Source organism: Electrophorus electricus, chromosome 10, assembly GCF_041902795.1.
Source record: "Electrophorus electricus isolate QZ-2024a chromosome 10, ASM4190279v1, whole genome shotgun sequence".
NCBI lineage: Eukaryota > Metazoa > Chordata > Actinopteri > Gymnotiformes > Gymnotidae > Electrophorus > Electrophorus electricus.
The window spans coordinates 30,926,099-31,205,506 of record NC_137506.1 but is presented as its reverse complement, the minus strand read 5'-3'; the positions used below and the strand labels follow the sequence as shown (position 1 = coordinate 31,205,506).

Genomic DNA, 279,408 nt, shown 5'->3' with positions numbered 1-279,408 from the left:
TCACTTCATGCTACTCTAGATGAATGTCTCACATGAATCAGCATTTTCATTTTGCTTCAGTAAAACACTGTTCTGTAGGCAGTTAAATTTGTGTTTTTACGGTGTGTCATTAGTGGACTTGTGGTATATCCTGATGGACCTCTGAACCTGGAAAACAAACCAGAGGACATGTCTGAACTCTTCCGGCCTTTTCGCACTTTACTGAAGAAAATAAGGTACTTCTGTGTTCGTAGTACTTCTTGATATCTAGTATGTCAGGTGTTTCATAGTGTTTCTTGACCTGTCTAATCTCTCTCACTACAGCTTGGAGACTCCGTAAGGAGGACAAAGTACTGTTTGTGTACTGGTTAAACCACTCGGGTCTGTCTTTTGGACTTTGCTCATTTCTTTGCCTGCATGGCCTCTACAATACCTTTGTGAGCTGCAGAATAAACACATGCCACCAGCGGATCCTTGTGGTCATCAGCTCGCTTTACTGTTCCCATGGCACTTATGACAGTGTGTGACTTCAGGAGCAGCCTGCCCGTGTTCGTCTGCCTGGCCTTTAGCACAGTTATACACGCTGTTTTTGTGTTCATGTTGCAGGGACCTGCTGCAGACCCTGACAGAGGAGGAGCTGACCACCCTGGAGCGCAGTCTGTGCATCTCCCAGGACGGAGAGTTTCCCAGAGGCCCCGACACCTCCTCCAGCCCAGAGCCGGCCAACCCCCCCTCCGTCGGCACCGAGAGCCAGGGGCAGGAGCCACAGAAAGAGCTGGACGGGGCAGCAGACCTCACTCCATGCAGCTCCCTGGTAGAGGAGGACGGAGAGTGGGGGGAGGATGAGGAAAAGGAGAAGGTTCTGAGTGAGGAAGTGGAGGGCACAGACGTGGACCTGGCCTGCTCCATGCAGTACGACGAGGAGGAGATCGAGCAGCTCAATATAATGGTGCACCGCGTAGGTGACCAGATGTCCACGTTGCTCTCCCCACCCAGCCAGAGGCCGTCTCCGTCTCACCAGCCGCAGACGCCCCAAGGGTCGGACCCGGGGGGGTCCGGCGCATCCTCCAGTACTGAGAGCTCCCCCCGCCACGTGCCTGGACCTTACCGGGGGGAAGATGAGCGTGTCTTCTTCATGGACGACCTGGAAGGGCTGGGGGGTGGGGGGTGTAGGGTGGCCAGCGCAGGGGATGGCCACGAAGGACAACGAGCCGTTCCCACCTCTCCTGCGCATACCAGCCCTGCTGCTTCAACCACCTGTAACGGTTGGATGACGGCCTGTCAGTCAAATGGGTCGATCGGTAAGAGCAGCCAGTGTGATGACCCCTGCTCTGAACTCGTGGTAACCTCGGACATGTTGCCACTAGTAAATAGCTGGGCAGGGTCACAGGAGGATGGGGGGGTGGAGACCGCCGAGGTCATTGCCCATCGGACAGGGGGAATGAAGCTGTCTGCCACAGTGATTTTCAATCCGCGCTCGCCCAGTCTGTCCGACCTAGCCGTGGTCCTGCCCAATCCACCAGACAGCCCCACCGCGCCGCAGGGCGCTGCTCTGGTGGCTACGCACTGCCTGCTCAACTCTTGCGTCTGCTGTGCCGCCGGCTGTGTCGATGGCCGCGACGACCCCGTCGCCACGGAGACCGGTGCCTCTGGAGGCAGCGAGCCCGTGAGCCTTGACAAATGTAAGCTCGCAGTCACCAGCTCTGTTATCCAGTCAGCGGTGGGGTCCTCAAGTGTGGTGAAAGGAGACGCATCGATGCCCCTGCACCATCCGCCTACCCTGCAAGCAGGGGAGGAGGAGGAGGAGGAGGAGGGAGAGAGCCTCTCCCAGTCCTCGTGCTGTGAGAAGTGCCTTGGCAGCAGTGCTAGCACCACGCCGTCCCAGGACGGAGACTCTGGGGAGAGGGGTACAGGGGATGGTTGCCCCAGTTGGGACAGAGCTTGCAAGGGGGTGACTGGCACTGGAGCAAATGAACGAGAGGACAAACGGTCCAAAGAGGAGGACAGAAAGAGCTCCAGGTGGGTGAGGGTGGGACTGTGGGTGTGTTTGAAGAATGAGTGAGATCAACGCATAGTTTCATTCTTTTAATTTTTATGTGCTTTTTCTAGTTAGATGCTGCTTCCTGTATTTCACAGAGGTTCAAGATTGAGCCCTTCTTAATTCTTTTTTTTTCTGTTCCTGTTTTTGTTGCCTTGTCTGGTGGGCTGCAGCTTACTGGAGTCCCCTCCCAGTTCAGGCACCAGTAGTGATTGTGAAAGTGTGTCCGTCACCACATGCAGTCTGTCCAGTGCATGCACACCCAGGTAAACAACTCTGTTTAACTATTTAGTTATTTTAACATTAAATTCTGACACACAAATAAATACACCAGCTGTTGTCCTTTGGTGACCTGTCTGTTCTGTCTCACTGTCTGCCATTCAGCTCTGGCAGTAGTCTGACCACCAGCACAGAGATGTTAGAGGATCTCGATCACCAGGAAGTTCAGATAGCCCTGCAGGCTGCCAGACTGGCTGCTCACAACAAAATACGTTCACGTTTCCATAGCAGCAGTGACCTCATCCATCGCCTGTTTGTCTGTATATCAGGTATGCGCTCACTCTGATCCTAATCGAATGCACAGTTGTTGCTGTAATGACGTCTTGGCTCTTTGTCTTCCCTTGACTGTACATCTACATATAGTATATTCCTACTGTGTGTGCCTGTAGTTTGCTGTCTGCTTTGGTGAGAATAGTCTTTTCAGTTAAACAGATAATTATCGTGGTCACTGTTAGATTTACACTATCCAGTTGAAAAAGAAAACCCTAAGGTTAAAATGTCTTGTAGCAGCACACTTTAGTTTGCCTATTTTGTTTTCTTGTTGCCCAAGTTTATATCTAAGGTTTAAAAAATATCTATATTCCGTCGTATTACACTTTCTGGAGAAAACCTGTACCATCTTAAAAACAAGTCAACCTAACTTTCACTACTTGGATTAGAGATATGGTTTCTTAAAAGCTTATCTCGTATATGACCTGTTGCCACGTTATGGCTGTATTTTCAGGTGGTTTGTTTTTTTTTGTCTTCAGGTGTGGCTGATCAGTTGCAAACGAACTATGCAAGTGACCTGCGGAGCATCCTGAAGACGCTGTTCGAGGTCATGGCAACGAAGTGTGAACAGGGGGACAGCGAGAAGCAGAAGAAAGGCCAGTAACTGAGAATGAAGGGCTTTGCCGACTCACGTGGGTTTGTGGGGCCCCACGGGCCTGCGCCAGAGTGCAGAGCGTTCCGCCTTGACTGTCTGTCTGATCTGTTGTTCTGCAGGGTCCCGAGTGGGAAGTGCCAGACTAGAAGATTGCGCCCTCTGCCAGGAGTCTATGTCTTCATCCGAGCTCGCAGCCAAAGCTCGCAACGGCCAGTTTGAAGGTGTTCCGTCATGTCTGAAGGACAAAGAGAATGTTGCTTTAATGCACTCTGTTTAAAGCAGCAGATCGTGACGCCAGAATAGCGCCCTCTAGCTGTAGATTTCCCCCCCATCACGTGGCCCTCCTCTCTCCCCACAGACCCTCCTGAGTGGGTTCCGGACGAGGCCTGCAGCTCCTGCGTCTCCTGCAAGGCTCCGTTCACCGTCATCCGGAGGAAACATCACTGTAGGAGCTGTGGGAAGGTACGGCCCGGCACGCCTGCTTCAGGCCTGACTGTGCTCCTGATTTTAAACGTGGCAGCACAGAGAAACGTGTTTCAAACTACCGTGTGTGTGTGTGTGTGTGTGTGTGTGTGTGTGTGTGTGTGTGTGTGTGTGTGTGTGTGTGTGTGTGTTTTTTGCAGATATTCTGCTCTCGCTGCTCTTCACACTCAGCCCCGCTGCCCCGCTACGGTCAGATGAAGCCCGTGAGGGTGTGCACTCACTGCTACATGTTTCACGTCACGCCTTTCTACAGTGACAGGGCCGGAGTCTGACAGTAACTGTCACCTTGCACCAACCCGCCAACACGAGCACTCTGCGTCCAGAGCCGCAGTTTTGTGTTTGTGCGCACACATGCACATTTATTTAACTTCAAAATGCGTACATTTAAACATGAGTACACTAAATCTTAAACACTACTTAATAATGCAGGCAGCCCCAAGAATAAATCAGCTTTCAAGGCACGATTGTAAAAAATGATGTAAAGATAATAAATGCATCTTAGCAAGCACAAACCCCTTCTGTCGCCCTGCAAAACGGAAGCCAAAGTATTTGTCATAGGGCTTCCCTTTTTAATCTGAACTCTTGTTTTGCTTTTAAAGAGCATGATTCCTCCCCCCGCCCCCCCCCCCGATGCATCCTGGTCCTGGTCTTGGTGAGTCTTGCTCACTGGCCTCAGAACAGGTGCCAAAATAATAATAATCAACTGCTTTCTGTCGGCTGTTAGCAGGGAAGGTTTTTTTGGTAATGGCAGCTTGACTAAGTAGTGCCAGACGTTCTATAGGGCTCAGATTTCCTTACTGAATGTAAACCATGACAAACATGAGCAACTGTGACGAGTATGAAGACAATAATATTAACACAATCCACACCATTGATTATGCCTGTGTGGTCATCATAGCACACTTTGTTTTTTTATTGTTATTGCTATTCTTATTCAAATATTTTTATTTATGAAATAATGCTGCTCTCTGTAATGTATAGGAGTGAGGCTTTGGGATATGTGGAATGGCCAAAAAAGAGTTACATGTATATATGCTGAACTTCATTAAGTGATTTTAAGTATATGATAAAAGAGCAAAATCCTTCTTGCTTTTACTGGCAATGAATGTGCATCACTGCAGACTTGGATGAGACACTGATACTGCACCTGCAACCCCTCACCAACACTGTTCTGAACTTCTGTACCAGTGTCTGAGCCTTCATCTGTTCATGACGAGCAGTGTAATTTGATTTTTCGTTCTCAAATCTTTTTTTTTTTTTTTTTTTTTTTTTTTTTTTTTTTTTCTTTTGGAGTGAGAAATGAGGAAATACATGAAATATGATCCTTATCCATTCTGATCTCTACCGCACTGGCATGGTTTTGTGGTCTAAAGATGCACCTGACCAGGTGTAAAGGACAGTGGATGAGGGGTAAACAAATAGGATTTGGGCTTTACACGGAGATGTCTATCGATATCCTTGATGTACCCCCTTCAGTACAGGCGGATACTAGCCGCCCCTTCACTGAGTTCCTCTAAATAATTTACCACAAATCAGTCATTAGTACCCCCAATATAAAAAAACAATAAATAAATACATACACCACCCAGTCTTCTCAGGCTATAGTGTTTATGCTGGTTCGTTTTGTGCAGTTGGGTGACACAATAGAATTTTCCTTTGCTTGCAGCTGCCATATGTAATCTAGTCATGATTATTGGCTCAAGTGGCCTGCAGTGTTGGTTTTTGTTGTCACCAGAAATTTATATGTATAAAAAAAATCAAACTTGGCAATTAACACACACTTAGGATTTATTTATTTGATTCCAATTTTGTAATTTTTAGATAGTTTATTTAAATTTGATTTGAAAAGTAATGTGTGAGAAATGTTTACGGTAATATTATTTAGCAGAAAATTGCTTGGGAAATTAATATCAAGACTTTTTTTTTTTTGGTTTGTTTTTGTATAAAGAAGGCAAATTGGCCCTTAATACATACTGTAGCTAACCCAAGGATTAAACAGATTTACAAACTACTGCTGCAAAATAGTGCTGCATTTAGAGTTGCTAAATCCCTGTAACGCCCATCCTTTCTGTATTTAATGTCCTTTTTGCCTACCTCTGCACCAATCCACTTTTTAGTTTTGTTATGCTTTTTAGTATGAGCTAACTAAGCATTTCTTGCTGTTTGTAAAATTTAGGAGTTACAGTACTTATGAAAGGAGGAAAAATATCAAGACTTTATTGATGTAATTTGTTTTATTTACATTGTTCATCCCAATCAGGTAAGGAGCAAAAGCCCTTATTTATAATGGGAGGCTGGCTGTCATTCTAGTTACGTGATGACAAACCTTTAGTCAGGTCGGTACCACATTGGATAAGACATACTTTACAGGCTTAACTGATCTACTGAAACACACTTTACTTACTTTATTACAGCCGATTAAGTGCGTTAACATCTGAGTTGTATGCATGCTTTCATATATATATATATATATATATATATATATATATATATATATATATATATTCAGTGTTTGCTCAAGCTTTTTAATGAAATTCACTACTTTAAATTTCAATTTTTGCTTTTTGTTCCATTAAGACTCACGCACAATGCTCAATAAGCCCCGCCCCCCCCCCTTTTGAGGGCACTCTGTCTGCATAGTCACTTTATTTCATTCTAAAACCACTTGCCTTCACGTCCTCACTCACGCGATCAGATCTTGCCTCATTGCACATACCTCTGCATTAAGAATGCTGCATTCACAGAATGCTCAGAGATTTGACAATGTAGGCTGATCGAGGTTTTTTTTATTAGTTATTATTTATTTATTTATTTCCTTCTTTCCTTTAGCTAGCAAGCCAGAGAGAAGTGTAAACATGCCTCAGGATATCTCATTTTTGCATCAGTATTTCCATCATTTAATAATTACATATAGCCCCCCAGATAATTGATTTTCCTAATTCTGCAGAGCTAATGTAATAATATGACAGTACAGTGTGCTTGCTATTAATACTAAATGCTGGCTCCTAAATCAGTCCTGCTTTGTCAAACCCATTGTCTGGTATCCTCAATGTTTGAGGCCCTCTTACAGCAGAACTCAATGTACGTAGTACATCAGTGGCTGCTACTGCTAAGCTTTAAAAAACAAAAAATAGTACCTCTTTATGGCTCAGTCTTTATCTTCGTATTAATCAGACAATTATTGTATTATCATCTGCAGCTGAATAACCAGCTGTCACACAGCTGGACAGCCAGTCATATCTGCTATTAGAGCTCATGGAGAACATCAAAGCCGCTCATTATTAGAATACAAAATATACATGTACACGTTCGTTGCAATTAGAATGTAGGAAGCCCATGTACGGTAAAATAGGATCAAATCTTGGCAGTTGTGTTTCTGATTAGGCAGTTTTCCTAATCAATCCCTTTTTTCTCCATCGCGTTGCTTCCATTTCTGATGTCACTGCTGTTTTCCGGGATCATGTTTATATGCCGACATGACGCTAAGTAAAGGTTGCTCCACACAGACGTCCGATTTTACAGGTTGGTTTAGGTTTTGGTATCAGCCAAAAGACATCTTCCCCTGGCTGTTTGCCAGCTTGGGGCTCGTAGGGTTCACAGTGGGACTTTTACTTGCTGCCAGTCCTCAGGCCTCTATAATCACTTGAGTTTCATTTTTCATTTTAAGTAAAAGAAGTCTGATCTAATGAGCTATACAAATATTTTATTTTACAAAGGGCAAGAATTATGAAAGTATATAAATGTACAAAATAACTTTTTCTGTATAAAGAAAATCAGTGACACAATTGTACACACTATTTATTCAAAGCTTGTTTTGATTTTATAATGGCTGTTTCAATCCAATAAGACATAAGTGAACTTTTCAAAGTCTGAAATAGAGTATTTATGTCATGCCATGGGAGTAATAAATGATGTTTTTCTTTCCAAAACAAAGCGCTCGTTCTCTTCCTCCCCCCCCCCACATTGGGGGAGGGAAAAAGTTTCTTGTTTTGTCGTCATGTCTACTGAAGCATCTGATGCACATTAGCTGATTGTCCTGAGCTAAAAGTCTTGCTTACCTCTTTTCCTTCCAGAAGCTCATGACTCATTAACCTCTTTTGCTCATTTACAGGTGTGAAATCAAGTAATATTAGTCTGAACTCCTCGGACACACCAGTCATAACAATTTATGTGCCAGTTTATTGCTCAAGCAAAGGTCACTGCTGCCATTTCTTCTGGATAAATGCAAGCATACAGTATACACATAAATGGCCTAATTTGCTGCTCTGGCTTCTTACCAAGATCATGTCTACCTGATTGAGACCAAGTATCAGCCTTTAAATCAGTATTTAAAAGAATATAACCAGTTGGGATCTGGAACTCAACTGTCCGCATAATGCAGCGTTACGGCAGCAGATGACATCACTGGTTGTCTTGGTAACATGGTACCAGCAGTTCATCTGGCTAGGGTCTTTTGAGGCTAAAGATTAGTGCCGTCTTCCTTCACAAGCACAGAAGCAGTTCAGAGTTGAACACTACAGAGAACCAATGACTGATTACTCACATGGGAGTCGAAGTAGACCTGGAGTCCCTCTACCCCAGTCTGAACTCTGCCTTACACCAAAAGATATCAAGTAGAAATATTGTCCATGCAATAAAATACCACAGTACTGGGCCTTGACTATGTGTAATTGGGTGCGTTATGAAAACTGATATAAAAGACATAACATTTTTACCTGTGCAGCAAGAAATAATATTTTAATGCCCTGGATAAGTGATGAGGCTCCCTCTGTTAAGAGTTGTAAGAGTGTGTGCCTGTGGCATTTGTTACATCTGCAGTACTCATTAACGGGCTAATTTCATAGAACATGGTCTTCAGTTGGTCAATAACTCAGTGTTTGCAGATTCGTTTACTGTGAGCTACATTTATGGAGGAGTATTTGTTCCTTTATTTATCTTTGTTTATTTAACAAATCGGTATCAAATGTATTAGAAACTATTAGAATTTTGCTGTTTGGAAAATGGCACTCTAGAGAAACAGGATGTTTGGGACAGAGGTCCTTCAGCTGTGCAAGCAAAGTGCTTCTGAATTAGTAGTAGAAAGCCAGTTTACGTGTGAAAGGGTGGATGTTTAAATATAACATTAATTCCATGGAGGTCTAGAGTTCCAAGAGTGTAGATCTGATCTTTTCCTTAGTGTTTCCTAATTTCACTGCTGAAAGAGCAACAGCTGGCAGTACAAACAGATGTGTCATTAATGCAGTGTCCTTTAGGATTAAAATGCCTTACAACTGGACACGACTTAATTCTGATGGTGGGGAGGCGTTTAACAAACCAGTCAGCAAGCCTTCTCTTGCGTTCTCCAGCAGAAAGCTGATTACATCTCTTACAAGTAATACAAGTAAAGCCCCCAGGGGGCTGTGGTTTCTGACTGGGAGTATGCGGTGCACAAATTGGCTGCCGCTTCTCATCAGGTGTGTGTGTGTGTGTTTTTGTTTTTTTTTTTTTTTTAAAGGTTATTTATAAAGTGTCCTTGAGTTTGAGAAAGGCGCTATATAAATGCAACTAATAATAATAATAATAATGCAGTAGACAAACTCCCACAGTGATGTATGAGGAAGAAGGGAGGACGACAACTGATCTTTTTGTGTCAGTTATTTTAGTGCCTGTGTTAATAAATGTACATGTAGAACATCTGGAGCAGTTGCAGGCTACAGTACCACAGCCCTTATACGAAGGGTCATTAATCTCACTCGACGAGCACGTCTTTGATGTTTTGGTCTGGTCTGTAGGAGATTAGTGGAGGATCCTTAAAAGGGTACGTGGTCTCTGCATCGTCCTGGAGGATTCTGAAGTGTTTATATAATCAGCCACAGTTTTATTTGTAGGTTGATAAGTCAGCACCAAGAGAACACTTGTAGTCTAAACAGCATCCTTTTGTAGGTCAGTGCGTCCACATGCTTTTCTGGTGGACGTATTCATTCTCACTGCAAATGCGTTTGAGTCCGAGTAAGGGATGGAGGTTTTACAGGCCTTGGGATGTTAAGAATTGTACTGCAATTGTACAAGTGTGTGTGTGACACACACACTCACACTTCTCATCTCATGCTGAGCTACATTTAACGCACTGTGAGGCCTACTGAAGGATATGCGATTGCCAGATCGCCTGTGTGCGCCTGACGATGCCCGCCACAGACACGCGCAGGCGCAGGTGTGTCGCGGGAGCTGCCAAGAAGGAGAAGCTAATGAATTAAAATGAGTTTCCCGCGGATTCCAACGCTTTACATTATGACGTATTTTTGTTGCTATTTTGTTACGCCAAATTCAAATCAAAACTGCATTCAGACATCGCGTGAGGGTAACGTCCAACGTCCGTTCACCGAAGAGGAAGGATCATGAGTCGAAACGACGACAGGCGGAGAGTTGAGGGAGTCGTTTTCTTTGTAAGTTCTTAAATAAAGGTATCTCCAGTGTAAATTCTAAACGAAAGCTTAACTAAGATGTGGGCTAGCCAAACTGTGTAGTTGTGTTAATTTTATTGCCTTTGGTTATTTTAAACGAGGTTAATTTTTATTTGCTACACAAATTACATATAGGTAAATTTCATAGCGATCTAAAATTAATTAATTCTGCAGTTATTTTTCATCATAATTTCGCATGTGTGCAGGAGGCTAACATGTTAATCCACCATAACAATGTTTACTTATACCTACTTTAAATGTACACTTACAGACTGCGCACTTTGTGGAACACAGGGCCACTGCAGACTCTGAATTTGGGTGGTAAAACCGTTTGTAGTATAATAAGATATTGGCATGGTGCATGGCACGGTGTTGTGCTGGTATATAAGTGTAGCAGAAATTCTTATACACGTCATTGTTATGTGTAAGGTTGCTGAGCTGAGAGTGGTCTGCCTTCCAGCCAGTACCGGTCTTGTGGTCAGGAGCACATGTGTCACTACTATTACTCCTCCAGGAACTTCACAACACTTTAATCACAGTAACCACCCCAGTAGTGTTTGGTGGAATATTGGAGTTCAGTTGAAGCCTTATTCCAAGCGTGTGTGGTGTATTGTTTGTGTTTTGCAGCCCAAGCCAGAAAATGCTATCACTGTTGCCGTGTCATCACGGGTCCTCTTCAACATGGACACTGAGCAGCAGATCTCCCAGCAGAAGGGAATGGAGGTGTACCTGAAGTACCAGATGGAGCACGAGGTGGAGCCATTTGTGCCAGGACCTGCGTTCCCCTTTGTTAAGGTCTGGCACAAACACATCCGCATGGGAATGATCTCTCAAGCCAGCATGCATTTTACAAAATGTCGTCCCACTGTTTTATGATGCAGTTGATGATATCGTACAATATCATGCGAGTGATATTGAATGATCATGTTAAACTGATCTTTTTTTCACATTTATGTGAGTGAGGGAGGGGGTCTGTTTGTGTGTCTCATCCAGGCTTTGGAAGCAGTAAATACACAGCTGAGGGTTCTCTATCCAGGGAGTGAAGAGCTTTTTGATGTGGTTCTGATGACCAACAATCACGCTCCTGTTGGAATCAGGCTCATCAACTCAATCAACCACCACAGTAAGTGTCTAAAATCCCGGTGATGTTTACCTTTAACTGGATCTGAGAGATTATCTCTAATCTTCATCTCTAATCTTTCAAATGATCAGAGGAGGTAAACAGTGTGGTCCATAATGTTAGAAATAAAATAGTAGGTCATATATTTGGCTGAGCATATGAATGTAATGTAAAGAAGGGAGTTTTTCTCATTTTTTCCAGTTTGTAATCAGGCTAGTTTTTAACAGTGATTAAGCAACAGGTGGGTGGAAGGTAGCCAACTCTCAGTGCTCAAATATATGTGTAGAGTAGACCTTCTTGTAAATGCAAGCGATTTCGGCCTTCCGCAGAGCTATCCGTTGAGCGCTTCTGTATGACCGGAGGTAACAGTCCAATCGGCTACCTGAAAGCCTACCATACCAACCTGTACCTGTCTGCAAACTCGACAAAAGTAATCGAGGCCTTAGAGGAAGGTGAGAATGAGCGAACCTGGAAACAAGCTTTGCCGAGGATGTGGTATGAGATTTACAGACATGCAGACACCACTGATTACTGACGGAGCGTCCCGCTCCTGTGGGTCCTGAAGGAATTGCCGCGGCCACCATATTCAGACCAGAGAAGGCAGTGGAGGTGTCGGAGACGCAGCTGCGAGTGGCCTTTGATGGAGATGCTGTGCTGTTCTCCGATGAGTCCGAGAGAATCTTTAAAACCCAGGGCCTGGACAAGTTCTTTGAGCATGAAAAGACCCACGAAAACAGGCCCCTCGATCATGTATGTCAGTGGTGAGATGCAGCGTTACAAGTGAAAAATGTTACACGTTGCGATGCAGTATGAGATGCAGTACTGCTTCAGAGTCTTGGTGGTTCATTGACAGAGAAGCTTTTTAATAACAAATTCAAAAATGAATCGTTTCTCCTTTCTTTCCTTAACAGTTGTCTTTTTTTTACACTGTAGGGGCCATTAAAAGGATTCTTGGAATCTCTGGGAAAACTGCAAAAGAAATTCTATGCCAAAGACCAGCGCATGGAATGCCCCATCCGCACCTATCTGGTGACGGCCCGTAGTGCAGCCAGTTCAGGCACGCGGGCCCTGAAAACGCTGCGATCCTGGGGCCTGGAGACCGATGAGGCCCTCTTCCTGGCTGGAGCCCCAAAGGGCCCCATGCTGGCGAAAATCAAGCCCCACATTTTTTTCGATGATCAGATGTTTCACATCGAGGGGGCAGCAGAGCTGGGCACGGTGGCAGCTCATGTTCCATATGGGATTGCCAAGACATTGTCCCCAAAGCAGGCAAAGGATACCAAACAGTCCACTTCCTTTACCAAGTGACCTGTCAAAAATAAAACATTCATCATTTGATTTTGTCATGGCATAGCAGCCTCATTATGCTATATACAGAAGTTGTAATGTTTAAAGTCCTGCCACAGTGTCCTCCAGTTTCACCTGCTTATGTGCTGATTAGCAAAGCCAAATGGTTGGAACAAAACCACTTTTACATGCTAAAGCCAAATTCACCATCTCTGGCTGAATCTCACGAGCAACATTATCCATTTAGCATTGATTGCTCAGTTATGCTTCCCATGAGTTAATGTGGATTTTATGTAGTTGTATACGTTTACTAATGGAGCAAAGTGGACTTCAGCAAATACTTGGTGTGTCACAGTGGTCAGATGATACACAGACAAACCTAGAAAACTCTTACCAAAAGGGGATATTGGCAAACAGATGCAAAACAGGGCCATACCGGCACTTGGCTTCTGACCAAACAAAACCAAAGCACTTAAAAGCCACATGGAAAACATCAAAGTTACTAATATCAAAAGTCAAGTTTTGCAACTGGCGATGACTTAAATATTATTACTTGGGATTTGTAAGAGCTCATTGTATATGAAAGAACTCACACTCAAAAGTTACCTTGAAATATATTATGGATTCTACTGTCATACATTTTAGACTGAGTTACTGTGTTTATTAGACATGGTCTGTCAAAGGTTAACATGATTTTTATAACAAAACATGAAGCAGTTATTTAGTCGTTTACATTTGTGTTATATATAACTCATATATATATATATATATATATATATACATACATACATACGTGTGTGTATAATATTTATTGATTATTGTATGTTATTTATATTATTACATATTATTTTATGTTATACTGTATACATTTGGAGAGATTGTATCCCTGCAAATGATTCATATAGGAAAGTTGTTTTTTAAAAACAAATAGTGCCATAAGCGTTCATAACAACTATTTATAATTGAGCTTGGCTGAGTTCGTCAGGTCTGGAGGAGAAGGAGACGAGTGTGGACAGTGGTCTGTCTCTATACAGGGAAGGGTGATTCGCCAACATCTGAGTGGAGAAGTTGCTCTATTTGGTTCATGTTTACATTTGTCAGCCCGGTGGCGTGAACGTGGCTCGCGGCTGTGGCCCACGTGTACCGTGCGCTATGGGCGGGTTCTGTCGATTTGGAAAGTGGTAAACTTTTTAGACTGGTACTGTGCAGATGCAAACCCGGTCCTCCGTTTTCGTCTTTACACACGCAACGTGTTTATACTATGAAGCAAGTTAACCATTAGTGGGAGTTACTTTTACTTCTCGTAGACGCCTTCTAAGATTAGTTTTTGCATTGTTCCTACTCACATGGTTAGTCACTTGTCATATGACTGATGAGACTGAAGGGAGTAAGTGGAGATTCGCGATCAGTTCTTAATTGTTTTGCCAAAATACAAGACATGGCCATGAACTTAATCCGATAAATAAAAAAGAAAACTGGTGAGACTCTACCGAATCCCTGGAACATGGGAAACCTGGACTTTTATGCCGTCGCTTGCTTGTTAGGTAAGTTAAATGCACTCTATGTAGCGAGATTTCCAAACCGTAGCACGTTGGGGGCTGGCTGTCCTCGGCATGGCCAATAAAATGAGAGCGTTTCCATTTCTTTACCTTTTGCGTTATTTCAGTAGTGCCGATTGTCTAAGTGATGGTATATTTGAAATGATGGCATGTGTCCCCCGCTGGTGGCAGGCCACATATGAGGAGAATGTTGCTCAGAGACTTGACAGCTCTAAAAAAACGGAGCGATTTAGTCATTAAATGGACCAGTTATAATTAACAATATTTATCAAAGGGAACGGGTCAGATGTGACGCAATTAAATATCTAAGTTTATATATTTAGTACTTTTGTTTATGTGTACGTTGTTAAACGTAAGGAAGAAATACTTCCTTAAATATAAGTAAATGTGTATTTCACAATTTCGAAGTTGCCTTCAAATTTTCCAGTGTATACAAGGGAACCATCCGAGATGGCAACCGCAACTTGTTGAAATCATATGACCAGTCTCTTAGAATAATTGCACGTCTGAATTAAAGGCAACATCCACTTCAGGAGAGCAGCCAAGCACATTCCACAAGTGATTACTCTTACAATACAGGCTCTGTTCGGTTGTGTGCTGACACACTGAACACCTCAAAAAAGTCGTTGTTCGGCCCTGTAAGGTCTCTGTTGGCTCAACCTACATTAAAAATATATTCAGTTCATTTCACTTTCGATTTTGTTGCCATGGTTATCGTGCAGGGTGTCGGCTCGTTGAGCGTCTTTGCACTGTCTGACTGATAATCTCGGCTTCTCGGTTGTTGCACTTGTAGATATGCAGTTTAGATTAGTTGTTTAGTTGGTAGAACAGTTAATTCCCAAATCTATACTGGTCTATGTAACCTTGTTGGGTTTGTAAAGAAATAAAACAAGCATTAATTTTACCACTGGATGAAACTGTCCACACTCGACTAGTAATCAGAAGGTTGCCAGTTCAGGTCCCACCACTGCCAAGTTGCCACTGTTGGGCGCCTGAGCAAGACCCTTAACCCTCAATTGCTCAAGGTGTATTCAGTCATAATTGTAAGTCACTTTGGATATAAGCATCAGCTAAATGCCATAAAATGCAGTGTGCAGTTATTGTTTACTGAATTGTTGTTTATTAGTCATGAAACACCATGTATATTTCTGTGTGTGTGTAGGACTAGTGAGGAGCCAAACGACTCTCACCCCTGCTCTGACAGCCACCACAGTCATTGAGAATGTCACCACCACCACCACCACTCCTAGCACCACCACTGCTCCTGACTGCTCCACCTTCAACACATCCACCTGTGCAGCTTGCGTTCCAGGCTCCTACTCCAACAACGGTGGGTAGTGTTGTCCCACGGTGGGAACGCCGAGCTACGGCAGTCGCTTGTCTTCAAAATGTTTGTATTTCGACTTCATTTACAGCGTTGGGCGGACACCCTCGTCCAAAGGGGATTACAGCAGTGCTTTAGTACAGTTCCTCATGTGAGCGTCAATGGGTCAGTGTCAAGAATACCCCAATTAGAATGGAAGAGAAGACAGTAAAAGATTTAAGGGAATATTTAAGTGCTTAGTGACTCAGTGAAGAGACAATTCTGCAGCCTAGGGACATTAACTCCACCCCCTGGGATTTCCAGGACAGAAGAGTCCTTATGCATGTCATCTTCTCTGGCTGTAGTAATCCTGAGCTGATCTTTATTTGCTTGTGTGGGGAAGCTTCAGATCAGTTTTTTCTTAGTCAGAAAAGGGTGCTAGTCTTATTACAGGCAGTCAATCTGACAACACAACAGTGAAATCGGAATTGAGAAAAAGGAAAGAGAAAAGAGGAGGAGGAGGAGAGAAGGGAGGGGTAGATTAAGCCTCAGAGGCCTCAGCTCAGAGCATATCACCTCCTGACCTTGGAGCCTCCTTCCACAGAGGCAGAGAGAGAGTCACACAGAGAGTCACGCTCAGAATAAACCCTGGGTATAAACCTGGAAGCCTACTGGGCATAGCTGTCATTTAGCGTATGTTAACTACTAAAGCTAGACAGTAATAAACGGTAATAAAACGTTATTAATATATTTGTTTCATTTGCAGTGTGCAAAACCGAGCGGTATTCTAAAAACACCAAGCTGTGCGTTTTAGTAAAAGCACAGACTACGTCACACTTTCTCTTTCTCCGTCAGGAACCTTGTTGTGCTCGTGCTGTCTGGAGGGAGGGATGTGTGTGTCTTCTGGGGCCTGTGTGCCTTGTTCTCTGGGCTTCCAACAGCCGCTGGCAGGCCAGCAGTCCTGCCGTCCCTGCTTGGCTGGCTTCTACAGCAGGTGAGTAACCACAGGCCATGCGTTTCAGCAGCAGGGCCGCCTGCAGGTTTAGTGCTATAAACCCGCTCAGCCGCATGGGAAGCCCTGCATGTCAGCTGTGTCCTCCCTCTACCTGTTGCTCCGCTCAGCCACGTGGGAAGCCCTGCATGTCAGCCGTGTCCTCCTGGGTCATACAGCAACCAAACCGGTTCTTCCTCCTGCCAGGCCTGTGCACCAGGTAGCTGCTGTGTTCTCTGCCAAACAATAAATATCTCTCTAATGGACTCATGAGATTTATAAGGTGATGACTAAAAGCTTGTGTTATTGTAGAATACTGCACATTTCTGATTGATGAAGAATGAAACTGTCAGACGGTCATGCGTGTTTTGTGGGGGGTTTTTTTGTAGGCTTTCATATGTCTGAGGAGAATGCCACCTTTTGTAATTCGTGTCCAGAAGGCACATACTGCAAGTAAGTTCTGACCTGAGCTGCGGTACTTTGCTGGACTTTTATAGATGCACGTCGAGACCTTCTGGGCTCCTTCACTTTTCATGACGGTAGGCGGCAATAGGTGACAGTGCTACAGCAGCATTGTTTATCCTGTTTCGCACTGTCACGTGCCCCTTACCCTGGGATCTATAAAACGCAAACCACCGTCAAGGTACTGCTTTTGATTCTTATTCATTTTCCTGTGTGCACCCAGATTTCCTCTTGTGGGATTAATAAAGTACAACTATCCGGCTGTATAACTATATTTGGCATTTTTTTAGTAGTCATTACGGTGATGCAGGACGTGTGTGTCATTACTGCATATCCAGCCACTGGTATTGAGTGTATTAAAGTGCCACGTGACATGATTTGTCTCTGCCTGTCCAACAGCTCCTCCAGGTGTGTTCACTGCCCACTCTGTCCTGCTGGATCAGAAGCACTGCAGGTCGGCACCACAGAGTGCTCCCCCTGTCGCCCAGGTAACCCGGAACTCCAGCCAATCGTATTCCATGTTACTAATGCGCTGTGGGGAATGTAGACACTCTCCAGACAAGTGTTATTAGAGAAGTGAGTCCTGCGGAAAGTGCATGTGGTTCAAGCACAGAATGCACTAGTGAAATTAATGAAGGGAACCAAATGTGAAAAGAGATGTTACATGGCTGTATCGAGGGCATCTTAAAAAGACCAGTTTTGGAGGTGGCGACTCCCAGAGGTGGCAGGGAACCTGGGAAGGAGCAACACTCAAAAAAGAGAAACATCTTTCTCTGGCCACACTGAATAGTGGATGTTAATATTAATATTGACATTTAGGCTCATTCGTGAATTGCAGCGTAATGCCATTTGGGCCACGGTCCCATGGAGGGTGTTGAACCTCTACGGGATGTTGGGTTTGAGAACGATTGAAATGAATAGTCTCAGTGTTGGTTCAAGACAGGATTAATGAACACGCAGCAATAAATCCCGAGAGGATTTCAAGGGGGAAGTGCATGCAGCTCTCTGGGGAGCCCACATAGTCCCAGCCACAGCGGAGGCTGTACCGCCAACACCGAAGGACTTGTGCGTTTCCACAGCAGAAAACGTGATCAGCGGTCACTAATCTGATATTTATAAGCAATGTGTGGAAAGTCTGGAAATCTATTTTGTGCTTTTAAATTTTCATTTGCCTATGTAGACACCATGATCTAAACCACTTAGAACTGTACCACTCGCTTTTATGTGGTGGTGCTTTCCTTTCTTGGTTTGCCTGTATGAATTGTTTTCTATCCTGAACATTTGTGTGTGTGTGTATGTGTGTGTGTGTGTGTGTGTGTGTGTGTGTGTGTCTGTTGGATAGGCATGCACAAGTCCTCCCTTCAGACAGTGTGTCAGATCTGCAGCAGCGGTTACTATCAGATTCACTGGGGCCAGGAGAACTGTGACCTTTGCCCTGAAAACCACTACTGCCCAGTACGTGATTAATACACACACACACACACACACACACACACATTGTTTCTTATATGTAGTCACAATGACCTGGCCCCTGACATCTAAAACAGGAATTCAGAGGTACTGCTGACATGCTAATGTAGTTAGACACAGGAGTGATGGTGGCATAGTTCATCTGGAAGTCTAACTGCATGTATGGCTGAGGCCAACCTTTTGTTCCTCTTCTGGTTCCAGAGTCCCAATGTGAGCCCCATCCAGTGCCCCAGTGATGCGTTCTGCCCAGAGGGCAGCACTGCGCCAGGGTACTGCATGGAGACCTTCTTCAAGAAGGTTGGGGACACGTGTAACTTTGCTCCTGTCACCATAGCTCTGCTGGTCATTGGAGGAGGGAGTACGAACTTTCTCATTAACGTCTTTCCCCAGAAAACTCCAGATTACAATAAAATAACTTTAATGACATACAACTGGATGCAACAGAATTAAGGTTTTATATGGTAGATTTTTTTTTTTTACACCTTGTATTGTTATGCCTTTGTGCTTCTCTTTCTCTGTGTCTGTCTGTCTGTGTGATTCATCTCGTCAGTAGTTCTCCTGATTGTCATCTTGCTGATTATGCGGAGGCGGAGGGATACGGATAACGAGCTGTTGGTCTCTCGCGCTCCTCTGCTGCGGAGGAATCAACCGGCTGGCCGTTTGTATGGCGTCCTGGGCAACGCAGAGCCTGTGTATGCAGGGTGGTGACGTGGCATGAGGTGACCCAACTCAAAACTCCACAAGGTCATGTGCTGAAAAGTTGGACTTCCTATGAAAGGGACAGGAAACACTTATTGGCTATTTGATATGTTCTTGGCTGCATTCTGTCTCTGAATGTGCACTCGGACAAGTCAGACTGTTGTATAATGCTGTTCTGTGTTTATGGTTCCAAAACTCTGATGGGAGTATTTCTTCTTTTTAACTAGTTCACTTTGGACTACAAATCTAATTGTTATTTTTGATCTGTTGACAGTAATCGTGAGTAAGGGGGGGGGGGGGAACTTTAGTGTTTTTCTTTAAGTATTGTTTTGTTTGAGTGTATTGTACAGGGAAATGGTACCAGTACTGGTCAAGATTGTTTATGCACTGACTCTGGCTGTCTTGTTTAGCTCATATTTATTCTCTGGTGCCACTCAGTTTTTATTACCTATGGTACTTACGGATCTGTGTGTTATGTGTAAGTGTTTATTCATAGAATTTTAAAAGTTTTTAAATGCACACTGGACAGTAGTTCTGGGCAGGGAATGGAAATGAATAAAATGCTTTGCACAACCTTCAACTGACTTCTTCTGAATTTGTATTGATTGTAAGTTATTTTGCTTAACAATGGCTCTATCCATGTTTTATCTATCATCCCACACGTAAGAGCAGCATGTTGTGTTTGCAATATTGGCCTCAATAGTGACACTACAGAAGGCTGAAGAATACAGTTGTGCACTTTTATCACAAATGATTTACTGAGAATTGAGAGCAATCTCAAATGTTCTGAGTGATTTTTCCTAAAAGTGTTGAATAAAGGAGCTGACATAAAAGCACGAAAGATACAGCACGTAACCTTTACTATTAGAAATCCGTTTTATTTTTATACAATTTAGGTCAGTGGCGAGTATATATATTATTTGGTTATTATGGTTTAATTTTCAGTTTAAACTAGACGTTTAAAGATTTCCCTTACTGCGACTTTCTTTGGTTTTGCTTTGCGTTGGGTTTGTACTCGCCGCGCGCCGTAGTGGAGTTCAAGGGTCGCCGTAACACTCCAAGATGGCGGCCACCTTGGCGAGCAGAGGGCTCTCAGGTAGCTGCTTTGACATTTGCGTTTAAAAAAAAATGTGCCACGTTATTTCTTAGTCATGTGCCCTTGTTGTCAGTGTGTTGTATTATCCAACTAGATTATCTAAGTTGTAAGTTGTAGTTTAGTAACGTTAGTTAGACAGCCCTGGCCACGCGTGTGTGTACTGCCACAGGTAAATACAGTTTACGCTGCTTCAGTTGTATATTCGTAAGGCACAATAATCATAAATGGGAACGAAATATCGCGACGCGCAGCGTTTTTAGGTGCGAGCCAGATCGCAAACAGTGTGTGTCTACGCGCACGGCCAGCTGCTAACAGCCTGCCGAACCTGCTCGTGTGTGCAGGCCTGCTGAGACCTCTGGCCGCGTGGGGACGGGACCGCTTCCTGCACGCGGCCAGAGTCGCGCCGCTGCCCGCGCGCTTCTCCACGCTTGTCCGCGGGCGGACGGACTTCAGCCCGCTCCCGCAGTTCCACGGGGCCGGGCAGCAGACGCTACTGCGCCGGTAACACACACACACACACACACACACACACAGAGCCATCAAAATCAGCGTGTGGTGCCGATAGACGCCTGTCATTATAGCCTAAGCTTAGTGTTTAGGTGCAAGACCCAACAGTAATCGCTTACATTAATCACAGAGTACGTGGCAACGCGTCCTGTAAGCACTACGCGGCTTATGATTCTCATAAAACTCCTGCCATTGGATGATGTTTCAGTAGTCGCTGGGATTAACACAGTTGGTTCTTGGTTCGTTCATTTGTCATCTCTCAACGCGCAGCGTCACTCCCCTCATACCATCAGTGAAGCTTGAGCCCACTAGAAACCTCACGTCCTGCAGTCTGAAGAAGGGCAAGAGGAAGACGTTGAGGTCTGTGGTGCAGCGGTTTCTCAGGCTGCACTGCGGCCTGTGGGTCAGGAGAAAGGTGAGGGGCGGCGCCTTCTTCACACTCGCTGCCTTTATTCAGCTGAATTCTTAACCACCGAAATACATTTGTACAGTATATCTTCTTCACTTTGTGAGGCACATTTCCTGTTTATTTTAAAATAAGGTTACATTTGACTGTTTTTTAATAGCAACTGTGTTCTTTGAACATATTTTAAACCAAATGTTTCTGCTTTTAGTTCAACCCAGACTTTTCACTGTCATTTTGCTTACACTGTCGAACATGAATTTGATATACTTACTACATGGTACATCCTGTGCAATTCAACTTGCTCTTCAGTGAACTTTTTCCCTGTCATATATATTTTTCAGGCAGGATACAAGAAGAAGCTTTGGAAGAAGTCAGCGGCCAGAAAAAAGCGCTTACGAGAGCACGTGTTCTGCAGTAAGACTCAATGCAAAAAACTAGACAAAATGACCACATCCTTTTGGAAAAGAAGAAACTGGTTTCTTAATGATCCTTACCAGAAGTACCATGATAGGGTTAACCTATAACCTGTAACCTATAACCTCTTAGCATATTACACCTGTACTGTTATATGAAGAAAATGCTTGTTCGTGACCTACTCTGTTGACAGTGACAACCTCCACGAACATTTGACCATTTCTGAATCTTGCTTTCTGCAACTGTAACTGGGGAAAAAAGAAAAAAAATTAAAACAAAGGCATGTGCATCCATCATGGACAGAGTCAATAAAATATATTAATAAAGTAAATTCATAAAATTCATAAAACATCTGTTTTCAGTTCTACCTAATACCTACTAAAATAGTAAATATAGTGTGACTGAAATGAAGTCAAAGGAGTCATGGATGGGTATTCTGTCTGCTTTTTAATAACTGAGGTAAACACACCATCAGATACATTTAAAAGGTTTCTGACAGATCAGTCCACTACTTTACAGCAGGTTCTTTTCCACATAAGGCTATTGTTTAAAAGCATGAGTATTACTCTGGCCTGCCAGATGTCAGCGCTACATTCTGAATTACACTTTTTTTTACAGGAGTGCTGTAAGCCATTCTGTTTGATCATGAAGAAAGCGAGGCTCTGTCACCCTTATAAAGTCCCAACCGCATTGGGCATGTCCACTCATTCTCTTATCCAATCACGTACAGGGAGCTTCAACGAACAGACTAATCAAAGTAAACAACACACTGATTAAAGTCAATAACAGGCATTAAAGGCACAGCCTCTGCTTTTAGCATTTACATTTGTGATAAAGTAGCACAGCTCTCGTGTTTCTAAGGCTATAGAACACACACTTATTCATAACAACCTGTTGCAGGCCTAACATTGAGACGAGTGTATGGAACAGATGCGTTTCTGCAGTTAGCCTGGTCTTTAGACTGGAAAGGTTGTGCCTTTAATAACTCGCTTACAAAAAACACATCACAGACAACATTTTTAAAGTGTAGCATCAGGTGAGACCAAATATGATTTCACACAATATGTAAACACATGTTCACATTTAGGAGAGTTGGGTGGAGTTTTTTGTGCATGGTTTGTATTTTTTCCATCTTTCCTTTTTTTTCTGTTGGTATATGAAGCCACAGCTGAGATGCAGACGCTGAGGTGCCTGTCTGGCCACGGCCACTGAAGCGGTCTGAAACACAAAGCCCTGAGCAGCCGTTGATGTTTGAATTCTCCCCTTTTCCACCTTGTTTTCATGGCATGTGTCTGGTCTTTCCCAATAATATTCACTGCCTTTAGTTCTGCCTTCCTTATTCTTCCAAAGTTAATAGTTTAAGTGTAAACACAGAGTAGCTGTGATAAGATCGAACTAACTGTCCCGGAAGACTGTTGTGTAGTTGGACCTAGCCATGCTGCTGAGAAAACATTCAGCTGTGTGCCTGCGATATGAAACGAACATTTGCTACCTGATATCTGAAAAACACATGAGGCTGAAATAAACCGTGTTGCCGTACACTCAACGGAACAGGTATGCCGTGACTCTTCTGAAGTCTTTAACGAGGAACAGCAGGGAACAGCCTTACCTTCAGAACACCTTAATCACTGTTGCTGTTTTCCGTATTAAGTACTAAGTAGTCATGGAGGATTGTACAGCTACACGTCTGGATGTAGACCTAACATGCTTTAATAAGGTACTGAGTTGTGATCAACTTGAGTTACTCTGTGAAGTACAGCAGCATGAGTGCACACGGTGATCTGACGGTTAAGGGACAAGTCTGTTCGGCTCCCACTTGCGGCTAAACCTGTCAGTGCTGCGGAAAGAAACTACGCTTAGTGAGTAACATACTAACACTGTTGCACTGTTTGCGAACCAACATGTATGTAACTACAACCACCACACAGCTCACGGCATGCCCAGTCAGGCTATAATATAGTACAGAAATGTTAATACGTGGTACCCCAGACACCAACAAGGAGGTGAAAAAGTAATCCGCTCATATCTCAAGTGAATTCATGCAATGGTCTAGAAAAGTGAACCGGGAATTCAAATACAAAGTGAAGAGTTAATCAGATTTAGTGTTTTTACTCTGTACACACACACCAATATATCAAAATATTTAAACAAGATCCTGAAAACAAGGTAATGTCATTTATTAAATGATATTACATAGGTCATCATTTCTAGTATGATTTGATCTTGTCTACAAACGAAAATTGACTAAAGAATGCTCTATAGAATATTAACGGGTTTCCCACTTTAAATTGATATTAAATTCTAGTGCATATGTGACACATCTTTTGTCTTTCTTTTGGGATGATCTTCAGTCATGTACCATCTCTGATTGGCATATTGTCTGAGAACAGCAGCTACGGGTGTTAGTAAGCTATATGTCTCTGTGGCGCAGTTGAAATGGGTTTTTTTTCTCCAGAGTCAGCTGAAAAGCAACAGCATTGCACATTGTCCTTTTTAAAATTGCATGAGAATATGCTTTATTATTATTATTATTATTATTGTTATTATTATTATCATCATCATCATCATCTTCACTATATAGTTTTTTGCTTCTTTATTTCTTTTGTTGTTGATTTAAAAGCCTGCACATAAAGATCACTCATCCTTTGCTATCAAACATTTGAATGTACTGATGCCCAACTCTGCGCGGAATCTTTGCTCTGAGGCCTTGCTACATCTCACCAGCCGCACCTCAAGTATCGGGTATTAGTGCACAAAAGTAAGCAATGAATTGTGGGCCGCCGCCCTGAGAGGAAGATGGCGGAGCCTCCGACTCTGCTCAGAGCAAGTGGGCCGAGATCCTCAGTGACCCTACCGGCTACGTCAGGATGCTGGAGTCGCATCCCAGACGACAACAACAGAGGAACATGCATGCTTCTCTCTCTGCTGCAGTGATCCGACTAAAATCATACACTCTCACGTTCCGTATATATGTACAACACACACAGACACACACAGACACACACAAGTTCAGTGTTGAAAAGAGTCTTCGAATGGTACTGCACACTCGCGTTACATCGGTAGACCCCCCCCCCCCTCCCCGCGAGTGTCAAAGGTCAGAAGCGAAAAGGTTTGCACATCGCTTTGGTTACCTCATTAGAGAACAAAGGCTGCGTTAAATATTTGATCTCTCGGCTGCGTCCCCTCTTGTCTTCCCCTCTCGGTCCCCTTCCTGTCCCTGTCCTCGTGTTGCAGCTAAGGCAGCTAAAGCAGTCTCGCAGCGTCCGCACAGTCACATGGCCTCGGGGTTCTGAGATAGGTGGTTCTTTGATCTGGATCTGGTGAGCGGCCTTAAGGCCCTATGAGGAGGCTGGGGGAGGGGTGAAGGGTCATGCAGGCAGATAAAGGACAAACGTAAGAAAAAAAAACAAACAAACACAAGATCAAGAACAATGACATTAGGACCACTGCAAAACCGAGAGGTTGTACACGCTGTACACGCGGTCACGCGTTTGCAAGCATTTCCACCCTCTGAGATCAGGCACCTGCAGGTCTGCGTCGGCTGAATCTACAGCAAGACAAAGACGTTAGATGAGCTGAGAGTTAGTGACGAACGTAGGACAAAACAAGAGCAAATGTTTAGGATCATGCTGGTTGCCGCTGGAGGCCCCATCACATACACGGAACACGTGTCATTGTGAAAGTCTGTTCTTAAAAGTTCGTAAAGCAATAGGAGATTAACATCTGTGACAAACAGCAGCTCCTGTAACAAAATACACAGTCCTGCATCCCTAGAAGCTGAGAGCTGAGTCTCTAAGCATGGAGTATAAATTTATAATAAGGCCCATTGCTCACTACCATTGTGGTGCGAGGAGTCTGAGTGCACTTTAGGGCACAATACACCAAATCCTTACTGGATAATGTCTGATAAAATGCCCAGATCATTCTGAATTCCCATGAGGGCAAAGACCAGGGATTTTACAAAACCACGTCTTTCAAAGGCTGAGCATTCTCAAGCAGCCCAGTCAAACCTCCACCACACAGCGCAGTCTCTGACCGGGCATCCCTGCTGGATTAGTGATTTAGTGTATTTGTCATAACAGGTCAATAGCAACCGACCACAGCCAGGTACATCATCAGCCAGTCATCTAAAAGAAGTGGCTACCTCCGGGGCACGCCTCTTAATCAGTCTCATCTGGGCTGTGTCGGCCGGGACGCCCACCTCCGTCCCACTGACCTCCGGCACCTCTGGGGCCAAAGGTGTAGGGCACGTGGGGTCAACCTGGAAGGACTCAGGGGTTGTGGGAGGCTGGCACTGGATGGTGAGGAGCGGCAGTGGGGTAGGAGCAGGTTTAGGAGCCAGTGAGGGTGGAGGCTCCGATCCCAACACTTCAAACTCAGTCACGTCAAACTGCTGGCCTGCACCATGACAAAAGGGGCATCAGAACATGACGTGTGCATCCTCTGCACATTTTCCGAGCTGATATGAAGTCTGCACAGCTTTCTTCTGCCTGATTCTCCCTTCATTGTTTGACAGTATAACCCACACATTTGAACTGAATGAGCACCACGTTAGAGCGATAGGAGAGAGAACTAACCCTACCTCCCACTCAGGGAGCAGGGCCAACGGAGCCATCTTCAGCTTCCAGACCCGGATGCCTTTGGCATCGGTAGGTTTCAAATTTGGTTCCGGCATGAAGATGAAACCCTCTCACCCTCTAGTATGACCCCTTTACACTGAAAACTAGAACAAACTAAAGAAATGCATCGATCGCCTCTTTAAAAATGCAGTTACATTTATTCATTTGGCAGGTGCTTTATCAGGACTTACAACTTACAAGTTAAGCAACTTACAACTGAGGCAGATGATTTTGATACAGGTGGCATCATAGCATGCCAGGTGTCCAGTAACTGATCACACACAAATTCAAGATGGTTACGAATACAAGTACAATTCAGGGGTCGGGCTTAAGAACAGGCAGTCAAAAAGATACGCAACTATTAAATCAAAATTCACAAAAGCAGGCTTGGTGTAAATAGTTCCAACTTGGAATAATGCAGATCAACTGTTTGGTATAAAAGGGATCTGACATGAATTGAAAAGGGTATTGTGGCCAGAGACGTCACCACACGTTCCTGTTGGAGAATTATGCAGTTTAATCAGTGATTTAGCAGGTCTCTGGTAAGGAAGACTATGACAGAGCTTTATAAGGTCTGCTTCTGGTGCCTCTTTAGCTAACATATACCGGGTAGAAGAGGGATTGAGTTTTTGGGCGGGAGATGTTTCATGAAAAGCACACTTCCACATTTAAACTTTAACACCCCAATGCACAAAAAAATATTCCCAGATGTACAACCAAAATGGCATTCATTAAAGTTTAAAATAAATATGAACGTTAAACACAAGTAAATACACGTCTGTATATTTGGAAATCAGTGAGATTTTCCGATGTCGAACCCTCGAAATTAAAATTTGTTCATTGAACTGACAAATGGTAGCAAAAGAGGACAGAGAGGTTCCTGACTCAGGGCGCAAAGTCCACATGATTTACAGATTAATGTTTTTCTGCTGTTCCCTCTGTAGGGTCATATAAGCTTGGAGAGGAACTACATTTAAAATGTATTTGAACCTCAGCTGTAGTACGTCCCATGTGATGAAAAAATATTCCAGTCATTAAAATGTAACATTACCTTCTAAAGTCTAAAAATGACAAATTTAATAAATACAGCATCAAAACACAGAAAAAAGGGAATCTCTCATCTCCTCCCTAAAATACCAGATGTCTGACAAACTGCATCTTTCAACCGTTTTGCACTGGGTATGAAATACAACTCTGCCCTTATATTGTTGACATATACATGACAAGTAAGTGTCAATAAATGGGAATATACAAAGTTTATATAAAGCACTCTCTGTGCTATGATTTATGCTGGTTTAGTGCTCCTAATTATTTCACTCCCTTTTAAAATATCAATTTCTAGCCAGTAGAGGAGAAGCAGCAAAGACCTGTCTGGTGCACTTACCCTTGCTGTAGCCTGTCTCTGATTTGTTGCGCATCACGGCCCGTGTTCTGTGCTGGCCGGACGCTGGCTGGGTGGTGATAGAAGAAGTGCTTTTTGGCTCATCTTCTGTCTGGAAGGAGGACAAGTCTTGCATGCTGAAACTCCGCAGGCGATCCGACAGCACACCCTGGCCCTGGGACATAGGGAATTCTGCTTTAAACCTGCTTTTGTTTGTTTGTTTTCTCAGAATTTAATTTTGGTTTAATCCCCCAGGGCGCTCTCTTCTATATCATATCATTCAAGTGATTTCTGTATGATTTAGCCACTGTAGCTAGAGGGAAATACCTGCTACATTTTGTAGTTTAACCTAACAGTCACTGTTTTTTTTTTGTTTGTTTTTTTATTTACAGTCAAAAACAACAATTGTCTCACAGTCTCACTTTCCGACTGCTGTGTATTTCATTGCACAAATGTCTGATTGGCTCTAACATTTCACTGCACAAACAGCAGTTTAGTTTGGAACCTGATCCCTAAGATGAGGGGTCCTCTTTACATCCCAGTACATTTTACAATGAATAGTTATTTATTAATGCAACCAGTAAATTAATAAACCATCGTAAACTGACTTGAGCATTTGATTTTGCAACCAAAAATTAAGTGGAGAAAGAACTTCACATCTGATTTTCTCTATGGGCATCTCACTGCAGTTCATCCACAGGAGTTGTCTGATTTAGCACAGGCACCTTGGCGGCCGCCATGACGGCAGCGGTAGCGGCCACGTTCAGGCCCTTCCTTCCAAAGTGCACCAGAGTGTCGTAACTTTTGTCCTTCGCTTGAGACAGGTACTCATCGATGTCCTGGAAACATCAAGCCAGAATCAAATCATTGATCTATCCAATCAATTAAGAGGTAGGCAGTTAAAAACCAGTACTTTAAATTCGAGATAAATGCAATTTGGCATTCACTGGTGCTTCCGCCAATAAAGACAATTTTCCCACCAAAAGAAATTTCCTCAAAATCATAACCAATGTTTTTTTTTTTCTTCAAATAATCTTTCAATTTCTGCCTATCGTATACCTGAAAAATATCCTGTCTCTTAAATAAGAAAGAGGAAGAGCCTGGAAAAACAACAGCATTCCGTCCTTTTGATGTATGTCAACCCGCAGAGCATCATGGATACACACTATAGGAAACAGGGTCAAAACAAACTTTCCACAGGATGCTGTGTGAAAGAACCCCTTTCTTCACTGCCCACAAAAACGTCGGTTTTATACAATACCTCAGTAGCAGTGCAGATGCAACGACTTCGAAAGGTTAACGTGTCTGAAAATCTCTGAGCACCTTCTGGCTTTGTGATGATGTGTTTTGTAGGGTTCGAAATGAAACACAGTAAGAGGAAAGACAATATGTTAAGAGTGAGCAGATAACAAAGAGTGTACCTTTTCTTTAGACGACAATGTGGGGTGGACAAATTTCCTATACAGTACGCTAGATCCCTTTGTGTAAGGCGAAAGCAGCCACACCACGAAGGCGATTTTGAGCTCGTAGTAGAATGGAAGCCTTCAAAACACACCAGAGGTGATTCAGTGCCTCAGGCACCGTGATGCTTGACCAACAGACCTGATTCATAACATGTGGTCACGGGGGAACCACCAATGGCCAAGGAGCAGACAAACGTTACACTTACCAGCACAGAAATATGTCTGTTATCACTTCGGCAGTAGTGAACAGTGCAAATATTATCCAATACATCATCCATTTTACCTGTTAAAAAAAAGGGACAATTCTGAAATATGTAATATGGAGGTGCTGACAAGATGGCGTGAACAAACCAGTGTTCTGGGTCTCAGTGTAGAAGGTACACTGGCTCCCATGGCAGAGAAAGCCAGAAACGTCACTTGTGTTCATACTTACATATTCTCTCACATCTTTTGATTTAACAGCTTTGTATGAGGAGTATGCAGGGTACAGGGTCCCAAATATGAGCCTGTTGAACACAGAGCAAAGTCGACAAGAGTCAGTTCCACCAAAAAAGATTAAAGGTCTTTGCAATATTGAATGATTATATAGTCTAATACTGAAGTTTGTGTTTAATGGGCTAGTTGTAATAATCCCCTTCATCGTTTGTCAGGTTCTGACCACAGGACCAGCGTTGGATGGATATAACTCCGACCCTAGCAGTATCAGTGACAGATGCACACACTGCAATGGCCGATAAGCGCAGAGCAGCTCCACACACCCGCGTACATGTCGCTACCATGGCATTGCTAGCGCTGTGTGGAGAACGGGCTGCCAAGCAAACACTATCCGGTCAGCAGCTGTCAGAAATGTGCGTGCTTGCAGACAGGCTACGCCTTATAATTTATAAAAAGCACATATAAAGCACGTGTATAAGGTGGCCAGCGAAAGTAGGTGTAATTTGTCCAAAGCTTGCACCGCACAAAACAGGCAGCCATGGAGCATCTAAGATGAGGGAATTAGTTGCTTTTGTAGCCTGGTCTCTGTTGTTCGAAACTTGTGCTTGTAGTCTGCAGGTCAAACAGGTGTGCGTGACCCTGATTATTGTCGAGGTTTAAATTCTAGCTACGTGCTTGACCAAAATAGCTCAAACAACTGAATGATCATAATTCGCGTCCGTGCTGCAAACAACCCAAGTAATATGAAACGGTCAGCTCGCGCCCTGAAACGAACAGATGGGGGAAACCCGAACGTGCCAGATCCCAGGACCTAACCCGCGCCCTCGCTCGCTCTCCTGACGGGCGAACTGCTCGGTAGCAGCCGCGCGTCTGACCTGCACACGCGGCGACACCGAAACGCAAAGCGCCCAAATGCACCCGCATGATCACTGGCATTCCGTCAACCTTCTCCGTTTTACTTCACGGCCATATGAGGCGGGCTAAACCGAATGCCACGGTATGTAACCTATAATTAGAACCCCAGAATCTCTTGTGTCCTGTAAAGTGTAGTTTATGCAAATTAATCGAATATTGTAATCTAAATTTAACTGAATCGTTATTTCGAGGTTTCAAATACACATTATGAGAGTGAATAAGTTTCAAGTCATTATTACTAGGCTAATGAAAATCATTGCCGCTTGTCTATGGGCTGTAAAGGAGAACCTGGAGTATAAGCATCGTATAAATAAATGTATAAAACTGTAAATGCATAAATAAATGCATTTATGAAGCAGTAGACAGCTTTTGTTTTCATCATGGCTATTGCAAGCCCCCAGAAACCCGTTCTTGAGTCGGCTGTTTTCTGCGTTAAGTCACCAGTGACAGGCCTGCTGTGGTCCACTATTTCGAGAGACACCAATTTTAGGAGGCGTCTTGCGAAACTGTTATTAACAGGTTTAAGACGTATATACCAGCGATGAACAAACCGCACAGTTTCTAAACTGAACACTCGAATCAAATCCAGTAATCCAGCACTACGGGCATAATCTGGCACATCGCGTCACTCGCCTTTGTCTGGCTCTTATTCCTAGCACTAGATTTCATAAAACACACAGTCCAAAACCGGTTACTAAGGGACTGGTGCATTTTGTGGCAATATTCATTATATAATACCTAGCCTGTATCAGAAGCTAATAAAAACCTTGATATAAGAATAAAATCCCGGTTGTCCTCTTTTTTTTTAAAATAAAAACGCCATGACTTGCAAATGATTCTGTTATGTATAGAACTAAAAGGTAAGCTAAATGCAACGTCCTAAAAAACCGGACACCTTGAGGTACAGAGGAAAAGGCAAATAGTAACATATCTACGGAAAGAATAAAAACCCAATCCATTGTAGCGGAAAAAACCCAATTAATTCCAAGACGATAACAAAAGACTTACACCACAAGCCTAGATATAATCCAGGATACCATTGCGCTATGAATCCAGGAGAGCTCGTTGTCAACAGGGAGGAGTTTCCTTCGCGATTGCTGGCAGCTCCCATTTGACAGGCGTCGAGGCGCAGGCGTCGAGGCGCAGGCGTCACACACATATGCTCTGATCCACAAAGTACAGTTTGGAGAAATGACAAAACGAACAACAAAAAAAGTGAACTGTTGCAGTTCTTGTTCATCGAAGGTTTGAGGTTTATGCGCCTTATTAAACCTAATAAAACAACACTCAAGCACATATTGGTCTAGCGTCCCCCACCCCACTGCACTGGCTGCAAGGGAGGTGTTTTTTTTGTTTTTTTATATCCCTTGTTACTGTTGAAACCAACACCCTCCTTTCAAAACACTACATACTACAGGAAATCGCAATACATTTTACAGCTAGAATGTATCAGTAAAGTATAACAGTTAGACTATGAATATGAAGGAGCAGTCTGAGCCGAATATTGCAGATATTAGATCTAAACATGTGCGTGTACAAATCCAAAAATGAAGCCATGCACCAATGAATAAACATTAAAAACAACCCCCAATGGATGTGACCAACCTAGATATCCACAGTGAACGGATAGCTCTGGTTACCACACAGATTACATGAGAGTGGTACAATAATCCTGTGACTCACATGAACATAATACTGAGAAAGTCCCCAGAGGCACAGATACGATACTAAAATCCCATAGTACCCAACTGTAAGAGCGAACCAACATGAACAGGAAAAAGGTTAAGAGCATGGACCTATATACATTTATTTCCACTCTAATTGATTTATTCAAGTCCCTAATGTGTTAGCAATAGAATACAATTTCTTTAGAAATATGACTCATATATTAAACTCCACCAATTTGTTCTTAGGTTTATTTATTAACCTTCCCCATGATGTACCCACATACTAAACTAATATATGCAAAGAGTACATTTTTCTTTAAAGGACTGAAATTATGCAAATCTCTGACCCCATTAAGGACTTTAAAAATAATTTCATTATGAACCTTAAGTAAAGATCAATGATACTATAGTTGCATAAAATTCATGCAGTTGGCAGAAACTCTACTGTCCACAGCAAGCTGTAAAATAAGACAACCCATCCTAATAAAAGAATGAACAAAAATCTTTCACCTTCATTTACGCTTGAAAGCCATCAAACTTGAAACTGAAATGAAGGGACTGACTCGTACCAATGAGCTAAAGTTTCACGTTATGTGTTTTATAAAGACCAATAAAAAGGTCCCAAATGCATTGTCGCACACTGTACAGTATGTGTTTAAACCAGTGTGCTTAGTTACAGATATGCAAAGAACAATTAGGAACCACTGCTATACAATCTCTCAAAACATTCACCACTAGTGTTTTACAAAGCAACCGTCTTGGAATTAAAAACAGAACAAAAGACAATAGTTTCAAGACCGGAAGCAGAAACAGGTATACACACAGGTTCCATTGTAATTATAAAACATGGAACTGTAGCTCAGGCTCCATATCCATTAAAATTTCATCTCTCATAGAATGAAGTTAGTCATTTGTTATACCAGGCACTAGGGGGCGTTTCACAACATTTCTTACAGTCCCTCTCCTAACAGCGATTCAGCCAAAATTTGAAAGTTACATGAATCACTGTAATGTCACCATTTAGAATGAAAGTCCAACTGTTTTGATGACACTGACAAATTAAAGGTTTGCAGAGAGTTAATCAGTTAATCAGCCAGTGTTGTAGATCATTACATTTCATACACTGTTAGATTCAGTAGTGTTTTTTCTGAACTTTTACTACATGCTACATTTTGGATGTGAATTCTTTATCCTTTTTATCCTAAACAGTTGCATCTTACCCTTTCTGGGAGTCTTAGTTTCACATTCTCATAAATTGTCACTTGTTGAATGGACATTGGTTTCTCTGGCACACCATACTGCAAACCCAATCTATATTAGGACATCTCACACTTTTGTTTGGCTTTTGGACAGTTCTTAAATGTAAGTAAATTTGAATAAGTACTTAATAAAATGCAATAACAGCTGCAAAAGTACAGATAAATTCAGATGGAGTTAGTAGCAGTCTCCCACACTCAAGTGCTTTATAAATCTCAGCTCTGGAGAAGCAGTCATGTGAAAGCTAAACAATTACCATGACACGAAAGCTTTCAATACCTTCAGCAATTCTGCGGCAGATCAGTGAACCAGTTACATACCAAGAGGTCTTTACTTATAAAATTCACTTAAGTACACTTACCCATATCCATATATTTACAAGATTTGCACATAGTAGGTGTCATGAATTTCTCCTGCTCAATAAAGCCAAAATTCAACTGGTAAAAGAGAAGCAGCAAATGCTTCCATAAATAAGGCTTGAGAAATCACAAGTACAGAAGGAAAAGGACCAGCAAGACCAGAAAGATGACTGTGCTGGAAAGCAGATTCCTGGTCTTGTCGCACAGCTACAGCCAGAGAATCAGCATCATCTATGCTACTGTTTAACGGAGAACTTGCCGACGTGTTGATTAAATACTTTCTGAAAACAAATAGACTGAAAACCATGCGCCTGTAAGTAAACACTTCAGAACATGTGACATTACTGTTCATTTGACCCCACAATGAGCCAAAGTGCTCCACTTCAAAGCTAAACACACTTTAAAAAAAAAACAGCTGTCAGTACATGAATCCAAAAGAAACTGTCTGATTATAGTCTTGCTCTTGTGGTCTTTTTTTTTTTGTGTGTGTGTAAAATTATGACGCCAATCCATACAGGAACATACAGAATAAACCAAAGCATAGAAGAATAACCTATTCAGTACAAATGAAATGAGGCTTTTGTCTTTAGGTAGCTGAGGTCCTTTAGCTCCTTAAGGCTGCTAGCCTGGACTGCATTTCCTCGATGTCTTCCTCCTCATCCTCGGAGGCGGCTGTAGCTCCTGCTGGCTCTGGCTCAGGAAGCGCATCTGTAACTTTGCTGGGAGCTTTGCCAAGGGCACCTAAAATTAACCAAAAAAAATCCCCCCAAAAACAAAAACAAATTCCCTTTGCATCATATTGATGGGCAAGCTGAGATGATATATTAAATGCAGGTATGAGTGGTTTAAATATCAGGTGTGTGAGAAGCACATTTGTTTTATGCAAGAAACAGCACCCATAAAAAGCCTGAACAACAACAACAAAAAAGTATGTGTTTTGACACATATAAGGAGAACTCTGCGCCCAGAAAGTCAGCTTCCTTACCAGCCGTGATCTCGAACAGAATCCTATCCACCTCGGCCTCTGCTGCTTCCTCCATCTCCTCGCCGTCTTCCGCGTTCTCAAACACGTCTTCCAGCATCTCTTCTATGATCCCAGCCTAGACAACAGCAAACACGGACTACGTCAGACATGATGAAATCTTGACAAGCCTTAAACTGATTTTCCTTCCACAGAGACTGAAGTATTAAGAGTGTGAGGTCTCTGTTAGGGTAGAGAAGTGTGTTATGAAGTCTTGGTCAGAGTTTCAGACCTTCATCATCTCCTTTGAAAGCTCCATCATTGTAGCCTGGATCTCTGGGACTTTAACCAAACTCTGCATGGCCTTCATGACCTCTGTGCTCTTCTGCAACGCTCCAGCTACCCTTAAAACAGCTACCAGGACAAAGAAAATCAAAACAAAGGGTCTGATCATTATAAGGGCTCAGCTTGCTATTCAAAGTCACATTTATAGCTGAAAATTTGAAATCTGAAAGATACAAATTGGTTGATGGATGGATGGATCTTTATTGATCCAGATACTTTACACTGCAGCTTATACTATTAACATCTATTATTACATGACAAAATCTAGAATCTTAGTGAAGTCAAGGATAAAACGTACAATGCCTCCATACTCACATAACTGATTCTTCATACTGAGAAGCACAGAGTTCATTTGGGCTTTGGAGGCATAAAGCTTACTGACAGCCTTCTTTGACTGAATCATCTCTTTGGCAAGAATGAGGCACACATCCTTTTGTCCCTTCTTCGCTGCATCCTTAATTGATCTCTTCACCTTCTCCTCCTCTCTCTGGATGTCTGCGAATTGTATGCATGTATAAATGTTAGGTATCTCAATTTTAGACAACTTCAGATTGTAGTTTCATTTTAGAATGCTGCCAAAAATTGTTCAGAATAGTTACTATAAACACGAAACGATTTGGCGTTTGGGTATGAATCAACAAACACTACCCATGTGAGGTGTTTATTTAAATACTCACCGCGGATTTGCCTGTCAATCACGCGCATTTCCTTACGTATTTTTATTGACCATTCGTTGATCTATAGACACAAATAACCAATCGATTGTTCTTAGCGCTACAGTCCTTTAACCTGACGGCCAAACGAGACCTTATAACACGTCAACCTATGAGCGTTACTGCATCGTGTCCATTAGCTAGACAGTTAGAGAGTTACAGAATCATATCTGAGGGTGTACGCCATGCCAAGCTACACAAAGTTAAAAAATGATAAAAGACTATTATTATAAAAAGCTGTGTAAAAAGGTAGGGAGTGTCACTTATCTAGCCAAGCTGTCTAAAGTTACCTATCCAGGTTAGCCAGCTAGCCTAGCAACGTTAGCAAAGACACTGGAGAAACAACATTGATCGGGCTTCGTATTGTAGACATCTGCATATACCGCACAGGCTCTATGTCAAAACACGGGTGACATGTCCACTCACCAGGTCTTTAGGTGGTTTTTCTTGTGTTTTTCCGAAAAGCCCCATTCTGACACCTTCGGTGTAGGCAGCTAGTTAAACGGCGAGCTAGCAAAACATTACGAGGCTATAGCCACTTCCGCATTTCAGAGCGCTTAGGCCACATTCGTGAAATCATTTACAGCTGGTTTGTACGAACTTCTTCATTTATTTGATGCTGTTCCAAAATAAAAGTCTTTTTATGGCGCAGTGTGAGTTAGCGCAAACTTCAACCTCATTGATTTTGAAAAGATGAAAAGATCTTTCAGATCGCTATTCATTGCGACCAATAACTTAACTGAATAATGCTGTCCAAGCACTACGAATAAAACACTATTTCATGGGTGAAATCGCTTTGGTCCTCCCCAGTAGCCTCAGTGAGGACAAATAACAAATATTCTTCATACTTCTCCTTTCACCACTGCATCCATCAGGGAGGCCCCTTGATCCCTCGTCTCTTCGTTATAAGAACTGCACTCAGACTTAATCCCCCCAACTGCTGGAATAATTACACATGGTGTAGAAAACAAATTATGCTTTTTTGCAGATGATCTGATACTCTATAGCTGTTTCCAATATTTAGGATTATGCTAATTCATCTTTTTCCCTATTTCACTCAAATCTTACTAAAAGCAAAATAGTTCCCTTAAATGCAGCAACTGACTATTCACTTAGTTAGCATGTCAAATGTCCTGGATAAATTCTTGTCTTCACCATATACCATGAAGGGTTTAATTTGTGGTAGCTCAGTGGTTAAGGTACTTGATTTGTATTTGGAAGGTTGCTGGTTCAAGTTGCCACTGTTGGGCCCCTGATCAATTACTCAATTTGTACTCAGTAATAATGGTATGTTGCTTTGGATAAAAGTGTCAGCTAAATGCTGTAAATGTAATTTCTATTCCTTACTTTTCCAAAAAGGACTTATTAAATTCTCCCTCCATGGACAGTCTTAAAAAGCTATGGAGAGAAGCACACTGGAGACAATCCCAGTTTAACTGTACGAAAAAACCTGAGTGTCAGTGCATTTTTCTTCTACTTGTGCTAGACATAGATTAATTCATTGTAGAATCTTGCATCATACACACATGACAAAGCTTAGACTTTCTAAAATATAAGAAGATATAGAACTGATCTGTGATCAGTGTCAAATGGCCTCAGCATCATTAATTCATAGGTTCTGGCAATGTCCTTTATTATGTAATTACTGGTTGGATATTTTTGGTACAACTTCAGATATAGTTCTGACACATATTAATCCAGCTCCAATTATTGTTGATTTTGGTATCCTACTTGAACACATTTTTTTCCCCCTAGATTTAAATGTATTGATTTTGTAACTCTTCTAGCTAGACAGCCAGTTCCTCCCAGACATAATGTTTTTATTAGAATCATATTTACACATAAATCTTGAAAAATCAGATAAACATTAAATGGTTCCACTAGTGCCTTTAATAAGACATGGGACCATTTTCCAACAATCCCAACATAATTCACACACTTATAGTATACCAATGCCATAGAAGGTACCAAATTTGTTGTATCATATTATTAGTACTTTTAGTTAGGGTTTATTTTGTTTTCCTCCATTTTCATTTAAGTATTAATTTATTGTATCTCTCTTTTTTTTGTGTTGTTTAAGCAGTATACGGTGTGTAGCATTGATGTCATGTGTTACACTGTGTGACATCTTAGAAGAGGCCAGACGCTTACGGATAGCTGAGTTTTATTTGTAGCGTAATAAGCAACAGTTGTAAAGCGAAACAGACGAGAATAATAGCCAGATACACACCCCAGGGAATTGCTCCGTACACGCGATAGAACAGCGATAATACTTCGCAGGGAATGAACGGAACCGGAGAGAATAAAAAGCGTAGCAAAGACGAGACACAAGTGACACTAGTAAACTGTTGATGAGGATCTGGTGAGGTGCTGGGGAAGACGGGAGTTGCAGTCACGGACTGAGGGCGGTTGCGGGACACACTGTTACTCTTCTGTTCTCTTTTAACATGTCACGCCTGTGTTGTTTTTGTTTACTCCTAACTGATACTGTGTACAGATCCTATCAGTATTTGAGCCTTTGCAAACAAAGAAACAAGAAACAGAGAACATAGTGTGAGTAACATACATCGCCATTATGGGATCCGTTAAGACCAGTCATTTTATATCTTTGGTTGTCTTATATAATCGGATAGTCAGTCCACTTTTTTGTAGCTCATCTCAGACCTCAATTACATACTAAGGTGAATTACCCGACCCGGATGCCTTTAAAATAGATTTTAAAATGTGCAGACTACTGACAGGGTGTTCCTAAAGGTTTTCTAAAAATGGATTTAAAACCAGAGTGGTGCAGCTCTCCACTAACTGGCAGCAAGACTGCACTTCACATTTCTGGAGTTTTTCCAGCAAATCCGAAAAGTATAATAATTAGATGATCATCTAATTGAGCTATGTTATTGCAGGGAAAATACTACAGTGTAGAAAAGGGTTACTCCATGACACATGCAATTTATTTTTAAAGTAAGATTATAACAAACTAATAACAATAACACTGAATTTTTCCAAATAACAAATTATCACGATGCACTCGACACGAGAAAATACTGCTGTACATAAAATTATAAGGGATCTAAGTAATGACTGGTTTTATTATGCTACAATACACTATGCTGCAGTATAGCAATAAATATAATTTAGGTACAGGTTGTATGCCATAGAGTTAGTAATATATGTGTACATTATTATTATTATTATTAGTAGTAGTAGTCGTAGTACTGCTTTTATATATATATATATATATATATATATATATATATATATATATATATATATATATATATATATATATATATATATAATTGGTTTATTGGTTGACCGAATGCCAGTTTATTTGCATCCCTCATTGGTCGCTCAGTTGCACGGTCATACCTAGTGACGTTTATTGCCAGCCTCTCTTGCGAGGTTCTAGATTTTTCGTCCTTATCTGGCCTGTTGCACCAATCGCGCGTGTTTTCTGAGCTCGGCAACCAATCAGAGCCTGCGGGAGGCGGGGTTTGGGGCTATTCCGCTCTCTTGACAATTGCGCAGGTTTGCCAATATCGCCGGTTGACATTATAAGTGCAGGCTGCGAGCATGCAGTAAAAAAAAAAAACCCGTCTTCTAGCAGGGTCGGAAAGAGTTGGCTTTTAATAGCTTGTCTTGCGTCACAGCGAGTAACACTTAGCTGGGTCGAGGTTTTGGATTAGGGGCGGTGGGTCATTATCATCCAGATATAATCTCCAGTGTCTAGCATGTCCGTGGTGGGCTTTGATGTGGGCTTTCAGAACTGTTACATCGCCGTTGCGCGGAGCGGCGGCATTGAAACCATTGCAAATGAATACAGTGACAGATGCACCCCGTAAGTATATCCGTGCCATCCCTGGAAAATGATGCTGGATTTTGCTACGCAGTGTGTGCAGTTCCCGAGGCTGGCGACGCTCCTTGTTTTATCTATATTTCATCCCCCAGTCTGCAAGAGCGTTTTGTTCTAGGGAGAGGGCATTGTGCTGTTGTTTTTGTTTTACGAGGTGAGCCAGCTATGTTTGAATTTTAAACAAGGGATGATGTTTTCCACGGTGTAGCCAAACATATGTCCAAAGACTGGGACATCGTGACGCGCTGCCCAGGGTTCAGCCCGTTACCCCGGTGATGCCTGTCTGTGTTGGGGATTAACGGGGGCTCTTTGGATTATCTTTTTTTTTTAATTGTAGGAACATAAGGTGCTGCTTGACAGTAAACAATTCAGGCGCCTTTCTTGTAATCAGTATAACTTTTCTGTAAAGTGGAAATATAAGCAGTCAAGTCGAACTAGGTGTCTTCAAGCCTTGAACGCCATGTACGACTGTCACATGGATTCCTCGTAACATTTTTTTGCTCGCATCGTCCGATTTCATGTTTCACGAAGAAAATGAAACACGTGCCATATCCATTACGTTGCGTGCGGATCCTGGTGCGCTATAACGCGCTAGTCCTTTGACATTGGACGCAGGACAGTGAGTCCTAGTGTGTCCAGTTTTCCTTGATATGGAAAAGCCCTAAACACGCGAACAGGAGCAGAGGCCCGGACACGGGAACATTTGTATCAATTCAGCAAAACGAAACGCAGTACATGTAGAAACTTGTGTATATATGTATACCTGTATTCTCCGCCAAGGTCCGAATGTGCGTAACCGCATCTCCACAAAGACGCGATTACAGCATAGCCACGTAGTTTCTCGGGTTAGTTACGAAGCTAAGCCCCTCGGCCCGTCCCCCGTGTTGGCTGCGCTGAAGCCTGAATCATGTCTCTTAATGGACTAATATTCTGCCATCTGTGGTACGGTTTCCCAATCATCTTAATTATTTATTTTTTTACGTTTGCCGATTCTTTTACCTTTAAAGGATGTTTACGATGTTCGGATGATGTATTTGTTACTGTCTCTACCTCAGAAAAATGTATTTTTTTTAAGGCATGCCTATATAGTCCTTTATATTACACAACACTGCTTTACTGCCAAAATTCACAGCATCCTAAACTTAATAACAATCTCCCAGTTTGTGTTTGTTTGTTTTTTGTTTTTGTTTTTGTTTGTTTTGTTTTTTTTGGGGGGGGTCCTGTCCTGTAGCCTTTGTGTGACTTTGTGGTGCTTGGGCAACACAGGAAGGACAACAGTCTCTTGCAGGCTCAACAGTAATGTAATGAATGGCTTGTTTCCCCCACAGAGCATGCATTTCTCTGGGCCCTAAAAACCGAACCATTGGAAATGCTGCTAAGAGTCAGGTACAGATGCAAAGTTTAACTGTTATTTCCAACATTTTGCTAGCACATGTATGTCCTAGACTGGTGTTTGTTTCTCATCCCAGTGGTCCTCAGGACCCACTGTACGGTACTTGTACTCAGGTCTTATTATTCCTGTAGAAACACTCAATACTTAGTGCTACTGTACTACAGGCATATTGGGAGCTGAGTTAGAGTGAAAACGTGTACTGGCTGGTGGATCCCTAGGACTGGGTTGAGAAACCCCGTTCTAGTGTATTTAAGCGATACGCCATCCCTGTGCTAAAGTGTAAGGGTCTGATTTTGCAAAATATTAAACAAAATAATTTCTTCCTACAGATCATAACAAACTTTAAAAACTCGCTTCATGGCTTTAAGATATTCCACGGGCGAGCGTTTGACGATCCTTTTATTCAGGGTGAGAAAGCCAAGTTGCCTTACAATCTTCACAAGTTCACCAATGGCAACACTGGAGTGAAGGTGAGGGGTCTTGTCTTCACATTCTTACATTACTGCTGTACTCCAAAATGTCACTTAAACAGCATAAAAACTCTAAACCCTAAATATAAACCCTTTTAAACATGACAAACTTTGAGTGGAAATGAGCTGACCTAGTTTGAACTGCGCAAAGGCAATGAAACACAAAGGTAACGAAGACCTTTTTGTTTACAGGTTCGTTACCTGGACGAGGACAAGGTGTTCACTATTGAGCAGGTAACTGCCATGCTGCTCACCAAGCTGAAAGAGACTTCAGAGAGCGCGTTAAAGAAGCCCGTGGTGGATTGTGTGATTTCTGTGAGTTGCCAAATAGTCAGTTTTTATTACTCTCAAGAGCATTTTGTATGGGTTTTTGCATTGGCCCTTATCTTTTTGTGAACATTTCTCTTTATTGTGTGTGTGTGTGTGTGTGTGTGTGTGTGTGTGTGTGTGTGTGTGTGTGTGTAGGTGCCCAGCTTCTTTACTGATGCACAGCGTAGATCTCTGATGGAGGCCTCTCAGATTGCCGGCCTGAATTGCTTGAAACTGATTAATGATACCACAGCAGGTCTGCAAGAAGAAGCATAAGACCTTTGAAATAATGCATTTTCTATAGATTCTTCTGTGTGCCAAACTCACAACTCATGGCACACTGTAGTCATCTTTGTTTAAATATAAAGAAAATGCATGACTTTTTGAATGCAAAACTACTCAATAGTTGAATGGCACCATGTGGCAACTTTAATGAATAAGAGCTGTCCAAGGTCCTGGCTTTCATCTTTTCAATAAGTCTTTTGTGACTGTGAGCCGTGCACATCCTTGACAGCTAGTGTGCCTAAAAGCAGTCATATCCCTAAGTCAGGTGTTGCATGTGATGATCTATCTGGTTAGGCACCTGTGGAAACCCCCCCCCCCCTCAAATTTCATTTTATTTTTTCTCTTTTTTGGTTTTTCCATTTGTATTAGCTGTTAGGTTTTAACAGCTTTTCCTTTAAGAAAAGCAAAGAGCGGGGCAGATGAGTTTAGCAAAGATTACTCTCGTTTTCTGGCAGCGCGGTTCGTTATCTACAGTGTTTAAGCACTACGGGACATCTCATGTTTTCAGGTGGTATGTCTGGCTCCCCACACTTCCAACCAAACTCTCCACAAACTAATTTGTCTTTCTGACAATTTTGTTGTTTCCTCTGTCACTTGGCAGAGCATACCAAGTGAGTTTGAGTTCGCCTTGTTCTTGAAGTGTGTCCAGATTTGACAAAGTTGTTGCAAGTGTCTTTTCATGTCCAGTATTTAGTATGTTGACAAAATTTGCAGAAAAGCTGTTGCCCTGATTCATAAGTCATTGCATATTGTTGTGCTCTGAATTTGTAGTTAGGGCTGTGCTCAGGGATTTTTAATGTTATTGGTGTACTTAAAGCTAATGTTTTCAGCATTATTCCTATGCAACTAGCTAACCCCCACACACTGTGATATATAGTCTTGTGTGTGCACAAAGACAAGCATGTCGGGATTTGTAGTCAGGAAATGTAGTTGTTACACTTGAACACTCAAAGTCTCTGGACAGTGCAAGGACATGTTTAAAAAAATAATTTCAGATTCTGGGCATTTCTGTCGTTATATCTGGAATGCGTTTTCATGCCTCAGTTCCGCAGTTCTGTCAGTGTTCTTTAGGAATTTGGCCACAGGGACATTCAGTATAATGTAATGCTCTCTAATACTGAGATCATGCTTTATCAGCAGTCATGTTTAGGACCACAGACAGCAACATCAGGGTTTACTCCATTTTTTTCTTGACATGGAAATGGATTAAATTCTGTCCTGTATGAAAATGGTTTGACTTGACGCCGACATCAGATTTTCCCTCAGAATGAATCAACATCCATAACAAGCTTGTCTGAAAAGTAGATTTTATCTTTTGTTAAGATTAATTTTTGTCAATGAAACAGTTGGATACAGAGAGGTTCCTTTTGTTTTCGTCTTCTTGTAGTGGCCTTGGCGTATGGCATCTATAAGCAGGATCTGCCAAACCCAGAAGAGAAGCCCCGTAATGTAGTGTTTGTGGACCTTGGTCACTCATCTTACCAAGTCTCAATAGTGTCCTTCAACAAGGGAAAACTGAAGGTTAGTTCCATATCTGGCCTCAAGAGCTCAGTGTGTTTGGACGTTTAAGTCGTAAACGTACATTATAGCACCTTTTTAAAATGTTTCATATCCACTTGAGCTTTTCTTTTGCACAGGTGCTCGCTACGTCCTTTGACCCGTATCTAGGTGGACGCAACTTTGACGAGGTGCTGGTGGAGCATTTCTGTGAGGAGTTTAAGAGCCGTTACAGGCTGAACGTGAAGGAGAACCCTCGTGCCCTGCTCCGGCTCTACCAAGAGTGTGAGAAGCTAAAGAAGCTGATGAGCGCCAACTCTTCGGAGCTGCCGCTCAACATCGAGTGCTTCATGAATGACATCGACGTCTCGGGGAAGATGAATAGGTAAGGAGTCACAGAGGAGCCACAACCCTGCAGGAAATTAGTGTTGCATAGTTTAAAAAAAAAGAAAAAGAAAAATATTAATGGATGTGTAAGAGATGGTATAGTTGACCTTCACACTATGGTTCATGTGACCACCACTGGACAATAGATGGTGGAAAAATGGCCATGATGGTGGTGGTGTTTTTTTTTTGTTTTTTTTTTTATTATTTGTAGATCATTTTAAGTGTTGCACAGTGTCCTGAAAATATGACTGTCAGTTCTCAGTGTGATTTATTTTGTGATACTTATGTCATTGTTATTTCCCAGGGGTCAGTTTGAAGAGATGTGCGCCCCCCTCCTCATGAGAGTGGAAGCACCACTGAAAGCCGTTATGGACCAGTCAAGTAAGAACACGCGCAGTTCTCAGTCCACACAGTAGATGTTTAACACCAGGGACTGATTTGCTTTCTGTGGCAGAGCTGAGCAGAGACGAGATCTGTGCTGTTGAAGTTGTGGGCGGAGCCACTAGAATTCCTACCATTAAGGAGAGAATCTCCCGGTTCTACGGTAAAGACATCAGCACCACCCTGAACGCGGACGAGGCTGTAGCTCGGGGGTGTGCTCTACAGGTACAGAGCAGCAGGACACAGCCACAGACACAATGGCCACGTGCTCTTCACTCTTTTGTCTGGTTACATCTGCATTTGGCTGTCTTAAGTTTAATTTTTTTTTACATTTACATTTTTTACATTTACACACACATACTGACCTTGGTTCACTATATATTTTTTTATATTTACATTTATGGCATTTAGCTGTTTATATGAACATTCTTAAAAATAACTATAAAAGCTTTTAAAAAAAATGTCTTTTTTGCCCGAATGTAGCATATGTGGGTGTGTATACATGTATGCGGGGGTGGGGTGTGGATGTGGGTGTGTATACATGTGTGGGGGTGGGTGTGTATACATGTGTGGGGGTGGGGTGTGTGGGGGTGGGGGTGGGTGTGTATACATGTGTGGGGGTGGGGGTGGGTGTGTATACATGTGTGGGGGTGGGGTGTGTGGGGTGGGGGTGGGTGTGTATACATGTGTGTGGGTGGGGGTGGGTGTGTATACATGTGTGGGGGTGGGGGTAGCTTTCACTACTTTTTGGAGATGTTTTCAAATAGCAGAACTATGGCAAAAAAAACATGAATTTAGTCTGAAAAATACACTGAGCAACATGAAAACTTCTTTAGGAATGTTTTGTTTACTAAATATTTGCTTGTTTGTATTGTATTCATTAGTGTGTGTGTGTGTGTGTGTGTCTCTAGTGTGCAATCTTGTCCCCAGCATTTAAGGTTCGTGAATTCTCCATCACAGATGTGGTCCCCTTTCCAATTACCCTTCGCTGGAGGTCTCCCACAGATGAGGGTGTTGGGTACGAGTCTTTTCAGACTGAATTGGCAAAAGTTACATTTCTTATCAAATGGTTTTTAAATCTTTGTTTTCATGGTATAATAATATTCATATTTACTTTATTTATTATGATCTTAACCTGTAGTGTGAGTGTATGGAACCTAATATCTTAACAGAATTAATAATTTTTTGCTACAGCCATTGACTCAAAAATCCTGTCCAACATATCAGTTAATACTGCTGACAGTTCCCTTAAAGATGTTATCAGGTTCTTCAGACCTTTTGCAAGGATTAAATAGAAAGTTAGATAACTCATCTTCTCAGCTGTGGCTTGTGTATGTCAGGTGACAGGAAGGAACAGTAATGCTAACAGTTCAAACCCATTGACCTTGAATGTGTTATTGTGATCATTTACACGACACATCTGTCTTCTAATCCCTTGTCCTTTTTTCATAGTGAATGTGAGGTGTACAATAAGAACCATGCAGCACCCTTCTCCAAAGTCATTACCTTCCACAAGAAAGAGCCATTTGACCTGGAAGCATTTTACAGCTCTCCACAGGATCTGCCATTCCCAGACACCAGAATAGGTGAGAAGTGCATATTACTATTGTCTGGTTCTCCTGCAGCGCATACAGTCTCTGTGAGCATTTGTTTCAAAGCTAAACTAAAGTGAGGAACCTGTTTGGTAAATTAGGACAGAGACTTTGAGTCCTATGAAACACTTACTCCTGCAAGAGTTATCACAAACCTCCGCCTTATTGTGTTTTTTTTACGTAAAAAAAAAAATTGACATATTTTTGTGTATATTTTATATTTTTTAATGTTTGTCTTATATTTGTGTGATTGCTGATGTCATTTGCCCTTATCCCTTTAGTAATGATCTGTATTAAAGAAATACTTGTCTTTCAACCTAATCTCCAGATATATCATCTGTAGCATGTGCTCAGTTGTCAACAATTTGAACAATTTTCTTTGTACTTAGAAAAGAACTGGAAAAAAACTTCTTGACTCAAAATGCATTTATAATGGGACTTGTAATGAGAAAATGGTCTTTAGGTTTCCACTGTAAGTCTGTTTGAGTCAGTGGGTTTATTCCTTTAGTGGAGTTTTTTCAGGAGTGTTCAGAAAATAACGCTCGTCAAACACCTGTAAAAACCAGAGCGCTTCTGCACTCATTGCAGTCCCTCCTCTGATCTCCCAGGGTGCTTCACCGTCCAAAATGTTGTGCCGCAGCCAGACGGGGACAGCTCGAAGGTCAAGGTGAAAGTGCGTGTGAATGTGCATGGCATCTTCAGTGTGTCGAGCGCCTGTATGATTGAAAAGCAGAAAGGAGAAGCGGAAGAGGTGCAGATGGAGACGGAGCCCACCATCCAGAATGAAGGCAGGCCAGAGGACCAGGTAGACACATGCTGCCTCTGCTTTCCTCTGTAGCCGAAGAAGCAGTACTTATCGGTATATGGAAACAGTGAATCTACACTGACTTTGAACATATGGCACGCAGAGGCACCAATAAACCGTACCATATGCAGTTCAGACACATTTATTTGTTATGTAAATATTAGTTCCAAAAATAGGAAAGTCGTCATGTTGAGAACCCTTTTTCATAAAGAAATTAATGTGTACAGGAAATGCATTTAGTGCACATAGCTGTTTACTTTTGAGTGCTTGATATGACCAGGCTGAGACGCCAGCATTGTGTTTTCTTTGCATTTCAGACTAAAATGCAGGTGGACCAGGAGGGCCAAGGTGAGCAACCCAACGAAGAGGGGAAAGCCCACAGTTCTAATAATAAGGTATTTACATATAACTGACACTTTTATACAAACCGACTTACAATTATGACTGAACACACCTAGTTGAGGGTTATGGGTCTTGCTCAGGGGCTGTTAAGTGGCAACTTGGTAGTGGTGGGACTGGAACCAGCAACCTTCTGATTACTAATCAGGTACCTAAACCACTGGGCTACCACTGCCTGACATACTTGAGTTCTGTTCCACTTGTCTACCAGACTGAGGTGTGTTGAGTGATGAAATAGAACAAAACACTTGCAGTGACTCTCTGTAACTGGAATGCTCTGTTTACTGATATCATAAGAGCAAGTCCTTTGTTATTGCTGTATATGCCTGCTGATGTCTTTAGTTACCCACTCTGTTTGATTTCTTAAAGGAGGGCGGTTGCTCTGAAAAGCAGGATCATGGAGTAGGAGGCAACAAACCCAAGTTGAAGGTGAAGAGCGTTGATCTGCCCATCTCGACCTGCACTTCCAGACAGATGGACAGAGAGATACTCAACAGCCTGGTGGAAGAGGAGGTGAGTTTGATTCATTTTTGCACAGTGTGATTTTGTAACAAAGGCTAAAGACAGCCACCCTGCTCAGGACTCAAACCCAGGTCTGACAGGAGGTAACTGCACCAATGAGCCAGCTCCCTGACATAGCAGCAAGAGCACCCATTTAACCTTCCTAAGTGGTAGTCTCCATCACACCCTCCTCTCTGCATGACACTGTCCACGGGTCCTTCTGTCAGGGCCACGCCCATGCCCCTTATCAGGGGTCCTCGCACTGGGTTCCACCATCCCCGCACAGCACGGGTGGGCTCATCAACCTGGGGCTCTCTCCCGATAGCCTGACTGCCATCTCACTTCTGTCGCCATGTGTAACAGAAGTGGAAGGCAGCCAGCCTACCTGGGACTCACACCCAGGCCTGACAGGAAGTAAACCTGAACGCTGACCACTGGACCAAAGAGCCGGAGCGCCCATTTAACCTTCCTAAGTGACGGTCTCCATCACAGTTTCAGACTAAAATGGACCATATGGTTAAGCCTCCCATGCTGTGAGTTAGTAAACTCTGGAGTAGACCTGTCAAGGCATCTCACTAACCAAACCAAATGAGGGATTTAGCGTTTGTTCTATATACCCATGGCTGAGCTTAGCTCAGACCTCAGGGACTGGATATTAGTAGATGTTGTCAGGAGGACGGCAGCCCACCTCTGGGATTGATCTTATGAGCGTCTTCTCTCTCGTATCTCTTTTTTTACTATGCTGAATCCCCTGTCTGTGAGTGTCAACCCCTGGATGGCACAGGCATTCAAAGAAAGGACTAACATTACTCAGACTAGAATAGTCAAACAAGTAAATGGTGCCAAAAACTAGTTGAATTGTTGCCGCTCAGCCAAGCCACTTGTACTGATCGTTGCTATTAACATTGTGGTTGTCTTTCAGTTATTCTATCTTTGTGACAACAATGAATATTTCCTCATTCAGAGGAAGATGATAATCCAGGACAAGCTGGAGAAGGAGAGGAACGATGCGAAGAATGCCGTGGAGGAGTATGTGTATGACCTGCGAGACAAGCTGTGTGGCGTCTACGAGAACTACATTACTGAGGATGTGAGGAGATCGCCTCTCCGACCAATCATCCAGAGTTCCTTTGTTACACTTGTTTATAGATAAAATATTTTATGTGCAATTTTTGTATATTTACATAATGCATGAATTTTTACAAATGTATGAAAGGTCGTGGCCAATTAAATCTGGTTTTCCTTCTCCCTCATTGGGTGTGGGTTTGGGTGTGGGTGTTGTCCTGTGCAGGACAGTAGCAGACTTACTCTAATGCTTGAGGACACAGAGAACTGGTTATATGAGGATGGTGAAGACCAAGAAAAACAAATCTATCTAGAGAAGCTGACTGAGCTCAAAGTAGGTATCCTTACGACACACAGTCCTGTGTTTAATACATGGATGGATTTGGCTTTTTTTATTCCTGAAGGCATTTGTTTTTGTTTAAAATAAAGTATTTGCATGACAACTTTGGATTCATTTTGTAAAGGGATCGTCTGTGTTGATGGACAGAATGAATATACATCTCGCTTATGAGATCCAAATGGATCTGAATGGAAATCTGATTCTATATCATGCACTGAGTCCTCACCTTCCTCCTCTTGCTTTTGCGTGCACGATGACATGACTTTGTTTCCTCTGGATCTCATAGAGGTTCGGTGACCCGATTGAGGAGAGGCACAGGGAGCAGGAGGAAAGGCCTCTAGCTTTTGATGAGCTGGGCAAAAAAATCCAGATCTTCCTGAAAGCTGTGGAGGCATACAAGCAGAAGGTAAACCGTCTCCACACGCACACTTCCTGGATCAGCCGCCCATCACTGTTACAGCTTCAACCCCAAAAAAGGCACATCTGGCAGCCTGAATAAATGCTTTAAACGTCATAATCTGTTACGCGGTAATCCGATTTAGAAAGTGAAGGCCATGGTGTACTGCCTTTTGCAAATGACTGTTATGGTACAGTTCCTTTGGGACCAGTTTACCACCCCCATTTACAGACTTTTCTTCAGAAGATCACTGCACTGCTGGGACTGGCCTAATTATTTTCACACTGTTAAGGATTTTCATCATCCAAGTCCTGCTCAGTGGGTCTTGTTTAGTTTCTTGTGTTCCCTAAAGCACCATGTCCACCTTTTATTGGGTCAGAGTCTTTTTACGGTATGAGAATATTTGAGCATTTTTAATTTATATTCCCATCTAATAAAAAGTAATTAGCTTATGTGATTTTGCTATGTAGTGAGATGTGATCTGGTTTTTAAAATTTATTTATTTGGTTAAATGCATTTATTTATTTATTTATTTATTGAAGCTACGACGTGCCATGTGCATCCATAGTGTAATTTCTTTATATTTATGACAATAGCATTAAGCACTTTAGCACTTTTTTGATTATGGTAATTTTAAGATTTAATTTTAAGATTAAAGATGTCAGAATTTCATGGCAGTTGCTCTGAGTTCAGACCTTGACTTAAAATTCTTATGTCATGCATGATGTTAGCCTGAACCAGGAATAGCAGGCTGAAATACTGAAATGAGTGTGAACTGGGTTTTATGGTCAGAGATAATGGTGGAATGCATTTTGACCACCAGGATGAGCGCTACCAGCACCTGAACACGGAGGAGATGAGCACCGTGGAGAAGAGTGTAAATGAAACCATGAACTGGATGAACACCAAGATGAATGCCCAGTGCAAACTCACCATCGCTCAGAATCCAGCTGTGAAGGTGGCAGAGATCCTTCAGAAAGTGCGAGTGAGTCGAACTGCCATTACAAACCGAGCAGGTTCATGCTTGGACAGGCCTGCGTCACAGTTGGGGGTGTCCGGCGTGCTGCTGACCTGAGTAAAATCTCTGTGTGCTTTACTTCATTTGTAGGAGCTAGAAGAAGTTTGCAGTCCTGTGGTGAACCGACCCAAACCCAAAGTTGAAGAGCCAGCGGACGACAGCGGGGCTCACAACGGCCCTGGAGCAGGACAAGGCACCGATGGCAAAGGCAGCCAGCAGACAAAGAACCCTGGACAGATGGAGGTGGACTGAACAGCTCCACATCCAGCCTTTGCTAGCCTCCCTCAAGCCACCATATGACCCTCATAACTGACTCTGAACCTGCAGTCGGTTCCATTCTCTCTGCGTGCACTACTGTATTTGCACATCTGTTTGTTTAAAGTTTCCCATTGGTCTTCTGTTGTACGTATGACAGTTCGGAGTCCACTATCCTTTGAATGTTACAGCTTTATGTGAAATTAGGTCCAGGGTTAGACACCCATGATAGTCATGTAAATTAGTTGTAGCCTAGCATTTGAAAAAAATGTTGCCACTCTCAACAACATATTGTATTCTTTAAGATGATGTGAAAATCACCGGAGCAGTCCAAAGCACTCGTTCTGTCATGGCGAATTGTAGCTTGTTTGGGGAACCTGAGTAATGGCTGAATAAACATGAGTGAATATGTATGCAATTATACATATAAATATATAAATATATAGAGTATATATTTGTATTAATACATGACTTTCAAAAGGATGTCTTGTCGAGGACCTGTAAATATTATTTTAGTAATTTGAATTTACCCGTAAGTAGATATGTATATACCGGTACACTCCCGGTGGTGAAGTGGCAATGCTTCCAGCTCCGAGTTGTCATTTACAAATACAATGTAATGAGCTATTTATTCCTTTATTCATACATTTCCCCCTGTCGGGTCATGAGATTTGACGATGGCATCTAATAAAAACATCTTTGACCAGTGTGTGACTAAGGCTTTTGTAGACCACCTAGTGATTGTTCTGCAAAGGGAAAATAATTAAAAAAATAAAACTTAAAAGATAATCTCCTCTCGAACGTTAAAATGTAGACGCGAGTGCTGTTTAATCCAGACATTTTAACGAGACGCTGGAAGCTTTTTTTTGTCCCTCAGTATGCGCGAGTGTTAGTCGCTAAGATGACGTCAGTGCACGTCATCGCGAATGTTAACGGGCGGACTTTTCAAAATGGAGGAAACGAAAATACCGTGGAGGGGAACAAAAGTACAACATTTAAACGTATTTTCAAGCATCGCAGTCGACGAAGTCATGAAATGAACGAGGACTTTACTGCGTTTATCGAGTCTCGGCTTGAAGAAGTTATGAAGCAAAGATGAGTGCGCCGATCGGTGATAAGATTGAGGTGAGTGAAGTTGCGCGGAAACTTGGCTAAGATAACGTAGCTAAGCTAGCTAGCGAGGCTAACTGAAGCTAAAGCAGCGGCTAATTATGTAAATGCGTTGTTTTATCATGCAGCTAAAGACGTCATTTGGTATTTGAAGTTGGGTAAATATTGTTTAGCCAGCAGTAGGGTGGTGTTAAGAAGTTAGCTAGCTAGCTATTTGGGTGCGTGTCCGGATTAAATCGCTGCCCGCGGAAAGCGAAAACCGCTCCCGTCGGATCCCGGGTCTGTCCCGGGAGGCCGTGGCGTGCCGATATGTGTTGTGGGAATTGGGACGTTCAACCCACCGTTGCCAGGAAACAGGTGGAGGTGTCCAATTCGTGTGAATTCGCGGGAGGAAAGCCGGGATAATAGTCCTTATGCCGTTTTGCCAAATGGCATTGTTGGGTGCAGGTAACCATGGACGCTATAAAGCAAGCCATACATAGACAAACACACACACATACGCTGTCCGAGCTGAACACCAGTCACATCATAAATCTGCTGCACAGTATAGTTCCTTATTGCACTACAGAAAATATGCTTGACGTTATTCAAGCCTTACTTCTACATTTAAACGACAACGGGAGGTATACAGAAGATGGTAAAATCCTGACAGTATCTGATAATCTTAATATTGAGGTAAGGGAAATAAAGTATAGGACATGGTATTGTTTGGTATTAAGGATGTTATTTAAAAGTTTGTGTAATGCATGTCATTGCTGGTGTCTCACTCTATCTCAATCTATGATTTGTTTTCAGGACTTCAAAGTTCTCAACTTGCTCGGTAAGGGATCCTTCGCGTGCGTTTACAGAGCAAAATCTGTAAATACAGGCTTGGAAGTGGCGATAAAAATGGTAAGACTGTACCCTTTGGTTTTTCGTTTCAGTTGATCGTGTTGGAACAGATGGGCATTCCGCCCTGATGCCAGGGCTGCGGTTTTATGCTTTCATCTGCTCTAATTATGAGTTTTGTCTGTGTGTTGCCCTGCAGATTGATAAAAAGGCCATGCACAAAGCTGGCATGGTTCAGCGTGTCATTAACGAGGTGGAGATCCAGTGTCGGTTAAAACACCCGTCCATACTGGAGGTGCGTTACAGTTCCCCTTAGGGAACTCCCCTTACCTGTGCTAATGTGGTTTTAGGAAACATGTGGGCTGTTAACCTGTTTAGTCTTCAGAACTTTCTGACAGGTTTGTTTTGAATTTTACTAAATAGCTGTTGATTTCTCACGCTTGTGTTTTTTTGGTTCTAGCTGTACAATTACTTTGAGGACAGTAATTATGTGTACCTGGTTCTTGAGATGTGCCATAATGGAGAAATGAGCCGTTTTCTGAAAGACAGGAAGAAACCTTTCATCGAAGAAGAAGGTAAATTTTTTATTACCCGTTCTAGGGTAAAATGATTTTAATTAGAAATTTGGCTTTAATAGTTTTAAAGTGATATTGAATATTACTCTAGTTTTCAAGACTGAAATAACCTTTCAATTAAAGTGTTTGATGTTTGAATTGATTGATTTGTCTATTGGGCTTCTCTTTCACCAGTGAGACACTTCATGCACCAAATTGTGAAGGGCATGTTGTATCTTCACACCCATGGCATTATGCACAGAGACCTGACCCTGTCCAACCTGCTGCTCACCAACAGTATGAACATTAAGATTGCAGACTTTGGCCTGGCCACGCAGCTCAGGCTGCCCAGTGAGAAGCACTTCACCATGTGCGGCACGCCCAACTACATCTCTCCTGAGGTGGCCACGCGTAGCGCCCATGGCCTGGAGTCTGATGTCTGGTCTCTGGGCTGCATGTTTTATGCCTTCCTGACAGGCAGGCCTCCCTTTGACACAGAGACGGTCAAGCACACCCTGAGCAAAGTGGTCATGGGAGAGTATCAGATGCCCGCTCACGTGTCGCCTGAGGCGCAGGACTTGATACGGCAGCTGTTGCAAAAGAACCCTGCCCTCAGGCCGAGCCTGTCTGCAGTGCTGGACCACCCCTTCATGACTCAAAATGGACCCACCATGAGCAAAGACTCTGGGCCTAGTGATGGGGGCTCCATAGATAGTGGAATAGCAACGATATCAACAGCATCTAACATCACCACCAATAGCAGCAGTACCCGGCTCCAGAGGAAAACCAGGCAGGTGATTGGCCAGGCCTTACCCAACCGCATGGTGCCACTGCCCAGCCAATCGCAGCACTCTGCCAGCTCTAGCTTTATGGCTGGAGAGCCGAATCCGCCACGCGTTGATGCCGACAGCGGAAGGCCACATTCCCGCTACCTGAGGCGGGCGCACTCTTCTGATCGGTCTGGTGCTAGATGGAGCCACACCAGACAGGAGCTGGAACTGGAGAGATGCCACTCGGAAGAGGTGCTTCCAGGATCTGGCCACATTTTCCCATCAGCTTCCGGTTACCAGGATGCTCCACGTGGTTCCACTGAGAATGGGAGACTACCCTCCCCTCCTGTCAAGCAGCCTGCAAAGTAGGAAAGTTTGCCATTAGTAAAGAACACGGAAGCATTTAGTGTCAGTGGCTTAAATGGAGAGATGCCTGCTTGAAAATAAATAAATAAAATAAAATAACAATCCTTAGGCCTATGTAGTTATTCTGATATGGAATGGAAGAAATGTATACAAATATTTTGTACACATTTATACCTGAACTAAAAAATATAAATAATTTGTATGTAGCCAGTGAATTTTATAGACAAATTTCCAACCAGCACACTGTAAAACAGATGGAAAGCTAGTTTGAGTTAAAAGAATAGTTAAACTAAAACTGAACTAAACACTAAAAATGCTAATAATCACTAAAGTTATTAGCATTTTATGTTAAGAAAATTCTTCAAAGATCAATTATAGCTCTCATTCATTGTTGCCTACATTACATGTTTTTATTCCTTGACACATTCCAATACAAAGTGTGATGGTGGTACAAAACACTTGTGCTATACTTTGTATCTTTGGACTGAATTTGTGTATTTCACTTCTAATGTTTGTAATTGGTTCTTTCATCCAAGCTATGACTCATCCTTCCCCACTCCTGTGTATCCTGTCAGATCACACATGGCAGAACCTGAAACAAAGCCGTGGTTCAGCACTGATGGTACTTCACTCTTTTTAGATGAAATATTTTGATTAAAACATAAAAACTAACTAAGAAGGAATTGTTTATATGAGCCTGAAAATGCAGTTTTTTATTCTGCTTAAAACATACAAATATGCCAAAAATAATGCTTCTACTTTTTTTTTAAATAAGATTTTCTTAGAAAGAAACATATAAAGGACTATATGTAGCACCTAACAGTACCAACCTTCGTTTTAATTTTAAGGGTCTTTCAAGAGGCCTGCAGATGTGAGCACCCACAGCAGTAGTGGGAGTTTCCATTCTGGGCATGAGGCGCTGGGGCCCCTGCCTTCCTGCAGTGACAGGCTGACGGTGAGGGGAACCAGTGGAGTCCCTGTCCATCCTTACCACCTCCAGAACAACCCAGGAGCCTGCGAGGACATGGGGCCCGGAGCAGGCCGCTTCCCTGTGGCTCGGGGACGCCTTGATGTGCAGCCCGCTCCTGCATCCAGGAGCAAAGCTTATGAGGGGAAGGAGAAGAATCCGTTTCCTCCTCTCTGCGCTGTGCGATTGAAGCCCATTAGGCAGAAGACCAAAAACGCAGTGGTGAGTGTGGATGCTTCAGGGTCTCTGCTCCTAATCCGCCTTCATACTGCAGTTCACGTATACCATTAAATGGTTCAACTCGAATCTTCTGTGGTTGTTTGAGTTTGGTTACAGGCTACCACAGACACCAAATGTGCTGTGACTTGCTTGAATGAATATTTTGTCAGCTGGATACATAATCTGATTTCTTTCCTCTTCAGGTTAGCATCCTGGACACAGGAGAAGTGTGTATGGAGCTTCTGAAGGGTCAGGGAGCTCAGGAGAAGGTCAGAGAAGTACTGCGGATATCATGTGATGGCTCAATGGTAAGAGAACCACTCTTCAACAACAACAACAACAACAACATAAGTCATATACAACTCACGATGTGAGTATTGTGTATGTATCTATTCAGGTGACCGTATACCAACCCAATGAGGGTAAAGGGTTTCCTCTGTTGGATCATCCACCCTCTCTGCCAGAAGACATTTTTATATGCGGTTATGAAGATTTGCCAGGTAACATTCCACGATTTGGTTGTGGTTGTATCAAGATTTAACGTTAAATGTTGGATGTCATAAATAAAATAATTTATGCAGTCATAATATTTTCCCCCTCAGAGAAATACTGGAAGAAGTATCAGTATGCCACCAAGTTTGTCCAGCTGGTGAAGTCCAAGACTCCCAAAGTAACCCTGTATACCAACTTTGCCAAGTGCATGCTGATGGAGAACTCTCCTGATGCAGACGTAGAAGTGTGTTTCTATGATGGTGGGTACTGTTTTAAAATCTCCTTTCACTCATAATCTTGGCAAACCAGCAGCTTCCTGCACATAGTTACATTTGAATTAATGTAGCTTCTAAGTAGTCCTTAATTAGCCCCCTAATCCATATATCCATACAGCTCTCTTCGACGGGGCTGTTAGTAAGTCTGTATTTGTAGTAAATTGTAGTTCATTTGCAGTAATTATAACCAGGAAAAGCACTGTAGTCAGAATAGCATCATCACATGGAAGGAACTGTTAGGAATTGATTTTATTGCCCTAATGTGAGAATTTAGAACCTAGGCAAGTTCCTCCATTCACTGCCAAGTAATAATTTGGCCTTCCTGTTTAGGTGCAAAAACCCACAAGTCGAGTGACCAGATGAGGATAGTGGAGAAGAGTGGCAAGTCGTACACGGTGAAGGGGGACGTCGGACTGGGCGGTCTGAGCCCCGAGTGCAGACTCTACATGCAGCTTTCTGATGAGGTACTGCCCTCCACACTGCCTACTCCAGTGGAGCTTTGTCCCCCCTTTCTGATGAAGCTCACACGCTTCCCTCCTGCTGGTTCTCTGCTGGCTTCAGTAGCAGTCAGGTGATGCTGCTAGTGAACTGATTGTTCACTAGATAGCTAGTAATGTTTAGTAATGGTTTGTTAATTACTAAACTGTTACTAATGGACAATAAGACTAATGTCCACGGTAACGATCTAGAGTAAGTCCATCGTGTGTGTGTGTGTGTGTGTGTGTGTGTGTTTCTGTCAGGGGCACAGGATGTGTGTGTCTTTGGAGGCTGTCGTCAGTGCTGAGGAGCAGCGCAGTGCTGGCCATACGCCGTTCTTTCCTATCACTGTTGGCAGGTAGTGTCTGGCCATTTTTACGATCAGTTCATTTCATTCAACTTCGTGCTTTAATGCGATTTTCAGAATGTGAGAATCAAGATTTTTTTAAAAAAAATCTGTAATGATGAAAACATGGATTTGAAAATTTAGATGTGCAATAAATTAATGTAAAGCATAAGGTATGTCAAAAGGCACTTGCAGCCAAAAGTAACAGCACATTAAGTTTGTTCCAGGACATAGGCCATAATACAAACAAAAACACAAGCTGCCTTCCAACACCTAAAACTTCCACTAAAAGAGCTTTTAGCTGCTTTATTTTCTAATGCTGTTCCATATGACATGAAGAACTCCCAACTGAAAGAAATGTCTGATGATGTGGCATTTAAGGACTAAAACAATTTATTGGAATGGAGGGTTTGAAAAGATCAAAATTAAATTTCTTTGTAGTATTTGTCCAGTCCTATTGGCAGGTCAGACTCGGGTTGTATTTACTGCGATTTTTCAACACTTTATTTTGCACCATCTCAAAAGAAAGACCAAAAAATGTTCAAGGTCTGATGTGTGAAAATATCTTGATCGCTGCATTGAGGCATTCTTGTCACTCCCTAATATTTGCTTCGTCAGTGTGTAGCAGGACCGCACGGTGTTCATACCAAAAAGCCCCTCCTGTTGTCTCACTTTTGCTGCCTATCTGTGTGTCAGGAGGCCAGCTAACCCCACCTCCCCGTTCCCTGTGGCCCAGCCTGCCTCTGTTCTGGCTCCTGTTGCCCCTGCTGAGGTAGCTCAGGTGTGCCTGAGTCCATCCCAGGCACCCCACATCACCCCATCTGTAAGCAACAAGCCTCCATCGTACCTCGTCATGCCCCAATACTGGAGTCTTACATCGCCACAACATGTATTTAATTTACGAGCATATGTCAGTAGTGCATAACCTAATGAGAGAATTTTTAAAAATTGTTCGTTTGTTCTTATTGTAGATGATTTCATACAGTGGGTCTGATTTTACCACGGCCAGTTTGGCCAAAGGCAGCTCTCCGCAATCAGCCAAAGAAGGATGCAGCCTCAGTGCAGGAAAAATCCTCAAGTCCATCTTTGTACCACACATTGGCTGGGCCTCTCAGGTAAAAGATTTGGATAAAAGGACGCACTTGCTTGGAAACACTTCTATTTTCTACCCAGTTTCCATCTACTGCATGTTGATGTGTTGGTCATTTTTCCTGTTAATATGCCATATGTACATTGCATTATCAGTGCTTTATTCGATCCTTTTCAACATTAGATACCATCATATTCATCTTGCATGTTTCTGCATTTTAGCTAACGAGCGGAGAAGTTTGGGTTCAGTTTAATGATGGGTCCCAGCTTATGGTCCAGGCAGGGGTCTCCTGCATCACGTTTACCTCGCCTGAAGGACACATCACCAGGTACAATGAAAGAATGCATGAAAGAATGCATGAATGAATGCATGCATGCCTATTCATGACTCTGCCTACTCTCCTTAGGTATAAGGAGAATGAGAAGTTGCCAGAGTTAGTCAAGCAGAAGCTGCATTGCCTCTCCTCCATCCTGAGCCTTTTGGCCAGCCCTGCTGCACGACGCTGAGCAACACACACAAGATGGGACATGCTGTGCTCACATGACACAGTCAAAAGCACTTTTTTAAAAAACAACAAAAAAACTTCAGTGGAATAGTTCTTCCTGAAAATGCATTATGTGTCTGTAAATACATTTTTAAACAGTTGTACAGATAGTTCCTGAGATAGTGGAAATTCTATATTTTTATGTTGTACAGTGTGTTTTCTGAATGTTTTCTTTTGTGTAAAAAAAGATTGTGTATTTTGTACTTTGTGAAAATGTATACCCTGTGCTTCAGTGAAATGTCAGATATAGAAAGATGTAAGCAATAAACATCTGTTTGCTGACTATTCCACTGAAAATGGCCTTTTTGTTTTTGCTCAAACTGGCAGGACTTGTAAACACTTTATTTTCACAGTACTTTAGTTGTAACTAGTAAAAATAGCTTCTAGATTTAGAAACTATTTGGATCATTGCCATTCTGTGTATTAAAAATGTATGTTTTCACATTTACTGATATGATTTTTAAAAAGTTGCAGAGTTTTTCAATAATTATTCAGTAGTCATAGTAATAAAGTCAGTGAAGAACTGCAATTAAATTGGCTCGCGATAAAAGAAGGTATTTCTATTGATTACAAAAGGTAATTGAGTAACTTAGTATTGGTTGTAAATTTTTTTTTAACTTTTTGGTAAAAAAAAAAAAAAAAGTTGCATAATTTGCCTCGATCTCTACACTGAGACAGTTACTGATGCACTGTGTGACCACATCTCATAAGCAAGCCAAGCAACAGGTTAGCAGCCTCAGGTGTGTGACAGGGATAGTCGGGCCGTCGTGTGCGTGTCCAGCGCTTACCTGCACAGGTCAGCGAAGGCCAGGAAATTGAGCTTCTTCATCTTCTTCTCGCTGAGCCAGTAGCCCACACGCCGGCCTTTCAGAAACGTCTGCATGGTGCCAACAGCTCGACTCGGCCGACCGACCGACCGGAGCTCTCCGGCAGCGACAGGAAACTTGCTGTTGTGCCGCAGAGCCCGGGGGAGCCAGCACAGGACCGGAAGTTGAAACAAAGTTGGCGTTTTATCCGAGTAGCTTAATCACACTTCAAGAGAGTAACGAGCGCCCTGGCTTGGTCAGCATAAAAAAAAGTTGCATAATTTGTCCTCAAATGAATATCTCCACATTTAACATACAGGATTAGATGTAAATTCGCAGATTACAAACATAACTGCATATTGTACAATAGTTATGATTTTTGTTATGATAGTTATTGATTACAAACATAACTACATATTCTCACACTAGCAATGGTTTTGGTTTGATCTTCACCTACAGTACAATGGCGCCGCCTAGAAACCAGGGCTATTCAAATACAAGCAAATCCCTACAGCCACCAGTAGGCGGCGGTGTTGCCGTGTGAACCACTCGAAGTCACGGTCGGAGAGAAAGCGTTTTGGCAGTCCGTCCTGAACGAGCGCAGCCGTCCGTCGGGAGGGTCTCGGTGTCTTTTTGTCCATCTCAGCCCGGCCGGACCGATCATATCTCCCGTCTGCTCCACCGTGCGCCCGTTTGCGACGTTTCCTCCCCCAGAGGAACATGGAGACTGGACAGCCCCCAAGCTAACCAGCTAACCTAGCTCACCCGCCAGCCAGCCGCTGAACGACGCCGGAGTGGGAGATGTGTTAGCTGGCTGGGTGGGTGGCCAACTCCAGCTAACTCCATTATTTGTTTTTGTAGATTTCCGACCGACTGCGATCTGTTAGTATCAAAAACAACATGCGCTGTACATCGGTGTTGTTGTGAGCGTATATACGCTGCCTAGCAGCGGGAACTACGCTGACCAAGCCAGGGCGCTCGTTACTCTCTTGAAGTGTGATTAAGCTACTCGGATAAAAACGCCAACTTTAGCGTTTTAAACTGTCGCTTGAGACGCTGGCCTAACCTGCCGAAAGCAGAGGTTAGTCTTTAGTCGGCCCCGTTGTCGTTTTTAAAGGCTGTGTTTGTGTCGTAGTTGATGCTAGCCGGGCTAACTGACTGAGCCGCTGCTCCTCGGCCCCTCGGACACTGGCGGCTTTTTCGTTTCCCCCCAGCAGGTTTGACGCGCCCCCGGTCCTGTGCTGGCTCCCCCGGGCTCTGCGGCACAACAGCAAGTTTCCTGTCGCTGCCGGAGAGCTCCGGTCGGTCGGTCGGCCGAGTCGAGCTGTTGGCACCATGCAGACGTTTCTGAAAGGCCGGCGTGTGGGCTACTGGCTCAGCGAGAAGAAGATGAAGAAGCTCAATTTCCTGGCCTTCGCTGACCTGTGCAGGTAAGCGCTGGACACGCACACGACGTCCCGACTATCCCTGTCACACACCTGAGGCTGCTAACCTGTTGCTTGGCTTGCTTATGAGATGTGGTCATACAGTGCATCAGTAACTGTCTCAGTGTAGAGATCGAGGCAGGTGACATGTTGCCAACCTTTTCATTAATGCACACAGCCCAGCAGTTCGTGGTCATATTCCAGCTTGTCCTAACCTAATGTCCACAGTCGGCTCTAATTTGGCAAAAATGCAGTTCATCTTCACAGGACAGTAATGCGCATGGGGGAACTGTTCTGAAAGAGAGCCTGGTTTGGGGTAAAGGGAAGAAAGCTAGAAGGGGTTACAGATCTAATACACAGTGTTGGTTTAGATGTATTGTGTTGTTAAATAGTATAATTTCCATTGTAAAGGTACTGTGTATGTGCTGTTAGCTTAGGAAGGTATTTTATTTACTTAGTGCAGCAGTAAAGATCAGGTCTTTTATGTATTGGTTGATTAATGTAATTATTGCTGGTGTTATCGTCTCTTAACTGAAACAACAATGTATTCTTCAAATACACCTTGCTTGAACTTGGTCACGTAAGTCATTCATGATTCTAGTTCCTAGATACTCTCTGTGGTTGGGCCATAAAATGTCATTGTAGCCAACAAGTGCACCTGTAACCGCTTCACTGTGTTTTGTCCCCAACAGAACGCCTTATTTCATATTGATCCATGTGCTGGGATCCTCGGTGCTGTGCTGTCACGTCTCGCTCTCGGTTCTCTGTGACTGCAGAATAAGACATTGGCTTATTCATCACAGAGGAACCCCGAGCCGTTAGTCAGCATTTGGACACGGAGAGGCTAGGGAACCAAGCATGGCGAAATATAAGTGAACTTAGCAAAGCATGGTGGAGAGAAGGTTTAAGGCAGAAGTGTTGTATTTCTGTGACCGGTGAAACCCAAACAGACACACACACACACACACAAAAAAAAACCCAACAGTCACTGGCATGACGAAAGAGCACGCAAACCCATAATAGCAGAAGGCGAGGTGAGGAAGGCCCCTGTAACTTGTGCCTGGAGGCAAGTTGGTGAGTTGCATCTTCTCTCATGTCGCTTGCCACGCTGTATCCGTCTCCAGCTGAACAGAGAGTTATGTAATTTGTAGAGGTGGCATTGCATCACGTTTCCTTAGTTGCCTCAGAAACAGAAGTGTGTGTGTGTGTGTGTGTGTGTGTGTGTGTGTGTGTGTGTGTGAGTGTGTGTGTGAGTGTTTGTGTGAGTGTGTGTGTGAGTGTGTGTGTGAGTGTGTGTGTGAGTGTGTGTGTGTGTGTGTGTGTGTGTGTGTGTGTGTGTGTGTGTGTGTGTGTGTAGAAGGAGGAAAAGGAAGGACAAGCATGTGATCGCTGGGTGCTGAGCGCATGTCCGTTGTTGGGGTCGGTGTGCGTGTCTATACTGTTAACCTGCTCTGATCAGAGCACCTTGGAAAATGGCAGAGTGCAGAATAGTGGGCTCTTGGTTAACCACATCTTTGCTGCTTCTGTCCTTGTAATCGTTTTGGGTTTATCCAAAGAATGAAGTGAAATGAGGTATATGAGTAGAGTGGAAAAAAGTAGTTCACAGCGGAACATGCATTTCCCCTTTTCTTTTAGCTATTTTTATGGCTTTTAGAGTCCATATTGAAATTTGAAAAAGTCAACCCAGTGCATTCTGTTAATCATTATTGGTTGTGCATCTTTCAGTAGCCAGACATGTCTCAAAACATTTCTTTTAACCATGGATCACTATTCCTTGTCCTAAAGACCTGCTGAAACCCCAGCAAGCGCTTAAAGAATAAACGGCTTATAAAGGACGGGCAGAGGCACGTCGCTCCCATCACACTTCCAGACGGAGCGGCGGAGATCAGAGCCGGTAGCCAGTAGTGGAACGACCTCTTGGTTTTAAACTGAGCGTTCCTGCCGTGGGTTTTCAGCGACTCAGGAGGCCAACGTCACCAGATGACCGCCAGCTTGTTTCCTTCATCAGCTCCTGTCTCCCATAGTTACAGCGTATTTATGGCTGAATCTCTAGAAAGACGTCGGCGTAAAGGCTCCTGTGCTTTAGGCGGCTTCACTCATAGCCCCTTTTCACAGAAGTAGCCGTCTTTTGAAATATTTCTGTCTGTTTTCTGTGCCATGATGTAGTTACCCATCAACATGACTAAGCAACAGTTGTTGTGGACCTATTAAAACCAGCTGTTAATGGTTAGAACGGCTTACCTCTGTAGTTCTTCTGTACTTTGTAGTTACGTTTGTCGTAAGCTGTTCATAACAGAACTGTTGGATTTGGTATTCAGAAGACCCTGTAGTCTGTGTGGATGTCTGTCTGATGCTGCCGGTTTCACTGTGTCTGTGGGTGGCTCACAAAGCTCTGCGATTTTTCCTAGCTCAGGTTAAAACTGTTTTGGGGGATAAAGCGACAATCTCCTCATAATGTCCCTGACCAAACCGCTTTAACGCTCTGCAGGCACGGTGAGTTAGGACACCCGTGTCTATGGGTGCCCAAGAAATTTACTTTCATCTCTATTTATAATAAGGCCTCAGATTTAGAATAGTATCACTGTAGTTATCATCATCCATCATCATCTTCATCTATGGTGGCCTTAGCAGTGCTTTACCCAGGAATATCACCCAGTGGGCCAGCAAAATTCTTATCTGCAATATTATTTGGCATTGCCTTCAAACTAAGGACAAAAACACCCCCAGATTTAGTCAGGGCTTTTAACCCAGTGGCCAGTCCTAACTGTTGAATCTTTCTTGTTGAGGTCACTTTAGTATTATCTACAAAGAACAGAGTTTGTTCCAAGCAAATGAAGCTGAAAAGGCTGAAAGCTGAAAGTATTCCTTCACTTCTTGTGTTTAAACTCCACTCTGTCCTGAGGCCTTCACGTGAAGACGCTTCTAATCTCTGCTGACACATTAGGTTGACGTTCAGGCTGTGGTGGACTGACCCTGAATGTTTCCTCTCTTCCTTTCTTCCTCGCTCTCTCCCTCTCTGTTGCTCTTTTTCTTTCTTACATTCTATCGTTCTATCGTTTTCTTCTTTCCTTTCTTCCTGTATGCTCTCACACCGCACATACTGAACTGTAAAACATAGCCCAGCCCAGTGACTGTTTTTGGCAGTTTGCTTGTAGCCAGGCAACCAGCAAAGCATGGTAACGAAACGACACAAGAGTCGTGCAATGTGTGTTTTGTGGTAACCGTGAATATGCGTGTGCGCACGTATGCTGCTGCTGTCCTACACAGCTGTTGCTCTGGTCGGGGTATGCCTGGAATCCCTGATGAAGCAAGACGTAAACTCCCAGCGAGTACGTGGGGTCTTGTGTTCAGTTGCTTGACTGTACGGTGGGCAAGTTGGGAAGTAACGTCACTGTCTGGACCCAGTGCATTTGTTTTATTCCCTTGGAATAAAATAAAAATGTTTTTCTCGCAATGCAGCGTCGAACCCTAATTATGAAAGACAGCTGTTTTAGTTGTATGGTAATCCAGTAATTTAAATATTTTTTGGTTTGAATTGATCTCTGAGAGTAGACCTCTGAATTGATCTCTGAGACTTGTTTTGTGAAAATGCTGTTTATTAATCTAGTCACTAATATCTGGCATATTGGCGGTGTGCCAGGCACCTCGCCCAAGGGACGCACCCACCATCACTCACACACACACTCTCTCTCTCTCTCACACACACTCTCTCTCACACACACACACACTCTCTCTTTCACACACACCTGCCCTGCTCCCAGTCATCTGCTGCACCAATGCTGTTATTGCCCTCTTCTTTCTTCCTCTATTTCAAGCCCACATGAACACTTGTCGAGTTGAACCGTTACCCCACCGCGTCTCCTGCCGTTGCTGCCGCCCTCCCTCCCTCCCTCTCTCTCCCTCCCTCCTTCTCTCTCTCTCTCTCTCCCTCTCTCTCTCTCTTTTTCCTTTTCTAATCAGCTCGCCCTTGCGCTCCTTTGTTTGTATTTACGACGCTACATTCTAGCACGCGCGTCTAGCTCCTCCCTGCCCGCGTCACGCGTACCAAACTGGTCCATGCTTATTGTGTTAGAATGGCAATCAGTAGTCATTCAGCAATTAACTAACCTGATTCGGCCGAGGATCAAATTTCGCTTGCAATATTGAGCTCGTGCTCACCCCCACCCCTATGCATAGGCAAACCAGTTGAAAGTCGGGGCGCATTTGCCATTGATTTCCTAATAGGTGTGCATGCTGTTTTCCACAGCTAAAAACAAAAATACAGGTATGCCTGTATGACATCCAGTTCGCACGCGTTAAAATCCAACAGCGACCACGTTGCTTTTCATCAATGGAACGCGTTTTTCGTACTGTTTTGCAGTGCAGTCCACACTTAAGAAGCTGACAGGTGTGAATGCAGCACGCATCCCTGTGACACGCTCTGTATCTGATAATAATCACAAATGACTCATTACTCTCCATTTCAGAGTGGAGTGGCAACACGTCAGCAGACAGCAGCGCGAGGGGCTTTCCAAAAATGCCGTGTGCGCTGGGAAAGGAGCAGGCTTGCATTAATCGTGACCATTAGACGTTAAACCGATGAGCTCGGCGGGGTGTAGATCAGTAGGCTACACTCCACAGCATGCCAGCCCGTTCCATCGCGAAAGGTGTGGCCTCGAGCCCAGAGGGAACTCCAGTGGTGTGCGCGTTATTCCTGCGTGACTGGGTGAAATGCAATACTTACTGGGATATCGGTCAGATGCCTGGATTGTGTTTCAAATTGGCAAGAGAAACTCGTTTCGTTTAGAAAAGCCATGTCACCACGATTGAGCTGAAGCAAAATGGGCTAGTAGGCCTGAATGTTTGTTTTGAACTAGTAAACATTCTTCTGGCTGTTGGGTAAACGTTTAGTTTTTGGTTTTTTAAGCAGGTGCGTTGGACCTGGATGTCGTAGTGAGGAAGTCTGGAGCTTTGTGTGCACGCTGGCCACATGACGCGCTCGTGCTGGCGCTGGCACTTTGTTAATGTGTCCTCGCTTGTATCGTAGACCAAACAAGAACATCCAGCTTTCAACAGCGCACACATTTCTCATGTTTACGTCTCTTTCCACATGCTGAAGGAAAATAACTGTATCTGAGCAGCGTCCTTCGTATCTCTCTGGCACGTCACCTTGGCCAGCAGTGGAGTGACATAGAGAGACAGTTGACTGGGCTGCACCTGAATGAGATCTCCAAGCATGTGAACCATGTCTCCTAATTTGAAAGTCGGACCTTTTGACCAAAGATCTCCTCTTGCCCAGACTTGGGTCAGCTGAATTTCGGCCACAACTTGGGAATAAGCATGTGTATTTAAAAAAAAAAAAAAGAATCATTTTTTTGTCGGTCCACATCTGATCTACAGCGGTGCCTTCAGTGCTGATCCGTATCGAAATACCCGTTCAGTCATTGAGTGAAATTGGTGCGGACCCGTGCAGTGTGAAGGCGCTGTTCTGCCATGGTCTTGTTTTTTTAGCCTAGGGTCTGTCTTTCTGCCCTGCCCCACCCTGCTCGGAGTGAGAAGAGCGCTAATGCTTGCAAGCTGATGTTGAGTTTTGGCATGTCACATTGTCCATACAGCCTCTGATTTCAGACACACCTGAAACCTTTTGAGACACATGGCCCCTAGTTGGGTTAAAATGTCTTAGGTGCGCACACAGACAGGAAATGTACCTTTTTGATGTCTTTCTTTTGGTCTGCTTTGTCAGTGGAGGATCCGGAAAACCACATACTTACTCTGAAGTTGTGGCCCAGGATCAGCTGCCTGGAGTCTGCCCAGGCGGAGATGTCTTGGCAGTGCTTTGGGCTGCATGGCACAGTGTCGCATGTGGCTGTCAGGAAGGGTGGTGGTGTTGGTGAAGCCGACCTCGGTTCGTCCTCTGCAGTAACGTTTGTAGAAGGGCCTGAATACGGTGGAGACAAGCAGGGTGCGCGCGTGTGTTTTTTGTTTTTGACCTTAATAGTGTCCTTAAATGTGCTGATAACATGTGCGTGCCTTGGGTTATCTCCTTTCCCATATCTAGTAAAGGTTCCTTTCCTTGCTGTTTTGTTGCTAGGCAACACATTCCTTCCTTATTTATAGTTTTTACATTGGAAAAATGATCAGTTAAAAATGTTTGAATGTAGACATTTGTGGTGCAGCAAAAATAAATAAAATAAAAAATCATGGCATGAGTAGTAGCTCATTTAAAAAATGTTGCCAGTGAAATTTATTTTGAGTCGATTTGTTAGGTTCCAGTGTAGCTACAGCACTTTTTCATCAGAGGGAAAATGTTAGAAAAATGGCTGAGGCTACACCGTACAAACAGTACCACATGGAGGAAGCCTTCTCAACTCTCCCGTTCATTCCTAGAGGCCTTAGCCTGCCGCTAGCAAGAAGCAATACTTGGACTTTATATCTGATGGAGAATGAATCTGAAGAGTTATCGTGAGAGCCAAGGGATTCGCTTTGGAATTCTTTGGTAGTGATATAATTTTTATTAAAAATCTTTTTTTTCCTTCTTCACTAAAGCAAGCCTTGAGTGAAAAATGACCCAGGAACATGTTTGGACAGGAATGCACTACCACACTCGCCAGAAATCAGATTTATAAATTCTGAACACTATTTAAAAAAAAAAAAAATGTGCGGGCACATTTTGTTATCTGATGGTTGCACACGGTCCTCAAAACGTTCCTCTCTTACATGCTCTATGAAATCTGCTGTCAGACACGCGAGACGTGTGCAGTTGGCGGCCGACGTTCGGTACCCTACTTTGTGTCTGCAGTGGTTCTGTCATGTCAGGTGGATGCCGGGTTTTGATGAATTGAGATCTGCATTCATGGTTAGACCTTTGTTTTCTGTGCTTAATGCCAGTAACAAAAAGATAACGTGTAAGCCAGATGAAACCACGGAGTGTCCAGCCGGTGTCCCCACTAGCTAACCCCTGTTGCCATTTGTGTTCAGGTCTGACCGATTAATAAAATTGTCACCCAACAGTTTGTGCTGTTAGTTTGCCACCCAGTGTTGACCAGCTTTTGAAGAGAACGAGATCGAGTCATGGTTCCTCTCAAGGGTTCTTCCTCTAGTGCATTGGTTTTTCCTTCGGTTTGGTCATACGAGGCTCAGCCTGGGTTCTTTGTAAAGCTCATTTCTCTAAAGCTGCTTGCTCACACCTTTTGTATAAAGCACAAGACAAATAAATCAGAATTTGAATTATGAGCTATAAATTTCCCTACCTGTTAATATTGGTTGTTGTTTTGTGTGGTCATAACGCAGGCGCGTAGGTTTATTTGTATCAGTTAACCTTATTCTGAGACAGATAAGCCAACTGCTTGATGGCTTCCATGTGCAGTGTTCTGGTCAGACAAGGCCCCGTATTCATGAAGCAAATTGTTAGCACCCGTTTGTGCCCAGCGGTACAAGACCATATCGCATTCCTGAATATGGTTTCTTATATAACAGTTAAAGTGACATTACTGGTGCTTTATTAGCAGGAATTCCTGTAAAGCTGGAGAATTCCAATAACGCTGGAATTCTAATGTTATTGGATTTTATAGATCACATGTATACCATATCCTATATAAACCATGTGCAAAGGTATGTGTACACCTGACCTTCACACCTGTATGAGCGTGCTGGACATCCCATTCCAAAATCCAAAGGCACTGGATTGGGTTTGCGGTCGGGGCTCTGTGTAGACTACCAGAGTTCCAAAAGGGAACCACAAACCCATTAAACCATGTCTTTATGGACCCTGCTTTGTGCACAGGGAAACAGACATGCTGGAACAGGAAAAGACCTTCCCAGACTGTTGCCGTAAAGCTGCAAGCATGTAGTTGCATGTGAAATGTCTTTGCATGCTGTAGCGTAGCGTTACTCTTCACAGGGACTGAGCGGAGTAGTCCGAACCCTTTATCCATGATCCATGATCCCCACCAAACATTACTGTTGGCACTACGTATTGAGTAGCATTCTCCTGGCATTCTCAAAACTCAGAGGTGTCAGTCAGACTTCCACATACTGAAGCGTGATTTATCAGTCCAGGGTCCAGTCCAGCTGATGTGTGGCATTACGCAGCGGTCTCGGGCTGACATGCAGCGTGCAGTTCTTGTGCTGATGTTGCTTCCTGAGGTAGTTTTTTAAACGTGCTTCAGCACTCACCAGCTCCACTCTACCAGTTTGCATTGTCTACTGCTTCGGGGTCGAGCTGTTTTTACTTCTAGACGCTTCCATTTTATATTAATAGCGCTTGCAGTTAACCAGGACAGATTTAGTGGGGCAGAAATGTCACCAACTGGCTTGTGCCAAAGGTGTTATGCTCTGACAGTGCCATAGTTTGTCATTTATATGTAGTGGGTTTCAAAGAAACTGGTGCCAAAATGTCCAGATACACGTTAAGCATAGCCTTGAGCTAAAAGATAGAGCCATCTCTTCATTTCTTATTGTGTACTCGTTGATTTGGTGACACGCCACTGAATGAGACTGTAGATTATCATTATGGTGAACTTGGTTAAGGTCTAAATTTGGATGGTGTACTAATAGTCACAATATTTCAAAATGGTAAAAACCTCTAGAATAAGTTGCAGCATATGAGGATAACAAGGCGTGCGTGTGTAGTAATGTTTATCTTTTCTCTTTTAGGAAAAGAGGGATCGACGTGGTTCAGGTAAGAATGCATTTACAAAGCATCTACATACTTTTCCAATAGCAAAGGGATGCGTTAAATGTGCACCCGGATCTGTGAAATAGTTTTTGCTCCTCTTTCCAACAGCACTCGTGGTATCCAGCTTTACTTTGCTGGAAGCCAAAATATTGTTCCGTGGATGAATATTGAAATGCCCTCAAAAAAAAAGGGTTAAATGCCAGACATTTCGCAGATCTAGATGTCATTGTGTAGGTTTGACCACAGCTGTCTCTGAGATGCTCCACAGACGCAGCTCTTCGCCAGCTGGGCTACAGTATAAGCGCCGTCAATCATCTGGCCTTGGACCCTTGGCCTAGACTGTGTGCTTGGAGCCATCTAATCTCAGCCATGGAAAACAGAGAAAGATCAGAGTCTTTAAATTTTGCACAGCATAACAAGGATTGCCCTATATAAGTCTTAATCACTGTCATTTCTGCTGTTGCTAAGTGTGTTTTTTGGACATTTACTCCCTTGGTAGAGGAAGGGGTGGCATATTTTTTTGGACATTTACTTACAACCCCTTCCCTCTACCAGGTGTGTGTGTTTTATATTGTCTCACCTGGGCGAGGAAGGGGTTAGTGTGTTTTTTATATTGTCTCACCTGGGCGAGGAAGGGGTTAGTGTGTTTTTTATATTGTCTCACCTGGGCGAGGAAGGGGTTAGTGTGTTTTTTATATTGTCTCACCTGGGCGAGGAAGGGGTTAGTGTGTTTTTTATATTGTCTCACCTGGGCGAGGAAGGGGTTAGTGTGTTTTTTATATTGTCTCACCTGGGCGAGGAAGGGGTTAGTGTGTTTTTTATATTGTCTCACCTGGGCGAGGAAGGGGTTAGTGTGTTTTTTATATTGTCTCACCTGGGCGAGGAAGGGGTTAGTGTGTGTTTTATATTGTCTCACCTGGGCGAGGAAGGGGTTAGTGTGTGTTTTATATTGTCTCACCTGGGCGAGGAAGGGGTTAGTGTGTTTTTTATATTGTCTCACCTGGGCGAGGAAGGGGTTAGTGTGTTTTTTATATTGTCTCACCTGGGCGAGGAAGGGGTTAGTGTGTGTTTTATATTGTCTCACCTGGGCGAGGAAGGGGTTAGTGTGTGTTTTATATTGTCTCACCTGGGCGAGGAAGGGGTTAGTGTGTTTTTTATATTGTCTCACCTGGGCGAGGAAGGGGTTAGTGTGTGTTTTATATTGTCTCAGCTGGGCGAGGAAGGGGTTAGTGTGTGTTTTATATTGTCTCACCTGGGCGAGGAAGGGGTTAGTGTGTGTTTTATATTGTCTCACCTGGGCGAGGAAGGGGTTAGTGTGTTTTTTATATTGTCTCACCTGGGCGAGGAAGGGGTTAGTGTGTTTTTTATATTGTCTCATCTGGGCGAGGAAGGGGTTAGTGTGTTTTTTTGGAAATTGACTCATCTTGGAGAGAAAGGGGTTAGTGTGTGTGTTGATATTTTGGGTGCACAGTGTGGATATCTTAAAAACTTACCCTCTCCAACTTGGGCAGACAAACTTCTATTTTTATGGGAGGAACACACTAAAAATACTGAACACACTAGCTATTACACTAGGCTCCATTTGCTATCATGATTGTCTCATCCTTGATATTTCTTTCCCCATATCACTTGATTTTCCACATGGCCTTGTGTGGTAGAACCCCACACGACCCACCTAGCACTTCGGTTCTGACTACAGATTCACTCAGCTGGACCCAACAGTCGGTGTGATCTTACCCCTGTTCGTTCTTCTTCTCTCCTTCTAGTTTTCTGACTCTTTTCTTCCTGATTGACTGACTCTTCTTTCCTACTTTGTGAGCTGCTGCTCACTACACTGTTGTAGAAAGATGAGCTCATCGTTTCATGGAAACCCACAGGAAGTCGGTGGCTCTTTGTTTAGGGTTTCTGTCGCTTGTGGTCGCGCTGACAGTTTTTTCATTACTCACTCTCAGTGGACACAAGTTATTCAGTTAGGGTTTCTCAAGCTCTCAGCTGAGATTCCAACAACTCGCACATCATCGTCCTGTTAAGCTGTGTCTGTAGATAGTCAAGCCCTCCGAACACTGAAGATTATTGTTATTCATAATATGGCCTCATAAAATATGAACACAGGCACAGAGTTTGTCAATATTTTATGAAGGAAAACATGAAAGTCCAGTGACATCATCACCGGAGGGGAGTTTTCGCCTCTCTCTCTCTCCCTCTCTGCCAGTGTTATTTTGGGTTTCAGCACCTACCACCTCTCGCTCCTGAGACTGTTGAACAGAACAGCCTGTGCAGTGAGAGGAAGCTTTGCTCTGTGGATTGCGCGGACGTGCTCCGAGGTTACCGTAGTGGTCATAGTTCTGGTATTAAGAAAAGCTTTGCTTGTTTTTATACGGCTGCTCGGCTCGATTTGCGTTTCGGGACATCAGGGTTTGAAACCCAATCATGTTGTCATCTCGATCCTCCTGTAGTGGAATGACTAATTTCTACCTGAATTCATTTCAGGGCTCTTTGCGGCCATTGCTTCGTCTTTGCCCCTTTTCCCTGAGAAGGATGGAATGACTCATCAAAGAGCACAGACTCGTTCACGCATGAGCGACACTGGCCTCTACTTGGGAGACTTGTTTAATGAGCAGTGCTTGACATTATGGGGGCTATCTGAACACTCCAGGAGAATGAGAGAGCACTAAAACAGTGCATATTGGTGCAGTTTTAGGGTCAATTATGTTCTGCTTGTTCTGGTTTAAAAATGAACACGGACGGACACTGCGGAGCTCTGCTCAGGTGTGGCCCAGCCACACGTGCCTCCCCTGAGAAGCAGACGGCCGCATGTTGGTGTTCTGTGTCTCCATGCTGGGTCAGGTTGCCCCAAGTATCGTGTACTTGATGAATAAAGCATCAGTGTGAGCTAGCAGGCCTGGCAGCAGCAGGAAGGTCCCCTACATGTGTAACGACCAGGCTATAGGCCATGTGACAAGACGTCGCAATTAAAACTCACGCGCACTTGAAACAGCCTTTGGCTGAGACGTGCTGAACAATATCCATATTCCCCAGGTACCACGCGGCCAAAAGAAGCCCTGTTTAGGTCCCGCGTTCTGCGCGAAGGTGTTGTGTACGATACCATCCTCCGATGGAAGCGATGGGGCTACAGCTCACCAGAGACCCAGTCACCTGGTTCTCATGTCAGCAAAGCTCCAGCAGTGCAGTGCAGGCTCTTTTGGAGGGACCGTTTCTGAACTGTAAATATTATTGCTGGATCACTGTTACCCTCTTCACAGAGCCCATGTGGATTCTTAGAGTGGTGTTTTATAAAAGGGGTCACAAAAATGACTGTACATGAGTGTTTTCAGTTGCCAGTTGGTATGTGTTGGTGTGCAGCCAAATAATAAGCATATAATCTGTCTTAGTTCTTAACAAGGAAGAAAGTTTAAACCTTAATGTCACCGAAACTCATCATAGTGATGCTTCCCATTTTAGCTTATCTTAAAATGTTGCTTTTTGATTAGAGGCATGTTTACATTTGACTAAGCAGTTGATTTAATAGCTTGGGAATTTTTTTGTATTTACATAGCATTACTGTTCAGACTGTGTCAAATCCATATGTCATTTTCCCTGAGCACCTCCTGGTCAATGAGTGACTAAACTCCACTATTGAAATCTCAGGGGAATGCAAGTGAAATTGCATCCCTTTTATGTGTGCAAGAGGGTGTGTGTGTGTGTGAGTCAGTGAGTGATTCATTCATTCATTCATTCATTCATTCATTTTCCTGAGCAACTCTGCATAATTGACCAGTGTGCACTTCGTCTGTCTATAGCCTCAACCATCTAATGTCCTGTGGCCTGTATTCATGTCATCTACACATACAGCACAGTCAGTATGCCAATGCTATCTGCTTCGCTAACATAGCAACAGATCTAAACACACTAATACAAACAGCATGGATTACTATAGAATGGGAAACATGCTTAACTATGCACTCCATTTGCAAATAGCCACATGTCACGGTATTAGCCTGTTAGCAGCCCGGCTACCACTGCTCACAACGTCTCCCTCTTCACCTCCAGCTGGACCTGAGCCAGGCCCTGGAGGAGCAGGGCCCACTGGACGTCATCATCCACAAACTGACGGACCTGATCCTGGAGGCGGACCAGAACGACAGCCAGGCCCAGCTGCTGGTGCAGGGCGTACAGGTGGGAGCCGGACGCCGTGGTGCTGCTCACAGCGGTAATGGTGGAAGTCTTTGGCTAGCAACGGGAAAAGGTGTTTGGGTTTACTCTGGGTCGTGTGGTGACTAACTCGTCCGCTCAGAACGGAGATCCGGAACATTCTTTGTCGTGTGCTGTGCATATCTGACATCTTTTAAAGAAGCGCAGGGTTCTTCTGTTTGGTGGAGACTTGTTCCAGAAGATGTGTCTCCAGACTTGAGGCAAGCGTAAAAAGAGGGGAAGAAACCGCGTGGCACTGGCCCCAACTACTAGTGCAGGAAGCCACAGTTTGGATTCGGAAAAGAAAATTTGGCTTAGATCAGAATTAAATGGAAAAAAATTTGGCTTGGAATTAAAGCCCAGCTCTTCTGTGGCCCTGCTGTCTCAGACGTCTTTTAAATTAAAGTCTTGGGCAATTCCTAAAATAAACAGGAAATATAAAACCACATATTGCTGTGTGAGGTGATGGTAGGACTCTTCTGCTGGACAAACGAGGTGTTGTCATTCAGAATCGCCACACTATGAATGTCTGGCTTTACCACACACCCCATCCAGAGGTGTCTGTAGCATCACACGTGTGCTTAAGGACAGTGTGTCTTATGAGACAGGTCGGTATCGATGTTATATTGACGTTTAACAGGAATATTCCTTGCTGTTTTTAAACCTCTTTCACATTGTCTACAGCGTCCCATCCCGACTACGGCATAGCATGCCGGGCCAGACACCGACCTCTGTCCTGAAAAACGGGTCAGTCTGACCCCACTGAGCGATTAGAACGCGGGTTTGTGGCTTTTTTTTTTTTTGGCAGCAGGAGGGATACCTTACATAAGACATTCCTGTGTTTGATCTGTGCTGGCAAAAACACATGTTCCTCCCTGGTCGGTGATGCCCTGCTGACACGGCAGACAGACGTGTGCACATGCAGTGGCTCTAGGGAGAACAGCAACAAGAAAAAAGTGTGCGCGCGCGCGAAAGGGCCTTTTGTACGGGTTGTGCTAAATTGTGCTCATGTGGACCGGTCTGATAGCGACGTGTGCTGAGGCGCGAGGAAGAGAGAATTAGACGAAGTGTGAAGACAGTTTGAACTGAGCAGTGCAGCCAAACCCCACTGGCAAGCCAGGAAAGGAAACCGAGGAGAAGAATGTGATGAGGAGGATGATAAAGACGACTCGAGTCAGATGTCTGAGAAGAAGAGTTTGTAGTGTATAAATTATCTGAGAGCATTATGTGAGCGAGAAAGTGAGGAAACTGGGAGTGTGTTATGTAAAAGGGAGAATGACACACACACACCTGACGCAGTGCAGTGCTGTCACGTGTGTGTGCACGTGTGCCTAGTCCAAACTGTGCTTGGGATGACCGTCTTGGACGTAGGAACGTATAACCCTCGCTCGTAGACAGTTCTGGAGGACTGTGCGTGACCTTTATTCTGCGTTTGCGCTGTTGTAGTTCCGTCGGCTCTGTAAGGGCCGAGCGGAGATCTGTGGCCCGCCAGCAGCCCCTAGTCCCTTCCTGTCAGAGCTGTGACCTTTTGCTGTGGACCTGCAGGACTACATAGATGCGCACCCGGAGACCATCGTGCTGGATCCTCTCCCAGCCATCAGAACTCTGCTGGACCGATGCAAGTCCTATCAGCTTGTCCACCGAATAGAGAGCTGCATGCAAGGTATGTGTGTGTGTGTGTGTCTGTCTGTGTTGTGTAATATAAATAATTTCATTGTATTATTATTCTATTTTTTAGAGATAAGACATGAAATCTGAATCTTTAGAAGTTTATTTGTTCTGGAAAGAGTTTTCAGAACTTTAATAATGAATGCAAGCTTCACTTGTGAGCCGTAAACAGAAGATGGGGAAACATTTAGAAAAGCTGAGGCAGATGTTAAATATGAGCGCTGTCACCATACCTATACTGGAGCATGACTCAAAGCCATGTACGCATGTGTCTGAGTCTCAAAGGCTTGCAACAAAAACATTTTACAGAATGAGGACACCCTGCTCTTACACAGACCGCTGCGCTGTGGGTGTGGGTGTGTGTGGGTGTTTGTGTCTATATTTGTCAGGGTGTGCTTTTTTTTGTGTGTGTTTTGGTTTTTTTTGGGGTGCACCCAGACATGACAGATGGTTATGTAACCAAATCATCTGTAAGCCCTTCAGTCTCTGCTCTCTTCCATTTATGCCTCCCCATAATTCATACATTATATAACGTAATTGGCTTCTGTGTGCCTTTACATAGCTGGGACAGACCCACGGTGTAAGATAACAATAGCCTGGAGGTTAATGGTCGAGGGAAATAAGTTGTAACTGTCTGATGGTACAAACCAGACAAGCTACAGACTGCAGTGTCTGCAGTGTTACTGTGGGGCCCCGCACAAGTAAGTGTTACAAAATACTTTTGTCATAAAAAAAGAAAAAGGCATTTATTTGCAAATAGTGGAATAAGGTTTTTAATGTGGCTCAGAGTAAAACAGCGTCTTCATATCTGCACCTGGAAATAAATGTCTTGTCATGGAACGAATATTGAAAACATTATTCATCAGTGATTTCAGACTGAGGGGCTGCTGGACTACAGAGAAATATAAAAGGTACATTAATAAGGAAGTTTGCTTTTAACAGTGATGGCTGTTTGTTTGAGAAACTAGTAGTACAGGACCCAGTCCACCAGTCCCTGTAAAGACCTAAAGACCACTTTGAGAGACAACCATACAGCTAAGGGCAGATTACAAGCATTTCAGAGTCAGGAGTCTTGCTCTTTAAAATCTAGTCAGTTTGGGCCTGTGCAAATGCGTGCATGCGTGACTGCACAGGCGGAGTGTTTAGTGGTGAAACATGGAAGCCCATTTGAGACTTGACCAGATACAAACACAATCCACCATTACCTCAGAATGGAGAATGCCTGTGCTTGTTGCCTTCGTACACACACACACACACACACACACACACACACACACACACACACACACACACGCTGGACTTGTCACGCCAGCTGTGTCACAATGAGAGGCTCTTTGCTGTGATTAGTGGCACTCCACAGAGAGAGGGGAAAAAGAGAGAGGGAGAAAGGGCGTGGGAGGAATGGAGAGAGGGAGAGAGAGAGAGGGAGAGAAGGAGAGAGGGATGGGGTGGGGGAGCTTAGTCCACCTCCACGTGACTCAATCTCACCTCTGTTCTCTCTGCCTAAACGTCGTCCATTCCTGCCCCCTGCCCGACCTCTGGAGCATCACTCAGCCTTCTGGAAGGCTTTCTCCTCTTGTGTTTGTCGTTCCCGTGCCGGGCTCCCGCGGCCTGTGCAGACGGCAGAGGGAGGGAAGCTTTAAAAGGCCAGGCCTCGTGCTCGGATGTTGTCAGCATCCAGATCCCTCGCTTCTGTTCAGCAGAGAACTATGCATGAACACATGAATTTATAGAGGTCACATTTCACAGAAAGAAAGTACTATTACTAATTATTATTATAAATGAATAAAGTGCAATTTAAAATTCATAAATCGGCCGTTTCTAAGCATGTAAACTAAAGCTAAGGGATGCTCTGTGTTCATGTGAGATCTCTGCCAGTAGTGGATGTGGTGGATGTGTCAGTGGAAGCAGCCAGTTCCATTGGCTAGTTCCCTTCATTCACATCTCAGGGGCTTAACCGTTCAAGCTTTGAACATGCGGGCTAGTTTACTTGCTTTGAATAATTAGGTTTCATTGTAATGCATGTGGAATGTAAGCTAAACTGAATTCTCCATCCGTTTATTTACAAGGTATTTTTGTTTATGGCATGAATAAATGATTTTGCATCTAGCGTTTACGATGTGTCATTTTCTGCATAAAATACTGTCCAGGATTTCTCTCTGTGGAGGGTCTGTTTATATGGTGCGTTCCTGTAACTTGCGCGTTTTGATAGCGTTGGTTTGGCACTTGCTTATACAGTGTTCTCGCTTAACTTTATCGCCCTGTAACTTGCTAAAAGATTTGCCTTTTTTTCATTTTTGCTTTGTTCATCCTCGTTGTGCAGCAAAATGTACCTCTGAGTAGACTAGGTGCATATTAGGCACTCAGCGCCTTAAAGGTCAGAGGTTGTATTAAGACGGCCATCCAAGCCTGGACTTTTGCAGGCTTGAGTAGACTCAGGGCTCCCCCCAGAGCGTCCGCCATCAACCAGCCTTCCCAAACATGCTGGAAACCTTCCACAAACGTCCCATAAACGTCTCCGCTGGCTCCTGCAGGTCTGCACAGCTCTGGAAGTGTTTAGACAGAGCCCAAGATTGATCCTGGACACTCACGGTTTGAGTCCCAAGCAGGAGGGCACGTTGACCTGCTCGCGGTGGCTTCCCTCATTCACTTTACTTTCATCCATGTATTTATAGCTTCAGTTTACCTCCAGTTGTACGATGGAATATCCATTTCCAGAGACTCCTCCTCTTAACAGTCATCAAATGTGCAAAATCTTGTAATAGAAGTTTTATCGTATTTAGGGTTGTTCGACACCCTTTAAATCGCTTTTATTGACTAACACATCAGGACTTTTATATATTTAGTGGTTTTGCTGTGCCGATGTTGGTAGAACGCTGGAATTTTAGACATTTTACCTTTTAAACAGCTGTTTTGAATTTCCTTTAAGAAGCAGGGTTCTGGGTCCTTAACGTAATACCGGGCTGTTGGGTAATGCCAGTAAATCTGTTATGTGTCTGAGTTACTTTACCAGAAGACACAACATTATTATAAGAAGCCCACACTAGACTATAAGAGCCAGTACCACCAGTACTTGCAAAACGTGTCCCTCTTTAAAAGAATAGTGTGTTATCGCTGCCCTTGGCTAGAATGAAAGGCTTTATGCAAGCTTCCTTTAACAGAGGCAGAGGATATATGTGTGAGCTCTGATAAGAACACTGCACTCCTTTCATGGTTTCAACACTACAGGATCTCTGGTGGGGTGGTGATACCATCACTTAGAAGTGTAGCAACCAGCTCAGCTGAACAGGAAGTGTGGGCTTGCCTTCTCTAGCCAGCTAACGTCAGGTTTAGTGCTGACCCCGACCCCTCCAATCTCCGCTGCCCGTCTTTCCACTCGGACCCTGTAATACGGATCCCTGTGCAAAGCGAGCTTCATGGAAGCGGTGCACAGCTGGTCCACCGCCGTCGGGACTCCGCGGAGAACAGCCATGCCGAGACCTCAGAGCTGTTGCATGCTCGGCTTACCAAACTCCAACAGGCTGGCAAGTCTCGACAAGCGGAGGTTGAAGGAATGCTTTGAGCAAAAGTCTCATTTGCATAGTTTTCCACTTACCCCAAATCCAGAGGATTAATTCAGGACGGCTTTATCGGTTTTCACTCTTGGTATTCTAGAGTTCTAGAGAATTCTAGAAGTATCGCGAGTTCACGGCCTGGGTAAAAACGGCGAGTAGTGAGACCAAGTGCTTCATTGTTAAACCAGATATCACATATTTTTGGCTTGTATTCTATGCACCTTTCCTTCTGTGTGACTCCTGGTGGTGATCTATTCTAAAGCTTTTTATATATTTAACAGGCCGTTTAGCCTGTGCAGCGCTTATATCGGTGTGATGAAACTGCTCCTTACCCAACACCTCTGCTGTGAGACTGCCAGCTCCCAAGACACTCAGCTTGTGTGTGTGAAGATATCCATGCCCTGTAACAAACACTGATAAACTTTCATGCTCTTTGGCACCGTAAGAGTGCTGTGTCGTCCTAGCGCTCCGATCGGACGTTTCGACGGCCCCAGGTCGTCAAAGGCAAGGCGGTTTTTCTCCTGGGACCGAACCCCTGGCTGCCGCTCATTCACAGATGTCCGCATTCCTGTTTTTCTGCCCGTGCTGGCCAGTGAGAGCGCGGCGTTGTCGGACAAAGCCTCGGACTGTTGGCTCGAGTTTCACCGGCGGCCAGCGGGCAGCTTGCACATAATGCAAGGGGCAGCCGCCTCCCCTGCCTGGCCCCTGTTTCTGTGGGGCCGGTGCAGATGGGGACCCGAACGAGACCAGCGAATGAGCAGCTTTTCAGAACAGGCTGCTGCTTGCTGGGTTATGGCGGGTGACAAGGGGCCACAGGTGTAACAGTACCACAGAATTAATGTGCTTCACACATCAGAAACTCACGATCAGTGTGATATCAGGACATTGAAGAGCTCGTCACTTAAGCTACATAATATTTAAGGTTCTCAACATCTGCTTCTTTCTCTGTTGCTTCATGTCTTCTTATCACCCCACTGTCTTTTTTCTCTCTCTCTCTCCCTCCCCCCCTTCTCTCCCCCCCCCCCCCCTCTCTCTCTCTCTCTAGATGAGAGGATCTGCTCTCCCCCATTCATGGTGCTGAACAGTGAGTGTGGGCCAGACACACTGGAACAGATCGCCCAGCATGGTCTTACATTCCCCTTCAGTAAGTCCCTCCTCTTCCTGTTGGGAAAAGCCAAAGGAAGTAAAACCCCATTATACCTTAATGCAGGCTTAGTCACCATTTTCCAAGTTGCATGTTGGTTATGGGGTTTCCTTCACTAGCAAAGGCTGAAAGAATGTGGCAGTGGGACGGATTCCCTGCGCTCCGGAGAACAGTTTAGCCTCAGGCTGCCTCACTAAGCTCCTTTTGGACGTTGCTGCAAGCAGCTGGAGAATATCTTGGTGTTTTTGGTAGTGAAGTCAGGCTCCTGGACTTTCTCCTGCCTCTTCTGTTATTGTTCGGAAGCTCACAGTGTCTTTCTTCGTCCCTCAGTTTGTAAAACGCGGGTGGCACACGGAACCAACTCCCATGAGGTACGACGGCATCACAGTTTACTCAGTATCTCTCTCATCTGTGTCCACTCACCACGGGTTGCCAAATATTTATGGTCTCACTCACCGACTCCTACCACGGGGGCCAAACGTAAACCTGACCGTGGCCGGTCGGCCTGTGCTGAGGGAGTTCACGTTCTGCTTGAATACTGAATATTCAGTAGCTTATGAATATTCTATTTTGTCTTAATGAATATTTTATTTTTGTTTGTCTGCTGCTTGTACTTTGCTGTATGGGCCCTCTGTTCTCGCTGTGCAGATGGCGATCATCTTTAGTGCCGAGGACCTGAAGGGCGTCAAGCCCCCGTGTGTGATCCAGAGCTTCATAAACCACAACGCTGTGCTCTACAAGGTGTTTGTGGTGGGCGAGTCCTACACCGTGGTGGAGAGACCGTCCCTCAAGAACTTCCCGTCAGGCCCAGCCGGTGAGTCCTCGGCGTTGCCCAGTGGTATGCGGTCTGCCGTTCTGCTCGTACACGGCACTTTGGAACCGCTGGTGCACAAGTGTGCAAAAGGGCCAGAAGTCTGGTTAGCTGCTGCTGGCATTCAGATGTGCCGTCTAGGTTTGCAAACCACAAAAATCACACTTCAGGCACAAATTTTGTACATTGTCCGCTGTCCGGAACTGTGTAGGGCGACAGGTTTTTGAAAGCTGATCTGGGAAATGTTTTAGTGAATGTGTTTTACCCTCAACTGAACAATCCAGCTTTCTGTAGCTTTTTGGGTTGTTTGTACTGTACACCAGCCATGGGATTGAGACAGGAGGCTGTGAAAATGGTATAATACAAAAAATCTATATTATTATTATTATTATTATCATCATCGTCGTCATCATTATCTCAATAGCAAGGCTATAGTTGTTAAGTTCAAAGAACTGCCCTGTACCGGCATTTTGGCAAGTACATTTCAAACATCACCATGAACTGGGGCTAGCAAGCCTGTTTTTACCATTTCCAGACGTTCTCCTGTTTGAGTCTCCCAGCAGTAATGGAAGTGTGGCTGGTGTTCTCTCGTTTCTACTCCGTCAACACGAGCCTTGCCTGAGTTCAGGAATCAGCCACCTGCCTTCTGCAGAGGACAGTCTATTTGCGTATGCTTTTGTACGCGCCATCATGCAAAGCAGCTGCAGACGAGTAGACGCGGTCGCTGTTGCGCAGACTTCTAGAGGTCAGCACGGTGCTAACTGTTCTGCGCCACGCTGTAGCTCAGGGACGAGGAAGAGAAAAACACCACTGAGCAGATAAATGAGTTGACTTTCTAAAGCGCCGTGCTTCTTTGGCATGCCAAGTATTGTACTCGGCTTTCCTGCTGTTCACAGGAGGTGTAAAGAATAAATTTGGTCAGTTAACAGTGGCTGGGAGTTTTGGCTTCAGTGATGCCTTCCTGTGATAAGAGATGCACACATGTGTTTGTAGAAAAAGTACGGCACTTTTGGATGTCGCTCTGGATAAGCGCGCCTGCCAAATGTTGTAAATGTATTAAAGCTAATAATTTGTTCTTTTTCTTGAGCAATGAAAGTGTTTTCAACATAAAAACTAAACATGAAAAGGTGTGTGTGTGTGTGTGTGTGTGTGTGTGTGTGTGTGTGTGTGTCTCTGCTTCATCACTGTGCCATAGAGTAGGCAGCAAAAGTTGAATTCAGATGGTTATGAGCAAGGACATGTCCATGTTTCCAGTCTTAATACAAAGCCTTTCTTAAATCTGTATGCATGTTGTTATACTTTCTAATCGACCTTCCATCGTTCTAGTGTCTGTATGCTTGCAAATACCAGCATCCTCTTGGCAAGGCCGCCTATCCTGTCTCTGTGTGTGCCCACCCACGCGATCCTGTCGCCCTCAGCTGTTAGCCTCTGCTGCCACCTTGTGGTCTTTCTGCAAACTTACACTCCCACTCACACCTGACATTCAGGGAAAGAGGCTTTCTTTGAGCATCCACTAATTCAGCCATGTCTGTCTTCTCTCAGAGAGAAAAGCTATTTTCTTCAACAGCCATAATGTGTCCAAGCCAGAATCATCGTCAGACCTTACCTCTGTAAGTCCCAGAGAAACTGCACTTAAAACAAGAAAGTAGAAAACAAATAAAGTAGATTGTGGTTATTTAGAGTTACTAAATTACTGAGGAAATAACACAATTTTTAAAGTGTAAGGTTTGTGTGTAGGCGATTCGAAATATCCCTTCCTGCTTCTGTTTTTACGTAGCGAGATAACGTAGAGGGCGTTTCCCAGCCACCTAGTGATGACGTCATCAGGAAGCTGTGTAGATCTCTGCGTCAGGCTTTGGGGGTTTCACTCTTCGGCATCGACATCATCATCAACAACCAGACGGGCCAACATGCGGTGATCGACATCAATGCATTCCCTGGTTTGTGCTTTTCACATTCACGTCGATTTTCAGGTGCAGGATTGGCGAGTAGTAGTGTATTTTAAACACTGCCTTGCTGTGTAGCATTTTTATTCGCAGGGATAATGCGAGCCTAACTCTGGCAGCGAATCTTAGGCACTCCTGGTGTTTAAGATAATTTGGAATGTTGGTGTTTTGTAATAGTTTTGGAATACTCCTGATGTGTTAAAGGTGTTTCCCAGTCACCCAGTGATGATGTCATCAGAGAACTGTCCATATCTCTGGGCCAGGATCTGAGCACGTCCTGTAATTTAGGCTGCGTCACAGCATTTAGCTTGAGCCCTGTCAGGTGTCCGTCCCAGCGCTGTACAGGGTGTGCCTGGACGCTAGCCCCAGTGTTCAGACATTCATACTGCCTGAACAAGCCGAGCCACTGCACTACAAATACACGCAACTCAGTCCATGGTGTTCATGAAGTGCGGATCTGACCACAGTGGCTGTTCTGAGTTCTTCGTGAACCATGTACTCCAAGTCCACATGTCACTGGGGAATCCATAATTAAAACCTGGCCTATTTTATCTGCACAATTGAAATGTCAAAATTGGCCAATTATTTATGTTTGTTTCATGTAGGTGTGTGCACTTCCACATGCACACGTCTTTTGAAGGCCCAAGTCACATTTTTCTTGATGGCTTTGTTTTTATCTGGTATTCCATCTTCAGCTGAATTGCTCTTTATATTCCGCACTCTCCAGACTTCTGAGTGACTGCCTCTTCTCCCCATCCGTCTCCAGGGTACGAGGGTGTTCCAGAGTTCTTCACTGACCTCCTCAACCACATCACCAGTGTCCTCCAAGGCCAGTCATCAACCGACTGCCCCGCCCTGCCGTCGGCTCCGCTCGCCTCCGGACAGCTAACGGCCCCGGGCTCGGGGGAGCGGAGCTGCACGCCTTCCCAGGAATGCTGCAGCGTGCGGGGGAAGGAGTGCGACAGTAGCAGCCCCTGGATCGTGGAGGGTGAGGGAGGTCTAAAGGGCCCGTGCCAGAGACTGGGGTGCAACCCAGCCATCTCCCCCAACTTCCAGCAGCACTGCGTGGCTTCCATAGCTACCAAGGCCTCCTCTCAGTGACGGGCCACACCTCAGCCACACCTTCTCCCAGCCTGCCCAAAAACAAATAGTGAGAAATAGTGAGAATGCCATGAATAATAATAATAATAATAATAATAATAACAAACAACAACAACAAATATTCATAATATGTCTGTAATCAGAAGTGAATCTTTTACAATATTTGTTATGATGGTGATGGATTCCTTATTCCTTTCCATATTTTTTTCTGTTTGTCTAATAACTCACAGTACTGTAATGTGGACTATTGAGAATTCAGCATTGATCAACTGATATGTGGTAATGTTTCATGCTCGTCTTCTTTCATTAGTGTTTTATTTTGAATCACTGTGGAGAACACGGTGATGAGTTAACACACTAGCCCTAACGGCGTTGCTGGCATTCGAGTGAAGGAAATGGCTTCCAAAGCTTTCCATGCATGTTGTGGGTTTTTTGTTGTTGTTTTGTTTGTTTGTTTGTTTTTTTTTGTGAGAAGGGACTTTATGCATTCACCTGCCAGTGGTCATATATACACACACATCCACCCTATATGTCATCCCTAGAACTGAAAAGATAATGGCTATTGCTCCAAGGTAAGTGTCAATTCTGCGTATGTGATGGTCTAAGAGATGTCACTGTGCAAGTCTGCCAGCTTGAAACTAAGAGCAAAACTTGATTCAGTTATTGTTGATAGTGTAATATTTATACTTTCATAAGACTTCAGTAAAACATTATGGCACTTGATGTTCTTTGCATGCATTTCCTTATTTTGTGTCGTGATGTGGTTGGTGAGGATGCAAAAGTAAATTCCAGGTAAATTTGCCATGTCAAGTGTCATTTAATGTTTTTGATGGTGTTATGAAAGGAGACAGATTTACAACAAAAGACAAAACAGCAATTTGTGCGCGCGCCTGCGTGTGTTTTCACTAGAAATTGTTGCATTCCTTGAATTAGTGTTTTAGGTATGATTTGATGAAATTGGAGAGTTTTGAATTGTAAATTTCTGTGAAACGGCATACTAATCGCACTCTTGATAATTAAGAAAGAATAATTGTTATATTATGACTATATATGGAGTCATTGTATTAGTTTTAAATTGCACAGGAAGAAGAAATTTTTTGAAAAATCTCACTTGAAGGCAGACGTTAAATGCCTGTAACTTAACCATTCCTGTTTTGGTTGGCGAGAATTAATTTTAATTTTATTCACATTTCTTACAATTCTGAAAAAGTTGGAAGTATCTCACTATAACTAAGAAAGCCGAATGATTTGAAGTGTCGTTTTTTGATTATTGGAAAGAGAGTTTGCATTCCAAAGGGCAACTCCTTTATCAGCACTAAATCAAGCATTTTTGATGAGCAGACACTATGTTGAAGTCTCAGGAGTGTGGGAGTACGTTTCTGAAACAATTCCTCACGTCTGTTGAAAATGTTTCTTTTCCTAGTTTACCTGAATCAAGGGCATTTCTTTTGTATTCATTGCAGTTTGAGAAATCACATGGATGTGCAGAATGTGCCATGTTTGGCTGAGATCTTTGTTTTGAACATTTAGATCATGTACTCATTTTTTGTTTATTTGGTTGATTCTTACATGTTTTTTAGTTACTATCTTAGTACATATTGCAATATTGGTGTTGTGTAGCCAAGATGAAATATGTCTAAAACCAGTTTAATTTCTCCATGTTTTTGGATTATAAAAATAACAAAATATAGTGAAATTCTAAATTTATTTTGAATTATGTTCACTTTAACAAAAGTAAGGTTCTCGGTTTAGTATGTAAACTCAGTGTGGACATTTAGGTATGTATCCATTGTTGTTCATGTTATTTTTATGATGCGCAGTTTGATCTGTGAAAGAGATTAAACTGGAGCAGGCAACAGTGTTTTTGTTAAATTAGACAGTTTCTACAGTAAAAGGTTTTTCTTGTCTGCAGATGCCGCTGAAACTAATGGCAATGTTGATTGTGCGCAGTTTTCACTCACTTCCCTTCTCACCTGCAGACCTTGTTTGGGCCGTAGAGACGTGGATGTAATGCTGTGGCTTCTGAGCTTTGTGTTTGAGAGGAACTGTGGTATTTCCACAGAGAGCAGTTTGGAAGGAATAAAGATTCCCTGTGTTCTTTTCTCCCTACCAGTAGGGGGTCCACTTTCAAAAGCAAAACATCTTTTCAATTCAGCAAGTGTATACCAAAAACGTACATGCACCTTTGCACAAAAACAATTTTAAAAAATCAGCCTCCATCGTTATTTACTGGATTATTTCCCCCTTCTGTTTTGGTGGAACACATCCAACTTTAATCAGTCTGCAAATCTAAAGAGAATTGAGCTTAAACCATTTGAGCGTGCATAGACACGTAATGAGTGCAGTTTCCCCTAAAAAAAAAAGTTTAAAACAATTAGAACAGGTCTTGCGTCACAGACACGTCTTGTCGCATGACCCGCACAACGCTTGTTTCTCAGCCGCGTGCGGTGGTGAGGGAATGCCAGCCTTGTACACGGCTGCTGTATCTATTGTGCTGTTGCCTATATTGTGCATTGAAATGGAAAAAAAAAATCCAACTCATTAATGTTCTCTTGACATCCACTTGAATGTGTACTTAGAAATGTTAACTATAAAGTAGACTTTGCCCAGCCATCGTGCACCTGCATATATTCATACCAAACACACAATATAACATGTTTTGTAAGTTGCAAATCAATCAGATCTACACTCTGTGATTTCTTTTAGATAAAACATTTTTCTTTACTTAAATGTTTATATTGTAGCATTTTGATGTGTGTGTGTGTGTGTGTGTGTGTGTGTGTGTGTGTGTGTGTGTGTGTGTGTGTGTGTGTGTGTGTGTGTGTGTGTGTGTGTGTGTTGGGGATCAACTAAACTTAAAACTAATTGGGCTTTTTCTAAGGCCAATATTGCATGAAAGTTCATGGTTTATTCTCACACTCATTATTGTAGATTGCACCTTTAAATGTCTCAGTTCCCAAATATGCAAACACACTTTAAGGTAAAACAACAGATTTTGGGTCAGTTGTTAACAAACAAGCCATTTAACCTTATTTGGCACCCTTGGCTCTTGGATTCAAAACCTGTTTGTCTAGCAAGACATCAGGCCTGCCTCATTCCTTGTAAAATGAAAAATAAAAAAAAAGTTAATGGGCCCATATTCTACATATTTTATATTTTTATATGATGCCCAATTAGAACATTTATTTGGCTTTTTGTTCCAAAAAAATATCAGAATTAATTTTTGCCTAACTATTTTCCAACCTCTCTCTATCCCTAAGAAGTATCAGGCTCTTTGTGGTACTGTGCCTTTAAGATGGAGGGAGGATAAGTTAGCCCTGTTCTGATTGGTTGTCTTGTATCGTGCCTCTCTCAGCCGAAACACCGGAGAACTGGCGTAAGTGGGCGGGGCTACAATGAGCAGGCAGAAATATGTAAATGAGCTCGAGCTCGTTCTCGTGACATCCGAGAAAGTGATTTCATGTTTTTGCCGCTTTCGTGACCACGTGGGAAATGGGGACGTTTCCGACTCCCAAATAGGAAAGATCCTGTTGAACGGCCAGACGTAGCGCAGTTCCTACCAAGAAAGTAGGAGTTTTCCGAGAACTCCCGACACCTCCGATTTGAGATTCTGTGACCTTATTTCTAAATGGCAGCGCTTATAGGGAAAAGTGAGAATATCTAAGAGCGTCGGTTTACTTTTAAGCACTCTTTCAAGTTTCACATGGTATAATACTGATTGATACTTTGATAACCGAAAGATGAATTAGTTTTCTGCAAGATGTTTTTGATCAAACTGATGTCAATATTCGGAGCTGTTACCGGTGTCTTGGGCTATTACATCCTCTTATAAATAAACCAGCCTAACAACTCTTTATTTCCTGTTTTTGTAGACACTACCGTGAGATTTTTTTAAATATACAACTGAATAAGATTTTCCGGTATCCAGATAAATAGACTAATGTTGATTAGCGGGGCAAAATGATCCTTCTGCACTGCTCATCTCACGTTGAGCGGGTAGCGCGTAAAGACTGTAGGCCTGTATTTCCCTTCATGCACGCTCAGCAGCAAAACACGCGCCGGTTGCCTGTGAGCGTGCGTGTTCATGACTTCAGACGCGTGAAGTCGCGTGCGTGCTTTAATGTGGGAAGCAGGTCCCGGTCGTCGGGAATGCAGCATTAGATTCCGCACGTGGGCTATATGGACTCGGTGAGTGAACGGTGTATTTTGAAACTTTAAAACAGTATTTACAGATGCCTTCAAAATTCTTTCTCTCAATTAATTGCCCGATAGGGACACTTTAAAGACACTTTTGGAAGGGTCTAGGTTGTTTATAAAATACCCTGTTACCCTGTTGTGCCTGCCATTTTGCTTTTTTTTTTACAATTTAAAGAAGAAGAAAATAAACATTGTTATCCCCAAGGAAAGGAAGCCTACCGGCCAATTAAAGTAATACAGCGGTAGGACCCTTAGACCTGTGGATAAACTCGCGTTCGTCCTGTGGCAACCCCTCTGACTGCCACCATTGGTCTGTAAAGCTGTCAGTCAAGAACACATAGTGGATGTCAAAGGGTCTGGTTGGCTAGACTGAATATCCATCACTGTTACTGCTTGTGATTGGGCGGTCCTAGTTCAACGGTACCGAAAGAAACAAAAAAAAAAAAACATTTCAGGATCTGACAAGACAGAAGAGCAAAAGCTCCCGTCAGGTTCAGGAGGTACGCAGGGAGACCTTGCTCTTGTGAAGGAAGGCACAAGGAAGACTTCTAAAACATTAATAGTTAAAAAAAAAAACACAAATACGAACGGGGACCGTAGCGGAATGCAAAGGAAACGAAGTTGAGCAGAGGACCTGGTGTGAAAATGTCCGAGCGCTTCTCCGTAGCCGGACCGGTGGCTCTGACGGCGGACTGAGCGGGTGGAAAGGCTGGATGTGGAGGGCTCATTGTATCCCCGTGAATGAAAAGACACCAGCAGTTCGCTCCCGAGGGGAAAAACGACAAGAACATGGCTGACAGAACCGCTCCGACCTGTCAGCTGCGGCTTGAATGGGTTTACGGCTATCGGGGACACCAGTGCCGCAACAACCTGTACTACACGGCGGCGGGTGAAATAGTGTATTTCGTAGCCGGTGTAGGAGTTGTGTACAATACACGGGAGCACAAGCAGAAATTCTACCTGGGCCATACCGACGACATAATCAGGTAGGCGAACCCGGCAGGTGAACGTTTAAGCATGTAGAAACTATAACGTTAGTCTAGAACCGCGTCCACCTAGTAAAGGAGTGCTTATATAAACAGGTCGCAGGTGCGACTCGGTCTGGACAGGTGAGGCGGGTTCCGGTAACCTTCAGGTGTTTCCTTTGCTGGACAGCGCCAGCGCGGCGCGAGCTGAGGAGCAGCAGCGGGTCCGACACGCGACTCCACGGCTTCATGAGTCTCGTGACGTTTGCACGTCGTCGGGAGCGTTTTAGCGCGTGTGTGTGTTTGTTTGTTTTGGACGTAATGAAATGGCGCAAACATCTGTAGCGTTATTTGTAGGCAAAGCGCAGCCCTGCGTACAGTTATAAAAGCGCGTCGGATTTTCGGATTTTTCGAGTCGTCCGCGCCCGCTCCTCCCTCTCTGCTCCGTCTTTGAAAATCCAGTGACTTCTTCCTCTGGCTATTGCACAAATAAACACTTTATACTTTTTACTTTGTGGCACCTCATAACAGAACGTCTTGTAAGTTGTTAATTAGATTTTGGTCATTTTAATAACCTGCAGGCCCGTTCAGTAAACATACTTTTTATACCCTTGTTGTTAGGTTTGATGGCAGATTAGTCTATCGTAAATTTGTCTGTCTATACACGGCTACATTTTGCAGTTATTAGAACCGCTCATAAAGTCTGCATCCGCGTTCATGATATTCTCCTCTCCAGACCACTTGCTCCAGTATAGCATATGCATACGTTGTCCTAATAATTGTGGTAAGGGGCAGCTTTATACTCTGGCACTAGTCAGCTGGCTCAATCCTCCATTATTCATTAGGTTAGAAAAAAAGACGTTGCAGTACCTTTCAGCTGTGTGGGCACAGGCCTATGTATGTATCTCTGTAGGCACTTGTGTGTAAACATGGGTAATATCTGCGTGTGTTTTAAATGTACTTTCTTAGATCAGTCAATATGGGTGAAATACTAGTGCTGAGGTATTGAATGCTTTGATTAGGGTTCAGTTAGTTTGCTCCTGTTAGGGTTTTGTTCCGTACAGCGCCACACTGTAGTCCAACTGCTAGGAAGAGACCAAGTCAGACAGTGTAGTTGGGTTCAGACCAGGAGCTGGTTTGCGAGGACGAAGTGACATTTGAGTCACATGGCACTGGGATCTATCACTGAATGAAACAGGTAAAGAACATTCCCAGACTAGGGCTAGACTGCATGGATGAAAACGGAGCATGGAAACGTCCTCGTATAGTGCGCAAGTTTGGAGATGTGCGCTGTCCGAGTGGAGACCAAGCAGTCACTGAAAGCAGATGTGCCTCGTGTTTCTGATATATGTGTGTGTGTGTGAGTGTGAGTGTGAGTGTGTGTGAGTGTGAGTGTGTGTGAGTGTGTGTGTGTGTGTGTTCATGTGTGCCAGTTCAGATGTCTCATGGGTGTTTGTCCTTCTCTGGTGACTTCTGTGTCATGAGCTTCTGTGACGATTGTCGTCCACTGTTCATGCGTATAAAATGGCTTCATACGGAGCCCTACCAACTATTGTATTTTGTCTTTTATTGAAAAAAATAATGCCTCTATGAATAGGGTTTATTTTATAATATAATACAAAAAATACTGTGTGTGTGTGTGTGTGTGTGTGTGTGTGTGTGTGTTTGTGTGCGTGCGTGTGCATGCATACGTGCACCAGTGAGGCTGGTTCTGTTTTCGTGTCAGTGTTTATTTATGCGTTAGTGGTGGTTGCCCTGGAGTAGGTCGCTTGGTGGAAGGTACACCCACTGCTCAGCTGAAGATATTGAACAGGTCTCCTTTTTCTGTAAATCACATGGAGCAGAGAGAGAAATATAAATGTGTCCTTCCTCAGACAACAGAGGTTTTGTTGATCTTCAAATGCCAATTAGCCTTACTGAGGACATGTTGATTTCACATGTTCATATACACAGAGGTCTGTGAAGCAGTTTGGTGTATGAAGCTTAACTTAACTTGAACTATGCAAAATGTAGGGTTACCTTGAATGTGGTCCTTATGTAAGTTACACATCTCTTATAAGGCTACACCCTGGAGCGTTTTTTTTTTCCATCCAGGGGTTAAAGTTAGAGATAAATAAAGTTATTACCAATCTTAAGTTAAGTTATTACCAATCTTAGAAGAGACGATTTAAAACTAAAGCATCTTATCCGCAGTGTAAGTCTGTGTTGGACTACAGAGCCGTACATAAAGATACTTACGGATGTGCAGTGCATTTGTGAAATGAGAGCCCGGGGCAAACTCGAGTCTGCAGGTATGATTTGTGTGTGTATGAGATAAATGTTGGGTTAATTGGTCCCTGCTGCATGCACTCCTGACGGTGACTTGCCCTCAGGATCAGGTGTCTGTCAGCTGAAGACGCTCCGCATATAGAGAAGAGTGAATGAAAGGAGATGTGGGAGCATGAATGAAAGAGGAGAGGAAAGGGCCAGGGGAGGGGCTGAATGAAACCAGCTGCTTCTGCAGATGCCCTCATGGGTGTAGACTGCATCACATAACGTTCCGACATGTTTCATCGGTGACGGAGGAATGAGACGTGCGTTATCCACAGTGCACCACGGGCGCTTTTCGAGTTGGCATGAAAATGCACGACTTCGAATGCTTATAATTCTTGAATAATAATTCCCCACCGTTGGGCGACTATGGAGATGACATCCCGTCAGGAAATGTTAGGAGCACCCTGATCCCTGCTAGAGATCAAATGATTTATTGATAAAGGGACAAAAGGCCTTTCAGCACAATGGCTTCATCCAAGCCACGGCTGGCAGGGCTTTGTTCAGCTGCGTTTATGGGATGTGGATCTACGTTCTGGTGTGTGTACGTGTGCGCGTGCATGCACTCAGGCCGGGTGGGGGGAGGTGGGTTGGAGGATGATCGTGTGTCATTACGTGATCATACGCTCAAGCTCTCTCTCACTCTCTCTAATTGTCTCTCTCTCTCTCTCTCTCTCTCTCCCTCACACTATCTCCCTGTCTCATGCTCACCTCCCCACCTCTCGCCATGATGTCTTATCACGTGGTGGTTGTGTCCTTGTCTAATACCCTTGTTTTTAGCTGTCGCCTGTTGCTCGTACCTTAATGGTATCGATGAGCGAGCGTGCAGACGTGCCTGCCAGCCTGTGTGTGTGTGTGTGAGGACATCCGATCAAAAAAAGAAAGCATTTCACTTTTAGCACTGGCGTGATGGTGTACTATCCAAGTGTGAAGCCATGTGGGTGTTAGAAATGAATGTTTGTGTGTGTGTGTGTGTGTGTGTGTGTGTGTGTGTGTGTGAGCGTATGTGCACATTAGTGAGCCTGTAGGGGACTCTGTGGCTGTGTTGGAGCTGTAGATTTCTCAGCCCACAGAGGAACACTTGGTTGGGGGGCAGAAGTGTGCTGGCATGGCTACAGAATACACACCTCAACCAAGTGCACAGCTGCTGCTGTTTACTTGTTTACTTTCACCTTTATGCTTTATACTTACATGAGCGCATGTGCAGAGATCGTGGGCTGTAACTGCTTGTATTGTAGACAGTGACATACTTATTGAATAGCTTCTGCACATAATTGTGTGAACATATAGTCATATAGCCTTTATCATGCGTACACTGTGGGTGTACTAATGGGTGGATGCACGTGTATGTGACGTTTGTGCATGGATCTGTGTGTATTTTGTGGACCCAGCGAGCGTAATTCAGTCGTGCACGCGTGAGCCCATTACTGTGATGTTAATGCGTGGTGACTGCTCACTCGTACCTACTGGTTCCACAGTGATTAGGCAGGCTTCCCCCATTACTGCCCTGGTCTAGCCCTGCGAGAAGGGAATCCTCTCTCTCTGTGTGTCTCTCTGACCTGCTCAACTGCTATAGCCTTTGGTGCAGCACACACTTTCCAGTCATTCATTCATGTATTCTCTCAAAGCTCCTTGTCTGATCTCTGCCTCACCCCCATTCCCATCTTCCCCTTGTGCTGTACTACACACACATTGTGACGGCAGCTCTGGGTAATGCACCCTTTAAGTGTGTAAGCGTACTCCCTGGCAGAGTGTGTGTCTGGCGTGTGAGAGCGGGGCGTGACAATGGATCGTGTCATTGCCAGGAGTGCCAGTCTTTGTTCAGGAAGGGGAACCTGGCTGCCAGCGGGAGAGAGCTCGATTACCTCTGTTACCTAACACACGCGGCCGAGATCTCCACTGCCCACCTTCTCCTCCCCATTACACACAGGTTTCACTCGCTTGCCTCTCACTTTCACAGACGATCGTCCTGCAGTTACTGCAGGTTGGCTGAGACTCGCCTGTACACGTTTATAACGCAGTCACAGCCGATCACACGGGCACCATCACACCCGTCGCTCACCCTGCCTCAAGCACAAGCACTCTCGCAGCCTGGCGTTTAGCGGACAGGTGCAGAACGCGGTGGCACGTTATTGGTTGTTGCGATTAACCGTGCTCTACAGGAGACATGGCAACCACTGCTGAATTCTTGAAATGTGATCATCCTCCTTTTCATCGTAATCCACAGCTAACAAGGTGACTGCTGCTTTAGCGTGTCTCTGATCTGTGTTGTCATTTTTGTGCATGAGTGTATCTGTACATAGCTGAGAATGAAGCATTCAAATACTGTAAAATGTATTTTTGCTGCATTTTAGCTGACACTTTTATCCAAAGCGGCTTTACAATTATGATTGAATACACCTTGAGAAATTAAATTAAGAGTTAATGGCCTTGATCAGGGGCCCAACAGTGGCAACTTGGCAGTGGCGGGGCTTGAACCAGCGACCTTCCCATTACAACTAAAGTACCTTAACCGCTGAGTCGGGCCGGGTCGGGTCATGTCTTACCTGCTCTGTTTGCCTTGGGTGGCTTCATCATCTAGTGACCTCTAATCTCTGTGAAACCATCCGTTTTCAGTTCCAGAATGAGCGTCAGTGTGAAGTTGGAGTGAGTCAGATGGATTATGTGTGCCACGCATGATGCCATAAATAGGGTATATCCCACCTCATCCATAACCTGTTGTTTCATTAACAAGAAGTAAATGACTGACTTGTATGTGAGACACACTCTTCCTTCACCATCAGATTCACTTGAAGTTTTGATGGGTAATCAAGTAACTGAAATTGAGGCTTAGTGATTATTGAACTTCACATCTATATAATTGTCTAGTTACTGTTCATGTTCAGTGTTAAGTTGATTCGTTCATCCAGGTAATGACATTTGGACCAGTATTCAGTAAATCAAACTTTCCAGTTACTTGCCTTGTCTATTACAGATTCTCTTCAGACGTTCTTGGTTTTCTTGCTGTCTGTCTGTGAGTTTCTTAACCTGGGAGCTGAAAATAACCTATATTACCTTCTAAGCTCATCCCAACTGGTGGGATATCAGTTTGACCATTCATTTGTGAGTCCAGGTGGATGTGTCCTGCAAACCAAGGTTAGGTCAGGCATGGCTTTAGGCTGTGTATGTCCAACTTGCGTTCCCAAACCCGACTCAATCTCCTGTTTCCAGGGCGACCCTCTCCAGATTCAGCTAGGGTTTTTTTGTTTTCCGTTCGCGGCCTCCCACCCTCATCCGATATATCCAAACACTTTCGCCCACCTTCCCATGCATTAATTTGTCCGCCTATCCAGGCAGCTAGACTCGGAGTGAAAAGCTACAGCACGGCTCTCTCACTGATTTTGGGCTTTTGTGCTGCCCGCTGTAGCCGACCACTGCAGGCACGTCCACCAACTAAAGTTCTGTCGATCCCATTAGCTAATAGAGCAGCAGTATTGCAGTAAACCATACATCACACAGGCTGAGGGCCTCCCCTTATTAGTGAATGAAATTAATCACTGTATACAGTCAGTGAGAAAGAGAACTGTGTGGAGGTGGCACATAGGAAAAGAGCTGAATCAGGCTTATGATACTGTTTCTCAGAGGTCACGCAAATTGTGGACGCTAGTTGTAATGTTGGCTACGGTTCTGACTCCGTTAGAAACTGACCGAATGCTGTGGGGAATGAGGCAGCTTCTCTTGGCCCACAGACTGCGCGAGGTTCAGATAACGCTACAGCACTACCAGATACACACACACACACACACACACACACACACACACACACACCGTGCATTGTGTTGGCTTTGAGAATTGTGTACTGCTATAGCTAATATGACTACACAATATTATCTGATTTGAAGCCTGAATGAAGTCATTTTTATGTGAAAAAGCACAATGTCAAGATTTTCGCATTTCACTGTCATTGTGAATGGGCACCGCAAAAATCCCTAAATACATGGCTACACACACACACACACACACACACACACACACACGGACATTCTCACTATATGCTATATGCGTCAGGGTCAGAAGAACGTCGTATAATGATTGTGTTTTGATCGCACATTTCTTTTACTCATGCAGGCTGCCAAGTGCCAAGTTCCCTTTTGATATTTAAAAGGCATACTTTTTTTAACTTAAGGCAAAGATTTTTAAAAATGATTATATGTAGGCTTAGTGTAAATGTGAGATGTGGTAGCTGAACCATGTCATTTTCCTTCATGATTGGCATGTTTTAGTTTTTAGAATTAGTTTTTAGTGAGTAGATGTAAGGGGAGTGTGTGTAAATGGGGATGGTCACTCTGATTGGCTCCCTCTGACCCTGTGCCTGGTCTGGGGGAGGGGCTTGGAGTTCATCCTCTGACTGTTCTTTCACACTGAGCACACTTGATCATCCCGATTGCTGGAATCTCCACATGCAGGTGGATGTTGAAGGTGAAGCACTCATACGCAAACTCGGGAGACCTGCCTCAAGGAGTAAATTATAGGTTTCATGTTGAAGCTCAAAGGAGTCATGCATTTGTTTTTGTTTTTTTTGTTTGCCAAGGTAGCTGGTGTTGTTTGGCACTGGATGAATACAGTTCAGGCTGCTGATCTAAATTCACCTTGCCTTAACTTATTCCTCTTAACCACAGCTAAACTCTAATTCTATGCATATTTGCAAGAACCGTCTCACCTTGTGTTCCGCGGCAATATCTTATTGTACATTAGACATGTAAAGGAGGGTGGAAAGTAGACAATGAGGAAGGACAAAGATGGATCCAGACGGCTTGAAATTGTGCCAGTGGCCCAGAATGCACAGTGCCTTTGTTCTATATTTAGGTTCAGATGTTTGAATTCTTTGAGGGCAGGATTGTGACTGGTGACAGCCTTCCAGGTGTTTTCCCTATAATGATATGCAGGACAGGTTGTTAGACACAAGCCCCTGCCTGCAGGCTCGGTTTCACCTGCTCACTCAAAATATTGTAAAATTTAATTTAAAAAAAAGAATAAAATTAATCAAACAAGAATAAAAAATACATTAAAGACTTCTCACAGGCAAGAGCTGTCCGAAAGTCACCATCAGGGATTTAGAAATAATGAGTGCAGTTGAAGTAGTCATTAAAAAAGGGGGAAAGTAATAAAAAGGTGAATTGTCACTGTGCATAAAGAAAAATACCAAAACAAGCAAGCAATGGCATAAAGAATGACATTTAAAAGCTTCCAATTTATTCACTTATTCCCTTGTTTTTATTCTTAGGTGGGAAACATAGTCAGATTTCTTAAACAAGGCATCTAAAAAACATAAGGAATGCGAACACTGTCGTTTGAACTACAGAGGGCTCCCAAAGCGCCGCCTGTGGCTTTAAAGCCGAGAGAGCTCAGACAGCAGCGCGGCGGTGCTCTGCGCCGGTCGGCTCTCCCGTCTGCAGGCAGCCCTCCTCTTCTCTGCTGCTGTTTTGAATTACCCTGGCAGGCTCAGAAACGTCTCAACCTGCAGCTTGGGCTGCAGGATCAGTGGGACAAACACGAGCTCACAAAGCATGAGATGGAGTGGAATAAAAGTAACAGGGACGTGCACTGAGAGCGCTCGAGGTTTCCTCTTTGAGAGTGGAAGAAAAGGGGCTTGCTTTGGCTCTAGATACTCAGAAACTCTCTCTCTGTTTTATGTCAGCACAGCGTAGTTTGTTTAGGACGCTTTTAGGTTTTTATGCTTAGTTGCTGTGTATTTTGATATGCTGGGGTTAAAGTGGGCCAAGCTCCATCAACTCACTTTCTGCCCATGATCGTTAGTCCTGTTTACTTTTCTTACTCTTGTAAAGTGTTCATATACAGTTTCAGAAGGGAAAAAAAAGAAAAGAACCAGTGCAGGCCTTCTTTGCACAATGGGCGTTTCAGCTCAGTGCTGATGTGATGTAGCTCTGACCCCATTTGCCACATGACCTTGTGGATAATGCCTGGTCTTCCTCTTGGTGAGAGATTTTCAGTGGTCCATGATCTCCAGGCTGCAGTACTGAACTCCTCACCTTTGTATCATAACACCTTTTACCTTTTTTAAGCTGATTTTTGTGCACTCATGCTTGCAACAGCACAAGGTTTGTCCATACCTTGTTTCCAGGTCCATACGTAATCACACGGCTCTCTGGAGTAGTGACTGTTTGTGCAATCAAACATGTTGACCGAAAGTCTGGGTGATTTTACTAAGAACATAAAAGGATTCTTGCCTAGTCACTTTGCTACGTGAGTTATTATAGGCATGTTTGTTCAAGTGTTAATTCCGGCTTGATTTCTGCAGCTGAGTAAGGGGCTTCAACATCTGTAACCATCCCCCATGGAATAATTCGGGGTGCTTCATGACCCAGCGACAGCACTGAGCTTGTTCTCCGGGGGGGAACAATCAGTATTCAGATTCTCCACCCTGGTCACTGTGAATTCGAGCTGGGAATAGTTTATTTCAAGGCATAATCGTTGAAGATAAGGTTTGCAGCTGCCCTACCCGACTAGGATGTTGTGGCGAAGTGATTTACAGTAACAAGTATACTGTATACTGATATCCACCCTCGCATCGATCCAGGTGAAGGAAATTGATGGAGACCATTTAGAAGGTTTGCGACGTCACTATTTTTGTGCTCTGCTGTTACCACAAGGCTTTTCTTTCAGGCAGACACGAGCTTTGTTGAGAAAATACGTGACATCAGATTGTAGTTAAGCCCGAAAGATGTGGTCACGTGCGTGCAGTGTTATGTGTTCAGCATTCTGGTGTCCCATGATGTTGTGCAGTTCATGCAGAACTTCTGTTCTACGCTCTCCAGACATCACTAACTGTCCCCGAGCCCTCAACCTGATGCAGAACTCCAGTAGCACCAGCTGTTAGCTCGTCCCATTCACTGAGATGGACCGTTTGTCTTTGAGCTGATGGCAACCTTGCAGCTTCCACTCAAACAAATGGTTTTATGGATCAGACTTGTGTACCTCTCTCAATGATTTTTTTTTTTTGCTACTGGGACAGTAGCCTCTGTTCTGATGCAGACTGGATTGCCTGTGAAACTGACAAACTTAGACTGACTTCCCTCTAAACGAGACAACCATAAAAAAATTCCCTGTAAATACTCCCTTAACTATGACGTAATCCTCATTTTTATACGTGTTTTTAAATTTCTTGAAAATGACTGTAATAAAACCGTTTTTAAAGCCTTTTCCCCCCCAAACATTTACAACAGTGCAACAAATGGCTGTTGCAGAAGCCCTCAAAAGTCAATCATACAATTCTGATTTCTCACACATCTCACACAAATATGCAACATGAGGTAAGCGAAACCTTTTAGTCTTGATGGGGGGGGGGGGGCGTGTGCTAATACTGTTCTGTGGGAAAGCCATGTTGTGCAGTCATGCTCTGATTCCCACGTTTAAACCCTCTAGTCCATCATAATTGAGAACTGAACCATTTCAGTCAAAAAGGCACGTCACTAAACAACACTTTGCCACAGTAATCACCCGATCATTCCTGGATGACGGGGTAGTTTTCAGGTCTTTTTTCCAATATTTTGTTTATGAATAGAGGCCAATGATGGAGGCATAATGAGCGTAAAAAAATCTCTGCCGACATAAGCAGGTATAACCCCTCTCTTCCTCCTTCTCACTAACCCACCCAGATAAATGACCCAAAGTAATGACCTTGAACAAAAATAATTACATTCCTTAAATAAATGAATTAAATAAAAATACAAATTTAAAAAAAGGTAGAAAATTAATAATTAAATGGAAATGAATTAAAACAAACTTCACACAAAACAAGAACTGGAGTGCTTAAGTCAGGGCACAACCATGACTGTATATCAAGGAGACAGAACGTGCAGGACCAGTGGGGTGATGTGACCCAATGTTTCCTGTCACATGACCATTTTACAGTCATGAGGCCTGGATCCACCATTTACCAAGACATGACTATGACTTCATCACAGCCCAGATACACACACACACACACACACACACATACATACATATTACACTGGCTATTTTATCTCAGCTGCAGTTTGCTTCCCTATGTGGATGAGTTAAATTGCAGATAGCATTTTGTCCTGATTATCTCTGTCTTCTGATAACTTGAAGCCTTCCCCTCACTTTCACATCGAATACTGCAATACCAGAAGCAGCTCGTACATCCTTATTTTGTACTGCTAGTAAAATCCAGTGCAGGTCGGTAAACAGTAGTTTATTCCATGCCTTATATGTACAGCTTGCTTAAAGAGAAAATGTAACCAGTGAAGGTATAAGAACAATGAATTATCACAGGGAGTAGCTACTTCAAATACTTCTAGGGTCTAAAGGGTGGACAATTATTCAATCTTGCCTCAATCTCTCCTGCTGTGTGTGTGTGTGTGTGTGTGTGTGTGTGTGTGTGTGTGTGTGTGTGTGTGTGTCTGCAGCTTGGCCCTGCACCCAGAACGAGTATTTGTAGCCACTGGACAGGTGGGGAAAGAACCATATATCTGTGTGTGGGACTCCTCAACCATCCAGACGGTGTCCATCCTGAAGGAGGTGCACACACACGGCATCGCCTGTCTCGCCTTTGACCTCGACGGACAAGTAAGTGCTGGACTCTCATCTGTGCCGCATCTGTGGAAGCGAAAGCCAGATGGATCTTGTGTTGGGGGGCAATATGTTAAAACTGCACCCTAAGTGTAACATATCCTGCATGCACACAATTAGATGTTTCGTGACATTCCTCTCAATAGATCTATACTCTCATCATGACTGAGAAACTGCTGTCAGGCAAATCACACAAGCCTCTCGAGTGTCACATCTGTGACCACTTTGCTGGGGAATCTCTAACAAGCTGATTGACAAGTAGTGTGCCAGTATGTGTGAGAGGAAGCGCTGGCTTTTGAGCTGTATGAGTCAGTCTGAACCTCCTCCATCCTGTGATGCTCCGAACCAGCTCTTTTGCTCACCCAGCATGCACTCCGAAGACCAGCACGGTCCCTTCAGGAGCTGCGCTTAAGGCAGGTAAACAGATAGCAGGAGGGAGAGTCTTGAAAGGTCGATAAGTGACCACACTTCCAGCCTTCACTGCACACTCAGGGGTGCAATAGCACTTCTGTAAGATTGCTTAAGAGCAGATGGCAATCTGGCTGTTAAATGTAGTTTGTCACTTGTGGACACAGCCATAATACTTTCTGAATAACTGTGTGTTTTCACTGTTCTCTGCTTGTTTGCTTTTATATCTTCCTGTCATTTTTTATTTATTTTTTTTAATAGCACTTCCTACTAAGCCACAGCCAACATGTATTATATTGCCAAGCCAATGTAAAGAGCAAGGTTCAGATCGCAGTTACTTTCCTTATCTGAAAAGCACAGTACTGGCTACCTCCCTGACCACAACCCACCCGTTTAATAGACACAAATCTGTTCCATCGCAATGCTAAATCTTGCACGTCTCACAACAAAAGTGGGTTATTCCTTCGAGCTGAAGCGTTCCACCTCACCACAAACAGGAGAGTTTGTGACGTTGCTGAGTTGCCCTCGGTTTTATATTCTAATATATAATAATTTAATCGGGACATTGGCAAGAGGCGAAGTGAAAAGTTGAGAGAATCTTCATTCTGCATAACAGCATGACTCGAGCGAACTCGAAAATAAAAAGCTGACAGCAATAGCAACTCGATGCAAAGAATAAACGCAGGAGTGAAGCAGCGCTTGAGAGCAGGTAGAGGCGACGGCTCCAGGCGCAGGACAACGGCAGGTACCTGCAGGCTTAAAGAGTGTGGAGGATAAAGTGGGCAAACGTGGAACAGGTGTGTGCAGTAACACATAAGTGGGTGATTGGGACCATGGCAGGTGTGTGTGTGTGTGTGTGTGTATGGGGGTGTCCCTCATGCAGCGTGCCCAGCGCAGCATGAAAATCATATCATATGATTCTATATTTCTATATATATATTTTTATGTTAGCAGTTGCCTCACTGCTCCCAGGAGAGACATCACATTCCTGAGATCAATATGTTATGGCTCCCTGAGGTTTTAAAGCATTCTCAGGAGACTGGTTGCCCTCAGCAGAGTGAAGTCAGCGCATGTGGGACCAGAGAAAAGGCACTGCCCTAAGGCTTTAGGCTTGTTTTTATGTGCTATAACTTAGATAAGTGGAAGAGGAGCGTGTGAGAGAGATGCTGTCTCTGACACCATAGACGCCTCTAGTCGGTCTCCAGTTCGTAAACATGTCAGAGGTGTAGCATGAGGTGTAATGTTTGCTGCAGGTTGCTTCCCTTCACACTGCACCAGAGAGGAGCCTCACCGTGGTGGGTTATAGAACGCAGGGCGCCGGCTGTGCGTGACAGCTCCAGATCGACATGGCAAGGTCTATGAAATCACCAAATGACCGTCAGGGGTGCAACATATCGACTCCAGAGGAACTGGTGTATGGTGTATGCCAAACAGGGAATGAAATCATGGCTGATACAGAAGAAAATAAACCAGACTTGTGTGGTTGAGTGAAATGATCGCATGTGGTGCTTAGGAGCCGCTTCTTTGTGGGCAGGTCGTGCTACACATGAGGCTGCATATAGAGAGACATGAAGTCTTGATGTGACAGATCTCTGGTTCCAAGAACTGTGGCCATTCATGCAATCTTTCTTTGCATGTCCAAACGAAGATATATACATGAAGTGGTCAGAAGGTTTTCAGGAAAGGATGTACAATACAGGATGGTAGTCTTTTCTTTTTACAAAAGGTTAATGACTGTAATTATGCAAAAAGGGATTTAGATCTTTCAATTTGTCCTGAGCATTAGAAGCTCTGCCAGACGTGTGGGTGTAGTGCAGGGACAGCTCCTGCTGCAGGAGAACGCATATTGATCTGTATTGATCTCTTATGTCTTTTGCAGTGTCTGGTGTCTGTGGGTCTTGACTCCAAGAACACAATTTGTGTGTGGGACTGGAAGAAAGGGGTCACATTAGCTACTGCCCCTGGTCACACAGACAGGGTGAGGACACGCACAGACGCACACGCACAGGCGTCACACGCACAGACACAGGTGCACAGGCGTCACACGCACACGCACAGGCGTCACACGCACAGACACAGGTGCACAGGCGTCACACGCACACGCACAGGCGTCACACGCACAGACGGCACACGCGCAGGCGTCACATGCGCACAGGCGTCACACGCACAGACACAGGTGCACAGGTGTCACACGCACACGCACAGGCGTCACACGCACAGACACAGGTGCACAGGCGTCACATGCACACGCACGCGCACAGGCGTCACACGCGCACAGGCGTCACACGCACGGGCGTCAGACGCACACACACACGTACAGACGTCACAGCCCCAGTACAGGCAGCCATAAACAAGTAGGAGATGACTGAGTGTTTGTGCATCGTCTGAGAATCCACTTGGGGAATGAATTTCTGATTAAATGCCGTTAAATTTTAAATACGTGAAATGCAGTAGATTAATAAAATTTACTAGTTCTTGACGAAATTTTATTCTTTCTGACCACACACACACACACACACACAAACGCACATAAATAACACAAATTTCAGGATTTTTTTTCTTTGTTCATATGAAGGTAGCCTGTAGAAGGTAGCCTGAATCAGAGACTCCTAAATAGTGTTTTGTGAGTAGTAATTGCATGTTTAATAATCAACTAACACTTTCTTTTTCAATTTTGTTTTTTACAAAAAGATATTTGACATATCCTGGGACCTGTTTCAGCAGAGCAAGCTTGTGAGCTGTGGAGTCAAACATATTAAGGTACTTTTTACTTTTTCTCATTTGCCAAGAGACATCATCTTGTGTTATAAAATGTCTGACTTTGTGTCATTTTGCGTTTATAAATTTCTGTTTTTGTTGTCTATGCTGGTTTAACATTAATAATCAAGTAAACAGAGATAGGGGTATCCTATGTGTAATATTAGAACATTTTGTATAAAAACAGCTTGGTATTATTCAAACCTTTTTTATATAAAATATTGATTAGTTTGCTCCAAAGCCCAGCTCTCCAGTGAATGTAGGACTTGATTAAAGCAGTGAAATGGCTGTATCTGATCATTCTTTTTACATAGTTTTTTTTCAATTGTTTACACTTCTGTATTTTCTAAGAACCTTTCACACACATCACACACCTGTCCAAAGCAAAGACTGTTTTCTAAGTGGCATAATCTCTTTTGAACATGAACCTTTTGGCCAAGTGAAACACACTATTTGAGACTGCAAGGATATCAAAAATATCATGGAATCATCAAAGATGCTTGTGTGGAAATTAAGAATATTGTGCTTTGAGGTGTTAAAACAGGGTGAGTTAGTGATATGCTGTTTGAGTGCAAAGCTGAAATAGTGCTTGTGGATTGCACGGACATGGTTAAAACACCAGATGTGGTTAAAACACCAGGCTTTTTTATGCCGTACTTCAGTTTTAGTATTCGAACATCTGGGAAAAATACATCCATGAGCCAGAAATAGGTCAGGGAAAGAATGATTAGGAGACACGTCTCATGTCTCTGCCTGTCCTGTTCATGATGGGAGCAAAAATCTCTTTCTTCCTCTATTCCTCTCTGGAGAGGTGAACGTCTATGATGGTACGCTTTGTTATGGGTCTGAAAAGTCTCTGCTGATTCAAGTCTCTACTGTTTGGCATATTGAAGGACATGAAGAGTGTGGTGTGGCTTTTCAGCGAGTTTAACACAGCCCACAGGCAAATGGCAACGGAGACGAGTGGATCCTGGACATGGAGGGTTTTGTTCGTGTGGGGTTCTTAACCAAGTTGTCCTCTCTGAGTGTCTCAGAGTACAGCATGAAGGCTCAGAGCAGTCACAAACAGGGATGTATTTCTGCTACAGTATTGTGGAAACTCTTTTGAGATATTATTGTGTTTGTGATCAGAGAGGAAAAGTTGTGTGTGCTGGTTTCTCAGGATTGTGTGCACCTGAGTAAGACTTTCTAAGACCTAAGTGTTGTTATTTTCTGTCCATTCATGTAGCAGGTGACTTCATATGTTGTTTGTTTGTTTGTTTGTTTTTCTGGTTTTGTGTTATGTCATCCAAGTAAATCACATGATGCATAATTCCTTTTTAAAGAATGGCGAACTGTTACCTTCCCACTATGTCCTTTACATCACTTCCACTAATCCACTTCCTATCCAGCTAATCATGTGTCTGTCTGTCTCTCTCTCTCTCTCTCTCTCTAGTCCACCTTGCCCATATTCCATAGTACAAGGATAGTGCAGCAGTTGTTCCTTTGATTCCCGAGTCCTGAGCCATGTCCAATTACCCCCCACTCCACCCCCAGAGCTTCCAGGGACAGTGCTCGGTCAGCAGTTATATCGCTCCATGCCTGGCGGAGATTTAGCCTGGAGTAGCCCCTCCCCCTTCCTCTATCACTTCCTCTTTGAGAGCCTGCCGTGGGGAAAGATGGAGGCTTTTGGAAACAGGCTTCTCTACCACGCTATAATTACTTCTGGAGTGACTGGGGACATTGGCTGCTGCCCAGTTTATTCATGTTAGAAGGTACACTTGGGTATCGTTGCATTTTTAGATGACCGTGTAATGGCGATGGTTAATTGTCATGTCCTTGATCCATCCTGAGAAGTTGCGTGCTGTGTACCTGTGTGCGTGTTTGTGTCTGTGTATGTGTGGGTTTGCTTCTGCAACCTCTGGAACCTTACCCTGGGATTTCTTTATATTGGTGCTTTAAACACACACACACACACACACACACTCTCTCTCTCTCTCTCTCGTCTCAGAGGAATTGGCTGTTAAGCTGCACTGAGCTGATGGAGGAGAGATTGTACTGGTAAACTGAAAGATACCCCTCTAGAACATTGTATCACATGCCTACTGCATTCTTAACCAGGGCAGGCCACCCCACCGCACGCTGTTCCTGGCCCCCCCAATTACAGAAAACTTACCTCATTTTTCAGTTCTTCCATGCAGTGTGGTATTCATAATTTGCAATATAGAATACTGCCACATGCAATAAAAGTCATGGGACATTATTTAGTTTAGTTTTCATGGACTAGACATAGGGTATATTGGATGTGTCAGAATGCGAGGCTAAACTAAATCAAAATGCACTACACGTTATATATGTGAGGAGAAGGATGTGCAGAATGGAACATGCAGAAGACAGGGCCTCTGTCTGTGCAGTGCAGAAATACAGCGAGGCCAGAATTGCATGCGTGCGTGCGTGCATGCGTGCGTGCGGAGAGGCTTGGTAGATAAATAGCAGTGACTCACTTTGATTATGTTAAAAGCTTTTCCAGAGAGAAGCCAAATCCTGTGAATCAGTGAGGCTCTCCGCCTGCGCTGACATGCTCGTTAGTGGGCCAGACTCTGGCTCTCCCTCTCCATGGGTTTCACATTTCTTTCCCCTTTTAAATCTTTTCAGAGTATTTTGTAAAGGCCTTACGTCCTGGAAGTCTTAAGGTTTATTCAACTGCCTACTATATTATAAACCATGCTGGACTGTCAGTAATTGGAGCAAAAAAACCATACCCCTTATTTATTTTTAATAAGATCTCTGTATGTATCTGCAGCTCCTGACTGTTGAGCACAATAGTACAGGATAATCCAGTCTGAGGAGAAGCTTCACAATGAAAACGACCTTGGGTATGTGAAAGGCTCTATAGTTGAACATTAGTCTAACAACTGGTATACCATAGCAACCAGTTAGAGACCCCCAGCATAGCAACCACACATCATCACCTGGGGTTTCATAGAAACCAGCTAGCAATAGTATAGTAGTCACCTGGAACACCATAGCAACCACAGAGCAAGACCATAGCAACCACCTTGGACACGATTGCAACCACATAGCAATGGTAAAGCAGTTACCTGGAACGCTATAGCAACCATCTAGCAAGACCATAGCAACCACCTTGAACTTCATAGCAACCACCAAGTAACTACCTAGGAATCGCTTAAGCTATGCAATCATTCTACATTTCCTTCAGGAATTGCGCACATGCAATGCGCAATCACTATGGTTATAATATTCCATATTATGGCATATTATTTTTTTTAAACATTTTTTCCTGCTGGATTTTTGTCCGCTAACAATTTTTGTCCGACAGTTTTCGAGATGTTGACATGGGACCAAGTCCGGAATGTTCTCTCTGATCAGGAAACATGTGCCTGTATAAAGCTTTTTGACTGGAAGTGTGGTTTGTGCATAACAACCTTTTTTTTTTTTTTCAGATTTTTTCCCAATAGGAAGTAAATGGTGGAAGGTTCAGAACATTCATAAACACTAAAAAACAGTACTAACTATGTATTGATACTGGTATCAATCAATGGCATTGCAACCGCTTAACCCCTAGCAAACACTTCAGGTACCATAGCAACCACATGGAACATCATAGCAACCAGTTAGCACCATCATATCAACTGATAAACAACCAGGTAGCAACCACCTGAGATTCCGTAGCAACCACCTAGCAACAGTACAGCAGTAACCTGGAAGGCCATAGCAACCACCTTGAACTCCATAGCAACCACCTGGAAATCATTTAAGATGTGGAATCTACATTTTCTACAGGAAATGCACGTTCCTAGTTATTATTATTATTATTATAATTATTATTATTATTATTATTATTATAGGACTAAATGCTCTTTTTCTTAAGGTTCTGCATGTTCATCACAGGTTCAAGACTGAAACACACACTAGTCAAAAGGGATGATTTTGTGTGTAGTGTTAAGACTCCTACTACTTTGATGTCTAGAGGCTTAAGCAACTCCGCGGCTGAAGGGCTAAATGGGGGTGTCGGTTTGCTGAATCCGAGGATGAATATGTTTCCTCACCTATAACTCAGCCCTGTCACTGACAGGGCACGCTAAGGGTACACACAAAGATGACCTTGTTGCTCTTATGCTACATGCTCAGGCAGATGAATGACCTTAAAAATGCACGCTCTCCCTCTCTCTCACACACGCACACACACATGCATCATGATGCTCTATCAGATAAGTGTGTGTGACCTAGAAAAATGGAAGTGTCTTACTCTTTTTCTCTCTTACACACACACACACACACACAGAAAAATCAGTCTTAAACCATGAGCTAATTGCTATGCTCCAAGTGTCTTCATGTGTTTTATAAGTTTTCTCTGAATTCAGATCATGCTTGTGCATCTCAAAGACCAGCTTTATTAATGGAACCACAGAATGTGTGTGTGTACATTTGTGTCCTATAGCAGAAATGTGTGTGTGTGTGTGTGTGTGTGTCTGTGTCCATCCACAACATCCCATCTGTTACATACAGATTCATATTCTTCATAAGCAGAACTGTTTACAATGATGCAATGTTGGGTGTTTTAAATATAAAAGTTGCAGAAATTCATATTCAAATTCAGATATTAAAGAGTTCTGAAGTTTGTGAAAACTTTCTCTGCCCTCTCTCTCTCTCTCTCTCTCTCCCCCCTCCGCTCAGTTCTGGAGTTTGTGTGGGAACTCTCTGACCCCCAAGCGCGGCATGTTTGGGCGGATGGGCGAGCTGCAGACCATTCTGTGTGTAGCCTGCGCCAGAGAAGAGGTCACCTACTCGGGGGCCTTGAACGGAGACATCTATGTCTGGAAGGGCATCAACCTGATGCGCACCATCCAGGGGGCACACTTGGTAAGCCACTGCAATGACCTGTCAAGGAGGGGACAGTAAAAAATAAATAAATAAATATATATATATATATATATATATATATATATAATTTTTTTTTTTTTAATGTAAATAAAAAAATGTATTTAAAAAGGACCTCCATCCTGTCTCTCGTGGTGTGGCCCCAGATTTTTGCACTACACCGCTGTTCACAGGCGAACCCAGACCTCTCGTTTTCATATTGCTTTGATTCTGACCTCTAAACGGACGTGACTGTGAGGTGCCAGCTGATATAATGAGCTTTTTTTTGTGTGTGTGGGCTGACAACTGTGAAGACGCTGTAAAGCAGGACCGGGGTCCGTTTGACCGGCAACGTCGTGTATGAGCTCTTTCATACCAGCTCCCTCAGGCTCGCTCCTACAACTCCCTCGTTAACTCCAGCGTGCGAGGAGGAGACGCGCCAGGGGGCGGACGTTATTTAGGCGGGCGGCCCCAGGGAAGCATGCGCGGGCCTGCTGCTCTCGTGCTGCTGTCATGCCGGTTCATGCTGCCGGCTTCCTGCCGATCAGGCAACAGCAAAACCTCTCTCTCGTCTGTGCATGAATTCCACATGGAGCACGCGCACCAGAGAACAAGCCCCCACGCGCACACACCTTTGCCGTCTTTCTCTTCGCACGGGTACTGTCTGCTGTGGAGGATACCAAACGCTTTAAAACACATTTTCCTCAGTCAGGTGCTAGTTATTGTGCCTGGCCTACACGGTGGTATCTGCCACCCCAGTTCAAGTCCAAAATTAAATAATATAAACTAATACACTGAACAATTACATTTGCTAGAATCTTTCGTTTAGATTGGATTGTTGTTTGTTCCTCTGATTGTCTCAGCATGAATTATGCCAGTATACCAGTATCTATACCAGTATTTAGTCTCGACTTTGTAACGGTACCTTCTGTGAAGACACTGATGGCATTTTTTTTTTTAAATCTTGTAGTCAAGTAACGCTACTCCACCCCTCCATCCAACCGTGTGAACATGCATGCTCTGTCATTCATCTTGCTGTTCTTCGTTTCCACGTAAAGAGAGTTGAGTGCGCTGCAACTGCAGATCGTAGACTGTGTACTCTTGACTGCTTCACATAGATTTGTGTTATCAGACAGAGCATCTTGACAATGTGATTAAAACCAAACGGGTTCCCATATCGTAAAGAAAAAGATGCAACGCAGCCAATGATTTTTTTACATACTGAAATGTAATTCATGTAGGGTGACATGAATCCATGGTTAAATAAAATTATGCATATTTGAGCCTTACATAGAAGCTAGCTAGCGATCGTACCCAGTGGCTAGCTATTTTTAGAAAACAGTTTTCCTAAATGTATTTTATTAAACTAACTTATAGTTAGTTTTTTTTTCTAGTTAATGTATTTTATTTCTATAGCAGGTAACTCTGCTTGTTTAAGCATCATTTCCCCCTGGCCAGCGCGGCCTCTGTCCTGTGTTGAGTCATTTTAGGTGTCGGTTAGACTTTAGCCTGACCTTCTTCCATTGAATATCTTCAACATAACAGTAATACGAAATATTATGGTGTAGTGTAGCAAAATCAATTTGGAGTAAAGTTCTTATCGCTCTTTTATGAAACTGGTGTATGTCTGGAATTAAATAAGACTGGGTAGTTTGGTAATTTAACATTTTTCTTCATTTGTAATTGCAACATTGATAAAATAAAATGTATTTCAGTGCCAGACCTTCCACTGTAAAATGCAGGAATCAGTTTGGTTTGAATTACAACGGCAAAGGTGCTAGCTGATGATGTCACAGACCAGTGATTGGATGAGAGTGGTCCAGGAAAAGAACCCAATTGGTTATCCTGAATGGGGTTTGCATTAAGGCGTTCATGAATATGGTTGAATATACATATCTCCTACAAAAGGTTCTGAAACACTTTGGCATTTCAGACAATGCTAATATTTCACCTTTTTAATGTCTTTGCTTTATAGGTGAAATTAATTGCTTGGTGTGGAAAAGAGTTAATGGCCGCGTTTTCTTATCAGTGTTAAGAGGTCTGTGTGTGTGTGTGTGTGTGTGTGTCTGTGTGTGTGTGTGTGTCTGTGTGTGTGTGTGTGTGTGTGCAGTCAGGGATATTCAGCATGAACGCGTGTGAAGAGGGCTTTGCCACGGGTGGCAGGGACGGCTGCGTGCGTCTGTGGGACCTGAACTTCAAACCCATCACTGTCATCGACCTCAGGGAAACAGACCAGGGCTATAAAGGTAACCCACGTTCCAGCAGCTCCTAACGTCTGCCTGCTGCGTGATCTAGCTTTGGCACCTTACCACATATAGCCTGGAACATTACAATTCACGTCTTTCCTGAATTCTTAGCCTCTCTTGGCTGAATAAGAACATAAACACGGTGCAGTGTCTGATCTTTTGCTCTGTTGCACACTGCTCTGTCTCATTAGTAGCCAGGTAAACCTGTGTTCCGTGTACAACATTCATAAACAAGCCCCCCCAAACCCTCCTTGTTTGCATTTCCAGTGTCTGTGTCAGTTTGACTTTTGTTAAGCTGGTGTACTAATGTATTCTTTGCCTTCCAACTTACCCTGATTCAATGCTTTTGTTTTTTTGTGGGGTTTGTTTTTTTGTGTGTGTGTGGGGGGGGGGGTGATTTTTAGGGTTATCGGTGCGCAGTGTGTGTTGGAGTGGCGATCATATCCTGGTGGGGACTCAGGACAGTGAGATCTTTGAGGTGGTGGTCCATGAGAGGAACAAGCCCTTCCTCATCATGCAGGGCCACTGTGAGGGCGAGCTGTGGGCCCTGGCCATCCACCCCACCAAGCCCCTCGCCATGACAGGCAGTGACGATCGCTCCGTCCGGTACCCCACCCCACACATCCACACCCTGCCACCGTGGACCGGTGCACTCGTTAACCCTGGTGCATCTGTTTGTCGTGTGTGTGTACGTGTGCTATCTCCTCATTCTCTCCTTGTGCACTGAGTAGAATTTGGAGCCTGGTGGACCATGCGATGATAGCACGTTGCAACATGGAGGAGCCTATCCGCTGCGCGGCAGTCAGCCATGATGGCCTCAACCTGGCGCTGGGCATGAAAGACGGCTCTTTCACTGTGTTGAGAGTCAGGTGGGTCGCATGCATGAGCCCGACCTCGAGAAAAGGCCCGCCTTGCCGAGGCAGCTGCTCTTCCTCGAGGACATGCTCGAGCCAGAACGCTCTGAGACAGACGACAGGAACGCGTGGAGCGCTAAGGCGGAGGGCCCTTTCTCCGCAGGGACCTGACGGAGGTGGTGCACATCAAAGACCGCAAGGAGGCCATCCACGAGCTGAAGTACTCCCCAGATGGCGCGCACCTGGCCGTGGGCTCCAACGACAGCACCGTGGACATCTACGGCGTGGTGCAGCGCTACAAGAAGGTGGGAGAGTGCGTGGCCTCCACCAGCTTCATCACGCATATGGACTGGTCCACTGACAGCAAGTTCCTGCAGACCAACGATGGCAATGGAATAAGGCTCTTCTACAGAATGCCCAGTAAGATAAACCAGTGCTCCATTACACGCTGTAGTGCATTTTAGCATGGAGTCTCCCCTGTTCTGTCTGGATTCGTTGACTTAGTTTATGAAGCAGGGTTCAGCAGATCTGTTTTTGCAACACTACACCAAAATTGTTTTTTGATGGCACGGGATTCCCTGGTGTTTGTGTGTTCTTTGTTCAGGTGGGAAGGAGGTGACTAACACGGAAGAGATAAAGAAAGTCCAGTGGGCCACCTGGACTTGTGTGCTCGGCCCAGAAGTGAATGGGATCTGGCCCAAATACTCCAACTTTAGCAACATTAATGCCGTAGATGCCAACTTCAACAATCAAGTTTTAGTAACAGCCGACGACTATGGATTAGTTAAATTAGTTCGATATCCCTGCATAAGAAAAGGTTGGTCACTTTTAAAGTTGGTTTGGCATGCATGGAACCTTGCCTTAGAGATGATATTCAGGCACAAGGAGACAAAACATATGTTGCTTGCTTTCTCTCTCATAGGTGCGAAGTTCAAAAAATACTTTGGGCACTCTGCACACATAACCAATGTTAGGTGGTCACATGATCACCAGTGGGTGGTAACTATTGGTGGAGCTGACCATTCTGTGTTCCAGTGGAAATTTATACCTGAAAAGAAGACAAAAGAAACCCTCGCCATTGCACCACAAGGTACAGTTTGACAAATTTTGCACTTAGAGATCAAGAACTGTAAAATGATTAAATGCTACAATCCATTATTAATGAAGGTATCTTTAGATTTAATATAGGGTTTTAATGTTTGAAACATTTAATGTGATCACTTTGCAAGGTTGCGTGTTTGTGCATTTTCCAGTGCTGTATAGTAGAGTAGGTAATTACCCTAATGGGTCTCCACACAACTCATTTTGGAAGTGCTGTTTCTCAGCCATCAGCATTTTTACAGCCAGGCTGACTGATGCAGCTTCTGAGAAGTCCGGTTTAGAAAGATGTACAGATTATTCCAAATGTCTTATAACAGGAAGATTAACAGTTTATGAATTTATGTAACTCAGATTTATAATTCCGAAGTACCCGACATTCATGGCGTTTCCCCCGGAACTCTGTCAAATTCACAGAGATGCTGGTAGACTCGAACAGCGAGGAGTCAGACTCTGACCAGTCTGACGTGCCTGAGATGGACTCTGAGATTGAGCAGGAAATGCAGCTTACATACCGGCGACAGGTCTGTGAAACCCTCAGACATTTCTGCACAGAGACGGAGCTGATCGCATCAGACCCGGTGACAGCGCCGTCGCTGTGCCCTTGTGTTACGCGCGCCTCCTCCTCCTCCTCCTCCTCCTCCTCCTCAACGCTGCCTTTTACTTACGGCTCTTAAGCCTGGCGTGCTTCTGTGCAGGTTTACAAAGAAGACCTACCTCATCTGAAAGAGCAGCGCAAGGAGAAGCACCGGGTGGCGGCCGACAAGAAGAGAGCGAAAGGTCCAGCCAGCAGAGTGAGGCTGCACTTCATCCATGGGTGAGCCCAGCACAGATCACCTCTGTTACTGGCCCGCCCACCCTGATTAAAGGAAGACCAGCGTCCTTAACCCTCTCTGGCCACCAGCTGCAGCCGCGGCTGGCCGAGGCTTCGTTTGACAGTGTGGTTCGCCTGGGTGCGTTTTCAGTTACCGTGGCCACGACTGCAGGAGCAACCTGTTCTACACGCAGACGGGGGAGATCGTGTACCACGTGGCTGCGGTGGGGGTGGTGTACAACAGGCAGCAGAACACGCAGCACTTCTACCTGGGCCACAACGACGACATCCTCTGCCTAGGCATCCACCCGCTGAAAGACTACGTCGCCACAGGCCAAGTATGCTCATGCACTGGCTGTATTCAAATACCTTCATTAATCCCAGGAATCACACAGCATGAAGCAATCTGGCCGCCGTTCTCTCGTGTCAGAGTTTATTATTCGCACTCCACCAGAGCCGTTTACACACACTTCAGCTGTCTAGTTGGCGAGTGGAGCCTTCCCGTTATTTCATGTCACGTGTTCTGTGTTTTACGGAACAGGTGGGTAGAGACTCCTCCATACACATCTGGGAAACGGAATTTCTGACGCCACTGTCGGTTCTTAAAGGATGCCACCAGCTGGGAGTATGTGCACTCGACTTCTCAGGTAACATGCCAACAAATAGTTTTAATAAGCAGCACATGCAGTAGTGATTCATAAGCACGCGTTGACCGTCATCACCATTGATGATGGTCAAATCTGACCAGTTATATATGAAACACCTTTAATTCTCTCTAAAGACTGTATGGCACATAAGGAATAAAAGATGTGTGTCAGCTGCTTTAGACGCTAATAAGGAGTTTTAAATGGCAGAGCCAGTTTAATATCAACACCCTCTGTGATCCTGTTAGAGTTCAAACTGTCTGTCTACTGCCTGTCTGACTTTGGGCTGGAAATAGCAGCAGTCTCACTCGTTGTATTTGCCCTAAACACCACCTGCAAGTGTTAAACTAAGCCTAGTGACCGCTTAAGACCAGGGGCGGTGTAGAATTAAGTGCCTCTCATTGGGAACATGCTTCAAACTATACATGCGTCACATGTTTAAAAATGATTTAGCTCATACGCATGACTGAATGCTGGCTGAAAAAAAAAAAAAAATCCCTGCACCTGTCGTAATGCATTCGTGGTGACACCTGGTTTTGTAGGTGCTGTAGTCACACCATAACAAAGCAGTGGTTGCATAATCACGTTACTGTGCCCTCGATTAATTGCTGACTCGTGTACGTCTCTTTGGCCAGCGGATGGAAAGCGTCTGGCCTCTGTGGGGCTCGACGACAATCACACCATCGTGCTCTGGGACTGGAGGAAGGGAGAGAAGCTGTCAGCCTTCCGGTTTGTTGTCTCGTTGTTTACCCTCTGGGTTCCACATTTATTCTTTTCTGCTGTAACTGATATGTGGGTAAATGATATATGTGATAAATTGATGTTGCATGCAATGTGAGCAGCTTTGGGGAAGTAAATCAAAGACAATGTGCTTGACTTGTGCTTATAGGGCCCCTGTTTTTTTTAATCATACATCACAACGATTATATAGAAAGAAAAATCAATCGTTGTGTGTGTTTGCTTTTTTAAACTCCCATCCCTTCCATTCATCTATGAATGCATTAAATTATTTGCCTACACATTCATGGTCGGGGCGGGTCCTCGGTGACCCAGTGTACTCTAGTGCTCTCTGGCATGGTCATTAAACACGGGAGGCTGCAGGTGGACGTAGTTCTCTCCGTCGCTCTCTGTCCTGCGTGACGGACGAGAAAAGCAGGGCTGTGATCTCACTGCTTATTCATGAGCCATTTTCTGGGTAAACAACCTTTTCATCCTGCTGTCATAATACACTCGACAGCCCATCTTTAATGCCGTAATTATAGGTTGGTCAAACGTATGCTTAGCCAACGATTGTCTGAGGCCCTTGAAAACAGAAGCAGAGGCAACTCCGCAATTAGTTAAGCACGGATACATGTTATCATGTTCCGTGTTTTACTTTCAGTAAAATCTTTTGTTTAGACAGGTTCCTTCTGTGGATGTGATGTATCAATGTTGTTGCATGTAAAGGACTCTAAACATAGGGTTTGTTCAGACATGCTGTGTACTCCCACACCCCAAGTCCTCGCTGCAGTGAAGCGTGGGGGACGCACCCCACAGGACAGACGGGCAGCTGCTGATGTACGTGATCTGACAGTACAGCCACAGCCCAGTGTCCTGGCCCGCTGCTACACGGGGGGCGGCTCCGCGGGGCGACCCGTCCCCCTTCTCCAGCACACGGCCCGGCCGACAGCCGGCGGGGCTCGCGTGATGACGGTCGGCGGGGGCTCGCGTGAGCTTCCTCATGGATACATGGCGGGCGCTGTTAGGATTTCTCTGCCAGTTCTTCATATTTTTCCTCCATTTGTTCTTACAGGGGGAGCAAAGACAGAGTATTTATAGTTAAAATCAATCCACACATGCCTGACAAGCTTATTACTGCTGGTGTGAAGCATATTAAGTTCTGGCAGAAAGCAGGTAAGGACATAAATGGATGGCGTCGCATTTGAAGGGATGCGTTGCTTAAATCGCTCATCGTGGAGTTCTGACCTGCTAACGGTGTCTCTTCTGTGCGTGCATAGGAGGAGGTCTGATAGGGAAGAAGGGAAGCATGGGGAAGACGGAGACCATGATGTGTGCGGTGTACGGATGGACAGAGGAGACCGTGTTCTCTGGAACGTCCAGCGGCGACATCTGCATCTGGAGGGACATGTTGATGGTGAAGAAGGTCAAAGCACACGATGGGCCAGTCTTCAGCATGTATGCCCTGGAGAAGGTGAGGGTGAAGGAACATGAAGAACCCCTGAAGTTTCATTGAAAACAATAAGCAGGTCTGATTGTGATTTGTTAGTGGTGTAAGGGAATAAAATGGAACATTTTTAAGGTGGTGTGTTTTTCTCTTTAAGAAGGAAAATGAGCCAATTGACTGCAGCCTTTGACTGCATGTTTATCGTGTACTTGATGAAGTCAAACCTTTTAAGAAGCCCAAGCGATTGTGAAGAAACCTGACTGGTCTAAATGAGAAACCAGTGACAGCTACTTACAAGCTGCCCGTCTCTTAACGAGCTATTGTGATTTTTAATTTTTTTGCCTATAGGGGTTTGTGACTGGTGGAAAGGACGGCCTAGTCGCATTGTGGGATGACGCTTTTGAGAGATGCCTGAAGACTTACGTGATCAAGAGAGCCGTCCTCGCCCCAGGATCCAAAGGTGAGCCAACCCCAACCCCCCAAATTCCCCACACTCCTCCATTCTGAGGTAATAAAATGATATTATTAAAGTAATAAATGATGGGATACAGCAGCAAGTGGGGATGACCAAATTATGTCTTTGTGACAAGTCTGGAACTGAGGTCAGGACATCACAGGACTTAGCGAAAGATAGTGTTATTGTGATGGGTACCAGGTGGGGTGAATGAGGCTGTTCTTTTCAAAAAATATTCCAGCCTGTGAGATAATGGTGAAGATAATGGAGATAATTGGAGATAATGGTGTCAAATTGGATAATTGCTTTGATGGAAACTTTGGAAAATACTGTGTAATAAAAAAAGGTTATGTAACTGTCCCTGAAGAAAGTGTTTAAAGATTGAATCCTGCTGAGACTGTCAGACATATTCCAGAAAATGCTTCGTCTGTCCGTCACATTGAGCTAAGAATAAACACGGGACCTGTTATTCCCTTCGATTAATTCTTTGGTCTGCATGATTGTTTTCTATTTGAGTGAACTTAATAAATTACTGGAATGTGGGAAAGATCTAGGAGCCACAGTTCCCCGTAACTTCCATACTCTATGCATAATGACCTAGCACGTCCCCAGCCCGAGAGCTCCAACCACATTACACAGTCTCACTGGAGCACCTCGTAACAGCTCCGTGTCTTCTGTAGAAAAAAAGCAACGCTAAGTTGTTTTTTCATGGACAAGGTCGTGAGAGCTGGACGTAGCTTGTGTCTCTCGTTCTGTAGGGTTATTACTGGAGGACAACCCTTCTATTCGTGCCATATCTCTGGGTCACGGTCACATGCTCGTAGGGACGAAGAATGGCGAGATCCTGGAGGTGGATAAGAGTGGGCCCATCACACTTCTAGTTCAGGTAAAGAATTCTGGCCTTGCTGTAAAATCCTGGAGCCAAAACATTTGATCATTTATTTAATCAGACCGTGCGGAGTGCTTCGGTAAAACTTTGGTTTAGCATTTCTCATGTTATCTCACATCATCAGTGTTTATTGATGATGCATCTTTGTATTTTATATGCTATCTGCAATAAATTAGTGTACAGTGAATGTGAAAATCAAAGCATTTCCAGAGGATATATTCGAATATAATAAATAAGAATACATTCTTTTTCGTGTAGGTGGGTTTTTTTTGTTAAAAATATATCAACAATACTGTATAAGACTTCAGCAAAAAGCTTCTTCTTTTTTTTTTTTTTTTTTTTTTTTTTTACTAATCTCTTTGTGCATAAATACAAGACAAATAGACTCTGTGTGGTGACAGTAGTGCAACAGTTCAAAGTAGTACGCATCAAAGAGTGGAATTGCACTGAATCAGAATTCATGAGGATAAACTGCATATGCTGTTGAGTTTTGAATCGCGGCGTGCAACAAACTTGCAGTGCAAAAAGCTATGCTGGTAGTTCAGCAGTACGTCGAGTAGAGTCTGAGCTACGATGTGTACATAAGAGGGCACGGGACCCAAATAAATGTAGCGGTGGTGTTGTTGCCGGGGTCTAAGTATGTTTGTTTGTTTTTATACCTATAAAGTGCATTTATGGAATATGCATTCATGCTTCAATGAAGACAGGCTTGAATAATATGAACAAATGTGACATTCTGCGGTGATTCACACTGCGTCATCTTATGACAGTTCAATAACAGTTATAAGCCTGACTGTTCAGCCCTCAAGCCAATTATAACATTGAGCTTTCACCCTGCAAACCGAGTCTCGGATGGAGACTGAAGCAGTGACCCTTTCACAAGGACAGTTCTGAAAGTGAAAAGAATAAAATACAGTGGCTTTCTTACTTTTCTTGAATTGTTCAGTCAGTGATGCTATATCACTTTGTGGGTGTTATTCTGAGTATGGCAGAGCAGTGGAATGGCCGCTGCTTGCTCAGAGGATTCTGTAATCACTCTGCCCCCACACGACCAGCTCCTGCTTGCCACTAACTGCCTGCTCACAAACGCAAATAACGCATTTCATTTCCGCTCCCGTACTCGGACAGAAGTTGAACAGAATCATTTACAGTAGCAAAGTGGCAGATACTTTTAAAAAGTCCTTTATCTTGTAAACAGAAAATGGCAGCGTTGACATTGCGGTGTGTTCTGTTTTCCGCTTGCCAGGGTCACATGGAGGGAGAGGTGTGGGGTCTGGCCACCCACCCTCACCTGCCTCTCTGTGCCACCGTGAGCAATGACAAGACCCTACGCATCTGGGACCTCTCACCCAGTCACTGCATGCTCGCCGTACGCAAGCTCAAGAAAGGTAGGCAGGGAGCTGCCTGTACTAGTCCTTTCTGATGGACAGCTAACAGTCAGCAGTGTTTAATGGGAAAATCCCCCAACCCACAAATCCTTATTGCAATATGTTATCAGGTGTTACATATAACAGTGTCCATTCCAAAGCCCTCCGCATTGCTAGGGATGGTTTTTAAGAGCTCGGTGGTTCAGTGTAGGAGTATATGTGTTTGTGAAAGTACAGACAGTTGAGATACTTCAGGATCGTGGTTTTTCTGTAACTTTCTGCTGAACTCTTGCTTGGGCTGTACTGTCCATGTAGTTTGCATTACTCAGTCAATTCTTGAACAGTCTTTTTTTAAAGAAATCCCATTCGGAATACAAATTTGTCCTAAGATCATATTGATTGCTGGTAGAGGCACTTAAGAAAATTGAATAATTAAAGAAAGTTCCTTAAAAAAAATCTCTGACTCATTTTTTTTCTTCCCCCCTAAAAATTCACATAATAAATCATTTTAAGTGAATTATTATAAGTAGATCACCTCTTTAGATCAAACTGAAAACTCTCAAATGAGATAGCCGAGATTAACTGAAATTTTGCCAGCAGCTAATCTAGTTCCTTTTTGTCTGTTATGTTAATTACCAACAGCTGGTTCCTCAAGCACAAGACTGTGAACGCTTGTACTCTGCAGCCTTGCCTTTTCCTTACTAGAACTTCGAAATCTAGAAACGATGCCTCGAAAAATCAGAGAATCCACGATTTCTGTTATTAGCCCTATAGCGGCGAGTCACGGTTGTCATGGTGACACGTCGCCGTGACGCTACGGCTCTGTGCCTGCAGGTGGTAGGAGCTGCTGTTTCTCTCCGGACGGCAAGGCGCTGGCGCTGGGCCTGCAGGATGGCAGCTTCCTCGTAGTTAACGCAGACACGCTGGAGGACCTGGTGTCGTTCCACCACCGCAAGGACGTCATCTCTGACATCCGCTTCTCCCCCGGTTAGGCGGCGCATCAGAGCCGGCGCAAGCGCACCCTGTCAGAGGAAGTGCTCCGTCTGTTCTGAGATGAGCCACAGATAGTGTTTGCCAGGGCTTTTGATGTGAATTTTGGGGCCCCTCCATGCAAGGCATGGAAGGGAGTCAAAAGAGAGAAAAAGGTTCAGTGTAAGACCAGCTCAAGACTGGGGAGCATCACGATCACTATTTCATAATATGAGCTGTTTTTTTTAAAAGACTCTACAGACTGTAACGCTGTAATGTGATTAGGATGATGTTGAGAATAAGCCGGAGGTGTGTTTGGGAGGTCTGGTAAATGGGTCCACTTGTTGCAGGTGCAGGGAAGTATTTGGCAGTAGCATCTGGTGACGGATTTGTGGACATATACAACATGATGAACAGCAAGAGGGTGGGTGTGTGCAAAGGGTCCATGAACTACATCACGCACCTGGACTGGGACACACGAGGTGAGAGAAAAACCTAGAACAACTTACAGAGTAAAACTTTAAACAACAACAAAAAAAATGAATCTCATAACTCAAATTTCATCAGGTCTCATAAGATCTAATCTTATTAATATTTCATTTCAATGAGTTCCTTAACATCATAAATAAAACAGGCTCTGGCTGGCCTGCGGTGTGGAACACAATTGCACCTTGTTTTTCTTCTTCTTTTTTTTGTTTCCCCCCTCAGATGATTTTCTGCACATTTATCCCCGTTTTTGACTTGTTGAGTTGTAAGCATTTGTTGTAGCTTCACCTTCTCTCCCCAGGGAAGCTTTTGCAGGTCAATACTGCGGGGAAAGAGCAGCTATTTTTCGAGGCCCCTCGTGGGAAGCAGCATACCATTCCCGCTACAGAGGTAACGCTGCTCGTGTTGTTTTTTAGCTACCATTGGCCCGACAGGAGGGAGAGCGTTCATAAGGGCAAGAACATGGCCCACTTTTCCTTCACGTGGGTCTAAATATGGAGGCGAGGAACTGGGCCGCACTTGCGTCCACCAGTACATCATTACTGTCTTTATTTTTGCACCTGTACTGGCTTTTTTGAGTGTGCCGGCGCCACAGTGAAGCCCTTGGAGTTCTTGAACTCTGTCTGTGTCCATGTCTAGGTGGAGAAGATAGAGTGGAGCACGTGGACGTGCGTGCTGGGGACCTCATGCGACGGCATCTGGCCGGTGGTCAGTGACATCACCGACGTAACGAGCGCGTGTCTCAGCAACGACAGGCAGATTCTAGCAACAGGTGATGACCTGGGCTACCTGAAGCTCTTCAACTATCCTGCCAAGGTAAGACTGAGGTTCGCTTAGTCAGTATATTCCACTACAGCTCTGTCTGTGCAGGGAGCAAATCGGATTTCAGTCCAGGGCCTCTTCATGCTTCTCTGCTCAAAATTCATGACCTCTTGAGATGATGGTGCGAGAAGCTGCCTTTCTAATATCTCCATCATGATTTTGCTTTTTGTTTCTGAGAATTGTTTCAGATGAAGTTACATGACTTCCTGGTCATACAATCGTATGGACTGCACCCTGTCGTTATCTTTCTTTGATCAGGGAACGTATGCCAAGTTCAAGCGCTATGTGGCCCACAGTACACATGTGACCAACGTACGCTGGTCGCACGACGACTCTCTGCTGGTGACTGTGGGAGGAGCCGACACCTCTCTGATGATCTGGAGCCATGAAGCCGATGGCCCTCGGGAGGGGTGGCCATATGACAGCGAGGAGTCTGATGTTGAGAGTGAGGACGATGGAGGTGAGATGAACACACCGGAAAACATTTTTTGCCTAGACATGATATTTGCTCTGTGGATAACGCTGTCGTTACGTCGTTTTTGGTTTGAACAATCATGAGAGTTGAAAAATGTTTTCCTTCCCAGAACACTCAAAAGAGCGATAGCCATTTTGCTGCCTGAGATTCCAAGTTTGCAAAGACTTTGTTGAAAGCAGCCATATGTCCTATTTTTAAATCTTTCATTTAAATCTTTCATTCTCCTCACAGGGTACGATAGTGATGTGACTCGTGAAAATGAGACCAGCCATGTCATCAAGACCTTGTCGAGCAACATGCGACCCATGACAGGGGTCAAGCCCCATCTACAGCAGAAGGAGCCAACAGTTGATGAAAGGTATGTTGAGTATAGTGTCTAATGCAAGTCTTTCTGACCATCTTCAGGGCTGTCTTCACACAATTTGATATTACACTGCAAATAAGGTCGAGGTTTATCTGCGTTTGGTGTGGCAAATGGGTTTCGCTCTTTCCTAACACCATTGTTATAGATGTTGTTTTGAAATGTACGAGGGCTGATGTATAAGAAAGCTGGAAAAGTGCAGAGGTTCACCAGTTTAAACAGCTATGGTCTTCTAGTCAACACCTAACACCAATGTATTTTGCTCAGACACTGTGTCTTCAATGTTCTATATTTTAAATGAACTGTTCAGTTGGACTCCTTTTTTTGGTGACACCTAACATTAAGGTGTACCCATTTATACTCAATGGATTACCAATTTATACCCTATGGATTAATAATATGTAAAGTGTACTACTGGTAATGTGAAGTGTTACCAGTACTGTTCTCATACCAGTAATGAGTGATGTTCTTTCTGTCACGAGCAAAGTCCATGCAAACAGGAAGTTAGTAAACCTGAGTCTCCAACTGAACAATTTAATCAGAACAAAACCAAACATAAGAGTGCACAAACCAGAACTAAAGCGAGCCAACAAAACATCAGGGACTGACAGTCATGTTAGCAGAACAAACATATAAAGAGGAAACACAACAGCATAACGCAGGTGGCACGGCAAATGAGACTCAACACGCGCCACCTGTGTGGGGCGTGGCACAAAATCCAAAACATACAGCACATGCAACAGAAGCAACAGAAAAGAACAACACACAGGTCGTCACGTGGACACTACCACGGCACCGCCACACTTAACGTCCCTTGAACTTTTATACGTTGTACTTTTAGCTCACTCTCCTATTCCACCACCGGTGTACATTTACACAAAGACCAGTACCATCCTACCAGTGTTGTTTTATTTAAAGCCAAACTCAGTGAGAGCACTACACACTCACCAGTCCTACGTAAAATCTTAGGGAGTTATGCCTTCCGTTTAACTTGTGGAAGCTCATTTATTGGAAGTGATTGTACTTCACAGCCTGACACATCACTGAAACCCCATAAGATGCAAGTTGCACCAAAAATCACTGGAAAAGCCTTAACTGGCAGGAGTAAGACTTGTCCTAGAACGTCTCAGTGGTTATGCAATTCCCTGTAACAAAACGGCTAACTTTCAACAGCCCTGCCCTTGACCTGACTTTTCCACAATGGGAAACCTGATTACTTTTCTTTCACGTGGAAATTTTCATTGGAGAATCACTTTAATGACTCAGAACGGTTGTGTCACTTTGGCTTTGAGTAACAAGGCACCCTGGTGTCTTCTCTCTTCCTCTCCCTCTGACTCGTGTGCGTCTGTCCTGCCCTCTGCTTGTCACCACGTGAAGGCAGGGTGTAGTCAGGTAAGAATTACCAAGTGCTGCTCACTGAAAAGGTGGGTGGGGGGTGGGGAAAAGCTTCTCACTCTCATCTCCCAACATCTCGCCACACTGCAGCCATCCTCGAGTCCGTTCTCTGCCCGTCTGTTCCGTTTCCTCCATCAAAACAGCAAGCGAAATGTAGCATCCAGCAAAACATCTAGCGTCCAGCATCCGGTTTTATTATATGGAGCACTTGCTGTAGGCGCGTTGGCAGCCGAGACTTTCATTCTTGAACAGGTGGCACTGCATTGCAGTAAGTGTGTGACTGGTTGCCCCCTCCTGGTTGCTTTCAAGTCATTCAGCTTCTGATTATGCCAGCAAGAATTTCCCGCTACTTCCCCCCCCCCCCCCCCCCACCGCTTTTCATGAAGTATAACTAAATCATGTCCTCTTTCGGAGTAAGTAGTTGCTCTTGCCTTACCAGCTGTGTACCGTTGAGAGTTGGTTCAGGCCAGCTTCTGTTGACTTTTACGTTATCCTGGTTATCGCTGAGAGAATGGCTTGGGTTGATAGCTGCTCCAGCTCCGTGTCGTGTATTTTCTGTTCTCAGTGTCTCTGTCTGCTGTACTTGGCTGCTTTCCAAATGAGAGATGCCGGTACTAATGTTGTCTCTTTATGTCAATGCTCCCATGCAGAGGTTCGAGGTAAGCCCAGCTCTTCTTCCCTCTCACCAACATTTATGGTCACTGGAAAGTCTTGATAATTAATACTAAATACCGTGCCATGATATTAGTAAAATATACAACACAATAAATGCAGTTATTGCCAGACATTAGTTACATTTTTTCCCTGAAGTTAATCATTTAGCTACTAGCCTTCTTTGTGCTAGTCTCCTGTTTAACTCATGTGCTTGGTCTGGGCTAGACCCTCAGTGAGCAGGGCCCTACCGTTGCCAGATAAACTGCAAACCAACAACGTGGGCAAGAAGAAGAGACCCATTGAGGTACGTGGCAAGCAAAGCAACGTGCCCAACATGTACATAAATGTACTCAGGCTGGTATTGAATCTTCTTCAGGTTGGCGAAGCAAAGTAGTGAACAGTCCAGTGTCGGATATAAAGTTGATCTCAGTGGCCTTGTGGTTTGGCTCTTTTCTGGTAAATTCTCAATTAGTGATATTCAAAACATATTGTAGGCTCGTTATGAAGTTCTTTATGATCATTCAGTGTGTGTTTCTTATCAAATCCCTGATGTGTCAGACAAGCAGGTGAAATGTGGAATCCAGAGACAGCCTCCCAGAGGGGGAGAAATGTTAGCTTCACTCATCTCCTTAACCTCAGTTAACTCAACCGCAGCACAACAAATAACTCTGCCTGTCCTTTCTCATCCTGAAACCGCTCTGCTGTTGCTGCAGCGACAACCTCTGCACCTAACCTCTCTTTAACTCCCTGCAGGAACTGGTGCTAGAGGTGGTGTTTGGTTACCGTAGCAAAGATTGCCGAAACAACTTGCATTACCTGAATGATGGGGCCGATATCATCTACCACGCGGCTTCGGTGGGGGTGGTGCATAACTTGACCACAGGTACAACTGGTCCATCCCTCAGAGGGACTCCCATACTGGCACAAGCCGAGTATACTTTGAAATGGTTCCACCTGGTACTTGTATGCGTGTCTGTTGAATGTGCTGTGCGTCTTTTCTTTTAGCATGCCAGAGTTTCTATGTAGAGCACAGTGATGACATTCTGTGCCTCACTGTTAATCAGCACCCCAAGTTCCCCAATGTGGTCGCATCTGGCCAAGTAGGTATGTCTGGGAGACGTGGGCTGCCCTGTGGTTCTTCTCCTCGGTTTCACCCTGAAAACTATGAATTAAAAAAACAGTTGTGAATTTGTGCTAAAATTATGAACTGTAAACTGATTAAGTTATTTGTTGTGTCACCTAAAATGTTTGTGAGTTCGAATGTCCTCAGCCCTTTTTGACGAACATAGAACGGGTTCTGTTCTAGTTCACGCAACCTAATTTTGAACAATTAGGCATATTTCCACCAAAAGTAAATCAATTCCCAAATCTGAAAAGTTCTTTCCCAGCTGGAACCAAAGAATACTAGATTTGTCAGAACGAACCATGATGGTAGGTTTACTGCATTATCATGCATACATTAATTATATTAACTGTTATATTAATTATATTAACATGGTCTGTTATTTGTAATTTATCATTTCATTAATATTTCATTAATTTCATTCAACGCTTCATTTGGAGACTCGTGTTTGCTTCATGTTTTTATCCTGCACGTTCTTCTCCAATTACTAGCATCATTTATTCTCATCTCCAATAGTTGATCCATGCTTGCTTTTTTTCGGGGGGGGGAGGGGAACATCTGTAACGTCAGCACAAATGCTCGCAGGTAATCTATGTGCTCTGTCGCCTTGTTACTACTGTTTCCCTCCGTTGTGCAACACCCTCCGTTGATGACTCATCCCTAATTCCAATAAAAACTGGTCCAAACGCGAGCTGCTTCCCTGAATAGCACCACGGTTCCAGGAAGCCCGAACGGAACCCGTTCAAGATCCAGGAGTTATTTTGGTCCAAAAGGGCTAAGTGATATCTCGCACTAGATGTTAGGCTGGTGAAAAACCTTTAAGATATCTGGCAGTAACTTTGATATTTTGCAGGCCTACATATCTTTTATGGTCTCTTTAATTTTGCACAGGTGATGCTGCTGATATGTCAGGTAAGACATCTTATCCTTAATCAATGCTGTGTCTGTTGGGTTCCAGTCAGAAGCGAATGAACCTTTTCTGGTAGCTGCCAGGAAAATAAAATGAGTGGCATTAAAATGCCTTTACCTGGACCCATCCCTAATGCCATGGGTGTGGATGGCAGGTGATTTTGGTCGTGGGGATCTGAGACAGAGCCTTTTTTTCTACCAGTTTAGACATGGAGTTAGGCTTGCTCTGGAGCACTGCTCCCTGGTGGCTATAAGGGCATCTGCAATTTTACACCCGACACATAAACTTGCTGGGGTTTTTTTGTCAGCCGTTACCCCCAACAAATAATAAAAAATTCTAAATGTTATTTCAGTTGTAAAAACTGAATGTGGAAAAAAGACATCAGTAGCCTGTTATAAAATATTAAGCAAGTCTTGATCCATTCGCTTCCCAAATTTGAATATAAACCCTAAAACAAGTGTTCTGCATCTGCTGATCAGCATCGTGCCCGTCCATCCACGTGTGGGATGCCATGTCGAAGCAGACGCTCTCTGTGCTGCGGTGCGCCCACTCGTGTGGCGTCTGCTCCGTCAGCTTCAGCGCCACGGGCAAGCTGCTCCTTTCCGTGGGCCTCGACGCCGAGCACACCATCACCATCTGGAAGTGGCAGGAAGGTACGGCACCTGCTGCTCACCTTAGCCCTGCCCCCTGGCCCGGCCCCCCTAGCTGGTCGCTCACGGCAACACCTGTCCTGTTGTCATCCTCGCAGGCATCAAGGTGGCCAGCTGCATGGGCCATGCCCGGCGCATCTTTGTGGCCGAGTTCCGGCCCGACTCGGACACGCAGTTCGTGTCGGTGGGAATTAAGCACGTGCGGTTCTGGATGCTGGCGGGTCAGGGGTTGCTCAGCAAGAAGGGCACGCTCAGCACCCTCGAGGACGCACGCATGCAGACCATGCTTTCCGTGGCATTTGGAGCTGTGAGTGTTTCTCTTCGTGCTTACACACTCTACATATGCACCTTCTAACAAAATTCCATGAACATCCTATAACCTTTAAACAGGACTGGCACTAGTGGAAAAAACATTTATGTGGGTGTGTCAAATGGGGGTGTGGGGGTCAATTTATCCACAAGTTTGCAGTAAATTGCATTTTATGCTGCAGAGCTACAAAAAAAAAAATTTGTCTATAACTTGGTTCAAATCATAATTGGTTATGACAATGTGTTAAAGGTTAAAGTGAGAACACAGTTATGTGCTACTATTGCTTTAAGCCATACGATGGATGCCTCAGCGTAGAACTGCAGTGATAAAAACAGTATATAAGATAACTGTTCTTTGCTTTGCTGTGCTTCTGCTGTTGTCTCTGTTAGAGGTCACTAGATTAGTGCAGGTTTGTTTTCTTTTCAGAATAACTTGACATTTACAGGTACCATTAGTGGAGATGTGTGTGTGTGGAAGGAACACGTTCTAGTGCGAATTGTTGCCAAGGCACACAGTGGACCCGTTTTCACCATGTATACCACACTGCGAGATGGCCTTATCGTCACGGGGGGCAAGGAACGCCCGTGAGTGGCTACACTCTTCCTGTTTACGCTCCGAATGCTGGAGAAAAATTAAAAGGCTTTAAAAAAAACTGAACTTAACAATGTTTTTAGCTGACTTAAAAGTAAACTGTTCTGTGGTGTTTAGCAAAAGTTAAACAGTAGCAAGGTCAGGTTAAACTGAAACTGATTTTGGACACAGGTAATGAATTATTGCAAAAGTCGTGATTACCTGTCTGGAGAAACGCTCCTTATTAGCATTCTGTGCTGTTGCACCTGAGCTGTGGCATGTCGGTGTGTGGGTGTGTTTGGTGGTGTGCCGCCCTCTACAGGTCGAAGGAGGGTGGTGCACTGAAGTTGTGGGATCAGGAGATGACACGCTGCAGGGCTTTCAGACTGGAGACTCGTCAGAGCATAGACTGTGTGCGCTCCGTCTGCAGGGCCAAGGTACAGCACACCCAGGAGTACACCCACACTTCCATATAATACACGCAAGTCAGGAAGGCCAAGGGAAAAGGCCAAAGGTGTGCCATTTCAGTGTGACCATGAATTAGACACACGGTTTCAAAGCTTAATTTTGAAATTAGACCCCAATTTTCCTGTTTTTAAAACAATCCTTAAAATAAGAATTTGTGACTTTCTCTGCGTATCCAAAAATGTATGTGTAAACACCTTTAGTGAAAAGGAAGAAAAAAGATTTCGTTGCTCTGTGGTCTTGATGAGGGTTGGCCATCGTTTGGGTTTCCCCCCCCCCATACCAGTGCTAAAATTATACTTTTAAAACCAGTGCTTAAAAAAACAACAACTAAACTAGAGTCGATAACATTAACATTAAAGAATTTATTTTGATATTTTTATTCCTAAAGCAAATTCAATGCGAGCAATATACACTCACCAGGATCATCATTAGGTCCGTCTTGCCGTCTTGGTAGGGCCTTCTTTTGCCTTTAGAACTGCCTTAATTCTTTATGACATGGATTCATGGGTTTAGTCTGTGTTGATCTGACAGCATTAAGCAGTTGCTGCAGATTTATAAGCTGCACATCCATGATGCAAATCTCTGGTTCCACCACATCCCAGAGGAGCTCTACTGGATTGAGTGACTGGAGGCCATTTGAGTACAATGAGCTCAGTGTCATGTTCAAGGAACTAGTTTGAGATGATTTGAGCTTTGTGAAATAGTGTGTATTCTGTGACATAGTGTGTTATGCATACACTGTGGTCAAAAGGGGATGGTTTACAATTGTATATTGCATATACACTCACCAGCCATTTTATTAGGTACCCCTGTTCAACTGCTTGTTAATACAAAGATCTTATCAGCCAATCACATGAAAACATTCAGTATGCAGACATGGTCAGAACGACCTGCTGAAGGTCAAACTAATCAGAATGGAGGCAGAAAGATGTTTTAAGTGACTAAATGTGGCATGGTTATTGGTACAGAAACTGCAGATCTGCTGGAATATTCACACGCAACCATCTCTATGGTTTACAGAGAAAAAAATAGAAAATATCTAGTGAGCGGCAGTTCTTTCCAATGATTCTTATTCATGTTATGAAATGTTATACTGACACCTAAATAATCATTTTCATAAATATTGTTTGCTATTTTTGGTAGTAAAATTGACTCATTGCTCCTTTAAATATTTGTTTCATATCCCAGTTTTATAGCTTTTTGTTTAACTGCAACCACACTTTAGACTGTTTAGCTTTAGATTTTAACAGGGTTTAAGGTACTGGCTGTTAGCTACTACTAGGCACCTGCTGTCGTGTTAACTAGCAATGACAACATGACGTGCAGTAACGCTTCTCTTGCCTGTAGTGTTTGTTTTGGTGCACCTGAGGGCAAATATTTCCACTGACGGCAGAGGCATTTTGCTAATGGAGTACTTGGGCAAGAAAATCAAATGTACATGATTGTCTACTTAACCCAGATCAGCCAAGATGTGTTTGGGATCCAAATTTTGCTTCTTTCTTTCTTTTTTTTTTAGAACAAAAGCTGCTGCTAATGTTGCTAAGAGACACTAGAAGGCAACAGCAACCCAAATAGTGTTCATAAATACATGGCCCAATTTCTCTTAGTCTGCTCACACCACATTCAGGAGTTAATGAAGGTCTCACAGACTAGTCTGTGTTTTGGGATGAAGTATAAAAGTGAATCAAAGTTGTCTGAAGCATGTGCCATATCTAGCAACCGGTTTTTAGATACTTGCAAGTTCCCAGCTTCTCTAAAAATAATTTTCCACAATTATGGACTCATTCTTTAGACTATTACATTATATTTATTCATTAATCCACTCCATTCAGCTACCTTCATTAGACACTATAAAAAGCTCTCTGGGAAACTGGAGTAGGAAACTGCTACAAAAGTTTGGGACAGTGTTCTTGAGTGAGTGCATAAGTCATCAGATTGTGCCAAACAAGGCTGATTCCTTGCCAGATCATCTGTTGATTCTGCTACCGTGGAAGTCCCCAGTTCTCCCGCATCATATTATGTGGGCAAAGGAGGTCTCACTGCACTGTGCTCGTCGTCAGGGCAAGATCCTGGTGGGCACACGGAACGCTGAGATCATCGAGGTCGGTGAGAAAAGTGCAGCGTGCAACATCCTGATTAACGGCCACATGGACGGCCCCATCTGGGGTTTGGCGGCTCACCCCACGCGAGACCTGTTCCTGTCTGCTGCCGAGGACGGCACAGTGCGGCTCTGGGACATTCCAAATAGGGCAAGCGCCTCTCGTACTGTCACACACATGAACACACTACAGTGAAAGCTCGTCAGCACCCCTGTTACTTTTATTTAGCAGTGAGAAATTTCACTGAGCTTTTGCGGAGCTGAACTATGCAAAATATCTGAACAGGTTTTTAAAAGTTCATGCAATATATTTACATTTCATACACCCTGTTATCCAAACTGGCTTACAATTTCAAGCATGTTACAGAGTTAAGCAAACAAGTAGCTCTGGATAACACCTAGGAGCCTTGCTGCAGGACTCTGAAGGATATAGCGCAGAGGGTTTGAACCACAGTCCCCCACGCGATAGGCTGCACTGATACCCACTACGCTATGTGTTGTTCTTCTTTTGCCGTCAACAGAAGATGGTGAATAAGGTAAGCCTAGGCCACCCAGCACATGCGGTCAGCTACAGCCCCGAGGGCGACATGGTCGCCATCGGGATGAAGAATGGCGAATTCATCATCCTCCTCGTCACCTCGCTCAAGATCTGGGGCAAGAAGAGAGATCGCCACTCTGCCATCCAGGACATCAGGTCTGATGTTCTTATGTTCTTATAACCTGAGTTGTAGTTATTTATAGAGGTTGGGTAGAAGGTTTAAACAGAAAGTCTCATATATGCTCTTCAACTCACATAAGCACCACACATACACCTCTAATGAACTATTATTATTATTATTATTATTATTATTATTATTTGTACTAATAGTAGTAGTCATAGTTACATTTATGTAGCACCTTTCTCAAACCCAAGGATGCTTTACAGACAGAACTCAGCTTTGACAATCAAGTCACAAGCACACGCTTCTCCTGTATTAGTTGATTTGCTTATTGTGCCAACGTTTCATTGTTTGCCTTAGCTGAAATTTCAAAATTGCATTGGGTCTCTTCTTTATAACATACCAGTAAAACTATCAACTGACACAAGTCAGCCATTACCCAGAATCATTCTTATTGTGGGGGGGATTGGACCCTGATGTGCTGTTTCTCCACAGATTCAGTCCAGATGCCCAGTACCTTGCTGTGGGATCCAGTGAGAATGCGGTGGACTTCTACGACCTGACGCTGGGGCCGCAGCTCAACCGCGTTAACTGCTGCCGAGACATCTCCAGCTTCGTCATTCAGATGGACTTCTCTGCTGACAGCTGCTACATACAGGTGTGTGTTGGTCTGCGTGGAACTGTAGCAGCACGTCCTAGGTGTTGTACTTGGTTCTCTGTTTTGAGTGTTACTGTTAGATGGCTCTGCTTTGCAGTTTTTAATTGGACTGTTTCCAGTACCCCTTTCAGTGCGTTTAAAAATAGACAGTAATTATTTTTCCATACACTATACTTTCCTTACATTCGATTAATTGAGCTAGTATGAATTAGATTATGTGCTCTGCCTTTTAATTAATTATTCCTCAAAGCTTTTCTATACCCAGCTCCTAACGTGCATCTTTACTGTGTTCATCTTTCTGCATGGCTCTCTGTAGCTGTCCACGGGTGCTTACAAACGCCTCCTTTATGAAGTGCCTACTGGGAAGCAGGTTACAGAGCCAGCTGTCATAGACAAAATCACCTGGGCCACTTGGACGAGGTATCATAGCACTGATACACACACACACACACACACACACACACACACACACACACACACACACACACACACACACACACACACACACACACACACACACACACACACACACACACACACAAAAAACTCACAGTATTGTAGCAGCGTATTTTGAATGAATCTATTGTATGACTGCACACACCACAGACACACACACATACACAAAGACAGACAGACAGACTGCTGACAAATATTCAAACCTCAGTGTTAATTAGTATTCAGAAAATACTGAATACTTTCAGTATTCAGAAAGCCCAGTATTCACACGGCAGGACTCAGATTGTGGAGCAGGGAACTGTGTTGCACACTGGCTGAATTGCATCTTGTCTCACCTCAGCTCTCTTTAATCTCCTTACAAAGTTCGTTCTGAAGTTAGTTTCATCTTCCCTTTTGGTTGGCCATCAATGATACTTCAAATAAAATACGCATCAGTTGCAGTCGGTACACCAGAATCCAAAACAACCCAGACTACAACATTGAGCATCAGTTCCTCTCATCAGCTCATCTTTGACGTCACCATCAGGATATGCTGAAGGTTTCTTCCTAGTAGTAAGACGTGCTGCTTCATGTGTGCATGCGCAGTATGCTCGGGGATGAGGTGGTGGGCATCTGGTCCCGTAACTCCGATAAAGCCGACGTAACGTGCGCCTGTGTCTCCCATTCCGGCCTCAACCTTGCCACAGGCGATGACTTTGGAATGGTGAAGCTGTTCGACTTTCCATGTCCAGAGAAGTTTGTAAGTACTCTCCGTTTTTAATCTCGTTGCTAAAAAATATACGTTAACCACTTCAAAACACAGGAATTTATATTGTGGGCCTGAAATATGTGTTTGAACAAACATCAACAGCTTGGTGTGTTGCAGTGTAATAACACTATGACAGAACACTGGAACGTATTCTGTGTGCAGCATGTTTCAAATGTGAATTCTACACATGTACTTTTTGTGTAAAAATAAAACAGAGGCTTCTCACCACCAACCATGTTTTCCTCAGGCCAAACACAAACGCTACTTGGGCCACTCAGCCCATGTGGCCAACATCCGCTTCACTAACGGGGACCATTACGTTGTCAGCGCTGGAGGCGACGATAGAAGGTATTAGATTTACAGTTTCACTTCATGCTTTTATATTTCGTTCCTGTTTATTGAAGAACAAGCACTTCTCCATATTCAGTGAGTGGAGATCAGTCTTGTGATGGCAGTGTGACTACTGAGGAAGCAGAAAGACAGAAGGACAAAGCCTGCCATTGTTGTGGTGTGCAGTACAAAGGAGTAGTGGTGGCGTATTATTTCCCATATCTCCTCTCGATGCTCTCCTGTGTCTGGCGCAAAGGAACAGACTGTAAAAATACACTGCATGATTTTTAAAGTCCCCTGTTTTCCTGTGCTACTCAGATCATAATTTCATCTATGGCCTGGTTCTGTTTCTTTCCCAAACAGCCTCTTTGTATGGAAGTGCGTCCACGCTCCCTAGGTGGGTTGCAGTGCCACCGTGTGGCCCAGGCGGCCGCTTCCGCTCTGCGGCTCTACGGGCTACTGGGCTCAGTGGAGAGCCCAGCGCTACACTGCTTGAAGAGGACAAGAGATGGCGGCAGGCACTCCCGTCAGAGGTTAAACCCTGAACTTTAGACAGCAGGGCGCATGCACTGGAATGACACCCCTGCTAACATCCATACCTGAACCCTACTGTAATGTCCTCTGTCTAAATGACACTGAACTCTGGGAACGTGGACAGAGGAGGTTTCCATCCCCATATGCATCTGAGAGGTTTGAAGTAAATGTTTCACCCACTCCCCTTTTACATTTGCCCTTAATTTTAAGATGGAATGTGCTTTTATTTGGAGTACATTTTGCATAATTGTTTGAGTTCCTTCCAGTCAAAAGATGAACAAATGTGTAGCAAGCAAAATAAGATTAGCGTTAAAATATCCAATGAGTGTTCTTTTGGGCGAAGGCTGAACTCCTCATTTTTATGATATATATTGCTTAAAAAAACGACTAAACTCTATATATATATATATATATATATATATATATATATATATATATATATATATATATATATATATATATATATATATATATATATATATAGTGTTTTCCCATATTTCATGTATCATGTTTTCATTCATTTGTTGTGTGGTTTTATTTATTTTAATTTTTTTTTCATCAAAGATCAGAACTCCTGTGGCCTTCTCCATGAATGTAACACGGCTGTTATGTTCTTGGATGTCAGCATGCCAAAGCATACTATGCACTGTATACTTGACCTGCTCACTGTGGTTCTCCAGTGGTCTTGATTGTCAACCCTAAACACGGTATTCATCCATCTAACCTTGGTCTCCCTCTGCAGAAATATGTGACACTCATAACCATCCATGTGGTATCTCTTGCTTGAGCAGTAACCATGAGTTGTGTGCAAGTATGTATGCTTGTGTAAGAAAGACGTGTATGCAATATGTCTTGTGTCTATGAAACAGACTTTAAGAGAAATCTGTCTTTATTCAGTCCATATAAAATTATTGAGTAAAAAAGATGTGATGCTCTGTTGCATCAAATAAAATAACACTTTATTGTGCTGCTAAAGCCTTTTAAATGTTCTATCTCATGAGGATTAGTAATCAGATGAACCTTTGTTACATTAACACATTATTTTTCAATGGAATGTTCCTCTCCGAGAAAAATACAAAAGCAAATGGAGGCAAAAAATCCGTGCAGAATATTTTCAATTTGATTTATTGTTATACTGATTACTGTGAGATGTGTTCAGTGCAAATTTTGATTTTCTGCTATCAATGTAAATAGCAATTGTAAAGACATTCTTTTGTATATTTTTGTGAAATGTTTTCATAAGATCCAACTTTGATTAAAAAATGTGTGTATAAATGAATCTTTTCTCAATATAAAGTTAAATCAGATAAGACTTACATTAACTTTAGAGATGATCTTTAAATAACCAGCAGTAGAAAATCAAACTAGTGTAGAAAATCTGAACTTTAAACTCCAGGCATGGGGCAGGCAGCACTAAAGGAATAACGAAGTGCTTAGTCTGTTTCACAAATGCTGAAGATGAGTGTGTTCAGACACAGTGTGTTCATGGGTCTGCTGGGTAGACTCCAAAGCATTCAAGATTAACTCTAAAATTCAAAGAACAAATATCCAGCATGTGATCACCATTATCGTTGATTAACTCAGACTAATCTCAGACTACCCTGGTGACCATAGAGCTCTCAGATTAATTCCCTTTAGAGATGCCATGCAGGAATGGACCAATCCTCAGATATCTGTCATGACTGTAGAGGTCAGAGGTGAGGTGCAGGGGCCTGATTCTTAATTAGTTAGTGCAGTTAAAAAGTGATTAGAGGTTGATCTTTCACCAAGTCTTCAGTCTGCAAGTCTTTATTCTCAGCAAGAACGGTTCTACAGTCAGTCAATAGGCATTTTTCTGAATGCACTTTTTTTTTTCTTGCTGTTGTTGGCAAGGCCGGAATCGTAAAAGGTGCATAGGCAGCAAAATCACGGTTATGTAATCTATTTGGTCAGATGGGTCTAAAGTACAGCACGCGGCCTACATCGCAATGTAACTCCTTCACACAAGTGCAGTATCCACCCACCCAGGGTAGCGTTATAGCATCAACCCCAGCATTGTTTTGAGTACACAGTAAAAGGTGAATTATATTTGTAATGTTCCCCAAGAAGCGTTAAACTGTATAAGAAAATATTTCAGAGAGAAGATACCATTCCAACAACTTTATTAGAATCACATATTTACAATCTTCTTTATATACAGGAAAATACATGCAAAGTTTAATGTCCTCTGATGTTTAACATGCTGTGATCATGTCATACTGAATCACTGTAGCCTAACAACAAGAAATAGCAAATTCTTGCCAGTCCATGATTATATACTTGAGCATGGAAGTACAGACTATGGTTGGCTTCACTTTAAATAAAGCACTCAAATTTTGAATCACTAGTTCTCATTCCTCACCCTTAGCACTCCAGGCACTACACATTCATGCTCCAAGACAAGATTTTAATTGGTCAGAGCGTCAGCTAAACGTACCGAAAATTTGAACATGTCAGACTCAGGCTTTGACAGAGAAAGAGCTGCCGCAAGAGCAACCATGTTCGGCCTGGGGGTTCTTCAGCACCCGGAAGGAAGAGCGGATAAGCTCCTGGCTGAAATCAAGTGTGGCCCCCTTCACAAACTCCAGACTCTCCTGGTCCACTATCACACTAACACCATTCTGTTCAAAAACCCTGAAAAAAGTGTAGTTAAAAAAGAAGAGGTAAATTTGATCTTCTGCTGGTGAAGAGATTAATGAAACAAGAAGTAGTCCTTGCATGTGCTTGGCTAAAAACAGGGCATACATCCTTAGCATTTTTTCATACTGCCAGAAGCATTTCAAGTACTGAACCAATATTATACACTTTTTTCCATCATCAACAACAAAAAAAATATATGCACAGGTATCTTATGGTTTGTATTTCTCATTTTGACCACCTGACACTACACAGGGAATATCCTGATTAAATGTCCCATTTAAAAATGCATGAATACACCACATATATCAAGTTCAATTTGCTTTCATTAGCAGTAGCTGTGTTAAAACAAAGTTTCTCGTTTGAAGAGAGATTTATCACCCAAGTGTCATCCTGTGAATGTGCCAATGGTTGCATCACCTGTCATCCTCATTTTTGACAGTGTCCACTGAGAACTTGTACTGAAAGCCAGAGCATCCTCCACCTTCTACCTGTATCCTCAGACACTCTCCCTTATCCATGATCTCAGAAAGCCTCTGCACAAAAAAAAAAAAAAAAGACATTTAAAACGAACGTTGTTGGTGTCGTTCCGTTGTTATCCAATACACACACCAACGCATGCACGCTACTAAGGACAACAAAGTACAGTAGCGTACAAACCTTGACACAGGATTCAGTCAGACTGATTTTATCTAAGGGACTGAACGTGTCCTGCTCCTCCTGCGATGGGCTGTTGCTATAACGCACAACCAAGTAATACGGCGGTATCCGACATCGTTGGAGTGGTCTCGCCGGATGGGATACAGACTGAACCGCTATGGAAGACACACTTGCAACGAAAAACGCAAACCATTAGTCACGTGGTGGTAATGTGTCCTACTGGGTAACCATACGAATACCATGGCCAGGTTTAATAGAGAAACGCCGAGATACCAAATATGGTGCGACTTTGTAAGAGATATATAATTTTAAATTCTAAATATTAAAGTGCTGCCATAATTTTATGTCATTCAGTGCCATCTTCGAGTTTGTACAGAATGGCAAACACGGGCGAATTGAATTGTAAAAAGTCTGGGTAAGAAGTTTTAATCACGGAGCTTTAACTGTACACCTATGGATCCTGTAGTCTCTTACGGTTACAAAGCAAGGGTCTCAGAGCCAATTCTCCGAGTAATAAAAGCTTTAGAAATATAGGCCCCACAGCTATCTAGAGAGCACTAGCTAATCATTTTGTCCACACATAGCTACACCACTAGCTAGCAAACAGTCTGGTATCTTGACAGGCTAGCTAGCGCATAGATAATCAGGCGTATCATAATTGCTCACAAAGCTCCGTTTAACTGCGCTGGTCCCAGTAACGTTATTTGTATAAGAACTGTGTTATATCCCCACTGAGCAGCTGTGGCTCGCTAGCTAAGATAAGATAAGCTAAGCTAAAATAAACTGATGCAAACTAGGCTAGCTAACACTAGCTAGCTAGCTAGCTTTAAGTATCAAGTTCGCCTAAGTTAACCAAGCCTGTTAACAATACACCGACTTACTTGCTAGCTATATTTCTCACAAGGCACAGGTGCATTGGGTTAACTACGTACTTTATAACTCTCCATGGCTTTAATTTGGACGCTCTAATCAAGATTCCTCTCGCTAATGACATCTTCCACAACGGAATGACTGGTAAGGGTTGCCAGGAAATCCCTCAGTTACGAACATGTTTAAACAAATGGGGAAAAAATAAGGCTTGGGATTTGAAGTAAAGAAGGAAAAAAATAGTATTTTGGTATGCGCAAGCTTGTATTTTCGCAGACGTTTGGACGATTTATTTTATTAAAATCATGTATAGTCGCAGTGCTTAAAATGAGGGGTTATAGAATATCCGGCAATAAAGCCGGGTGTTGGAGTTTGTTTTCTAACAGAGGGCGATGCTATTGGTCAGAGCCGTTTATTGAGGACTTCACAGATTGGCTAGGATTTTTAAATCGATGACGACACATCTCGTGTCATGAAAAGTCTCACCCTGGTCTCGTGACAAACAAACGGGGAGTGGAAAGGATTGGAAGAGCTGGCGTGGTATGTGCTCATGTGTTACTGCTTGTTCATGGCTAAATCTTTGTATGTTTTAATAGGATCACTATTACTCAAACAAAACTCGGAGTTTAATTTTAGCCCTGTTGCCCTTTCTATGTATTTGGACAATATTAGAAAGTAAGCAAAGCACCGTTTATGCGGTAGGAAAACTGCATGAAACTTCATCCAGAAAGCTACCAGCCGTCTGTTCTTGCTATCAAATTAGTCAGCTTGGACTTTGTTTATGCACACTCAGTCCTGATCGATCCAAGCCTAGGTCAGAGTTCGTGTGGGCTCTTAAATGTTCTGGCTCTGGGTCGGCAGGTGTTGAGTACTCAGCTGAGCGATGGACCTCCGAGTGGTGTGCGCCGTACTCCTTCCGCTTTTTGCGTTCACGTACGCAGAGCAGGTGAAATTTGTGGACTGTGGTGAGCGAACGCTACTTGTTTACTCGTTTAGCTAAATAAATGTTATGTTTAGCGTGAGATTGTGCCTTTAAGACAAACTTGCATGGCGGCTGGGCGGGGTAATTGGAAAAGCTTCGTCAGGCTTGGCCTGATCTATGACAAAGTGTCTTAAGTTTGTTGCTTTTTTTTTTTTTTTTTTTTTTAAACGGTTACGTTTTCTACTCTTAATAAAGATGACAGTGCAGTAGCTACAAGTCTTGTACGCCATCGGATTCTGTGATGCTTTGTGTACACTGCTAACATACAAGAATTGTTTGTGTGTATGCAAGCATGAGTCATGCTGCGTTTTTATTCGTTTTCTTCTCACACATTAGGCTCAGTTGCTGGAACAGTGGTCCAGGTTGAAATTTCCCCCTGCCCAAATCAGCCATGCCAGCTTCACAAGGGAGAATCCTATTCTGTAAATGTGACCTTCAACAGCGGTAGTTACACCCTTTCATTTTTTGACACTCCTTCTTTACATTCAAAATGTTAAAAGTGCTTATTCATAGAACTTCACTGTTTGTGTTGTTTCAGTTGTAAATGTATCATCTTTTACTATTCTCTTACTCACTTCTGTACATTTACTGTCAATTTAGTCCTTGAGTTGAGTTCTGAGTGCCACCCTTGTAGAGAAGTAGCTGTTTGTCCTTCTGATTGTGCTGAGTGATCAAAATGGTGTTAATAGAAAGTGTGTGCATGCGTGTGCAGGCGTTGTGAGTCAGACCAGTAAAGCGGTGGTGTATGGATGGTTGGTTGGCGTCAAAGTTCCCTTCCCCATTCCTATCGATGATGGCTGCAAGTGTGGCATCCAGTGCCCTATTCAGCAGCAAAAAAGATACAGTTACATAAACCAGCTTCCTGTGAAGACAGAGTACCCCTCAGTAAGTACCCCCCCCCCCCCCCCAAACCTTTTACGATTGTTACCAATAACTCCGAATGCATCTGAGTAAACGCAGAAATGGACCTTTTTTGGCATTTGTTTGTGTTTTAAAGATAAAACTCGTTGTGCAGTGGGAACTGAGGGAGGACTCCGAAAAAGATCTGTTTTGCATCAAGTTTCCTGTGCAGATAGTGAGCTAGGCTCCCGAAGGGATAGTTTTCTACGAACTTGTTTTTAAAATGTTGATTCACTACTGACATTTTATCATTTTGATTGGTTTAATTACTTGTTCTGTAATTTTTAATTTTGATCAATATTCTCTATATTTCTGTAGTAATTACTATTTAGATTGTAATTAAAATAACCTTTATGCAATTGATTGAGACACTGATTTGAATTAGGTTAATGTTTGCTGACCAGTGTTGATTGATCAAATTATTAACATTCTTGTGCAATATTTCCACAACATTCTGGCTGCTGTGTGGCTACATTTTCTAACCTAATGTATCTATTTTTTATTGCACACATTAAGATATAAATTCATATTCTTGTAACAGTAAGTCGTGTCACAGGAACAAATCTTAATTGTACAAAGTGCTACACATGTGCATGTTTGTTTGTCTGAAATAAAGTTTTAAGTAAACAGTGGTTTGGCAAATGGTCAATTCTGCATGTCTGTTAACTTGTCTTTTTATATGTTTTCTCTTATTGTGTTAACCTTTAACATTCAGGCTCACAGGTAGTGTGTTTACTCGTGAGGGCTAAAACACAGACATGGGATTTAAGTGAAACCAGACAGTCTAAGATCAAGGGGAAGGTTGCTTTGGAGTATGTGCAAAAGTACAAGCTGTAATTTCTTATGACACTCAGAAAAGCCAAGATGCACCAACAGCAGCTAGTGACCTACTTATGCCCTACTCGGTATAGTGCATTGCAGTATGGTCTAGAAGTAACACTTCAGCAGTCAGGAAAGGTCTGCAGTAGGTTACAACCAGGGTCAAGATAGCCTTAGAGGACATTTACTAGTTATGCTCTCTGAAAGAAGCCATCGGGATCTGTAAGGAACCCACTCATTTCTGCAATGTTTACACTTCTCTCATGGGTCAGGTATGAGAACCATTACAAGCTCACTCCTCAAAGCTAAGGAACAGGTTCCCCTCCGAAGGCCCACCAAGACTCTCACATGACACATTAAATCAGTCTTTTAAATTGTTTACACCAGTGCAGATAAACTCATATCCATCTTGCTACACAAATGTCCGTTAGTGCTTTTAAGATTTTCTTGTTGCACTTCAGATCATGCAGTTATTATACATCACTATGATACTATTATTGCTATTACTTATTGTATTGCATTGTTGCACTCCAATGTAACACTGGGAGTTGCAAAATGAATTTCATTATGTAAGTATGATCTTAGTTATTCTATTACTCATGCAAAGTGAATATGTTCAATGGGTACAACTTTGTGTAAACATGGTAGATGTAGCACATGGAAAATATTTTTAATAATCATGACTCTAATTATATACCATTTTGGAGTCAAATAAAATGACTAAGATTTAATTCTTGATATAAATAAACTATATGTGCTTTAGATCCAGAAGTATGATTTGTGGATGTAGTAATAAGCTCCTTTGGCCAACGGTCACCAGGAACAAACTACTGCTTTGAGAGAACACTACACAATACATTAGATATTCTAAAATGGATTCAAGACCCAACAAAAGAATAAATCCTTTGTGTGCTTTTATTAAATGGAAACATAGGTAAGCAACCGTTCAAAAGGCAGCATGACTTCTGTTAGTCCAGTCATCTCTTCTACACACATTAGCATTTTTATTTTCTAGGATTTCTGAACAAACTCCCTAAAATAATTAGAGGGATGTTCAAGATAGATTTTGTTGGGTTTCACAAGAATTTGCACAGATATCTGCAATCCTGCTGACTGGCCTTCTTCCACGTCATCACCTGCTTTAGACCAAAATCCCATATGAAATATGAAATTATTACAAAGGTAGGTTGAATTTCAACAGGCTTATTCAAACATGAGGAAAACCCTTTCATGTTTATGCATTTATATCAAAGCTTGCATTCTCACTTCTTTATCCAAAATCCAAATTATGAACAAAAATGTATGGAATGTAAAGTTGTACATTTTCAGTAGTCCCTTTCATACCTAACAGATAATGGCTACTGCATTTACTTCAGTGTGAGTTTGTGCAACATGGCTACACATGCACATGGTTGTTATCCAAGACACAGGTCTCTGTGCTGCTTTAAATCCTATGCCCCTAAAAGAACAAACAAACACCATGAAGCTTCATTAACAAAATGAAAACTGATATGTCTAATTTAAAAACAGTCCAAGTAAAAATATAACAATCTTTGAATTAAAACAAATTAGAAAGCATTTTACAACTGTTGCTCTGAAACTGTATGCTCCTATTTATCCCAGTAAATTCAAACTATTTTCTCAGTATTTTTATAGTTAACTTAAGCTTCTGTTTTTGAGCCAAAATACTATATATGTATTATTTTTAGGAAACTTTAATTGTTTTTAAATTGCTTAGGGTAAAGTAAAAACCATAGGCTCTCCGATAAAACTGAGATAGGGTAATGCAATTCAGAGAACATTTTTATGACAAGAAGTAGTATTGCAAATCAGAAACAGAGAGAATGGGCCACATTTTCAGACTAAACATCAATTCCAATGAGATTTCACAGCAAGCCCATGTTACAGACAGGTTAAACAGAGAAGTCTGGAAACCAGTGTCACCAGTAAGGCATCTAAAGAACCAATCTGCCACCAAAGAGAAGTAGCTTCTCAGGTCCATTTCATTCAAAAACATTTATCTGTAAAATAGCAGTTTATGCCTGTTTCTGAATAGATCAGAAACTACTGATTCCCCTTAAAGTGGTCATTTGCATGTGCAATGGTATTTTTGGGCTGATCTGGAGGATGGAGGATGTTATTTTGACTTTTAATCTAGACCCTAGACTTCGTACAACACTCTCTTGTTGCAGTTTCTGTAAAACAATAAAAACATTGCCAAGTAAGTGTATATGTAACTAGCATTTGACCAAGGAGTCTTGTTAACATCAAGAGCGTAACTAAAATCAGACAGTAAGGTCTACTTTCGTGTTGAAACTGACTGTTGCACAGAACTGCAACATAACCATTAGCAAGCAAAGATGTTTTGAAACAACCAAACCCCTGGTTTAGGGTGGCTGAAATCTTCAATGACCGTTTTGCTTGAGAGTCTCAAGGCGCTGTAGAAGTGCATTCCCAAATGCTTCTCTGTAACCGGGGCTGAGGGAGTCCAGGAGTGAATACACAGTTTCATGGTACTGAGCGGTCAAACCATCATTGACCTGGTCAAAAGCGTAGCCAACCACCTGTAATGAGATTGACTAAGATGTTAAGTAATAGTAAAACACTGCAGAGATAATGCAAACAGAGAATGACGCCCCAATCCCCACTCACCCGAAGCCCCGCTTCAGTGAGCTCCAAGCAGTAGCGGTTCCCTTCTCTTGTTTCCACGTTTATATAAGCCACATCCAGAGCATTGGTGAGGCTTTGAGACACGTACATGTCTGTTACAGCAAAAAGCACATCGCTGACCAGAGCCTCAGCCTCCAACCTCATGTCTTTGACTCCTCCAAGCTCAGAGCAGCGTTCCTCATACGAGGACCTCGATAGATCCTCCGGCTGACAGTCCACTTCCATCACCTAAACACAATACGGAGCGGTTAATCGGGTGTTTAGTCGATTAATGGTCGGCTGAATCACAGTCGCAGCGCTGGACAAAATCTGACGTAATGTAAGCTAACCTATCTGACTTAAGTCATCTGGCGAGGAAACCACCCCAACGGATGCGCACAACGCACAAAAACGCATAAAAACCAACTCCATCAAACGTAAACCACATCTTAGTGATTCTGAGGTACTTTCATCGAGTGTAGGACAGTTAATGTATTTTTATTGCGCCCCAAAAGCTTCCTGTGAGTTAGCAAGTTAAGGTATCTGAATGCCAGCGGACATGGGGCGGTTTGCACTGCTGTACAGCATGATCAACAAACTAACAATGACAATATGTTATGAGGACAAAATCGCTCATTATTATATAAACCTGATAAAATAACAGATAGCGTAGTATATGATACCGTATCACGTACGTAGTAAGTTTTATCCTTATTAATTTTGTTAGCCACTAACCTCCTCCGGGGGTAGTTCAACAGTACACTTCCGGCTCATGCCGGCAAATATGGGTGTGTTCACCGAGATCAACCTTGTCTTCTGTCTAACGTTTGCAGGTTAAGTGTGTGATAACTGTAACACCAGTAAACAGAACACAAACAAAATAAATAAGTAGAACAATGAGGTAATGTGGGAGTATGATTATTTAGACTATTTAGATTATTTCGATTATTTTAAACTATTTGTTTATCCTGTGCAAGAAAGAGTGGCATCTCTCCTCTGATCATGATTCAAATAATGGAATACATACAAGGGCGGTATATAATCAGGATGCATTAAAGGTAACTGTATTCCTGCATTGTAATTGGATATGTTTACAAAGTAAAAATGCCATAATTAGACTTGTTCATTTTAAAAACATGGAGATTGCTGGCGGGATTACTCTACAACTCAGGCTCACTTTCCTTTCTCCCTTTCTCCCCTTTTTAAGAGTCCTAATACAGTGAACTGCTGTCGAACTACCGCATCGTGAGCATCAAATACACCCTTTATTTAAATCTATAAAATGTGTGCTGTGTATTGTGTTATTGTCCAGAGTGCGTCTTTTTTCGTAATTCTCTAGCAATTTGTGAATGGAAACAGACGTGAAGCCCGTGTGATCTGTCGCGGAGGACAGTTCTTAACAGTAATTGTTAAATATTTATTTATTTATCTAGCTATTTATTTATTTATTTATTTATTTATTTTTGCAACAGATTTATTTATCGTTTCATATGTACATGACCTTTGTACTGCTAATTTTTAAGGTATCTTTTTCGGTTTGTCAGTCATACAAGTGGACCCGTTTATCATTTTAAAACATTGCTTTGTCATAAAAGTTTTTTTTTTTAAAGGTTGAATAAATATATAAATTAAACACCATTTACCTTAACCCCCCCAAAAAAAACCCTTTGTACTATCAAAGGCGATAAGGCCCAATAAAAACAATTAGACCCAGCAGATAAATACCCCTTAAAAAGCCATCTCTAAAACAATAAACCAATAATAAAATAAAATCTCTTCTACCATAAAATACTATTAAAATTTTACTGTAAAATACTATAACCCCTCTTTAAAAAGTCTCAATTGCCTTAAAAGTCCATATTTCTTTGCAGCCCCAGCTGGGAGGGTTGGCCGTAACTTCCCCTGCGCGGCTCTCCGACACTCCTCACGTCATCTCCTGGGGCCAGTGGATATCCTCCCCTTGCCCACTACCCCGTCTCAGGCTAGCTCTTCCCTCAGGGAGCATCCGTCGGGGCCAAGGTCTGTGGTGGCAGGGACCCCCTTGGGTGTGGCCTTGGCCCCCTCCTCCGAATGGCTACGCCCGGTGCCCCCTGCAGCGCGGACGTTACCAGTCTTCTCGTGGCATGCAGGGGCACCGTGACGCGCTTCCCCACCAGCAGATTGCGGGAGGTCCACAAAGCGGCTTTCACACTACTTAGGGTGAGCCAGAGTGCCTCAAATTCGTTCGCCGATAACTTCTCCACACGCTGACCCACCCCATTCACCACTAACCGGTAAACTCGTGGGAGGACCTCCCCTGCTGGCAGGCTCAGGCTTTTCACCGTTTCCGGTTTGCCACACCCCAACCGTGGACACGTCGCTACCGCTGCCATGCCTCGGGAGTGCATCACAGCCCTTACCGGGAGGATGTCATGTGCCGCCATCCACGCCAGATCCTTGTCTTTACTATGGAGGGCCGAATGAGTACTGGGCTCACCAACTCCCGGTCCTGTGCACAGGCAACAAGCAGTTTTGCGTTCGTTAAAACCCAATTTCTTCCCTTTCCACCCCATACTTCTTTAGGAACTTTCTAATAAAGTTGTATTCTTTTGGCATTGTAAAAGATATAGTAAAAGCGCTCAACAGTAATGCTACAGGTTCGGTTTGCTCGCGCTGTCTGCTGCCAAACACTGGGCCTATAGTTTCTCTGTCTACAGGGAGTGCAGGGGTTCTTCAACTGGACTGGGGACAACTTCTACACATCCCCTGCATAAGACTGAACAGAAAAAGTACAAGAGCTTGTGTGAGCTTGGTTTTGGCCGTACTAGCTGGCACTTTGACAGTTTATGGGTTAAAAAGTAATTCAAAAGTAACTGAATGTAATGTTAATAAATGTAACTTAAACGTAATGAATGTAAGATTATGTTACTACATTATAGTGACCATTTGGATTAGATTAAAATAATTTTAAAGTAACCCTTCCAACCCTGGAAATAAGATTATGCTATTTATTTAAAAATCCCCAAAACTCATTTACACATCTTCACATCCTTAGTTCACTACAAAAACTGAACGATCTTTTCTGTATTTTTAAATAAGAGTATTAATAAAATTAGTCTCAAAATAGTTATTTCTTTGAAGTGAGCGGTTTTAGAAAGTCAATGGCGACCTTCAAACTAAAGTTGTTGTTGTTGTTATTCATTTTATTTAGAACTCAAGTGATTATGCCAATATGGACTCACATTAAAACTCTTTTAAAACAGCTTTACTATGGTATTATCGTGACGATTATGCTGTTGAAGATAACATTCGTAAACTGGGAAAGAATTCTTTTGTTGTGAGTTAAAATGGTGCGATGTGTCATGGTACACAGTAACCAGTTTATCACCTCTATGACCAAAGATGTTTATCTTCTAAAAATGTCAGAAACTTTGCTCTAAAATCTGAGTGTGGCCGCTGCTACTACGCACGTCTAAAAACAACTAGTAGGGAGCAGGCTGGAATTACACACTAACCAACACTTCAACTGCAAATAAACAGCAGAAATAATAAAATTAATATGTGGAACTCAAAAGAAGAATGTATTGTGGAGTTGTGGCCGCAGAGAAAATGCCATTTGATGCCTTTTCCCCTCTTGAGATTCACCGTCTTCGTCTTTGAAACCATGTTTTTCAAGGAACATTTGCCATTCGTGTTCCAGGCGCTTGGTTAATTGTCTGACAAAAAAGAAATCACACATGGATGACAAGAAGGCTGTCATAAAACACGACCGCACGTTGTGTAAAGACAGTGGGAGTTTTCCCTGAGTCATCTGCGGGTTGGCAGGATTCTGTGCGGAATACCAATGTGGGCTGCACAAACCGAAAGTAGACGCACCCTCTTGCCCTCGTAAAAAGAGAACAACTCACCTGTCTACCGCAGCTTGTACCCCACCTCCCTATTACGTACCTACAAACGATTTAATGTAAATATTACACGACGGAAAGGTGAACAGACACCCCCCACCTAAACATTTTTAACGTGATTAATTATTTTTCAGAAATCAGAACGTATTCAGCAGTCAGCGCTACCAGTGGGCTCACGGGCTGCGCAGATTCGGTGATCGTGAACACATCGCGAACCGTCGGCCTGCCACACGGAGAGCAGACTTGCGCTCGAGGGTGCGCTCAAGAGTGCGCAGTCACGACACTGTTTGTAAACACCGCTAGCTAACCTGGCTAACGCTAGCTACACCCGAAAGAAGGTGAGTGGTGTCTAGTGGGCATGTCGTCCTTGGTATGCGGGTTTTTTTGTTACTATTTTTCACCCTCCGGTTGAATACAGAGGTTTTTATGATTGTATGTAAAATGCTGTACGTAACTGTACACGAAATATTGTATTTTGTAGCAGGCTAGCTAACTACAGAGTTGACGTGCTGCCTTTTGTTTGGGGGATATTTTAGGTAAAGTGTGACGTTTTATGTAGATGCGCTATACTATGCGAATTTTATCAAATGTATGCTTTAATTTGTCTAAGATGAAAGGCTTGACATAGCTATCTTGCAATACAGCTCCCTGCAATTGCACAAACACCGGTCGCTCATGGCTATTTAGCTAGGTGTCTAACAAAGAGCATCATGTTGGATAGCTAGCGCGCTAGCTAGGTTAAGTAGCGCCTCTTATTTCATACACGCGTAGCATCCTAGTATTATTATTATTATTATTATTATAGTTTATTTTAAGTTAACTTGGGCATTTACAATAAGGACATGGCTTTTGTTGATAAATTGGCAAAATAGTGCACGCGCAATTTAAGCGAATATATTGAAATGCATAATACATAATCGTCATAGAGATGCAGCTGTTTCTGTTCCTGTTGTAGTTCTGTTACAGTTAATCCGACAACCCTTAGTACATCTAAAACAAGGCCAGGGCCACCGCAGTTGATTGGGACATAAGACAGCTAGCTAGCTAAAGCTATCTGACGTTATATGACGATCCAGATTAGGCCTGTGGTTTTTTGACAAATTTGCAGTCATGCGGCGTTCCTGTACAGGCCAGATAATATTAAAGCTGTACAATGCCGAAATAAAGTGCTTTTGGAATAACAGATGCCCTCGTTTCCTTTCCGTGTTGGTGCTATTTACAGGTATTGGCTACATGCTGAGTTGAGACCTTCATGCCACATTACCCAGGGCTACAAGTCCTAAACCTTTTGAAGCTATCGGATCTCTCATGAGCTGCAGAATGACTGTACCAAAGACATCCTCAAAATTAAGCAGAATATCTGTGTGTCTGCTCCATGGAAATGCACTATTAGGTTAAATTCTTATTTGGGAACCTACAAGCTGAGTCAGAAAGGAGGACACAATGCCGTGGCCCTTTTCAGAGTCCATTAAAAAGCGGGCCTGTCGGTACCTGCTGCATCGGTATTTGGGCAACTTCCTCCAAGAAAAGCTAAGTTTGGAACAGCTTAGTTTGGACCTCTATCTCGGCACAGGTTCCCTTGCACAGGTGCCACTAGACAAGTGGGTAAGTATATACGAGTCAGTGACAGAATGGAAGTGTCACCACCATTTAAAATACTCTTAGGTAGGACAAGCGGTGCTGGATCCTCTACTCAGTGGTCATAATCACAGCAAAATAGCACTGCCGAACTTATGGTTGCTGCATGTATGAATGAGTACCTTATCTCGCACTTGACCAGTCACTGAACGAGATTCTGGACTCGGTGGAAGCCCCTTTTGAAGTGACCGAAGGCTTCATCCAGGCTATTTCCTTGACTGTACCATGGGCTTCGCTGCTGCAGGACAACTGTTCCTTGGAAGTGAAAGGCTTGAAAATGGTTTTCAGACCCCAGCCTCGTACGAGTGAGGGAATATCTCTTTTTCATCATCTGCAGCTCGTGAATGCGTTTGTAACTCCTCGGTTTGATGTAAACCCTTGATGTCATCTTTCTGCTTGTCAGCATCCGGCATGGAGCCTATGTACTGGTCTAGCTTCATGACCAGCAGTATGCAGCTGGCCAAGGAGTGTTTGAGTCAGAGACTCACTGATGACCTGGGGGAAAGTTTCCAACCACTGGAGGGTCTGGAGAAGTTTGCAGAGACCATAGAGACGGGTACAGAATTCTGTTCTGAGTGCATTTGTAAAGTGCCAGTCACAGATCATGAACAAACTATTCAGCATTGCAGTATTATGCATTCTCATTAAAACTCTCTTAAGCCAGTTTTATGGTGTGTGATTATCGTTGTGATTGTGCTGCTGCAGATAACATTTGCAAACTGGGAAAGAATTATTTTGTTGTGACTTAAAATCGTGTACTGTGTCATGGTACACAGTGACTGATTTATCACCTTTGTAACCGAAGACAGCCTACGATTATCTTCTGGTAGTGTCTGAAACTTTGCTCTAAAATCCTGCAGTTTGACCACTACTAAAGATGCATGACTAAAATCATAGGGAGCAGGCTGGCCAAGTACAAATAAACAGAAGCATGGCAAAACAAAAACGCATGTAGGACTCAAAAGAAGAATGTTTTGTGGCTTCAGAGACATTTTTCCTCTGAGATTCCGCATCATCTTTTTCAAAGAAAACGTTGCTTTTATTAATCCAGGGGTTTAGTTGCAGGAACCCATTTTTAAAAATACATTTAAAAAGATCCACATATGCATGACATGCAGAATGTCAGTTTTCTAGCATCTTGAGTTTATCGCCAGAAAATATTTATCATATAGTCTGACTTTCAGTAAAAATGAAATCGCACAGTTATGGAATTCGGTCCAGATTTCAGTGGCAGCATTTTAAACAATGTGCTGTGCAACAAATGTTTAAGACTATTGTAATCACACAGTGTACAGTTGCCTTTAAGTGGTGTAGGCCATGCAATCAGCATATATGGGAAGAATATAATATGAAATAAACAAAAAACCTCTGCCCTTATTTTGCCTAAATTTTATAGGTTTGTTTAAAAAGAAAGGAAATTTGTCTAGAGTCTGTACAGACTTTTTCAATTATTGTTAATTTTTAGTTTTAGTTGCCTGTTGAGTGAATTACTGTCTCAATTTTTCATTCTTTAGTGTTAAGAAGAGTCAAGGTCACTTTTTTGGATACAGTGTTCAGGATTGAACATGTTCCAGATAATTCCAAAACAGGTATTGCCCTCGAAATCCGAATCAACAGGTACGTTTTGATAATAGACCAACATGGCTTGGCTCTGAATATTTTTCTGTTAATGTAGAGTATATTTTCTTGTAGAACCAAACAAGATTTTTGAAATAACATTTGAAATTCCAAGCGTCATCTCCTTACTGTAAATTTCTGTTGAAACGGACTGTCATCTTCTGTCATTGAAATGCCCTGGAATTACAGAGCTATAATTGTAGGGCATTTCAATTTAAGTTATTGCATATGTGATCATTAAGTAACAAGCATTGCAGTTTTCTAATATGGAATTATGACATTATGTAACCTCACCTAGATTTCATTGTCCTATGGCTTCTGATCTATTTTTTTCCTGAAGCAGGAGGACAAATCAGCTCTGTTTAATCATCTGATTAGCCCATGAAATGGTTTCATTGGTTGTTAAAAGCGGCTCTTTGTGCCCGGATGCTCTCAGGATGGTTTACTGTGACGAGGCTGGTGAAAAGAGCTCCAGCGTGAATGTGCACCAGCCCACCACGTTTGCACATAAAAACCTGACTCTGGATGGCACCACTGTTTTCTGGGACGAGTTTTCGGAGACGTCACGTGCCAGCCTTAAATCTTCCCCCACTCAATCAGTGAGTTTTTTTTATGCTGCCATCGAACAGATCAATTTGTGTGTTTATTATAGTGAAGCTAGTTAATTAGCTGTAATTTCACTAAATGCAACTTGTAATATTTCTGTGTCATTGTATGTATTATATATTTGCCTTGTTTTGGCATGTTGAACAACCTTTAAAAATATTATAAGTTATACATTTATAAATGATAAATATTATAACTGGTCTGCCCTCTTTCTTGGCTTTCCAGGATACTGAGCCTAAGTTGTCCCCAAGCTGGAATCCAAAAATCATCTGCGAGCCTCACCCCCAGTTCACAGAGCCGGTCTGTGCCAGCACGCCCTTTGAACCCGTGCAGGTGGGCTGCCTCAGTGGCAGACTGGAGCTGTCCCTGGTGCTGAAGCAGAATGAAGCCATGCCTGGAGCCAAGGTCTGGAGCCCTGTTGCAGTATCAAACCTTTTTTGGGAGTCTGAATGGGAGTGTGGAGTGTGTCAATATAAGGGCAGTGAAAATAAATGTAGTACATGTTGGCAATAAAGTTTGACCTTTTTGCAGTTGGATATCGACGGACAGATTGATTCATTGATCATGCTTCTCTCGCCACGTCAAGTACACCTCCTGCTGGACATGTTTGGCATCTTCTCCAGTTCAGGTGACTTCTACAAGGACGTTGAAATTATTTCATGCACAACTCCTCTGTTTTCAGCATGAGCTGGATGATTGTCTGTGTGTGTGTTCGTGTAGCAGCACAGGAGTGGCCTGGCTCGGCAAAGGACAGGAAAAGTCGGCCCATGCAGCAAGAGGATGAGTACCGTCTCCAGCTGGAGCTCAACCGCTGCCTGAAAAAGGAGCCGATGGCCGTGGGTGGCGAACACGACTTGTTCGAGAGTCAAACTACAAGAACGGTGTCCAGCAGAGGTCCGTTCTGCCTTAGGTTATAGTTCTCTGCTTTAAGCCTCCCTTGCAGAACACTCGGATTATTGTTTGGGTCGGTAATTTCACCGCATTCCTGTGTTGTTTTTTTGTTTGTTTGTTTTTTCCCCTGTCGTTGTAGCAGATGATGTGTTTTTCTCTATGGCTGATATGGACATGTCACACAGCCTATCATCTCTACCTCCTCTTGGAGACCCGCCCACTGTCGACCTGGACCTATCGCTTAACAGCAACTATTCCGCCTCTCTGGGGGAATCGCCAACTGGCAGTGCAGCTGTGAGCCCTTCCATTTCCAGTAGCATCAATCATTTGTAAATCCCCCTGTAAGTTAAAACAATCATTGTGTATAATTATTATAGAGAAAAGCATTATTGAATGATATTAAATGTGCCCTTTAGGCTGTGTGGGATGAGTATGTGGATCTGCCTAAACAGAAGGAGAAACTGATTCAGGAGACCCCACTGTTCTCCAGAGACTCTCAGCTCCCACACAACCTGTACAGGCAGACCTGTAAGTTGCGTACGATCGACTGCCCCTGTATGGCTGTCTTCTTTGTCCCTCCCAAATCTACCACAGAAGTGATTCACCACTGCAAAACGTTTGCATTTTGAAACTGTACCACATCTACGTCTCGTATTGCTGGGCAGAGATGCGGTGCTTTGGGAGCCATATCCTCATATTATAAGGTAAATGTGTATAATGATCACACTGTGCCTCACACCTCGACTGGCTGCTGTCCTTGTCTCTAGCGCATCAGTCCAAGGGCCACTGTGATGAGTCTAGGCCTGAGATGGTCTTCAGGCTGACGGTGGGCAATCTATGCCTATCTGTGCTCCACATCGATCCCCTCCCACCACCAGACTCCGCCCTTAGCCCCCTTGCACCAATGGCTTCTGAGTTCTTCCGCATGGTGGCTGTTGATCAACTCCATGTGGGAGGGTTCCTCCAATCCCGAGCTGTTTTTGACCAAGCCTGTCCGCATGACCACCTCAGGTGAGCGATTTTCTAATTATGGTCTGTATTGCTCTGATACAGGTGATTCTGTGCTATGCACAAAGAAATTTTACCTGAGTAAGCTTCCGAATTCGGGAAACTTCTCCATTATGCACTGCTGTGCAATTCTGTACACCTGGCATACTTGTGTTTTTTCTCTCTCTCTGTCAGGTTTATAGGTCAGGGGTTAAAGGTGACATATGAGTACTGCCAGGGCTCTGGCCTACGCGCTCTCAATACGGATCTGTCCCTGAGCCATATGGAGCTGCTGGAATGCCTCTACCCCACGGAGAGCCACAGCCGCCGCATTGCCCACTACACAGAGGTGTCCTCTTCTTCCTCCTCATGAAGTCGCAGTGCCGCTCAATGTTGGGGTCTGTTTCTGTAAGGAGTAAAGCCTTTTCTCCCCCCTGTCCAACACCAGCTCCTCACGTTTGATGTGCCTGCCAGCAGCGGGACTCCCAGTTGTGCTTGTCTCCATCTGCTGTACAAGCTAACGGAGCGCAGGGGCCCTCAGGTGAGGGTCTGCAGCAGCGTGCCAAGACTAATAAGAGAAACACTTTCCATAAGTAGCTAATAGCATCATGTGTGTTCTGAATCTGAAATTGGCAGTAGTAGCTCAGTGGTACTTGCCCCACCACCAAGTTGCCACTGTTGGGCCCATGAGCAAGGCCCTTAACCCTCAATTGCTCAAGTTGTCTCAGCGTGAGCTAAATGCCATAAATGTAAATGTTCTCTGTCTCTCTGCCTTACCTCAGGGCGGGCAGGCGCGTCTGAGCGCTATGCCCCGTAAAGCTGAGTTCCTGGTGGAGTTGGGGAGGGCTCGGTGTGAGTGCGACATTAGCATAGTGGACCGCCTCAACTCCCTGCTCCAGCCCCAGAAACTGGTCACCACGGAGACCATGGCCTCCCACATGTACACCTCCTACAATAAACACGTCAGCCTAGTGAGACCCTCTTTAATCTTTACCTTCCTTGCTGTAATCTGGGCCATCATGCTACTTTGCCTCCGGTACTTTGTATCTATTTGCTAATACGTGTCTGTGTGTGTGTGCGCACGCGCACGTGACCCCTTTCAGCACAAGGCATTTGCGGAGGTGTTTTTGGAGGACAGCCGCACCCCGGCACACTGCTTGGTGTCTGTATCGGTGAACGCCCCCCTGCTAGTGCTGGTAGTGCGCTTCCCAATCCCGGACCTGCGCTCGGATCAGGAGAGGGGCCCCTGGTTCAAGAAGTCCCTGCAGCAGGAGGTACTGCGTCTGGAACTGGAGGACCTGGAGCTCAAGACCGAGTTCACAGGAGGTAGCTCTCCAGAGCAGACCAAGATGGAGCTCACCTTCAAAGAGCTCAGTGGTACGACCGCTGACGTATGAAAACAAAACACTACATACACATGCACACACGATGCATTTTGGTTGATGCTTAAAACTACAGTGTTTGCTGATAAAGGTCTGTCATATTTATGCCAAACAAAGACCATGAACAAAAGAATGAATCAGTACGGTCACCTACACATCCTCCAGTTTTCATCTGCGATAGAAATAAATGTATTTTAAAAAAACAGTGCCATTAAATTTGACTGAATAAATGCATAAGGAAATTATTATTTTCAAGTTGCCTAATTCAGGATCCAACATTCTGACTTCCTCTTTCCCCAGGCACATTCCAGAATGACAAAGATCATACTGCAGCCAGGTTCCTGCGCGTGTCTCATACCATGGAGGAGAACATGACCTCTTCCGACAGCGGAAAATTTGACTGGCCTAGGTGTGGTAGTCAGAAATGGATCGGTCGTTCAAGACATGGCTGTGTAACAACAAAAAAAATTCTGTTCATGAGTTCTTTCTGTTTTTTTAATTTCCTCCTGGTCTGCTGCTTAGGGTGGTGCTGAAGGTGAACCCCATGGCTGTGCACTCCATCTTGGAGCGGGTTACTGCTGAAGAGGAGGAGGAGGAGGAAGGTGCTGAAGGTGGTTCCCAGGAGGAAGAGGGAGAGGAGGAAAGCGCGGCGCACTCCTTGAAAGATGTGTGTGACTTCAGCAAACCCGAGCCCTCGCCCTTCTCTTCACGACGCGTCATGTATGAGAATGAAGAGGTGAGGCTTCAGGAAAGCGGAAAATTCCCAATAAATAAACAAACAAACATTACCGCACATATAGGCACACATTGTGCTGTGTGTGTGTGTTTGTTTATCTCTGTATGTGTTCATCTATCTATCTATCTATCGATCGATCGATCTATTTTTTTATTTATTATTTATGCTCCTGTCAGATGGTCATCCCAGGAGACATGGTGGAGATGACAGAATTCCAGGAGAAAACCATCAGCAACTCCCGTTATATCTTGGAACTCTCTTTCCCCAATGTGCAACTGTCACTACCCAACAAAAGCTTCTATGAGAAACTGCACAACAGGTTCTCGAGCCACCTAATGCAATTCACATTGTTGTAGTTTTTTTCTGATTCTGCTCCGTAGAGCTTCGGGCTGTCTCCGTAGCCAGCATGTGTGGTAAAGGGAAGGCCCTTTCTTTGGCAGGATTAACAATGACTTGCTCCTATGGGAGCCCACGGCTCCGTCGCCCGTGGAGACGGTGGAGGCCATGCCGTACGGGGCGGGCCTCTCCGTAGCCAGCCAGCTCATCAGCACCTACGGCAAAGACAGCTTCAGCCAGTTCAGGTCACCCGGGCCTGATGGTATGCCCTCCCTCCCTCCCTCCCTGCCCAGCTGCTCTCGCACCTTATTTGCATTTCTCAGCCACACTACACGTCGTGTTCTCAGCCTGTGTGTGTGTGTGTGTGTGTGTGTGTGTGTGTGTGTGTGTGTGTGTGTGTGTGTGTAGAGGAGGAGAGTGGCTCCGAGGAAGAGACCCTCCCGTACCACGCTTCTGTTGAGCTGGGCTATAGGAACATGAGGAAAAGAAAGACCAAGATGCAGTCCAAGAACTCACAGAGCTTGTTTTCTGTACTCCTGTCTGTCAATCACAGCCTGGTAGCTCTGCACACACAGGCTACGGTGGGTGGTCCTGGCTGGATCTGGAGTGGTAAAATAGCTATAATGTACAGTCTAATAGGGTCACATTTTAACTTCAAGATTTATTATCCCCATGTATAATTATTATATATACCCAGATATAATTATGCCCCATAATTACTTCATGATAATATAAATATGTAGCATGTGATGTAGTGAAAATAATTTAAACATGCAGTTGAAATAAAGTGCTGGCCGTATGTGTATTGGAGCAGCAGGAGGATAAGGGTGTGTTGACGAATAGACACGGCGAGTTCTGGATGGAGGTGAAGAACGCAGTCATGTTCAGCGTGACGCAGTATGAGGGCTATAAGGACCAGCACTACGTCTGCTTCCACACCTCCAGCGTCTGCCTTTATCACCACGGTAACCTGTCCCAGACCCAGGCTGCCTACTGCCCTGTTTCTGGAATAATCTCCCCAGTCGCAGTCCTGCAGTGAGAATCAGTGAATCAAAATCAGTCTGTCTGCTGCGCTGTCTGCAGAGGCGTGTGTTTTGTTTGTATGTGTAGGCTAACTCCCCTCAGCAGAGCATAAGGAGGAATTGCGGTCCCCAGAATGAGAGGTGTACATGTATGTGTGTGTGAAGGATGAAGAGAACGATTGTGTGCGGTTTCTCCCAGGCGCAGTGGAAGGCGATGTACCTGTGTGGGATGTGAAGCTGCCGTGCAGGACACGTCCTCATTGGCTGGAGCCCATGGTGTATGCGTGCGAGTCAGAGAGGGCGGCGCCCTCTGAGGGGCTGGGAGTGGAGCCTCACAGCATGCTGTCCCTTGCCCTTAAGATCTCCTCCCACAGCACTGAGCGCAATGTCAAGGTGCCAGTGAGAGAACTACTATTGTACTGGGCACAGGAATCTACAGCTAGGGCTTTATGTGTGTTGCCTCTTATGGCATTTGAGTAATTATGTAAAAATAGTTTATAATAATAGTTTATAATAACTATTGTGTGATTTTGAATTGGCACATCTTAAATTTTATTATTTATTTATTTTTATCTAATAAATGAATATCTTAAATGAATACCTTAAAAAGACTGTGTGTGCGCGTTTGTGTGTGTGATGTTTTCAGGAGTTCCTGATCGCTGTTGGGATAAGGGGAGCCACACTACAGCACAGAGTGGTGCCCTCCAGTCTTGGCTGGTATGACCAGGTAACAACCGGCTACCTCAGGCACTCTTCACTTAGGTCTTGATCCATCACGGTAGACTTGCGTATCAGTGAATGGCATTAACCATGCTAAACTGTGTGTTTGTGTGTGGGGGGGGTGTATCATATGCAGATAGTAGACTTCCTCAATGTGTCGGATGAGCCTGTGCTTGGCTATACTCCTCCAACCTCTGTTACGACCCTCCACCTCCACCTGTGGAGCTGCTCTCTGGACTACAGGTAGGGTTCTTTTATCTCCAGTGATTGGGGGCTGGCTTCCTAATACTGCAGTTAGGAACACACAGAAGAAGCACGTTCAGAACTCATAGCATAACATCCTCTGTATATGTTCATGCTTTGTAAAAACTGCAATGCCCCTGTGTCTCGCTGTAGGCCACTGTATTTACCTGTGAGGTCTCTGCTCATGGTGGAGACCTTCAGTATCTCGAGCAGTGTTTCCCTGGACCACTCCTCATCCTCTCTCAGGTAGGGGGACATGTCCTTAATTACTACACAACATCTCAACACTACACAGCATCTGCTGCTGTCCTTATCTGCTACTGCTCATCTGTAAGGCGTTGATGTGTAATATGATTGTTTGGTCTGCTAGAATCATTCTAGATGAGGCAGCGCTGTTTCTGTCTGACAAGACCAACACAGTATCTGTCAACCTGGCTCGAGGTGAGAAGTCATAGTTCCAGGAGTGTCTCTTGCAATTGTACAGATGTCAGAGAAAATGTTCCCTTACTAATAAGTGAAGTGGTTTAATTACACAGCATCTGTTTTTGTTGTCCAGACTATGTGCAAGTGGTGGACATGGGCACTTTGGAGCTAAGGATCACAGCGGTCAAACCTGGCACAGACGGAGTGCGGGTAAGACACGGCTAAAGCTGCCAGGGCATTTTGAGCTCAGTGGTTAAGGTACTCGACTAGTACTCAGTTGCCACTGTTGGGCCCCTGATCAAGGCCTTTAATTCTCAATTGCTCAAGGTGTATTCAGTCATAATTGTAAGTCGCTTTGGATAAAAAGCATCAGCTAAATGCTGTAAATGTATGCTGAAGTGGCAAAAAACCCAAAAAGCAACAGAATAAAACCTTTAACCTCACAGTCAGCTCCCACTGAACATAAGTTGCTAAGATCAGCGATCTGAGGAATCAGAAAATAAGAAGCCTGTGCAGGGATTGGAGGTCGGAAGCCACTGTCAGGAGTGTGTACCGCTGCGTGAGCTCGGCATGCTCAAGGCCTTCGTTGCGCCCCTGTAACCCAGACGGAGCCGAGGTTCGAGCTGCGCTGCTCCAGCGATGTCATCCACATCCGCACTTGCTCGGACTCGTGTGCCGCGCTGATGAACCTCGTCCAGTACGTGGCCAGCTATGGTGACCTGCTGCCTCCCTACAGACAGGACAGCAGGACCAGCAGCAGCAAGCAGAGAGTGAAGGTCAGCCCCCCGCACACCGCTGCTTCCCAGCCCGATCGCCTCTTACCTTAGCCAGACACTGCTTATGAGGTTTGTCTGAGTTTAGTTTGACATGGTAGCTAATTTATTAGGGTATTCCTGGCTCAGTGGTTAAGGTACTCAACTAGTCATTAATTCAAGCCCTAGCTCTGCCAGGTTGCCACTGTTGGGCCCCTGAGCAAGACCCTTAACTCTCAATTGCTCAGGGTGTATTCAGTCATAATTGGATAAAATGCGTCACCTAAACTCATTGGACGGCAGACCAAAAAAAAAAACCCAACAAAAATGAACAAGAAAATAAATCCCAAAAGAAAACAACAAAACGGACAGACCGCATCAGGAGTGAATTTGACAGCTGTGTCAAGCGAATTTGTAATCCAAGCAGTCAAGAAGAGACAAAGAGGGCTGTAGTGTAGTGAAGCGGCTGTAGTGTTATGAGCCTGGATCCTGGTGTCCCTCTGCAGCCGGACTTGGCTGAGCAGCTGCCGAGCCAAGCAGCGCCGCTCCCCGAGGCCGAGCAGACGCTGCTGCAGGAGCTGATGAGTGAAGCCATGGAGGAGCCGGACAGCCAGCAGAGCCAGCAGATCCAGCCCAATGGTGAGCTGATGGCTCAGCGCTACCCGTGCTCTAGAAACAACGCTCTGACAAGTGCTTGTTAAATAATGCTTGGACATCTTTATTTATAGAAATACAATAATCACTTGTAATGTGGTAATTTAACTGTACTTACCAATTATCTGTTAGCCCAGTGCAGTGTTTATAGTAAGACATCCAACAGGAATTTGACAGCTAATAATAATGTGTCATGTAAATGACCCGTATAAGCTCCGCGGTCCACTCCACTGCGTGCAGGTGTTCATGATGATCAGGTGAGCGATCACGAACCACCGCGCTCTGATCTCTTCCTCTTCCCGGACGAGAGCGGGAGTGTGGGCCAGGAGCCCAGCCCCACCTACCCAACGCTTCACTCGCCCCTCATCTCCCCACACATCCCCAGCACACACCGCGACACTGATGACTTCTGCATCCTGGACACTCCGGGCTACAGGGCAGTGGTAAGCTGCACCGCTTTGCGCGAGCCGCAGTGGGGCGTGTGCAAAAGAAGGAGCGGTGGGAAAATATTCAGTTTTGATCGTAACAAGTGCCTGTAAAACACAAACTGAGGAAGTTATTAATATAACCTGTAATGCAGGAAAAAAATACAGTGGTTGATGTCAAACTTCTTCTGAGAATAAAATTGTATACTTTTTAAAAAATGTTTATCTATGACAAATGTTTATGGTTTGTTATGCATGAATAAGGGACAAGCATCCAGAACCATGTAAAATGAGGCAGAATAAACAGTGTATCTGATTGCCTGTGTGTCGCATCCGTCAGGACAGAGATGAAGAGCCAGTGGTGCAAAGACTGACTGCAGAACCCATTGTGGTGCTGGAGAACTACTTCAGTGAGCCTCTAGAGGGCAGCACCACAAGCAGAGGCCTGCTGCACTTCCCTGTGCCTGAGATCAGGTACTTTGTGAAGGAGATCTCTGTGGTCTGGCACCTGTATGGAGGAAAGGACTTTGCCGGCGGGCTGCTCTCCTCCTCCCCGGCCCGTAGCCAAGGGTAAGGCTGAGTCAGTCTTGGTCTCCATTCTGATCCCCAGAAGTCTTCACGAGGTGCAAAGCACTCTCGGCTAGATTGTACCTGATGAGGGCACGGACACCCTTGAGAGAATTTACATTAGTTTGTAGCCTCCTGTAGATTTCTCTTAAAATCCCAAAGAATGCACATGCTGTATACACCCTGCAGTGACAGATCTGTCTTTGAACTTTGATTTGAAAACACTTCTCTGTTAAACTCCACAGTGGAGCAGTGATGGTCAGTCTATTGCTAAAACTGCATGAACAGATTAACTTTAAAAGGTTTGTGTGTGTGTGTGTGTGTGTGTGTGTGTGTGTGTGTGTGTGTGTGTGTGTGTGTGTGTGTGTGTGTGTGTGTGTGTGTAGGTGTACTCCTCACAGTTCCCCCTCTCAGACACCGGTGAGGCAAGCCAGAAGCGGCTCCCGCTCTAGGGGAGGCAGCAACAGGAACCCCGATGTGCTGATGGAGATTCAGCTTAGCAAGGTGGGTTGGGCCACATGTAAACTTGACCAGACTTAACACCGTTCCCAGTAGCAGGATGCAGTAAAACATCCTTTGCGTGTGTGGTCTCAGGTGCGCTTCCAGCACGAGCTGTATCCCCAGGCGTCAGCGGAGACGGGCCTGCCTGCAGAGCAGCCCGTTTCCAGGCAGGTGTTCTCCGTGCAGGACCTGGAGATACGAGACCGACTGGCCTCCTCCATGATGAACAAGTTTCTCTACCTGTATTCCAGCAAAGAGATGCCCAGGAAGGCTCACTCCAACATGGTGAGGGAGTATCTCACATACACACAAGCATTTGAGCCAAATCTCTACATCTCTATAAGTAATCAGAAATGACTAGTATGAAATGGTGTGAATGGAGTGGTTCTGCATCGGTGTTTGTGGGTATATTTGTTCTTTAATGAGCACATTGCTGCGGTATTGCAGCTGACGGTCAGAGCGTTGCACGTGCGGCCCGAGGTGGGCCAGGCTCCACAGGAGTGCTGTCTGCGCGTCTCCCTGATGCCACTGCGCCTCAACATCGACCAGGTGAAGGCATCTCCTACCCTTCTCTTCACCTGTTAAACCAGACCCACAGCCTGCCCACTCTTTAATACGGAGACCACATGGCACGTTGTAGTACTGGTTACTCACAGACTCTGGTAGGGTTTAATCTAGAGGTGGCCATGTCCGGTCCTGGTTGTATAGCGTTTCGTTCCAACACTCTGTTTTGCTAAAAGTGGCCACTCTCACCAGCAGTGGTGAAGTCTAAAACCCATGCGTAAATGTGTTTTATGATTAAATCCTTTATGGGAAATTAATTTGTACATTAAAAATCTGAATCTTTTTAATAAATTTGTGGGCATACGACTGTGCCTTCGGCCAGAGCAGGATGGCCCCCCCCCCCCCCCTTTGAGTCTTGGTTCCTCTCAAGGTTTCTTCTTCATGCTCTAGGGAGTTTTTCCTTGCCACTGTCGCCCTTGGCTTGTTCAATGGGGGTTTGGACTTGGACATGTGACGAGCTGCTTTGTCATAACGGCTATTGTAAAACATTATATAAATAAATTTGACTTTGACATTTAACTTTAACTTATAAATAGTTTTTTAGTGAAATCATCACATCAAGTAATGTTATTTAAAATTTAAAAAAAATCATTGGTAGTCTCGGAACCGAGTTTTAGTTGGCCTTACTGGTGAGCTGCTCCGTATCTTGGCAGGATGCTCTCTTTTTCCTGAAGGACTTCTTCACCAGTTTGGCTGCTGAGGTGGAGCTCTTCCCACCACCAGAACAGGAAGGTGAGCTTTGGCACCCAAACAGCGCAGAACTGATCCATATGCTACTGCTGTTATTGGCTGGGAATTTATTGAAGGCTTGGATGTCATTCCAGTGACACCCAAGATTCTTTGGTTAACTGCTGTAGTGGTATCCTGCTCATATTTTGGGGTTTTCTTGTGTGTCCCCCCCACCCCCCATTTCTTCCATTCTTTCTGTTGTAGCACTGTATGTATCCATGAAAAAGCCTCCTGGGCCAGAAGTAGCTTGTACTTTCTCTAAGTACAGCGGAGGGGCGGGGCAGGACCCTGCGCCAATCATCTCCGTGCCCACCCACAGCCGTTCCAGCCAGAACGGCCTTGCGGCATCCAGCCAAGACTTCGTCCCTGATGCTGCGCACCCATCCTTCTCTGACCAGCCCATCTTCTTCAGGTGTGTGTGTGTGGTGTGGTGGTGGGGGGGGTATGGGTGTGTGTTTGGTCTTTGATCATCAATCATTTATACTTCTTAGCAAGCTGTGCAAAATATATGGTGGACAGTGGTAGTTCAGTGACTAAGGTACTTCACTAGTAATCAGAAGTTTGTCCCACCATTGCCAAGTTACCCCTGTTGGGCCCCTGAGCAAGACCCGTAACCCTCAGTTGCTCAAGTTGTATTCAGTCATGCTTGTAAGTTGCTTTGGATAAAAGTGTCAGCTAAATGCTGTAAATGTAATATATAGAAGGTCCTTGTGTTATTTTGTCCTGGTCTCTTTTAGAGAGTTCAGATTCACTTCTGAGGTGCCAATCCGGCTGGATTACCATGGAAAACACATGGCCATGGAGCAGGTGTGCTTTCTATAGTAGTACATACTACACTAGTATAAGACCTTAATCAGATCTCTGTATCCTCCCTCCATCCCATTTACAGTGGTGTTTGAAAGTTTGTGAACCCTTTAAAAGTTTCTATATTTCTGCATAAAGTTGACCTAAAACATAATTTAGGTTCACAAACTTACAAGCACCACTGTTTGTGATGGCAAAACAAGACTTTTAGATGTGCTATGTGGACTGTAGTTTGCAGAATGTGAGTGTTTACATTAAATGAAGCTTTGCTGACGTTTCTTCCAGGGCACTTTTGCAGGTATCGTAATTGGGCTGACGCAGCTGAACTGCTCCGAGCTGAAACTCCGGCGACTCTGCTACAGACAAGGGTGTGCTTTCAGCCCGCAACCTGATTGTCAACACAGCACAACATGCTGTTAAACCCAGCAAAAATGCTACACCAAACCCCCCCCCCCCCCCCCCCCCAAAAAAACCCCCAGATATGACAGTAGGAAATATCTTACACGTATCTGAGTTGTGGCTGATCCAATTGGTGCACAGAGCTGACATGTGAGTAGCTGCTTTTTCTCTCTGCAGGCTATTGGGTATGGACAAGCTCTTTTCTTATGTCATTAACGAATGGCTCAATGACATAAGGAAAAACCAGTTGCCGGGGCTGCTTGGTGGAGTGGGGCCCATCCACTCTTTAGTGCAGCTTGGTGAGTGCATCTCTCTCTCTCATATAAACACATGCCCATATTTTATCAAACTATAGAAAATCTAGAGTCTGGTTTTACCTTTTACACCACAATGAGCGCACCCATATGGCTAGACTGGCGCTGATCCTACTCTGACCTGCATGATAGAAATGGGCCGTATAAATCCTTTATCTTGTGTGAAAAGGTCAAACGTCAAAGACCTTCTGATGAGTCCACTGCTGTGAATTAATGTACTCTCTGACTGCTGTGTTCAGTCCAGGGCTTTAGGGATCTGGTGTGGCTGCCCATAGAGCAGTATCGGAAAGACGGAAGAATCGTGCGCGGCTTCCAGCGGGGTACTGCCTCATTCGGGACCTCCACTGCCATGGCAGCTCTGGAGCTGACCAATCGCATGGTGCGAACCATCCAGGTAAAGGCCTTGTCATCTGTCTCTTACTCACCTTTGTGTATGTTGTGTAGGATAGAGTAAGCATGAATTAATTGCCCCCACCAACCAAATTTGTTTTTGTACAGGCAGCTGCAGAGACAGCCTATGACATGGTGTCTCCAGTGCCAGATGAGAGAGAATGCAAAAAGATCAAGCGCTACTCACATTATCGACCGGCACATCAACCAGTGGATCTCAGAGAAGGTGTAGCCAAGGCTTACAGTGTGGTGAAAGAGGTATGTATTCTCTTTACTATGGTTTATACAGAAGGACCTTCAACCGATCCTAGACAGAAAAGCATATCTTCTGAGATACCTAATAACATAAGCAAATATTTTGTGTTTTTAGTGTTTAATCTCTGACTAAAGACTAAAAAAGTGTTTGTGTGTGTGCGCTTGCTTGTATAGGGAATTACGGACACAGCCTTGACGATTTACGACACGGCCACGCGTGAGCATGAGCAGAGGGGCATGACTGGGGCCGTGGGTGGGGTCTTGCGCCAACTTCCTCCTGCCGTTGTCAAGCCTCTGATTGTTGCCACGGAGGCCACCTCCAATGTGTTGGGGGGCATGAGGAACCAGATCCACCCAGATGCCCGCCAGGAAGAGACACAGAAATGGCGTCTGGGAGATGAGTAAACTTGTGCTCTCTTCCTGATGGATGTGTTGTTCATGCTGAGTGGCTAACTTGGATAGCTGTGCTTCCTTGGTTGAGCAGCGTGTAGATGACTACGGTCTTGAACAGATGATCCATTGTCTGCACCTCCATTTTTATTACTTTCAGTTTTTAGAGCTATGGTTTTGTTACCCTGGAAAATTCACTCTACAGAGACAATGGTAGAAAAACCCTGCTGAAGGGTAGAAGGAACTGGAGCCATCTGCTTTTCTCTTGTTGTTGGCACTGCTCTTCCTTAATATTTATCTAGACGTAATGGACCCAACATTGTAGATCAAAGCTGCAGCACTGGAGAAACACATTAATAGTAACGGAGTAGATTAATCAAAATTTGTCTGAAACCTCTTCCTTCATCTGTGGTATCAGTGATCATCTGTAAACTGGCCTTCCTAACCCTTCGCACCAAACAGACATCCCTGTAGTGCCTTCATAGCATCATTATAAAACATTCATTAACATTGTTTCAAATTTTTCATGATGGGATGTCCTAAGTAAAGCAAGGTTACTGTGCCATTTTATTTTGCCCCCCATGGTTAAGTGCTCGGTGAGTTTCCACTGCTTCAGTCTAGAGCTTGTATGGTCACAAGTAGGCATGATGATCCTAACGGCACAGTACTTTTGGCCGACTGGGTAACTAATACTGATGAAGGATAAAGAGAAGCTTTTATTAAATGCCATTGTTTCCTGAAGAATCTAAGGAATGAGTATGGGATTAACAGACAGATGGTGCACTTTTTTGTTGATGATGATTTATATAGCATCTCTTTATACCCTGTCATTTAGGTCAGTCACTCAGTTTAGGAAAATTCTCAGTTGTCTTATGACCACACTGTTAGGTTTTTGCTTTCAAGACTGTAATGAATTTCCGATGTACCTGAAAACCCTCCAGACTTTGTTTTGACAAAAAAGCTTGCATTTAAACGTACACTTGCACTTTTTACTTAGGCTAACTTGTAAAGAACAGGATGTGTTTTTGTCAGTGACACCATCATGTGGCTGCTTACGAGACATTTCCTAAGCAGCTGTACCAGAAATGACATTTTTGGACAAGGACAGAAACAATTTGTGTAGGTTTTCCATATACCAAATGTTATCATTGTAAACAAGGAAGCAAATGTAACTTCCACTCATCCTTATTTATATCAGATGTGAACATTGCGCAATTCACATATTACACTTGCTCTTTTTTGTGTAAGACATTACTAAATTAAGAATTTAAGAAACAGACAGATGCAATGCACTTGCATATTGTTTTTGTTGTATGGTTCATTTCAAATGCTAGTGCGTTCTTGTAAATAATTGTACAGATAATTCCCGCGGTTTGTATGGAAGCATGTATAATTGGGGGAAAAAAAGGGAAATAAACTATTTAATGTGCATTAATTCATTTGGAATAATTCATTGTAACAATCCAAAATAATGTTGGAAGGACCTACATGTAGCAATGTGATATACATGTGGGATTTAACAAACTATATCCGTTTAACTATCTGCTAAAATGTAAATTCGTAACCCAAAGTCAGGGCGATCGCAGCCCATGTAAAGAAAAGGCCAAGGAATTTTGTTTTTGTTTATTTTGGGTTGTAGGGCGGTCAGATGCCTAAAAGAGAAGTAAACCTGACCCAGCCATCAGACGGCACGAAACACCTCGTTTAGCCCTAAACCAGACGTTGGCTTCAACAGGACAGCTAACGACAGCATACCTAACGTTATAAGTTTGGAGTTTCAACTGAAATTTACCTTCGCCTTTATTTGCCACCATAAAACGGAATAATCTGAACGCGTAAATGCTTCGTGGTAGCACCACAGAGGAGATGACCGTTGGCTCAGACACCTCGGGTACCTCAGACACAAGCACTCTGCCATCGTCCAACTGCCGGCACAGCCGCGCTCAGTCCTGGTGGCGACAAGACACCGGGCCGCCGGCTCCTTTCCCAATTCCAAACCGGTCATGCCGCGCTAGTGCCGGTTCATGTCCTGGATCAACTGTCGCGGCTAGTACCGGCGTCCGGGAACGAACTCTGAGCGAGACACTCGCTAGACGAGGTAGCAAACATCGAGTAACGACAGCTGTGTTAGCTAGCTAGCTAACCTAACTAATTGTTGTTAGCTAAGCTAACTTGGTTAGCTTCGTCAGCCAGTTCGTTGCCGTGCTTTGCTTTATAGAGCAAGCAGAATTAATATTACTTGGTTTTTATTGAATAAACCGATTTGACCTGGATAGCTCGTACAGAGCCTCTTGCTTTTACATCATCCTGCTCTCGAGTTTTGCCTGACTTGTTGGTCTGTCCTTGGGCGCAGACTTGGTCTGCTCTTCTGGATCACCATGGGCCATCAGTGGTGGAAGTTCCAGTACTCCACACCTGAGGAGAACACCTCAGAGGGAGCTCAATAGTAAGGGCCAAAAGAACCCACAAACTTATTTAAACACGTTTTGAATACTGTGAAGGTTAATACCCTCTCCAAATTCATTCCCAACACAGTGACCACGTCCTCCTCTGCAACTTTGTGCCATCCATCCTCGGTGATCGTGGCGGTGGTGGAGGGCAGAGGTTTAGCCAGAGGAGAGATCGGCATGTCCAGTATCAACCTCAATTCTCCTGAGCTGGTACTCTCACAGTTTGCAGACACTGGGACCTACGCAAAGGTGAAGATTGGATTTACAGAGAGACTTTTTGAGTCCTTCACATGTTTGACACAGATAAAACAACAGAATCTGTTCTTCTAAATATGTTTCTTATAAAACACTGCTGGTTACAGAATGTGATTCGCAGTTTAATTAAGTTCACCTCATCGATAATTATCCTTTTTGATTTTGATTATCTAACAAGGTTTCATTAATCAGCAGCTACACTTTAAAATTCTTTGTAGATTAAGCAGTTCTGGCTGCACATTTGTAAACAGTGTTGAAAATCAATGCAGGTAATTACCAAACTCCATACACTGATGCCCCTTGAGATTCTGATGCCAGACACTGCTAGTGAGAAAGGCCAAGGGACCAAACTCTACAATCTCATCACAGAGAACTTCCCGGTACTGGTGGGCATTTATTTGTTTCCTGGGTCTGGCCGAGCTAGAAATCGGGATGGGCTTAACCTGCAGTACAGTAGCAATTTAGTCCTTGTGCATTAAAGTACACAAATAGTGACAGACTGAGAAAAGGCTTTCATTTGTAAAATTAACTCTAATGAATAAAAAATATTGAATGTGTTGAATAATCAGTTTTATTGAAGAGATTCAATTTGAAGGATTTGCTATGACAAATATTAATAAGCAATATATTCTCTGTTGTACCACTTGTGGATTATGGCAGCTGTTCACAAATGTGTACATGATGCAAATTTATGTGTGTGTGTGTATTCATACAGTCGGTAGCATTCACTGCCATTCAGAGAAAGTACTTTAATGAGAAGAAAGGCCTGGAGTACATCCAGCAGCTCTGTGCTGCCGAGTTCAGCACTGTTGTAATGGAAGTGCAGACCAAGTATGCGCCCCATTTATTCACTCTGTCAGCTCCAATAATTTGATTTGAAGTTCATGCAGCTATTGTGCAAAAAGCTTTTTAATCATAAATGAGCACAGTAATGACCCTGGGAGGAGCATGTTTGAGTTTGTATGTTGACACCATTGCCTTTATGCAGGTACTACTGCTTAGCAGCTGCTGCCTCTCTTCTTAAGTACTTTGAGTTCATCCAGAACTGTGTCTACGCTCCTAAATCTCTGAAAGTGAGCTTCACGGGTAGTGAGAAAACTGCCATGATCGACTCAGTTTCAGCCAGGAACCTGGAACTCGTGGTTAACAACAGGGATCACAGGTTAAAACATAGCCAAAGGAGTTTTTCTGCCCCCTACCCAAACCCCCAAGTGTTGTCTTCTCATATTATTACACTCTCTGCTTTTGAGAAATATTGACACTACTGTTTCCTTGGAGCAGTCTGTTGACACTGAGAACTGGTGGCAGTATGTTAGTGTTGGTGGATTCTAACGTGCAGGAGCGATCACACACTGCTTGGCGTGTTGAACTACACTAAATCGCCTGGTGGGGAGAGGAGGCTTCGCTCCAACATTCTGGAGCCCCCGTTGGATGCCGACACCATTAAAACCCGACTGGACACCATACAGGTGTGTACAACTGTGTGCTGTATGTAGCTGACTGAGTAAATGCTTGTCTCTGAATATCTGTTTATCCAGCATCCTACTGGTGTGTTTCTAGGAGCTGCTGCAAGATGAGGAACTCTTTTTTGGCCTGAAAAATGGTGAGGTGTTTGATTTTTCAGCAATCACTGTTGGTGTGCTTTCTTGGCTAAAACTTATACCCCTGCCATGGCTCTCGGACAGTGTATTTTAACAAGGCGTAGCAGGAAACTGAACACTAAATTGTGTATAAGATACTCCTTGCCCTTTGTGTTGTATTTCCAGCGATTGCACACTTCTTGGATATAGATCAGCTACTTTCTGCTCTGGTTCAGCTCCCCAAGCAAGACACGGTAACTTGTAGCTGGACAATTTGTGTATTTAATCATGTATAAATTTGCCAGTGGGATTGAACATTTGCCTTAAAATAATTATTTCCTTTCTTATTAGCATTATTATCAAAATAAACATTTTTGCAAGTAGTGAGATTACATTACTGCAAATATGGCTGGTGTGGCTGATGTGGTTATGGTCGGTGCTGTTTGATGTAATGGTGTTGTGGTCATAGGAAATTAGACACTGTAGAGAATATTTTGAATGTTGTAATGTAACAAGATATCTTGCAATGTATTATATTTACCCCATGATGGTATTGGCCAAGTCTTGGTCCTTAGTTGATGGTTGTTAGACTGTCAATGAGTGTATATAATCGTGGACGTATTGAGTAATTTTGTGGAGTTTGTTTTTTTTTTAGTTATTTCCTGCTGTCAACTAATTTTGCTCCTGACACAAGAAAAATTATCTTAACAAAGTCTTAGAAAACCATGTGACATTCCATGGGAACCTTATAGGTGGCGGTGGCCGAGGCGAAGATAACGCACGTGATCCAACTGAAACACACTCTAGAGCTGGTAGCACCCCTGAAGGTGAGAACTGTCAGCTGATTTGTTTGTCCTGGACTTTGAGCACAATTTTGCATGGAAACTAGGGTGTTTGCACCGTAGAGGCATGATAACGAATGAATGGTTCTCAGAACGCATTATCCTGGATTTGAATATGTCTCTCTGACAGATGGTGTTGAAGAATGCTAAAACAGCCATGCTGAAAGCGTGTTGCACTTCGCTAGAAGACAACAGGTAATGAACACATGCAAATGCAGTCTCATCTGGACTTGTTTGTGCGAGTGAGCTGTTGCAAGTGCATTTGCTAAACAACGAAAATATACATCAAAGCCCTCAGTATAATACACTAGTTCAGTGATAATGCACTACTCTGGCAAAATTTGTTACATCCTCAAATAACAGTACCTTCTTGTTCAGCGTCAAACATCGTGATTAATGTAATGAAAAAGAGTTGTTGAGCAGAATTTGGCTTCCATGTGCATGATGGAACGCTGAGACACTGGCTGGCAAAAATGACCATAACCGAGTCCCACTGAAAGCGTATTTGTAATTATTTGGAATAGCGGATGAAGCACCAAGCTAGACCAATAAGCATGAATTAGGGAAGAAATGACAACATGTTTTTTGTCTAGAGGGTCTTACTAGTCACTGAGGGAAACTTTGGCAAATTATCACACCTGAGAGTGCAGAGATAATAAAAGGTCTGGAGGAGTTTTTAACTTGCAGCAGTGTTGGATTTTTAGTTTAGCTCTTACCCTGCATTGGCCCAGGTTTGAGAGCATTTTGGCTCAGATCAAAACCGTAATCAACGATGACACCAGCTACATGAAGGGCAGTCTGAATATGCGCACGCAGAAGTGCTACGCCGTGCGCCCCAATGTCAGCGAGTTCCTGGACATTGCGAGACGCGCCTATACTGAGGTGGTGGATGACATCTCAGGTAAAGAACAAGCATCCAAGAAGAAATTCGAGAAAGTTGCACGTATAATTGCGCTGGCAGTCAACGCAGAGGTGGAGTCGTTAGGTTAGTGTGATGTGTGTGCCCCACACTCTGCGCAGGACTGGTAGATCAGCTGGGAGAAAAGTATGAACTGCCCTTGCGAACAAGCTTTAGTACTGCCCGCGGGTTCTTCATCCAGTTGAAGCTGGAGGGCGTGGTCTTGCCTGATGGACAGCTACCAGGAGAGTTCATTAAAGTGAGGTCTAAACATATATAAGCAAGATCTTTGTCATTTTAGTTTAGTTTTGTTTTTTGTTTTTTTGTAGCTTTGGAATCTTTTTAATAAACTCCTATATGTGTAATGCAGTAGACATGACCAAGATGAAAAAAGATGAGAGTATGATGATGAGGTCCATGCTAAACTCATTTGACTTGTAGGTAACTAGGCAGAAAAACAATTACAGCTTCACCACTTTGGACCTGATGAAGATGAATGATCGCTGTGATGAGGCCCTGAAGGAAATATTTCACATGTCTTATGTGTGAGCATCTCACACACATTATCTTGTCCCTCACCTGTCTGTCAAATTTTGCATTATCCATGTTTAATAAGTGGTGTCAAACTGACTTCAGACATCCATGATTTATGATTTAAATTATTTTTCATCCATCAGCTCCTTTTAATTTCGGATCAACTTCCAAGACTATTGTAGTGCTATTCTGTCAGGTTCCATTTCACGAATGTAGATGGCTGAAATTCCAGTCCTCTCCTTGCCACCAAACCTCTGCAGGGTGGTTTGCCGGTTACTAACTGGAGTGTATGAGCAGATCCACTGCTTGTATAAGCTGTCCGATGCCGAATCCATGCTGGACATGTTGCTTTCCCTGGCCCATGCTTGCACTGTCTCAGACTATGGTAGGTTTACACTTCAGGAACACATGCACATCATGAAATATAGTCTAGGATGTGATGATTTATAGATGGATCAGTCAATGTTTGGTTCTCTCCCCGCAGTGCGGCCCGAGTTCACCGACACGCTGGCCATAAAGCAAGGTCGTCATCCAATCCTGGAGCGCATAACTGCACAGCAGGCCATTTCTAACAATAGCTACATATCTGAGGGAAGCAACTTCGTTATAATCACAGGACCCAACATGAGTGGCAAATCCACCTACCTCAAACAGGTGGCCCTCTGCCAAATCATGGCCCAGATAGGTACGTAGGCATGCTATTTTGGATACGCCAAAATTTGACTGTGCTATATCATGTTTAAAAAAATCTGTTAACAACAACAATTTGCCTCCTTGCATATTTTTCGACTATTAGCGTTGATCAAATTTTCTTTCTCGATTACGTGATTTCGGAATTGCATTGTTGTAAAATATACGTCTCAGTGTCCACAGTAAAGTTATACTACCTCGGGCATCTACACACTGAGCACCCTCTTAAATAATATTTTGATTTTTGCCCTAGGGTCATTTGTGCCTGCTGAGTATGCCTCCTTCCGCATTGCTGATCAGATATTTACTCGAATAGGAGTCGATGATGACTTTGAGACCAACTCTTCAACATTTATGGTTGAGATGAAAGAGGTGAATACACAGTGGCCATACAGGCATTGGGACGCATTTATTCTAGCCATCCTCATTCTTTTATTGCACTGCCAGGTGTCCTACATAATACACAATGCAAGTGACAGGTCCCTCATTATAATTGACGAACTGGGACGTGGCACTAGCGCTGAGGAGGGTGTCGGAATCTGCCACTCCATTTGTGAATTCCTCATCAATCTGAAGGTACAGTACCGAGGTCTTTAAGTCTCATCCTTCTTGTGGTGGCAGTAAGTTATCAGATTGCGAACCACGTAAACAGTTGCGTGAGACAAGCTCGGCCCACTGTGAGCTCTCTCTGGGTCCTGCAGGCGTTTACTCTGTTCGCCACTCATTTCCTGGAGCTGTGTCAGCTGGAGACTCTTTACCCCAACGTGGAGAACCAGCACATGCAGGTGCAGCATGTATGCAGGGGCGACAGCGGCAAAGAGAGTGTCATCTACACCTACCTGCTGACTCGAGGTTACTCCGAAGAGCGTAACTATGGTAACCTTAAACCATTCTAACACAAGGCCATGACATTGAAATAACTACTTGATCAAGTATAACTGAACACAGTGTGGACATGATGTCATTTATTAAGTTTGGTACATTGTTGTTGATTTTAGATTTCTCTTCTGCTTGTTCCCTTGTGCTTTTCAAGGTATAAGAGCAGCAGAGATCACCTCCCTACCTCTCTCCATCATTGAGGAGGCCAAGTCTATGGCAGCCAAAGTCAGTAAGAAGTTATGGGTAAGTTTCCTTCGACGTGGACATTTTGTCTTTTCATGCCTTTTATAACTGATCACTTAGTGACTCAAAGCCTCGCTACCTTAAAACATTTGGATCCCCCTGGATTTTGTAGATCCGGCACATGACTGCTGTAAGCCATTACAACTGTTTCTCTGTGACCCCTAGGCAATGCATCACAGTGAGCCGGGCATGCTACGACAGAGGGCCGTGTATCGGCTCGCCACCAGATTGTTACAAACAGCCCGCAACTCCAGACTGGATCCAGACAGCCTCCGTCTCTACTTAAAGGGTCTGAAGAGAAATTATGAGGCTGAGTTAAAGAACGCCTTCATGTCTATGGACACGGTGGAGTGAGCCCTGCTGTGTGTGTCGGAGCTCAGTTTATGGAAATGGACTGGGTGTCAGGATTTGGGCGAGTAGCACTCACCAGGTTCTACAGGTGACTTGACGGATGTCTGTATAAACTGAGCAGGTCCAAAATCACCAAGCTGTGTATGAATAAGACATGATTCATACTGTTGGAATTTTAAGAGGTTAATGTGGTTTTGTTCTTTGGTGATTTAAAATGCTTTGTTGGTTTATGTCATCAACTGTACAGCTTCATGTGTAGTTGATGCTAAATGTATTTGGAGACTAAACAAGATTTTCCTGTTGAATAACACTGAACGCTTTAAAAGTTGTCTTTCTTTGTAATTTCTAATGGTGTTCCTATTTTTAAGTTAACATTTTGTAGAGTAGTACCAATAATTCTTGTTGAGATCTGAAAAAAAAAACTACCAGCATCACTTATAGGTGGCTCTGTTCTGTTTGTTTTGGCTGCACTATTATTATAATAAGTAACTAAAAATACATATCCAAACGTGTTATGTGTGATGAACATTTAAAGAAGACCACAGCCATGAAACAGTCTTACCGAGTAGTTTACACACACACGGTTGTGAACAACTTCCAGCGTGGAGCTGAGAACAGGAATGCTGAGCGACCGCATTCCGCCATCGCGAGAGGTCGTGCCGCTCCTGCCCTAAACGAGATGTTTAGTTTCCACCCGCCCGTACCGTGCAGGCTCGGTAGGCTCCCCTCCCCGTCCCGTGTGCTAGCCTCCGCCTGCCGACCCGCCCCCGCCTATCCGAAACGAGATAGTCTCGCTACCAAGCACCGGGCCGGAGCCGCTGGCCATCGCGCTCCACAAAAGCAACGCTAGCTACTTCATTTCACCAGTGATCGGCTTCGTCAGAGATTTCATAGCAGGTATGATCACGATTAAAATGTTTTGTAAACAAAATCCGAGTGGCGGTGGCAGACCTGAGGGTTTAAAGCAAGTCTAGGCACGCAGGAGGCCTAGTTAGCGTAGCCGAGCATAGCCTAGCCTAGCCTAGCCTGGCTTATCCACGTCTGAGGGACCGGGGCGGTAAGTGTCTGAGGTTCAGTAGTGGTATGTTTTGGGGAACAGCCGACTGTATTTAAAGTGGAATTGGAACACTAACCTTATACCTGATCACAGCGTGTTTTTTAATGTGTTAGTCTGCCTTTTAACGGGGTCAACTACACTTAAATGTAAAGCCGACAGCTCATGTCCGGCACCACAACCGCTAGCTAACGTTAGCTGTGTTAGCTAGCTGCTTGGCTGGCTCGCCAGAGACGGTGAGTCGGCTAACCTACTTGGGTCGAGTTAGAACAGCTCTGGTTGGCTAATCGTATAAATAGATTAAAATGTTTTTTTTAGCTTTAATGTTACGTTCACAAGCCCCGAACCACAGCATTAGACCGTCGCTTCTGAACTGCAGTTTCCCGTCTGGCTAGGTTTCATGCGGACTCTCCTGTCAAATGTCTTGACCTTTTTCCGTCACCACCTAGTTGAAGAATGAGGGATAAAATGCATCGCTAGACTTTGTGTCTTAAGGTTGCATTGTCCCTTTCAATTTGCCTCTTTCCTGCGGTGGCAGGTTTACACGGAGCCTATTTCCATGTGGAAATGGGGAAACTAAATATTTTGTCTCGACAGTTTCCAAAACATTGGAGTTCAGTAGACTGTAGTGTTTCTAAATACAACAGATTATTAGGTTTACTGAGTGGTGAATGGCTTTAATAAAGTATAATAACTCAATTTGACATAATAGCCGGGCATAGAAAGTTTCTACACACTTGTGGAAACTAATGGATTTAAATTATTAAGAATCTTCAGTGCGGATTCACAGTTAACGTTTCACTTCTAACAACGCTTTGTTAGTCTAAATTCTCGTTGGAAATAACGGGCTTTAAACAGAACAAGAGTGCTTAAAGCCGAAATAAACGAGTTCAGATAGCCTCCCTGTGACTCCCAAGCACTTGTAAAGTCATCCGCTGCTAAATGTGCACTGCCTGTAAGTGTGTTCCTGCTTCCCTGACTGCACAGGTTCCTTATGACCTTATATCTTCCAGCACTGGACACATACAGATACAAGATACAAGTAGTTGGAAGGGAAACGGCAAAGTGCTTTAACTGGAAGTCTGCACTCCGAGAAGATGGCTTTTGGCAGTCTTGAAATTTATTTCCCACAGAGACTGAGTCAGCATTCCTGAAATTCTTTCAAACTGTGAATCTTGTGTGTATAAACACTTGACTGTTTGGTTGCTAAATCTGACTGGTCCTGCAGTGATGGGGTTGGTGGATTCACCAGTTCTTCTCTCGGAGGTCACGTGTCTCTCCCAGTGGCTGGCGGCTTTGTGGTCCTGGAAGAGGTAGCATGTTGTCGAGTCAACATGTTGTCAGCTTTGATTTGTGGTGTTTTAAAGTATCAGATCTGGCCCCTGTGAAAAATGCACCTTTCTGTTCAAGACCTCAGAGTAATGAATTTCGAGTTCTTGGGCCTGAAGGCAGAGTAGCAGGGCAATAAAATGTTTACTTACTCTGCTGAGAGTGAGATTTTGCTGTTGCAGTAATATCGGAAGTAAAGTGCACGCACGTTTAAAAATAAGACAATGAGCTCTCCGTATGAACCCTCAAATACCCAGCGAGCGATTCCAGCAGAGCCGTGACTGTTTGGTGCCAGTGGGCCATATTTAATTACAAATTGATAGGATGGCTGAAAGAAGCTCTTATTTTTGGTTCTGTGCCATATAAGCCCTGAGTGGATGAGCTAACTAAAGGCACAGTCCTATAAGACTTTCCCAGATGTACATACAGGCAGGTCATCCAAAGGACCCTCTCTGCTTTGCCAAAGCAGGCAGGGAGGGGCGGATGATGTGTCCAGTTGCCCTGTATGTTGATGGCCTTAGAGTTTTGCTCTCCCATCCGCGTCTCTAGCCACAGAGCCCCCTGGATGCTGGGCTATACCTTACTCTTAAGGAGCTTCGTGTGGGTGCAGGAACTGAGCTGGGTGCCTGGGAGTCCGTCTGAAGGCAAAGATCACGCAGGCGTGCCACTTGTATCCACCTCTTTGTATTCACTTTCCTCTCGGTGACACTGAAAGTTAAAACAAGGGTGCGGATTTCGCTGAGCACACATTACATGACTAAGGCACCACACCTGTCTTTATCCAGTTTGCTGAACTTTGAACTGAGTGAAGTGACAAATGTAGACACACTTGAAACCATATTTTTCTAATTTACAATGTAGAAGAGGAGTATCGTTTGGTGGAATTATGTTGCGTGAGTTCATCAGGGCTGCTAAATTAATTTAAACAGCTTTGCATGCAAATTAGTTGAGCACTGATATACAGACTTGAGGCGCTGCAGTGAAAAGTTCCTTTTTAAATGTATTATGGTAATCGCCTTATCCAAGTGCTCTGCATAAAAAATGCCAAACAGGATAGACAGGAAGAACTCTTAACCTGCCAGAATTCAGAGGGCTGTACCTGGCTCCTCTGTTCCACACGGAAATGGATGGGTGACGAGCACAAGCCAGATGGTGCACGTTGTCCAGTCAGCTCCTCACTTTGCACATAGTACTCCAAACCTTTTTGTCCCCTGAGATATTTACTCAATTTTTGTTTTAGCAAGTAATGACGAGGGGGTGTCATTTAACGATTGGTTGAAAGCTTCGTCGGCTCTACGGTGTCGATATCTTTTCAGTCTGTGTATGTTTTGAGCCATCTGATGTGAGCTAGCTGTAGGCCAGTGTTGATTTCAAATAAGCCCGATAATTAGTTTGGCTTTCTTCAGAAGAGCTGAAAGGCTCCTTTCCATGTGTAAAACTGGGCCACAGATTTCTGTTGTGGTAACGTGAGCCACGCTGTGGTTGAGGAGTAACATGTGATGCCATCGTTGTCTGTGGAGCTGAACACTGTGTGCCAATGACAACTTGCACCTAATTTATACCTCGGAGCTTCATAGCATCAACATTTTAAGTGATTTTAAAAGTGCTTTTAAGGCAGGCTTTTAAGCTGTCAGATGCACTGGTTAAAGGCAGATTTCCATGATGATGAAGTGCTTCTCTTGTTGAGACGTCTCTCCACGAGGCACGGTGGTAGCAGTTTTTATGGCTCCTTCAGCCGAGCTTACGGTGGTTGTAGCTTGATTTCTGCCTGTTAACAGATGGCTGTTGATGCCTGCGTTTGCTGGGGGTTTCGAGCTTTGGTCGACATAAGGCGCTGTGCTGCGGAAGTCCCCGGGTCCCGATCAGTGAGCGAACCCAGATTACTGTGCTCAGCATGTAGGATCATATCGCAGTGCAAGGGGATGAGAGGGGCCACCCCCACTGGCAAGGCAGTGTAACGAAGGGAAGGGACGCGAGGATGCAGGGAGGAGCTGGGGATGAGCTTGGTGAAGATGCCAGGAGCGCAAATAACACTAATAAGCAGGTATTTCTGCGGTGTTTTAAGAGCGGTGTTTTGAGAGCGGCCTTGGAATGAGCCCAGTCATGTTTTGTTATTTGTAAGACACTTGGAGCTCTCGCACATCAACCCCACTGAGACAACAGTCAGTCAGTGAAAGATATTTCTGATGGTTATCTCGTGGAGGCGAGACGAGCTCGCGCTTAGTGTCGCGTGTTGGTTGAGCTTTGAGTGTGTTGGTTTGGTTTGAGGCTTCTGTGAGCTTCCTCCCATGAGTTATTCGTAATGACTGAGCCAGTTGGTGCTTACTGCGTGTGTGTGTGTGTGTGTGTGTGTGTGTGTCTCCCCCCCCCCCTTATCTGTCCAGAATGGCGATCGAAGTGGCCGACTCGCACTACCTTCTCATCCTGGCTCCGTCGCTCGTCATCGCCCTCATGTTCCTGTTCTTCTGGCTCTTCATGAAGGAGACCTCCTATGACGAAGTTCTAGCCCGTCAGAAGCGAGACCTGAAGCTGCCGCCCGCCAAGGCGGAGGCGCGCAAGAAGAGCGAGAAGAAGAAGAACAAGAAGAAGGAGAGCGGAGGGAGCGGAGGGGGTGGCGAGTCGGAGGAGGACCTTCGGGATTTCGACGCGTCAGACCCTGCTGGCCCGGCCCCGAATGACGAGGAGCCCGAGGTGGTGCCCGTGGCACCAGCCGTCGCCGCCCCTGTTCAGTCAGAGCCCCCGGCTGTGGTGAGGGAGAGGAAGAAGAAGGAGAAGAAGACGAAACCCGCTGGCACGCCAGCTCCTCCCGGTCCTCCCGTCGCCTCCAAGGAGCCCGAGGTCAACGGCTCGAAGCCCGCTGTCTGCAAGGAACAGACCCTCCCCCTCGCCAAGCAGCCCAGCCCACAGCCCGCACAAGCCACGCCCCCAGCCCCTGCAGAGACCACCAGCAAAAAGAAATCTAAAAAGCAGAAAAGTGAGAATGGTGAGTAGATTTTCTGAGACGTGTATGAATGGGTGAATGAACTCATCTGAACTGTGAGCCAAGTGCACAGGTAGTGAATAATACCCAAGAACTACAGCACCCTATAAGGCTAAAGTGCATAGCTGGGATTGGTGTGATAAACGAGTGATAAATTTGTCCTGGGTGTTTGCTTGTTTGCGTGTGAGCGAAGTGGGTACAGTTTTGCTCTGAGACTGATGAGGAAAGTGCTTCTAAATAAGAGGCCCCAGTCTGTCAGGGTCTCTGAGAGACCTTGTGTTTGTGTTAACACTTTTAAGCACATCTGAGAAAATGTTTAGTGACTGTTGCATTTCTCAAAAGCTATGTTTATTAACGTCTTTGCCTCAAATGGTCATAACACGACTGCACTTGAAATGAAAGTGAAAATGACTGAGATGTCTTGGCTCTTTGATGTTGCTTAGCGTTCCTGACCCATGTTGCCCATTTAACCTGGCGAACAAGAGACCTGTTGAACTTGTCACGAGCGGGTGTTTTGTTAGTGTGTTTTTGCACAAACACAAACACGCACACAAACACACTAACGTGCAACACGGGGAGTTGTGCTGTGCTATCTTGGCCTGTTCACGTCACACTGCGCAGTCACTCTCTTTGGTGTCCGTGGCAAAGGGTTCTGCCTCCTTGGTTTAATCTGACTTAAGGCAGCATTACAAGCCACATTTGTTCAATTCCGATATTCCCCCCCGTCCTCAAATCTCGATGGGTTACAATCATAACAGCAGGTGATATGTGCGTACAGTGGACGTGTCTATACTCTGATGCGTTTTTGCACAAGCCATCTGCATCGCCACCAACAAAACCATCATGTTTGCGAGATGACTTGGTATTAGACCCAGTGAAACGGAGGCACTAGTAGCTCCATCGCATGTGCTCTGTCAGCTGTGCATGATGGCATCAAGAAGACAAAAGGCTTGGACGCTGGCTTTTGCTGACACCAAGACAGCAGCGGGTACACGCTGCCGCTGTAGGCCATTGACGGTGCTGAGCATGTGCACGTAGGCAAAAGACACGTGAAGTCGGTACTGACTGGATATGTATCAGATCTGGGACCAAATCTGAAAGTGACTCAAATCTGATTAGTAAATGTGTTTTTGTGTCCATATAGCCCTGAAAAAAAAAAAAGATCAGATCTGCCACTCTAAGGCAAAAAGTTGCATTTGAGTTACTGGTAATGTGAATGTACATATTTATGGTGAACACTGTGGGGGAATTCCCTGCTGAGTACGTCTTGTATGTATCATTAAAGTGTAAATTGTCCCTCTTGGCTTCCTGTAATTTTTTTCTTTTCCAAATGCCTCAAACCTGTTTTTTTTGTTGTTGTTGTTGTTGTTGTTTTTTTGTTTTTTTTTTTCTCCCCCTTCCATTTTTTTTTTAATGCTGGGTGGCCATTTGTGTTCCTTGTCAGTATATCAATGTGGTCATTTCCTAAAAGCTTTGTCTTGTCATTCTTCATCTGATGCAAGTCTGCGATTAGTGCTGTTCGACACTGTGTTCTCTGCCACAGGAGAGCGTGTGGCCGACGCGAGACAGGACCAGTCTCCTGTGGCAGTGAAGGAGGAGCCCGTGCTGCTGCCTGAGCTCAGACTGCAGGACGGAGCCGCCCCCGCCGTGGCCCCGCCCGCCCACTCGGCCCCCGCTGTGGCCCCGCCCACCCATGCCACCCCAACCCCTTCCACTGGCAGCAGCAGGAGGAAGAGCAAGAAGCAGAAGATGGAGGCTGCTGTCACCGGTGGGCAGCTCCAAATCAAACGTGTTCAGACAACAGCCAGGGGCCGGGCAGGTGTGAGTGTGTGGATTATTCTAGAACATTGGGATTTGTTAGGAAACAGACGTTTAGTACAGGCAGAGAGCTGACCGCAAACTCGGCACATGCTGTGTTCTGCTTCCATCACGTCTTTAGTAGGTCTGCTTTATTCAAACTCTGATGGGATACCTTGAAGTGCAGTACTCCACTGATGTGTGTGTGTGTGTGTGTGTGTGTGTGTGCACGCGCAGTGGATGAGACCCTGGTCCAGTCTTCTCCACCTATGAGCCAGACCGACTCTGCGTCTTCAGTGAACCACCAGAATGACGAGGCCCCGCCCCCAGCTCCTGCCTCTACCAAACACGGAAAGAAACAGAAGAACGAAACTGACAAAGGTGCTCACCTGGCTGGCCTGATGCCCTTCCTGTCTGAATAAGAGCCAACAGCTGCTCGGATAACCAGCGTTCCTTCTCTTCTTGCCTTCTCCCGTGTCCATGCTCACGTGTCTGCCCGTCTGTCTGTCTGGCTCATTTATTATCGTGTCCTTATCTCACATGTTCTGTATAAAGTCTCCCACTGTCTCCCCCTCTCCTTCATATCTTCCCTATTAGACTAAATTTGGCCTGTAGACTTATTTTAAAATGCTTCAGTCGTTTCAGGGCAAAGCTTGACTAAAGAAGGTCTGGATGTCTTCCAGATACTTGCATTTTGGCACCAAGCAGAAGGAACTAAATTCTCTGTGTGTGTGTGTGTGTGTGTGTGTGTGTGGGTTGGTTGGTATTGATGAGTTTGTTTGTGTTTGTGTGTTTTTGTGTGTGTGTTTTTGTGTGTGTGTGTGTGTGTGTGTGTGTGTGTGTGTGCGCGTGCGTGCTCCCACGTGCATGCAGAGAACTCTGGGCTGAAGCTGAAGGAGCTGTTGTCCAGTCTCGGTGGGCTGGTGCTCTCTGACACCGAGATCGTCTCTGTCGTCTCTCTGCTCCGGGACAAGAGCCCAAATGCCCTGGACAGCTGGTACAAGGTGAGAGAGGAACCCCAGTCCAGAACCACAACTCGCCCCCGCCCTCCCCAGGCTCAGGTGACGCTGCCTTGACCCGCCTCTTTTCTCATCTCCTCTGTGCTGTTCCACTTCCTTCTGCAGGTGGCTAAACTGGAACCCTTGACTCAGCAGCTGGCCGAGAAAGAACGCCTTCTCATGACGCTGAAGGAGGAGACAGCCATCGCCAAGGACCAAGTCAAGCAGCTCGGCCAGGTTCTGCAAAGACACGCCTAGCATCTCGTCTGAAGCTAACGCTTAGTTAAAAAAAGACTTAAATTGCTTCAACTCCCCGTCCCCAGAGTGCAGGGTTTTAATTCAGGTCGAGCAGTACTAGATTTGTTCCTTTACATTTGATTGCAGGGCTGTGATTGTTAAAATGTACACAGACGTCTTGACAAAAGATTTTGTTTGCATGTGGCTGTTGTGCGAGATCTCACCGTGCTACGTGTGCTGAGCACGATCTCACATGTGTTGCGCGTGCCCTGAGGCAGGAGCTGCAGGCCGAGAAGCAGAAGAGCAACCGCGCGGAGGCCATGGTGCGTGAGCAGCGCGTTGCTATGGAGAAGGAGATGAATGTCATGCAGGCCAAGGCCCAGGGCAGCTTCCAGGACCTTCAGGCCTTGCAGATGAAGGTGAGGGCAGAGATGGTGTGTTGCTCTGAACAGGTGGATATGACTTTTAAATTACTGCGGGGTCTTTACGGGGAGTGCAGGGAGGCAGTGTTTCCTGTAAAGATGCACTACACCTCAGCATTCATGCAGAAGAGACTCAGCAGTCTGTCCCGCTTTTTTTTTAATGAAGAATTATTTCTCTGACAGCAGCAACATTTTTACAAACACGAAACCTGAGGTGTGAAAGACAATAAAGATTTTTCACTTTACACAACTTCCTATTTGTTCAAATGAAAAACAGAACCTTGCACTGTGCAGTCTTACACACTTGAAGTTCCCTGGGCAGAACAACATTTAATTACATCATTTTGGTTAGTCAGATGTGGCCTTTGTTTCGTTTCTCCTTGCCTTACTGACGTGTCTGTCAGTTCAGGGTTTCCTGCAGTGTCTTCAGAGAGTTCCACTTCTCCACTAACTGCCTGCACGTTCTGCATGTCCTGAATGTTTCTGACAGGACTGACATGCAGCGATTTTGCCGGCTCGTCAAAGTGTTCGGGTTCCCCTTTTTGCATGTGTAACTAGTTACTCTCACACTTGGTCCTGTGCATCCTACAACTGTCATTCACAGAAATGTTACTGCGTTGTTCTGCTTGGACATGACGTATAAAAAGGCACCTGTCCAACAACTTAGTTTGTCAGATGCGGAATGTAATTACAATAGCCTTTTGCTGTTGAAGGATATGCCGACATTGGTGGAACTGGGAAGCTTATGTGTGACATCACTTCTGTGCTATAAGAGCTCAATTTTGCATTGCCAAGCTCTCGTCATGCATTGCTTTTGACGCGTGGGTGGCGTGGCATTGACCCCTGTGCCCTCAGTTTCAGAAACTGAGGGAGCAGCTGGAGGGGCAGATCACTCATCTCCAGCAGGAGAATGGCATCCTCCGCGATGCTGTCAGCTCCACCACCAGCCAGATGGAGAACAAGTGAGTGCCAGGAGAGGTTCGGGCGGCCCTAGCGGCGCAGGAATAACGTCTACGGCACGTTGAGCGTTCGGCCAGACCACAGTCTGCATGTTTGTGGTGTTCAGGCAATCGGCGGAGCTGAACACACTGCGCACGGACTATGCGGGCCTGTTGAAGGACCTCACTGAGACCAACAGCAAGCTGCAGCAGGAGGAGGTCCAGAGGAAGAGCTTGGAGGTCAACTACAAGCAGAACGTGTCCCAGCTGGAGGTACTCAAGCTTCTGCAGATCAGCGATTCTGTGCCGAGTTGTACTTCTGTATGTTGAAGGTGTGTGTGTGTGTGTGTGTGTGTGTGTGTGTGTGTGTGTGTGTGTGTGTGTGTGTGTCGGGGGGGCGGGGGGGTGCTGTAAGGCCCAGCTACAGGATGCCAAGCGCCGCTGGGACGAGCTGCAGGGCTATTTGCACAGCGTTAACACGGAGCGAGAGAAACTTCAGTCTGCAAAACAAGGCAGGTGCCTGCCCCGCATTGCACTTGCTCTCCTGCACGCCCTGAACCCCTTCACGGGCCTCTCATCCTTCTCCCTGCACCCCCCGCAGAGCTGCAGAGCAAACTCCTGGCCATAGAGACCGACTTGAGCAGTAAGAACAAGGAGATCCAGACGTTACACAGCAGCCTGACGGACACCATCTTTTCCAAGGAGCAGGTGGAGCAGAAGGTTCTGCAGCTGCTGGAGGTGTCGCAGCACAGCCGCCAGCCCGACGACACGCTGCAGGCCAAAGTGCAGGTGGGCCGTGGGTTCGTCACGCCTCAGTGGGCTGCTCCCAACGCTTTGTGCTCGTGGTAACGCAGGGAACGTCTCGTTGGCAGGAGCTGGTGAGCGAGAACAAGGCGCTCCAGGTCCAGATCGAGGACCTTCAGGCTCAGGTCACTTCTCAGGTAGCTGCTGCCATGTTTGTCATACAGAGCAGTTTACGTTTGGGACTGGAAACTGAGTGTGTGTGTGTGTGTGTGTGTGTGTGTGTGTGTGTGTGTGTGTGTGTGTGTGTGTGTGTGTGTGTGTGTGTGTGTGTGTGGTTGTACTGGTTTCTAGGCCAACACCGTGTCCCATTTGGAGGAGCTTCAAAAACTGTGAGTACGAAGTCTGTCAGCAGAACCGACCAAGCTAGACCACAAGCGCTTCTTTAAAAAAAAAAAAAAAAAAAAATTTTTTTTGTTTACTGAGCTCTAAATGTGCATATTTGTCTCAGGCTGGCTGAGAAGGAGCTCCAGAGGAAGAGCCTGGAAGACTCGCTCAATGCCGAGCGGAGCAGTGGAGCCAGCAGGGAGAACAATATGCAGGTAGGTCACGCCCCTCCACGCCAGAGCACGCCCCTCCACACAAGAGCAGCTCAGAACACTCCGCCTCTCTCTCTCCATAGGCCATGCGCAATGATAACGTGGCCCTGAAGGCAGAGCTCCAGAATCTGCAGGCACAGATTGCTGAGCAGGTCAGAAACACACATCGACCAACACACACACACAGATAAGATGCATATAGATAAGATTGCCTCTGATAATCTTTCCCACTTTCTCTTCAGGCATCTGCCCAGCTGGCAATGGATCAACTCAAACACAGGTGTGTGTGTGTGTGTGTGTGTGTGTGGAACAAATCTTTTTCTGATGCGAAAACACACCTCAGGGTCTATTTTCAAGACAGGTTCTGTTCCACTCGAAACTACCACTCATGAAACTGGCCAAATCCAAGCTCCCTAGAGCGCTTCATTACGAGCAGAAAACTGGTGTCCATCCAAAGCAAGCGTGCTCTGTCTCGCCACAGTTTGCCTGTGTCCCCACACACACCCAGCTATGTGGGCTGTGCTTTGGCTATTATTTTCTATAAACAACCAAACGACTTGAGTTTTTCACGTGTTCTGGCAGCCTTCAAGAGAGGGAGGAGAAGCTCAAGACAGTGGAGGCGTTGCTGGAAGCGGGGCTTATTGAGGTGGCTAATAAGCAAGAGGAACTTGAGGTAAGCAGTAAATGAAAGTGTGGCCTGGTTGCACATGGGACCTGTTGCGCTGCTGGGTTGACTTGGACAGGTGTATGGTAATAGACATTAAGTCCTTTGACTTGGTCAGTAGTGTCCAGGTGTGATTTTGTGTCTTGCTTGTGACTGGCATACCAGCATATTGTTATAATGCGTTGGCTTTCTTTGTCTCTATAAATCATAGTGAATTATTTTGGTTCATGGCTGCGTTTACAGTTCTTTGAGATCCTCACCATGCTTGGTTAGCTGTCATATTCCCATTGCGTTCATATGAGCAGCTCATTAAAAGAGGGCTGTAGACTGATCGTTTTCACTACAGAGTCCTGATTAGTCTTCAGACTTGTTCTGAGGCCTGTTCCACATTTTGAAACCCCCACCCCCGACCCTCATAGAAGTTGTCAGGAAACAGTTCAAATCCATGAGTTTTAAGTATGCTCTTTCCACAGAGGCTCAGGGAGGAGAAGGAGTTTTTGAAGCGGGATGTCGAAGCCCTGCAGCAGGAGGTCTCGGAGCAGGTAGAGTAGCAGTCTTGCACGCCCCTGCTGGAGCGTTCCATGAACCAGATCTTCATTTCACCCTCCTCCTCTCTGATTGGTTCCAGAAGCTGTCCAGCACGGCACTGGACGAGATGCAGAGACTGTAAGTGCTACGTCATGACAACGTGCCACCAGTTCTGCTTCAGGTGCTTCCCGAGTAGATTAAACGTTTGTCCCTTCCCCCCCCCCCTCCCATTTTTCCATCAGGGTTCAGGAGAAGGATGAAAAGATTAAGTCTGTTGCAGAGAGTTTAGCATCAGCACTGGAGGAGTCGTCCAGCCGAATGAAAGCCATGCAGGTTTGGGTGCTGATTACGTGACGCTGACGTGCTCCTTTACACCGGCCCCAGTCTCGGCCTCTTCTGGTCCTTCTGTTTGTAAAGGTCCTGCTGCCCTGCTCTGCTAGGCCAACGGGCAACAGAGAAATGATAACATTTACTTAGTAAACTACATTTATCAGGTCATATCATGTACATGCAACATCATCTGGGTGGGTGAGTGGACTCTCAAATGAAAATCCTGGCGTGCATCTATCCTGTCTGTCTCGTCATGGTGAATAAGCACTGGACTTTATAATCCTGCTTTACAATGTTAAATTGTTAAACGTTGCTAGTTACTGGATCTGCATGCTGCTCTAGAACTACAGAAACTAAACTGTAATAAAAAAGTATCTAATTATTAACCCAGTAAACAAAAATTTTGAAGAATAGTGAATAAAACAGATTTTAAGCAGTTGCAATTACAACTACATTAAAAGCACTAAACTTTTTTTTTTTTGGGGGGATGGGGTAGGGACTTCTTGCAAGCCCTGTGTCAATTTGAGTGCGTGTGTGTTCTTGTCCACAGGTTCTGGAGCAGCAGATGGAGACTCTGCTAGCAGAGCTAGCCGAGGTGAAGAGCAGAGAGTCACAGAGGGATGTGGATGCCAGCACTCAGCTCCTGGAGCTCCATGCTCTGTATGTACCCGCAGCCACGCTGGAGCCATGTTTGAATGCGCGGTTTGAACAAGTTTGGCCCACTGTCGGCTCACCTATCCCTGCTCCTGTGCTGTGGTATAGGTTGGCATCTAAAGACCAGGATCTCCAGACACTACACAAAGAGATGGAGGAGAAGGCCAGGGAGATGGAGAAGGTGGAGCAACAGCAACAGGTGAGAACACCGGAAGGCTCAAGAGGATTTGTTAAAACCGTCTGAAGGCATGGGTGAGGCAATACGCACAGACCAAGTCCAGCAGATTCTGATGACGGTCAGGACGCGTTTTGAACCAGAAGTGTCTTGAAATATTTTGTCTGTAGTTTTAAACTTGTGCACTCAAGTTATGCTTTATGTAGGACATTTGACTCAGGACACATGAGTCATAAGATTATTTTTCAGGTTGTTGAAAGTACAAGTGCTTCCCCATCAGGAAGTGAATGGGGCTTGGGCATGGCATGGAATTGCTCAGCATGTTCGAAAACTGTCTCTTTTTTTTTTTTTTTTTACATTTATATATTTTATACTTCCCATCACAGCAGTTGGCATCAGCACCTCCCAGTCAGGAACTGTTGGCAGCGTAAGTGTTCCACACGCTTACATTTGCACGTCTGCTGGTGCGTTATGTTGTGCCCACCACTGGTTGCGTTTACATGTCTGCTGTTATGCCTGGTGTCCTCAGGATAGCAGACCGTGACGCGCAGCTGTGTGATGTCCAGGCGGAGCTACTGGAGCTGAGGGAGACTGTAGAGCTTCATAGGAGGAAGAACAATGTGAGTCCTACCTGCTTTCTGCCCTCACCTATCAACTACCACCAATACCCCCCCCATCCCACCTGCAGTTTAGCATTAGGGTTAATCATCACTTAAAAGCCTAGAAATGTTCATGATGGGGGAAATTTTTTTACATATATAGAAATGCATATATCGATTTTTATTGAGTGATGGTCCTCTGTGTATCTTAAAAGTGACATCCTTCATGTTTGTTTACTGGTGGATAATGAGGGCTGTGCATGTTTGTTGACGAGTCCCCATGGGCATTGTAATTCTGAACCTCGCCTGGTCTGACGGTAAACCATAGCCATCATCGGCAACATCTTCTGGCCACATTTCTGCAGCATCTATTGCCATTGATGCAGGATGATGAATGACTAAACATGGGAATACACTGCTTGATTTTACTAGTGGTGGACCAGATGATATGCACTTTTCTTAGCTTATCATGGGTATCTGTAGTACTGCCGAACAATGACCAGGTACAGTTATGTGCAAAGTAATAGCTGTCGAACATCAGTAATGTATGTAGTTACTGATTTTGGCAGAAAAGATAATACAACGAGGGGGGAATTCATGACTAGGTGCAGCCGAGTAATGGGCAACCAACAGAATGAACAGTCATGACATGCATGCTGCTTATTAAATGAAAGGGGTGTGTTCAAATTAATAGCAGTGTGGAGTTCAATTAGTGAGGTCATTCATTCTATGAAGAAACGGGTGTCAGTTATGGCCCTTATTTAACGAAGGAGGGCAGCGAATGTTGTACCTGCTGGTTTTAGCCATTGCTCAGTGAGTACAATGGGTCCTTCCAGACATTGTACCGAAGGAGAAAGAACATTGATCAAGAAGTTGATTGGAGATGGGAAAACGTATAAAGAAGTGCAGAAAATTATTGGTTGCTCAGCTAAAATGATCTCAAATGCTTTAAAATGGCAAACAAAACTCAAAATACGTGGTAGGAAAAGCCTAGATCATAGAATAACAACAATGGCAAAGAAGCATTCAATGATCAGCACCAGGGAAATCAAAGATCTTCAGTTACCTGCGAGTACTGCAACAGTACTGCAAGAAGACGCCTATGTGAAGCCAACCTATTTGCAAGAAACCCTCGTAAAGTACCATTGCTAAAAAAAAAATTAGAAAAAAGTGTTGAATAGGTTACAATTTGCCAAAGAACACATTGACTGGCCTAAAGAGAAGTGGTGCAACATTCTATGGACAGACGAGAGCAAGATTGTTCTTATTGGGTCTAAAGGCCACAGACAGTTTGTGAGACGACCCGTAAACACTGAATTCAAGCCGCAGTACACTGTGAAGACTGTAAAACATGGAGATGCAAGCATAATGGTTTGGGGATGTTTCTCATACTTTGGAGTCGGACCCGTTTATCGCATACCAGGCACTGTGGACCAGTTTGAATGTATCAGAATACTGGAAGAGGTCATGTTGCCTTATGCTGAAGAAGAAACGCCCTTGAAATGGGTGTTTCAGCAGGGCAACAACCCCAAACACATCAAAAAGCAGGCAACATCCTGGTTCCAGACCAACAAGACTGATGTTATGAAGTGGCCAGCCCAATCCCCAGACATCAATCCGATTGAGAATTTGTGGAGTGACATCAAAAATGCTGTTCTTGATGCAAAACCCAAGAATGCAGAAGAACAGTGGAATGTAGTCCAGTCAGCTTGGCCTGGAATATCTGTTCGCAGGTGTCAGATGTTAGTTGACTCCATGCCACACAGATGTAAAGCAGTTATCAAAAATAAATGTTATACAACTACATATTAGTTCAGTGATTAACAGAAAAGCTAAATCTGTAAACGACGTTCAGTTTATACTGAAAATATTCGAGTTTGTAAATGAAAATGACACTGCTATTTTTTTGAATAGCCCATTTATTCTTTTTTCTTAATTTTCAGTTTAAAAATTGATATTTCGTTCGTTTTCATTTGGAATTGAATGTGCAGTGCTCCCAGTGCCTTTGTGTATATGGAAATAAATGCTATTATGAGGATTGAGCTTTTTCTCAGTTTTTTTAAACATACTGCTATTATTTTGCACATAACTGTACATGTTTTGTTTAATTAAATACAATTTAGGCCATTTAAAGAAAAAAACAACAACAACTGCGTAATACCAAGGAGTATACTGGATATACCTCGTTGCTCTATCTGTCTCTTATTTTGAAGATAAAACCACTGCACTCAGTTTTTCAGAAGTTTTTTTTGGTGTGACTACAGTGCTGCTGCATTCCATCTATTTCAAGTTAAAAACAATATTGTGATATTTATCATGTGTTATAAAAATGCTTTGGATCTTTGTCACCAACACATGATAATTTTCATAATCTCTGTGCTTCAAAACCTCAAAATATTCATGCTGTCCTTTTTAAAACTGATTGAAAGACTGATGCTCTCATCTGGGGTCCGTTCTGAAAACTTTTTCCCTCTTTCTTCTCAAATTCCCTAGCAAAGATTTTGAATAGATCTGATGTTTTAGTAAAATTGTATTCACATTCCTTGTGCTTCATGGGTGGTGATGGTGTAGATATTTGTATGTGAGCCTCTGAGAGTCATCTGGTCACAATTTGAATCGTGAACGCACTTTGCTGTTGGAGCTCTACTTCGAGCTGTCTGCTTCAGTTTTCACGTGACTAGCTCCTGGCCATTTCAGGAGCTCTGGCCCTTGTAAATTCTGGATGAGACTTTTTAACTTTGCATAATGTGCTTGACTGTTTCAAAATGGTGCCTTGATACAGCATTCTCTAGTACTTTTTGTTTGTTCTGTGTGTGTTCAATTACTCGAACCTGATTAGTTTCAATAGAGGAAAGCTCCCTAAAATCAGGCAAACCATTCCAGTTTTCCCAAACCTGGAAAGTTTTTTTTGGAGCTCTTGGTTGGAGGAACAGAGAGACTGTGACTCATGCAGGATGCGCCAACAACAAGAGTGCGCCACTACATCTGTGAACCTCTGACAACTGGGATTTCAAACTGCACACTCATCGATGTACCTGGTGAATCTGCTCCTTGCCCAAAACAGAATGAGCAAAGGGGACAAACATGGACTTTGCAAAGTTCTGTTGCCCTTTGTTTCACTGAAACCTTGAAACCTGGCTCAGCAAAGTCATCTCTGGTGGTGGATTACACCTGCTGGGCTCCCATCTACACCGAGCTGTTTGTGTAATGGCGCTCTCGGGGAAAACAAAAGCTGCTGAAGTTTGGTTATACCTCAATAAATGATGGTGCACAGGTGTCGCAGTGGTAATAAATATCACATCTTGAGCATATAACTATCTTGGAACAAATATACAGATTAATTTTTCATAATCCTTGGGACTTTAATATAGCAAAAGTAAACAACAAACTACCAAAATATAGACAGCATATTAATTGTCTCACCAGGGACAATGACACTGGAGCATTAACAACGATTTTTAAAGATTAAGATCACTCTGTTCTCTGGGGAGATTTGGGGTGCTCTGATCTGTTTGGTTCGTCTTACTCTAACCTACAGTCTGAACTTTAAATCTGCAAGGCACGTGTCCCAAAAAGGTCGTGGACCAGTGAGGGAAAGCGGGAACTGCATGAATGTTTTGACTGTACTGGTTGGAGTGTTTTTGAAGCTGTAGCTGGCAACCTGGACAAACTGACCAACACTACAATATCATCTTTTTGAAGATGTGTGTGCAATCCAAGACTTACTACACATACAATAATAATAGTTACAGTGAAAATCAGATTTTCAGTCCGTATCAGTGTGGGGAGTTTGTGCACAGCAAACTCCAGAAGACCATCCCTTCCTGCTGAGGCAAACTGATGCTTGGTATTCAATGACATTATACCAGAAATCCTTTCTTCCAACCCCTCAGTGATCATTGTATCGCCCACCATGTATCGGTGGATCTCCAGTTTCCTGACAGGCATGAAACGGTAGGCGAGACTGGGGGAAGTCCCTTCTGGTACACTGTTAGCCAGCACTGGTACTCCCCAGGGACTTGTCTTCTCCCACTACAACAATGACTGCACCTCAAAGGACCCAGCTGTAAAACACTACAGTCGTGGGATTCATCCATGATGGTGAAAAGTCTGCATGTTGTCGAGGAATTGAAATGATGCAGTCAGAACCATCTGGTACAGAACATGCTCAAGACTGGGCTTTAGAGACATCCCTCAGCACCGCTCTCTCTCACAATGTGACAGTCTTGGGTCTTTGTTTTTCAAGCTTTCTACCATGTCTCAATGCATGAAGTGGAAGGCCAACATCAACTCCAGCTTCAGAAAGCTGCAGAGCCCAGTTCTACTCTCCAGTGATCGAATTTAACCTGTGTGTCATCATGGACAGCCACTAAACAGTAGAGGAACCGTCTGCAGCGAGTAGTACAATCATTGCTCCCATGCCTACCAACCAGGAAACAGGCGGAGAAAATGATTACAGATTCCTCACACCCAGGACGCAACCTTTTGAAGCTCCTCCCCTACGGCAGGTGCAACAGGACCCTGTATGGCTAAACCACCCGACATGGGGGCAGTTTCCTTCCTCATGTCATCACCCTTATGAATAGCTGACCAGTATTATTTGCTTTGCCATGCCTGCTCTTGTTTCTTCTGATGATTCTTGCACTCTTATTTCATGTCTACATCCTGCTCCACATCTGTACTTCTTGGTGTCTGATGTCCACCAGAGCAGGATGGGCTTCCCGTTTTGAGTCTTGGTTCCTCTTGAGGTTTTTTTCCTTGTGTTCTTTTTTTACGTATGCACCGTGGCCCTTCAGTTTCTCACTGGGGCTTGGACTCGGATATCTGTGAAGCTGCTTTTTAACAACGGTTGTAAAATTGAAATGATCTACGAGTACTTTGCACTTTTTGTTTATACACTGCAGCAAAATTAAAATCACACATTGGATCTCAATAAATAAAAGATTCAAGGTGAAACGTTCACTGACATAAATTGTGAACAGTCAGTGGAAACCAGTATCAACCACTTAAGGCAGGATTCAAAATCGCATCAAAAATCAAAGTTAAAAATTGCGCGAATTTCTTTCAGGCAGCTCATAATGTCACTCAGTAGTGTACACGTCTGGGTATGCACCTGATGAATCCTGGGGGATCTCCTCCCAGACCTGGATCAGGGCATCAGCGAGCTCCTGGACAGTCTGTGGCGCAACTTGCCAGTGTTGGATGCACTGATGAAATGCATCCCAGAGGTTCTCGATTGGATTCAGGTTTGGAGAAAGTGAAGGACAGTCAATAGCATCAGTGACTTCATCATCCAGGAGCTGCCTACACACTCCTGCATTGTCCTGCAACAGGAGGAACCCAGGGTCCACTGCACCAGGATTGAGGTCTGATTTCATCCCCATATCTAACCTCACGTGGAAATCGGTGTGACTCCCCAAGGATACCATCAACCACACCAGGCTCACTGCCACACTGGTCATGCTGGGAGATGTTGGAGGTAGTATAACAGATGGCATCTGCAACCTATTTCACATCTGTCACATGCTCACTGCAAACCTGCTCTCACCTGTGAAGTGAACAGCGCACCGCTGGTGGTCTTGCCAATTCTGGTGCTCTCTGATGAACGCCAGTCGAGCTGCGTGGTGCAGGTTTGTGAGCGCAGGTCCACCCAGAGGACATCTGGACCGCATGCCACCCTAATGGAGTACGTTTCTGACCACATGCCACAGCACTAGTCTGCTGGATATCATTTTGTAGGGCGCTGGCGGTGTTCCTACTGTTCCTCCTCGCACAAAGGAGTAGATACCAGTCCTCCTTGCTGTTGCGCCAAAGCAGGAGAAACAGATACACAATTGCTTGTTTCCTAACTAGACAGATTGATATAAATGAAATTTAACTGGCCTGTGATTTTAAGTCTTCTTTTAATTTGTTTTGAGCAGTATAGTTTCTCACCATTGGCCAGAACCAAATTCCTCACGTTGTCCTTGGCCGTTAAATACATTTGATCAGATCTTGAGAGAATAAATCTTAACAGCCCCCAGCTTTTTTCCCCAGATACAGAATATTGGAGATTTCAGGTTTAATTTAATTTTTGAAGCTAATCCATGGGGGGGAGGGTGTGGGTGCGTGTGTGGCTGTGCACTTTTTGTAATACACAGTTGCATATCTGCGACAGCAGGAAGAGACTGCAGAGTGCCTTGTAGATTCTGATTTGGTTGGCAAGCATTAAAACATTATTCATGTCTGGAATTTTCTGTGGATCTCCGCAGCTTCTGTGGACCTCCACATTCCTCAGAAAGCTTGTGGATGTACAATTAAGCTTGAACCACTAGATTATTTTGCAGATACCTCTGAATCATAATGACCCAGTTTTGTGCCCATTCTATTATTATTTTTTTAAAAAACAGTACAAAAGTGATTGTTGGTTGAATGCTTCTCCTAGCCTGAGCTGTCAGTCTCAAATGCCAGCCCCCCTGAGGGGTTCTCTCCTCATGTGGCGCGGGCTGAACTGAACGTGGTGTCTCTCTGAAACTGACCAGGAGCTCCGGGAGAAAAACTGGAGCGCCATGGAGGCGCTGTCAGCCACGGAGACCATGCTGCAGGGAAAACTCAGCAAGACGGTGAAGGTTGGCATCGCATTCCCAGTCTCCTTCGAGCGCTGCGTCAGAGCGCCTCAGCTCCACTGCTGCCATTAATCGAGCAGTGAGCGGTCTCCTCATCAGCTGTCACGTAAAGCTGCATACTCATTTTTAGTTTATGTAGTAATTGCATTTTGGCTGCAATGCATGGCACTAACATGAAACTTGGTAGCGATTTAGTATTAGTTGTTTGTTTGTTTTGGTTTTTTGGTCACCCTTATGTAGCCAGACCTGTTGATATATTTGAATATATAAACATGTGAAATGAGTGTGCAGCTCAACAATGTCATGTAGGTTAGGAATCATTTTATCATGTCAGTGCTCTCATTGATTCACCCCCCCCCCCTTTTTTTTTTCTGTCATGCGACATACCCAACCCAGCATGCCTCTCTCTTCCAGATCTTGCAGTACTGATTCTGTCATGAATCTTTAGAATTTACCACTCTGGTAGAATGATGTGAAATGCTTCAAACATTGCTCCACTAGCGCAGATCACTACGGGGGGTGACGAGAAGTCCGTGTCATCGTCATCGCCTAGGGTGTATGGGGTGAGGGGGCGGGGTTGTTTATTTTTTTGGCCTCGACAGGAATATCATTACTGACCGAAAGGGATTTTAGTGAGGTCGTGCTGGATATGAGCATAGAAATTTTTAAAAATTTATTCTTTCTGCTCCATCCACGCTTGCTGATGCTCCCCTCAGGTCTCAGGTGAGCGCGCTCCATCCTTGATGGAGCAGGGGCGCTATAAAGAGACCCCAGAGGGCCTGACGCTCCACCTCCACCCCTGCCGCTGCCCTCTGACCTCCTCCAGGGCACCCTGCGGCCAAGCGCGTCTGACGTAGGGACTCGGCACGCTGGCAGCTCTCTTCCTCTCGTTTTAGTGTTGATGTTTAGCGCTGGCGGTGGGGGTTGCGTTAGTGTCACCAGTCGGGAAGGGACTTTTCTTCAACTCAAAGCCTGTGGCTGCATAATTTCCAAGCGCTGGTCACACGCTCTGCCTGACGACGTCTGGAAAGTGAAAGCGGCTGCCCACACTGTCCATCCAAGCAGACATTTCACCCTTTTTTGGTTTGTTTTGTTTAGTTTTTTGGGTGGGGGGAGGGGTGCACGTCGAGGAGGAAGACGCAAGGAAGACGTTTTGTTTTAGGCAGTCCATAAAATAAGCTCTCTTCCATTTAACCAGTTATGATGTCGCCTGCTTTCAGAAATGTGTTACAGCAATTGGTGCAGCAGGCTTGGTCATATTGGATAGGGGGTGGGGTTTGCGTGCGTGCATGGGTGCGTGTGTCTGCGTGTTAGGCCAATCCATGGTCTCAGTTCCTAGACTGTGTATGATATTCATGACGAACAAATCTATGGGTGTCATGATTGGATACCCCCCCTGTATAGATCTTCTCAGGGAACGCCACTTAAGAGATCGACACTGGTGAAATTGTGTAAGGTGTTGGGTTGCCATTCACAGAAATAGGCGCTACAGTCACAGCAGCACTGAGGACGTGCGTGTTGGGGTGGGATGGGTTAACTGAGTGAACTGTTGCGTATGCTCTTGTGTTTCTCCCTGCAGGAGGGACAGTCCGCGCTGGAGTCCGCTCAGGCTGAATGTCGAGCGCTGCTCCACAGACTCTTCCCACATGTGCCCCTGCCCACGGACCAGGTGCGTAGTTCGAGCGGGCACACAGGCACGTCTGTAAAGCGCAACAGCAGAATGCATGCCAAACGCTCTGTCTCCGTCCCCCAGAACCATAAGCAGTGGCTGCTGGACTTTGAGAGCGCTGCGCAAGAGGTCAGCGAGCACGCTGTTGCAGCAGAAACGATGTCTGAACCAGACACCGGGGATGGTGATGCCAAGGTGTCCTCCAGTCATCGTTCTTAACTGGAATTCTTTGTTTGAAACTGAACCAGTAAATTGAACCAGTGCTGTTTAAACCTCTTGTGATTATCTGTTCAAGTGCTTGTACTGACAGTTATGTTTTACAAATGATGTCAACAGAGTTTAACAGACAAGCTCAAAGAGGCTGAGGAGACCCAGAAAAGTCTACAGAAGGACTGTGAGACATACAAGAAAGTCCTAGCAGAGACGGTGAGATGGGTTTATAAGATTTACAATTTAAAAAAAATAATAAACCAATAAAGGCAGTGTATCTTTCTGGGAGATGGCTCTTTTAAAAACAGCTAAATCTTTCAATCCCTTTAGTTCACTTATCCAGTAGCCTAAATGCCTGACCACATTGGGAGTATCGTACTTGGACAGATTTGCGCCCCACTCCCAAGGCCGCAGGCTGCGTTGTTATTTCCCTGGCTTATGCGTGTTGTGGGGGGGCCCCACCCAGTCTCACCCCTGGCGTGTGCAGGCTATAACGTAGCTCTGCTCGCATTGGCAGGAGGGCATCCTGCAGAGGCTCCAGAGCAGCGTGGAGCAGGAGGAGTCGCGCTGGAAGGAGAAGCTGGAGCAGGCCCAGACCGAGCTCAAAGAGGTGCGCCCATGCCCGGCTCGTCAGTGGTTGCCGCAGGCATTACCGTTACGAACCACAGGACTGAAGCCTGGAACGTCTTGTCTTGCTTCCACTGTGCTGCAAACCTCAGAGCTGTCCTTAATGTAGCAAACTAGACCAGCAGGACTTGGCTTAAGTTGAATCGGGTGTGTTGGAGCAGGGAGAGAGTTTCTCTGCATCGCAATGGCCTTCAAGGACTTCGGTTCCTCTTCTCGAATTTTACTAGGAATCTTTAATGTAGTACTACAGATTAACATATGATTTGTAATCAGGACTTTACTAATTTGATTTTTTTTTTAGATGACCTTTAAGGTAACAGCACTGGAGCAGGAAGTGGACAGACTGAGCTCAGACGGAGAACTGGAAAGTGTAAGTGTGCTCTCCGCAACGCTACTGAGAAGGGAGTGATGGCGCTGGAGCCATGCGGAGTTGCAGGTTTTTCTGACTGGTCATTCATTATTGTTTCGAACGCAACTAAACTTTGGGTACCTCTGCCCATTGTAGCTGCGAAGAGAGAAACGCCACCTAGAGTCGGAACTGGAGAGAGCAGAGCGTGAGAGCGCCACCTACGTGTCGGAGGTCAGAGAGGTATGCAAAGTAAACTTGATTATTAACCTGATGTGCATGATAGAAGCCTTAAAATCTACATCCAGTGTGTCTTTTTTGTGTGTGTTTAATAGCTTGCGTCTTGTGGTCATTTGTTTGAGTTGTCTAAAATTGATTTGATTTTAGCTGCTGACTTTGCGGTTGCCTCTTTGTTTTCTTTTACTAGCTATTTTACATTGATAATTTCCTATATTGTGATCAGGATCGGGGGGAAATTTGGAAAGGATTTCATGACAACACTAAATGCAGTCCTAAATATAGTCAGTAACATGGTTGGCTAATGTTAACGTAATTAGCTAACACCTCGTAAGATGGAATGACGCATGTGAAACACGTGTTGGCTGTGTTTCCCAATGTTAATTTGATAACTAGGCCTACATGGAAAGACTGTCCATACAATTGAAAACAACATTTGTAGCTGCCAATAGTAACTGATTGTTTTAGTTTGAAAGCTCTTTTTGCTGGTGTTAGCGTTTATTCACTACTATGGTGCTCTAGTGGTGTGCAGACGAATTTCCAAAATGCTTTATAAAAATCAAATGTGTGTCTGTAGGTATGGGGTAAATTTTAGTTTTAAGACCTTTTTAATATTTTTATCCCTCAGAGTGAAAATAAGGTTAGGGTAATTTTTTTTCATTAAAAAATGGCTAAAATCATATAATATGATTTGTTTACATACTTTACTGAAGCATGGTTATGTTTGAAATAGCCTCCTACATGCAGTATACTGCATACTGCACTAAGTATATACTGCATACTAGCATACTGCTCCCCATGGTACTGTGCAGTATAGTATCCAGTATGCGACAAACGCAAACAACGCTGAACGGAACAGAAGGTGCTGCCCACTTTTGAAAGATTTTTCCGTTAGTGTTGCATGACGGGATACGGTACACCACGAGGACAGTTCTGGTCTCATACTGGAATATTTGGCCAGCGTAGGCCGTCGTCCGCGTGTCATTCACGAACACTGATTTGGGGCCTAACCAGTATGTGTGTAGTAGGCTGTTTCACACACAGCCCGTGTGAGTCCTGGCAGTGTATACTGATTTATCTGAGGAAACTGGTTGATATTTCCAACAATTTTGTCTTCTCTGCTGTCCCCTGGCCTTTACATTGTCAAACATGATGGCTAGTGTTGCGCGATATCCAGCCTTATGGAGTGTTCACATGCTTTAAGGAAGCGTGCCGCATTGCACAAAACTCGCTTCTCTGGGCGTGGCTGGTGCCTAGCGAATGTACGGCAAAACTACACCGAGAAAAAATCAGAACCAGAACAGACTTGGTTTGTTTTTCGGGTATTCGATTCTCTTTAAAACTCTTTGAATATGGTCTTTTTTTAAATGTAAAGTGCGAGCTGAATGCGCACCACGGTTGTTGGTGTTCCATGATGAGCCAACCCTGCGTGTGACTCGTTTCATTCAGCCAAAGGAGGCAACATCCCCCTCATCGTGCAGTAATGTGATGTGGGAATGCTACATCCCTCCAGCTGTGCACAGCCCAGTCTTATTTTAGTAAAATGAGATTTCATCATTTAGAGCCCCCCCTGATGTCAGTTCTAAACCTTCACTTCACTCCCCAAGAATGTATTGCATTCCTGTCTGCTTCTAAACGCCCCTCACGGATGCACGTACACCAGGCCTTAAACATGTCGTACTTCATTTCAGCTGAAAGATCTCTTGACAGAGTTGCAAGGCAAACTCGATGGCTCGTACACAGAGGCGGTCAGACAGAATGAGGAGCTGAATTTGGTAAGCGTCTGCACTCTGGAGTACTGAACTCCTTTTGATTCTTTCTGTTCTTCCCTGGGTTGTGTCTCTGCTTAACACAGCAAAGGGTTTCTATCCATTAAAGCTTTCTTCACATGGTGATGGATTATACCTTTTTAAAAAAACAAGTTTGTTGTGATGGCCCATGTGTGAAGGGGATTGAGCACCCCTTGCTATCAACATAAAATAACCAACAAACTTAATGCTCAAATCTTCTTCTTTTTTTTTTTCTTTTTGGTGACAGAACCAAAAAGTATAGTATCTATACTATACTAACAAGCTTGCATTTTGCGTCAAAGCACAGTTTGGAGCCTTTGTGCCCCCAGGCACTTGTACAAACCCAGTCCTGCACCGTTCTGTCTGGGTCACTCACAAAGTTAATGTTTTGTCTCTAATGTTGTCTTTCTGCCTGTTTGGTAATTGCTGTATACTAACCTCTTTGCTGGTCTTTTATTGGTTGTGTGGTGGTCTTATTTTTAGAACATCCTTTCTTGCCCATGTTCAGTTATAGAAGAGTTGCTCAACTATTCAGTTTTATACTTGCTATATGGAGTCTCGGTTTTGGAGTTTCTGAGCTTAACACCTCATATAAGAGTGGTAAAGCCATGATTCACCAGACTTTGCCTGGCTGTTTATTCTTGTAGAATGATCCTTAAAGTTTAAACTACCGGTCTTTCCCATCACGGGTCCCAGACGTTATTGTACATTTAAAAGTGCAGATGTCGTGGACAAGAGCACTAATATGTTTAGTAAGACCTGGTGAAGAACATCACCTCAAAGCAGGGGGTTGGGCTGCAGTAACTGCCCTTCAGTGAGCTGACCCCTTGGCTTTTGGGTTTTCTTTTGCAGCTGAAGACGCAGCTGAATGAGACTTTAGGGAAGCTGGAGACCGAGGAGAGTGAGCGGCAGAAAGTAGCTGGAGATCTGTACAAGGTAATGGCACAGGCCCGAAGGAAAGGCAGGAGACGCACACACACTGTGTAATGCATTTTAACTAAAATGCATCCGTTTTCCCTAACAATCTCTTCGCGTGTTCTCTGCCAGGCTCAGCAGTCTCTGGAGCGGATCCAGGAGGAGATCTTAAAGGAGATGGACCAGGCAGACCTGATCCAGAACATTAGCTTTACCACACCAACGGTGAGGGAATGGAGCACTTAATGCAGAATGCCCCCTGTGCTGCTGTTGTTGTAGGTCACACCCTCCTGAGGCTGTGATAACAAAAGTACTCGTAGTTAAAGGAAACATTCTGCCCTCCTCGATGTCATTTTGTCGTGGTTCTAGGAGGATATGGACCGCAAGGAGAAGATGTCTGCAGGGCTGAACCAGACCGTACGGGAGCTGCAGGAATTGCTACACGCTGTTAACACACAGCTCACCCGGGGCCTGCAGAAGGTGAGTCCCACTCACTTATATTCCAGCAAGTATACCAAGCAGCGCTTATTAGTTCAAAGTTCAAAAAGTGATCATCATAAAACAAGTAAAAACGTAAAACTTTCAAAAAGATGCGAATGCTATTTGTGTTCAAGACGAACAGTGAGCAACCGATGCTTCATTTTTCCAGAGAAAGTCCCTGAAATTGTCTGCCTTTGCTTAACACGGTTCCACTATGGTGTCTGATGTTTCTCTGTCTGCGCCTTGATTTAGGGCGATGGGGACAAGTAAGCATCAAGGAGAAAGCGGTGTCAGTATTTCTTCGAACGGCCAATCGCTGTCCACACACCGCAGATACCCTCTTAAAACTCCGCCCCCTATGGCTTCCCTTCGCAGCGAATCTGACGCGTGCTCTCCAGATCCAGAGCAGCAACCTTGCACAGTGACCGTCTCGCCCTCCCTTCAAGACCAAACACTCCTAGGAAGAGAAGGGGATTGGCTTGATCCTGACCGCATACACTCCAAGAACCAATCAGATGGGATCGTTTCTCATGATTGTCACCTCCTCTGTGATGGCGCGCCTCACTTTCAGTAGTCGTAAGGGCAAAGGCAACTGAATAGACGCAACGGTTAAACTTGTCTGTTTTGATTTTTGGCCCTTTTCCCCTTTCATTACTACATTTTTTAGCTCATTGAAAGGAGGGGTTTTTATTCCATCATAGAAATAAAATTTGAGGATATTTGTGTTTTAAAGACTGAGATAACAATTAGAATCTACTGACACTACGTTGTTTTCAGCCCTTGCCCCACAGTCTCAAAAGCCTGCATACTTACGAGCAACACAAGCAAGCAACCGCGCACATATATAAATGAGCACGCCTTCTCTCTCTCTCTCTCTCTCACACACACACACACACACACACACACACACACACACACACACACACACACGCACACTGAGTTTTCTGAATGTTATAGCATCTGTTTTCCGGGTACCCTTTTTTTTTTTTTTTTTTTTGAATAAATGCTTGGTTAACGACAAAGGCAGGCAGGTCTGTGTTGAGCTATACTTTAATGCCAGTGCAGCGCTGCCTTTGAACGGCTGGCGCACTGAGCAGCGAGATCTACTTCTACTGTAACTACTTCTCAGAGAAAGCGGGAGGGGGGGGGTGAGGCATCTCAACAATCAATATGCTATATACTGTTGCTAATTTCATTAACAGAGTATTTCATTTTTTGTAAAACAGGTGACCGTTATTAAAAGGGATGCTTGATAAATATGCAGTGTCTCTTTGGCTTTTGTTGTGGTGTGATTGGGAGTTCTTGCATAAGGCTGTAAGCAGAATGAGAAACCCTTTCTTGCCAGGTATGATGAACGTACACAGGAATGTGATTTGGCAGCATGTAGTGTAACAGTTGTTGAGCAAGAACTTGCATATTCCCAGCAAAAAAAAGTAGCTGGCTGCGTTATTTTCTGTAGTGCAAACGGAAACGTCAGCCACAGAATGTTGACGTACAGCGGTTGCAAAGAGCTCAACTACAGTTCCAAGAAGAAACGAGTGATTTGTCTGCAGTGTAACCATTGTGCAACGGCCTTTTGACCGTGAATAGCAAAACGGAGTTAGTGCTAGTGGCAGCCTATAACCACGTTCTTTGAAAGCATTTGTGCTGCCTATCTGCTCTGTATCATAGCAGCCTTGGGTTCAAGAAAGGTGATTTATAATCATTGCCAAGGAAGTGTGCAGTTTTCCAGGTTATAGTGTAACCCCTACGTTGGCAAAAGAAGTTGGGCTGGGAATCTGGCCTCGAGGAAATGAATGAGGGAGAATGGAGCAGTAGACAAAAACATGTAATTAAATGAGTTGTTTAATAATTGTGCAAATTGGCATGCTGCAATGTAGCTTGTAGGGCACATGGAGAAGGAGAAGTTTAAAAGGGAAATGCACATTCCAAAGCTGTATTGCTTCAGGGACAGAACACTGACACGTCACTGAGGCAGCGATGGACTAACGAAGACGTGTTGTCACGTATGGTGGAATTGTAGGTCTTCCCAGTTCTCTTCAACATTCTGGAGAAGTGTATCTGCATTACTCATCTTCAGTCGCTGTGTGCAGGATGCTCTGAGCTGAGACTTCGTAACAGCGGTGTTCCCCATCAATGTGTTAAAAGATGTTTGTCCACAGGATCTTGAATGACTCAGTCACCTTCAGCCTCACGAAATCAAATCTATCTTCACAGTGCATACACGCAACACGTTCTTCCGTTGATAAGATCATTGTCGTTAGAGATGAACAACAGTAATGTGAACAGGAAGAGGACAGTGCAGATTTGAGCAGATTCAGACAAGCCTGCTTGTTAGATCAGGTTTAATAATGGGGGGGGCACAACTTAATTTAGAACCTCCCTGGGATGATTCTTTTAAAAGTGGAGCTATATTTGAGTTCAGTTCACGTGACAAAGCAGCTTTACTGAAATCTAGGTCTACATCCTTCAGTAGCAAGCTGAGGGAGAAGAGAGACCCAGAGGGGGAAGACTCAAAAGGGCACCCTGTTCTCCGGAGAGACCTCTGGGTGACATCAGATAGTTGGGTTCTAATATGAGGCTGAGATTCATGAAACTAAAGTTCACAGTCAAGATCCTGGTAGATGGGCTGGTGGATTCCAGATGGATAAAATCATGTTGGACACGCCTTCTGAATCCTTGATTTTGTGATTTTTAGGTCAGTTATGATGCACGCAGAAGGATGTTGCTGACAGGTGAAGTTTCACTAACAGAAGCAGGTACCAAAAGTGAAAGTTTAATGACAGCTGTCACAACGCTTTCTTATTTTGTCCCTTTTTGTTATTTTGTCCCTCTGATTGGTGCTGGGGACGATGGCGGATGTTTCAAACACGCAGGTAGTTTGCCAAGTTGTAAGATTTGTTTGAAATATCTACACATAGGAGCCAGCTGGTCTCCATAGTGCCTTGGAGACTCAACAGGAACACGACTGGATCGCATGGCATTCTTAAAGAACTCGTGAACCTCTTTGGTCTAAACCACAAGAGAAGAGGTTGAGGGGTGTGGGTCCAGCATATATGTCACAGAAAACTATAAAAGCAGTGGGTGAGGAGTTATTTCTGTTACTGTGTAACAGTCAGCTTGGCATCACTGCAGTTGCTTTTGCCTGCTTTTAGCTGTTAAGATGTTTTTATGTACACACATAATGCACTTTGTCATGCTAGCCACTGGGGGGCAGACATTCTCAAGCTCCTGTCTTGGTGAGCAACAGAAAAGTCATTCTAACAGCTGTAATCTAACACATTTTTTATTTTGTAGCCAAAGCACTACTTTCCTTTCATGACTGTTTAATTAGTAAACTTACAGTGTTTAGTCAATCATGGTTTATTATAACCTTGATCTTCAAACTAAAGATAACCAAAAGGACAGAACTAATATAGCTATGGGCCCTGTTGAATCTATGGTTACGTCAAACAGGATATGCAACCAGTACCTTTAAACAGGAACAGCAAACATTTCCCCACTATCCTAACAGTACATGAACATGCTTTGTTACACATGACCATGATGTGCAGAACTCGAACTTCTTTAGCGATGCTACATGAGCTGTTAAGCTTCATTCCCCGATTGGCTTTTTTTAAAGTTCTACTTGCCTGTCCAAAGTTCCCCTTCAGTAGATCTGGTTCCTGATCCTCCTCTGTGCCCTAAAAGAGCCGTGCGAGGCCCATTAATGGTACTTTTGTGTGGCCCGGGAACCGCACACCACACTTTCAGCACATTCCATCCTCCATTCCATCCTCCCTGCGTCTCACACGGCAGGCAGCTGACTCAGAACCTGCCCCGGGGCCCTCACTTCGTCAGCATAGACACCCAAACACGACAGATGTGTCTAACATGACAGAATGCACTTTTGGATCACATGCTTGTATTCGCACATTTCTTTCCCTCTAAGAAAAGCAATACTATATGTTACATAAAAGCAACAGGCACTGGAGTGGAGGCAGCGTGATGTAATTGAGGTGCTGGGCCTGACTGGGGAGCATGCTCTTGGGCGGCGTGGTCGAGCACACCGCTGTGTCAGGTCTGTGGAGACGGCTGCAGGCAGAGATTGTGGAACGGGGTCGAAGAGATCATTTCACCACAAAGTATGGCATTGCTGCTCCGTTCGCACCTGCTGGGATCAGCGGCTTCCCAGAGATCACCTTGAAGCTCCGCTGTCATCAAACATCTTTAGAGCAAAACACCATCATGCAATTGTACTTATTAGTGGTCCACTGTAAATATTTACATAGCAGATAGGCTGTTTTCATCCTTGAGTTTGCGAGAATGAAATAGAGGTATAAAATTAGTTTCAATTACTTGTCCGTTACAGCTGTTTGGCCAAGCGGTTTATAAATTAATTTTATATCCATATTGTAATGATCCTTCTATATGATCATAAAAACACATGAGAGGAAGTAGTGAAGAAGAGCAGCTGGCACCGTGCCACGTGTACACCACTGCCCAGGCTACATGCCATGTGCTGCGACAGCACACTTTCCATACTACGTGGATATGTGTCACACATTTCTTCTTCCTGATGCTCCATTTCTCCATTGTGCACACCCAAAAGCACGCACGCACACAGACGCACACGGAGTGCATAGATTAAAACCAGAAATGTATCTTTTAAGAACAACTGCTTCTTGCATCTGTTACGCATCAAGACGGTATGTGCAATACAGCCTTTGATCCTCTGCGTGTGTGTGTGTGTGTGTGTATGTGTGTGTGTGTGTGTGTGTGTGTGTGTGTGTGTGCACGTGCATATGTTTCAGAGACCAGATCAAAGGTTCAGAATAAGGTTACGATATTGTATTGGAGTTACTTTTCACACAACAGACACACAGTGGTTGTCATTAGTAGCTTCAGGATCAGCCGTCTGCCGTTTGTGGCACGTTGTCAACTTGCGCCAGAACAAACCGTGGGTCGGTTGTGGTCTGGCATGATTGATCACAGTGTGAACTGATTAAACAGGAGAATAGGAGCAAAGGAAGAAGAGTTTCCGACTAGCCTGTTGTGTTTAAGAGCAGATTAAAAATGGATTAATGCTGAAAAAAAAAGTTCTCAATCCTCTTTCATAAATCCATAATACAGATTATAATGTTAGATTTGTCATAGGAATCTCCTGAATATAGAGTTTATTGTATATAAAGGTTCCATAACACGTTAAATAGAATACATTTGAATGGTCTAATTTTACAACCTGTGATTTATACACGAAATGTCGTGAAATGCATCAACACTCCTGTTTATTGTGGTGAAAACACATTCCCATTTGAAGGCCCAATTTGCCTTTACAAAAGGAAGTCAGGGGACCAAAGGGACAAAGAAAATAACCGAAAACCCCAAAACAACAACTTAAAAAGGCAGTGGGGTAGCAGAGAGGCACACTGGAGGTGATACATTCGACAGCGATGTGTGAACAACAACAAAAAGTAAAAGTGGGACTGACAAAAACTACTCTTTGGGAAGGTATCAAACCAATGATAAAGCACGTGATTATGCTGTGTTAAACAAATATTGACTGGCTTAGGTTTTAGATTCTTCAAAGTAACTGCTGTTTGCTTGATGACAGCTTTGTGTGCTCTTGCTGTTCTCATAACCAGCTTAACAACCAACTTTGGCCATCTTTGATACGTTACCATTAGTCTTTCTCACATGTACAGAAGACTCTTTGCTGAGCAGCTATCTGGTGCATCTAAAATTGTAGGTGTGTTTTGAAAATTCATTCATATATAGGCAAATTCCGTTCCCAAATTGTATTTGTCTTAGAAACAAACTTAAGCATAACTTAATGTCACAACATTTATTTCTGTCCAGAGTTGCATTAATTTTCCCCAAGATCTTGTACTGATGATGGTAGATTTGGAGCACTGCACAAAGTCTTCTCCAGCACATCCCAAAGATTCTCAATGGGGTTCAGGTCTGGACTCTGTGGTGGCCAATCCATATGTGAAAATGATGTCTCATGCTCCCTGAACCACTCTTTCACAATTTGAGCCAGATGAATCCTGGCATTGTCATGTTGGAATCTGCCCGTGCCATCAGGAAAGAAAAAATCCATTGATGGAATAACCTGGTCGTTCAGTATATTCGGGTAGTCAGCTGACCTCATTTTTTGGGCACATAACCTAGACCTGACCAACTGCAGCAACCCCAGATCATAGCACTGCCCCCACAGGCTTGTATGGTAGGCACTAGACATGATGGGTGCATCACTTCAGCTGCCTCTCTTCTTACCCTGTTCCATCACTCTGGAACAGGGTAAATCTGGACTCATCAGACCACATGACCTTCTTCCATTGCTCCAGAGTCCAATCTTTATGCTCCCTAGCAAACTGAAGCCGTTTTTGCCGGTTAGCCTCACTGACAAGTGGTTTTCTTAAGGCTACACAGCTGTTTAGTCCCAATCCCTTGAGTTCCTTTTACATTGTGCATGTGGAAATGCTCTTACTTTCACTATTAAACATATCCCTGAGTTCTGCTGTAGTTTTTATACGATTTGATTTCACCACACGTTTAAGTGATCACCGATCACGATCATTCAAGATTTTTTTCTGACCACATCCTTATTTTCCAACCACAACCCAATTTTAGTACTTTCAGCATCTCCTTAGATGTTTTCTCTGCTTGATGCATGCCAATAATGTGACCCTTCTGAAACAGATTAACATCTTTTCCACGACCACAGGATGTGCCTTTCAATATGGTTGTTTAACAAATGAGAAGCTACTCACTGCATCAGTTAGGGTTAAATAACTTGTTGCCAACTGAAACATAATCAACCATGCTCTTACCTATTTGCTTAGTTAAATCCAGGTGGGGTGTGGGTGTGTGTGTGTTTTAACTGGTACTCTTTATATATATACTGGGGGATAGGGAGGGAGAGAGAGAAGGAGTGAGAAGAGAAGCTTTAAAAATATGGTATGTTGTAACCCCAGCTAGAATTACCCCGGGGGATGGGTGTTTGGGTGTTTTCATGAGCTGCTCTCACAGAGCAAATGGCTCACTTAAGTGCATTGATTTGTTGAAGCAGCAAAATAACAGCAATAATGACTTGTCTTAAGCAGACATTGAAACAGTGGTACTCAATTACCACTTACAATACAGACATTGTCTGTACAGTACTGTCTGATCATTTACTCCCAAACACAAACTGCAACTACTGGTTTTACTTGTCTAGTAAAATTAGAGTGTCATGGTCATGCAGATATTTCCAGCCTAGTGACTATGTGGGGCAACAGGTTATTTCATTTAGTCTAGAGATCAGGGCTCCGTTTTGTAGTGTTAAAATCATCCTTAATGACAGCAGGAGTGTTTGGTGTGATACTCACTCTACTCTTTAATGATGACCTTTGTGTTATGATGTCGTTGGGAAACCTGGCACTTAAACTCTCCTTTAGAAGGTAGTCGAAGCAGAAGAGACCAATGGTACATCCAGGTACATCCCAACAAATAATTTAAACACGGCCAGTGAAAAATGGCCAGACATATGAATGCCGTGCTTTCCCAGCCAGATGAGCGACACACACTGTAAGAGTACCTCTTTAAATATCTCACACACTATAAGAGTACCTCTTTAAATATCTCACACACTATAAGAGTACCCCTTTAAATATAGCACACACTGTAAGAGTAATAAATATCTCCCAAACTGTAAGAGTACCCCTTTAAACATCTCACACACTGTAAGAGTAATACATATCTCCCAAACTGTAAGAGTACCTCTTTAAATATCTCACACACTATAAGAGTACCCCTTTAAATATAGCACACACTGTAAGAGTAATAAATATCTCCCAAACTGTAAGAGTACCCCTTTAAACATCTCACACACTGTAAGAGTAATACATATCTCCCAAACTGTAAGAGTACCTCTTTAAATATCTCACACACTATAAGAGTACCCCTTTAAACATCTCACACACTGTAAGAGTAATACATATCTCACACTGTGTAAGAGTAACCTTTTACATATCTCATACACTGTAAGAGTAATAAATATCTCACACCCTGTAATATTAACCCTTTAAACATCTTACACACTGTAAGAGTAATACATATCTCACACTGTGTAAGAGTAACCTTTTACATATCTCATACACTGTAAGAGTAATAAATATCTCACACCCTGTAATATTAACCCTTTAAACATCTCACACACTGTAAGATGAATAAATATCTCACACACTGTAAGATTAACCCTTTAAATATCTCACACACTGTAAGATGAATAAATATCTCACACACTGTAAGGAATAAATATCTCACAAACTGTAAGATTAGCCCTTTAAATATCTCACACACTGTAAGATTAACCCTTTAAATAGCCCAGGTTTTTACTCTTTGTTTACATAATTGAAGGTGCCGCCTCAGACTGTGGCGGTCAAGGGCTGTGCCATTGCAGGGTGAATCTGTGCTCTTATTTATAAGTTGGCTACTCTGGAGCGAATCTTGTGAGGCGGCTCATTTTCCTGGTGGTATACGTCGTTTTCTTATAATTAGGGGATATTCTGCGTCCACATTAGACAAAGAAATTTGAAGACTCTAGGTGGACTCCCCCTGTCCTCTCCCCCGTATAAAGTAGACGTGGGCACATGGTATAATCCACCCCCTACCCTGTGATGTTTTTCCATTTTGGCAGAGAGCGGCTGAAACCACGAAGTTGGACGTTTTTAAATATCGTGGTATTTTTAAAAAATATTACTCTTCGCCCTGCTTCGGATGAGACGTATGAGTGAACTGAGTTTATTTTGTAAAACACAGACGCGTGAGTGGGAGCGGAAAATGTCAGTTATCCGCGTCCTTTGAAGTGTTTTTTTTTCCGCCGTGATCTCTTCGCTGGGTCGGATGGACGAGGAGCGGACTGAGGGCTCGTTTAATGGAGTTACCAGCCTCCCGTTTTCACCGGCTCGCGGAGAGCCCTGTCCGCCCAGCAAAGAGCCCGTCAAGTACGGGGAGCTGGTTGTCCTAGGGTGAGTCTGACCGTAAACCGACCCCTTTTCAAATGCGCTCCAAGCGAAAGCTGAAGCTGGCACACGGGTCTGTCGTGTGTGGGACTTCAGACGCCAGTCGCACTGTTGTCGGACATTGAACAGACGTCTCTGCTGGTTTAGTTTTTTCCTTACTTAAACACGTTAGCCTCCTAAGTACACGGAAACGGTCTGTTTACATTGCAGGCATTTAGGAGTCATAAGCGACCACCCTAGAAATCCTTGAAATTCCCGTTAATCTAACTAATGAAACCCTTTGGGAATTGCAGATCCCTGTTTACTTCCTCGCTCAGGCTAGCTAAAGAATAGTCCTGTTTGGACTGCAGAAATTATCTGAGCACATTAGGTTAACAATTACACAAAGCTAACAGCCAAATTAACCTTAACCAGATGAAAACCTGAATCTCCCACAGAAATTCAGGGCGCTGAAGGAATTCGGAAGTGGCCCAGGAAAGTTCTCCCCCTTCAGCGGGAAAACGATGGGCCCCTTTACAAAACTTTCCTTCGGGAAGTTCGTTTGTAAATAAAGGTTATTTAAAAAAGGTACACCGAGGTCGGAGTTGCGACATCCATATTGTCCACTATTCTGCTGTTAACCTGCATTTTGTGTTTTTTCGTCCTTTTTTCTTGTAGTTATTTTTACTTTCTGGGACTCTTGCGTATTTCTCAGTCGTAAAGAACATTTTACATTAGAAATGTATAGCATGTGAGGTTTCTGGTTTGGAGATGATCTGATTTTTTCTACAAATGTGCTTACAAATTCACTATTTCTTAAACATGAAGTTATTTCGCTCATAATCGATGATGGATCAAGATTAGACTACTCTTCACTAGTGTTGGCTAAATCTAGATTCACATCTCTTCTTGAGATGAGCCACATTCATGTGACTGATCCAGCACCAGTGGCAGTTGTCTTTAGTCAGCCACAGGCTCAACAACAGTACCATGCTTTCACTGTCCTGGATGGCCTGCTGTGTTTGGATTTGCCTGGCACTGGCCCCTGGCACACTTGGAGAGGAGAGCATGACTGAAAGAGTGCATTATTGATCAGGGCACAAGCACTGGGTCTCTACAGCCCTGCTGTCTCTGTTCATTGTTACAACTGGCCTGACTGGGCTTATTAATGGGGCTTTGTGTGACCCCAGCTAGCTTCTTTAAGGAGACACGTCTGGCAGGCCAGTTTTATTTTCAGGTGGTTGATCTTTATGGGTGGCAGTGGGGAAGAAGGATCTCTAGGGTATTTAGTGTGTCTTTCCTGAAATGGGCATACAGATACTCACCTTTTAAATTCAGTGCACTGAGATTGCCTCGTTAGGTTCTGTCACCCCAGGTGAGTTGTTGGGTTAACACAAAGCACCCAAAAGTATTAGAATGCCAAAGTTAACAGTGCCGGTCCTCCCTTTGCAGAGAGTCGGGTAGCAATTCTTAAATCATATTCATACAATTCTGTTTTGCTACGATGCTGAGAATTCATGCAAGAAAAGGTCCCTGTAATAGTGTAGAGTCACGGCTGTGTTTCACGTGCAGGTTTATGAAAGTGGTGCAAAGGTCCTGACTTGTCTCCCTTTGTGCCACAAGCAAGTGGAGTTTTCCAGGTTTGTTCAGTTCCAGTGGAAGTTCCTGCTACAGGTTTATACAGTAAACATTCCAAGCTCTGTGTTCTAGTTCTCTTTATGAGCAGGAAAAGGCTCCATACAGAGGGGTGGCTCCCACATCTGTATCTCACTCTGCTAGTTTTAAGATGTTTGTCATGTTTAGGTGGCATGTTTTAGCATAGCACACTGACTTTCCAAGTTTATTCATCTGACCATATAGTGTGCAGTTATACTTTTTCCTCGCTATATCTGCACCTAACAGAATGTAAGAGGAAAAAAGGTTTCACAAACTTGAGTTAGGACGATGTGTTTATTTTCACATAGCACTTTAAAATTCCAGTATCCTAATGTGCAGATGTAGCGTCTCGTGAGGAGCTGCAAGTCTAGCTCTCTGTTCTTTGCACACTACGGTGGCTGGTTATAATGTAAGCACTTGAGAAATCTTGAGAACCTTTCAAGTTTACTTGGAAATCCTTGATTCATTCCACAAACCTGCGACCCCCTGTGTGTGGTAAGAGGTGCTGCTCAGAGAGGCCTGACTGGATAGGAGCGGCTGATCTCTCCCGTGGTGTTTCAGGGGTTGCCTCTGCCAGTCAGGTTGGTTCAGGATCAAAAGGCAAAGGTTCAGTTAGCAGGCTCCTCATTGGCATGGGGACACTGCAGACATTTCCACTGCATTCACTACCCAGACTCGCACTTCTTTGAAACTGGAATTATTTTTTTTTAGTTCTCATGAACTCTCTCTTCAGTCATGGATGTGCACAAGAACCACAGTGGTTAACCTTTCAACAGTCAAATAACTGATGTGGCCCCGCCTCTGTCTGGTTATGCAACAGCAGTTATGTATTTCGATATTTAAGCTCTACTGCTGAAATCCATTTTTTTTGTGTGCATGTTGGTGAATGGTGTTGTGGAGGATTCTTCAACATGTCTTCTCATATAATGCTGTTAAGCTGGTATGCGGGTTTTAGGGCCTGATCTTGAGATGGTCAGAACGATTGTTAGGTCTCCCTGTAAAATGCCTGTGCGCAAATAATTTGCATGTTCTTCTGCACTTGTTTGCTTTTGCGAAAAGCAGGTCAATTTGAACGCCACAAATCCATGGACATGTTAAAACCTGTAGACCTGTGAGCATTAGCACAGAATGTTTGTGGATCAGAGTGGGTTACTGGTTGATGAGCTGAGCCTGTAAGCATCTAGTGACTTCATTATCCATGTTGCAGTTTTTGCAGAACAGTGATATAGAAGCTGAGCTGTAAAACACACCCCCAAGTGTTTATAGTAAATCAGATCAAATTACACTTTGGAACCACACATTACCACCAGCCTACGTGGTTATTGCAGCTACAGTTTGGCCTTTAAAACACTATTGTCTCACTGTCACGCGCTCTGTGCTCTAGCTCTAACTGTCACGTGCTCGGTGTTGCACTCGTTAATATCTAGCAAGGTCAGTGTAACTACACAAGCTGGACCCATGGTCCTAACCTTCGTTTGCTGGATGAAATAGGTTGGTGTGACGCTCAGATCTGTTTTTAATCCAAGATCACTGCTGCAAGAGCTGTACGGTGTATTTACCTGTGAGTGTGTGATGAAGTAAGACAGAGCAGAAGTTGCTACACCTTACTGCACGGAGCAGAAGCTTTAATACGCTTTGTTGTTGCCTTTGTTGTTAAAAAAATGACCAGTAAATTGTTTTTGGTTGTTTTGTTTTGTTTTGTTGTGCTAAGCCTGGTAATACATGCAAAGTTTCTCATTTCAAGGCTCTAACTGAATCATCACCTAATCCTACACTTGTCATCAGAACATATACCTGGTGTGCTTTTTCAGACATTCAAAGTCTTTTGTCATTATAAGCTAGCATTCATTTTTCTTCCCTCCATCCCTTTGCAGGTATAATGGATCCCTCCCTAATGGAGACCGGGGCAGGCGAAGGAGTCGTTTTGCCCTCCACAAGCGAGCCAAGGCCAATGGCGTCAAGCCCAGTACCGTACACATCCTCAACAACCCGCAGGCCAGCAAGGTAGCCGCACGTTGGCGCAGCGTCAGGGGGAGCAAAACGACTTCTGAGTGGCAGGACAAAATGTCCGAGAATGTCTGCTTGTGTGGTAGCAAAAGCTGTTTCAGTGGGGTCTCCCCGACCAACTGGGCGTGGTGGTCCTTTTAGGAGTAGGCATTCCCAGCTGTGGTATAGCTGGCAAAGGACCCCGGTAGCCATGTGCTGGAGTCGGATCGCTTTGCTGGGTGATGGGAGAGGTTGGAGCTGTCTCCCGTGTTCACTGAACAAGCTCTCTAGGGTGTAGGTTTGTCAGAATGGAATGTTGCTCCTGGGAACACGCGCTGGAGGCCTTGGGTTGGTGCCTCGGTGGAGAATCTTCCAGTAGCACGAATATGCTAATGAAACAGCTGCTAACGGCAGTTTTGCAGTTTTTTTTTTTTTTTTTTTTTTTTTTCCTCCTCTCTCTCCATACCATCTGTAAACATCTGACGTGGGCCATGTGGTCTGAGGGCCTTTGGAATGGTTGGGTCCACTGAGAGCATCCCTCTCTATGACTCCTGTGGACTGTGGACCAGCAGGCTGATGGCTAGCTGACCTCTCTGGTCTCCACAACCTCCGTGACGACTCATCGTTGTGTTTGCCTGTGCAGTCATCGGAGACTTTTTTTTTTTTTTTTTTTTTCTTTTTTTTTAAAGGTCAGGGAAAATGCATCCTTGTCAAAGCCCCACTACTTACTGCAGCTCACGTTACCGTTTTTGTTTCGTCCTCCTGAAATAGTTTCGTTTTGAATACGCTGCTGATTGTCACGTGCGATGTGACCTTCTTGTAAAGAGCAGCGGGAAAGCGCTCCAGCATCACCTGAGACAGCGGCAGCCCTGCAGAAGTGGTGGCTTGTTTGTGGCACAGGTTTGGGACGTGCTCAGCGTTGCAGGCTGTCCCTCAGTCCTCTCAGCTTACGCTCTCAGAGTAGCCGCAAAATATCGCCACTTCACGTGCGCAGGTGCCTGTTCCTCCTAAGTTGCTACCTTTACCCTGCGAGCGAGGTCATGCACATGCATCACACTGCAAGCGGCCAAACTCAGTTTCCTACTCATGGCCAAATTCCCTGGCATGAGGAGCAGTTTTTTATGATTATTCTTTTGTTCAAAGGTTTTGTTGCTATTGGCCGTTTGCCGTTTCAGTGCTGAGCTCCTGAAAATAGCTCTGCATTCGCTGTCCTCTGAGAAAGAAATGACCCTCTGTGCTGGTAGCGCTCAGCGCTCCCACCATCTCGGCTTGGAGGCCTTCTTCTCCATTTGCCCTGGCAGCAGAAGGGTTAAGGGAGGCGTCGGCGCGCCCAAGCACTGGCACGCTCCACAGCTGCGTTACCGTGGTATTAAATGCGTTCCAGACAATGAGCCATTCTGATTAGGTGTTGGCAACTGGGCTGCCATTCAGACGGTGGCTCACTGAATGTCGCTGAACTCTTCACAGAATGTGTGATTGTTTGCAGACGTGTGAGGAGGTTTTCGCGGCGGGCGGTGCGGCATTAAGGACCGTCTCTGTGGCGGCAGGGCCACCAAACCCAGGCTGGCGGAGCTGCCCTCCGCTCTGCCAGGCATCGCCGCGCTCTCCCCAAGGAGCTCCGCTGTTAAACACTCCAGGCTGCAGTACAGCCAAGGACGGCTTTTCACAGGCTGGAGCTCCCTGTATGAGGCCCCTGGGCCCTATTGTCTCGTGTGTGTGTGTGTGTGTGTGTGTGTGTGTGTGTGTGTGTGTGTGTGTGTGTGTGTGTGTGTGTGTGTGTGTGTGTGTGTGTGTGTGTGTGTGTGTGTGTGTGTGTGTGTGTGTGTGTGTGTGTGTGTGTGTGTGTGTGTGTGTGTGTGTGTGTGCCCCACTGTACGTTTGGGTTGGGGAGGGGGGATCTAGATGTGAACGGGAAATGCTTCTCCTACACCCAGGGCTACACCACTCAGTCTGGATGTAAGAGTTCTCGTTCACAAGCACTTGCCCTCACCTTCCAGTGCTGCAGTACAAATTTGAGTGCACTCGACACACACTCCACACGCGCCACACACTTCATGACTAAGGCTGCCTGTGTAGACGTACGTGTTAAATAATATGTAAATTGCTCAAGGACAGCATTCTGCAGTGTGGACTGTTGCACTGTGCTGCAAGCAATGTGATTTCACATTACAAAACTTATTTTCTGTGTGTTTGTGCGTGTGTGCATGCTGTGCTGTTACACTCTGATAAAATCCCTTATGTGATTTTGCCCAGCGGAAAATTAACTGTGTAATGGCTGGCGTTTAAACTGTAATGTTCGTCCTCGTCCCAGCCCTTATTAGTTAGTGTGTGTTTTGTGTAGACTAAAGTGTGAGCTAATGGCCTATTTTCTTAAAATAATAATCTTATATTTGCCTCCCCATTGTGTAATGAAATCTTTGGCCCCAACACTATAATACTGACCTACTCCAAGCATAATGTGTTTATAATAAAAACACCAGCAGTGAATGACTGCTGCTTATGCTAGTAAAATCCTTATTTTAGTTGCTGAGGCTCAGGACTGTAGACTTTTCTTTACATCCTTACCATCTGTGTTATCTCAAATGTCCTGGAATGTTCTTTGGAATAGTCAGGAATGGCTCACTGATATGTAACAAACTGTTAAATGGTTTTGCGTCAGAATGTGACTTCGTGTTTAGACAGAATGGGCGTGAGACTGCGTTGTGTAGTCAGTTTGTGCTTTCTAATGCTTGTGCTGTTGTGTTGTAGGCTGTAAACTGTAAGGGCCAGCACAGTATCTCCTATACTCTGTCCCGAAACCAGACCGTGGTGGTGGAATACAGCCATGACAAAGACACGGACATGTTCCAGGTACAAAAACAAGCAAAACACCACCACCCAACTCGTGTGCACACACATACAAATCTGTATTATATAAACACATATTTGTGTAATAAAGACGTTTAGCACCGAGTCAGTCTGGCCAGCGTGCTCTGCTCTCCGAGGCCTGGGAACAGTCTGGTCTGACAGGAGACGCCTGTTCCAGCTCTCGCCCCAGAGAGCTGCCGCTGTGATGGACGCGTTTGCGGGCCAGGGGAGGTGGGTGCGTGGTTCACAGCGTGCACACGCACCAAATATCCAGCAACCAATCGAAAGCAGCCACAGGAAGCAACAGGAAGCCACGGGGGAAATCACTAACTCTATAAAACAGGACTAAAGATGGTGACGCCAGTCGGCATGTTATACTGGCCACGTCTCTTCTTGTGTCTTGTTTTTGGTCTCGCGGTGGTTCTTTTTTTTTTTTTTCCTCTCAAATGTGTACACTTCTGCTTTTTTAACTATAATGCTGTTTTCCTAATCTTAGGCAATCTGAAATGTTCCTTGTTGCATCTTGTGTTTACTCAAAATGTGGAGGAGACCTGCCTGTTGTGTCCTGGTCTATAGCACTATCATTGTGTCATTATGTTTATTCTGAGGCCATACAACGGCTAAGACGCCCTACAAAGGCGTGTTTTCTTCTTTTTCTTTTTCTTTTTGATACAAGCTCAAACTTCTTCTAATGTGCATGGTTCCAAAACTGGGAGGGATCACACAAACACAAATTGGAAGTTGTCCAAGGAAGGCTGTGTTGTCACGTGCTCTGAGAGGCATCCTGCCATTAGGTGGTTTGTACAGTCAGCCATCTTTGTTTGGAAAGTCACAATGCAGCGCTCTAAAGTACGCAACATTTAGAAACTTTTTCATAGACTTTTGTGCTATTTCTATTTGTTTGTGATACCAAATACCAGGTCCCAGTTTCCCTCTTGCACTCATCTGGTAATGGGGACATTTGCTGTTAGATTTGCTAACAGTAGAAATGGGAGAAAACAGACCAAAGTATTGAAGACGTCTCTCCTCAAATTATTGTGGTGCTGTTATTGATGAGTTTTTGTGGTCAGGAATTGTTTTGCCAGATGTCTTGAGATCTTGTGATTTATTGCACTGAATGAAGCCCCCTTTCAGTTTTCAACATCAAGATTGAAACCTTTGAAGCCAAAACGGCCGAAGCTGTTATGTGATTGATGCCTACCAAATTAGGTGTTTGTACTTTTGTAACTATATATTTAGAATTGAATGACCTTGTAATTCACACCTTATAACTCTGGGTCTTTATAGCTAAATATAAGAACGTTACACATACAGAATGTTTGTACAGCCCTGAAAGTTTAATGCATATGTCGGGTAACGGACTTCTCTCTGTGGCGTTGCTAGTAGACTGACCAACGTTCAGTTTCTGCTATGGTTGCAGATCGGCCGCTCGACGGAGAGCCCCATCGACTTTGTGGTGACGGACACCGTATCGGGGGGCGGGGACGGCGAAGACACGCCCATCACCCAAAGCACGATCTCGCGTTTTGCCTGCAGGGTGGTGTGTGAGCGCAAACCTCCGTACACCGCTCGCATCTACGCGGCGGGCTTCGACACGTCGAAGAACATCTTTCTCGGAGTGAGTGTGTGTGTGTGTGTGTGTGTGCGCCCCCCCCCCCCCCCCCCCCGAGTGTGTTTCTGTGTGTAGGACGAAACGCTTGATTACTTTTGTCTCTGGCATTTGAGGAAACCTCTGTCTATATATACATAAATGTTCGGGCCAGGGAAGTGTCTTGTTCTGCTGATTCAGCGGAACCTCTTAGAATAACACGATAAATATAAGTGTGCTGGTTAGCCGCTGTGGTCATAAAAGCGTGGCGCTGGTTTTGCACAAGTACAACCGTTGAGCAGGTTCACCTATCCGCAGGAGAAGGCAACTAAATGGAAGAACCCAGACGGCCAGATGGATGGGCTGACGACCAATGGCGTGTTGGTGATGCACCCCCGGGGCGGGTTCACGGACGAGTCCAAGTCTGGCGTGTGGAGGGAGATATCAGTGTGTGGAGACGTGTATACGCTAAGAGAGACCCGCTCTGCACTAACACGAGGCAAATTGGTCAGTGGTGCTCCGATGTGTTGCTCTCTTGTGGGGGTGTCCTAACCCTGTCCCTTTAGCCAGGAACTGGGTAAGCTTCCAGAGCTAGAGCATCATAACACCAGGGTTGTAAGTGCATAGGAGAGTTATGGGTCGAGTGTTTTCTCTAATAATAAATGCTCATAAAACTACTGCGGTTTTTTTTTTTTTTGGGGGGGGGGGGGGTGGTTTGAACTGCACTTTGAATGCAGCAACAGCGATAAATGTTTCCGACTGCTTCTTCAGAAGTACGTTTAGATCTTATCTTGCCAAAAGAGTGAATAAATCCCTTATGACTCCGACTACCCCCCATGAATGATGTCACACTCATTTAAACTTTCCATAGCTCCAAAAGCACAGATTCAGAATGGCAGATTCTTATCGAGTTAAACCTGACCATGGCATGACGTGTCTGCATCTGTGCTGAATAACCGCCTTCAGTCAAATGTACATTGGAGTACTTATGAATATGTAAGGCTGATCAGGATGTGGGTTAATGTTAGTCAGAGCTAGTGCAAGAATTTAACAAGGAGGCTTTTGTAAGTATCCCGACATCGTAGTGCAAGTCACATCAAAGGGAACATAATGGTCAAACTGCTTTAGCGTGCACTCAATTAAGAGCATCTCGGATTATAAATTGACACATTAGATAATTTTGTTTGGAATCCCAATAAAGTCCCTTAAATCCCAGACATCAAAATGTGGAGCAAGGATTGGAGTCTTCTGTGGGAATAGTACAGATTTAAAACGGCAGAGTTTTTACTTTTAATTGTCTGCTTGAAGACTAATGTACTAGATGAAGGCTGAGAAGGATGCATGTGTGGTCTCTGCCTCCCTCTGCTGGCCAATATCGAAAATATCACGTTTTATGTGCGATTCTGACTCTTACCAACTGCCACGCGTAGACTAGCCTCTTCACGCTCTCCATTCCTGCTCAACAAATGACGGTGAGTGTGTTTAGTTTGTGCTCTGTGCTGGTTTTGGTGCCCAGGTGGAGAGCGAGAGTAATGCGCTGCAGGACAGCTCCCTGGTGGATCTCTGCGGGGCCACGCTGCTGTGGCGCACGGCGGAGGGCCTCTTCCACACGCCCACACAGAAACACCTGGACGCGCTGCGCCAGGAGCTGAACGCCGCACGGCCCCAGTGCCCCGTGGGCCTAAACACGCTGGCCTTCCCCAGCATGCAACGCTGCAGCCGCGCCCTGCCCGCGCTCGCTCCCCGCGAGGACAAGCAGCCCTGGGCCTACCTGGCCTGCGGTCACGTACACGGCTATCACGACTGGGGCCACCGCTCTGAGCGCGAGCCCAACGCCCAGAGGGAGTGCCCCATGTGCAGGACGGTGGGCCCCTACGTGCCGCTGTGGCTGGGCTGCGAGCCGGCCTTCTACGTGGACGCGGATGCGCCCACGCACGCCTTCGTGCCCTGCGGCCACGTGTGCTCGGAGAAGTCGGCTCGCTACTGGTCAGAGATCCCCCTGCCGCACGGCACGCACGCCTTCCATGCCGCCTGCCCCTTCTGCGCCACACAGCTTGGCCAAACGCAAGGCTGTACCAAGCTCATCTTCCAAGGCCCTGTAGACTGAGCCTGTGAGCTGGAGCAGAGACGGGCCGGCTTCCAGTGGAGGTTAGGACATGGGACCGTCGCAAGCCGTGAAGCTGTCCTCCTTCAACTGGAGAGGAGAATTTGTCCAGCTGAGCTTATTCTTCACTGGTCATGTTTTCTTTTAAAGTCGCTGTGGAGACTGACTGGTGTCGGCTGTGAAGTTTTCTGATGAGTCAGTCTTATTTATTAAAAACTGTTGGCCAAGTTAGAGTTGCACGTATTGCAACCAAGAGCATCGTGAGAACATGTGACAAGCTTGGTGTGCCTTGATTGGATCCACTGATTTCTTTTAAAATAATAATTAAAAAAAAAGACATTGAAAGCAGCTGACCATGTTCAGTGGTCACCAGATTTATTAAAATTCTGAAACATCTAGCGGGATCATTTCTTCTTAAACAATTTTGCTTAACAGTATTGCTTGAAATTAAAAATATTTGACATTTCTCACACATTTGAAACACCAAAACGGTCGTTGCCCAAAGATAAAATGGTAGCCAAAGCGGAATTGACTGGTTACCGTGTTCAGACGTTGCTCTGAGTTGGATTAACACGGCCCCTCCCAGCCAGAGTTAGATGATGAGTGGGGTCGTTGCATTACAGAATAAGTATGGGAGGATTTCGCTGTGGTGGTTTTGTCTCTGACCTGTAGGCTTCATCTAATTTGGCACCTGGTTTAGTGTTTTCAGTCCATGCTAGGGTTAATTGTACTGTACGTTTAAACATTTGTATGGGCTTGACAAGCCCGATATGCAGTCAGGGCCGACGGGGACATCATCTCATGTCCTGTAAACAACAACTAGATGTGTTGATCTTATTTCTGATGGTGTTTTGAACCACAAGCTTTTAACTTGATGATTTTGTGGATCCCCCACCCCTTTGTCCCCAGTAGAAATTCAAATCTTAATATGGATATAAACAAGTTTATAAGGTTGTTTTTAAAATGAAAAACTTTTACTCTTCTATTTTCTTAACATTTGTACAGAGATGGATTTTAGTGTGCAAAAATGGGGGAATTTTTTAACAGCTTTGAGTTCTTTTGATCAGAAGATGGGGTTATTGGGTGGGGGGGAGATTATAAAAGATTTAATTGAAAACAACTGTTTTTGTGATATTTGTATTTTTTTCCTCAATACAGATTGCCAATACTTGCTGTTATACATTCATGTACTGCTTTCTAACAGGAGGACTTATTTACTCTGTCTTGTATTTGATATCTGCTCCAGTGTACAGGCTTGTGATGTTCTAGTACTGCATCATGTGTCTGTGAATGACAACTGGAGACGATTGGAATTGACATGGAGCAAAAAGGTCAACAAAATAATTCTAATAACACTTTGCCTGCCCACTACAGCATGCAAAAACAAACCTTTTGGTAATTAAGATTATTGCAATACATTGCATTATGACAAAATCATATTGCAGCTACAGTGAAATAGTGCAGACATTGGTGTATGTCTAATATCACACAAATGGGTGAGCGTTGTTTCTATGCTCACATAGTTCTAATTAGAAAAACACATGGATTCATGGACCTCATAAATGGCTAAATAGAAGAGATTGTGTTGATTCACATTCAATGAATTGTCTAGCACCACTTTCACATAATAGTTAGACTTTAGTTTTTTTTGTTTGTTTGTTTTTTTTATACACTTATAACCACCGCTGTGACACTTCACCACCTTCAAATATGAAACCACAACAACATCAAACAAATTTGATATTGGAAAAGTCAAGATTTTAAATAGTTGGTCATTTTTGAATGACCTGTAAGCTTTGTAGTAATGGACTACTGGAAGCTTGTGCTTCTCAGTCTTACTCAGCTGAGAGTAGACTAAGAATTCTTCTAAATTTGATCCTTGAATTATTCTGTCTAGCTGCTTATGAAAGAATGAAAATACAAAATGATCTTCCATATGACCCATTTATGTGCTAGTATGCAAGTATCAGTAATTGAGTTTGTCTTTCAGTAGGTGTAAGGTATCATGTGGTTTCTTGGCACTCTTATTTTAATACCACAATTCATCTTCCTCTCTGGAGAAACGTCTGCTTCAGGAATAATTTCTGTTTTACTCAGTGGCTGGTCCCATTGATATGGCTACAGATAAACACACTACCAATTAATAAAATTGGTACTACACACACACTGCTCTTTCAAGCCCATAAAGCAACACCGCTTTCAACACTGCATTCTTCGCTGAATCTCTCCAGTCAGCTGAATTTCCATCCTCCCGCTTATTACCGCCGTTTCAACATCAAAGACTAGGACTCCTTTCTTCAAATAAATAAATAAATAAACAGATAAAAAGTTAGCGTTCCTTTTTTTTTTCCTTCTTCATGCATTACTTATCATGGCCACAGCAGGGCGCTGTTGTGACAGTAATCGTTTGCACGAATTCAGCTGGGACTGTAATCAAAGTAAAAACATCAGCAGTCTTCTAATGTAAAAACGTTGCTGAAGGGATTTATCAGCGGCTAGGTGAGCTTAAAGGGACGAGTGATAAATAGAACTGACGGAAAGGTTTAAACTTGCACAAAAAAATCTTAAATTGACAGACGTGACTGATTTAATACAATAATTTCAGAAGTGGGAAATCGTTTACAATTTGTAAGAGTGACGAAGTGTTTATTATTCACAAAGGGGGTGAAATTATTTTTTAATTCTGTAATAATTTTCTAATTATAATAATACTTGTACTCTTGCCATGAAAATGTCCTATCTGTTTGAAACGGATCCTTTACAAACATACCTTAGACATCTTCTTCAATGGAAACCATTGTCTATACATTCAGCGCACGCAAAACAGGTTACGATTATACGACGCGCTTGGCTAGATGGCTTTTTAAGGTTCCACCAAAGGCAGTAACAAGGCATCCATTCCAGTGGATCAGCCGGCCCAGTATTTGTGCGGCGTGTGGAAAACTTGCTCTGTGCATCTTCACAACTACACAAAAAACCAGTGTGAAATAGCTTTATATAATGGTAACCACATTATCCCCGTACTGAGATGACATATTCGTCCTTTTCATATCATTTGTCTCTACATATAAGGGCATATAAAAGGATTTAGATTTAGAACATACCATTTAGCTGCTATGAAAGGAAGGGATCAGTTGGCTGCCGTGAGTGCTAATTAACATTTTCTCCAGTAGATGTTGGAGAGATGTGACGTGAATGACAGTGTCTGTGCTAAAGGTGACACTGTGCTTCCGTTTGTAAATCTCAGCTTGGCTTGCTCTCACCTAAAAGCGTTTATTAAAAATGACATCATTCCTGCCGTGCCGCACTGGGAAATAAAAAAAGTAGGTAATGTTATGTAACTGAATAAGACGCAGCACAATGTACAATATACAAAGAAACACAACTAAAGATTGTGAGACGGAAGATGTCTCTCAATAGTGTAAATTTGAACCGTAAAAATGTAATTCATGGACATAAACCAGGTTCAGTAACCTCAGACTATCAGAGTTTTCTCTTCATAGATAAAAGGGCATTTTTCCCTCGGAGAATCCACACTGGCACTGCAATAAAGTCCCAAACGAAATATAATCCATATATAGAAAACTGGTCCACACATTGCTGCTTGAGTGGTGACATAAAGCAACTGATCAAATAGATTAATCTGTTTCGAAACTACACACGCCTGAAGCTTTTTTGACCTGAATATTGATATTTGGCCTTAATATTAAAGATCTTTGTGGCGCTGCGTCGGCGAGTGTTTAACCTCTGAGAGGCAGAGAGACAGACAGACAATGTCTTTTATTCAGTGCTTCATGGCTGACTCCAGCGACATGCCTGCCAGCTCAAGCAGTGAGGAGCTGAAGGATCAAAGCACACAGAACAGGCACGACGTGCCACCTTGCATCAGCGAACTCCAGACGCAGTGCCAAGTTGGGACATCAAATCCTAATGGTGCAATTTTCCGTTTGAGCTCACATCTTTTCATATGTAGCCTATCTGTAAAGCACGTCGCACAATGCATATTTACAGCAGCAATTTAATCCAGTCTATGTATAACGCACTCACTCAACGAGCGTTTCACCTTTTAAAGCTCGTAGTTAGGCGAGAGAAATATTATTAAGGAATTTGATATAAAATAGTCCGTTGGTAACAACGAAATATCCGTCCTGACCTTTATTAAAAACAAGTCTGTAGAGGAGGAGATTTCTAGCAGGTTAGCCCGTCTCTCTAGGGTAGCTGTTGAGTGCTAAACAATGTTCTTTCCATGCCCGAGGTCTAAGCAACACGCGTCTTTGTGTCTCCCCGTCTTTTCCTGTCCAAGACCGCGCGAGCCGGCAGGCGATATGCCACAGGTGGCTGCAGGGCGCGCGCCAAATTGTCACTAGGGCACCTTCGTGCAGCGGGTCGGTGCCTGTGATATTTACCTCCTTTACCCAGCGAGAGACCGTGCGAAATGATATGCAGATCATCGCCTGTAAAGAGGAGATAGGAAGCTCCCCCCGCCCGCAGACGGAATAAAAACACACACGCGACGCGCAGACAAACCGCTCCGCGCGCAAGCACGACGAGCACGTTTGTTTCCCCCGCGCGCTTAATTTAGTAAACTTGGCAGTCGTTTTTAATCTCCCGGCAAATTGAAGCGGTAGGGGATCGTGGCGAGTGTTGGATGCATGTTATTAATTCCTCGCTATATCTGTCTAGCGCAATTAGTCACTGTTTGCTGCCGAAAATGTCCCGTTAATTATCTGCGCCTTGGTGCTGGAGTTCACGGCGACGAGCGGCTCAGCACGGAGGTCCGCGATCATTTCCTCAGACACTCGCCTCGGAAAATGAACATGCTTAGAAAATTACGATTCTTTGTTTTCATATACCGGTCCTGTCTAAATGGAAGAGCGCCCCTTTCACCCTTTCTTGTCTCAGATAATAGAAAATTCGCAATGCGAATATGCACACGGCGGAAAATGTATATTGCAATTAAAATAATGCGAGTAGGTGTTTCAATTAACGTGCTATTATCCTTTATAAAATATCTGCTATCTCTGCACACTACACAGCCGAAAGATTTTTTTCCTCTTGTAGTGTGGACACTGACAAATCGAAAAAAATGCCTCTCCCTTTATTAAGATAACCTGCTAAACTTTAACCAATTGTAAACCAGCGCCAGACGGGCCGTCCGTGCAGGTATTCGTCTTCGTCCTTAAGTAAGTGAATTTGTTGGAGAACGTAAAAGGGTAGTGCGTGATGTGCCCCGTTTCCCAATGTGCCCTAAGGCACCTCTGTAAGAAAAGCAGCACTCTCCGCTATCTTAAAATGGTGAGTAGTAAATCTGGAATACTGAAGGCGTGCATAATTTGGTTCCTTATTCAAATGTAAGGCTCACCGTGCGGAAACTCAATACAACGTCTTTGTTGGTGTACTGATCGGCTCCCAGGCTCCATGGCCCTGTCCTCGGGCTTCCCCACTCTAATGTGTAGCTGCATGCGAAAAGGGGCATGATGGCACTCAGCTCGCGAGAGGACAAATTACTTTAATTACGGAGTAATTGCCGAGTGTTGTGTTAATTAAATCTTGATCAGTTTAAGTAACTGGATTGCTCCCACATAGAGTCCATGCGGTGACGTGCTGTCTCCCTCTCCCGTCCTCTTACACATGCGTAATCAAACACACACGCACACACACGCACACACACACACACACACACACACACACACACACGCACACTCTCTCTCTCTCTCTCTCTCTCTCTCTCTCTCTCTCTCTCTCTCTCTCTCTCTCTCTCTCTCCCCCCACCCCCAATAATAGGCTTGGTCTACAAAATAATGTAATATAATATTTTTAATGCTCTCTTTTACTAAAATCATTGAAGTTAATTTTAATTGCATTGCACCTTAGATGAGTTTATCATGATAATAATAATCAGATTATTTTTGGTGTATCTTTATTCACTGTAGTGAATGAATAAACTCCTCTAAATCCAACAATCGAACAATGTCATCGTTCCATAGAAAACACATGCTGTTCTCATAGTTGCTCTGTCTAAGATTAAACAGAATCAGCACCCAGTTTCTCAGTATCCCAAAGTGCCATAGCAAACACATGCACAATCAAGAGAGGGCAATTTCAGATACATGCATTATCTTTAGGGTCCTGTTGCTTTGGCCAAAATGAATCCTCTTATTTTAATTGGCCTCTATTAGGTGTTCCGCTCCAGGCGATTCCGACTGGGTCTTACTTTTGTTCCTGCCTACATTCCACACCCCCACTGCAGAATGTCGATGATGACTGGCCTAATCTGCAATAGTTTTAATTGGAGACTTGTTTAGAAACTACAAAGAGGAAACCAAACCTCAGAAGCAATCGAAATGCTATTTATCTATCTAAATCTATTTATGTAAGTTAATATATTCATTGGGTACATGTTTTTCTGTGCTGGCAGTAAATATACGAGAATGAAGGACACTTTTAATGGTTCTAAATAAAAACCCCAAAGTAATCAGGTACATGACCTTAGTCTGCGATGATCTAAGATTAACAAGGTGTCCAGGAGCAGTAAATCTTAACGGTAGTAATGGTGTTGTGATGTCCTTTTTACAGAAATGCTTGTGAAAGATTCCGTGAGGTTCGCCGCCTTTCTCATAAATTAACTCTTATCTGGGGGTCCGCTGCTCTGAACAGCACTTTAAGAGCACAGATGAGATCCATGACATACCAGTGAGCTGTTTCCCACCAAAATCTTTTAATTTTGAGCACATATTTATATAACTACCACAAATCATCAGAAGATCTTCTCGCTGTAGAATTTAGGGGTTATCTGATTATCAGATTGTTTACTGAACTCTCAGAATATTTTAGAGCAGAACACAACAGCAGTGTGTAATAACGGAGCAGCTTTTAGGCAAAATCAAATATACATGTGACAAAGCTATGTGTGCTTTAACAAAACATAAGATCGTTCTGATTACTAGAGTAAGTGGGTGTGTTTGCAGGGATATAAATATAATGAGCCTATATCAGCAATACTGAGGGGGCTGTCTTCTGCCTTTATAGCAAAGTCAAGAAAAGGCTGCGTGCAAATTATGTGTGTACTGTATAATTGACAACAACATGTATCCTGTACTGTATTAGTGAACAACAATGGTAAGAAGTATGTTTAAGAATGGTACCATACCAATAATGGTAAGAATAATTCGCACGTAAATGTACACCTTCTGACCTGTGACCTCATTCCCTCCTCTACTTTCTCTGCCATGTTAGATAAGTGACAAAAAAGCACGAGTAGTTTTAATAGTTTTATATTATCATGGCATTTTGTAGCTCAATTTGTGTTCACTAGGTCACTAACAACCTGAGGTACGTACAAGTTTGCCTTGCACTGAACCACACTTTGATATTCAAAAGATGGATGTGTAAAAGGTGCAGGCTATGTGGATTACAGATGAGGAGAGAGAGAGGAAGAGAGGGGAATGTGTGGAGAGAGTGAGAGCCAGCGCTGGTTTGGGGGGTGGCGTAAACTCTGATTAGCTAGGGAGGCTGTTGGTAAGAGAGAGGGGATTAGAAATACTGAGGTGCTGACACTTCTCTACCTCTCAGAGCTTTCAATTTAGGCAAGGATCAGACTCATTTGAGATAGAGAGGGATTACCCATCATTCTACCGTGACATGTTTATGAGGGGAACCCTACAATTTGGTGAACCTCACCACTTGCGTGGCATTGAAGGGTCCACATCCACCTCCTGCAAGCAACACCAAAGAGAATGTTAGCACAGCTAATTGGGCGTTAAGTTAACCCCACACACTGCTGGTGGTTGTAGGCCAGTATAAGCCAGCACATAGCCTATCCTGTTCAGCCAGGACATGTTAGTCTCAGGCAGCCGCTGAAGGAAGGAGACAGCTGTGTGATTTACTCAAGCCATTGAGGAGGGCATGCTTTGTCATGGTCAGAGATGCAGATATTATCACATTCAAACAAGTAACACAAAAGTATAGTGTTAATTAAAAGTCCTATAAACATACAGAAATTGAATTTACATGCCTGCACAATCAGTCGAGGGTCAGTGTATACTGTGTTGAAACAGAAACGTACCACTCCAGGATTACCTCCTTTCTGCGTTACGCATTTAGGACCTAGACTAAACATTGATCTACACATAATATTAATGTTTTGCTACATTACATAAAAAAAAGCGATAGGTTTGTTTTTATTGTGTTCGGAGTATGCAATCATTTTTACTTACTAAAATAAGCATGAAATAAAACTATTTAACGCATTATGTAGCCAATGTAATATTCAGCACCCATATCCATATGGGTACTCCATATGTTCTGGAGTTAAACTGCAAGACTGGCCCATTCCATGTCCCATCATTAATAAGAAATAATAAGAAATATTAAAATATGTGAGTTGCTAGTAGAAAAATATTTGGTGTAAAATGCCTTTGTAACATTTGGAGTAAAATGCCTTTGTAACATTAGGTGTAAAATGCCTTTGTAAGGTTAAGTGTAAAATGCCTTTGTAATATTAGGTGTAAAATGCCTTTGTAAGGTTAAGTGTAAAATGCCTTTGTAACATTTGGAGTAAAATGCCTTTGTAACATTTGGAGAAAAATGCCTTTGTAACAGTTGGTGTAAAATGCCTTTATAACATTTGGAGTAAAATGCCTTTGTAACATTAGGTGTAAAATGCCTTTGTAACATTAGGTGTGAAATGCCTTTGTAAGGTTAAGTGTAAAATGCCTTTGTAACATTAGGTGTAAAATGCCTTTGTAACATTAGGTGTAAAATGCCTTTGTAAGGTTAAGTGTAAAATGCCATTGTAACATTAGGTGTAAAATGCCTTTGTAACATTAGGTGTAAAATGCCTTTGTAAAGTTAAGTGTAAAATGCCTTTGTAACATTAGGTGTAAAATGCCTTTGTAAGGTTAAGTGTAAAATGCCTTTGTAACATTAGGTGTAAAATGCGTTTGTAACATTTGGAGCAAAATGCCTTTGTAACTGAACTACTATCAAAACAAACTGAATGTCTTTCGCGGCTTCACGTTGAGATTCTAGAAGTATAAAGTGTTGAAACGGAGTCTCGTTTTGGGACTATCACCTAGCAACGTACGTCTTCTACGCAACGCTATCACCTAGCGACGTACGTCCTCTACGCAACACTATCACGTAGCAACCGTACGTCCTCTACGCAACGCTATCACCTAGCAACCGTACGTCCTCTAGGCGTCGTCTACTTCGGACCCAGTGGAAGCAGGAAGGGAATAATGGCACAAACGTCGAGATGTTAGCGGACTAGTCGCTGAAAGCGCAGTGAAAACAGTTTAACTGCGCCAAACACTAATCTGGAGAGAATAAATGGCATAGCTAGCGCGAATATGACTATTTTAATGAAACGCACGAGTGTTTAACTGCGCTTTTGAGTCTTGTTGCAAAGCTATCTGGATGCTAGCTAAAATAGGCTAAGATAAGCTAAGCTAAGCTATCCAGAATTGTGGTCGAACCAGCAGGAGCGTTTCTTGCCATTACCTTCCATATATCTATGCCAACATATATCTACATATTTATTAGATATTCTGCTGCACAGAGCCTTGTTTGAAGCCATACAGGAGTAGCCAGATAGCAAGCGAGCATGGGGCGCGAGCCGTTACCACGTCATACTGCATTAGATTATAAAGCGACAAAAGGAGTCGAGCAGTCGCGTGAGCCGCCGCCGGACCGGCTGTCGTGGACTCTGACCGGAGCAACAGTCGCGTGTGTGACGGCACTGTACGTCCCCCGTGTTCAGCGGACCGCACCCGGCGGAGACTCCGGTAGGCTGGAGCCGTCACACGTGCGCTGGGTGTGTGATTGCCTGCAGACACCACAGCATGTTTGCGTGTGCTGGGGCAAACCCGCCGCCTGTATCCAGTATCTGACCCCCAGCCTAGCGCTGCCGTACCTTTGCTTGTCCTTGTTTGCGTTCTGGTACATAATCATACAGTGCACAAAGGTCGACTGATGCCCGACTTTCATTCAGTGAGTAAGTTCGTTTGCTTCGGGTCAGAATGCCTGCCAGCTCAAACGATAACATATTAAACCTCCTTTAGGTCTTGAGTATTATTTATGTCTAAAAGATCAGATTGATCATAACATAAATCGTTAGGTTATAAAGTTACAGCTCCCTAGGCTGTGCTACACAGACACAACCTGTCAGCCAGCCTAGATCATTCTGTACCACAAATTTTGTGTGATGTGGGCCCTTTAAGTAATTTAATTCATTTCTTTGCCTCACAGGGCGGTTTCATAGCATTTCAGTGACCCCCTCCGTGTTCTTTGAACCCACCATTCTGCCGTGCCGATGAAGCATTACAGAGTCACACAGCCAGTGGAAGGCCATTTTTGAGTATAGTTCACAGCAGGTTACAGCCCCCATGTATTTAACTGACCACAGTTTTGTGTATTGGCTTAGTGTAAACACACCGAACCAAGCAATATGCCCGTACCATGCTTTTGAAAAATGTTATTTTAAATCTCCTTTTCAGCAAGCTGGGTCAACAATAAGAGGGTAGGCATCCGAGTGGCTAAAAAACTGTCCTGTTAGCTTTTTCCCTCCAGCAAATCCATTGGAGGGATGGATGCTAGTATGCAAGGGTTTTTTGGAGGGATGTGTGTCTGCGCACACATGCTGGTGTTTGTGTGTAGAGTGGCCCTCTGTGCACGGTGCTCTGGCGTCGGTGCCGGATGGCAGTGTGATGGAGGAGGCTCAGCGCATGGCAGAGGCTCTCCAGGTCTCCGTCTCGCAGCCCTAATCTCTTTAGGTGTGCTGCAGCCCTGAGGGACTGAGCGGTGGGCGCCCCGCGGGACCGCTGTTGTCTAGGAACGGGAGTGTGGAAATGACGGGGATTACTGGCGAGGAAGACTGCTGTGCGCGCCCACTGCTGCGCTATCACACAGACGCTCAGCTCCCTCCACTGCTACCCTGCCTTCCTGGCACCTTTGCTTTTTTTAGGACCAACTCCCCTGCGACCAGACCCGCCATCCTGCCCTCCACGGCATCGGCCACGACCGCCAGATCACTTCATCTGTCCGTGCACGTGACCTGCCGGAATTCCATTAAAGGGAGAACCGCATGCTTTGGGGAGTAGTGGGCCTGACCTTGCTGTGTGTGTGCGTGTGTGTGTGGTGTGTGTTTTCGTGGCTCTTCTAGATAGAACAGGGAAAGCAAAGAAAATCAGAGTACTGTAGAGGGAGGGGTGTGCATGCACAGATAGAGGAGTTCCAACGTGACAACAAACCAGACAACCGCCAGTGAAGTGCTGGAAATGCCAGCTAACGATTTCAGAATTAAGTGATGCACCGAAAACGTAGGGTTGCATCAGTGAACAGAGTTTATAGGATTTTCCAGTGGTTAGGCAGTGTTGCATCAGACAACATTTCTCAGATTTTTACCACATTTTAAGTTAGCCTTTGTTTACAGATAGAGAGACCCTTTAGTGCAGGAGCCTTGTGAGAGCAGTTTAAGTGAAAAATGTTTATTTGATGAGAAACTGTGGATTGTGGCTTTAGTTTCATTTTACATTTTGTTTCTTTTGCATAAACAGACACTTTCTTGGAATTTTGGTGCCCTTTGCTTTATTTTTGTGTTTTGGACTGGTAGTAATTTCATTATAAATTGAATTTGGGTTTACTTAAATATTTCTCACCCTAATAACTCTCCATGATAGGTAATGCATTAAATATATCCAAATTCACTCAAACATATTCTCATAACTGCAGTTTACCACAATATGCTGCTTTCCTGGTGGTGTGCTTTAATAAAGTCTTATTACCAACTGTATAGCCGGGTTTGCTGGGGCTTTCTCTGACTACACACACGCAGACTTCGTCTTGAGGAGTGATGCTCGGCCACATCCCTTTACATAAACACACCACCTGCTCCCTCCAAAAGATGCCACAGTTCACGCTGTTAATTAGCAGCTTTCGGCCGCACGACTAGCCTTTGCCAAACAGCTAACAAGTTCATCTGTCAAGAAGAGTGTGGCAGGTGAACCTGCCAAACACAAAGGGCAGATGTATAGGGCGTGCTGCGGTGAGCCATTAATCGGGTCCTGTTCAGCGGTGCTCGTTTAGCGGTCCTGTCCTGCACCCTCGCAAGGCCCTCGCTTTAGCGGCGCCTGCATGTTGCCGTGCATATACGGGAGTGTGTGGTGTGTCCCTTAGAGACAGATGAGCAGAAAAGGTCAAAGGAGGAGCAGAGAGATTAGAGCAGGGCATCTTGCAGGTGTTAGAATGCCCCTGTGTACAGGTGCACTCGTACGCCGTGTGTGTGGCTAGGAGAGTGTGTAGATGCACGTGTACTCCGCATGACTTTGCATAGTTGTTCTGTGCATGGCGATATTCTTTGTTTTTTGAGAAACTGTGTGTGTGTGTGTGTGTGTGTGTGACAGAGAGAGAGAGGAGAGATTGTGTGTGTGCGCGAGGGAGGGAGTGTGCAAGCGTGTGTGAGCATTTGGTAACATTTTGCCTCAGACTGCAGAGTATGGAAAGAGTGTGTGTGTGTGTTTATACATGCACATGGGGATCGGGGGAGCAGCATGCGATGGAAAAGAATGCGCGTGTCACTTAGGAATTGTCACACTGGGAAGATTTGCAGGTTTTGATCCGGGCAAATTAATGCAAAACCCCAGAGCAAGTATTTGATTTGGGAAAACTTTCGGGAGCGGACTTGTCTCTTAATAATAATTATTGGGTTTACATTAATTTCCCTCTCTGTTTTTCTACCACAGGAGAGCTGATCACCGCTGCTTGTGAGCTGGGGGTAAGCATTAGCTGCATTGTTTAATCAATTCACTCATTAACTCTTATAAGCATTAAGGAAGTTTAATTACGTATTGGGGGAAAGAAGCTGATTAATTTACTTTAAGGCTACAGGTTTTTCTTCACCCTTTCTATGCACCTCTTTGACTAAGTTAGGACTAGAGAATGCTATAATTTGCAACCCTGTTCTTCAAATCCAATTAGACTGAATGCTAAGGAGATGGCTTTTGTAAGCTTTGCCTTATGTACGGTATAAGGCTTATTATACTCAACTCCTCTTCTTTTTGTATGTGTGTGTGTGTGCGTGTGTAAGCTGCAAAGAATGAACTAAATCGGGTTAACAGTTATAATAAGTTTTATTATTTAATAAAGTTTATTACGCCACCATGATCCTTTTAGGGAGACTGTGGCAGTGTCAGTATGCCAGTAATCCCTCCCTCTGTCCGTGTGGCCTGCTTGCCTGCTGGCTCTCCCCAGGGCTGGAGAGGTCTCTCTGGGCAGAAGGGCGCTGGCCCTCCCCTCCCGCTCCCTGGAGCCCTGGATCTATTCTGCCTTAAGCTCCCTGCTGCTGCTTCCCACCATACTCTCGAGCTGTGTGTTCTGCACGTCTGCAGTGTGCCACACACACACGCGCACACACACACACACACACACACACACACACACACACACACACACACACGCAGTAACACCTCTCCTCCTTCAGCATGCTCTCGCAACACGCGTGCCTGCGTGACATCATATATCTGCATGGCACAAATGGAAGCATTCCTGCTAGCCACACACAAACATGCATGAAGGCGTGCACACACACACTGGCCCACACACACACACACACACCCATGCACGCACGCACGTACACACACCTCACCTTGTTGGCACTACACGGTGCCCTTCGTAACCCTACCATCTGTTTGCCATACTGTCTCTATTTCTTCTGTCCTCTTTTCTGCGCCCCCCCCCCCCCCCCCCCCGTCTTTTTCACGCCTTTCTCACCGTCTCTGATGTTCTACACTCTTCCCTCTCTCAGACCACAAATGTTGTCTTAAACCGAGCAGTGTGAGTTGTGGTCATTCGATAGCACAGAGGACACGTTTGACTGGCCTCCTGGCTGCCATCTTGAACTCTCTCTAGCACATCCTCTTTTCCTGAGGGTACCCTATATCATCAGGCAGCACTCTCTCTTTCTCCTCTCTGCCTCTTGTCTCTCTCGCTCTCCTTTCGTCTCCCTTTCTCCTTCTCTCTCTCTCTCCCTCTCGCTGGTCTCAGACATCCCCTTGCTGTAGAGTATGCGGCATTTCTCAGCCGTGACTGTGTGTGTTATCGGGCCAGTAGGAGTGAGACAGCCTTTAATAGCTCAGTCCCTTATCGCTCCTGAGGGGACTTAGTGCCTAATTGCTGGGAAGGCAAGGAGACAGGAGATCAGGGTTTTGGAGGGTGATCGGGAGGGAAAGAGGAGGACAAGTGTGTGTGTGCGTGTGTGTGTGTGTGTGTGTGTGTGTGTGTGTGCGCGCGTGCAAGTGATATAGAGAATGGAACTTGTGAAACGGGGCCTGGGGGGTGGGACGCCCTTGAGTTGAGAACTGGAAGGTGGGCTGTTATATCTCGTCTCTTCTAGATTTGGCTCTGTGCAGTTCTCTCAGCTAATGCCTCTGACTTCTGAATGTGTCCCCCCCCCCCCAACAGGTGGCGCACCCTCCAGGCTACCCTCTCTTCACCATGCTGGCCTCCCTGGTGCTGCACCTGCTTCCTGCCACTTCTCCAGCACACAGCGTGGCTGTGCTGTGCGCCCTGCTGGGCGGCGTGGCCAGCGGGGCCCTCTGCTACACCGTCTGCAGGTAGAAACCTCCACCCACACATCTCCAAGGCACCGAGCAGCTGAACCCGCCCAAATACAGCAGCCCAGCTGTGTCTGTCCATCCAAACCTTTACGCAACCCAGAAGGGTATCCATGAAGAGAGTGAACACATGCAGTGTATCGTCATTGTATTGTCATATATCAAACTAGAGCCTCTGTGTTAGCTAGCAAAGTATTTACCTAGAACCAGAGCTGTCTATCAGAGCTGCTCTATCATTATTAGTCTCAGTAAAAAGCACTAAGCGCCATCCAGTACAGGACCAGTAATCACCAAAGAAACGTGGCTCGTAACGTAACTCTAATTGCTATGGAGCAAGTTGTCAAACTGCATCTATCCTGAGCCCCGCCCCCCGGCTGTCAGTGCGGTATTGCGACGCAGTCCGGATCATGACACATGGACACGCGTGCATGTTAACAAACGGAAGCGCTGCCTGGGACCCCCAGAACGACATCAATAACTCACTTCAGTGAGGATTGCGAGGCTGACCAAAGATTTGGCCTGCGGCTACATGTAAACTGCAGCCCCTCTTCTTAATCCCATGTGGATTAAGATCCAATTTTGGATTAGAGAGACTAAAAAGTCATTTCTCATAGCCTATGTCTCCACCTCCCCCCACCCCGGGTAATGGGTACGATCTGAGTAGTCATACACACACGCATTCTCACACAGTCTCTCTCTCCTTCTCTTTCTTTTTGTCTTTCTCTCTCTCTCTCTCTCTGTCTCTCTCAGACTTAAACACACACACACCTACACACTCTTCATGTATGCATGTTCCAAACCAAAAGCTCTCTGTTAAGTGCGAGTTTATAATTAATCTGAAGTCCAGTTGCAGCGGGGCGTGATGGCTACCTGTCTGGGCCAAGGCTGTGGTTTTGGCCCTGTGCTCCGTCTGCTGGCCCAAGAGCTCGATCTGGCAGGCGCAAGATGCCATGACTTGGGGGGGCATTTCGGGGCTTCAGAGCTTCCGGCACATTCTGGGACGCCCTTCTGGGTTGGCATTGGGGTCCTCAGGTGTTTGGTCCATGCCCAGCAGGAGCTCTGAAGTGGCATACCACGCCCAGCGGGGCACTACCGGGCAGACCTGAACCCACACTGCCACCCTGGCACTGCGGCCCTTCAACACTCACTCACTAATGTTGTGTGTGTGTGTGTGTGTGTGTCTATATATATATATATATATATATATATATATATGAAATTTAGGATGATATAATCTGTAGTTGAAACTAGTTGATTATATAATCTGTAGTTTAAAGTAGGCAGTCCTTTTTACACTTTTTTATTTTTATACTTATTTTCATTTATTTATTTTGGTTTTGTAGGCTTTTAGTGGCACACAAAGCAAATTTCCTCTCCATTATTTAAATATTCAAATGAACAGTAAAAACACAAACGTTTGCATGATCCTCAGTATCAAGACTCTTTGATGTTCCAAGTGAAATGAGGTATGTGTGTGTGTGTGTGTGTGTGTGTGTGGATGTGTGTGTGTGTGTGCGTGCGTGTGTGTGTGTGTGTGTGTGTGTGTGTTCTTTTCACACACGCGCTTCCCTGCATCTCAGAGCCAGCACTCAGCATCCCTTTGATTTCTCAATTACAGAACACTTTTCTAAAGCTCATGGATTTGGAAGCCAAGTTGCACTTACGCTCCCACACTGGTGCTGATGAGTGGGTGATGATGGCCGGGAAGCCTCAGTAATGATGGCAATTGTTGATTTCATTTGAAACAGCAGGAAATGTATATACGTATGATTTATTTCAGTCTTAAAAAATTGTGACCTCCTACAGCATATGAATTATTCTTGAACCTACTAAAAGCAATTATTTAGTTTATTCCAACTGTCTTGATTCTGAAACAACTAGCAGAGTGAGACTTCCACAAAGTTGCTGATTACAGATAAAATAATGAACCAGCTGATATACTGTGTTTTGGAGACTTACTCAACCTGGTAAGCTCACTTGAAATATTTCCACAGACGATTTAGCATACCCGAAAGCCTTTGTGTAATTCCAAACCGAGCGCAGCATCCGGATCGCCGGTACCTATTGCGGACGATAAGCAGCCATCATTCAGTGTTTTCCACGAGATGCCAAGATCTCAGTTACATAAGAGTAGGAGCCAGGTGGTCCTAAAAAGGACTCCACCCATCCTCTCCTCGCCTCGCCCATCTCCGCTGCACCTGCGAGGGCACGCGCCCCAGCCAAGAGCAGGTGGGCCCAGCGCTGCGTGTGCCAGCTGATTTTACAGCTGGCCGGGCTCCAGAGCTCACCTGGCTCTCTGGGCCTCTGTTCTTCGAAGAGGGCTTCACCATATGGCTGCGAGCGCACCTTCCTTGGCGTAGGCGCCCTCCCTCCTCCCCTGCCCCTTGACGCCCCTCTTCGGCGGCAGCTTCGCAGGGATATTTCAGGTGTGGGGGTGTTCAGGTTGAGGGGCACCAATGGGAGCCTGAGCAAATCAAGCGCATGTTAGAAATGTTTTGACTCTGTGTGTGTGTGTGTGTGTGTGTGTGTGCCTGTGCGTGCTTTTGTGTGTGTGTGTGTCTGTGCGTGCGTGTGTGTGTCTGTGCGTGTGTCTGTGCGTGTGTCTGTGCTTGCGTGTGTGCGTATCTGTGTGTGCGTATCTGTGTGTGCGCGTGTGTGCGTGCGCGTGTGCGCGTGTGTGCGTGCGCGTGTGTGTGTATCTGTGTGTCTGCGTGTGTGTGTGTGCGCGTGTGTGCGTGCGCATGTGTGTGTGCGCGTGTGTGCGTGCGTGTGTGTGTGTGTATCTGTGTGTGTGCGTGCGTGTGTATCTGTGTGTGTGCGTGCGTGTGTATCTGTGTGTGTGCGTGTGTGTGTGTGTGTGCGTGTATCTGTGTGTGTGCGTGTAGCTGTGTGTGTGTGTGTGTGTGCGTGTGTGTGTGTGCGTGTGTGTGTGTATCTGTGTGCGTGTGTGTATTTGTGTGTGTGTGTATCTGTGTGCGTGTGTGTGTGTATCTGTGTGCGCGCGTGTGTGTGTGTGCGTGTGTGTGTGTATATATGTGTGTGTGTGTGCGTGTGTGTGTGTGTGTGTCTAGGAGCGAGGACTCCTGTTTCCCTTGGCCATTTCCTCCCTCACACCTCTATTGTCAGGTACAGTACCGTCCCAGGAAGGACAGCTCTTGGCAGCTTTAGATCTAAAGAACATATGTCTCCATCTATCAGCATAATATCTGATTTGGTTTGGGGCCATGTGTTTGCTGGTGGGCGATACCAGCGGCGTTTACTTTGGAATGCCACCACTTCTTGGCCTGTAAACAAAACAATGGATTGAAAGCATCCAACCGGGAGTCTGTTTTTGTCTCTTAAGTGTAGCGTCTTCCTACCATAATCTGTGGCCTGGGTGTGTAGCGCGAGCACCTCTGTGATGCCACCCTGCCAGTCCTCCAGCAGTGAATGGCCACGCCCAGCATGACCAATGCTCCATTTATCACGCACAGTAATACATTTTTAACAGATGTTTAATGAAGATGTCTTACCCTCATTACCCCATTCTGAATGGGGGGAAACTTAGTTATTTTACAGTATTACGCTATTACTTTAATTTCTCCTTGCCTGGAGGCCCAAGATTGTGTCTGCCACACTGGATGTCAGCACTACCCTCACATTATATTCCTCAGTCTCCACAGGCACTTCCTAATAGCAAGTAGAGGATCAACGTCTGCCTATTACCATACACTCCGAATTAATACTGTCTATAGGCTTGTGCGTAATACAGCACCGCAGACAGCTAATGACTTTGTTGCAGTAATGACGGTGGAAAAAAAATGGGCTGAATGACATCCATATTTTGATTTTCTATTATGAGTGTGTTTGTCCACACGTTGGGAGTAGTTAGGGGATTACAGATGGCATTGGGAGTGAAATTGTGTGGCTGGCTGTATTGTTAGGCGAGTGATTAGTTTTTTAGCGCACACCGTGCAGAACGCTCGGCGCCATGCTGCCGGAGCCTGTGCGCGCCGACCTCGCCCACAGCCTTTGTGCGTCCTCGCGGTCCTGCCTTGTAGGCCCGGCTCCGGCGGGTCTTACAGAACCGTTTCAGATAAGGCCCAGCGCTGCACACGGAGCGCTCAAATCCTATACACCAGGGATGGAAAATGACAGAGGTCATCATAACTGTTGTTAGCGTGATTTTACACAGATACGTTTTCTGTTGTGCACACATGCATATTTGAAAATGAACATCCAGTCTGGTGATATTGTTCTCATGAACATGTTCAGTCCTAAATTCTTAAACTTTTAAACATTTCTCGAAATTTTTGAAAGTGAAAAGAAATTGTAGCAAAAACGTAGCATCTTGTTTTGCCTCTAAACTCTTATGACTCTTATTCTAATATTTGTTTGTACTTTTAGTACTTACTTTATTTTGTGCTTAGATTCTTAAATGCTTCAAATCACTTCATATATTTGAGCAGGGAATTTGTTGAGAGCATCTCAAGATGTTCAGAAATTCACCAATGTATAAATATGTATTAAAAGGAAAATTGCAGTGGTTTTCCAAAACAAGCATACTAGTTTCTACAGTTAAGATCCTGTGCAAATATTTCCTCCCTTAGGCTTCTACAGAGCTCAGCGCTTTATCCCGTGTTCAGTGGAAAGCATAAAAACCCCAGTATTTAACACGTGTAAAACTTTTATCATAAAAGTATTGTTTAACTATAAGCTTAATTGCAAGTGTACTTACAGCACTGGTTACCTGTGTTCCTACGCCTGAAAGACAGAAGATCTGATTGTGTTGTTCATTAGGAATTTATGCCGTGTGGGAGCCTTTGGGAGTTTTTAGAGTAAATTTTACACAAAACATCTACTTTGTTAGACATAGAGATTTTTTTTTATTTTTAGAAAAAATGTTTTCCCCTTTGAATTTGTAGCTGCTTAATGAAGTTTACACTGAGTACTCCAGTGATGTGTACTGTCCTTAGTTAAAAACTTACCAGTAAACTCTATGTTTTGAGAGCTAATGGCTTCCTCAACCTGAGCTGTCCCTCACCGCCCATGCTGATGGTCAGAGTATGTGTGCAGGGAGAGCTGATGCACTAGTATGTGTGCAGAGAGCTGATGCACTAGTATGTGTGCAGGGAGAGCTGATGCACTAGTATGTGTGCAGAGAGCTGGTGCACTAGTATGTGTGCAGAGAGCTGGTGCACTAGTATGTGTGCAGAGAGCTGATGCACTAGTATGTGTGCAGGGAGAGCTGGTGCACTAGTATGTGTGCAGGGAGAGCTGGTGCACTAGTATGTGTGCAGGGAGAGCTGGTGCACTAGTATGTGTGCAAAGAGAGCCGGTGCACTCGCGTGTGTGCAGAGAGAGTTGGTGCACTCGTGTGTGAGCAGAGCTGCCTCTGTCTGTGCCAGCCAGAGCTTCTTTTTGCATCCACTTTCCACAGCCGAGCAGCCGAGGCGCGTAGGGAGAGGGGTTGTGTGATCACACGCTGCAAGAACAGCGCAGCTCCGACCGATAAGAGCAAACACGCCTCTGATGCTGTACTCGAACGTCACTCGCTCTCCGTTATCAGAGAGCGGAGGGAGGGAGGGGAGAGGCAGCATGACAGAGACAGGGGTGGTCCTGCACGTGTGGAGAGTGAGAGCCGTGTAACAGCCAGCGTGTCAGACCCCTTCCCTCCGACAGACTGACAGTGGGAAGCGAAGAGATGCGGAGCGGCTTCAGAGGCACAGCGACTCCGAGGCGGGAGCTGAGCGAGGCCGCGTGCGATGGCTCCCACTGGGGACCCCTGCCTCTGCATTGCACAACCACCCCAGCACCCCACCCTGGGCCCCCTGCCTGGCGCGTGCGCGGGGGGTTAATTGTCACACAGGGGGGGTAGAATTGAGGGTGGATGGTGGTGGAGAGAGGAGAGGGTCCATACCTTAACCAAAATGGTTTCTGCTCACTCCTCCTTCTCTCAAGTGCCTGATGTCACCGCATACTCTCCCTACACCCAGTACTTTGACAAGCCATTAGTTCAAGCAACATGCGCTGTTACATACACAGAAATTCTCTGTCGTCTGAGACAGGAAGAGAAAAGGAAAGACAGCAAGGAGTATGAAAATAAGTGAGTGTGTGTGTTTGTGGGGGGGTGTATGGGGGGGGTTTGAGGGTGAAGTAGTCTGAGCTGGAGTTCCCCTCCTTCTTTCTTTCACCCTCCTCTCTCCTCTCCTCCCCTCTCCCCTCCTCTCCTCTCCCCTCCTCTCCCCTCCTCTCCTCTCCTCCCCTCTCCCCTCCTCTCCTCTCCCTTTTTTCCCCGACTTAGTTTGCCTTCCCTGTGAAAGCTCCATTGTTCCCGTTCCCCTAAAGTCTCATCAGGCCCTTTTGTGGCTGACTATCACAGCAGCAGGCAGAACGGCGCTGGAAAACGTCTAAATGGTATCATGGCTGGTGATTAAGCGTGCGAGCGAGCGGCGGCGACCACAGCGGCGGCGGCGGCGCTGTTTGCGAGTCAGGTCTGATAAGGCGGGGGCCCTGCTCTCTACTCAATTTCAGATACCGTTAATGGAATCTGTCTCGTGCGATTGTAATGTGAGAGCGCCTAATTTGCCATGGAGCTTGAAGCTGTCAGCGGCGCGGGATTGCGGGGTCAGGAGGGACCTGGCAGCCGCTTGGCCCGCGGCGTGTATCTGCGCCGCTGAATAGAGCAGCTCTCCGCCTGTCACTTAGCTGATAGGCTGATGAGGACTCTAAGCCACTCGCTACAATGAGGAGAGGGCCATACCGCCTGACTACCCCACACCCCCTCCCCTTAATTGTCAAGGCCGCTAAAAATTTCCAAGCCAATGTGTTAGACTGGGCTGAGTTTTTCTGGGTTTTTTTTTTTTTTTTTTTTACCCCCTCTGATAGCTCTCTACAGCTCTCTCCCAAACATCAGTCTCAACTTTCTCTCTCTCTCTCTCTCTCTCTCTCCCTCCCTCCCTCCCTCCCTGCACTTCGTTTATATCCACTCTGGTCTCTTCTTGGCTGCCTTTACCCCCGTGGACGTTGAGATTTTCGAGGGGGCTGTTCTCCACGTTGCCTCCTGTCGCCGGCCCGCCCTGCGTGCCGTTCTAATAAGCGGTGGGTCTTATCACATGACAGCTTAGCACAAGTTTGCCTCACTTCCTGTTAAAGAGATGGGTGGGGCGGTGTGCGTTTCTCATTCGTGCTTATGCCTGTTTTTAAATAAGGAGTAACAGCCTATCTGTGCCGGTGTTATGTGTGACAGGTGTTCTGTTAAAGAAAGAGGAAGAGGAAGAGGAGTAAAGGATGAGAATGGGGGAGTTGCTGGACGTGTGGAGGATTGTTTGAGTCTGATATTTCCATAACACTTGCGTAACCTGGGACTAATTTTGACTCCGACAGAGCAGAGCTATTTTTGGCACATCTAACAGCCACCTCTCACTAGCCTTGAAGTGCGAAGTATTTCATTTACTCAGTAGAGATGCAGTTTGTCAAAAAGCATTTTCCACTGACATATGTAACCAAACGCTAACCTTATGCGACCTTTGCGGCTGGCTGCTGCAGGCCGCGGGTAGATGCTCCGGCGGGACATCGGTCCCAGTGGCCTGTTAGTGAAGGCTGCTGGAGCAGTGACTCTGGGTAAACCCCCACCATGTGGCCGGTCCACACAGCAGACGGACTCCGACTGAATACTGAAGCGCTGTCTTGTCAGACCCTCATCTAACGTGGCGTGCACTTTTGTATGCTCTTCCCATTTTCATTTTCTTTAATATCTGGCATGATATGAACTTGAGGCAGGCTGGTAAGCATCGTACCAGTGAGTGCTTCTTCTCACGGCACTGGCAGTGTTGCTAAAGTAACCTCTCTCCATTACTGTCATGTACTGTGGAAGTCAGAGACTATAATCCATGGGGATTAAGGATGTGTAGCTTTTGTTTATTAGCTGCAGTGAAACAGAGGCTCAGCGTTAATCCCGGACAGGAGTCGGCACCGTGGCCGTGGCTCAGGTGAGGGCTCAGAGCCGTGGCTGCTCTCGTCCGCAGAGTGGCGGGGCCCGGCCCTGGAGCTGTGCTGGCTGGGGGGAGCTTCGCCGCGTCCAGGCTGGTGTGGAAGTGGTCACTGGTGGCCGAGGTCTTCTCCCTCAACAACCTGTTTGTGGGGCTTCTCTTTGCCCTTTCGGCCTGCGTCCATAATGCAGAGAGTGTGGCTCATAAGAGAAAGGTAAACACACACACACACACACACACACACACACACACACACACACACGCACCAAGTCCCTGTCACTTCTCAGCAGCGCACTGTTCGTTTGTTGGGTCGTGCGCGACACACACTCATTCGTGTTCTCTTCCTTGTGCGTATCTCCAGTTGGCCCAGTGGGGGGCGCTGTGCTGTGGCCTGGGCCTGTGTAACCAGCACACTCTGGTCGTGTACGTGCTCGTCATCGTTCCCTGGGCTCTGCTCCAGCTCTCAGCTCCCAGCGTGAGTACCGAGAGACACACACACCACTGCGCGGTTCTGCAGCCCAGGGCTGTGTGCAGGGTTGAAGAGTTCATTTCATGGGCCACAAGGTACACGATTTCCTCATAAAGCATATTCTCCATATTACCCTCATAAAACCACCATTATTTTGCACCTCTGTACAGAGACATTAGACATGGTGTATATCTCATCCTAGACAAAAATTTAGAAAGAAAATGGCTCAACAGAAGCAAACGTATTTAATTGTTCAACCCTTATTCACAACTTAGACAGCCTTGAAATGAAATTATTTTGCACACCAGCTAAGCGCCCTATTGGCCAGGAATAGCAACGGCTCTGCTGTGATGACTGGGAGTGTTTAGAGGCTGGCAGGCTGCTCCGTAGATTACCAGACCCACTGCCAATCTGCAGTGTTCTTAAGGAAACTGCTTGGTGGGGGCCGCTCAACTCATCCTGGACTGCAATTTTATTTCTGTATTTAGTGTGAGTTATAACGAGATCTCTGAACACCGTTCCACATTTGAATGCAACAGTGGAGCTTCTGAACGAGCTGGCTGGGAAAGTTCTCACTTTGTGTCACTCACGTCCTGGTGGCAGGTGCTGAGCGTGTGGGACGTGTTTGGTCTGGGGCTGTGGTTTTCGGCCGGGTTCTTGCCCTACCTCTACCTGCCCGTCTCCTCGTATGTGAACATGGCCCGCTGGAGCTGGGGCGACCAGACCACCCTGGCCGGCCTGCTCACACACCTGCTCCGGGCCGAGTACGGCACCTTCAGCCTGGTATGCCCCCCCCTCCTCTTATGAACGCGTGTGTGTGTCCTGAGAGTTTTCCTGCTTTTGTGCACTTACACCTGTCTTGCGTTTCTCTGGGACTGCAGGCAAAGTCAGAGGCGGGCGTTTCCATGGCGCACATGCTGCAGTGAGTATGTGAGCCGCAGGTCCCCGGCCAGCAAGACACCCCAACAAAACTGTCACCATGGTTACTTCAGTACGCTGGCCCATTACGCGCAGACCAACGTGTTAAAAGTCATGGTCTCAGCCCTCGGTTAAGTGGGAGATCCCTCTCGCTTGTGATGTGTGTAGATGCTGTTTGGATGCGAGCGACGGAGGCTGGCAGGGCGCGAGCACCCACTCAGCGTGCCGCCTTTGTTCTTCCTCTGACTTCACCTCTGTCACAGCGGCGCAGCACCTGCCTGGCAGGCACTGGCCCCCGAGGCCGGATCTGGCTGCAGTATTTATTTCCACATTCGCGTTTGAAATAATCGCTGGCACTGCGAGCGTGACAGGCTACTCTGATGACAGCCTGTGCAATGTACCAGCAGATCTGGAGACGCTCCATGACCCACTCTAATCGTGTATTTGCGTTCTCTCCCTCCCTCTCTCTCTCTTTCTCTCTCTCTCTCTCTCTCTCTCGCTCTCTCTCCCTCCCCCTTTCTCTTCCTCACTGTCCTTGTGTTTACTGAAGAGAGGAAGAGCTTATCTTTAGACACTCTGCTACCCATCACTCATCCACGTCTCTTTCCCATCACCCCCTACTGTTGCTTACCACACGGTGATGGACAACCGTGCTGTAGGGGAGCGAGAGAGAGGGTACATGACAAGCATGCCACACTCAGTGTGTAAACCTGCCACGAGGAGCTGACACAGTCTCTCTCACACACATGCGCGCACACACACACTCTCCTGTTGCCTAAATAAGCTGTCAGGAAAAGAGATGGTATTAGAGCACCTGCAGAACTACCCAGTGACTGGAGACTGGAGACAGAAGTGGCGGAACACTGATTAGGGCCCCTCAAATGTTGGAATGTTCATCTGCATACGCCCCTACGGACCCACAGCACTGTAACGCCCATTAAACGGGCACCTGTTTATACATCTATTTGATCACCTGCTCAAGTACAGAGTGTGTTGGTAAGTGCCTGTTGTGTCGTTTTCCAGAGCTCATTTGAATCACTGTGTAGCTGACCTGTCACTGCCTGTGCTGGCGTTAGCAGGGGTGGCCCTGCTACAAGCTTCCTGGAAAAGGTAGGACTGACCATACACATGGAAGTACCGCACACACATCGCGGTGGGAGCAAACACGGGGGCTTCCTCATGTTCTGTACGTTCATACTCACATCCACAGTTTGATTAGGCGTTTTAGGTGTTTAAAATGGAGTCAAGGCAGAAGTGAGTGGTGCTGGGTTTTGTGTCACGTTTAAAAACATCACAGCCCTTCTGCTGCTGCCTGTGTTCAACCCACAGGAGGCGCTGTTCCTTAGTGTGGCTGATAGCGGTCATGGTGAGTCTGTACTCTGTGTTCTTTGCCTGGAGAGCCAACCTGGACATTGAGACACCCCTGCTGCTTGGAGTGGTGAGCCCCGATTTCAATTTCAAAGTGCCTCTGTAACAAACGGATGATTCGTTTCAGCTACGCCCAGGCTGGGAGTTTGTAAAGTGCCTGTGATATCAGCGCCACATGAATGAGCTTCACACCCAGGCTCCGCCTCATTTACTGCTGCTTTTATTTGCAGCATCTAACATAAATCTGTGTGTGTGTGTGATTGTGCGCGCTTGCGAGTGTGCACGCGCATGCGCACATGGGTCCACACACATATGTGGGTACTGTTTGTGTCTGTGTGTGTGTATATGTGTGTGTGCATGCGTGCATGCGTGCGTGTGCATGTGCATGAGTGTATGCTTGTGTGTGTGTGTGTGTGTGTGTGTGTATGTGTGAAAGAGTTCATGTGTATGTCTGCATGTGCAGGTGGAGCGGTTCTGGCTGCAGGCTGATGCGGGGATGTGTGTCCTGGCTGGGGTCGGGCTCGGTTGGAGTGTGAGCTGGTTGCAGCGGCGTCTGGCGGGGGGTGCTGTGTGGACTGCAGGGGCCTGGCTCCTTACTGCTGGGCTGCTCTCACACATGATCCACTCCAACCACAGGTGTGCGTTCTTTTCAGGTGCTGTGATTTTCAGAAGATCCTGAAACATGATCCCTCGCGTCCCTCTGTCGCCTTCACTAGCCCTGGCACTGCCTGGTCCCTCACCGCGTGTTCCGCAACGCGTCCGCGCCCCATCACACATCAAACCTGATGGGCTCTCCTCCGCCCAACCAACCCCCCCTACCTGATTAGCCGCCCTGTCCGCGCCAGCTGCGCGGATTAAGGCGGCGCCTCTCTGCGTCCCGGCCGCGGCAGTCGCGTAGATTAGCGCCGTGTGCGTTTTTTCTTTCTTTCTTTCTTTCCCCTCCTCGCTTTGATCAGCCCTTCAGGAGAACGGGGCGGCTCGCTCGTGCTCATCGCACCTGACATGGGGCGATTACAGAGGCGAGACGTTCCGCCGTGTCAATGGCGGGAGAATCGCAGCCTCCCCGCCTCCCTGCGCGGCTTGGAGGGCGAGCAGAGCTGACAGGCGAGTAGCTGGAGATGAGATAGTGCCACCTCCATCCTCCATCCTTCCCAACACTTTTATCTCCATCTCCATTATATACATGGTTACTGTTGTCATGACTCCTCACACGGTGCAAGTTTGCAAAAATTAACGCTTGAACTTGAGTGATGCACGTTGGTGTGTTTCAGTACACCAGTGGCGTCAGCACCATGCAGTTAAGAGGCTATTTTTAGAGTGCTCGCAAGTCCTCTTACTGCATCTGTTAATGCTTCAGCACTGTTAAGTGTGTGTGTGTGTTTCCAGAGAATGTGATCAGAGCAGTAATGATGTTGTGGAGAAGTTCGCACGTGAGGTCGCGCTCTCATTCCCAGAGGACTCTCTGGTGTTGACGCGGGGGGATCTCCCTGGCAACACCCTCCGCTACCTGCACTACTGCCAGGCCCTGCGGCCTGACCTGAGCCTTGTTGACCAGGAGGTGAGTCTGTCCACGCCCCTCCACGCTACGCCACTTCACACCCCTCCACGCCCCTCCATGCTCGTCTACGCCCCTCCACGCCCCACTACACCTGTCCACACTCACTCCCACACCCGTCCAACGCCAGCCACATGACCTCCAGCCCCGCCACGTCCATGCTGTTCCTTTAGGATTTCTTCATCTCCACGTGTCTGATTTTATTCGCTGTCGACACTCAGATGATGACGTACGGCTGGTACGTGGCTAAACTTCGGCGCCACCTTCCTGGCGTGAACTTCCCCGGGCGTCTCTGGAACCTGGATCCTGCCGAAGACAGCGACGGTTTCACCATCGAGCGCTTTCTCCAGCACAACACCCAGTGAGCCTAACGGAACATGCACACACTCTGAGTGACCCTTTCGCAAACCCCTACAATGCAGCTCGCCTAAAAAACCCCACCCACACACTTCTCCGCCGTTTCTGCTAGCTAGAGCAGCTCAGAACCTCTCCAGCCCTTCTGCCATCCCTTCCACATCAGGCTGCACGCTGCGCAGCACAGTGGGAGAGGATGGCAAAGGAAGACTCCGGGGTTTACGCTGCCTCCCTCCACCAGGCGGCAGTATTTCCCTGCCAAAGCCCTGCAGCGCTGAGTTGGGGAGGCAGAGGCGCTGGCCTTGGGGCCCAGCGTGCTGCAGGCTCACTGCAAAGGCCAAGGAGGGAGAAGAGACAAGCATGAGGGACACAGACGCTGAGAGCTAGTTTTGACGGCGCAGATTAAGTCTAGTCCTGAACTGAAGAGGGTTTCCAAGGGAGACTCCCCACCGACAGCGGCATTGTCTGTGTCTAGAGGAACGGCCCTAGGCTTGGTACACAAGGCTTCAGAGTGTTAACAGGTGCATCTGGCTAAGTCCTTGCAAACTGATTTAAGACGATTTAATATATTTCTCAATTTTTTTGGTATGATTTTAAGTATGTAACTATGTGCCTAGTGCTTCTCAGTGCCCAGTCTTCCTTGGCTATTACATTTTGAAATTTGGTTCTTGTGTTCATTGTGTTCTTGCATGTGGGCCTGTGCGAAATAGTTTGTCCTCAGTTCCTTAATCCTCTGTAACACACTCAAGCAAAAGAGTGGAGTTGCACTCTAAACATAAAGGCCTGAAATGCCTCCTGAGGAAATCCATGTGGAAGCTGGGCCAGAGTAGTGCTGAAAACAGTGGAGTTATAATGTGATTTGTCTTGGAATAACTGTATATAGGAGAGAAGGCTTGCTGATTGTTTTGATAAACACCATGTATGTGAATATTTATTAGAAATGCAGAACGCCGTGCAGGTCTACAGTTGCCTAGTTGTTTATAGCCTATAGTCATTCTGTCACCACGCGCAGTTTGTGTTAGCCAACCTCTAATTCATTTCCAACGGTCTGCTCACTCGAGGTCTAATGCTGACTGGATATTTTTCGGGTGAAAGAAACACTTTGAAGCCAGCAGTGACACTAACGTGGAAAACTCCCAGCAACACACTCGCACCATCACAGCAGCTACGCCGTCCCCCACGGAAGTGTCACTGGTGTGAGCAGGTCCTCAACCCAAGCGAGAGCCATTCAGCCATAGTCCTGTGGTCTGAAACGGACTAACGATGGGTGGGTTAGAGGCTGGCTGGCAAACTGTGCAGGTTCTGAGTACTCAGTGTGTTTTTCCCTTTAGAGTGTCTGCTTTTACAAAACAAATTGTTTTACAGTGAAATTGTACCAGATCACTTAGCTGAAGTGACAAATTGTGTATGACTACACATGGGCTATTGTAGTCTGTAAACCTGTAGGTGCATTTACAGATGGCCTACTGTCTGTAATCTTCTAGATGAATTTATATATTGGCTACTGTAAATACTGTCGATAATCTTGTAGGTCCATTTATAGATGGCCTACTGTCTGTAATGTTACATTTACAGTCGGTCTACTATCTGTAAATCTACCTGTAAGATCAGTGTACTTAATAGAGTGGCCAGTCTGTATAAGTGCAAGTGGGTAACAGGATACCTTGTTCTACCCTGCATTATCAACAGCAGCTGACTCTAGATGCAGAAGTCTCATTACAAGATTATCTGAACTCTGCTAACAAAAGCAGTCTTGATTTTAAAGGCCTTCTTTCCACATGGGTTGCGTTTTCTGGGCGTTCACCAGAAGCAAATCCCACAGCATTCGAATAACAAAGCCTGTAACACAGTCACGTGCCCCTTGCACAACTGAAGCTTACCGTTGCTGCGTGTGTGTGTGTGTGTAGTAGGCCCGTGTTCGCGTGTATTGGTTTGTCGGAAGGGGACCCGAGCTGGGAGAGGACTTTCTCCCGCTGGCCATGGGGGGTCTGTGAGCAGCTGGTGCCAGTTACGCGCCGCTTGCACCCCGAGGAGTGGGCACGGAGCACGCAGCGCCTGTACAACTGGAGGCAGCCCCACGACAGGTAGCGCAGCACCCACACCACCTGCTACTCTACCTATGAACCCACACACCAGCCCATCTGCCCACACCATTCGCGTTCACAGATGAGCTACACGTTTATAGTATTAAGCAGACGCTGCTGTCCCGAGCGCAGACGTGCTCTGTTGTCTCCATGGTAGTTATCCTTATGCTCCCACATGATTGGGTGAGAGTGGTAGCGTAAGACGGAGCCCTGTCAGAGGCACGGGGGCAGTGCTGGAACAGGAGCGTTTTAAAAGGACCAAGTGCCCGGTTGTGATCAATCAAGTGATTATAAAGTGCCCATGGATCGTTCGAGCGTGCGTGCTCTTCCGTGCACGGAGACTACAGGCATATGTGACACCAAGGACACGTTTTTTCGACTTCGCAAATATGTTTGACTTGAACAATGACTCATGGACGTCGTCTCGAAATGCATTTTAAAAAAACAAAACAAAACAAAAAAACCCCAAACCGACGTGCACCTCGTCGCTCCCTCCCGCTTCAAGCGCCGCCGTCCAACTTTTCTCCACGCGCCTGCTCCTGAAGTCCACTCATCCGCAGCCCCGCCGCTCCAGCATCAAAGTCGTTATTAGTCCGCCGACCGCACCCTAATGACTTTCTAAACTGCGGCGTGTCAATGCGTGCGCATAAAGTGAAATTAGTTCTAGTCGCGGGCGCCGCGCCTCCGCGCGCCAGCCCGGCATTCAGCGCGCTAATCGGGCTTGAATGGTGTGACATTACTCTCCTCTCGGCCGCTACGAGCGTGTCCGGCCCTGCCCGCCAGCCAAATATTAGCGGGAGAGTCGCGCGCTAAAATATTCCTTTGAAGGGGAGGCCGCGTGGCGATGTGCGATGAGACGGAACGGGAGGAAGGCAGAAATATGTGGGTCACGCGGCGCTTCTGAAGATCGCGAACGCCGGCGATCAGCTGTCGCGTGTGTTTGGGGATGCTAAGGACGTCAGCTTCTGGAGGGCTGCCTGGGCTGGTCCTGTTCTCCAACAGGAAAATGCATGATACTGTCGGCATGTCCGGTGCATTTAAAATACCATGCTTATTCGTTGACATACCGCCTTTCAGAAATGGCGTCAAGGAGTGATGTAAAGTGATATGTTAAGCCAAAAACAAAACAGAAGCTAGAACCATGCACAAGCATTAACACAGCTTAAACACTGGCTGCAGCTGAAACACTGGCTCTTGGACATGCTTCACTAAAAACACTCCTGTGGTCTTTGTGTTTTCCCCCTGGTAGTTTCCCGCTTGGCTCGTGGGAGCGTGTGGCCAACGAGGAGATGTGGCAAGCCAGGTAAAGCTCTCGGTCCTCGCCAGTGTCTTATCTTTCCGTGGGCCCGCGTATGCAGAATGTCCCCCTGTGTTCGTGTAATTGGCGGTCCCCTTTTCCACTGGAGCTAGAATTCCATCTCTTCTGGACGTGTTACAGGATGAAAATGCCATTTTTCCTCTTTGACCTCGCGGAGAGACTGGAGGGTAGCGGCCAGACTCGCCTCTACGAGCTCTCCTATGACGTGAGTGAGAATCGGTGCTCCCGGGCGCTTTAGGCCATTACACATCCAGTGGTTGTTTGTTTGTTAATGATTTGATGAGGAATTCTGACTGGTGTACTGTCTTTGATAAAAGATCATTAGTAAGTAAGCAATTATATCCCATCCCCCAATTTTAATTCTGCTATTCCAGTGATAAATATTTTTAAGTGAGAAAATCTAATCCGGTGCCACCCCTGGCAGGGACACAGACAATTCGTAAAACTCTGCTAGTCTTTAAGGCTGCGTTCACATTACTAGCCGCATTGTTCAGTTCGGAGTTTTTTGCTCAGATCGGATCTTGACGGTTCACGTTCATTAATGCAAGTGTCTTGTACTTGTCTGCAATGTGACCACATCTGTCCTCCGAAATGGCATGCATGGGCATGTTGAGAGGGTTTTGCACAAGCCACAAAAAAGATCATATTTGTGAGGTGATTCGTGCTATTAAAGCTGGCAAAATGGGCGCGATAGTCGCACATGCACGTGTGGCATTTTGCTCTGGATAGGGGCCGTATGCGACCACGTCGAGAAGGCGGAACACGCCAGACAGCTAGCTTTTGCGGTTTTCACAGCTACTCTTGTCAGTAGCTGCCTCAAAATTAAACATTTTGCGTGGCATTATGCATATTTTCAAATTTAGTAGATGACAAACCAGCTCTGGCCGTCGATGTTAGAGAAATGAATTGATTAGGGTAAATAAGACAGCAGAGACCCTGATCGAAGTTGTAGCAAATGCTCCTGTGGAACATAGATTGCTTTTTGCACAGGTTTTGCTTTAGTTCTACCCAGAAAAACAAATGAAACAAAAGCATTGATGTAATGTGTGTGTTACTGCTATGCAATAAAGGTACGAGTTTCCATATAGTTGTGTAGCGCAGGATTGTGTATCTCATACGGCTGGTAAGTTTTTTGGTCACTTCAGTTTGCCATTGTTGGTGTTGCCTTACACTTCCCACTTCTGCTTAGTAGACTCCAGCTTAAATATTGTTTCTCAATACAAAATAACTGTTTATCTATTTATTTATTTATATATTTTTGGATTGACAGCTTTATTGTCAAATTGTGGATGCCCAAGCTGACTATCCAGCCAACTGGGATAAGAATCTGGCCCTGGCAGCAGAGCGCTTGCTTCGCTTGGGGGGCGGGCGGCACAGGCCAGGCTCCCTCCTGAGCCGTAGTATCCACCACTTCAGCCGCTATGTGCAACGGGAGCCCGCGGACCCCCAGAGTGGCGCCATCCGCTCCGCTATCGCCCACCTCAGCACGGAGAGGGACAGACTCCGAGCCTCTGAGAGACAGACGAACACTGGACGTCTATGAACCTGTTTAAAAAACCCCAAACACACACACACACACACACAAAACTATGTTGCCGGCAGGCAGAACACAAGCGGAAAGACTGACTGATGCCACACAGGTGGGAATATGTTTACACACTGTTAAGACAGGTATGACGATGTGTGATATTTCAGGTATGATCGTGTGAAGTAAGCGGAGACGATGCAAGGATGAGGGTCCCCCTCTCAGTGTGGTACTGGGAGATCATATCCTGGGGTTTGCTGTAACACCGCGCGTGGAGGGGCTTTGTTTTACCGTACCACTACCTTGCCTGACTGATGTAATGGGCTGTGGGTTTGGCTCTCATCTGTCCATGTCCTTAAAGCCGCACACTGGGACCGTAAAGCTATTCTGTTTACGTCGACTTCATGGTGCACACACGCTGACTCTTGAAGACGGCTAATATTGGGTGCCTCAAGAAGCTTAGAGGGAAAAAAACAAGTAAACTGGTGTACGAGTGGTTTTGTTGTCATTTTAACGTGTGACTGTGATTATGTAAACAAAATCAGGTTTCAGAACAAAGTATTGCAAATAACCTAATGACCTTTGACCTTGCGCAGACAGTGCTGACAGCGCAGTCATTGTCGCCTGAGGAGTTGGGAGGTGTGTTACGGTAATGTCCAAGTGTAACATCTGAGATGCTGGTAGTCTACTGTGAGGTGAAGCTGGTTGAGGTAACACTTTTATAAATTGTTTTTTAATCTACAGCACTTTTGGTCTGAAATAAAGCTGATATGTTCATTTGCGTTGGACTCGTTTCCACCCCGTCCACTTATTTTTCACGCTCGCACTCATTCGTGATTATTCTTTAGCCCCTTGCTGCTGTGGCTCTCTGGCTCTCACATTAGGGGCATGCCAGTCTGGGTTTGAGATTGGAGGGGAACCCAATAGCCATAAGAGATTACGACTGGCCCGCTAATCTGGGGCAGCCTCTTAAAATGGCTCTGTCCTTTTCTCTAAACCTCTCTCTCTCCTCTCTCTCTCTCTCTCTCTCTCTCTCTCCCTCCCCCCCCAGCCCCTCCCCCCATGCCGTGCACTACGGACTGCTTTGAACTCCAAATGCTAATGTATTCGATGAGCCTGTTTATATTGACTTTCATATACATAAATCTATCTGTTTGTTAAGACGATGGTCCAGGCTGGTAATCCGTGATGGATTGGACTGAGTATATATCAGAGTGCCAGGGAGCCTTTTTGGAGGTGCCGTACATGTGACTCGATTTCCTCCCCCCGTACAAATGCAAACATGCACGCTCTGTGGCCTGCTGTAACTGTCTCATCGCTGCCTTGTGTGATTCACAGGATGTGTGGTTTTCTTCTAACCTGGATGTTACGAGCAGAACATACAGCATTGGTGTCCCACTGTGACAAGACGAGTGGGAAGAAGAAGCAGCTAGAGTGCTGATTCTCTGTGGAGGGGGTCTTTGAAAACCATCCTGCAAAATTCTGGCCTTTTTCTTCATTTCTGCCTTCCTGACTCGTCTGTTTCTCTCTCTCTCTCTCTCTCTGCTGACTGTTGCTCTCTTTCTCTGTCTGTCTCTCTCGCTCATCTGAGGGATTGTGCGAACCCATGGAATCGCTGTGACCACGGATGCAGGCAGGGCGCCACGGCAACATTGGAATGTGGGCCGCCTGAGCAGATAAGAGTGGAGAGAGCCCAGCCTGGGGGGGGGGGGGGGGGGGTAAGAGAAGGAAAGTAGAGGATGCCTGCCTGGAGACCCGGAGCACGACGGGACAGGAGGGTTAATGTTAACGGAATCTCGCCCCAGCTCTGCAAGAGAGAGAGAGAGGGGCGAGCTACAACGACAGACACCAAGCTAGAGCCAAAACAGTGAGAGAGGGGAGCCGTGAAACAGTCGCGCGCACACACACACACACACACACACACACACACATAGGGAGATGGGAAGCCAGCCTTATTCCTCTTTGCATTTCATTTACATCCCTGGCTGTATCGACCAATCGGATTGGGAGAAAAACCCGCAGCTTAGGAGGGGAATAAAAAAAATAAAAAAAAGACAAAAATGCCTTCGCTGCTCTCATCCCTCTCTGATAATACCCCTTCTGTTTTTCTTTGCTCCCCGCGCCCGGAGAGGAGTAGATACTGTCCGAAATGCCAGCGCAGAAGCGACACCTCTGCTCGCTGCGTCTCGCCGATAGGCCCCGCCAGCGGCACGCTGAAAAGAGGGCTTTAGCGGCAGGGCCTATCTCCTCTCCTTCCTCCGACTGAGGGGTGTGGGGGGATAGAAAGGAGCCCGCCTATGCCAAGCCAGCCACTGTACTGGCAGCGCATTACGGAGGGCGTGGAGATGAAACTTTGGCCACTGTTGCAGATTACTGTGTGCGTGTGTGTGCGTGTGTGTGTGTAGCCTGCTTGAAGGCTGTGCATTTTTTATACCACAGAGCTTTAAGATGAGCAGGAAAGACTATAGCGAGGGTGTGTGGTGTATATACAGAGACGTCTCCCTCAAAAGAATCCCAAACTGCTAATCCTGTAATAAAAGATCCCGATAATGACCGAGATGAAGATCAAAAGCGGAACAATACAAATCCACATGCGCCCCCGCCCCCCATCCACACCCCCGACTCCGAGCCCCACTGCCCTCTACACCACCTCTCCCCAGCATCCACCTGCAAGACTCCCTCTCTTTATTAAACCTGGGAACAATGGTGGTAGATATAGTGCGGATTAGGGCGTGGGGGAGGGGGGGTATTGGGGCAGCCTCCGTGTCTGTGCGATGATTCTTGAACCCCTCATTAATCCCAAGCCCTGGACCCACACCGCAGCTCCGGGCGGATGGCCGGCCGGTGGGTGGGGGCGTGGTGGAGGAGCCTCGCCGCTTAGAGGGAGGCCTGTAGAGGGGCAGCTCTGGGCTGGCCAGGCCTGCCTTGGGTCTGCTGTCTGCTCACTGTGAGCAGCGAGGTCACAACGCACCACAGGACACAGGAAGGAATGCGAGTGAATGGGCGGCATTCAACGGCCATAGGGGCCTTAGACAATGGACTACCTCCTTTTGATGAACTGTGTACAGGTGTGTGTGTGTGTGTGTGTGTGTATGCGCGCGCACACACGCGCCTGTTCCTCAGTGCACCTGCTTACTGTTTGAATAAATGAAACATGACGAATATAATTGCATGGCTCTGTATATTTTCAAACATGCGGTTTAACAGATGGTCGCCACATGCCTTATTGTGATAAGACTGCCATGACATTTTATTGGGATATCAAACACCACCAAAGACAGTTTGGATAAACAAACAGCAACCCTTCTGAAGAGATCTCCTCTGACTCTAGAAGAAGTAGAATGCCCTCATTATGTGATCTCAGCATAAGGCTGTTTAAATAATTGAGGCTAAAGTTACACATTAGACACCTTTATGATTGCCTCCAGGTCTCAGCAGAGGTGCCTTACAGAAGAGACTGCACTGCTAGTGGGTAGGAGATCATATCTTGGCTTTCATGCGATGTGTGACTGTGTGTGTGTGTGTGTGTGTGTGTGTGTGTGTGTGCGCGTGTGCGCGCGCGTGCTTGTAGGCCATGAGCAGTTTTTTCCAATTAAACGGGCTCCTGTCTCCTGCGCCTCAGGTTCTAATTTTTTGCCACATTAAGAAAGCGTGGTGCCATTGAGGACACATTTTCATAATGTGCTGCCTCAGTGTGCACATGCACCGCTGCAGCTGCAGCCGTGTCTGAACGGGAGCCGGAGGACGGAGAGTGTAGAGGGCGTGCGAGCACCAGGCAGAGAGAGAGAGAGAGAGAGAGAGAGAGAGAGAGAGCATCCGCCGGGTTCCCCACTAACCAGACACTCCCAGTTGTCAGTGGACCGAATTATATAGTACGTTTGGCATTCTGACTCTTTTATTGCAAGGCCCACATACACACCCACGGTTCGAGAAAAGATTTATCCATACAACAGAATTTTGACTAGATTTGCCCTGACCGCTTACTCTCCCAGAACTCACTAGTAGGAACAGATGACAAGTTTCATAGTTTCAAAGTAGTTGCGGAATAACGTGCCTTAAGATAAAGAACTAAATCCTAAACCTGGAGCGAGAGAGGTAAACATCTCATGGTCCGCTGTGACTGAGAGAATCTACCCATCAGCTCTGCTCAGCAGCTCTGTATGGACCATAAACTCGGTCATGGGAATCTTCCTCCTCCTCAGCCCAATCTCAGGCAGACGAGAAATACATCAGTGAAAAAGACAGATGAGACTTCTTTGCACTGTAAAATTATAGTAGATTAGGATTGCACACTGCATTGTTTCAATAGTTTATGATCCATAAAGGTAACTTGATTTTTAATTTTTAATTTAATTTAACCTGCTATTAAAAAAAGAAAATATCAATCCTTGTGGACAATGTTTGTGAAAGGTTTAGAGGGATAAATCACACTAAGTTTACATTTCCAGTTTACACCCTGACAGACGTGGGCCAATCACACTGCTGGATGGACATTTGGAGAATGCTTCATAATGGCCAGACACGAGCTAGTCTAAAAAGCTCCCCGCTTGCAAATGGAACATCCCAGGATGTAGCTGGGCCAGTGTTGAGTGGGGTAGTAAGATGTGCTGTAATGCTCTGTAAGAGGCCTGTAATGTTGTGTCGGAGGTGGTGCCCGTGTGATGGGCTGTGTGACTGACTGGAGAGACTTCCAGAAGCCCGGAGGCCTGGCTGCTGCGCTCCGTGCCTGCCGCTCTCAGCTCCTGTCTGGGCAGAGATCGGCCTGGTCGCCCCCGCTGGAGGCTCCTTAGGCTCTGGATCGAACGCAGCATACACGCTGCCCTGTCCGGAGCCTGCGTATTCCGCCTGTACTCACTCTTTGTGTGATTTATTGATATGGGAGAGGAGAAACTGAGCTGCAAGCTACTCGTAGCAGGTGAATTGGAATCTCCTGTCTGTGCCGTCCGCGCGCCGGAGCACCCTCTCACCTTGGCTCGTACGTACTGGGCCCTTTACCTGGTCCTGTTGTCTCCCTCTTTCTTTTGGTTTCAAAGTGCACCTCCCCCCATCGTGTGGTGCCACTCCTGCGGATGTGCACAAACAAGGGCAGATTAAAGCAAAACGAATCTAAACAGACAAACGGAATTAGACTGACGGGTGTTGGTGGGCTGGTGCACTGTGATAAACACAGTGATGCTGAGTGTGTGTGTGTGTGTGTGTGCGTGTGTGCGTGTGCGTGCGTGCGTGCGTGCGTGCGAATGTGCATGTGTGTGTGAGAGAGAGAGTTTCAGTGTGTGTGTGTTTGTGTGTTCTCCAGTGTCTAGGGGATTAACACTGGTTAGGTGTCTATGTCAGGGTGATTGCTTATGGGTATTGCAATTTATTTGTTTATACTTCTCTGCTTTTTGGGTAATTCTGTTTCTTCCTAATTTCTGTGCGACATCTGTATGAACATCTATGTGGATATGTCGAATTCATACACAAACACTGTCCATCCATCTTGGGTTTTAGGCTTTCAAGTTGATCCATGTTCTTTTTGACTTGTTTTCACTTAGGTGTTTCTACAGACATTTTTCTGTTAAGATGCCATGCATTTTCAATACCGACTTTGCTTAGCTTTCATAGCTCCTCAACCTCCACAAATACTACCCCTCTTTTGCCCAACTCTGCCTAAACCTTTGTGTGCAAACATTTTCTTAATTTTACTTCTCTGTGTCTGGCTATTTCAACAGTGTACCTTTTTTTTAGATGTATGGTATAGCTTTCTGTGACATGATATTAATTTCATAAGACATTTATTTCATGTGTGTTTTAATGTCTTGCATCATGCAATGTTTGGCTATGTAGAAAATTGTACCACCTCCCCAAATAAACCTGGAGAGTCCATGGCCAGCTTAGCTGTCCTACATCCAGGAGCACTCTGTAAAATGCAGTCTTTGTTATGGGAGTCTATTGTGTGAATCCAGTTTACAGGACTGTTGCCTGTCTGCCAAAATCACAAGACTGTCTTGGGGGCATGGCTTGAATTTGGAACTTTAAAAGTGGCCTAAGGAAATAAACCAAAAAGTGATAATATTAAAAATTCAGATAATTATGACAAAAAATGCTTGTACTATGTGAATATACAAAGGCATTTTCATTTCTTTTGAGCAACCTTTGTAAGTACTCTGGATAAGAGCGTCTGCTAAATGCCATAAATGTAAATGTAAATGTACATTTCCTGAGCTTTAATCATTGTTTTTTGCCATAGGTATTAACTGTTATAGTTCCCCATTTCAGCACAAGCACTGGCTGAGCCCACGCAGGACGACATAGACCTACATACATAGATCACAGTGGACCCTGCAAGTAATATAGAATTAGACCACATATCAGAGAATTACTCTATACTGTGTGTTTTTGCAATGATAATCACTGGCAGTTCGTTGAACATGCAGTGTAACTTTGCCTCTATAACAGTTGAGTCCAAGGAAAATCTGTAGTCCCCGGACCTTAAATAGCTTTGTTATAGAGTCTCAAATTCATGGACCATTAATATTACAAAAGTGGCTAACTAGTCTCTGAGCAGGCCATGGTTTAGCAATCCTCAGTTTTTCAGTAAGCTTTGTGTAAGTTTGTCAAGGATTCTTTTCACTAAATAAAAACCTCAAAGGTGTAAAAATCATATTTTAAGCTGAAAAGCATTAGATGTCTTTAAAGTTCAGTTGTTATCTCCCAGTTATGACATGCGTCAAAGAGAGAAGGAGCATCAGTTCATGGTTCAGGTTGAAATAAATCACAACTTGGGAAAAATAAATAAATAAAATAAAATAAAACGGAGAGACAATGCTGTGGTCACGTCTGATCAGCTCAAATGCAGGGCTATACCTGGGTGCCTTTTTCAGTATAAGCCTGGCTAGAAATTCTCACCAGTACATGGACACTGGTTACCAGTAGCAACAGTGGTGAAGTCCTGATCTGAACTCTTCAAAGTGCTTCACTCGCTGGTGTGCCTAGACAGCTGACGGAGGCGTGTGAAGCTGAGAGGGTGTAAATGGGGACTGATGGGTTGTTTTGATCACCTGTCTGTGTCTGATTTCAGGGCTGCAGGCTACAGTTCCTTCACGGGTGGCGGGTGGTGGTGGTTTGTGGTGGTAGGAGTAGTTCAGCACATACTCGGGGAATCTAGAGTGTGCGAGTGATTTCCACCCACCAGCCTCCAATAGTGCTGTCAAGGCCAGTAGAGCATCGTTTGAATACCGTGTGATGCTCAGTAGGTTTTGTTTATTGCACTTTGCTGTACATTTTTATATCGGGTTGCTGATAAGGCTGCAGGCTCACCTGGGGCTGCCACTCTGCACTCTGCAAAGCTCCTTGTGACACTAGAAAGCTGATTACATTGAAGAAGTGTACAAACAAACAAAAGATTACATACTGCAAACATTTTCAGCCCAGTGCCCTTTTGAGCAAGCTTCCAAACCACCAGACAGCCTTATTCCTGTGTCCTCCCCCAACGAAAGGTGCCTCCTCACCCTCCATGTCTCTTTCCCTGCAGTGCCTGCTAGCCTGAACTTGGGGGATTGTTTTTGGCGCAACACGTGCAGAGAAGGTATTCTCCTAATGACACTGTTCCATGCCAATGCCCTGTCTGCTCAACTCTGGTATTAGGTAGGCTTTGGAGTTCAAGTGACTATGGGGGTTTAGAGATGGATTTAAAGGAGGAAGAGGAGAGAGGGAAGAAAGAGGAGAAAGCCTGTCTGTTGTTCTTGAAAAGCTGTGTTTATCCAGGATTAGACACACCAACATGTTAATAATTGTTTCTCAGAGAACTGCAAAGAAGCACTTCCCCTGTAATCCCCTAATCAGACATTACACCTCTGAGCATGCCCGCTACAGAGGCATGCCAACTGCGCATACTCACTCTTTTACACACACACACACACATGCGCACAGCCACCCCAGGAGTGTGTGAGAGACGCCCACTGGAGTGTGGAAACGCCCAGAGTGCGGGGGTATATTGTTACTGCAGCAGACACGTCCACATTAAGTCTCGCAGAACACCTGCTCTCACACACAGCAAACATGTCGAGTGAAAACACAATAATTCAAAATACGAAGTTGGCAGGCCTGCATTTGGATGTTATGGAAGACGTCCAGATGCTACGTCCTTAGCAGTGAAGATGGAATAATATCTTGCGTGGTCCCTGTGGGTGGTGTTTTTACTAACCCCCATGTAGCCCTGTCACACGTAATAAAGTGAATGAGCCCCTCTCGCAGTCTTCATGTTGAAGAGGTCACCAAAATGCCATTCTGCGCAGACAAGCCACGGGGCAAGCAGCCAAGGGTGTGTTTATGAGCAGTGCATGCTGGGAGAATGACATGGTGGCAGCCTCTCTCTCCAGGCTGAGAGGCAGGTCCCCTGTGGCCGGGGTCAAAGGCCTGTTTTCTCGATTGGGACGTCTGAGGAGTTCTGTGGTTTCCAGTGGTATTCTCGTTAACACGTTGGAAGTTCAGTCTCTAGCCTGACTTCCATGAAGAAGCTGCTGTCCTGTTATATTCAACTAAACATCACGCAACATACAGAACCGCTACATGGTTATTTGTTACTGTAGTTTTTGTGATTTAATGAAAAGAATTAGTGTTGATGATAATACCGATCAGAGATTACTACAGGCGCCTGTGTCCCAGAGCTAGAATGTCCCACTCCAATGTGCTGTTGGCATCAAACATATCTTTATAAAATTGGTCTTCATCTGACGACGTTTTCAAGTTTTGTATTTAATGATTTTTATAAAATAGAGCATCCTATATAAAATTTTCTGTTTTATATATGAGTTTTAATTGATTTTGTCACATTTATTTTTAATGCATGTTTATATTTTATTAGTGCTACATAATATATTTCATTTCTGTTCACATATGTGATTATGTTTTTGCGGAGTCAGGAACTGCAGGTCAGTTAGCTGTAGTAGTTAAAACATTGCTATGTGCTGAAGTGCCAGAGTTACCGTCACCCAGGGCTAGCTTTCAGTCTTATGCCTTCTGCTACTATCATAACTAGGCTTTTAAACATGTGTCCCTCTTTTCGTCTATTAATGTTTGTTTCATGCAGTGGGTGTATGTTGTTGTTGTTGTTGTTGTTGTTGATGTTGGTGTGTTTGTTGACCCATCCCAGCCTGAGTGGACTGTTGTGTATTTCATCATGGCTGCTGGCTTCTGATTGTTTTTGTGGCGTGTTGCTGTTTTTGTGTTTTTTTTTTCGCTGCCATTGTTAATGATGAATGTTTATTGTTTGTCATGTGCTCCCCTGCTCGCCCGCTCCCTGCGCGTGTATGGGATGGAGAGTGAGTTGAGGAGACACAGAGGGATTAACCTGGTAGAATTTAATTAGTGGAGCTGTTGTCTCTGCCCATAGCCCCCCGACGCCCGGTCCCCCACCCCCATCCTCTGGGCCCAGCCTCTGATGGACAGGCGCCTTGGCTGGGGTTTCTGGGCTGGAGGTGCGGGTGGTGTGTCATGGTGAGGCTTTTTGTCTGCGTGATTGTGTCCATGTTCTTTATAGAGTTAATTCAAGCATGCATATGTTTTTTTTGTTGTTGTTATTGTTTTTTTGTTTGTTGTTTGTAATTGTATGATAGGCTGGCCTTATTTGCTGGCAAGGTGGCAAATATGACCCTGAGACATGCTTTTTTAAAATAAAAAAACAAAACAAAACATGGACTGGAAACGTCTTAACTGATAAGACCGGTTTGAGACCGGCTGGACAGACAGATGTACGTGCAGAGTGGCAGATTGTCCGCGGCAGACTCGGGGACGTCGAGAGTGAGGTGTAACTAGTAGTATGTGGGTGGTTAACCCCCCGCCCCAGGGCAGGCTAAACGTGAGGTCCTGTGCATGTGCTGGGGGGGGGAGGCTGATATTGCCAAACCCGAAGCTGGAACTGTTGCATTGTAATCGTGATGCTAAGCTTTCCATTAACCCATCTGGGGCCCCACCACCCTGAGTGACCTCGCCAGCACACGCACACACACACTCACATGTGTAATCGCGCATGTGCGCACACACACACAAACACACGCTTTTAGCCCCAACCATGTGCAGGAAGTGTGCCTAGACCTCCTACCAAATATAAGAAAACAACAGTGTGTATTTAGGGTACATGGTGGGACATATACGTTCCAGGCAGTACCATAGTATTATATAATAAACACAAGTTGCTGATAACATTTCGAAAATGAATGAAAGAAAGTAATTCTCAAAGAAGCAGCAGTCAAAGCCATTAATAATTTCTGCAAAACTCGACTCCTGACAACAAACAAAGTAAAATAAGCAGGAAAGGGGAAAAAAAGACATTTCAATGCTTATTAAGACCATTACGAGCTGTATTTGGTACTAGCAGGAATGGAGCATAAACAGAAATGTCCACCTCCCATCTGACACGCTGTCACGGTCTTCCACACAAACTCACGTACGCAGAATCTTTTGGCCAGAGCGGCGCTCTAATTACGGTCAAACACTGGAGAGAAACGCTGCTTCTGACCAGTGAGGGAGCTGAGACTTGTGCTGAAGTGAACTGGTCTAAGAAGATGCATCTCTGCACAAATCTGAACTGGTCTAAGAAGATGCATCTCTGCACAAATTTTTCATACTGTGGTGTGAAAATCAAAAGTGCTGTTTTTATTCACATGGCATAGAACATAAATATCCTGATATACTCTCAAAGTTATGTGCAGATATAGTTTTTACATCACTTTGAAGGCCTTTTTAATTGTTATTATTTTCAGTTCCCATCAGATCTCCCCAGCAAAAGTATTGCTGTGAGTGCTAATCAGCAACTTGAGAAGCAGGATATATTTCTGTGTGTTAGTGTAGACACAGACATTGTTACCGACGTTTTACCAAATCCAAATGATTCGACTTGGTTTGCCCTGATTACCATAAAAATGACAGCTTGAAAACAGTGCACATGGCCTTGTTGTAATATAGGAAACGAGGCCAAACACCGGTGACGAACAGAAGGGGGACTGGAGGTTCCGACGCGGTAACAACAGAGAACAATAAACAAAAGCAGCACTCTGTGGTGCCGCTCACGCAGTACATGCCTGAAGGCTTCTCCCTGTGTGCTGTCAAGGATTCTGCCTGTCGTGGAAGGGCGTTGTGGACCGTCTGAGGAATAACAGCCGGCACACTGGGAATTTGCCTGCGGTTCAGTTTTACTGTCCCACCGCTAGACCAAGGCGGAACACATTAGCCAGTATAGGTTAACACCCTGCCAACCTCCAGCACTTGGTTTTGCTGGCCCGTGCGTGCCGAGTCAGTCGTCCGATAGCTCGTGCCCACGTTTCCAGCTCTCTAGCCCATGCGCCATGTTTTAGGCAACGCGCACGGCAGGAGGTGTGTTTTAGAGGGAAATGAGGGGTCAAAGCCACTGCTCCCCTCCACGATCGGGGCTTGACCTCTGCAGCCTCCCTGCGCTCCCTGTGGAGGGGCGAGTCAATGAAACCGCACAGTGACCGCAGAGGGGAGATCAATTCAACTTAGCTGTATTTACACTGGACCAGTGTCTCTCTCTCTCTCTCTCTCTCTCTCTCTCTCTCTCTCTCCCCCCCCCCCTGTCTACAATGTCAAAAGATATCTCTAAGCTCTTAACAAAAGACCCAGGGTCTATCTCCCCAGATAAGACGCCTGTGAAAGCATGTGCATAAAAAGCTTGGTATACAGAGAAGCCTGTTTGACCTTGAATCTGAAGGGACTGCCGGAACAGACATGAATCTGATGACATCCATGTGATTATACTAAATGTTTAAATTTAGCAGCCAATTCAGGTAGCCAGCAGGACAACGTAGCATTCTGAATCCAGTTCAGCATGTTCAGTGTGATTTTGTTTGGAAAAAAAAAACTTTAACTGGGAGAGGCCTTACGCTGGATGTGCAAGGCAATTTTCATGTAGAATGTCAACAAATCGATGGTGGACATATGTTTAATGGTTGTATAGCCACATGTTCTCGGTCTCCTCCATAGCCACAACAATTTATCCTGGCTGTGTCTCTGAATTCTAATTATATATAATATATAAACATTTAACTTTTCCGCAATTTAATACGTGTGTATATATTAATGTGTTGTATGTTAGGAAAGTTACGTGTTTTTCATAAAGGCTGCCAAGAACCCAAAATATATGGACCCCTCATTACAAAAACATGTGTTGCAAACACGAACCTTTATACGCAAACAAATTCTAACAGCTGCCCGCGACACACGCCACTCATCCGGGACCAGGCTGCTAGTTTGAAGTCTGCCAGGTTTCCTCCACAATACCCACTCCAGACCCCCGCGCACGTCCGCTGCCTGCCTGCCCCAGGGCTGTGCGCACCAGCCCACATAACCCTTTTGTCTGGGTGGGATAATAACCGGTGGCCAAGCAGCTGGCATGGCCCACACTGCCTCCTGTGCCCAGTCCGCACACCAGAGAGGTCAGCCATGAGAGGGTGAACCATGATCAATTAAAAGGGTACAGTGGCTAAGAAGAAGCGGACAACCATAGAAGGAGATTCATCCCTTTTCTCCAGGCTTGCTATGTCTATTCTCCACCTTCTTTGTCTCATAAAGCTGTAGCAAAGCAAAGCAGAAAGATATTTTAAAAAGCACAAATATTGATCTGGTAAAAAAAAAAAAAAAAAAAAAAAAAAAAAAAAAAAAAAAAAAAATGTTGTTCAGAAAATAGCTTTGAAGGCTAATTAAGGTTGCCAGCATTTTATATTTACATCACTGACGTAACACAGCGTTATCTCTGCCACATGGAACTGCAAGTGCTATTTTTACGATTTGTGACTGTAAAAGTGATTGATTACATTATATAAACAGACTTTGACAGCTTCAGGACAATTAGCGGTACCTGCAGCCAGTGGTGAGAGCTATTTTGGAAGTCTCATGCGTGATTAAGTGCTCTGATTTCTCAGGCCTTTGATTAGGGTAATCAAGTATTCCCTTGAGCAGGTCATCTTGTTATCCTCAAACAATTAGGAGCCTGTGGACCAATTCCGTTCTCTTAGGACTGAACCTGAGAGGAGAGAAAAGCACAATGACTTGCTCAGGGTGGACAATATCATCTTATATTTTGTGATGCCATTGTATGTGTGTGTGAGACGCTACAGGTGGTAAGTGTGTATGAACGCCTGTTTTCCCAGTGTAAGCAAGCACAGGACTGAATGAGAAAATTATTCACAGATTCTGATTAAACAGTAAATAATAAACATTTAACATATAGGCTATGGGTGAACAAGAAACTAGTTACATTTTTTCTGTTTCTATATGTCCCACCTAACATTGCTTTTATTTATATATTACTTTTCACAACTAATGAAGTAATTTTTAAAAATTTCTAAAAATCACAAAACAGAGCTTACTCAAAGGCAGAGAGGACCAGTCGTATTATGATAAACAAGAGCACCTGGTCCCACTCGGGTAACCCCACACCACTCTGACTTTCCCCTAACGTTAGGGTTAGAACCCGCCACTGTCCATCCAGGGGAGTCTCAGAGCTGTAATCTTCCAGTTCTGGCTAATTAATTTGCAGCCTCTGCTACATTTTCTCACAAGTGCATCTTGTTTGTGGGAGATTAGGAGCAAGCGAGAGGTCGTTAGACAGGTGTCCTCTCATGCACCTGCCTAATTGGTCTAATGAGGTTCTCCTCTGGGCAGGTGAGAGCTGGCTTCCTGCAATATCTCAGCAGTTCGTGTAGAGAAAGTGATAAAACACAAAGGTTTGGCAGAGGGAGGCAAATATGTCTTCCCAAAATGGGAGCAGGTACATGATCTTATCATGCACCTTTGTCCAGTAACGTGGTTCGTGTTGCCTGTCAGACTGGTTTTGAAATCTTTGATGATTCTTGGGATTAGAGAGTAAAGGCCATTACAGCAATCACCATCAGAGTCCAGTAATCCTCTACAAACTTCAGTTTGTCTCTTTATGGAGTTGTTTTTTGTTATGTTAGGCTTGATGTTGTGTAGCTCTTTCATCCAGTGTAATCCACAAGTTTACAGTGTCACTGAAGCCCTGAAAGCACACGGTGAGAAGACCAAGCTCAGCCTGTCTAGTGCTGAGTTGCCTTGTGTGCGTTGTTACTTTTCTTGTGTTAGAAGAAAAGAGACTCATATGAAGAGACTCAGTTCTCCTGTGTAGGAGAACTGAGCACATGCTGATTATGCGGCTTATTCTTTTCCGTATATTTGAACAAAGAGTATTTCACTTGTCTTCCGCAAGAGACTGGGAGTTAATAAGTGTAAGGCATATGCAAGAGAAACCACATTTTCAGTTTTGTGAAGCAACTTTCTCTGGTTTTGGGAAAATACTGGAGAAGGTATAAGATACTGATTTTTAAATGTTTTTTCTGTGTGTGTGTGTGTCTGTGTGCGTGGAGAGAATGAGAGAGATGGAGAGAGAGAGAGAGAGAGAGAGAGAGAGAGAGAGAGAGAGAGAGAGAGAGAGAGAGAGAGAGAGAGAGAGAGAGAGCGTGTGGGGCCGGTATATTATCACACATTCCAGTTGTCAGGCTGCTAGCACTATATTATCAGCACTGAATCTCCACAAATCTGCAGATTTACATGAGCAGTTGGAAAAATTAAAATCCCATGCTTTTAGTGTGCCTAAACCAATCCCTTTAAATGTCCTTTTTAAAACATCTAAATCTGTTATTATAGGCAACCCCCCCCCCCCATTAATTTAATCTCAAGATTATCAAATTCATTGATTATGTTAGAATCTTGAATAAGTAGTTCTATAGCATAGCCATGTTAGCCTGCATAAGTGTGGCCATCCCACTCATCACACTGTACAATTCTTCTTCTTCCATTATGTTATGTTTAGAAATAGATCAACTAACAGCCCAACTAGCGTACACGCAGATGTCTGCTGGTACATACACTAGCCTACTGGGAGCGGCTATAATCGTGACGCTAGAACAGATCAAGGAAAACCAAATTCTGGAGTTACTCCTGAAAAAGTGCACTGCAGTCTCACCAGTTGTCCCTTGGCTTTAATTCCAGCCTTCGTAAATCATAAAGCGCTGCTGTGCGAGGTTCAGGTGTATACTAATACCCTCGGCTAGCCCCTGTAACCTGTTATGGCACCTGTGAAGGACCAGCACTTAGTTTATGATTAAACACCTCCATGGTATAAGAGATATGACATCTTGCATAGGTTGAGAGGAGCCTTAAGGCAAAGACATTCTTTGGTTTGGTACAGAACAACTATGGAAGGGGAACCAAAATACACTGTCCTATAGGGACGTAAGTAATTGGTATCTTGATAAAGTGTGTTGTTGGTAATATTGCTTTCATGATATTTATGATGACACTGTAGTTAATATGACAGAACCTTGTGACAAAGTCAAAATGTGGCAAACAATGCAATATAGGTGAAAAAAAGAACTAGGCTTATTACAATGCCTATTGTCTATATTACTCTCGACACAGTAGCTAGATTATTCCTAATCAACCTGATATTCTAGTGGTTGAGAAATGCATTTTTGATTGGTACAGATTTGTGTGTGGACGAACACCTCGTGTGAGCACGCTTTAATCACAGTAGGCCGCAATTTGGGCCAATCTCACTAACGTCCCTGAAAACGTAGCCAATTTTTTTTTTTCCTAGCCCGTTTTGTTCTGAACAGTTGCAAGCCATTTTACGCTGCTAAACACTGGTGTCACATTATTCCCCCAAATGGCGTTTGTCATGCGCACAGACTGCGGCTTGCGAGGTCTTGCAGTAGCCCGTGTAGGTTATCTGGCCGCGGGCTGCCCCTGATCGCCTGGAGAACAGGGGCTATTGTTTAGTCCAGCACTGACCCACGCGGGGTGCGGATTAGGACGGCGTCTGCCAGTCCCACATGCTACTCGCCGCGTTGTCCTTAATTAAAAAAGAAAGATGCTCTCTGCAGGAATGGAGGCCCCTAGTTTGGGACATGTCTGATCTATGGGTTACTCGTGAACACTTAAAACAACAACAGTTTCAGAGTTATAACCCCTGGAAGCATCGTACTGTACACGGGCGAGAATGTTTCAGCGCCGTCCAGCGTGAACCTGGGCATCCCTGCGGTGTCCTGATATCTTTCTCATAAATTCACAAGTCGTGTTTGAATGTGAATGTAAATTATTTTTATTATTTTTCTCAGAACAGTTTAATAAAAATAATTTAGACGGAACAAAAAGTCGCAAGATATGAATACGTGGTTAAATAGGTTAGGTAAACATTTTTGATTAACCTACATACTAAAAACGACAACCCTTAGTCCTGTGTTTTTGGTTACAGGCTGATAGCCGTACTTCAGATCTGTTGGTTAACCTGTTCATTATTTAGGTTTGATTAGACGTAATTTTGCTTAACTGTCACTGAAAAATGTAATTAACAGTTACCACAACTGACACATGTCGGTCCCGTCAAGATGTCAGTAACTGTCTCAAGTGACCTACATCGACCATGTAGACTAGATATTCATATGGACACAGCAAAATTGCTTTATGCTTTGTTTAAGGGAAACTTATTTTTTATTATTTACAAACGTTTAACTCGGTGTCTAGTTTCTGAAAGTATAGGTTTATACGCCATGTTCTGCTCTTTTTTCCATACGACATGACTGAGTCATTAAACGGAATCATACCACATAAGGCCTACCTTGAAGCTTATGTCTACGTACTACAACGAGAATAAATAACATTTAGGCTAACTGAACACATTTTCTTATGGTATTTTATGGTATTGTGATATGAAATCCAGTTTGAGGACGGGTTGTAACTACACACTAAATTTGTGCATTTATTTTAACCTTGAAACAACTTCAGGCTGCCAAGTGACTTCAGTTATCAGCTGAAACGCTCATTAAGTAAACGTTCATTATGTGCCAGATTACAACAGTCCTAGGTTTTACAATTATAGCCTATCTGAGCTTTAAGGCTTTTAGAGACCATATTAGAAGCTCAAGAGCCTGACATTTTCAGTCATGTAGAGATTTCATATAAATGCTGTTCAGTATATTAAAAGCGAGACCATCACCATAGGCTAGAAAAAGATTCTTTGGATCTTTAAATAAGCAAACATTTGGAGTTTAACAGTAAACTGTTATAGACCTATTCTATTTGCAAAGGGCATGATTATTTATTCATTCATTTTAAAAGTATACTTAAATAAGATATGTTGATGTATAAATAATGTTACGTTGATCTATAAATTGCCTAATCAATAATCAATGCCCTACAATGATCAATACCAAATTTTTGGCAAAGTGGGGGCTAAATTGTTATTGTTTACATCGCAGTAGTGTTCACATCGCAACCAATTAATATTTGTAATTTGGATAAACGCCTTTGTTCTGATGTTAGGGATTTTTCACATTTAGTATAGGCTACATGTTGTGTTGTAGTCGAATGTATTGGATAGTTACAACTGTATTCACTGTCCCACTTTATTCGGGTGTGACAACGAATGAAGTGCCCTTACATTTTACCGTTAGACTATTCATGCTTACGGTGTTTGTTATATAATGGTACGGAATTTTAGCTACTCTACACTTGGGACAAACAAACAAAAATCTTATAGAGAGAATATTTCTTAAAATAACTTTTCAGTAAAAGAACACTTTCTCGTGACTCGAATGTTCACTGATATCACCCCCAAAAACTCCCTCGGAAAATGGAAAAGAAAAATGAAAAAAAAATCTTCAGGCAATGTCTAAATGTTTTCACTATTTCAAGTCGTTCTTTTAATTACCGCGGCTTTAGTTGCGACGTAAATGAAAGTAAGATTATTGGCAATGTCAAGGACGCTAATTGAATGTTCAACTGCTCACAGTTACTGAGGAGGCCATGGCGAATCATCTGACTGCGGCTCTCACTTCACCTTCCAATGCGGGCGCAATTATGCTCTGTCGCTCAAGTCAAACCTCTAGAATGGAATTAGCCACCAAGCCAACGGTAGCTGTAAATTCTCTATCCACTTTTTACACTCATGTCTGTCCACGAATGCCTAAGTTTTCCACCGAGCCGCAGGGTGCTCCGCGGTGTCTTTGTTGCTCTATAAATCCTGTTTGATTTAAAAAGAAAAAAAAAAAAAAAGAAAAATCGAAATAATTTATTATAGAATACCCCAATAAATATTGTAGATTTTAATTGGTGTATTCGATAGCTCTAACAGAGCCTACTGTATTCTAGGAAAGAAAAGAAGAAAACTTTCACGATGTAACGCAACATAGGTAAGAGGTTTTTTTTTTCAGTTTAAAACGATTCATTGACCGGACGATAAAGCCATGTTGCATCTCGTTTTTGTCGTCTTTTTTTCTTTCTTTTTTGCATGGCAAGAGGGTGTAATGAATGAAAAAAGTGCTCAGATGAAATAATAAACAAGTCCTTTTCCCCATTGTAGAATGTCATATGAAGTCCCTGCCAAAGAGCAAAATGATGCGGTGAAGCAGAGGCCGACGGAGGAGGGCTGCATTGAGTTTGAATTGGCTCGCGGAGTGCCCTCTACTCTAAAGAAACCCCGCTAGTGAAATATCGGGATTAGCTCCTCTTTGAGGCTCGGATTAGCGCGACTTTCCCAAGACGCAAATTCCTGGTGCAACGTCTCTTAAAACGAAAGGACCGGAAATCCGACGGAAGAGCTGCAAAATAATAATACAAAATGCGCACGCTTAGAGGGGAGATACATTTAATTCAAATCTCCAATTCTAAAGGTCCAATTACAAGATGCATACGACACATTTTTTTCACATTTTCTTCGTTAGGTTGGCCTGAGTGCAGTGTGGTAGTAACTGATTTATTCAACTGAATAACTAGTAAACTTATTTACATGTATATGTGCTGCATAACTGAATGCGAGTTTTCTTATTCCACGCCAGTCAATAACCAAAAGTGTTATGGCAAAATATGGTTATGGGGAAAGAAAGTCTTACTCACCTTAAACTCATTAAGACTTTAGAAAGACGACCAAAACAATTTAAGATCGTATAATTTAAGATTTTATATATATATATATATATATATATATATATATATATATATATATATATAAACAAACTTATTAAAACACACTGAGAACACACTGAGTAGTGGCCATTTGTTCCAAAATAGTAATGAAAAGTTACTAAACTAGTCTTTAATCTAATGAAATAACCCAATTAAAATAAAGAAAAACAGAAGAGCGTTTAACTTTAACGAAAAATTACCCACGTTTTAAAAAATTGCACATTGCAAAGTGGACACAATTTTCTGTCGGATTCTGGGCTAGCTGGGGTTTCTGCAGAAAGCATTGCTCCAAGAAAATAACTTGCACATCCTAGACTTGTCTAACCTAACATCTTAAAACCTTTTGAAAACTCTCTCTCTCTCTCTCTCTCTCTCTCTCTCTCTCTCTCTCTCTCTCTCTCACTCACTCACTCACTCACTCACTCACACACACACACACCATTTACTTACGCACACTTAACCGGCAAGATTGAATAACTTTAAATAGTGAGCCAGATCTGAAATCGTTTATTAATATTTTCTGCAATGCTGGGACCACATTACCACGCCAGACAAATTTAAGATCCACGCTGGATATCGTGGACTATAGGTCTGTGAGGACCAGTACTGACAGCTGAAAGAAAACCCCAGTCCACAAAACCGAATGCTTCCAGTGTCCTTGAAAACTGGTCTTTTTAAATGTCATTTTAAATCAATTCCATATGTGACTAATATCATTTGATGTAGTGGTTCTTCAAAGAAAAAAAGTGAAAAAATCTATTAAAATCACAGCCGAGTCTTCGCCGTCGCGAGGGAGCTCACAAATTGCATACAGTTACAACAGATCACAGTTTCGAAGGCTAGCACAGATAAAAAAAACACATATGTACCATTTATATAAGACACACATTGATTGTCTCTTAAAAACTACATATTGATTCCTTATAAACACTTTTTTCTTAAATAAAGTAGTGCATCCAGGTCGCCGCGGGGGCGTTCAGCACGCGCACGCACACGCAAACACATACACACATATTTTCTCTCTCTCTCTCTCTCTCTCTCTCTCTCTCTCTCTCTCTCTCTCTCTCTCTCTCTCTCATCCTGATGGTAGTGTCTCTCGTCTTGCCAACAAGGAAACAGGTCGTCGTGCTGTAAGAGGCTTTAGAGGAAGCCTGCCCATTCCGAACACTTAACCGAACGACTGGCTTCTTTTAACTTGTTTTCTCCTTCTTTGCTTAGGTAAGGGTGTGTTCCGTGGCTGTGACCTAAGTTTTACACATACACTTCAATTCCCCCTCTCGCTTCCTCAAATAATAGTTTGTTGTCATGTAGCTTGTGTATCCTTTATGTACCCTCAAGACCGTTCAAATAATTACCGCATTATCGTGTTACGTGTACCTATTAGTCAGAGAAGCATTCTCTTTGCCAAAGAAAGACTAACCTTAAGGAGTCGCAGGGCGCATGGCAACCCATTCACCTTCACAGTTTACGCATCACGGAACACTTTTTTTGCTTTTTTTTGTTTTTGTTTTTGTTTTTTGTGTTTTTGTTTTGGGGAGGATGGCAAGTCTACGATGTTTGTAATCTGGCCTTTAGTGTCTTGATTCGACAAAGTGGCGGACGATTCGTTCATTTCACAACACCTGGAATTTCCACGAGGAAGTCTGATCTTTGTAATCCAAGCAGTCAGCGTTGAAGTTCAGCTTCCACGAGGACGCTTGGTCTTTATAATCCAAGCAGTCCGCTGTGGAGTTGAAGCCCAGGCCCGAGGCACCATAGCCCTGCGTGGGAAGCGCGGCTGGGTTTTGGTTTAGATGGCTGGTAACAGCGTTGCTGCCCATTGAGCTCAAAGTGGAACCCGGGCCGGATAGCTGATGGTGCATGGGCGTCAGGTAGGAGCCGCAGTCCATGCCCCCAAAATAGGACGTCGAGCTGGCGTAGCCCTGACTGTATCCGGACGCTTGTGTGTACGTCATTGGGTAGGAGCGCTGCATGCAAGAGGAAGAGGTAGAGAGCGGGTCTGACAGGGGCGAGATAGACGCCGGGCTCCAAATGGACACAGGGGCTGTTGAGGTGGAGACGGCCGGGACTGAAGTGCTGGACGGCGGCGTGAACTGGCCACTCGCCCCGCTCTCGGAGCTGGCTTCTCGTGCCGGGGAGTTCTTCTTCTTGGCCGGTCGCACCTTGTTCTGACCTCCGTTCTGTTGCTGTTGCTGTTGTTGGCGACACTTCGCCCTTCGGTTTTTGAACCAAACCTGTCACAGACAAGTAGGCTACATTAAAAATGATCATTCGGGCCTTAAATGTAAAATATTTTCAAACAAATTCACGTATTCCGTGTGAGTCTGTTATGCTCATATCAGTTTGCAAACACCAGTTGACCAAATACCTCGATTAAGAATCTTTATAGTCACGCGCTTTAGAATGTACACCACAGACAACATAAGTTTTAATAGGGGGATTTAAACACCTGAAACAGTTCAAATGAAAACATGTCAGAGTTTTAGGTTTCCTTATTGTTGGTGAAGAGCATGCGGACCTGTACGCGGGATTCTGGCAGATTGATTTTCAAGGCCACCTCCTCTCGCATGAATATATCTGGATAGCGCGTTTTAGCGAACAGAGCCTCGAGGACGTCGAGTTGAGCGCGAGTGAATGTTGTCCTTTCCCGCCTCTGCTTTCGAGGAGTAGCTGAACAAATAAACCATCACAATTAAAAAAAGAGTCCATAACAAAAAACTTACATTTTAAGCATTAAATATAATTGTAGCGGTATTTGAATACACATTAGCCATACTGGATTTTCTTGTTTACAAATTATTGCTATATCTTGCCCAATCTTGATAAACATTCGTAAAACTCGTGATTTAACACTTAAATGTAATTAACATGCGTAGACCTTCGTATGACTGAATGTTACAGTCCTGCTCTCCATTTGGTTATTTTTTCTACATTGAATGAGAAAACTATATTTTAAAAAATTCTAAAGAATCAACATTTGAGTTATTTTCCAGGTCACTTTTTGCAGATCCATATTACGGTGTCCGACTAGTTTAAACTTTTCATTACTGGAATAGTAATGGTCACATGAATCCAGGGCTGCATGAAATTCAACTCCAGTTCAGTTAAAGTCCACATTAACTCAACTGTCACAAGAACAAAGCGTTCAAACAAATGCTACAACTACCAATACCACAGATATATTTTGTATTAGTTAGATCATTAAATAAATTACACGTATATACACAATTGTAATACATAAAAAAGTGTGATAATTCACGCATTGACGTATTGAAGCACATGACACAGTCATGAAATCAAGTAAATAAACCTTTCGGCAACTGGACAAAAACTAAATTTCTGCAACGAAGATCAAAGGTTGCATCAACACGACCGACTCACCTGGGTATCCTACGGACGGATGCAGAAGGTCCATGCCGGAGGTGGTTAAACTTAGCCCATTGACTGTGTAAGGTGGTTGCTTAAGATACGACATCATGCTAAAGTTTGTCGTGGAGGTAAACTTGGAGGAAAATGTGGAGACTGGCCCTTTCTCGCTTCCTTCTCGCTTTTGTCCCCCGAGTTCGCTGTTCTCCAGGCTTTTAGTGGAAGTGAAACCAAACCCTGTTCCAAAATCACACAGATAACAAAAAAAGACGTTTACGAATGTTGACGACGTATTCGGCCGTTGATGTAGCCGGGCCGATCGCCACGGCAGCAGCTCTCCGGTGGCGGCGAGGACTTAGCAGGGAATAAACCACGTCCACGCCGCAACGTGCTCTTAAAGCTGCTCGGGACCTCCAGCTGTCCTCGTGAAGTGAGCAAGGCTCTCCTCGGCACCCCCCACTCCTCCCCGTCATCCCTCCCCCTCACGCTCTTTCTCCATCAACCCCAAAAAGTAATATCTAATTGCAACAAGTCCCCACAATGCACAAAACATCGTCTTTCTAATGTGTATGCAGCAGTGGCCATCAAGAATAACGATTTGCATTGTAACCAGGCTAATTGTCTCAAGCGTAAGGGAATTGATTGGAGGCCATTTGAGGCAACAAAGGCCGCTGTTAGTCTGATAAATAAGGCCGATAACAAAAGCCCTGCTGGCGAGAACCAAAAGTAGCAATACAGGAAGACCCCATCGTTCCTCACTTAGAAGGCGTATACAGTAGCTATTAAATTAATGAATGCACTCACAATTACGCGTTTTAGTGAGCCCCTTCTATCTCTGTAAATACAAACAGGAGTATTAAACTAAGTGTTTAATGACCCAGTTGTATAACTCGTTCCTTATTACCACCATTTTCAAAGCTCCTCTAATTGGATTCCAGGTTAGAGATGAACTGGAGTGCTTTGGATTTACGAGGTGAATAGACGAGATATCTTGCAGTTGTAAACATTCGATGACATCAAAAAACGTAACACTACGTTTAGCACTTCAAAGTTTTCAGACCACACTACAAGACAAATGTTAATTTTGAGGTAATTTTAAAAGCCTGAGTGAAAGTTAATTCATTTAATGCGCAAAGTGCTTGGTTATTCGACTGAATAGCCAAGGTTGTCTTACGTTCATAAAGATTTAATTTAAATAGGCCCAATAAAGTGTTCAGAGTGTCATTTGTTAGCGTATATTTAACAAAGGAATAAAACAAACATTATACTTTAAAATTAACCCCTTTATTATAGGGTATAGCCTAATTATTGAGGAGTTGGATGGTTTTTAATACCCAACGGTTTTCCCTCTCAATCTGTCACTTAAGACATACCTCGTCTACCAGTCAAACAAGCGGTCAATAGTAATTACTTCATCGAACAATTAATTATGATAAATTAACGTGATAATCCGGATGGCACGCGCTCCCCTAATTACCGGACGCTACCCTTCGAACCTTAAGTTGAACATTTGGCCTCACTGATTTAGTGTACAACGACATATCAATTTCTCTCTCTCTCTCTCTCTCTCTCTCTCTCTCTCTCTCTCTCTCTCTCTCTCTCTCTCTCTCTCTCACACACACACACACACACACACACAATGCGATTTAATGTCAGTGCTATTTCACTGAAAATGTCTTTTTAAGATTATTATTGTTTTAGTGAGGTATACTTTTTAAATAAAACAAGCTAAATCAGTTTATAAATATACAGTAGGCCTTTGGCAGCAAGGGAGATCGAAGACGATTTCACTATATCCTATGATACAAATAATATTAGGCTGCCTAACACGATACGTAAATACACGGTAGGCTAACGGACTTTCCGATTATCATTTAAAACGTCAATATTGAAGAACGGTCTGTTTTTCTGCATCAGTGTTTTCGCTGAGAACTCTCACACGCCTCTCTAATTATCATCCTTTGTCTTCATTTCGCCTCATACGGGAACACACACTGAGATGGCGAAAAAACAACTTTGCAGAACTGGCATGGTATCCTGTTGAAGTTAATTCTCGATACACGCCTCAGTCAATCGGAAGAATGCGACCGACAGTTAAAATACGTGTAGGCTACATCAATGGAGGACAAATGGTCCCCTGAAGTTTTCAGACCAAGTTAACTCGAAACGCAGGTGACTGGGAAGCGGCGTTGGAGCAAACCGTTCGCTAAGTTATATTTATATATTACCGAATCGAATAGGTAATAATAATAATAATAATAATAATAATAATAATAATAATAATAATAATAATAATAATAATAATAATAATAATCGCTCAGTAATAACGCTAGCCTCGCCGGCGGATTGTGGTGATAAATTGGATAAGATGGCTAAGGTGGTGTAAATAAACAAACAGGGAGGATGGCTACTTACTCAAGCACTCTGCGTTTCGCTGAAATCAAACATATATCCGATAGTTTACGTCCGACTGTTACCGTAATGTAGGATGATTTTTTTTTTCGTTCTAACAAAAACCTGTAGACTAAAGAAAAGCGAAAATCGCAGAACTTAAAACTCCAGCCCCTCTACTAAAACGTACAATCGATGAAATCGTTTAGAGAGATTAAAGTACATACGGTACTGTTTCGCTGTCTTCTGGGCGAAGTCGCTTCTGCCTGATTTGTACAGCGCGCTGGCCAATGGAGAGGCGGCTGGGGGCTCCGACCGGAGTCTGTTTCTCTCTCAGGCCCTTTGCGGGGAAACAAATGTCGCCAGCTACTTTTTGACGCAAACTCCTCAGCCAATGAGAGCGAGGCCTTGGCGGACCGTATTCTCGCCTTTGAGGGTCAAAAGAAACGTAATTTTCATTTTCCATTTTAAACAACCCGTAGCGAACCTAGCGCAGGTAAACGCGTTTTTAAAAGTTTTAGCGATCATGTTTGAAACCGCAACTTTTATATGTGAAGCGTGAGATGTGCGTATTAATGTGTGTAAATGCCCCTCGCTGTTTTGCAGTTGCGGCGATCTTCGGTGAATCTTCCGTGGGCTGTGCCCGCACAACTCCAACCAGTGGCAAAGGTGACGACAGAGAGCGTGGCCTTAATCTCAGGACTAATTATCAATCCTGTGGAAAAAAAAAACCCCACAGCAGAGTCAGCCCCTGATTATCCCAGAGGCCGTGTAAAAACGCTAGGGTGAAAGGGAGAAAAAAAAGCAAACGTTGAATTCAGAAGCTTATGTGGAGTCCTTCTGTATTCTGTTGCGTAGCTAGAGGGATTTGGGGAGATTTAATTCCATAAAACTGTCCTCTCGTCCACATGACGTTCAGACTGCAAGTGCTCAAGTTGATACACCGAATTGTAACGAGGCAAGATCGGAGACCACTGCCATAAGGCTAGATTAAGGCCCTTATAAGACGTTTTGGATCAACGCGAAGCCAGTATGCCGCGGTGCAACGCAGAAGGACATTTGTCACATTTTAAGTCATAAACGTGTTACCAGGATCCGGGACTCGAATATCTGGAAGACGGCAATAACAGTCTATACTTGCAGATCTCACGTGCGGCAGAGCACCTGAGGGGCGCGTGGATACATCACGATGACCAGGACTTAATGACCACAAACAAGAGCGATCATTTAAAAACAGGTGACGCTTATTAAAGCTATAATGTTGTTTTTCCTAGGATGAATATTTAATGTAATGGAAAAGCAGGTATTGTGGGAATTTTGAGATGTTGCATACGTGATTTATCATTTTACGATTTAGCCGGCAAAATAATGCGTGCTTATTTTAAATTACACATATTGAATATGTATGGACTGCTGTGTGGCCTTCTTTTGATATTGTTTTCCTACAGGTCAGCTATTAACAAAAACATTTTTCACCATTTTATGTAGGCTATCATTTTACAATAAAGGATAATTGTCCCATTGTAATATCCGTATAATAATAATAATAATAATAATAATAATAATAATAATAAGTGCAGCGCAGGTAATAATGATAATAAAAGAAATACAATACTACTGTGAAATGAATGTAACATTATTTCCAGAAATGTTAATTTTATGTGTACATTATAGTGGACTGTGAATGAACCAATCCATATGAATTATCGAGAGCTATATAACACCACGTAAGTTCAATTTAATTCATCTTAATCAAAAAGATTCAACAGAGACCCCCAGATTCCTTATCTTTCGGGTTTCAGGTGGCCTTTCTCCTTAAACAGCCGAACAAACTAGTTTGTGTACTTTAAACTGCTTTATTGATATTACGTGCCGAAGAATACGAACGAGCCTGTTCCCCTGGGCACTGCGCCCTTCAGGAGATGCCGCTGCATTCCGAAGGACCAAAACTTTCTGAGCATGTGATTTCACGTCGTCAAGCACCGCGATGCACCTGCTGTCGGGCGTTTGGGAGAGGATGACAGTTACTCATTAGCCCCAGCTGACATGCTGCATAGAAAAGCTCTGTCGTAGCCAGTGCTACTTTGAAAGCGTGTACTAAAAATGTGTGCCATGAAGGAGTTCACTGAAAAATCTTCAGTTAAAAAAAAAGCATGGAAATCTTCAGTTAAAACTCTTTACAAGCGTCCGTTGTGTTTTAGTGCAAACGCTTCGTAAACATTCGGGCAATTAGCATCTTGTAGAAAGATTTGAAGATTTTTGTGCGTAACACAATATTAGATAGAACAAAAGGCAATACAAATTACACGATTGATTACTTCACAAAACAACGGAATATACATCAATAAAATAGATAACAAAATACTCAAGTGAACACAAAACAAATCACATTTTTATTAAACTATGTATATGTTGTGTATTTTAAGAACAAGCAAATAACAGCCACTCATGTGTGAGCCATTCCAGCGCGCGCTTTTATCGCCGGGATCTCTCCCAATATTGCCTCGCGCTGTTTAAATTGCTAAATTATTTATCAGACGCTAAACGCCCGATGTCCAGAGGGGATTTTGATCTTTAAAGGAATTGTGGTTTGTTAAAAAAAAGAGCAATGCGTGTTCGTGCTTATGGCTATGAATCCGCTCTCAGCTTCCCGCGTACTTGACAAGAGTCCTTCCTTTTCATCTTTCCTTTGGTAGGAGTAGACTAGCGGTTTAGAATCCCAAATGTGGATTTGTGTAAAATGATGAGGCTGGATTACGTTCACTTCAAGTTATAGTTTGCCGAGTATTTTAATACCTATTATTATTATCATCATCATCATCATCATCATCATCATCATCATCATCATCATCATCATCATCATCATCATCATCATTCTTCTTCTTCTTCTTCTTTTTCTTCTTCTTCTTCTTCTTATTATTATCCTAAAGTTCGTTATAAACTTTACATAGGCCTACTCACACTCACAAACACACACTCACAAACACACACGCACATACACACGCACGCGCAAACATTTTTAATCAGATATCAAGGCTGAAAAGTGATTAAGTTATCCGCGCACAGGCCTACATTCAGTGACTTAAATAAAATTGCACTTGATATTTTTTTTTTAGCTTATGCAAAAAGCGAATCCCCTCTGGGTCGTTATAAACACGCCCATTCATTAATCTTGGTGGAGCTGTATGATAGTAGGCTGTAGTCTTAGATCATTAGAGACCCTGACACCTCCAAAGCTTTTAATATCTCCCCCCCTCCCCCTCTTTCTCTGCAGGTGTATGCAAATGTTTGGCACATAGCTACCATGTAGAGATTCTATTGCTGAACTATCTAAATGTCTGAAGAGGAACTCATCGCCCTGAGGTACGCCCATGTTCAAGGTATTCACACATGAAATTACAGGGAAAAACATTTCCAGGGAAAAAGCATTTTCCATTTCTGCAAAAATATATAAAGCCAACTTAATAACTCTAAAACATTTGATTGTGCTAAAATAATGGCAGAAATCTCAGGTTTCTCAGTGAACTGTACGTAAATTAGGCCCTGCTAGACAAATGTTACGTCTGTCATTATAAGTTATCAAAATAATATCCTGATGTATAGAAGAACGATATCGGATTCCTGAGCACCGATTATACTTGCATAATCTAGATTGATGCCCCACTGCTTTTTCCATGTATATCCCTAAATATATCGCTGATGTGACATAATTGTGACATGTTCAAATGCCATATCAGAGAGTGGTTCTTAATGAGAGAAGCACTTGAACGCGAAGGTGTATTTGCACACAGTAATTACTGTGAATAAAAGAGCCCGTTTGATCTTTATTGACATTGCTAATTTCCCATGTGCCACGTCTCC

The 279,408-nt window shown here is 44.4% G+C and overlaps 19 protein-coding genes and 1 long non-coding RNA gene across 62 annotated transcripts in view; 15 read left to right on the top strand and 5 right to left on the bottom strand.

Annotated features, from left to right (window-relative positions):
• The window catches only part of zfyve28 (zinc finger, FYVE domain containing 28), a 13,044-nt gene extending 5,569 nt beyond the window's left edge, over positions 1-7,475 (top strand). For 2 of the 3 annotated variants that reach the window (XM_081721741.1, XM_027019600.3), the window contains 8 exons: positions 114-215; positions 586-1,998; positions 2,191-2,283; positions 2,402-2,565; positions 3,046-3,162; positions 3,281-3,382; positions 3,520-3,623; positions 3,785-7,475. In XM_081721741.1, coding sequence (XP_081577867.1) covers positions 114-215; positions 586-1,998; positions 2,191-2,283; positions 2,402-2,565; positions 3,046-3,162; positions 3,281-3,382; positions 3,520-3,623; positions 3,785-3,916 — 2,227 coding nt within the window. In that variant the 3' untranslated portion in view covers positions 3,917-7,475. The other variant, XM_081721742.1, reaches the window with a different exon arrangement.
• Positions 7,476-9,668: 2,193 nt separating this feature from the next.
• nt5c1ab (5'-nucleotidase, cytosolic IAb) lies at positions 9,669-13,168 on the top strand. Its single transcript, XM_027019601.3, has 6 exons — positions 9,669-10,066; positions 10,712-10,879; positions 11,078-11,207; positions 11,534-11,656; positions 11,770-11,954; positions 12,138-13,168. The coding sequence occupies exons 1-6, from the start codon at positions 10,019-10,021 to the stop codon at positions 12,510-12,512; spliced, it is 1,029 nt and encodes a 342-aa protein (XP_026875402.2). The 5' UTR covers positions 9,669-10,018; the 3' UTR covers positions 12,513-13,168.
• A 515-nt stretch (positions 13,169-13,683) lies between these two features.
• On the top strand, positions 13,684-19,555 carry si:dkey-21a6.5 (uncharacterized). The gene is made up of 9 exons (XM_027019588.3): positions 13,684-14,035; positions 15,213-15,380; positions 16,209-16,347; positions 16,476-16,564; positions 16,734-16,797; positions 17,206-17,294; positions 18,149-18,261; positions 18,478-18,634; positions 18,827-19,555. Exons 1-9 carry the CDS (start codon positions 13,996-13,998, stop codon positions 18,982-18,984), a joined length of 1,017 nt encoding a protein of 338 aa, XP_026875389.1. The 5' UTR covers positions 13,684-13,995; the 3' UTR covers positions 18,985-19,555.
• A 426-nt stretch (positions 19,556-19,981) lies between these two features.
• mrpl35 (mitochondrial ribosomal protein L35) lies at positions 19,982-21,747 on the top strand. The gene is made up of 4 exons (XM_027019606.3): positions 19,982-20,071; positions 20,413-20,572; positions 20,849-20,993; positions 21,326-21,747. The coding sequence occupies exons 1-4, from the start codon at positions 20,038-20,040 to the stop codon at positions 21,506-21,508; spliced, it is 522 nt and encodes a 173-aa protein (XP_026875407.2). The 5' UTR covers positions 19,982-20,037; the 3' UTR covers positions 21,509-21,747.
• A 1,804-nt stretch (positions 21,748-23,551) lies between these two features.
• Positions 23,552-32,523, bottom strand: reep1 (receptor accessory protein 1). 5 transcript variants are annotated; one of them, XR_014125538.1, is made up of 9 exons: positions 31,220-31,375; positions 29,295-29,367; positions 29,068-29,144; positions 28,820-28,940; positions 28,124-28,237; positions 27,402-27,573; positions 25,543-25,796; positions 24,253-24,747; positions 23,552-23,859 (listed from the first exon to the last, which is right to left on the bottom strand). XR_014125538.1 is itself a non-coding variant. In XM_081721464.1 (9 exons), exons 2-9 carry the CDS (start codon positions 31,249-31,251, stop codon positions 24,670-24,672), a joined length of 921 nt encoding a protein of 306 aa, XP_081577590.1. In that variant the 5' UTR covers positions 31,252-31,375; positions 32,389-32,523; the 3' UTR covers positions 23,552-24,669. The 5 variants fall into 5 exon arrangements, 4 of the variants coding, with proteins under 4 accessions (XP_081577590.1, XP_035388687.1, XP_081577591.1 ...); XM_081721464.1 differs by adding an exon at positions 32,389-32,523 and having other exon boundaries at positions 23,552-24,747; XM_035532794.2 differs by lacking the exon at positions 25,543-25,796 and having other exon boundaries at positions 23,552-24,747.
• On the bottom strand, positions 32,456-36,098 carry chmp3 (charged multivesicular body protein 3). The gene is made up of 6 exons (XM_027019620.3): positions 35,940-36,098; positions 35,478-35,538; positions 35,116-35,295; positions 34,748-34,869; positions 34,480-34,594; positions 32,456-34,235 (listed from the first exon to the last, which is right to left on the bottom strand). Exons 1-6 carry the CDS (start codon positions 35,982-35,984, stop codon positions 34,099-34,101), a joined length of 660 nt encoding a protein of 219 aa, XP_026875421.1. The 5' UTR covers positions 35,985-36,098; the 3' UTR covers positions 32,456-34,098.
• A 2,773-nt stretch (positions 36,099-38,871) lies between these two features.
• On the top strand, positions 38,872-51,164 carry hspa4l (heat shock protein 4 like). The gene is made up of 19 exons (XM_027019616.3): positions 38,872-39,348; positions 40,692-40,749; positions 41,086-41,226; positions 41,419-41,541; positions 41,692-41,791; positions 43,208-43,341; positions 43,458-43,702; positions 44,009-44,085; positions 44,159-44,310; positions 44,997-45,103; positions 45,538-45,671; positions 46,286-46,482; positions 46,800-46,877; positions 47,251-47,394; positions 48,347-48,472; positions 48,674-48,781; positions 49,074-49,193; positions 50,008-50,169; positions 50,293-51,164. Exons 1-19 carry the CDS (start codon positions 39,242-39,244, stop codon positions 50,452-50,454), a joined length of 2,475 nt encoding a protein of 824 aa, XP_026875417.2. The 5' UTR covers positions 38,872-39,241; the 3' UTR covers positions 50,455-51,164.
• A 213-nt stretch (positions 51,165-51,377) lies between these two features.
• Positions 51,378-58,778, top strand: plk4 (polo-like kinase 4 (Drosophila)). Of its 2 annotated transcripts, none has more exons than XM_027019597.3 (16): positions 51,378-51,582; positions 52,363-52,458; positions 52,595-52,690; positions 52,856-52,970; positions 53,145-54,084; positions 54,661-54,707; positions 54,934-55,274; positions 55,475-55,579; positions 55,669-55,771; positions 55,874-56,023; positions 56,369-56,502; positions 56,779-56,873; positions 57,558-57,684; positions 57,833-57,976; positions 58,173-58,279; positions 58,358-58,778. In XM_027019597.3, the coding sequence occupies exons 1-16, from the start codon at positions 51,553-51,555 to the stop codon at positions 58,455-58,457; spliced, it is 2,730 nt and encodes a 909-aa protein (XP_026875398.2). In that variant the 5' UTR covers positions 51,378-51,552; the 3' UTR covers positions 58,458-58,778. The 2 variants fall into 2 exon arrangements, with proteins under 2 accessions (XP_026875398.2, XP_026875397.2); XM_027019596.3 differs by having other exon boundaries at positions 54,622-54,707.
• Positions 58,779-59,881: 1,103 nt separating this feature from the next.
• Positions 59,882-85,905, top strand: itpk1b (inositol-tetrakisphosphate 1-kinase b). Of its 4 annotated transcripts, none has more exons than XM_035532565.2 (11): positions 59,882-60,119; positions 60,519-60,731; positions 69,360-69,384; positions 73,432-73,557; positions 75,118-75,235; positions 79,840-79,938; positions 80,269-80,309; positions 80,587-80,752; positions 82,292-82,359; positions 82,527-82,689; positions 83,462-85,905. In XM_035532565.2, the coding sequence occupies exons 2-11, from the start codon at positions 60,637-60,639 to the stop codon at positions 83,794-83,796; spliced, it is 1,236 nt and encodes a 411-aa protein (XP_035388458.1). In that variant the 5' UTR covers positions 59,882-60,119; positions 60,519-60,636; the 3' UTR covers positions 83,797-85,905. The 4 variants fall into 4 exon arrangements, with proteins under 4 accessions (XP_035388458.1, XP_035388456.1, XP_035388457.1 ...); XM_035532563.2 differs by having other exon boundaries at positions 59,882-60,382; XM_035532564.2 differs by having other exon boundaries at positions 59,882-60,382; positions 60,516-60,731.
• Positions 85,906-88,436: 2,531 nt separating this feature from the next.
• On the top strand, positions 88,437-134,370 carry eml5 (EMAP like 5). Of its 12 annotated transcripts, XR_014125543.1 has the most exons (44): positions 88,441-88,979; positions 99,698-99,857; positions 102,148-102,246; positions 102,960-103,028; positions 107,703-107,888; positions 109,996-110,131; positions 110,536-110,737; positions 110,863-111,000; positions 111,149-111,405; positions 111,590-111,802; positions 111,908-112,075; positions 112,501-112,607; positions 112,782-112,900; positions 113,049-113,235; positions 113,439-113,544; positions 114,177-114,270; positions 115,334-115,434; positions 115,539-115,732; positions 116,054-116,165; positions 116,918-117,045; positions 118,295-118,436; positions 119,250-119,402; positions 119,735-119,866; positions 120,172-120,260; positions 120,510-120,686; positions 120,951-121,152; positions 121,399-121,525; positions 123,574-123,582; positions 123,803-123,881; positions 124,331-124,460; positions 124,583-124,681; positions 125,592-125,612; positions 126,090-126,263; positions 126,359-126,567; positions 126,997-127,154; positions 127,463-127,577; positions 129,669-129,857; positions 130,228-130,400; positions 130,861-131,023; positions 131,340-131,443; positions 132,065-132,218; positions 132,475-132,575; positions 132,921-133,254; positions 133,656-134,370. XR_014125543.1 is itself a non-coding variant. In XM_081721496.1 (43 exons), the coding sequence occupies exons 1-43, from the start codon at positions 88,735-88,737 to the stop codon at positions 132,952-132,954; spliced, it is 5,955 nt and encodes a 1,984-aa protein (XP_081577622.1). In that variant the 5' UTR covers positions 88,441-88,734; the 3' UTR covers positions 132,955-133,478. The 12 variants fall into 12 exon arrangements, 7 of the variants coding, with proteins under 7 accessions (XP_081577624.1, XP_081577626.1, XP_081577625.1 ...); XM_081721496.1 differs by lacking the exon at positions 133,656-134,370 and having other exon boundaries at positions 132,921-133,478; XR_014125545.1 differs by lacking the exons at positions 129,669-129,857; positions 130,228-130,400; positions 130,861-131,023; ... (3 more) ...; positions 132,921-133,254; positions 133,656-134,370 and having other exon boundaries at positions 88,438-88,979; positions 127,016-127,154.
• Positions 134,371-135,215: 845 nt separating this feature from the next.
• On the bottom strand, positions 135,216-137,550 carry isca2 (iron-sulfur cluster assembly 2). Of its 2 annotated transcripts, none has more exons than XM_027019610.3 (4): positions 137,288-137,550; positions 136,407-136,575; positions 136,167-136,282; positions 135,216-135,743 (listed from the first exon to the last, which is right to left on the bottom strand). In XM_027019610.3, the coding sequence occupies exons 1-4, from the start codon at positions 137,398-137,400 to the stop codon at positions 135,569-135,571; spliced, it is 573 nt and encodes a 190-aa protein (XP_026875411.2). In that variant the 5' UTR covers positions 137,401-137,550; the 3' UTR covers positions 135,216-135,568. The 2 variants fall into 2 exon arrangements, with proteins under 2 accessions (XP_026875411.2, XP_026875412.1); XM_027019611.3 differs by having other exon boundaries at positions 137,339-137,533.
• A 179-nt stretch (positions 137,551-137,729) lies between these two features.
• Positions 137,730-139,804, top strand: LOC113583308 (NPC intracellular cholesterol transporter 2). Its single transcript, XM_027019583.3, has 5 exons — positions 137,730-137,813; positions 138,135-138,238; positions 138,592-138,699; positions 138,968-139,140; positions 139,253-139,804. The coding sequence occupies exons 2-5, from the start codon at positions 138,157-138,159 to the stop codon at positions 139,337-139,339; spliced, it is 450 nt and encodes a 149-aa protein (XP_026875384.1). The 5' UTR covers positions 137,730-137,813; positions 138,135-138,156; the 3' UTR covers positions 139,340-139,804.
• A 1,067-nt stretch (positions 139,805-140,871) lies between these two features.
• Positions 140,872-145,089, bottom strand: gskip (gsk3b interacting protein). Of its 5 annotated transcripts, none has more exons than XM_027019592.3 (3): positions 145,023-145,089; positions 142,627-142,872; positions 140,872-142,538 (listed from the first exon to the last, which is right to left on the bottom strand). In XM_027019592.3, the coding sequence occupies exons 1-3, from the start codon at positions 145,044-145,046 to the stop codon at positions 142,380-142,382; spliced, it is 429 nt and encodes a 142-aa protein (XP_026875393.2). In that variant the 5' UTR covers positions 145,047-145,089; the 3' UTR covers positions 140,872-142,379. The 5 variants fall into 5 exon arrangements, with proteins under 5 accessions (XP_026875393.2, XP_081577571.1, XP_026875394.1 ...); XM_081721445.1 differs by lacking the exon at positions 145,023-145,089 and adding an exon at positions 144,470-144,972; XM_027019593.3 differs by lacking the exon at positions 145,023-145,089 and adding an exon at positions 143,359-143,491.
• A 1,570-nt stretch (positions 145,090-146,659) lies between these two features.
• Positions 146,660-165,287, top strand: atg2b (autophagy related 2B). Of its 7 annotated transcripts, none has more exons than XM_027019591.3 (43): positions 146,668-146,845; positions 147,730-148,112; positions 148,288-148,450; positions 148,549-148,701; positions 149,660-149,762; positions 150,199-150,361; positions 150,594-150,773; positions 150,900-150,996; positions 151,089-151,262; positions 151,402-151,553; positions 151,676-151,787; positions 152,027-152,270; positions 152,442-152,595; positions 152,695-152,787; positions 153,029-153,217; positions 153,350-153,623; positions 153,929-154,037; positions 154,151-154,364; positions 154,541-154,683; positions 154,805-154,962; positions 155,109-155,281; positions 155,515-155,665; positions 155,922-156,115; positions 156,369-156,449; positions 156,579-156,685; positions 156,839-156,931; positions 157,056-157,126; positions 157,242-157,318; positions 157,714-157,884; positions 158,367-158,499; positions 158,755-158,957; positions 159,280-159,509; positions 159,893-160,010; positions 160,101-160,292; positions 160,455-160,556; positions 161,225-161,303; positions 161,505-161,712; positions 162,038-162,107; positions 162,390-162,472; positions 162,681-162,802; positions 163,057-163,211; positions 163,316-163,465; positions 163,637-165,287. In XM_027019591.3, the coding sequence occupies exons 2-43, from the start codon at positions 147,951-147,953 to the stop codon at positions 163,865-163,867; spliced, it is 6,231 nt and encodes a 2,076-aa protein (XP_026875392.2). In that variant the 5' UTR covers positions 146,668-146,845; positions 147,730-147,950; the 3' UTR covers positions 163,868-165,287. The 7 variants fall into 7 exon arrangements, with proteins under 7 accessions (XP_081577570.1, XP_026875392.2, XP_081577567.1 ...); XM_081721441.1 differs by having other exon boundaries at positions 151,399-151,553; positions 159,280-159,413; XM_027019590.3 differs by having other exon boundaries at positions 146,669-146,845; positions 151,092-151,262; positions 151,399-151,553.
• A 404-nt stretch (positions 165,288-165,691) lies between these two features.
• Positions 165,692-172,963, top strand: msh4 (mutS homolog 4). Its single transcript, XM_027019580.3, has 21 exons — positions 165,692-165,950; positions 166,206-166,298; positions 166,388-166,551; positions 166,827-166,937; positions 167,273-167,388; positions 167,546-167,719; positions 167,897-168,026; positions 168,118-168,160; positions 168,324-168,391; positions 168,890-168,964; positions 169,110-169,174; positions 169,711-169,880; positions 170,000-170,136; positions 170,319-170,422; positions 170,672-170,796; positions 170,896-171,096; positions 171,355-171,473; positions 171,549-171,677; positions 171,803-171,977; positions 172,135-172,223; positions 172,389-172,963. Exons 1-21 carry the CDS (start codon positions 165,692-165,694, stop codon positions 172,575-172,577), a joined length of 2,736 nt encoding a protein of 911 aa, XP_026875381.3. The 3' UTR covers positions 172,578-172,963.
• A 347-nt stretch (positions 172,964-173,310) lies between these two features.
• ktn1 (kinectin 1) lies at positions 173,311-200,757 on the top strand. Of its 6 annotated transcripts, none has more exons than XM_035532644.2 (37): positions 173,311-173,471; positions 177,342-177,940; positions 179,481-179,705; positions 179,972-180,115; positions 180,608-180,738; positions 180,859-180,969; positions 181,248-181,388; positions 182,247-182,353; positions 182,458-182,602; positions 182,745-182,841; positions 182,931-183,118; positions 183,202-183,270; positions 183,425-183,462; positions 183,582-183,672; positions 183,753-183,821; positions 183,912-183,949; positions 184,252-184,342; positions 184,807-184,875; positions 184,962-184,999; positions 185,104-185,194; positions 185,742-185,851; positions 185,954-186,044; positions 186,407-186,447; positions 186,550-186,640; positions 193,141-193,227; positions 194,804-194,893; positions 194,978-195,088; positions 195,230-195,319; positions 195,621-195,713; positions 196,032-196,100; positions 196,236-196,319; positions 198,005-198,088; positions 198,956-199,039; positions 199,151-199,243; positions 199,388-199,498; positions 199,751-199,764; positions 199,874-200,757. In XM_035532644.2, the coding sequence occupies exons 2-37, from the start codon at positions 177,343-177,345 to the stop codon at positions 200,070-200,072; spliced, it is 4,023 nt and encodes a 1,340-aa protein (XP_035388537.1). In that variant the 5' UTR covers positions 173,311-173,471; position 177,342; the 3' UTR covers positions 200,073-200,757. The 6 variants fall into 6 exon arrangements, with proteins under 6 accessions (XP_035388537.1, XP_035388536.1, XP_035388535.1 ...); XM_035532643.2 differs by having other exon boundaries at positions 179,481-179,756; positions 184,965-184,999; XM_035532642.2 differs by having other exon boundaries at positions 179,481-179,756.
• Positions 200,758-208,125: 7,368 nt separating this feature from the next.
• Positions 208,126-220,977, top strand: peli2 (pellino E3 ubiquitin protein ligase family member 2). The gene is made up of 6 exons (XM_035532865.2): positions 208,126-208,491; positions 211,995-212,124; positions 214,855-214,956; positions 216,374-216,571; positions 216,860-217,048; positions 218,058-220,977. The coding sequence occupies exons 1-6, from the start codon at positions 208,367-208,369 to the stop codon at positions 218,646-218,648; spliced, it is 1,335 nt and encodes a 444-aa protein (XP_035388758.1). The 5' UTR covers positions 208,126-208,366; the 3' UTR covers positions 218,649-220,977.
• A 6,878-nt stretch (positions 220,978-227,855) lies between these two features.
• On the top strand, positions 227,856-251,603 carry tmem260 (transmembrane protein 260). 4 transcript variants are annotated; one of them, XM_027019615.3, is made up of 16 exons: positions 227,856-228,430; positions 231,386-231,417; positions 233,103-233,254; positions 241,261-241,438; positions 241,586-241,699; positions 242,297-242,476; positions 242,575-242,615; positions 243,635-243,721; positions 243,941-244,049; positions 244,443-244,615; positions 245,366-245,537; positions 245,756-245,895; positions 247,796-247,972; positions 249,222-249,275; positions 249,411-249,495; positions 250,561-251,603. In XM_027019615.3, exons 1-16 carry the CDS (start codon positions 228,250-228,252, stop codon positions 250,831-250,833), a joined length of 2,148 nt encoding a protein of 715 aa, XP_026875416.2. In that variant the 5' UTR covers positions 227,856-228,249; the 3' UTR covers positions 250,834-251,603. The 4 variants fall into 4 exon arrangements, with proteins under 4 accessions (XP_026875416.2, XP_035388873.1, XP_081577804.1 ...); XM_035532980.2 differs by having other exon boundaries at positions 244,416-244,615; XM_081721678.1 differs by having other exon boundaries at positions 228,351-228,459; positions 244,416-244,615.
• A 17,864-nt stretch (positions 251,604-269,467) lies between these two features.
• Positions 269,468-275,857, bottom strand: otx2b (orthodenticle homeobox 2b). 2 transcript variants are annotated; one of them, XM_027019613.3, is made up of 4 exons: positions 275,775-275,857; positions 273,172-273,393; positions 272,309-272,460; positions 269,468-272,024 (listed from the first exon to the last, which is right to left on the bottom strand). In XM_027019613.3, the coding sequence occupies exons 2-4, from the start codon at positions 273,266-273,268 to the stop codon at positions 271,404-271,406; spliced, it is 870 nt and encodes a 289-aa protein (XP_026875414.1). In that variant the 5' UTR covers positions 273,269-273,393; positions 275,775-275,857; the 3' UTR covers positions 269,468-271,403. The 2 variants fall into 2 exon arrangements, with proteins under 2 accessions (XP_026875414.1, XP_026875413.1); XM_027019612.3 differs by lacking the exon at positions 275,775-275,857 and adding an exon at positions 275,572-275,766.
• Positions 275,858-275,925: 68 nt separating this feature from the next.
• LOC113583335 (uncharacterized) overlaps positions 275,926-279,408 on the top strand; it is a 5,032-nt gene continuing 1,549 nt past the window's right edge. The window contains exons 1-3 of one of the 2 annotated variants that reach the window (XR_014125690.1): positions 275,926-276,043; positions 276,154-276,784; positions 278,822-279,408. The exon at positions 278,822-279,408 is cut by the window's right edge and continues 1,027 nt beyond it. This is a non-coding gene — a long non-coding RNA (uncharacterized LOC113583335). Of the gene's footprint in view, positions 276,044-276,153; positions 276,785-278,821 lie in introns of those variants that run through there. The other variant, XR_014125691.1, reaches the window with a different exon arrangement.

Coding starts and splice junctions, on each gene's coding strand:
- nt5c1ab (XM_027019601.3), top strand. CDS start 10,019: ATGAGTCGAAACGACGACAGGCGGAGAGTTGAGGGAGTCGTTTTCTTT. Junction 10,880..11,077: donor CTGCGTTCCCCTTTGTTAAG/GTCTGGCACAAA, acceptor TGTCTCATCCAG/GCTTTGGAAGCAGTAAATAC. Junction 11,657..11,769: donor AATCGAGGCCTTAGAGGAAG/GTGAGAATGAGC, acceptor TGGGTCCTGAAG/GAATTGCCGCGGCCACCATA.
- si:dkey-21a6.5 (XM_027019588.3), top strand. CDS start 13,996: ATGGGAAACCTGGACTTTTATGCCGTCGCTTGCTTGTTAG. Junction 15,381..16,208: donor AGGCTCCTACTCCAACAACG/GTGGGTAGTGTT, acceptor TTTCTCCGTCAG/GAACCTTGTTGTGCTCGTGC. Junction 16,798..17,205: donor CCAGAAGGCACATACTGCAA/GTAAGTTCTGAC, acceptor CCTGTCCAACAG/CTCCTCCAGGTGTGTTCACT.
- mrpl35 (XM_027019606.3), top strand. CDS start 20,038: ATGGCGGCCACCTTGGCGAGCAGAGGGCTCTCAG. Junction 20,072..20,412: donor GGCGAGCAGAGGGCTCTCAG/GTAGCTGCTTTG, acceptor TCGTGTGTGCAG/GCCTGCTGAGACCTCTGGCC. Junction 20,994..21,325: donor GCCTGTGGGTCAGGAGAAAG/GTGAGGGGCGGC, acceptor TATATTTTTCAG/GCAGGATACAAGAAGAAGCT.
- reep1 (XM_081721464.1), bottom strand. CDS start 31,251: ATGGTATCCTGGATTATATCTAGGCTTGTGGT. Junction 28,238..28,819: donor CATTGTCGTCTAAAGAAAAG/GTACACTCTTTG, acceptor TGATGTTTCCAG/GACATCGATGAGTACCTGTC. Junction 27,574..28,123: donor CCGTCATGGCGGCCGCCAAG/GTGCCTGTGCTA, acceptor CCTATGTCCCAG/GGCCAGGGTGTGCTGTCGGA.
- chmp3 (XM_027019620.3), bottom strand. CDS start 35,984: ATGGGGCTTTTCGGAAAAACACAAGAAAAACCACCTAAAGACCTG. Junction 35,296..35,477: donor GATTGACAGGCAAATCCGCG/GTGAGTATTTAA, acceptor TACAATTCGCAG/ACATCCAGAGAGAGGAGGAG. Junction 34,870..35,115: donor CAGTATGAAGAATCAGTTAT/GTGAGTATGGAG, acceptor TTGTCCTGGTAG/CTGTTTTAAGGGTAGCTGGA.
- hspa4l (XM_027019616.3), top strand. CDS start 39,242: ATGTCCGTGGTGGGCTTTGATGTGGGCTTTCAGAACTGTTACATCGCC. Junction 41,792..43,207: donor GATTAATGATACCACAGCAG/GTCTGCAAGAAG, acceptor GTCTTCTTGTAG/TGGCCTTGGCGTATGGCATC. Junction 47,395..48,346: donor ACAGCCTGGTGGAAGAGGAG/GTGAGTTTGATT, acceptor TTCCTCATTCAG/AGGAAGATGATAATCCAGGA.
- plk4 (XM_027019596.3), top strand. CDS start 51,553: ATGAGTGCGCCGATCGGTGATAAGATTGAG. Junction 56,503..56,778: donor ACATGCAGCTTTCTGATGAG/GTACTGCCCTCC, acceptor TGTTTCTGTCAG/GGGCACAGGATGTGTGTGTC. Junction 56,874..57,557: donor TTTCCTATCACTGTTGGCAG/GTAGTGTCTGGC, acceptor TCTGTGTGTCAG/GAGGCCAGCTAACCCCACCT.
- itpk1b (XM_035532565.2), top strand. CDS start 60,637: ATGCAGACGTTTCTGAAAGGCCGGCGTGTGGGCTACTGGCTCAGCGAG. Junction 79,939..80,268: donor TGGTCTTACATTCCCCTTCA/GTAAGTCCCTCC, acceptor TTCGTCCCTCAG/TTTGTAAAACGCGGGTGGCA. Junction 82,690..83,461: donor CGACATCAATGCATTCCCTG/GTTTGTGCTTTT, acceptor ATCCGTCTCCAG/GGTACGAGGGTGTTCCAGAG.
- eml5 (XM_081721496.1), top strand. CDS start 88,735: ATGAAAAGACACCAGCAGTTCGCTCCCGAGGGGAAAAACGACAAGAAC. Junction 113,545..114,176: donor ATGTGCACTCGACTTCTCAG/GTAACATGCCAA, acceptor CTCTTTGGCCAG/CGGATGGAAAGCGTCTGGCC. Junction 130,401..130,860: donor TCTGCCATCCAGGACATCAG/GTCTGATGTTCT, acceptor GTTTCTCCACAG/ATTCAGTCCAGATGCCCAGT.
- isca2 (XM_027019610.3), bottom strand. CDS start 137,400: ATGTCATTAGCGAGAGGAATCTTGATTAGAGCGTCCAAATTAAAGCCA. Junction 136,576..137,287: donor GTGAGAAATATAGCTAGCAA/GTAAGTCGGTGT, acceptor TTTCGTTGCAAG/TGTGTCTTCCATAGCGGTTC. Junction 136,283..136,406: donor TGACTGAATCCTGTGTCAAG/GTTTGTACGCTA, acceptor TTTTTTGTGCAG/AGGCTTTCTGAGATCATGGA.
- LOC113583308 (XM_027019583.3), top strand. CDS start 138,157: ATGGACCTCCGAGTGGTGTGCGCCGTACTCCTTCCGCTTTTTGCGTTC. Junction 138,239..138,591: donor GGTGAAATTTGTGGACTGTG/GTGAGCGAACGC, acceptor CTCACACATTAG/GCTCAGTTGCTGGAACAGTG. Junction 139,141..139,252: donor TGAAGACAGAGTACCCCTCA/GTAAGTACCCCC, acceptor TGTGTTTTAAAG/ATAAAACTCGTTGTGCAGTG.
- gskip (XM_027019593.3), bottom strand. CDS start 143,397: ATGAGCCGGAAGTGTACTGTTGAACTACCCCCGGAGGAG. Junction 142,873..143,358: donor TTGAACTACCCCCGGAGGAG/GTTAGTGGCTAA, acceptor TATTGTGTTTAG/GTGATGGAAGTGGACTGTCA. Junction 142,539..142,626: donor TCACTGAAGCGGGGCTTCGG/GTGAGTGGGGAT, acceptor ATCTCATTACAG/GTGGTTGGCTACGCTTTTGA.
- atg2b (XM_027019589.3), top strand. CDS start 147,951: ATGCCGTGGCCCTTTTCAGAGTCCATTAAAAAGCGGGCCTGTCGGTAC. Junction 148,451..148,548: donor CAGACCCCAGCCTCGTACGA/GTGAGGGAATAT, acceptor TCTGCTTGTCAG/CATCCGGCATGGAGCCTATG. Junction 163,466..163,636: donor CTTACAGTGTGGTGAAAGAG/GTATGTATTCTC, acceptor TTGCTTGTATAG/GGAATTACGGACACAGCCTT.
- msh4 (XM_027019580.3), top strand. CDS start 165,692: ATGCTTCGTGGTAGCACCACAGAGGAGATGACCGTTGGCTCAGACACC. Junction 165,951..166,205: donor CGAGACACTCGCTAGACGAG/GTAGCAAACATC, acceptor CCTTGGGCGCAG/ACTTGGTCTGCTCTTCTGGA. Junction 169,881..169,999: donor GGTGGTGGATGACATCTCAG/GTAAAGAACAAG, acceptor CACTCTGCGCAG/GACTGGTAGATCAGCTGGGA.
- ktn1 (XM_035532642.2), top strand. CDS start 177,343: ATGGCGATCGAAGTGGCCGACTCGCACTACCTTCTCATCCTGGCTCCG. Junction 181,389..182,246: donor TTCAGGCCTTGCAGATGAAG/GTGAGGGCAGAG, acceptor CTGTGCCCTCAG/TTTCAGAAACTGAGGGAGCA. Junction 183,271..183,424: donor AGGCTCAGGTCACTTCTCAG/GTAGCTGCTGCC, acceptor ACTGGTTTCTAG/GCCAACACCGTGTCCCATTT.
- peli2 (XM_035532865.2), top strand. CDS start 208,367: ATGGACGAGGAGCGGACTGAGGGCTCGTTTAATGGAGTTACCAGCCTC. Junction 212,125..214,854: donor ACAACCCGCAGGCCAGCAAG/GTAGCCGCACGT, acceptor GTTGTGTTGTAG/GCTGTAAACTGTAAGGGCCA. Junction 217,049..218,057: donor CACTAACACGAGGCAAATTG/GTCAGTGGTGCT, acceptor TTTGGTGCCCAG/GTGGAGAGCGAGAGTAATGC.
- tmem260 (XM_035532980.2), top strand. CDS start 228,250: ATGGGGCGCGAGCCGTTACCACGTCATACTGCATTAGATTATAAAGCG. Junction 241,700..242,296: donor TCCAGCTCTCAGCTCCCAGC/GTGAGTACCGAG, acceptor TCCTGGTGGCAG/GTGCTGAGCGTGTGGGACGT. Junction 243,722..243,940: donor CTACAAGCTTCCTGGAAAAG/GTAGGACTGACC, acceptor TTCAACCCACAG/GAGGCGCTGTTCCTTAGTGT.
- otx2b (XM_027019613.3), bottom strand. CDS start 273,268: ATGATGTCGTATCTTAAGCAACCACCTTACACAGTCAATGGGCTAAGT. Junction 272,461..273,171: donor TCCGTCCGTAGGATACCCAG/GTGAGTCGGTCG, acceptor TTATTTGTTCAG/CTACTCCTCGAAAGCAGAGG. Junction 272,025..272,308: donor TGCCAGAATCCCGCGTACAG/GTCCGCATGCTC, acceptor TGTCTGTGACAG/GTTTGGTTCAAAAACCGAAG.